Genomic DNA, 270,883 nt, shown 5'->3' with positions numbered 1-270,883 from the left:
AGAGAGAGACAGAGAGAAAGGTCTTCCTTTGCTGTTGGTTCACCCTCCAATGGCCGCCGCTGCAGCCGGCGCACCGCGCTGATCCTGGCAGGAGCCAGGAGCCAGGTGCTTTTCCTGGTCTCCCATGGGGTGCAGGGCCCAAGCACCTGGGCCATCCTCCACTGCACTCCCTGGCCATAGCAGAGAGCTGGCCTGGAAGAGGGGCAACCGGGACAGAATCCGGCGCCCCAACCGGGACTAGAACCCGGTGTGCCGGCGCCGCAAGGTGGAGGATTAGCCTATTGAGCCACGGTGCCGGCCTTCCCCACCTCTTAATACTGCGGCATTGAGCTTGAAGTTGAACTTGAAGTTTGGAGAGACACGGGCTCGACCTGCTCTCTGTGTGGGCAGCCCTGCAGGCTGAACGCAGGACACTAGACAGGAACCCAGAGCTGTCATGGATTAGCTCTCTGGGGAGGTCACTTGTCTGCCATGCTCAGTTTGCACTGGGTCTATGTGCTACAGTGTTGCACTGTGGCCCACCACTCTACAAGAATCACTCGCTAACCCCAATTTAAAAATACTCTTCAATTTCTTTCATCAGTGTTCCATAGTTTTCACTGCAGAGACCTTTCACCTCTTTGGTTAAATTTATCCCCAGGCATTTTCTTTTTCTTTAGCGTAGCTGTTGCATGTGCGATTGCTTTCTTATTTCTTTTCTCAGTGACTCACCGTTGGTGTATCACAGTGCTACTGACTTCTGTATGTTCGCAACTTTGCCGAATTTGTTTATTGGCTTTAGCAACTTTCTGGTGGAGTCTTTAGGGGTTTTCTATATATAAGGTCGTGGAAATGTGACTTCCTCCTTTGCAGTTTGAATGCCCTGTATTTCCTGTATTTCTTCGTCTTGCCTAATTGCTCTAGCTGGGACTTCCAGCACTCTGTTGAATTAAATTTGAATAATTTCAAAACAAAAGAAGAGTGATGACAGACCACCAGAAGTGACGTTGTCAGAAATGATGGCGTCCATAGGTAATGACATCTTGAAAGGTCTGACAGGGAAGCGCTCATCAATCTGGAATTCTAAATCCAGTGAAAAAAAGCCAGAACAGTGTGTGGCTGGCCGTCCTAGCCGGCAAGAAATTCTAACGGAAATCCTCCCGGGTTGCAATGGACTGGAGCTTTGGGTACCCGCACCCCCACCTGTCTGTTGACCCCTGGTCCCCAGTGGGATGATATTTGGAGGTGAGAGCTTTGGGAGGTGAGATTGGCTCATGAAAGTGAGGTCTTCATGAAGGCACTCATACCCTTACTTACCCACTGGCCTGGCTCCCTAACCTCCCACCCCCAGTCTCTGTCTCCCAGAACTGCGAGGCTTGGAGTGTGTGGTACATGAGGGAGCCTGGGCACCTGGAGAAGGCACCGGAGCCAGGGCAGCCCCACCCACAGCCGCCTGGCGGCAGTGCTGCAGGCCGAAAGCCGCAGGTCAGGGTGTCAGCAGGACTCCTCCTCGGCTTGCATGTGGCGTCTGCCCTGTGTGTTCACATCAGCTTCGCCCTGGGTGTGTCTTTCTCTGTTCCCAGGTTTCCCTTGTGTACAAGGGCAGCAGCCCAACCTGAGGCCCTCCCAGTAGCGCCCGTGCCTGGCAAGGTCAGGACTCCACAGTTGAATCTGTGAGCCCCTGTTGGATGCGTGACCAGTACCACTTTAAGAAACAACTTACTCTGGGGCCTGATTCTGTGTAGCTTTAACTCGTGTGTCACGACGCAGCCCTGACTCCAGCTGATGGTTGGTGACACTCAATACGTGGCTTGCAAATGGTTAACGGTCTTTATGCGTGTGCTGGGGCTGACTTTGGAGAGAGAGGAAGTGAGTCTGGAGCCGGAAGTGCAGCAGCCTCTGGGGGCTGGGACTGGCCTCCAGCTTAAAGCCAGCCAAGGAAGTGGGGCCTGAGTCCCACAGGAACTGACCTCTGCCCATGACCCAACCCGCTTAGTAGCAGAATCTTCCAGAACCCCCAGATAGGCTCGCGGCGATGCTGGCACCCGGGTTTTAACCTGGTGAGGTGGGATGGGACTTCTGAGCTCCATGACTGCCAGGGAGAACGCGTGTGTGTTTAAGCCGCCAGTGGCTCCCCCATTTGAGAAAGACCAAGATGTTTTCTGCAGTTCTTGGATGGAACGCACCTCCCCCGAGAGGGCGACGGCTCCACGCCCTCCCCTGATCTGTACTGCCTAGCACTGCTCCCCGGCTGGCACCGCGTGGCGTATTCAGGCTGCCGTCTTGCTTCTCGTCTCTCGCCCACAAAGAGTAAGCTTGGACGGTTGGGACATTTTGTTTTTATCCCTGGTATGTGTATAATAAATATCTGTTGAATAGGTGAATATCCTGGCCGAGGTGAAGTTTATCAAATGCTTTCTCTATTTAGAGAATCATTTGGACTTTTTATTTCTGTTTCTGGGATTGACTTCGCTTGGCCATGATGTGGAATCCTTTTCACACATTCCTGGATTTGATTTTGCTGATCACTTATTGAGGGCTTTGGACTTACGTTCCTGGTATGGAGAAGACACGCCATTTCCATTGTTTCTGCTAATCTCCTTGTCAGGTGTTGGTAGTGGCTTTACAAAATGAGTTGTGAAGTATCTTCCTCTCTTATCTGAAAAAGTTTGTGTCAGCTTTATGTATGTATTTATATATAAAGAAATACGTATATATTTCTTTAAAGGATTGATACAATTCACTAAGAAAACCTCTGTGCCTGGGTTTTTCCTTGTGAAAGGTTTTTGTTTACAGATTTAATTATTTTAACAAAGAAGACATTTAAGGAGTTTTTATTTCCATTAGATTCCAACAGTTGGGTTTTTCAGAGCATTTTCTTCATTCCTGGTAAGTTCCTGATATCCCCTTGTACTCCCTTTAACACCATTAGGAACTGCAGGCTCACCTCTCTTGTTCAGCTTGAATAATTTTTTTTAAAAATGATTGAGTTCCCTGGTTCTTTCCTGTATTCTGTGGTCCTGCTTGACATGCTGATTGGTTTTCTTTTTCTTTTCTCTTTCTTTTTTTTAAGATTTATTTATTTATTTGAAAGGCAGAGTTACAGAGACGTAGAGGGAAGGAGGGGGAGAGAGAGAGAGAGAGAGAAAGAGGAAGTCCTCCATCCACTGGTTCACTCCCCAAATGACTGTGCCAGGAACCAGGAGCTTCTTTGGGGTCTCCCACATGAGTGCAGGGGCACAAACACTTGGGCCATCTCCTACTGCTTTCCCAGGCCACAGCAGAGAGCTGGGTCGGAAGTGGAGTAGCTAGGACTCAGACCGGCACACAAATGGGATGCTGGCACTGCAGGTGGTGGCTTTACCCACTACGCCACAGCGCCGGCCCACCCATTGGTTTTCATATTGCTTTCCCTCATCATAAAGCTGAGAAGGCCCACACTGAGCTGTAGTCAGCTGGGGAGCATCTGTCGTGGAGGGACTGGAGCTTGCTAGCCCGCCAGACCCGATTTCCAACTCAGCCGTCCACTCGCAGGGGGACCTCGGTGCATTGTCCATCCACACTGAGACTCTCTTCTCCCACGTGTGAAACGCCAGTGCTGTCGTCGAGAGCTGGGGCTGAGGACTCACAGACAGACGTGCTGATAGGGGAGGAGCACTTGGCCCACAGCAGACGCTCAGGGAGCGCTAGACCTCAAAACGAGCTGTGAGTGAGTGAGTGGGAGGAGTGTATCATCAGCTGACCGATCAAAAGGAGGCCTCACGTGCGAATCTGAGAGCACCCAGCATTGTCCCTGTGGGAAGAGACCCTCCCAGGGAGATGAGCTCCGCCCTCTCCCAGGCTGCGCCTGAACCGTGACTCTGCAGGTGGGAGCCTGCGGTGGGATTACCTGGGGTGCTGGTGGGCATGGTGGTCACAGGGCATGCCCCCTCATGTATCTCATGCTCTTCTCTTATTGTAATATGAGCTCCATCTTCTAGCTGAGCTTAAGATCTCCCAGGACAGAGACACGTCTTCCCATCTTTCTTTTTTTTTTTAATTTTTTAATTTTTTTATTTTTTGTCAAGCAGAGTGCACAGTGAGAAAGAGAGAGAGATAGAGAGAAAGGTCTTCCTTTTGTCGTTGGTTCACCCTCCAATGGCCGCCACGGCCAGTGCGCTGCGGCTGGCGCATCACGCTGATCCGAAGCCAGGAGCCAGGTGCTTCTCCTGGTCTCCCATGTGGGTGCAGGGCCCAAGCACTTGGGCCATCCTCCACTGCACTCCCAGGCCACAACAGAGAGCTGGCCTGGAAGAGGAGCAACCGGGATGGAATCTGGTGCCCCGACCAGGACTAGAACCCGGTGTGCCGGCGCTGCAGGCAGAGGATTGATTAGCCTACTGAGCTGCGGCACTGGCCGTCTTCCCATCTTTCAAGCAGAGATGAACAAGAGTGTATAAGGTTTGAGCCACACCACCAGCTACACCTCCAACCACACCGCCAGTCATACCAGCAGCCACACCACCAGCCACAATGCCAGCTACACTGCCAGCAACACTGCCAGCCATGCCACCAGCCCCAATGCCAGCTACACCACCAGCCATACCTCCAACCACATCACCAGCTATGACGCCAGCCACACTACCAGTCAGTCTGATCATATCCAACAACTAACAACAGAACCTGCATTCTTTTCAGATGGATATGGAACACCACCAAAATAAAGCAACCCTGCAGCAGTGAATGAGAGTTCTTTGGCTCCACGTCCTCTCCAGCATTTAGGGTGCTGATGTTTCGAACTCTGACCATTCTTTTTTTTTTTTTTTTTTTGACAGGCAGAGTGGACAGTGAGAGAGACAGAGAGAAAGGTCTTCCTTTTGCCGTTGGTTCACCCTCCAATGGCCGCCGCGGCCGGCGTGCTGCGGCCGGCGCACCGCGCTGATCCGATGGCAGGAGCCAGGAGCCAGGTGCTTTTCCTGGTCTCCCATGGGGTGCAGGGCCCAAGCACCTGGGCCATCCTCCACTGCACTCCCGGGCCACAGCAGAGGGCTGGCCTGGAAGAGGGGCAACCGGGACAGAATCCGGCGCCCCGACTGGGACTAGAACCCGGTGTGCCGGCGCCGCTAGGCGGAGGATTAGCCTAGTGAGCCGCGGCGCCGGCCTCGAACTCTGACCATTCTAATGTGTGTGTGTGCTAGCTCTTTCTTGTTTGAATTTGTAGTTCTCCAAGTACTTAGAATATTGAGCAACTTTCCATGTGATTATTTGCATCTTTATATTTTCTTGGGCGGGGGTGTCCACGCAAGGCTTTTGCCCATTTTTTAACTGGGTTTTTTGTTTTCTTATTGCTAAGTGTTAAGAGTTCTTTATACATTTTGGATGAAAGTCCTTTATCAGGTAGATATATGTCCTTTGCGAATAGTTTCTCCAAGTCTGTGGCGTCTCTTTTTATTTTCTTGTTGGTCTCTTTTGCAGCGAAAAAGTTTTTAATTTTACTATAGCCCACCTTATCAATTCTTTCTCTAATGAATTCTTTGATGTTGCATGAAAGATATTATTACCAAATCCAAGGTCGTCTTTTTGCCCATGTCATCTTCTTAGAATTTTGTATCTTGTGTTTGAGATCTGTGATCCACTTTGAGCTAATTTATGTGACGAGGGTAAGGCCTCTGGATTCCTCCTCTTCTATTTTTGCATATGGATGTCCAGCTGTTCCACCCCAGTTTTTTCTTAAAGGATTGTGATTTTCCCATCGTATTGCCTTTGCCTCTTTGTCAAAGATTTATATTTAAATACAAGTTCAACCACTAACAGTGCCTACCCACGTTCTACTCACAGCACCCACATAGCAGACCTTGTAGGTTTGCCACAGCAGTGGGCTCCCTTGGAAAATCTGCTTTAAAAAGGAGCCCAGGCGTGAATTCACCCAGGTGTTCTCTGTTGTTGTCTCCCAATCCACAAACCACGCCCAGCACCCAAGTGGCTTAGGAAGCAGCAGCCCTCTGCTTGGTTTGTGAGTCTGAGCTGGTTGGTGACAGGGCTGGGGGTCTGGGAAGCGTCTGTGTCACGTCTGGGCTGGGAAGGTTGACCAGCTGAGGCTCCTTGGCACTGGTCTGTCTGTCGTCCCTGGGAATGGCCTCGCAGCAGGGCCGTGTCGGGGAGCCCTGCTTCTCCCACGGCATTGGCGGCCTCCACGCACTGGCCATTTAGAAACCCTTTCCTCCTGCTCCCCCGTGTCACCGCATGGGCTGAAGGGAAATCCTAACGCTCAGGTTAACGGCACGTAGTCGAGACCAGAGCAGTCCCGATCTGCGGGATCTGTAGGGCGACATCAGTGAGGCCGCTGGTATACAAGGCTCCCACTCCCGGAGGGATGAGCCCAGGTCTCTCCCGGCAGGGCTGGACGCGGGTAAAGCTGGCCTCCGGATTTAGGAGCTGATAGCTCCCCCGCCGGGTTTGGACCCTGCTGCCTGAATGTAACTCCTGCCGTGGGCTCTCACACACGTTTCTCTATCCCCGCTGTGGCCTCTGCTGCTCCTCCTTTGAGAACTGAGGGTAACAGTCACACTCACCCTCGTGGCCTTTGTGAACAATGGTTAGCACAGAGTGATGCCCCCCAACCCTGGTGAGTATTATTAACATTCATTTAAACATCTCAGAACTTTTTTTCCCCCGTTAACAATAGGATTTCTATTGACAAGGTTTTGGCCCCACGATCCTAACTCTCAGATACGCAAATAGACATCGATAGAGAGACAAATAAAAATGTTCAGCTTGGTTGGACACAGAGACAGTTCTCCTTTCACAACTGTGAGCCTATAAAAAGAATGAGGGCAGCATTGGTCTTCTCCACACATTTCCAAAACAGCTTGGCTCAAGGATAAATTACAGTACAGCCGAGTACTAAGTACCCTGGCCGTTCCTCTGCATAGCCCCAAGGAAGCTTCAGAGCTGAATGTGAGAAAATTGGCCAGGCAGGAGTGTGAAATTTGGAAGTGCCAAGACTGAAACAAAAGCGAACACATCTCTCCATTTTAGGAGGCATCAAGGTTGAGCTCTGCAGCTGTTGTTCTCTATGGAAGAATATACCGGCTCCTGGCGAGAGAGAAAAAAAAAAAAAGGAGCATAATTATGTTATGATGAGCTGGGGGAAACTGGCAGAGAAAAATTGTCATGCAAGGCATGATGGATGCTGCTTTGTCGATTGGAGCCGCTGGAATGCAGCCGCAGAGCAAAGAGGCATAATCACTCTTTCTCTCCCCTGCCAGCGTGGCAGAGTGCTGCAAGATGCCACCTCTCTGTGTTTTGTAATTTTTCTTGACATAATCATGTCAGGTTTGGAGAATGGCTCGTGGGATCACTGGTCATAAAAGTGAAGTAGATGTCCATTTTGAGGCCAGAAGCTATAATTCTGTTGAGGAGAGATTTACTGGTGCTTATTTGCATTTTGAGAATTGCATGGTGGTCTTCTCTTGAGATCTCTTACATTATGGCAGACTCTCCTTTTTTTCAAATGTAAGAGAGGGAGAGAGTGCGTCCATCTTCTGGTTCACTTCCTGAATATCTGAAATGGCTGGTGCTGGGCCAGGCCAAAGCTAGGAACTGGGCACTCAGGTCGTCCATGCAGTTGGCAGGAGGCCAGTTACTTGAGCCTGCGTGAGCGGGTCGCTGGGGTCAGGAGTTACAGTGAGGTGTCAAACTCAGGTCCTCTGATAAGGATCCAGGTATCTTAACCAGCATCCTAATTAACTGCGAGGCCAAGTGCCTGCCCTGCTCTCTTTGCGTATATGACTTCCAGGGAGGCTAGATTTTATTTACATGGCTTCAGTGCTGTCATATTTTACATCGTGATGGCTGTCACAGCCAGGAAGGCTCAGCTCAAAGCATTAATCTGGTGGCTGGGCTTGGTGGCAAGCGAATGGATATTTTCCACAGGAGTGCAAGGTGCAGTCTGTTTTATGTAAGATTTGTAAGATTTTGATTTTGTCTGTTTTCAGATGAATAATTTTGTAACTAAATTCAGAATCTGAATAATGATTCAGATATTTTAACAAAATTATTTGAACAGTGTGCTTTTGATTTTAATCAATGGGGATTAATAACTTCTAATTTAGCTGATAACCAAGGATATATGGAGAATATATCAGCATGCCACGTGAAAGAAAACCAGTACTCCAAAGAAAATGCATCTGAACATTTTGTTTTAAGATTTTATTTATTTATTTGACAGGCAGAGTTACAGACAGTGTGAGAGAGAGACAGAGAGAAAGATCTTCCTTCCGTTGGTTCACTTCCCAAGTGGCTGCAACGGCCAGAGCTGTGCCGATCCAAAGCCAGGAGCCAGGTTCTTCCTCCTGGTCTCCCATGCGGGTGCAGGAGCCCAAGGACTTGAGCCATCCTCCACTGCCCTCCCGGCCACAGCAGAGAGCTGGACTGGAAGAGGAGCAACCGGAACTAGAACCGGCGACATATGGGATGCCGGCACCACAGGCGGAGGATTAACCAAGTGGACCACGGTACTGGCCCCCATCTGAACCTTTTTACTGAACAGAAAAGCAAACATACACTGAATGCGTAAATGCATATTTCAAAGGTAGCTTTAGAGTCCAGGGTGTGAGCTGAGCTGGCAGCTGGAAGACGGCGGCAACAGGGCTGAGTTAGGACGTCCCTGCAGTGGTCCCGGTGCCCACTCGGGAGCACGTGACCCCAGGCAATGGGGGTCAGTTGGGAGCAAGGGGACAGACGTGGTAGACAGAGATGTCTTGTCGAGTGGATGATGAGCAATGGACTAAGTATTGGAATCCAAGTCTGTTTAGTTCATTTTGCCTAACATGGCAGTCAGGCTAAAATTTTGTTTTCAGTATCATTTTTCTTCACTTAAAAATCTAGTCACCATTATCATAGTGCTTTAAGACCCTGAGTGTCTAGTGCCCGTAACCAATACAGTGTTTACTGAGAGCTTTTCTCCCTTTGTGCTGGGTGTACTAGCACTCGTTTAGATCTGCAGAATTTTTAGAAAAAAAGAAAAAGAACAGTCGCATACAGTCATCCATCAGTATCGGTGAGGGATTGAGTGCAGGACCCCCTGCGGGTTCCCAGATCTGTGGATGCTCAGAGACCTTATGCCAAACAGCATGGAATTCGCACAGAACCTGCACATGTCCTCCTGCGTACTTAAGATCGTCCCTTGATGACTAACACCTAGCACCATGTAAATAGTCTGAACTCTGCATTGTTTAGGGAATAAGGACGGGGGGGAAGCCTGTACCTGTTCAGCACAGACGCAATTTTTAAAACATAGTTTGATCTGCAGTTGGTTGAAACCATGGATACAGAACTCACGGATGCCGAGGACCAACAGACGTTACCGCTGTACTACTGTTTGCACATAAATCATTCACATTTCATATGCTTATAAAATGTCTCTTCACATAGAATGGTGCCGAGAGAAGTGTAAGATCTAAAGACGTAGAGAAATATAGCGAGCTTATGAAGGGAAGGAGCTGACATGGTTAAAACATCAGTTCTCCTGAAGTTGACCTACAGATTTAATTGGATCCCAAACAAAAGCCCAGCCAGCAGCGTATTCCAACAAACACTGCTAAGTGAACTCTAAGCTTCACCAACCACACCAAGAGATGCTGACATCATTCCTCTCCAGGGAAATGCAGTTTGAAACCACATTGAGGTCTCTCTAGGCCCAACAGGACAGCTCGCATTCAAAAGACCAACAACATCCAGTGTTAGCAAGGACGTGGAGAAATTCTCATTTATTCCTTGTGATATAAAGTGGTATGGTCACCTTGGAAAACTGATGGTTTCCCATAAAGTGAAAAATACATCTATGCAGAAATTCCACTTCTGGGTTTTGCCCAAGTGAAACAAAAACATGTGTTTGCAACCAGAAAAAAAAGAACAACACAAGTAACCATCAATAAGGTAATAGGTTACAGCACGTCCCGCGGCAGAGTACTGATCAGTAATAAAAAGGACCAGACCATCGATATATGTTGAATCTAAGACATTGTGATGAGCACCGTGACCCCGTGTATCTGAAATTCTGGAACAAGCGAAATCATCGACAGCGCAAAATCAGGGCAGGGTGGGGAGTGGAGCGAGTAGGAGGGAACTTTCTGGGGCCATGAGGATGTTCTGTGTCCCGACTGGGTGTTGGTTCCATGGGTGTGGCTATTTGTCAAAATGTACTGGACTGCACACTAAAATCTGTGCATTTCACCGCATGCAGATTTGACCTCAATAGAAAAGTGTAAAAATCCCCAGAGGATGACGATTTTATCTATTTCCACATGAAAGGTCTTTAGAAGCCTTCCAGCCTAAATCCCACGTCAGTAGTTCAGTAGCGGCAGTAACTGCAAGTCCACGTATAAAACCAAGAAAGGGCAGGTGTGACCAACACTGTTCCACGGAGAACGTGTGAGTTGTTACCTCTGTGGCTGGACGTCAGTCTCACTGGTCCTCCACGCGGGCTGCTGAGAAAATGGCGAACTGCTCTCCCCAGCCAGCGTTCCCAGTGTTTCCCAAGGCAGACGACTTCGCGCTCCTGGAGTCCCTCCCGACCTGGAGTCCCTGCTGCCACGGATTTCGATCTGCTAGATTCTGCTTCCTTTGCCTTTTGCACACTGCTGGTCTCTTGGGACAGCAGCCACAGAGCCAGCGCGGGCTTCCCCTCTGCCAGGTGCCCTGACTCCAGGTTGTGTGAAGCCAGTTCCACTGCAGGTTCCGCCAGCCCCCCACGCTCCTCCCTGTCTGGCTTCCCTTCTCCCTAGCCCAGGCCGGCTCCTGACGTGTCAGTCCGTGGTCCACACAGGTGCTTTGCAGAGATTCCTAGCGGGGTGCAGAGCTGACGCATTCCCTCCCCGCACCCTGCTCCCCCAAAAGAGGATACAGAAAATGCCCACAAATATCCTGCAGTTTGAAGAAAAGTGGATGGAGACTGTAAATCTGCAGCCCGAGAGAGGGGAAAGGAAACCTTGGAGATCACGTCCCAGGGGTCACCTCCAGGCCACAGGAGACGCAGAAAGGGGCGTTAAGGATTCTGGACCGGGCGGAGAAAGTGACTCAAGCCCATAGGACCAAGGGTGCATCCCTGGTCCAGTTACTGAACTTTAAAGACGGAATTCTTAAGGCCTTCAGATGGGTAAGCGAATTGTTTATGCAGAAGAACGATAAGCCGTCTCCACAGCAGCGCTGAATGCAGTCAACAGTGCAGTAGGGAGTGTTAGTAACGTTCCAAGGGGAAGAAGCTGTGATCGCAGGCAGTTAGAGCTGCCCAGAGTTCTCCTCGCAGAAGGCAGCTCCTCCAGCGTGAAGGATCCTGGGTAGTACTGCACCTGGCGCTTCCTGTTAAAAACTGACTCAGCGGGGGATCGAACCACCAAAGAACTTCACATTTTTTGGTAATTCAGCAATGGAGAAAATCTTGTTCATGGAAGAAAAAAAGCCAGGGTTGTGTCACCTACACCTAGAAATGTTTGTCGTATAAACAGGGAAGAAAAACTCAGCCAATGTTAGAATACTTGACGAAGTAAAAAAACAGGCCGGCGCTGCAGCTCACTAGGCTAATCCTCCGCCTAGCGGCGCTGGCACACCGGGTTCTAGTCCCGGTCGGGGCGCCGGATTCTGTCCCGGTTGCCCCTCTTCCAGGCCAGCCCTCTGCTGTGGCCAGGGAGTGCAGTGGAGGATGGCCCAGGTGCTTGGGCCCTGCACCCCATGGGAGACCAGGAAAAGCACCTGGCTCCTGCCATCGGATCAGCGCGGTGCGCCGGCCGCAGCGGGCTGGCTGCGGCGGCCATTGGAGGGTGAACCAACGGCAAAAGGAAGACCTTTCTCTCTGTCTCTCTCTCTCACTGTCCACTCTGCCTGTCAAAAAAAAAAAAAAAAAATACTTGACGAAGTAAAAAACAAATTAACGTACAGCGAGGAAAATGCTGGAAGAGGAAGTGTGGGAATCCAGCCCTTCTCATAGGTCCCAGCAGGGAGTCACTAATTATCCGACAGTGAGACGTGTCCGAGACAGGTGATACATCCAGCTTTCTGATGGTGTTCTAACCTCAGCGGAATCTCCTAGGGCCTCTCACCCTTAGAGACGCTGTGAAGCCAGCAGTTCCTGCAGCTGCATATAAACATTGGCTTTGCTGCAGTCAGGTAGGGATGCAGGTCACATCTTGAGATGATGCTGGGGCTGACGTTCACCCAGTGTTCAACGCCGTGTTTCTTTCCTCCACAGCAGGACTTGGGGAGACTAGGGGATGTTTTGCTTTCTCCTAAACATTTCCCCATATTTCTTAGTGCTTCTCCATGGAGCAGAGATCTCATCTCTTTGGTCTTGGCCTTGGGCTAGACGCCCTGAGGAGAGCAGTGCCCTGGTTCCCAGCAGATGAGTTCAGTAAAACAGATGAATAAGTACTTGGTAAATAAATGAATACTTCAAGTGGTATCTAACGTAGCTCTTCAAAGTGAGGTCAGAGGATGACCAGGGAAGCCCATTTTAAACTGGCCCCTCGGAGGGGGGGGATGTTGAGTCATCAGTTAAGATGCTACTTGGGGGGCCAGTGCTGTGACACAGGTGGTCAAGCCAATGCATGGGACCCCAGAATCCCATATGGACGCTGGCTCAAGTCCCAGCTGCTCCACTTCAGAGCCAGCTCCCTGCTATTGTGCCTGAGAAAGCAGTGGAAGACAGTCTAAGTCTTTGGGCCCCTGCACTCATGTGGGAGACCCAGATGCAGTTCTGGGCTACTGGCTTCAGCCTGGCGCAGCCCTGGCTATTGTAGCCTTTGGGGAGTGAATCAGTACATGGAAGCTTGCGCTCTCCTCTCTCTCTCTGTAACTCTGCCTTTCAAGTCAATTAATCAAGTTTTTTTTTGAGGTGCCCTCTGGGAAGTTCCCATCCCCTACCTTTGTCCTGGTTTCAAGTCCTGGCTGTGCCCCTAAATTCTGCCTTCCAGCAGGCGTGCACCCTGGGAGGCACAGGGTAATGGTTCAGGTGGTTGGGTCTCTGCCTCCCTGGAGGAACCTTGAGTTCTCATCTCCTAGCTTTGGCTGATTCTGGGGAGTGAACCAGCAAGTGGGAGCTCTCTGGCTGGCTGGCTCTCTTTCTCTCTCTGCCTCCCAAAGAAATAAGCTAAATAAATAAGAATAAATGAAAATGAGCTGCCTACCCACCCAGAATATCTGGAATTATCTAGGGGAATTCGTATTTCTCAAATGCACCAAGTGGGGTTCTTCTGCACGTGCAGATAAAGAACCTGCCTCCTGTGGGTTTCATTTTGCTTCCATTCCAGCCTCATTCACTTCTCCTGGGTCACACACAGCAGCTACGATTTGCGGTGTTCCGTGCTGTCTTTTTGTTGGAGCCGCTTTGCTGTTTGTTTTGTTTCACTAGAACTTTTCAGGGTAGATGATTTGAACATAGCAGACGGGGTAATAAACTCTGCATCCTTGTGTTCGTAGAAATGCCTCTCTCTTGCCTTCGCATGGATGTGAGATGTGTGTGGCTCCAGGGTTCCAAGTTCAAATTCTTCACCCCAGGACTTTGAACATGGCTGCCTGTGGCTGGTGTAGGGCAGCACCAGCCCCTTCCTGCTGGGAGCCCCGTTGCAGCCCTTGGAAGATGGCACTTCTGAGCTCTTCTCTCTTCCGTCTTATCTTTGCTGCTCTTATCTCATTCTTTATCACTGAACTTTTACCAGGAAATCTCTGCCCGAGTTTCCATGCAGACAGACACTCTCTTTGGCACCGGGCGTTCCCTGGGCTTGAAGACCCCTGTCACGAGATGACTGGGCCAACAGGCAGGTTGTGACACCACCACAGCCTTTCGGCCAGTGAGGATTCAGGCCTTGCCAGCCGTGCTGCTGGCCAGGGCTTCTGTTGCAGATTGGACCGCAGTGACTGCGGCGAGGGGTGAGCCCAGCTGGCTTCCGGAGAACTTCACTTCTGGTGCCACACCCTGAACATCTTGCATCACCAATTATTCTCCTCTCGAGGTTTTCCAGCCCTTAAAGGGCCATTTATGCTTGCCGGTGTTAAATGTGGGTTACCCAGAGGTCCCTGTTTTGCACTAAGCCCCTGCAGTGGGCCCAGTGGACCAGGCTGAAAACAGAAATGGAGCTACTCACGCTCATGGGGAGCAAACTAACCCTGAGCTGTTTATCTGACCTCCTGAGAAATGAGGGCGAAGAGATAATAGCCGAAATTGCCCTGCGAGCCAATGTCCATTGACCCCATAGCGGCATACCTTCTGCTTTAATCCTTACATAAAAGAAGTGGCCTTACATAACCGGGTGTCAGCTGACACCCGATCAGTTATTCCCCTATTGTTCTCTCTCCCGGCGCTCACCTTACAAGGAAAATGGTTTTGAAACGACCGATCTGCTTTTGTTGTTGTATTTCTGCTTTCTTCAAGCTCTTTGCTATTCATGAAACCAGCCCCTTCGCTCAGCTCATCAGAGCAGTCAGTTTTCCGGAATGAGGTGCTGCCCAGTGCTAAGATAAAAAATAAAGCAAATGATAGTGCAGCCTTATCCTCAGATGTGGCTGGAGTGCTGGGTTCAGTCCCCGCTCTGTTTGCCGCCCCTGCCCCAAGCCTGCAGAGGAAGCCCAGAGCACCTGCCTGCGCTCTGAGACGCTCTCTCTGCTGCGCCACTTCATCCATCCTGTGTGTCCTTCCCTTCTGCCCTTAACATCCTCTCTCCTAACTGGAGGTCTCCTGCCTCCAGACTTTCAGGGTTAAGCAAGCTCAATACTGCATACAGGGTTATTCTGTGAATGTGATTCGACCCAGGTAAGCCTGGGCACCCCAGTTGTATGGAATTGTATATGCAAATACTTGTAATGAATAAAAGGAGATAGAGACCTGCATGTCTGCTGGTCCTGAGGAATACATGACCATGTCAGAAGCCCGGCTCCACAGAGTCTGTGTTAGTGATGAAGTGGATTCAGTTAATGCTGTCAGCCTAGACCACAGGGCAGTGATCAGAGACAGCAGCTCCTCAAAGGGTAAGTGTGCCCAGCAGATGGTGGGAATGCACCTGCCTCTGTTAACCAGGAGCAACTTCAAAGAGGCTGAGGCTAGGGAAAGCTTTTTTTTAAAAAATGTCTATTTATTTACTTTTCATCTACAAGTAAGCAAGGCAGAGAGAGGGAGGGAGAATCTCCCATCTGCTGGTTCATTCCCCCAATGCCGGCCACAGCCAGAGCTGGGCCAGGCTGCAGCCAAGAGCCTGGAGCTCCATCTGAGTCTCCCATGTAGTGGCAGGGACCCAAGTACTTGAGCCCCCTGTTGCCTCCCAGGATGCACATCAGGAAACGACCAGGAGTAGAGGAACTGGAACAAGAGCAGGCACTGTAATGTGGGATGTGGGTTTCTCAAGCAGCTGCTTACCCCATTGCCACAATGCCCACCCTCCAGAGAAAATTTTTAAAGGCAACAAGGAAGAGGATGGGGGCCAGTATTCTGGTGTAGTAGGTTAAACCACAGCCTACAATGCTGACAAAACATCTAGCCAAGAGTTCGAGTCCTGGCTATTCTACTTCCTGTCCAGCTCCCTGCTAATGGCCTGGGAAAAGCAACAGAGGATGGTCTAAGTGCTGCGGCCCCTGCACCCATTTGGAAGACCCAGATGAAGCTCTTGGGAGCCGGCTTTGGCCTGGCCCCGACTTGGCTGCTGCAGCCATCTGAGGAGTGAAGCAGCAGATGGAAGACCTCTCTCTGTCTCTCCTCTCTCTCTAACTCCGCCTTTCAAATAAGTAAATAAATCTTTAAAAAACATGAAGAGGATGACATTGGATGTTTTGAAACAGTAAAATTTGGCCTCAGTGGTTAGTAAACAGGCTGCTGTTTGTCTGAGGTTGCCCAGCCGCGCCGTGTCCTTGTGGAAACATTTTCTTTTTCTTTGGGGTTGCAGCAGCCTCTGTGCCGGGCTGTGGTCCGGGTGGAGTTTTTGCGAGCACTGAGTCAGGCAGTTAGGCCCGAGAGCCCTTCCCTCACCACCTCCACGCGTTATTCCTTTGTTTCTGTTCGGGTTGACACAGGCAACTCCGCTGTGGTTCTTTATTTATTTATTTATTTATTTATTTATTTATTTTGACAGAGTGGAGAGTGAGAGAGAGAGAGGGACAGAGAGAAAGGTCTTCCTTTGCCATTGGTTCACCCTCCAATGGCTGCCGCGGCTGTAGCCTGTGCACCGTGCTGATCCAAAGCCAGGAGCCAGGTGCTTCTCCTGGTCTCCCATGCGGGTGCAGGGTCCAAGTACTTGGGCCATCCTCCACTGCACTCATGGGCCACAGCAGAGAGCTGGCCTGGAAGAGGGGCAACCAGGACAGAATCCGGTGCCCCGACCGGGACTAGAACCCGGTGTGCCGGCGCCGCAGGTGGAGGATTAGCCTAATGAGCCGCGGTACCGGCCCTGCTGTGGTTCTGACAGCCCTCATGTTCCTTTTCCGGGAACCCCAGGCTGAGCAGTGGATGCAGTTATTGTTTTAAAGTATTTGTTTCTACGTCATTGCTGCCTCTCCCTCCTGGACTTGTTAATACTTGAGCACCAAGGCTCTTGGAGCTGTCTCTGTGCCTCTTAGTTTTCTCATGCTTTCCTCCCCTGTCTTTCCTCTCTCTGTATCTCAGAAGTTGATTGTCCAGACCTCTCACTTGCTGCTCTCCCGGCCCGTCCTGTTCCAGTAAGCATATTCTAATTGCTTAGAACTTGTGGGTTTGGGCCATTACCTTTACATAGTGGAAATAGTGCTATGCATACTAATTAGATTATATCATTAATGGGTCTCTATTGTGGCCAAGGTGTTTTTTGTTTTGTTTTAAAGCACTACTGCAAACAGTAGCTCTTCTAAGTATTTTTGTGGATACCTACTGCACTGTTTATGGAGGAAATCCTACATTGGCTGGAATTTGCCTGTACGGTGATATGAGGCCAGGAGTGACTGGGGCTCTATAGAGGGCAGCAAGGCCACTGGGTCGGTGATTGCTGAAGTCAGTGGTGGGTGAGTGGGTTCATTGCAGAATCTCTCTACTTAGAGAAATCCTTAAAAAAGCAGAGTCGGAGCAGGCATTTGGCCTAGTGGTTAAGACACATTCTGTCTCAGAGTGCCTGGGTTCAAGTCCTGTCTTCCCTGCTAACTGCAGACCCTGGAGGCAGCAGGTACTTGGATGTGAGCACAGGGCTCCTCCCCGATGACCTTGATCACTGCCAAAGGCCCTGCCTCCAAGATTCAGCCTCTGCCCTCTGGATACCCCTCAGGGGGAATTAACTCTCAGTACATGAAGTCTTGGGCGCACTCCAGCCGTATCCAAACTGCAGCTGGGTGTACACTTACTAGGATGGGTTGGGTTCCGCTCTTCCCGAATCAGATGTTGAAATCCTAACTCCCGTCTCTGAATGTGGCCATATTTGAGATTGGGTGACTACAGAGATAATCAGGTGAAAATGAGGCCACTAGGGTGGGACACATCCAGGCAGAGCCTGAGCCAGTGGGGGAGCCTCAAAGAGCTCCCCCACCCCCCGTGACCTTGGCCTTCAGCCTCCAAGCCTCTTTGTCATGGCAGTGCCAGCAAACTCATACATGCAACATGCCGTGACGTGTTCCGTGTGAGGCAGGAAGGAAGATAATGCAGCTTTGCTTTTCTTTTGAATTATTTAAGACCTTTATTAACAGATACATGCGGTTTGTTGAATATTTTGAAAAAAATCAAGTCATAAACTTTTATTATAAAGTGAAGTTCTTAAAAAAAAAAAACTCACCATGAGGAGATATGTAACAATTTAAAAACCTTTAAAGCTGTATCGAGAAAAACCCAGCTCTTTAAAATGAATAAACGTGTTTTTCCTTACCACAAAGAGACATCTCGAGGTAGAAATAATAACAAGCCCAGGCTGCACAGAGAACGCGGCCGTTCAGGGATCTGGTCAGCGGGCAGAGAGCAGCCCTGGGGTCTTCAGCTGCCGTCTCCTGTCCGCTTCTCATCGCTGCATTTTCCAGTCCTTTCTTCTTGTAGGGGGACTAAACCCGATGATGGCAGAGATGCTGAGCCAGGGTTTGCCCGGCCCCGCCGGCTCAGCCAGGGGAGCGGATGCATCAGCCGTCTCCCTGGTGCATTAGCCGTCCCTGTCCCTGCCGGCTTGTGGTTTAGAGTCGTCTGGACATCTGCATCGTTACGACGCCGAGGCGGCTGCTGGCCTTGACCTCGCCTCCTTGGTTTTTCACATCTTTTCATGGCTGTCCCTTCCAGCTCATCCTTGGTGAGGAGAACCTCTGTGGAGTGGTGGTCTGTGACCCCCGACGCGTATTCCGTCTTGCTGGTCTGCCTTGCTCTTCTGCACCCTCATTGTCGGCACCTCCCATCCCCTCTGCCTGCGCGGCAGCCTGGGAATTCTGTGGTTGATACCCATGGGGGCTCCACAGGTAGTGAGGCGGGAGCCTTCACCGGCCGTCGGGCCAGCGCGGTTGGGCTGGCCTTGGGGAGCGCTCTCCAGTCCCTCCTTCTTTCCCTCACTCTCACTGTTCTGCTTATCATGGACCCCTTTGTTGCGACCAGCTTCTTGCGCCCCGGCAGGTGCTGCCGAGGTGAGGCTGCCTGTTTTGGTGGTGCTGGCGGGAGGGAAGGTGGATGGCAAACGGATACTGGGTCTCAGCCTCAGCGCTCGTGGTTGTGGTGCGTGGTTGCGGTCGACGGTGCCTGGGGCTGCCTGTGGCAGCTGCGGCTCCTCCTGGGGTGCGATGGTAGCCAGGCCAGCGGCAGTGACGGGCTGCTCAGGACTCAGGGGTCCGCTCTGGCTCTCTCTGCCATCAGACTAGCACAGTTTTCCTTATCTGCTTGTGCTTGCACAGGGAACTAGCATGAGGGCTCAGCCACAGGGTGAGGAGGAGTGAAGCTGAGACGTCTCAGCGTATCTCTGCTTCTTTGTGCTTCCTGACTCATGCACGGACAAGGCGGGTTTGCGAAATCAGACATTGAGTACAGGACGTGTGTTGTTGCCCGGCAGTGTGCTGAGCCGTCTCTGGCTCCTTGCAGGGGCGGCGGCCCTTCCTGCTTCTCCCGGTTCCTCTCTTCCTCGTCGTTGGTTTCCCTGCCGTGTCTGGGGCGTGATGGCTGTCATGTGTGTGCACACTCAGGAGGGGCATTCCCGCTGCCGTGACCCTCCTGTTCCTGTTTACCCGGATCCTCAGTTGCCAGGTTCTGTGAGCCCAGGTGGCCAGCGTCGCTTACAGGGTGCATGGCAGGGAGTCCGCGGGGCACGTGTTGGGGACCCCTCGCCGTCACAGTTGCTGCCTCTCATCAGGACCTGGGTGCAAGTGCCCGGTGTGTTCATGGAAGAAGGCTGACAGGGCCTTAGGGTCACTCCCTGGTCAGAATCAAGCAGCAAGCACGGGGGAAAACTGGCCCAGCTGTCCCAGTGGAGAGCGACTGAACATAGGCGATTCTTTCCCATATGGAGGGCTGGGGAAGGGGGTGGTGGCAGCGGTGAGACAGGGGAGGCTGGTGATGCCCAATGTCCGGGCAGTAAATGCAGCGGCTCCAGGCCCTGGGGTGTCGTCTTAGGGCCAGCACCCCCAGTCCCTCCCAGCTGAGCCTCCTCTGCTGCTGCTGCAGGGGGCTGAGAAGCCGTTACCTGCCTCTGACGCCTGGCGTGGGGCCCGCTCCCGTGGGAAGCACAGCTGGAATTCAGACAGGAGGTCTGGACGGGGCAGGTTCTGGCTTCTGGCCCCTGCAGGGGAACGGAAGAGAGGGGGATGATGATGGGAGACCGTGACAGCCTCCTCTCTGCCTTTATTGCAGGGTGCAGATGCGAGGAGCTGCCCATTCAGACCCCCTGACCGCAGAACTCCACAGCGACCCCCTGGGAGCAGCCACACTGTGTGACAGTGAGGCCCAGCACTGTGGGTGCTGTTGGGGGTCCAGCAGGTCACCTGGCAGCCAGGCAGCCTGGCTCAGTCCCTGCCTCTCGGCAGCCCAGCCCTCGGGTGCCTCAGTTTCCCCCTGCCGTGGTGACACGGTGTAGGGCACTGTGTAGGGCTGTCGTGAGCGTAACCAAGTGAACGCCTGTGTGGTGCTTAGGACAACGCCCAGAATGTTGATTCTTCTGGCAGCTTTATGGGCCACAGGGCATTCAGAGACGTGGCCCTGTTTCTGGAACTTTGTTTTCTCATTTGGTGGGTCTTGTTTCACAGGAGGATAACTCGATGCCCTCTGTGGGCTGATTCATGTCTCTAAAAGCCATATCCTGCTGGTATGTCTCTCCCTCACAGAAAGCCATGAGGTGTGCAGCGGTGTGATTGAATTATACCGAGACTTTAACCTGTAGGTATCTGAGTTATTGTTTTTCCTGAGACAGATTTTCTTATCAAAACCTGTAAAATAACAGAAATGTTCAAAACGTGTAAGTTTTTACAGATACATTTCTCTCAAGCAATGTGAAACACTCTTGATTAAAAAAAAAAAAAGCCACAGTGTTGAAGGTTTTATGATAGCTCACGTGCGGTATCTCAGAATGGACCTTGAACCTGGCGTTGGGGAACTGGGATTTGAGTCTCAGCTCACCTTTTGCTGACGTCCTGACCTTAATACATCATTGAGACAGGACTCGGTTTATCTTCTCTCAGCCCACAGGGAAGGCAGGGGGGCCTGGTGGTTGCTACAGAGCGTCAGCTTGGTCGGGGGGTGGCCTGGTCAGCTGTCGCTGGCAGAGATCTGGCCGCTTCAGCCGAGATGCGACCACAAGCAAGTTGCCCACTGAGGAAATACAGACGCGTTCAAGGCTGGGATCCTGGCATGAGCCTCACTGTCCCTGACGGCAAAACGCTCTGTGCGGAGCAAGGCTCCGCCTCCTATGGCGGGAGCTCAGAGGCGGAGGGCTCTGTGGACATGGTTGGTTTTGTCGTTACTAAGCTTCGCATTTTTTTTTAAAGTAACTCATTAAAAAAAAAGTTTTTACTTGTTTAAGAAATTGAGAGAGAGAGAGAGAGAGAGAGAGAGAGAGAGAGAAAGAGCCAGCTTCCATCTGCTGGTTAATTCCCCAAATTCCCACAATGACTGAGGCTGGGAAAAGCCAGGAGCTAGGAACGCAATCCAGGTCTCCCAGGTGGGTGCTGGAGACACAGTGACTTGATTCATCACCGCTGCCTCCCAGGGTCTGCATGAGCAGGAAACAAGAGTCAGCAGCTAGAGCCATGAGGCCAGGTTCTCTGATACAGAGATGGGCGTCAGCCAGTAGGCCAGCCATCCCTGCAGGGTGTCTGCGGCCACACCCCCCTAAATATACTAAGGGAGCAGGGTGAACACGCTGCATCTCATCTGATCTTGGAAGCTGAGCAGGGTCGGGCCAGGCTGCTACTTGGCTTGGAAGAAGTAGGGTATAGGACATATGAGGTGTCTTCCTGAAGTTCATAGAAAATGTGTTTTAGGAAACTATTATGTGTGCACATGAATTTCTTTGCATCAGAATAAAAATTTCCTTGTCCATGAACGTCCTGCTGTTCCCTCAAATTTTCAATCTTGAAATGGAAAAGTGGGGCGTCTGCCACGCCGTTTGTAAAATTTCAGAGTCTTCCTCGGCACTTTCGGGAAGCGTCTGAGACACAGCGTGGCTTACCGCAGCTTTCCCGGCTAGCTGGGGAGCCCTGCCACTCCGAGAGTGGATTCAGTCCCCGGAGCATGCGTGGAAGGGACAAGGGAGAAGACGAGGTGGGGGGCTGGCAGGGGAGCTCACTGAGGCGTCCAGGGCCATCTCTCAGCACCCTGAATGGACCATGTTTTGGGGTTGTTGGTTTTTAAAATTATTTATTTATTTATTTTCATTGTATTTGAGAGAAGAGAGAGAGGAGGAGAAGGATCTTCTACTTACGGTGTTGGTGCACTTCCCAAATGCCTGCACCAGCCCAGGCTGGGCCAGTCGGAAGCCAGGAGCCCAGAAGTCAATCCAGGTCTCCCTGATGGGTCGCAGGGACCCAAGTTCTCGAGCCATCACCTGATGCTTCCCAGAGTCGTGCGTGAGACGGGATGCGGGCGTTCCAGGTGGTGATGTAACTGCTGCACCAGATGCCCCAGCAGACTGTGTCTTAACCTCGCCTGAACTGGGCAACAGAGGTGCGATCAGATGTGCACTTGACATTGAACTTCATAGGTCATTGAGGTTGCAGAGACTAAGAACTATGTTGTTGAATTTCATGGGAGGAAGTAGGTGATTTTAATTTTCTTTCGCCCTGATTTTTTTTTTTGAAAGTGAGAGTTTGCTTTATTTTAAGACAGTAACTAAATTGAAGTGCTAGCCAAAATTCAATACTAATACAAATATCAGTTTCTTGGGAGGTCAAAATATGTCAGGTGAATTTTCTTAACTTCTTTGAAGGTAGAAATTTTAAACAATATAAAACAATTAGAAACAGTGCAAGAATGTGTAAAATAAGCCACAGTTTAAATTTAAGCTGAATAACCAAACCATGTAAATTACCCCAATTCTTATTAGTATTTGGAGAACAGCATACATGTTTTCAGTGCCTTAGAAGTGAATGTCTATTCTTCCTCTTTCTTACTCCTTCCAGCAAGCATAACCAGTTTTTCTGTTAGTTTTACTAGATTTCATAATGGAAATAATTAATCATAGTAGGAGATTCTGGCACTAACTATAGCTGAGTTTATCAGAAATTGAAGATTATGAGAACTTACTAAAATTAAAAATAATTCCCTAGGGGCTGGTGCTGTGGCGTAGTAAGGTAAGCCTTTGCCTGCAGTGCCAGCATTCCATGTGGGTGCCAGTTCAAGTCCCAGCTGCTCCACTTCCCTCCAGCTCTCTTCTATGGCTTAGGAAAGCTGCAGGCCCAGTTCCTTGGGCCCCTGCACCCGCGTGGGAGACTCAGAAGAAGCTCCTGGCTCCTGGCTTTGGACTGGCCCAGCTCCAGCTGTTGTGGCCATTTGGGGAGTGAACCAGAAGATGGAAAACCTTTCTTTCTCTCTCTGGATCTGTCTATAACATTACCTCTCAAATAAATAAGTAAAATCTTAGAAAAAAAAAAAAAAAAACGCTTAGAAGCCCTGGATGAGAAAGGCAGGTCTCCACTTTCAACTAAAGCTTACACTGCATAATATAATTCATTAGGATGGCATGCTACAAGTGACAAATCATTTGTAGGAAATTCACCTGTTCATTAATATTTCATTAAAATTTTGGGTGTTTGGCCAAATATTAACTTTATAAACTCCGTTGTGCCTACATCTCCGGAACTGTTAACTCAGCAGCCCATTACCCTTACGATGTCATTCATTAGACAGAAAGGAGAGGCGGGACTTTCGGGGTTTTACTTAAAGAGGGATTTAATTGAAGAATGTGACATGAAACTTAGATTTTCCTCCCCAGAGCTGCAAGGCAATGAGGTGAAAGCAGTTTTCCTGATTCCCGGCTTCCCTTTGGTGGAATTTCAGCATTGAACTTCATCTGGTTCTTACTCAAACCCAGCTCCAAAAGACGTGAGAGAGAATCTAAGATCTATGCTCTGTTCGAGGCAAGAAGATTCCAGCCTGCAGCCACAGGATGATAGCAGTCCCTCCACTGCTGTCACTCAGTGCTGATTTTTACGTCAGCTGCCTTATATCCAGACGTATACATAAAGAACATTTGAACAGGGGTCATCCTTGTGGTGTAGCAGGTATTGCCCAGACAGGCGCCAGTTCGAGTCCTGGCTGTTCTACTTCTGATCCAGCTCCCTGCTAATGGCCTGGGAAAGCAGAAGCAGATGGCCCAAGTCCTTAGGCCCCTGCACCCCCGTGGGAGACCTTTAAGAAAAGAAATCCTTGGTTAGTTTTTGGTGGTATTCATTTCTCATTTACACGCGGAAGGCCCCTTGTATGCGTGAATTAGGCGGGTCTACCCTGTGTTCAGCTGCTCCTGCTCCATGAGCGTTTGCGTTGTCTGCAAACAGAGCTGCAAGCGGTGGCCTTGTGCACACATCTCATTGAATGCAGTGCGTGGGAGGCATCCTAGGAGTGATCATGGTGGCAAAAGCTGTCGAATTGGCTACATATCGCCAGATTCTCCTCCCTGCGGGGAGCCACCCTCTGTGTGCAGGACAGCAGTGTCTGAATGTCTGTCCCCACCCCAGCCTCACCAGCAGAACTCCTGGTGTTCAGTGCAGTTTTCACAGGCACCTCTCGCGTGATCAAGGCTGACGTTCAGCCCCTTGTCCTTGTGGCTCTTGGGAGCACGTCAGGTTGAGCGGGAAGTTTTATTTGCTCGAAGGGGACCTTGGCCTAGTGCGGTAGCTTGCAGGTGGGAGTGCTGTGCTTGGCGTGCACGTGCGCCACACTCGGGATCGCGGACGGCTGTGGATAATGATGGTTTTGCTCACGCCGCCCTTTAGGAAGTGAGCTGGAGTTCTTCGGCTTTTCCTTCCTGCCTCATCCATGGACAGATCTTCAAGGTTCTGTAAGGCACGGCTCATCCGGCGCTCCCGCTGCTGAAGCTGACCCCCGTCGGCACCTTCCATCTTCCCTGAACATCTGCCCCACTGGCCGTGTGGGGCAGGTGCATCCTGCGCCGGCTCAGATCCCCCAGGCCTTGCAGTGAGGCGACACTCAGAACTGTGGGTCAGGGACTGCAGGCGTGTGTGGGAGTGGGGGCAGGGCTGAAGGGCCATCCGGAGCTGTGAGAATATCCCCAGGAAAAGCCTATCAGTAACCTTCCGGAAGAAACTAGTCCAGAAGGAAGCAGAAAGCCACCTGCTGGGAACATTGCACAGCCCGGGGCTGGGGGGAATAGGGGCTGGGGGGAATAGGTGTGGTTAGGAACACAGGACTGGCTCTGTGTGGAAAACAGCAGCTCATTAGCATGTGTCAAGTACAAACAGGAAGGGGGCCCTTGTCAGCACTGCTGAGTGTCTGGCCTTGGCCTTGGCCTTGGCTTTCAGGCCCAGCTGTGTGGCTCTGCTGCCTCCCAGCCTCCCCACCCTTGCCTCCATCTCTCGCATGCATCTTCAGATGCCTTTTCTTTAGAGCCTATGTTCTGTAGGAGCGTCCGTTTTTACCGTTTCCCAAGCACGCATCCATCCTGGGGAGAAACTTTGGAAATGATTGACGTGAATCTTGCAGTAGAGTTGGCAGTGATATTTCATTTTTGTTTTTGTTTTTGTTTTTACAGGCAGAATGGATGGTGAGAGAGACAGACAGAGAAAGGTCTTCCTTTTTTTTTTTTTTTTTCCATTGGTTCACCCCCCCATCAGCTGCTGCAGCCGACATACTGAGGCTGGTGCACCACGCTGATCTGAAGCCAGGAGCCAGGTGCTTCCTTGTGGTCTCCCATGGGGTGCAGCCCAAGCACTTGGGCCATCCTCCACTGCCTTCCCAGGCCATAGCAGAGAGCTGGACTGGAAGAGGAGCAGCCAGGACAGAATCCGGCACCCCAACTGGGACTAGAACCCAGTGTGCTGGTGCCGCAGCTTCGACGCCGGCCTTGTTTTTGTTTTAATACTGCTTTTTTTTTTTAGCTGTGGAAATAATGCATGCTTATAATAGAAACTCGGGAAGTATTAAAAAGTAGAAAAGAAGAAATAACTGTCCCAGATTTCACTGCCCAGGACACCCACCGTTTACATTTTAGTGGATTTCTGTGCGTATTTGTGTGGTTGGATTCGCTTCCCAGGTACACCCAAGCATTTTTTGCTTAAAGCTGTGACAGGAGCTTGAGCCCATCCGGACAACCATTCAGGAGACACACTGTCTTGTTGGCTTTTTCCAGAAATTCTTGGTAAACCTGTGTCACATCAAAAATGCGTATTTTTCCATTCACAACAGCAACAGACTCATTGTAACAAAAATGCAAAGACGACAAGAGTGTGTGAATCAGAGAGAGTTCCTTGCTCTCCGTCCCCTCAGGTTCAGTCACCAGTGTTTGCTGGGTTTTTCTATTCATTGACGTTGCGTTCACATTTTTCTATTCCTTAACCCTTGCGCTGTGCCGTCCGCGGAGGAGGCCGGTGAGTCTGCCATGTAAAACGTGAACAGCTCCTAGCCTTGCAGCCCCAGTCCCCCATGCCACGCTCGGCTTCCTCGGTTCCCCTTTTCCGAAACTCCTGCTATTTGAGTACCAAGCCTCACAGACCATCCTTTCCGTTTCTTCGTCTTTCTCCTTTATTCCCCAGCTCTCTGTGTCTGCTCAGGTTCCTGCCCTTAACCTTCCAAGGCGTCTATGGAGTCTTTCATTCCAGCCGTCATCGTTTTGTCTTTTTATAAATATTTAGTTCATTTTCAAGGCAGTCTGTCTGTCTGTCTGTCTCTCTCTCTCTCTCTCTCTCTCACACACACACACACACGGAGAGAGCACACACACTTCCATAAGCCAGGTCTCCCACAATGGTGGTAGGGGTCTGAGTACTTAGACCACCATTGCTGCCTTCCCGGGCAGTTAGCAGGGAGCTGGATTGGAAGTGGAGCAGCCAGGACTCAAACTGGTGCTCTAACATGGGATTCCGGCATCACAAGCAGTGGCTTTACCCACTACACCACAAAACCAGCTCCCAGCCATCAGGATTTTAATTTCTAAGAATGCTCGTCTGTTCTTTTGGATGTTTACTTCTAGTACGTTCTGCTGAGTCGCATGACTGCCATTCCGTCTTTTGTCTTTCTGAGGCTATCCGTGGCCTTTAAAACAAGCAGCTCTCTTCTTGGAGCAATTCCTCTGCCGTCTGATGACCCCAGCCGATCTCTGCACGTTCAGGAGTGGGATCCTACAAAGCCCAGTGCGTGAGTGGGCCCTGCTGCCTTCAGCTGTAACTGTAGGGTGCTGTGGTGGGCCACTGCATTGGAAAGGACCCTGGGTCATCCTTGCCAACGACAAGGTTCCATCCGGTGTCACAGCGAGTGGCAGTGTAGTGTGCCTCTGCACCACCGTTCCTCCGTGGATGGATGCTTAGATAAGTTGCCTTATTTCTTGGCTGCTGTAGCTACTGCTGCAACAAACAAGGGTGGGAACCGAGTGATGTAATTACCCTTGGCTGCATACCGAGTGCTGTTACTGCTGCTTTCCGTGGTAGTTCCACTTTTAGTTTTTTTTTTTTTTTTTTTGACAGGCAGAGTGGACAGTGAGAGAGAGAGACAGAGAGAAAGGTCTTCCTTTGCCGTTGGTTCACCCTCCAATGGCCGCCGCGGCTGGCACGCTGCGGCCGGCGCACTGCGCTGATTCGATGGCAGGAGCCAGGTACTTATCCTGGTCTTCCATGGGGTGCAGGGCCCAAGCACTTGGGCCATCCTCCACTGCCTTCCCAGGCCACAGCAGAGAGCTGGCCTGGAAGAGGAGCAACCGGGACAGAATCCGGCACCCTGACCAGGACTGGAACCTGGTGTGCCAGCGCCACAAGGCGGAGGATTAGCCTAGTGAGCCACGGCGCCGACTCCACTTTTAGTTTTTGAGGTGTCTCCTTACAGTTACACACAACCGTGGTGCTAACTTACATTCCCATCAGCACTGTGCATTTCCCTCCACATGCACCTGTTACCTTGTGGCTTTTTTGATAAAAGACCAGTCCAGCTGGAGTGAGGTGATATTTCATTGTGTGTTTTTTTTTTTTTTTTTAATTTGTGGGGCAAGAAAGAGAGAAATAGGAGAGAGAAATCTATTGCTCACTGATCATTCCCCAAATGCCTGCGACAACTGGACTGGGCCAGGCTGGACTCTATGCAGGGCTCCCATGTGGGCGGCAGGGACCCAAGTGATTGAGCCTGCTGGCTCCCAGAGTGCTGGCATCGGGGTGGAGCTGGGACTTGGTCTTAAAGATTGATTTATTTGCTCATTTGAAAGATAGAGTGATGGGATGGTGTGGGATGGGGGTGGGGCAGAGCTTCCATCCACTGCTTCTCTCCTCAAAGGGGCTCAACAGTCAGGTGGAGGCCAGGCCAATGCCAGGAACCAGGAACTCCATCCTGGTCTCCCACCTGGGTAGCTGGGGCCCGGTTACCTGGGCCAGCTTCTGCTTCCTACCCCGTCACATTAGCAGGGAGCTGGATCAGGAGCAGAGCAGCTGGGACGGGAACCGGCACTGTGGTGCGGGTTGGCGATGCCGCTCACGGAGGCTTCGCCTGCTGCGCCACCCAGCCAATGCCCCACCCCACCCAATGGGGTTGTGATCTGTGTTTCCTGATGGTTTGCGATATCGAGCAGGTTTTCTTGTACCTGTCGGCCGCCTGTATGTCTTCCTTTGAGAAATGTCTGTTCAGATCTGCGGCCCATCTTTACATCGGATCATTTGGTTCTGCTTGCTGTTGGGTCCCTAACCCCGGTCAGATGTGTGACTGGCAGAGAGTTCTGCACTCTGTGTCTGGTGTTTCTCCACTCCGCTAGTCGCTGCCTTTGAGAAATCCCATTTGTCTATTTTTGCTTTTGTTTCCTGGGCTTTCGGATCTAATAAGAAAAGAAAACAAACCCTAGCATATTTCAATGTCTTGAAGATTTCCTTTCTTAAATCCTCCTTCCAAAGCTGGGAGAAGAACAGTCACTGGCCATGCTGACGTACATCACCCACCCGGTCACGGGAAGCCACCGGCTGAGGCTGGCGTCACAGCTGGGGAAAGAATCCACCAGCATGGAGAGTGAGCAGAGCTCGCGTTGTTGAACACCCTGCAGGGAAGCAGCGGGCAGGTAGGGGCTGAGCCCGCCCACGTCCCGTAGTCCGAGGGGCGCACCGGTAGCGGCAGTGCTGCTGTTGGTCGCCAGGCGCTTCAAGGGAGCCGCAGATTGCAATCCAAGAGGCATCCTTGCACCTGCACCCTTCCCTCAGTGAGCCTGGGCTTTCTGTGGTCCAACAGGTTTGCCCAGGTAGGGGATTTGCATCTCTGGGTGGATTTGGGGAGCCTGCACCACCTTCAGCTTAGGGGATCCTACCACGTGCCCTGGGGTGGCCCTCCACACTCCCCACCGCCACCCTCGGCACCCCTGCAACCAGGGCTCTTGAGTGCCTCTGAGGCTGGGGCTGCCCAGGGCTCTTCAGGAAACATGTGGCTGAGCCGCCTCTGTCCACTGGCAGCTCCGGCCTCGCCCGGGAGCGTCAGCCGGCGCTCTCTCCACGCCACAGCTTGCAAAGCCGGGCTGCCTTGTCCCCCGCCGCTCTCTCCTCTCCTCTAAAGCCGGGCTTCTGTAGACAGACGCCAGGGGAGGGGCAGGGCGGAGCGTGGTCCATGCCCCTGCTGCTCTGCCCCTCCACCCAGTGTCCCAACACAGGACTCCCCTAAAGAGAACCAAGTCTCAGCACCGTCCGCCTCCACACACCAGAATTCTCTTCAACAATAATCGTGAAATAACAGGAGTAAAAAAAAGTCTACAAGAGAAACGCTGCACACATTTTCTTTCATTAAACTTTGTTGAGATAACGCCAGCGTGTGTGCACTCCCACACACAAAGGGAAAAGGCAATGGATTAGTATTTTAATCACATGAATTTTTCAAGGAGGGATTTGTACTGCCGTTCACACTCTGTTTCACCATTTAGATTTTTTTTTTTTTAAGAAGAAGAATTTTTTTTTTTTTTTTAATTTGGGAGAGACAGAGAGCAACCGTCCACCGGTTCACTCCCCAGATGCCCACAGTGGCTGGGCTGCGCTCTGAGAACTCCATCCAGGTCTCCCACGTGGGTGGCAGGAACCCAGCTACGGCGACATCAGTGCTGCCTCCCAGAGCGTGCATCTGCAGATCTGCAGGAAGCTGGAGTCAGGCGGCAGAGTCAGACTTCCAGGTTGTGACGGGGCACGTGGTGGGCGCCGTAGCCGCCAGGCTGCACACGTACCCGCTTGTGTGGTCCGGGTAAGTGTGCTTCAGTCCTCTCCTGGATCACTGTTAACGCACCTGCAGCTGAGCCGCCTCCTGTGGCGGCCGGGTCCCTGGGTCATCAGCTGCAGGAGGTGGGAAAGGGAGCCCGCGGCCGGCCGAGTCCCCGAGAGCCCGTGTGCTGCCGCCTCCGCCGCTGCTCCCTCGCTGCAGCCGCCTGGCTGATCCCGAGCACGTGTCCTCAGGCTCAGCCTTGTCCTCGGCGGCCGGCCGGCTCTGATCTCCAGTGAGCGGACACGTGTGGGTGCGAGCACGCTGCCCCCGCTTTCTGCTCAGCTTCTGCACTGCCTTTCACACGTCTTCAGGGACGAAGCTGATGAGGGCGCAGAGCGCGGGGCCAGCCCTGCCTCCCACCCAGGTCCACCACCCACTGCTCAGCCCTTGCTCTCTTCTTTTTTCAAAAATGTGAACAGACGATAAACGATTTGTTTTCTGCGTTGGCCATGGCTGAAGCAGCAGAGCAGCCGGACCCAGCGTGGTCTGGAACGCGCCGCCTCTTCAGTGCCACTCAGCCTCCTTGCTTTCCTGACAGCGCATTTTGCTCCTCCAGCTTTGATCTTGACTAGTTTCAAATCCATCATAAGAGTGAAAAGAATACTACAATAACACTAAAGAAGCATTCCCCAAGGCCGGTGCTGTGGCGCAGTGGGCTAAGCCTCTGCCTGCAGAGCCTGCATCCCATATGGGTGCCGGTTCGAGTCCTGGCTGCTCCTCTTCTGATCCAGCTCTCTGCTATGGCCTGGGAAAGCAGTGGGAGATGGCCCACGTGTTTGGATCCCTGCCCCCAGGTGGGAGACCCGGAAGAAGCTCCTGGTTCCTGGATCTGGATTGGTCCAGGTTTGGCTGTTGCAGCCGTTTGGGGAGTGAACCAGCAGATGGACAACCTCTCTCTCTGTCTCTCAAAGAAATAAATAAAATCTTCAAAAAAATAAATAATAAGGAGTGTTCCTCCTTGTAACAGTCTGCTCTGTGTGTCTGTGGGTTCTGCACACGCGGGTTCAGCCGGTCACAGATGGGTAATATTCAGAAGACGTGGGTCACACGTGCAGAAGGCGCTCAAGCTTCCTGTCTCTTCGTTGCTCCCACACAGCACGGTTCAGCCAGAGTTCTCGGCAGCTCCGTGGGTGTAGGAGAGCAAGCCCAGCCGGAGCTGCTGCAAAGCGTTCGGGAGGAGGGGCGCAGCTGGGCCGTGCTGGCCGGTGTCACAGGAGGAATCTGAGCATCCATGGATTTTGGTATCCGTGGGGGCTCCTGGAACCCATCCCTGAGAATGCCAGGGACACCCGCATCCCACAGTGGCCTCCCTCGGCAGGTTTAACATCCACACGCATTGTTTAATATATAGGTGACCATCAAATTGCCTGCATGGTTCTCACAATGGCCTTTATAGGGTTTCTTCAATCAGGACTTAATCTGAGATTGCAATCATTTATGCTTCTCATCTCCTTTAGACTCAAACAGTTCCCCTTCCTCTGTGCGCAGGCACGTGTGTGAGTATGTTTCGTTGAACCATGTTGTTAGAGTCCAGGCCAGTTGCAGAACATTCCTCGATTTGAATGTGTCTGTTTCTTCACGATGAAAGTCAGGTCCCGCGTTTTTGGAAGGAGTGAAGTTATGTCCTGTTCCCTGGGCAGCCCGGCAGGTGGCACGCTGTGTCACTGTTTCGCTGTGGTGATCACGTGGCTGATGCCGATGTAGGTGGTAGTGTCCCTCTCTCATTGTCAGAAACCAGACTTTGAGTCCTCTCTTGGGCAGTGATTCCTCCTCAGGTGCTAGGCACGTGGCGGCTGGGCAGTGACTGCCACGCAAGCGCTGTGCTCAGGGGACCCGGGGATCCGTGTTGTGAATCAGAAGAAAGCAGACGTGTGCTGGTGTCCCTGTCTCGGCTGCACACACCGTCTCATTTAATTCTGACAACTCAACGATCGTCATTGTCCCCATTTTACGTAGGGGGAAACTGAAGCCAAGGAACATCAAGCGATGAGGCCGGCATTGCGACACCTGCATCTCATGTAAGTGCAGGTTCAAGCCCCGGTTGTTCCACTTCCAGCCCAGCTCCCTGCTAATGCATCTGGGAAGGCTGCAGAAGATGGCCCCAGTGCTTGGGCCCCTGCACCTTTGTAGGAGACCCAGGTGGAGTTCCAGGCTCTTGGCTTTGGCCTGACCACGCCCTGGCTATCGCAGGCATCTGGGGAATGAACCAGTAGATGGAAGATATTCTCTCTCTCTCTCTCTCTGTCTCTCTCTGTCTCTTTCCCCACCCCCCATAACTCTGCCTTCTAAATAAGAAAATATGAATCTTAAAAAGAAAAAAAGAGAAAAGCTCAAGTGGCACCTGAAGATGTATGTGCCCTGGGATTCGGACACAAGGTGGTGTGAGATCCACTGTCTGCTTCCTGTGACTGCGAGAAGTCTCTTCCCGCTTCTTGCCGTGGGGCAATGGAGAGGATGCCCGAGCTTACTTTTGTGAACTTGGGCAACCGAAGGCAATGGGGATTGGGACCCCGCGCCATCATGCTGTTCAGGAAAGTGTCTTTAAAATAAAGTTGGAACCCCTACTTTCAAAGCGCACATGTCTGGGCCAGCACCCACTTCTTCCTTGCCAACGTTGAGTCATCGCTTGCATCCTGAAGATTCTACTTCTGTGAAATCAGAGTTACTCTCAAGCCAGCATATCAGGAACAATAAAGCGCAAGACTGCAGCCTGCTCCATTTCTATTCCAGAGGCATTCTGGAGAGCCTGGGCACAGCCTGCAGGAGCCTGCAGCGGCGGGGGGTGCGCAGCCACTTCCTGTCTTAAACTGGGCAGATGGCTGCCCACGTGGCTGCCAGGAGCAAGGACTACACTTCCCAGCATCCACAGAGCGGGGCCCTGCCGGGTCAGCACAGCACGTGAGTGTCCACCCCTCCCCTGCCCTGCCAGCTAGACTGCAGAAAGAGGATGAGGTGGATGGAGACTTGGTTGTGGATGGGGACGTGGTCGAGGCGGATGTGGCAGGCTCTGTGGCTTCAGGCGTGGCAGGGGTGAGTCATCTCCACCGTGTGGATAAGGCTGAGCTCCCAGGGTAGCTGGGCACCCAGACACAAGCAGTCAGTGTCTCTGTGGCCGGGAACCCGCCCGCCAGCCCTGGGCAGCCCGTAGCCACACTAGTATGTAAGAAAAATAAACATCTATATTTTAAAAGCCACTCTGATTTGGGGACTTTTTTTCTTTAAAGACAGTTGAGCCCACTTTCTTTTTTTTTATTTAAAGATTTTATTTATTTTATTTGAGAGTTAGAGTTACAGGCAGTAAGTGGGAGAGACAGAGAGAAAGGTCTTCCATCTGCTGGTTCACTCCCCAAATGGCTGCAACAGCCGGAGCTGCGCCGATCCGAAGCCAGGAGTCAGGCGCTTCTTCCTGGTCTCTCACATGGGTACAGGGGCTCAAGGACTTGAGTCATTTTCTACTGCTTTCCCAGGCCATAGCAGAGAGTTGGATTGGAAGAGGGGCAGCCAGGACTAGAACCGGCGCCCATATGGGATGCTCTCGCTGCAAGCAGAGGATTAACCCACTGTGCTACGGCGCCGGCTGCAAGCCCGCTTTCAAACTAATGCCCAAGGCCATGCTCACCTTTGTCTCATATGACCCCAGTTCCGTTCCTCCTTGCACGCTCTGCACAGCCTGCACATTCACGAGGGGTTTCTGCTGATGAGTTCTATAGGTGCTAGGTCCTCATCCTGAACACCGTCCTCCTCTCCTCTGCCTGGTAAACTCCTACTGTACCTTCAGTACCCTATAAGCATCCACTCCTCCAGGAGCCCCTCACCAGGGAGGACTCCTCCTGTCCTCTTCCAGCTCCTGTTACAGTTTCCAGCAGTCTGTTAGCACTTCCGGTGGGGAGTCCTGATCATTCCCTTCTAAGTCGCTGTCTGAGACTAGGCTGTGGTTTTCTTGCTATCAGGGACCCTGTCTTCACTTTTAAACCCGGCCAGTGGCTTTGCAGAGGCGCTAATGGATCCGGAGTGGCTGCATGAATGAGCACAGATAATGTTGTCACAGGTGCACCCTTACAAATAAGCGGCATTCTGTGTAAAAGCACTTCCTCCTGTGCTGACGCCCACTCCCCCTGCAGACACTCACAGAGCCCAGGTTTACTCTTATGTAACCTGTAAGCCCGGGGACTGATCATACACTGCCTGCAAGCCGCATTATGGATTTGTCAGGTCTCCTTAGCTCAACAGTCCAGCAAGTGGGCTCCCCCACCCCGGTACTGCAGCCACTGCAGAACTGTAAATCAAAGGCTCTGCTCAGTCTGCGTCCGTCTCCTTGCAGCGCCAAGCAGGCAGCCTGGGCTGCAGGACTAGAGGTTTCCAGGATGCTCAGGTGTGCTCGCAGCTGACAAAGGCAGGGAGCGTGTTCCCGCACTGCAAGACGGTAGAGTTCAGGGCTTTTAGGCCCGTGCGTTCTGTTCCAGGGGGTATTACCCTTTGCTTTCATTCTGTCCTAAGTGTCACACTAGCTCTAGCCACTCTGCAGGTGCATGTTTTACTGATGCTAATTCTGGTGTGAAAAATTACCTCTTTCCTCCCTGGAAGTATAATGTTAGCCTCTCCTGGTTTTTGATGTGCCACTCATGTGCAGGTCTGGGAGGCGTTCCACCACCGAGGCGCTCAGATGGGGAGCCCTCTGGGGCTGGAGTCTGTGCCCGCTCCAAATGCTCCTTTTAGTTGGTGGCCTCTGTTTTCACGTGTCTGCCTGGATCTCAGTTTTTTGTAGACTTTTTTTTTTTTTTTTTTTTTTTGACAGGCAGAGTGCACAGTGAGAGAGAGAGACAGAGAGAAAGGTCTTCCTTTGCCGTTGGTTCACCCTTTAATGGCCGCTGCGGCCAGCGCGTTGCGGCCGGCACACCATGCTGATCCGATGGCAGGAGCCAGGTACTTATCCTGGTCTCCCATGGGGTGCAGGGCCCAAGCACTTGGGCCATCCTCCACTGCACTCCCTGGCCACAGCAGAGAGCTGGCCTGGAAGAGGGGCAACAGGGACAGAATCCGGTGCCCTGACCGGGACTAGAACCCGGTGTGCCGGCGCCGCAAGGCGGAGGATTAGCCTAGTGAGCCGCGATGCCGGCCCGTAGACATTTTTCTGAACTAGTCTTTTTTTTTTTATTTTTTTTTATTTTATTTATTTATTTATTTATTTATTTTTTTTGACAGGCAGAGTGGACAGTGAGAGAGAGAGACAGAGAGAGAAAGGTCTTCCTTTGCCGTTGGTTCACCCTCCAATGGCCGCCGCTGCAGCCGGCGCACCGCGCTGATCCGATGGCAGGAGCCAGGAGCCAGGTGCTTTTCCTGGTCTCCCATGGGGTGCAGGGCCCAAGCATCTGGGCCATCCTCCACTGCACTCCCTGGCCATAGCAGAGAGCTGGCCTGGAAGAGGGGCAACCGGGACAGAATCCGGCACCCCGACTGGGACTAGAACCCGGTGTGCCGGCGCCGCAAGGTGGAGGATTAGCCTATTGAGCCACGGCGCCGGCCCTGAACTAGTCTTTATTTGTAAAATTTGTACAATTCCTCTGTGCAACGTCATCCTTCAAGCTGTAAACTCTGAGCATCAGTGGAGAACAGAATTTCCTCTGAGCACGCAGTGACAGAAGGCCAAGAACATGCACGTGGGGGCCAGCACTGTGGTGTAGTGGGTAAAGCCACTATCTGCAGCCCAGACATCCCATATGGGCACCGGTTCAAGTCCCAGGTGCTCTACTTCCGATCCATCTCCCTGTTAATGCACCTGGAAAGCAGCAGAAGATGACCCAAGTGCTCAGGCCCCTGCACCCATGTAGGAGACCCAGAAGAAGTGCCTGGCTTCGGGTCGGCCCAGCTCCAGCCGTTGCGGCCATTTGGGGAGTGAACCAGCAGATGGAGGACTTCTCTCTCTCTGCCTCTGCATGTCCTCTCTGTAACTCCGCCTTTCAAATAAATAATCCTTTAAAAAGACACTCATGTTCCATGTGGATGTGCTCAGGATATGTGTGTGTCACACGTATTTGCCCAGGCTGCCCCGCTCCCTCTCCCCCACCCGGCTAGACCTGAAGGTCTTTTGCTCTGTGTATGCCCGGCTTGGGGCTCTTACCTGTGTGGCATGGAACAGTGGCTTGTGGCTCCTTCTGTGGCTGCATTTGCTGCGTCTGCTGGTTGCCCCGTTGCCCGGTGGGCGTGCCCAGACAAGGCGGGACATGGGGGCTTGTTTGCAGTGCTTGTTACCTGTGCTGTCTTCGCTCCTCATCTCTGGCTCTCAGAGCTTTGCCCTCTCGGTGCCACGTGTGCCATCTCCCCTACGGTGTGTAACCTGTGCACCCCTCCCCCCGCTTTCTTCCAAGCACCCCCTTTGAGTGCATTACTTTAACTGATTCGTTCACAAAATGTGATGCTTAAAATGCAATAGCTATACTGGTTATTTTCAGAAGAGAGGGACAAATATGTGTTTTAATATCTGCTCAAAAGGAGTTAAATCAGGACAGGTCTTAGGCAAGCACAAAGGGGACCAGCGTTGTGGTGCAGCGGGTTGAGCCACCGCCTGCGACGCCGGCATCCCATATCCAAGTGCCAGTTCAAGGCAGTTCCTGGCCCCTGACTTCAGCCTGGCCCAGCCTGGGCTGCTGTGGCCACCTGAGGACTGAACCGGTGGATGGAAAAATCTCACTTTTATCTCCCTCTATCGCTCCGCCTTTCATAAATAAAACGAAAAATAAATATTTTTTTGTCTTTAAAAAGAAAGCAAGCAGACAAGATTGGGTGTGAGCTCCTTGTGTTTCAGCGACGTTGGAGGCTGAGTTAGGAGAGAGGAAGAGGGGGAGAGTGCGTATCACCACTCAGCAAACGCTGTGCCCCTTCGACAGCTGTGTGCTAAGCCTGTGCTGGTGCCAGGACAGGAGACACAGGGTCCCCACTCTCACAGGCCGTCCTTGCCAGTCACCACAGTGCCCTGGGCATTAACGCAAAGCAGACATCGCAGCCGCGTGTAGAAGTGGGACTGTTCTGTAGACACGTTCACAAAGCAAAAATGGAATAACTGGAATAAATATTCACAAGTTGTGGTTAACCCCAGATGGCTAAAATAGTCTCACTCCAACATGGCCTCGATCTAAAAATTCTTGGAATTCTCTGCATTCTGCGTTTATGCCAAATTTGCAAAAACCCAGGAGGTGCCCATGGCGGCTTAAGTGTGCTCAAGCCTCCCTTGTGGATTGGAGCCATTCTAGGCAAGAAACGGGCCAGGAAAGACACGGTGCACAGTAAATACGTGCTGCGGGGGTACTGAGTACCGGGAGGCTGTTACGAAGGAATGGAACCCAGGGTGAGGGATGGGCAGAAGGTGAGGGCGCTGTTGGCCTGGCGGGCCCGAGCAGGCTCTGCGTGGGGCTGACGCTTGGGCAGAGACCAGACGGAAGGAGAGACAGAACCAGGCCCAGGCTGGAGGCAGAGCGAGGTCCCAGGGCAGCCGGCAGAGGAAAGGCCCTGTGTCAGGATGCAATGCGGAGCGTTCGGAGTGTTCCAGCCACAGGAGACTGTGGGTGTGGACAGCACGGTGGGTGGGGCCAGTATGGTGGGTGTGGCTGGCACAGTGGGTGTGGCCACCATGGTGGGTGTGGCTGAGAGTGGGGAAGGCAGCCTTTGGCACTGTCAGCTCTGTGGCCCCATGGGGCTTCGGGAGTCAGGCAAGGAGTCGTGTCTTCTGAGGACGAGAGCCCAAGCTCAAGTCCCCTAGACGTCCTGCTTTCTCCCGTGTAGAGGGGTAGGAGGTCTGAACGCCTTTGCCGGCGTCCGTCAGTTGTGGTTTGCCAGCGTGTTCTTCCAGCATCCGCAGCGGTTGCCCTGTCACCCCCGAGTGCCACGAGTCCACTGCGCTCTGGGCGTGCAGACCCCGTGTGAGGCAGGGGGGACACTGCACGAGCTGCCAGCCCTCTCTGGACTCAGACAGCTGCAGGGAGCCTGACTTAGCCCGCTGGGCTGCCTTGCTGCTACGCAGGGGCACGGTGGTCTCTGTTCCTTCATTCCCCAGCACGGGGACAAGCAGAAGCACCCCCAGGGCTGGCTTTTTGAAGCAGCCCGCCGCTTCCTTCTGCGGACTTGTGTGTCCCACCATAGTTACATCTCAGAAAGCCCCCTCTCCCCCGGCCCCCTCCCCCAAGCCCCCTCTCTTTCAGTGCCCTTCTGCTTTTCAGCCCCGTATGCCCAGAGCGTCCTCTCCAGTCTTCTGGGGCTGGGAGGCCACTTCCCGCTGTCCCAGGAAGCTCTGGTCTGTGCTCAGGGAACCGGCCAGGTCATGCCCCCCACTTCCAAGGTATCTGCAGCTGCTCACCCGGGGCTCCTGTGACAATAATTAGGAGTTTGCTGGCTACGTGAAAACACTTTGTTTTAGCTCTACAGAAACAAAGTCCCAGTGTCACTGCCCTGGTACCAGCTCCGCCTGTCTCCCTGACTCCCCGTGATCCGACTCGGTCCAGTGACTTTCTTACTGCATTGTTTTTACAACTGTAACAATATTCTCTTCCTTCTGGTCTGATCCCAAAATAAACGTGGGAGAGTTTTAACTTAGAGGTAGGGCTGTGCGTCATTTCCGGCATTCGTGAACTTGGTCCCTGAGACCCGCTCTGGCTGCCAGCGCTCTGTGTCTCCGTGTTTTGTTTTCCTCGGTCTCATGCCGAGGTCCTCCCACAGGAGGCCTCAGGTGAATTGGTCCCTGTGGATCTACTCAGCTTAAACTTGGCCTGCTTCCACGTCGGCATATCACGCATATCCTGAGGCAGGAAAGAACTAGAAGATTCTAAAGTGTTGGAAGGATTTTCTGGCCGGCGCCGTGGCTTAATAGGCTAATCTTCCGCCTTGCAGCGCCGGCCCACCGGGTTCTAGTCCCGGTCGAGGCACTGGATTCTGTCCCAGTTGCCCCTCTTCCAGGCCAGCTCTCTGCTATGGCCCGGGAGTGCAGTGGAGGATGGCCCAAGTGCTTGGGCCCTGCACCCCATGGGAGACCAGGAGAAGCACCTGGCTCCTGGCTTCAGATCAACGCAGCGTGCCGGCAGCGGCGGCCATTGGAGGGTGAACCAAATGCAAAAGGAAGACCTTTCTCTCTGTCTCTCTCTCTCACTGTCCACTCTGCCTGTCAAAAAGAAAAAAAAGAAAAAAAAGAAAGGATTTTCTGTGGCAGCAGTAACTGTTCAAATATTGTATGAGAGCAAGTAGGGCCGGCTGCTGTCATAGACCAGACCCAGATCACAGGGGCTTGGCCCATTCCGAGGCCGGTTCTCGCTCGCTCTACTGCCTGGTGCACGTTGGCAGGGGGGATTCCTCTGCTCCACGCTGTCATTCAGGGACCCAGGCTCTTCCGACCGCACAGCCACGTGCCGTCTTCCAGAACCCCCCAGTCTTCACATGGCTGACGGGCAGGAGAAGAGGGAGGAGTCCCAGGTCAGGCCTGGCCTGACACGTCGTCAGGTGCCTCCTGCACCTCTGTGGGCCGGAACTGAGCCACGTGAGCCCTGGGCTGCAGGGGTGTCTGGGAAACGGGCTCTAGCCGTCCGTGCCTGGGCGGGGGGCTGTAGCCATGTATCCCTGGGCGGGGGGAGGTCTTGACTTCCCTGCATCACGTAAGTGACAGCTTTGCTCCAGCTGCACGGGGAAGCAAGCAGGGCGTTTGCTCTTAGTGAGGCACTCGGCCTTAGTTACTTTGCCAAAGAAGTGTTTAAATCCCAGCCCTCGAGGGCCTGGGGGGTCCAGAACACCAAGAACTTTCTCAGAGTTGTGTGGTCGCCTTTTGTATACCTAGGTATCGGATGCATTTGGAATTCCTTCTTACCTATCGGATGGTTTTGGATCTGCTGTTACCTTTTCCCCACCTGCTGTGAATGACTGCGGGTTCAAAACTCTGTCTTTGCCCCAGTTGATCTGAGGTGCCCTCCACCAGATACTACATTTCTCTGTGTGCTTGGGTCGCGTGTTGCCGCTGGCCCGCTGGTTGGTCTCTGTGCTGGTCCCACGCTGCTCGGGTGTCTGGAAAGACGTTCTCTCCTCCCAGAAACGGAACGCTCCTGCTGCATTTTTAAAAATAAGAGCTTTGGTAGCAATTATCTAGCGCCACAAAGCAGCTTGTTGCTATTTTTACTGCGTTTGTTTCAAATTTATAAATTAATTTAAGGAGAACTGGCATCTCTCTGATACTGTCATCCTATCTAAGAACAAGCAATATCTTTCCATTAATTCATATTTTTTACAACTGTGTCTTTCAGGGGTGTTTAAGATGGGTTTTACATCTTTCTCGTTAAGTTTTTATTCCTAGATGTTTTATTCCTAAATCTTCCTTTTTGATTTTGGAAAAGGGATTTTCCTTACCTTAATAGCCTGTAATCGGTTATGTCTATCTTAGAAGATTTTTGTTTTCTATATGCTAATTTTGTATCTTCCTATCTTACTGGCATTTAGCTTTTTAACAGCTGTGTTTCAGTCTGTGGCATTCCCGAGAGACGTGTGGGGAGTGTATGACAGACACACACACACAGACCCTGCCCCCCAGTGCCGTGGCCGCAGAGTGTTAGGGAAGGGAGAGTGGTGGAGCTGGGCTTGTGTGGTCAGAACGCATGGACCGGAGACTGGGCTGAGCATTTGGCTGAACAGTTAAAATGCAGCTTGCAATGCCTGCATCCCGTATCCGAGTTCCTGGATTCCAGTGCTGGCTCTGCTTCCGATTCCAGCTTCCTGCTAACCCTGGGAGGCAGCAGGTGATGGCTCAAGTCGATGGTTCCCTGTGACCCACGTGAGAGGCCTAGGTAGAGTTCCCAGCTCCTGGCCTCGACCTGGCTCAGCCCCAGGCGATACAGGCATTGCGGAGCGAACCAATGGATGGAAAGTCTTTCTCTCTGTTTCTCTCTTTTGCTCTGCCTTTCAAATAGACTGAAAAAAATAAAAATAAATATAGCCCCTCAGTTAAAGTCCAGAATGTGAGCAATGCGTTCATGAGCCAGAGAGTGGGCCAGGGCCCGCCATGGGTTCACGGCCCCGGGAGTGACTGTGACACCCCAAGGAGATGGGGGGCACCTCGAGCACAGAAGCAGGAGACCTGGACTAGGTGGGGGCACCAGAGCAGAGGCCCCCAGCAGAGCTGAGTGCTAGGAACACAAGGCCGGTACACACCCCACACCCATGTGCTGGGGAGAGATGTGGACCTAAGTGGAGGGCCCGGGGGATGAGGGCCATGGCACTGGAGTCCAGCGCTTGGCAGCTCATGGGTTCGCCTGTTAGTTTCTGCACTGCAGGTGAAGTCTGAGTCATTCATCTGCTACCCTCCCAGGCACACGAGCAGGGAGCTGGGTTGGAACCAGAGCAAGCAGGCCTCAAACCAGCACTCGGACATGGGGTGCCAGCATTTCAGGCTACGACGGACGTAACCCACTATGCCGCAACGCCGGCCTGGGTGCTTACATTTTTAGGTGGAGTTGTGTTGTAGATCTCATTCTGTGTTTCTGTAATCTCTGTCCTGGTGCTTTGGGCATGTGTGGCCATGGCCTCGAATTCTTCCTGGCCTCCTGTGTGTCCTGCATATCACCGCCCCATCCACTGCCACAGGGCTGGTTGCACACGGACATCCGTCCACCAAGGACGCACTGCCCCCACCCAGCACCACCTTAGTATTATTAGCTGTCGTGCAGGGGCCTGAGCAGGGCCTTCCTCAGGGCTCCCGGCCCTGCCAAGACTCCCCTCTCTCAGCTTTCTGGTCTGTACGGTGTCGTGTGGGCCAGCCTCAGAGAGTGACACCAGCGTCCTTGGGTTGTGCTCTGCTCGCTAAGGGCCTCTCCTTCCTGCACCCATGAGCTGCTGGACGCTGTCTGCTTGTGTCCCCTGCCCACTTCCCCTCCCGGGGACAGTCACCCTTTCCTTGCCGGTGTTAGGAGGGCCCGGAACCCTTTAGAAACCACTTTCTAATTCATCTTCGGCAAAGGCCTTGCGCTTTTCCTTGCCGTACCCTATCTGCGCGCGTTGTGCATTATTGAAAATAAATCCTTCATTTTGATGTAGGCAAATTCCGTGTCTTATTTTGCCTTATGGTTTGTGTTTTTAAATGTTTTAAAATTCAGTTTTCACTGACAAATGATGTATGTGTTTATGGAGTGTAATGTGGTGATGTGACCCACGTACGTTGTACAGGCTAATTAACATATCCATCACCTGTCATCCCTTATCATTTTTTTGCAGCGCAAATGTGAAAAGCTGTCCTTTGACTAATTTGGAACCCTACAATGCCTTGTTGTTGTTAAGTGTGGTCAGCACACAGTGCGGTGGATCAGGGTGTCACTAAGCAGTCCCGCCGGTCCAGCCCAAACTCCGCTCCCCTTATTCAACCTCTACCTTCTCCCCATCCTTCCCACCCCAACCCCCAAACTCCGGCCCAGCCTCTTGTGATCCCTTCTCCACCCTCTGTCCTATGAGATCACCTGTTGGGTCCCACAGATAAACACCAATGGCGTATGGCAGGTGTCCCGCTGAACGAGCGGGAGAAAAAGTAAACAAACACGGTTGCCAGGCTGACCCTGACGCCGAATGGGCTTCAGGTTCTACTGCTCCCCTGGAAAGAGCCCTTGGAAGTGGCCACTCCCACTTGCCCGTTTTCCTGTTTTCTGTGTCTGCCTGAGGGCGCCATCTTGTCTGCCGGCCTGGGGCCCTCTGCCGAGTCCCTGATTGCTGGCTGCCGAGCCTTCTCTCAGCCACTCCAAGGACACCCTGGGGTTTTGCCCTCCCCTCCCTTTTGCACAGCAGGGCCACGTTCTCCGCTGCCTCCAGCCAGCTCTGTGCCTGCCAGGAGCCTGCTCATCACTCCGAGAGCTTGAGCAAACAGGCTAAACCAGGGCCGTTCCAGCCTGGCTGGCTTAGGCCGAAAGGGCTTTGCGGAGGACTGCGGCGGCTCCCCAGATGGACCCGAGACTGAGCGGCCAGGCTTGGGATCAGCACATCAGGATGCAGCACCGAGACCTGCCTCAGGGATGCTGCAGCGGGAACCCAGCTCCCTCAGCGCGAAAGCGAGGGAGGCCACCCACACCCATGACACCCTGCTCCAGGGCCACCAGGCAGAGACTTGGCCGGCCTCCCTGGGCCCTGGCCACTGTGATTGGCAGCGGTCCCCAGAAGACACACTGTGGTGCGGAGCTCCTTAAAAGGACATGCAGCCGTCCCTCGGCGTCCACAGGGCGTCGTTTGCAGGAGTGCCCAAGGACACTACGATCTGTGGGTGCCCAGGTCCTTTCCATAGAGTGGTGTGGACCCTGCATAATCCCCTGGCATCCTTTTAGCCGGGGGCAGGGGACGTCCCGCCTGCAGGCTGTACAGGTTCACAAAATCACCTGATCCGGCTCTTCCAAGGCTGCCGCAGGTGGACTTGAAATTCGGTACATCTGCGGTACACTCACTTGTAAGGTGATCATGTCGTATGATAAATATGCAGATGGCTACTGACAGAAAAAAAATTCTCCACCCCTGCTTTAAATCATCTCGAGACATCGAGACATCCTTAAAAGCACTCTATGTCAGTGCTGTGAAAGTGGTTTTCAAACTGTCCTATTTAGAGACTAATGACCAGCGCTGAAGTCAGAGAGGGGGAGGGGGAGGGAGAGGGGGAGGGAGAGGGGGAGGGAGAGGAAGAGGGAGATAGCTTTCATCTGCTCTTTCCTCCCTAAATGTGTCCCATAGCCAGGGCTGGGCCAGGCCAAAGCCAGGAGCCAGGAACTCCATCTGGGTCTCCCCCAGGGGTGGCCAGGACCCAGCTACTTCAGCCATCATGTGCTACAGTCCAGCAGGGAGCTGGGTTGGAAGCAGAGTAGCCAGGGTTTGAACCAGGCGCTCTGATGCGGGCTACAAGTTAGATGTGAGCAGCATCGCACCTGCTGGGCCACAGCACCTGCTCCAGAAACAATTGTCAAAAAGAGTTCCAGGCTGTCAGTTCTTTCCCGAGATGCCAGCCTGGTCCGCCAGGTGCATTCATTACACGTGGTGGCCCCTGCACCCATGCGGGAGACCTGGAAGAAGCTCCGGGCTCCTGGCTTCAACCTAGCCCAGCCTTAGCCATTTGGGGGTGTGAACCATTTGCAGTCACTTGGTGGAATGAACCAGCAGACAGAAGATCTCTCTCTGTCTCTCCCTCTTTCTCAGTAACTCTGCCTTTCAAATAATTTTTATTTATTTATGTATTTATTTGACATATAGAGTTAGAGAGAGAAAGACAAAGAGAAAGGTCTTCCCTCCGTTGGTTCACCCCTCAAATGGCTGCTACGGCCGGAGGTACGTCGATCCGAAGCCAGAACCAGGTACTTCTTCCTGGTCTCCCATGCGGGTGCAGGCGCACAAGCACTTGGGCCATCCTCCACTGCCCTCCAGGGCCACAGCAGACAGCTGGACTGGAAGAGGAGCAACTGGGACTAGAACCCGGCACCCATGTGGGATGCTGGTGCCGCAGGCGGAGGATTAACCAAGTGAGCCACGGCGCTGGCCCCCATCAAATAATTTTTTTTTTTTTTAAATAAGGAAGAAAGAAAGCAGAAAGCCTGCTATTGTGCAGAGACTCTTGCCAGCTGGCTTACCTCCCCGCTTGCCCGTGCCTGCTTCTCTGGAAACCTCCATGCGCCCGCGTGGTTTCTGCAGCCACTCAGCCGTTCACTGGGCCCTGTTCAAACCTTGCATCTGCCTCCCGAGGCACACTTTGGTGTCAGGTTCCCAGCATCTGTTTCCAAAGAAGTCTAGAAAAGTTTATTTTCAAAAGTGACGTAGGAAGAGACACCTGTGTGGCTCACCGTTGTTCCTCGTGCCCGTGCGGACCCTGGAGGGCGCTCTTTCGGCGCGTCCAGCTTCTGCCGGCTTCGCTGGCCGTGTTAGCAGGAGTGGGAATCTCCCCCCTTCACCGCAGAGACCAAATCTAACCTGCTGTGGGGACGCCTGCCATTCTGGATTGGCTGAATGCGTGTAAAGAAAGTGGCACGGGGGTGGGAACCTGCACTTTAATCTTGCTGGACAGGACTGTGCTTAATGGCTTTTCCCAGTGCCTGGCTTCTGTGCTTAAATATATAGCAAAATACAGCAGCCATTTATAGCATGACTTTCTGAGGGACGGGAGGACCGTTGGAGACCATCTGGGCCAACCCTTAATTTTTTTTTTTTTAATTTGAGAGGCAGAGGCGGGGTGCGGGGGCAGGCATCTTCCATCTGCTAGTTCATTCCCCAAATGCCTGCAACAGCCAGGGACGTGCCAGGCTGAGGCCGGGAGCCCAGAACTCCATCCAGGTCTCCCAGGTGGGTGGCAGAGACTCAGCTGTTTGTGTCCTCGCCACTCCCTGCCTGGGTCTACGGTGGCAGGAAGCTGGGACGGGGAGTGCAGGACTGGAACCAGGGTTCTCTGATACAGGGTGTGCGCATCCCGAGAAGTGTGTTAACTGGCAGGCCAAGTGCCCACCTCTGGGCTGGCCTAACTTTGATGCGCAGGAAAGAGCACTCAGAGGCAGTGCAGAGGCCACACCCAGCCCTCCCACCTGCACCCCTTCCTGTGTGTCCCCGGCCTTGGTCACAGTCACACCACTAACCTGAGGCTCTGCTGTATCCGTGTCCCATGAGCTTCGTTACTTCCTTAATATCTTTCTCTACATGAACCCATACTTTCAAGAGAAGTATATTACTTTTAAAAAAAAAGTTTCTTTAATACAAAATACACTCTCGCCACAAATAAGGCAACCCTACCAAGAAAATCAGTGACAACAAAACAACACGACAGCACTGTTAACTTCCGGCTGCACACGGCTTTGAGCGAGCCTCAGCGAACCCGAGCAGGCCTGTGCCTCTGTGTCATCAGAAAGGACCGAGAACAGGGATGAGGGCAGTTTTCAGAGTGGAGGCCAGTGTCATCTGATGCCCTGGACATGTAGCACCTGCGCCTGCCTCCTCGTCCCACAGGTGCATCTGCGGCAAAGGGGAGAACCAGGGGCCGGCCGCTCTGCCCCTTGCCCAACACGGTGTTGGGGAAGCAAGGGAACCGCTCTGCAATGGTGTCCTCCACTGTCCAGTCCTGCACCAGCACCAGCGTGGCAGGGCCAGCTGCAGAGATGGGGCAACACTGGCGCCCACACCTCTTCACTTCCCTCCCTCCTGGGAGTCCAGCTGATCCACTGCCCCCAGGAGCCACACTCAAGGACTCAGGACTCCATGTTTGGTTCTTCCTGCCTGATGGGGCATGGTTCTGACCGCCACACCTGCCCTTCTGGGCTGTGGCTTCAGTGAGGACACAGACACTGGAGGCAAGTCAGCCCCCAGGGACCCTCAGGAGGTGCAAAACGACCTAGGCTGCCACACGTTCTCATTTAATACTCCCCAAAGCTTCCGTGCCGAAAGAATGTATGAAGAAGGAACCTAAGAGCGTATGGGAGAAGCGGCTTGCAGGACAGCTTTGTGCTTGCTCTGATTGAGACCAAATTCTTGCTTTTTATGACATTTTTAAATTTAGAACTGCTGAGTCCCGCCTCCCAGCCCCACTCAAGTGTGCAAGATAGCAAGGCAACGGGTGACCTGCTGCACCAGCTAACTGCTGCTACCGAACAAGCTACCCCAAAACGTAGGGGCTTAAACCAGCCACCTCTTATTTGTTTATTTAAAGATGTATGTATTTATGTATTTATTTATTTGAAAGACAGAGTGATAGATCTCCCATCTGCCTGTTCACTCCCCAAATAGCCACACCAGCCAGAGCCAGACCAGGCTGAAGCCAGGAACCTGGAACCCCATCCATGTCTCCCATGTGGGTGGCAGGGGCCCAGGTGCTTGGGCCATTCTCAGCTGTGCGTTCTTCTGAGGTGTATTAGCAAGGAGCTGGATCGGAAGCGGAGCAGCTGGGATTCAAATGGGAGCCCCAGGATGAGATGCCGGCATCAGAAGCAGCGGCTTACCCTGCTGCGCCACAACGCCAGCCCTAGCCACCACTCACCCAGCTCGTAATCCTTGGGACAGCAACCTGGGCTGAGCTCGGCCCGGTGGTTCCTTAGCTCGCCGCCGGCAGGGAAGGTCAGTAGGATGGATCTGCTCTGGGAAGTGGGTGCCTGCCTGCGGGCGAGGCTCAGCTGTCCTGTGCGGGGATCACTGCTCCATCAAGCTGGCCCAGGCCAGTTCCCAGGGCAGAGGTGGGGTGTGGCGGGGAGCGAGGATGAGAGCAAGAGGGCACACAAGGCCTCTTCACATCTGGGAACGGGCAGGGCGCCGCCTCCGACACATCTTGCTGGCCAGAGCAGCTCAGAGGCGGGGGCAGATCCAGGGTCTGGATGGGAAGAGCTTCAAGTCAGTGCCAAGAACAGGAACAGGGAGACCCCTCCCCGCCGCCACTGAGGCAACAGATGTCCACAGCTGCTGTGGAGGTGTGTCTCAAGGTCTGTCCTTAATTCCGGGCTCACCTGTTTGTGTCCTGCTGCCTGGCCACATGGCGTCACGAGGAATCCAGTCGGTCCCCCTCCCTCTCCGCTCACAGCCTCCTGGCCCTCACAGGTACTTCTGGCAGGTCCCACCCCCCTCAAACCTTCAGAGCCTCTCTGCAAGGCCAGGCCACACAGAACCTGGGGACAGGAAGCAGGACCATGCACTGTTTTAGTTCCTTATGCATTTATTTTGGTTCTCATCTGAATTTCGGACGCGTGCATCTGGAACCCACACGTGATCATAAGGAAACTGCACTGCACCCTGCTCACTGGTGCTGGGTGTTATGCTGAGTACACGGCCTGTGTCCTCCCCTTCAGTCCCCGGAACAGGTGGCGATTTCAGTTATCCTGTGTCATAGATGTGAGTATAGAGAGAACGTCGCCTGCCACAGATTCCGTCATCAGCAGTCAGCAGGGCAGAGGTGCAGATCCAGGTCCCACTTGGTCTGCTGTCTCCACTTATTTCCCAGTCCCTCTGTAGGGCGGCACAGGCTGGCATCTACCCTGGTCACTCTGGGACCTGGTTCTCTCCACGGGCACCAGTGGCCCGATCACCTGCACATTTCCTGGCCCTTCTTCCCCCTGACTCCTGGGTGGTGTTGGACTGGGTCAGCTGCGTCTTCCTTCTTGGAGCCCCTGAAATGTCCTGTCCGGGGTGACCCTCCTGGGCCTCCCTCCCCACTGCAGACCCCACCCCTCTCCTTCTCCTCCGGGGACCTCTTGGACCCGCCTGGCCTCCCAGCCTGCATCCCCTGGGCAATCTGACCATACGGGGCTGATAACGTCCAAACCTCACCTCCGTCCTGTGCTTCCTCCTGGACTTCCTGCCCTCTTTTTGTGGCCATCCCACAGAGCTCTCAGCATCCATGATGAATGTGACATCCCACCCTCCACCCCCCAGACCTCCTCCCCTTCCTGCGTACCCCACAGATTCAAGAAAACAGCTTCCCTCCTTGAATTAAACCAGGAACCCCAGGGCTCGCTTTCCCGGAAGCAGCAGCAGCAGAGGGTGGGCCCCCGTGAGCTCCGCCCAGAGGTGGCCCTGGGTGCCTGCATCTCTATGTGCAATGCTTCAAGGACTGTAAAGTGTCATGCATGGGCCCCACCTCCTGCCGAGCAGGTGCAGTGTGAGGGCTGTGACGTCTCCCCTATGCCTGCCCACTATGCCCGGTGAATACATGCTCTCCCATTTCTGGGCCAATCTCCACTTCTCTGTCTCCAGCCTGACCTCTGCTTCCAGCTGCAGGCCCACAGATCCAGCGACCCCTGCCGGCACATCAGGGAAGACGTCCAGCGCCGTGGCTCAGTGTAAGCATTTCCTTCCTTCTGTGCTTGAGAGAGTGGGGAATCTCCATCTGCATGTGATTCTTAGAGTTCACAGAACAAACCTCAGATGGAAAAGTGCTTTTCCTCGGGTCACCCGCCGCTTGGTTTAGTGCAAGCACCGCGTGGACTGCCTCACAGGTGCCATCTCCGTGGATCTTGGCCAAGGTCACCTTCGAATCCCAGTGTTACAGGCGGGGAGGGGGCGTGAGCCAGGTAAAGCAACTCACACGGAAATAACACAGTTGAGGCCGTGGGCGTAGGTCTGCAGCTCATTTTCCCGTAGGTCTGACAATACAAAGGCTCACTTCCTCTCCGTGGTTGACTTTCAGTGCCAGTTCTGTTCCACATCTCCACCTGCCCCCACCAGGAGTGAGTTGTAATTGACGTACACAGCAACCGGATCCTTGCGATCGTAGAAGGCTGTATTCACACACTCCTGAAGTTGCTAAACCCAGACAAATTCCTGGTTCTCTTACTGGCTCCGAGCTTCCTTGTCCCGCCTTCCTCCTCACGGGATCCCTCTCATGCTCCACGCTCCTCAGACCTTGGGGCATCTCCCACGGCCACACCAGAACACTAGCTTGTGCAGAAGGACATCACTGTGCCTTTTTCCCCTGGGCTGTAGGGACAGCGCTGTTTCCAGGGTGACCTTGACCTAAAGGTTTCAGTGCCACGTGGGCAGGTGGGGCCCTGCTGCCCCAGGGACTTCCCTCCAACTGAGAAAGCGAGATCCAGTACTTCTGCATTTGCAAGGGAGGAGTACATGTGTTTTTCCCTACACCTCCTGCTAAGTTCAGCTGAAAAACACAGATGCTACATAGAAAACAACCAGAAGAAAGGTGGGAAGGACAGGCAGATGATGTAGAGAACCTTGCGCCCCAGGAACAGCATAGTGGTGATTCCTTGGATACTGGTTTTGCCTCATGCAACCCACACTTGGAACCCAGTGTCCCAGAAATGTCATTGGCACAGATCAAAGAAAGACCCCCAGAAGTCTGCTCTTGGGGTGGGCGTTTGGCACAGCAGTCAAGATGCTGCTTGGGATGCCCACGTCCCATGTCAGAGTGCCTGGCCAGTTGCCAGCCAATGCAGACCGTGGAAGGAGGCAGGTGAGGGCCCAGGTGTTAGGTCCCTGCCACTCATGTGGGAGACCTGGATTGAGTTCCGGGCTCCTGGCTTTGCCTGGGTCAGCATCAGCAGCTGGAGGCATGGTGGGAGTGAATCAACAGATGGAAGAGCGCTCCCTGTCTCTCTTCCTCTGCTTTTCAAACAATCATTTTTAAAAGTCTTCTCGCTCTAGGCCAACATCCAAGATAAGGAAAGTGAAATGAGACAGGAAACTTTGAGAAAGAGGACTGCTCTGTCCCAGTCAACTACCGCAGGAAACACCTTGGTCCACTTCCACATGCACAGAGCCTGGGGAACCTGGATTTACCTCTGTCAGGGGCCGTAGGCTGGTGTTTCCCTCCCCACCTTTTGCAAAGGTAGTTTCAGAGAATACCAGGGAAAACAGAAGGGTTGAATAAGACCCAAAATCTGATGGTATAAAAAAAAGGTTTCAAAGAAACATTACTTACCAAGAACCAGAAAGATCTGACACTGCATGATCGAAGACAATCAACAGATGCAACAGAAGTACGCACACACACACACACACACACGCACACAGGGAGATCTTAAAGTGGCCACGATGAAAATCTCCAGTAAGCAATTATGAACCACCTGAAAGAAATGAAAAATAGGAAACCTCAGTAAAGGAATAAAAGATGTAAAGAACCAAATGAAGTTCTAGAGCTGAAAAATACCATAATTGGAATAAAAAGCTCGATGGATGGACTCAAAGGCAGAATGGGGCCGGTGCCGCGGCTCAATAGGCTAATTTCCACCTGCGGCGCCGGCACACCAGGTTCTAGTCCCAGTCGGGACACCGGATTCTGTCCCGGTTGCCCCTCTTCCAGGTCAGCTCTCTGCTGTGGTCAGGGAGTGCAGTGGAGGATGGCCCAAGTGCTTGAGCCCTGCACCCACATGGGAGACCAGGAGGAAGCTCCTGGCTCTTGGCTTTGGATCAGCGCGATGCTCTGGCCGCAGCGCACTGGTCGTGGCAGCCATTGGAGGGTGAACCAATGGCAAAAGGAAGACCTTTCTCTCTGTCTCTCTCTCTGTCACTGTCCATTCTGCCTGTCAAAAAAAAAAAAAAAAAAAAAGGCAGAATGGCAGGGACAGATGAAAGAATCACTGAGCTGGAACACAGAACAAGATAGCAAAGGAGAAAGTAGACTGAGGAAAAACAAAGAGAGACCCAGAGACCTGTGGTACTACAAGAGTGCACACTCGCATCATCAGAGTCCCAGAAGAGGAGAGAACGGGGCTGAAACTGAAGTCTAAGAAATGGCGGCTGCAGTGTCTCAAATGTGGCAGGAGGCAACCACCTCAAGTTGTTCATAGTCAAACCAAATGAACACTAAGATATCTGCACCAAATCGCATCACAGTCAAACTTGTAAAACATGAAGACAGAACTCTGACAGGAGTGAGAGAAAATGGCGTGTCACCTGTATGAGGAAAGAGAATTCATGTCAGTGGATATTTCATCAGATGGCACCAAGGCCACAAAGAAGTGGCCCCGTGTTTTTTAAGTGCTGGAATTAAAGAACTATGAGCCAAGAATTCTAAATCTAGTGAAAATAGCGTTCAGGACTGAGGAAGAATCAAGACATTCTTAGATGAAGGAGAACGAAGAGAAGTTTTGCCTAAAGAGATCTCCTCAAAAAAGTGGCTAAAGAAATTTCTCTGCCTGGAAAGCGAATGTTAAAGGGCCAACATTATGGCATTAAGCCTCTGCCTGTGATGTCGGCATCCCATGTGCGTGCCTGTTTGAGTCCTGGCTGCTGCACTTCCAATCCAGTACCCTGTTAATGTGCCTGGGAAGGCAGCGGAAGATGGTCCAGGTCCTTGGGCCCCCGCACCTTTGTGGAAGACCAAGAGAAAATTCCTGGCTCCTGGCTTTGGCCTGGTCCAACCCCAGCCATTGTGGCCAGTTTTGGAGTGAGCCAGCTGATGGAAGATCTCTCCCTCTCTTCCTCTCCCTCTCTTTATAACTCTGCCTTTCAAATAATTGAAGGAGGAGGAGGAGGAAGAAAGAAAATGATAACAGAAGGGAAACTTGGAATGCAAGAAGAAGAGGGAACAGACTGAACAAGAATAAGGGCAAACATTATATAAATTCAATAAATTCTATTTGATAGTTGAAGCAAACATTGTAAGATGATCTGATGTGATACTCAGTGTGTGTAGAGGAGACAGTACGGGTGAGAGGAGGGACGGTAGGGGATGCTAAGTGTCTGTAATTCTCCAGAACTGGTAAAATGACCAGAGACACTGATCGGAGGTTGTTGTCTGCACAAGAAAGAATTCAGATGTTAGGCAGACAGCAGCAGGAAGCTTGCCAGCCAAGCCTAATGAAGAGCAAACACTGGCAGACGAGGCGGGCACCTCTGGAAAGAACGGAGAGCCGGGTCTGCAGACTGCGGTGTGGCTGTGCCCCGCCCCCACCTCCCTGCATTCCTCCTCCCTTCCTCTCTCTTCTGGGAAATAGCTGGGTGGAGGCCTTTCTGGATGTGGAATTCCTGAAAACCTTCCCAGGGCTTTATCAACAGCAGTATGGGACCTAACAACTCTCTCCTCAGTGCAGGGCGGGGAGAGGATCGGAGAAGCCGCCCCCAGGGAGAGGGCTGGGATCCGCCTAACGAGGTAATGCAGGTTTTCTCCCAAGATGTCTTTCCTTGTTCCATCACACAAAAATTCCCCTTCCTTTTGGCCTCTTTTCACACATAGGCTAACTAACACCACCACTGAACTGTGATACATGAAATGCAATGCATAGAGGAACCACTAAGAAGTCTATACAAAGAAATAAACAAAAATGGAACTAAAAAATCGATAAAATAACCCACAGGAAGTCAAAAGAGAAAACAGGAAACAGAAAAGTAGGGAAGAAAATGGCAAACTGTAGCCCTACCTCGACAGCCATTACGTTGACTATAAAGGGTCTAAAAAACCAATTAAAAGACAGACGTTGGCAGAATATTTTTAAAATGATCCAACCTTATCTTGTTTACAAGAAACTCACTCCAAATAGGGTAATTGTTAATGCGGAAAATACCATGGGAGCTACAAGCTGAACCAACCCAAACCCTCCTGTATCCATATCTGGTAAGTGAGCTCGGGCCAGTGTCATCAGAGACTGCTAGTCAGAGGTTCCTGTCTGCACAAGAAGGAATTGGTACCTGGAAGCCTGCTAAGCAAGGTTAATGAAGGGAGGACCCCCGACAGAGGAGGTGGGCATCTGAGGATGTGCATTCAGACTGACGTTTTTACAGCATTGGCTGTGGGCCTCTTATTACCCCACCCCCTTGCTGGGACATTACTGGGTGGAGGGTTTTCTGGACGTGAAATTCATCAAACTCCCCACAGGACTTCATAATGAACCTAACAGCCCCCTTGGAGTAGGATGGGGAAGGTTCCCCTGAACTGGCCCTGGGAGAGGCCTGGGACCCACTCACCCCACCCAACAACGTTGTCCAACAAGCACGAGACTTTCGGTGTGTAAATGCTGCTCTGCTCCTGGTTTCCACGCTTTTCCCTCCTTGAGCCATACAAAAGTTGTTCCCCCAAAATTCCCATTTTCTTTGGCATCTTGAACATACAAGGGCCAATGTCCACCTAGCTACCTTAGCAACGGATACAACAGCAGCATACAAAAATCAAATATGTTTCCATATATTGGGATTAACAAGAAATTAACAGGTGGAAACATTAAAAATATGTAACATTAATAATTGCTTTAAACAAAGTGTAAATCTGATAAAACATTGTATTCTGAGAATGATACAACCAAGGAGAGTTGAATAAACAGAGATATATCATGTTCATGGATTGGGAGATGGATCATAAAAATTGGTATCCATGTGTAATGCAATACCTATCAAGATTATTCTAAAATTTATATGGAAAGAACTAGAATAGTTAAAGCAACCTTGACAAGAAAAACAAGATGCTAGGAAGCAGCCTACCCATTCTCAAGATTACGCAGCAAAAAACACCTGTAGCATTAGTGGTAGAGGGATAGCCACAGATCAATGAAACAGAACAGAGAACCCCAAAACAGACCCACACAGTAGGTCAACTGGATTTTAACAAAGATGCAGGAGCAATTCCAGGGAGGAAAGGCAGCCAGTGCTGGAGCCATTGCACATTCATAAATGAACCCTGATCGAAATCAAACACTGTACAAACCAACTTAGAACGAGGTACAAACTGAAACACAGATCTGCACAACTTTTAGAGGAAAGCATAGGAGAGGATCTTCAGAGAGAAGCCTAAGGAAAGAGTTCTTAGATCTGGCACCAAAAGCGTGATCCACAAAGGGGAATGCTGCTCAGACGTGTTCGGTCCAAACGGGCATGCGAGGACCCTGTTAAGAGGGAGGAGGGAGGGCGAACCGCCCGAGGGGGAGAGGGCTTTGCACGGCACACATCTGACGCAGGCTTCGTGTCCTGAACTCTTCAAACGCAACAGCAAAAGCAACAAACAGTTCGAAAATGGTAAAAAAACAAGGGAGAGGCATTTCGCTGAACATGGACAGTGACAGACGAACTACTTGAGTCATTCAGTCAATGCACAGGAAAGCCACAGTGAGAGCCGGCTGGGTGGCTGGGCGCTTCCCAGAAAGGTAAAAAACAACTGATAACACTGAACACCTACAAGAATGCTGGCAAACTGGATTGTTCAGTGCTGCTGGGGGACTGTGAGAGGGCGCAGCCACTCTGGGAGACATTTTGGCAATGTCTTCAGAAAGGGAGCATGACATTTCCATACAATGCAGCACCCACTCTCCCGGGCATTTCATCTCAGAGAAACACTGTTACTCTCATGTGCCCCACCCCTCCACCAAACCCGTGCATTAGCGTCTATGGCAGCTTCACTAGCACCCCAGATGTCCGTGAGCGGGTGGCTCGTCACACCGTGGAGCACCTGCACGCAAACAGCAGCTCCTAAAAGGTCACGAGCCCATCCACAGAACATTGTTGAAATGGCAAAATTCTAGAAGTGGAGAGCAGACGAGTGGTTGCCAGGGCTTCGCGGGGTGGTGAAGATAAGCGAGAGTGGAAGTGGCTGCAGTTCTGTGGGGTGGTGGGAGGGGTACTAAGTAAAGGGGACGCAGCCTGTTTTATTTTTTGCAGCTGTTTGTGAATCTACAATTATCCCCCAGATAAAAAGTTCAGTGAAAAGAAAGGGCAGATCCATCCCGAGGGCAGTCCCCATGTAGTGTGTGTGCGTGTGCATGTGTGCGTGTGCATGCTATCTCTGTGTGCGGCAGACTCTGCCTGCTGCTCAGACGGAACGAAGCCTGGTTTCAAACCCCCATTCCCTGACCCGGGCAGGCTCAGCCCCGACTCTCGTTCTACTCCCCCTAAAATAAAGTCTTTATCCACTTTCTCTCTCTCTGGTTAAGATTTATTTATTTCAGAGGCAGATTTACAGACAAAGAGATATCTTCCATCTGCTGGTTCATTTCCCAAATGGCTGCAACGTCCAGGACTGGGCCAGGTAGGAGCCAAGAGCCAGGAGCTGTTTCTGGGTCTCCCACGTGGGTGCAGGGGCCCAAGGATTTTGGCCATCTTCCACTGCTTTTCCAGGAGCATTAGCAGGGAGCTGGAAGGGAAGCAGAGCAGCCAGGACTCGAACCGGCACCCATAGGGGATGCCAGCGTCACAGGTGGCAGCTTTACCCGCTGTGCCACAGTGCTGGCCTCCTCCTCTCCCTTCTTTGAACCCTAAGATCCTAAAACCTAACACCAGCCACCCTTCCTTTCCATACATCACAACCCAAGGATAATCCAGGTGAATTTAGCACAGCCCCCAGCTCCCCACCCCTGCACTGCTGTCCCTAACCCTCCACCTGTGTGACTCAGGAACCACGCCCTCTCTGTCGAGCCCTGGGGACCTGCCTGAGGCCAGAGACTGAGTCAAGTCACTCATCACTGCCCGCCACCCCAGCTGCTCACCGGCTGTTTCCAAGTTTAGAGGAAGGCTCTGCTCCGGCCTGGGCCTCCTGTGATCCAAGGCTGTGACGCTGAGACAGCGGCTCGGCAATGCTGCAGTGGAAAGTTATTGGCCACAGAAGGAAGGACACAGAGACTACTCGAGGTCAGTGTGAGGCTACTCAGGTCAGCGTGAGTCAGGGGCACTTCTCAAACTCTGGGGCTGGCACTCAGGTGAGGAGACCAAAGCGCAGATGGTTGGGACTCTCAGCCGAGTGGCTGTTCCTGTCCCCTCCATGGCCACATGACCACTTGTACTGGACATAGTGCAGACTTTGTGCCAGCCTGTGTGTGATACTGTGTTTGGAGATCTGGCTCCTGCGGTGGTGGGAGGATGGCTGGAGACGGAGGGTATTTGTGGGCTCTAAGCCTGCCTCTCCTCTATGTCCTGGGGGTGTGTGCAGGGGTCCCTCTCTGAGCTGTGGCTGTGTGTGTGTGTGTACATGTGTGTGTGTATTCCTGGATTGTCTGTCTCCGTGTCTGTGTTACTTTCTAAGAGTGTCTAAGTCCCCGTGTGAGCTTCTGTGGATGTCATGTGTGTGAGCATGTAGTGTGCATATGTGCATGCATGTGTGGCTGTGCTGGGAGCATGTGTGGCTGTGCTGGGAGCATGTGCGCTCTCTGCGGAGTATCACTGTGTGCAGCAATGCCTGCGCCAGGGACCCTGTGTGCACATGCGGTGTCTGTGTGCCCCTGTGAAGAGTCTGCGGCAGTGCTGGCATCTCTGTGCACACATGAGGGTGTCTGTGTGTTCCCGTGCACGTGCTGTCTTGGGGATGGCTCTGTGCGCGCGCCGGTGCGCGGTGCGCCCTTCCGCACGGAGGCCCTGGAGAGCCTAGCTCCACTCATGGCCCCCTGACAGTCCCCAGGCCGCCACCCCGGGGCGCGGCCGCCGGCGAGGCCGGCGGGGAGGAGCGCGTGGCCGGGTTCGCGGGCGGCGCCCCCGCTCCTCCCCGCGGGCCGGGCACACGTGGGCCCCGGGGCGCCGCCTCCCCGCGCCGCCCGCCGGTCCCGCGCGTCCCCACCCACCTCGGGCCGCCCCCGCCGCCGAGCCGGCCCGGGGATAAAGTGGCGGCGCAGACGCCGCGCCCTGTCGCCGCGGAGCCGGCCGCGCGCAGCTCGTCCCTGCCCTGGCCCGCCGCAGACTCGGACCCGCGGCGCTCGGGGAACGCGATTGCGGTGCTCGTGGCCCCGGTAACTGCTCCCCCGGCCCCCGCCCCAGCCAGCCAGTGCCGCCGCCGCCAGGGGCGAGGCCGGCATCGGGGTCCCCGGCGCGCTCGGCGAGCCCGCGCCCCCCGCGTGCGTGTGTCTGGCGCGCGTGGCGGTGCGCGTGGCAGTGCGCGCGCGTGCGCGTGTGTGTGCGGGCGCGCGCGCCGCCTGCTGCCTCGCGCCAGCCCCCAAACCAACTTGTCCCCGGCAGCCGCATCTCGCAGCCGGTGGTGCGCGGACCGCGGGCCGGACCCCCGGGGGTGCCGGTGGCGTTTGCGAGCACGGCCGCGGGGCTCCCTTCCCCGCGCGGTCGGGGGCACGCGGGAAGCAAAGTTTGCCGAGGAGCCCCGGGGGCACGTCGTCCCGGGGGGCGCCTGTGTGCGGGTGCGGGGGGGGGGCCCTCGTGTGCGCGCAGCCCCTCCTTCCGCGGCCCCTCCCGCGGGTTGTTTAGGAAAAGTGATGCCACCAACTAGCAGCCGGGGCTCCAGGCGCCGGGTCCCGCCCCGGGGAGCGAGGAGCGGGGCGCAGGCTCCCGGCTCGGCACCCACGGCCCCGCGGGCAGGACCGCGCGGCGGGCGCGGGTGGGTTCGGCTCGGCTCGCCGGGCGCGGACGCTCGAGGCTGCCGCGGGCGTGGGACGCGAAAGCCGGGGCGGAATGGAAACAGGTCTGTGACCGCGGCTTTGGGGTTCGAGCGGCGAGGAGGGGAGCGGGGCGCCCTGCGCCTCGTGCCCGTGCCCCCTGGAAACTGTTCCTGGGAGGTTTTGATAGAAGGGGCTTCTCGCAGCTGGGTCTTTGTACCCAGCGAGCTGACTGTAATTTCCCCTTGATTACAGCTAAAATAGCCCTTAAGATGAAGTTTCCTGAAATGATTTAAAATAAACACAGATGGGAAGGGGTGGAGGTGGGGGGGGAGCCGTAAGGAGGCACTTAAAAAAATAAAGTGAACATTTTCTTAAGGACAAATGGAATTTTTTTTTTTCAGTCTTGGAGAGGTTTGCAAGAAATAGATGTATTTTTAAAAATCTCTGAGATGAAGTGTTTTTTGCTGGCTCTGGGCAAGGCTTTCCTCCAGTGCTCCTGACTTTGGAATATATCCCCCCTTCTTTTCAAGGGCTTGAAGACCCCTCCAGAATGCCGGAGGAGAGTTCCCCCCGGCGGACCCCGCAGAGCCTGCCGTACCAGGACCTCCCTCACCTGGTCAATGCTGATGGACAGTACCTCTTCTGCAGGTACTGGAAACCCACGGGCACACCCAAGTAAGTCCCCCGCCACCCAGAGGCCTGCGCCGCACCTGCTGCCCGCTGGCTTCGGTCTCCTCTCCCCCCGGGGCCACTTTCTCCATGACCTACTTGCCATGCCTTGTGAGCGTCAGGCATGGCTGTGTTGACACAACTGAGTTACCGACTTAAAAAAAGAATCAAGAGCTTGCTTTTTCATTATAGCTGGGATACAGCTTCTGCCATGTGGCAGTTTGCAGAAATTCCACATGACTTTTTGTTTGGGGCTCGAGTTGATCTCTTCTTGGACAGACATTTGTTGGAAAGCAGCCTCAGCTGTTGAAGGTACATGCCTGCAAACGGCTGAGCAAGCCCACACCGTGTCCGTAGCTCAGTCTCCGTGTTCTTTCCCTGTTGGTCCCCAGCTCCCGACACTGACACATGGGTGCGACCGGGAAGAAGGGGGCCAGGGTGGGTGGGTGGTCTTTCCTCCCTGTTCTTGCCAGCTCGATTCCTTGGTGCGTTTCTCCGTCAAGGGTTTGTCTTGCTGTTAGAAGCAGGCGCTGGAACTCTGCACCACCAGACAGCTGGCTTCCTGCTGCAAGCCTTCTCTTGGATGGAGCAGGAAAACCCTGCTGGTTTGTGTTATTCAGGGAAAGAAATTGTATTTGTGGCAACCAGTTGGCCTGATGACAGGCGGACATTTTCCTGCTCTGGGGACAGTTCACCTGTCTCCTGTGGGTCGCGGTGGGGTACGGGTTGTGTGTCTCCCAAATCACCCAGCCCTAGGACAGCCACGAGACAAGGTGTGCATGCAATACAGCTGGTGGTGCGTTAGAAGTGCAGATAGAGACCTGTGGAGACCTGGCTTAAAGTCCTGGCTACAGGAAAGCTGTGCCAACTTGCTGTGACGTTGTCTCTGGTGTGCCTCCAAGGTGGGTGATGGGCTAAGAGTTCCTATGAGTTCTGGCAATTATCTTTTTCTGAGATTTCCTATAAGTCTGTAAGTGCCTGGGTGTTAGAGGGAGGGAGGAGAGAAGGAAGGAGAGAAAGGGTTGTCAAGTATTATGATGCTAATTAATCATTAATTCTCTACTCTGACTCGCCTGGCTGCCGAACTGCATATCCTTGGTTTAACTTCTAACGAATTAGTCTACCACGAGTTATTTGATCTCTGCACTGAAAGAGGACAAGGGACTTTTTCCTGTCCCGTCTTGGGCTCCCAGGGGCTCTGTTGGTGGGGCTGTGAGCTTGCCCTAGTTTGCGGTCAGTACAAGAAGGAGGGCCTGCAGTCCCAGCCAGGGCAGGGCGCTGGGGAGTGGGTTGGGAATGGCCGAGTTGGCCGCCCTCCCTCGGCCGTGGGTGGTTTGCTGAAGTTGCGTGGTAGGCGGCTCTCTCTGCTGCGTTGCTTTTGCTCTGGATAGAGATGGCAGCTCAGCACGGCTGGGGCTGAGCCGTGGTCTCTGGCAGTCAGCGTGTGCCCTGGGGTGGCCGCCGATCGGAGCCAGAGTGGAGAGTGAGTGGCACCGGGGAGGCAGTAGCACCCTAGGATTTGGAAGAAACATGCGGGTCCGGACCAAGTTAAGGGCAGAAGGACCGACATGGAAATAGCAACAGAACCACTAGTGCCTGTGGCTCCATGAACCCTGCCCATCATGCTACCCTCATCTCAGAGAAGGAGCCGGCGAGGTCAGGGGCCCTGCCCGGTTCGCATGGCTAGGCCATGTGCACTACCCCCCTGGAGATGACGCAGACCCGTGAACTCCCTTTTTGGGGTTGGGGCGATCCATCTGGCAGGGGCAAGCTTCGAAACATTTCATAACCAGCCCCGAGCAGGTAGCACTGAGCAGGCTCCTGACAATGGCCTGCCTTACCTGTTAACCCTGTGGTTGCTGGATCTTGGGGAGGTCTGTGGGTCGTGGAGGAGCCGTCATAGCAGACAGAGCAGGGAGGGGCAGGGGATGGGATAGAGGTTTGTGCCGACTGGGCTGTACGCGTACCTGAGACCAGCCGCTCTGCACCTGCCGTCTTGCAGCAGTAGCTGAATAGCACCGTCCTGTCTGTTTTTCTGAGAGAGGGAGCCCTCGGATAGCCTGGGCCTGGGCCTCCACCTACCCCGACCCCACACCTCCCAGGGCCCTTTGGGCTTCATCAGGGTTGGCTTCTTCTCTCGCTTAGTCATGGGCTCTCCCAGCTAGGAAGACAGAGGAGAGGAGAAAAAGACGAGACTGAACTCTCTGGGCCTCCTCTACTGACCGAGGGAAAATGTCGGTCACACGTCCCTTCTCTGCACCTGCTGCTGTGTCCGCTCTCTCACAGAGGCCCTGGGGCCCCCCGGAGCCATCTGACGTCCATGGACCACCTTTCCTGGGAGGCCCACGCCTGCTTTCCTTAGTTGGCTCTCGTTTGGGTTGGGTTCTGGTCAACAAGTTGGCCCCTGCTCCTCGGAGCACTTGCTAGATGCAGCAACCCAGAGCTGCAGCCTGTGGCTGGTGTCAGCTGCGAGTCGGCAAACCGGCCCAACCTGCTCCGTGGAAGCAGGCCATGCGCCGATCAATACCAAGCTCCTCAGGACACGGGGAAGGCAAGAAGCCCTTCTAGGGGTAGCCCCGATGATCTGCAGGAGCAAACACAATGCTGGTTTGAATAGAGAGGCCTGAGTCTGCTCACCACGGATGAGAGAGCCCACCCCTCCACCTGGCAAGTTCATGGCCTTGCAGTAGAAGTCCACGGTCATAACAGAGCATACTTCAGGTACGGCAGAGTTGCTTCCTCCAAATTGAGCACCAGGGACCTGTTCTGGGGTCTGGAACCATCGATCTCATTTTATCATCACACCTGTGTGAGAGACAGGCTTGTTGCTATTCCTGTTTCCCCATGAGGAAGTGCAGGTTCAAAGTCAGAATGCTTGGCCCCAGATGGCCCCGCTCGGATTTGGTGGCTGGATTTGGCCCAGACCCGGCCACTCCCAGGCACTTGCTCTTCCCAACAACCCCGCCCCCGAAGGAGGCCTGGTTTTGTTTTCACAGATGGGGGTTTCATTTGGGGTGAGGGCAGAGATCACAACCCAGAGTAAAGAGAAACCGAGTAATTAATTCGCCTCAATCGCTTCCTTGTAACATGGTGAAAGTGGGAGGTAGATCAAAGTTCTGCCTCCATTCTGAAGAACAGAACAGAGGAATCTGATTACGCGGCGGCTGGCGGCTGACTTGTCCAGAGGCAGCTGGAACGCCAGCCGTTTTGCTTCTCTCCCAGATTTCCACGGACCCGTGGGGCCTGTCCTTGGCGGTTGGGCTGCCGGGATGGTCACGCTGCTCTTGTGCCCTGGAGGAACACCTGTAGCACCTGTTAGCTCAGTCCACGGACTGGGTGACTCTGAACCATCCGCTGCCCACGGGGACGGCTGAATGGTATTGCCACATGGAAGGTGGCAGGGGCCTGAAAACCATCCTCAGATGATGACTTGGACTCCAAGGAAGTCCTCGTTTGGTTCTGAACGGCCAGGGCGGAGCACACGGTGGTGGTCGGCCTGGCACCAGGTGGGCGGGAGGTGGGCTGCGTGCCTGCGCCAAGAGAGCCCTGCCTCTTTGTTTCGCATCCAGTTCTGCGCTGGCAGAAGCCTCCTAGAACCAAGCCACCTCTGGGGACCTCGCTGGCTTTGCCATGGTAGCTCTTCCCTCCAGGCACCCCGCAGCCACCCCTCGCCAGGGCTGCCTCCTTGGTACCTCCCCGCCTCCGCCAGGCTGAGCTGCTCCCTGAGGGGTGGGCCGGCGAGGGGGGCCATTCTGCAACCTGCTCAAGTTCTCAGAGTCACGGCTGCTGTCAGTAGATGAAAAATGAGTAAGCTCAGGCTCCCCCCTCCCACGGTTTCTCGGTGCTCCCTGGGTCAGCCCCACACTTTCCTGGGTCACCCCTTCCTCTGTGGAGGCCACCCCCTTCACCACCCCCCCTTGTCGGAAGAGTCAGACAGGACCATCCCAGGGTGCTTCCTCTGCCTGGGGCAGATGCATTCCCCACAGCTGGGGTCTTTCTGGATGGCTCCCAACATCTGCCCACCTGCCCAGACCCCTGACGGCCTCCTCACATCAGCCCAGGGTGTGGCCATAGGCTAGGGAGAGGAAGAACCCTCACCATCTGGCTGGACACAGTTTCCATCCCTTCTGCCCCTGGAATGTTTCTCACTCGAAGATCAGGCCGGCTCGCCGGCACGCGTCCAGGTTTTCAAAGCAGGGCCAAGCCAGCGTCTGGAGTGCCTGCGCCCCCGCCCCGAGGTGTTCAGCGTTCTGGGGATTTTTCTGCTGGTTCTGATTTGAGTGCACAAAGGCCCGGGAAGGGAAGCTCCCATCTCCCCACAGGCCCTGTCGGCTCTCACAGCCCCCGTGCGCATGAGCCGCCTGGGCGAGGGGCAGGTGCCACTCTGCTTGCATCTGCGGCCGACTCCTCCCCAGGGCAGCTGACTTGCACAACGTGTGCATCCCTTCGAGGAGCCCCTCTGTGGTCCCCATGGGGAGAAGGATGGCTGAGTTCCCCCTTGGCTTGGCCTTGCAGCTGAGGCGTGGGCAGGGTACCCTCAGGCAGGCTCCGAGGGCCCCTCTCTGCACCTCCCACTCCCCCCACCCCGCTCTGGGCACTCAGCCTTTGTCAGGCTGCGACTCAACACGTGCGGTCAGCAAACCCTTCTTTACTGCCGGTTGCATGGCCCAGGCGTTGTGCTGGGTACCAGGGCACGGGGAGGGTGGCAAAGCCTCTTCTGTCTGAGAAAGGTGCGGAGATGGACAAACGCGTGGAGGGTGACAACGGGATGTGGCAGGGACCTGGGGCAGGCCTACTGCTCAGCCATGCAGAGCCTTGTGCAGGGCAGGGAAAAGAGCCCCCCAGGCAGCTGCAGCCCTGGCTTGTGAGCAGCGCCCCCACTCCCCTTTTCGTCCCGTGTCCTTGAACAGAGGGGACGGGGAGCAAACAGAACAGTGTGAGGAGCAGGGTAGCGTCAGGAGCCGCAGGTCTGTGTCTTGGACAACCCGCCAGGTGGGGGTGTTTGTGGGAATCCAGGTGGGAGGCCAGGAGGACCCAGCTGAGGCATAGACCCCGCTCCAGGAGGTAGCAGCGGGTGGGGCAGGTGGTGGACCGAGCCGGTGCAGGGAGGCAGCCGAGGACTGCCAGCGTTTTGTCTAGCGATGGGGAGGGGCAGGTGCCCGCACAGGGAGGAGGATTCTCTTTAGCCTCCTGGGGTTGTCTCTGGCAGGATGGAAACGCGGGCGCCCCAAGTGGGATGCGACAGCCAGGGGCGCCGGCCCAGCCAACAGCACCGCGCTCCAAACGCCGCCAGGCAAACGTGGGTCTACGTCGGTCCCCAATGGCTTTCGTGAAGTTTAGCAAGGAATCCTGACTCACTGTCTCCGTGGGGGTGTCTGCCGTGGGGGTCACAGGCTGGAAACCTGCTGCTTGGTGACATGTCCCCCGACACGCAGGAAACGGACCCTGCCCCACTCCTCCGAGTCATGACGTCATTTTCAACCAGCCTACTGCCTTTCGGTAGCACCTCTGTATTCTTTTACTTATTTTAATTATTTTTAGAAGTTTCCTCCTCTCATAGGGAGTTGTTATTTCTCTTGCTGCTGTCTCTGCCTTTGTAATACCATAGAAAACGGTCTTATGATTAAATAGGGCACTGCTCCTGGGCTTTTTCTTTTCTTCCTTTTTTTTTTTTTTTTTTTTTTTTTAAGTCTTGGAGAAGCAAAGATCTTTTGATGGCAGGAGAGGAAGGGCCACTGCTATTCTTGCGGTTGGTTTTTCCAGCAGCTTCGTTAAGGGCTAATTTCTCCCAGTTGCTCTAAGAATGTTCTGCAGATTCAGACCTGGCTTTGTTTTGCAGTGGAGTCTAAGAAAAAACTCGCAAAATAAGCTGCCTCGTGAATGGCAGCCGTTGTCCGCTGTTGTCCATTTATCCAGTTCCCGGCACCTTTTGGGTTTAGATCTTCGGCCCAGATGCACTTTGTCCGCGGATGCAAACCAAACTGCCAGCCTTTGTGTGAATGGAGGAAACGGGCTTCTGCCGCGCAGATTTTTACAGCTGAGATTACAAGATGACCCTTGTCCCATATTTTCGGGTCACCCAGGGTTCTTCTTGGTAGGAGGTTCATTGCGCACAGCCTCGCTCCTTAGGGCGTGGGGGTGGGGCTGCCCTGGCGGTCATTGGGTGACACTGGGGTGACTTTGTTCTCTGTGCATCTGAGGGCTACAAGAAGAGCCGCGCGCCACAGGTCACTGCCCGTACAGCTGCCCCGAGGTGACATCCCGAGCCAGGCCTCCCCCAGCCACTGCTGGCCGCTTGTTCTGATTCTTGGTGTGTGGCCAGGAGGTGTCTGCTGGGTCAGAGCTCTATCAGCCTTTGAGATGGAGGGCAGGTGGGAAGGAGTGAGGAAGTGAGGAAGAGGATGAGAGAAGTGGGGGGAAAGGAAGGAGGAAAGGGGACAGGGAGGGAGAGGGGGCTGGAGAAACAGCGGCTGGGGCGCTGGGCAGCCCGAGAGAGAGAGACTTGCAGAGGCTCCCGGCTGCTACGCGGGGTTAGACCTAGGTGAGCGCGTGTACCTTCCTGGAAAGGAAGAGGGACCATAGAACGTGTCGGGCTCTCCACTAGGAGACCAGGCTCTGGGCCAGCCTCCTCTTTTTTTTTTTTTTTAATTTTTATTTATTTTTAACCAAAGAACAAATCCATTGTTTATTTGCTTTTCAATATCTTAAACCCTTGTGAGGTGCAGCATTACCCAGTGGGCTTCGTGGGAAAGTTGCTCCGGCATCGGGCACAAACCCTGTTTCCGAGAGCACCCCTCTCCCAGGTCGCCCCGGTTTTGTTGCGTTTGCCGCCAGCAGGCACTGGGCTGTCTTAGGCATGTTTCTTGGCTGAGCAGAATTCTGCTTCTTCCCTGGCACAAAGACCTGCAGTTTTGAGAAGTGCGGTTTGCTCTCTTTGGTTCCGGAGACGATGATGCTGATGGCCAGCAAAAGTGGCCTCGCACCACCATCTCCCAGACCTGGCTCCTTCTAGAAGTCCTGTTCCCAGCAGGCCTCCACCGGCTGCAAGATGGCGGAAAGAGCCAACCTGCTCATTGAACAGATGGCAAGACTGAGGCCCGGAGGGTGAAGAGGAATTCTCAGGCCACTCCCAGGGGCTGGTGTTTCGTCTGTGCCGAGTTGTGTCTCAGGCACTGCTGCTGTGCCACCAGCCCGTTTGGAGAGATGCGAGCTGAAGCCCAGCTTGGGGCAGCTCCCTGTCTCCCCTCCGAGTCCGCTGGCTGGACCACGTCTCCAGCCAAGTGGTTCTGTGGTCCGTGGGCTGCCACGTGTGGGCAGTTCAGTGGTTCTCCGGGAGGCCGGGCAGGTGAACTTCACAGATGGTGGAGACCTTCCTGGAGACCCCGTGCAAGGGAGTGGGCAGGAGGGGAGACATGGGAGGCAGAGAGCCCTGGAGACCTCTGGGAAAGTGAGAGTCTGGGGCTGGGGGCTGCAGGTAAGAGGACCCTCGAGGAGAGAGGAAAGGGGGAGGGACAAAAGACCGGAAAGGGGGAAAGATGGAAGCAAATGAGAAAACTGCCGTGGGCCCTGCGTGGCCTCTGCTTGGTGTCTCCTTGTCAGAGAGTTGGGCTCCCCAGGCCATTGGCAGCCTGCTGGACGGGAGATGAGAACCTTCTAGTTAGGAAATCACTGCGTGTGGACGTCTGAGAGGTCTCACCTGTGGGTCCTGTTGACGCCTCCTTTATAAACCAGTTTCTGGGGATGGAGGAGAGCTCAGCTCCCAGGGCAGGGCCAAGAGCAGACCCTGGATGCTGTGGAGAAATTTCCCAATCGTGTTCACATCAGTTTTTCTCTTCTTTCAAACGAGGGGTGGCAGCCCCTTCCCCAGGGGCTGGTTGGGCAGGCTTTGGGCGAAGTGCTGGGACCGCGCCCGGCACACGGGGAATGACACGCGGCAGTAACACTCCCTGCCGAGTCTGAACTCTGGCCGCCTCCGCCTTCCTCCCCCTGGTGGGCAGTGGGGACCACGTGCTGGGTGTGTCTGTGGCTCACCACTGTCCTTGGCTCCCTCCACCCTGCGGCAGACATCTGTGGAGGAGACCTGGAGTGAAAGCCCTGGTGATTTCTACACGTCCCGCCGTGGCCGCGCTCCCCGGAGTTGCCTGGCTTTCCGTCGCCAGGCCGTTTGTTTCCCCTGCAGCAGTCAAATCACAGCTCTGATTCATGGACACTGCAGACTCCTCCATAAACTAAGACAAGGCTGGCTGCTTTGTTTATAGAGCAAAGGCAGCGAAGCCACGGGGAAGTCAGTCGGCAGCGGTGAAATTCTTTCTGCGTGAACGCATAGCGTAATGAGACGCTTTCCTGCACGGCCGACTCCACGGCACCGGGCGGAGGGCTGGACAGCCTTTCACTCTGTTGGCCGGGATCCACTCCACAAGGCTTCACGGAACCACCCGTCCCCACTCAGTGGCCCGTGTCTGAAGCTGTGATTTTCTCCTGTGGTCCTGCCTGTGTGTTGGGGGATCTATGGAAATGTTTGTGGTGCCAGGAAGGAGACCGTAGCTAGGGTGCCGTCCCGCCATTCCCTGGCAGAGCTGTCTGGGGTGCTCAAGTAACCCGTCAGCTGTTCCTGAACCTGATTCTGTGCTGGGCTCAGCGGGGCGGGTCTTCTGCCGCTCCTGGTGGGGCTCGGACTTGATCTGTGGGCGCCGGCAGGCCAGTGAGGTGCTTGCTGATCTTGAACAGTGTCTGGCATGAGGCTGTTGGTGGGATCACCTCCGTTCTCCAGGTGCACTCTGTTCCTTGATCAGATCAGCCCAGGTCGGGAGTAGCATAGCAGCAAATGCTAGGAGTGCTTTGGAAGTCTCTGCTTGTGTCAAGTGTGTCGATACTGGGGGTCACAGTGAGTCTGGAGGGGCCGCCGTGTGGCATGCTGGGTAAAGCTGCCCCCTGCAAGGCCAGCATCCTATGTGGGCACCACTTGGGGTCCCAGCTGCTCCAATCCAGTGCCCTGCAATGGCCTGGAAAAAAGCAGTGGAAGATGGCTCAAGTGTTTGGACCCCTTCCACCTACATGGGAGACCCAGATGAAACTCCTGGCTCCTGGCTTCAGCCTGGCCCAGCGCCAGCCGTTGCAGCCATCTGAGAAGTGAACCAGTGGATGGAAGATCTTACTGTCTCTCTCTCTCTTGCCTTTGCCTCTACCTCTCTCTCTCTCTCTGTAACCCTGACTTTCAAATAAATAAATAAATTTTTTTTTGACAGGCAGAGTGGACAGTGAGAGAGAGAGAAACAGAGAGAAAGGTCTTCCTTTTGCCGTTGGTTCACCCTCCAATGGCCACCGCGGCTGGCGCACCGCGCTGATCCTAAGCCAGGAGCCAGGTACTTATCCTGGTCTCCCATGGGGTGCAGGGCCCAAGGACTTGGGCCATCCTCCACTGCACTCCCGGGCCACAGCAGAGAGCTGGACTGGAAGAGGGGCAACCGGGACAGAATCCGGCGCCCTGACTGGGACTAGAACCCGGGGTGCTGGCGCCGCAAGGCGGAGGATTAGCCTACTGAGCTGCGGCACCGGCCTAAATAAATAAATCTTAAAAGGAAAAAAAAAAAAAAAGAAAGCAAGTCTAGTGGCCAGCCCAAGGCAGCCTGTGGGCCCAAGAGCAAGGCGTGGCAAATACTTTGTTGCTATTTATGGTGTCTTCCATGGGGCAAAAAACTCTTGGAACTAAGAGTTCAGATCCCAGATAAAACCTTATTCCTGCCTCTGCCTGAACTACTTTAGACCAGTTTCCGACTCTTAGACCTTCCAGAGAGTTCCCGGAGCTCTTTTACATTTTTGTGACTCCAGGATGGGTTGCCTCTCTGAGCTGCTTTGGGGGCAGAATTCCCATTTAGGTTTTGTTCTGTCTCCTCCAGGCCTTCCCTCTCGCAGAGTGGCAGGCCTGGCCCAAAACAAGGAACCTCAGACACATCTGTCTCTACAGGTGATCCCTTGAGGTTCTAGGTGGTTCTGTGTCTCAGCCAGTTTAATTTGGAGGGAAACTGCACGGGCACGCAGACGGGTGGCGTGGGCGCCGCACCCTAGGTGCTCCCCATCTTAGCAGAGGGATCAGGGTGGGTGCCAGAATCTGGGGGGCGGGGATGGCTCCGCAGGCGTGAAATGAGCTCTGGGTGTGGCCTCAGCTTGTGCTGCTCAGCAGTGGAGGTGCACACGCACGCTGCACCCTCCTGCCCATGCGCGTTCTGAGCCGCCCGTCGCACGAGCACCCCCGTATGGGCCGGGTCTGCTTCCAGTTTGGTGACACAGGAACAAAGTGGCTCTGTCCCTGCCTTTGAAGATGTCAGCGAACATTTGTCAGGGAGGTGGTGCCAAGTGCCGTGGGCGTTCCTCGCGAGGGCCGTGGGTTCTGTGTTGGGGTTTCAGAGAGAAGTTTAAGCTGAGTCTTGGGGGCGGAAGGGGCTTTCCAAGCAGCGAGCTGGGAAGGGGAGCCTGGTACGCTCTGAGAATGGCAGGGATTCTTTGAAACTGGAGTCTAAGGAACATGGTGACCCCCGAGGGTCCTCACTCTGTGCTGCTGGTTCCGTGCATGACAGCCGGGTGTGGAGGGATCGCGGCCTCTGTGCAGAGGCTGCAGTCGGGGTCGCGCGGGGCTGGGCATTGGTCACAGCCTGCCACATTCAAAACGAGCGGTCACATGTCGCAAGGCTGCCTGGGGCTGACTCTGTAAAGCCTGCCTTTGCACACCCGTGCCTCCCTGTGGTCTCACAGTGGGCGTCGCGGCCGGCCGTGAGCTGGCCGGGAGGTCATCCTGTGCCTTGATGCCTTGCGTCCAAGGCCACCCAGGCTCAGAATCCCCCACTGGGCAGCTGGCAGCAGATGCAGATGGGTGCGTGCCAGGAATAGACTGTGCACAGAGGCTGGGCCCAGTGCAGGCCCAGGAGTTACCCTCCCTCTGGGGCCACCCCCTTCTCTCCTGCTAACGTCTGTCCCCGGGTTATGACTCACGATCAGCTTCCCTTTCTTTTTTTATTATTATTTTTTTATTTTTTTTATTTGTTGACAGGCAGAGTGGACAGTGAAAGAGAGAGACAGAGAGAAAGGTCTTCCTTTGCTGTTGGTTCACCCTCCAATGGCCACCGCGGCCGGCGCACTGCGGCCGGCACACCGCGCTGATCCGATGGCAGGAGCCAGGTGCTTCTCCTGGTCTCCCGTGGGGTGCAGGGCCCAAGCACTTGGGCCATCCTCCACTGCACTCCCTGGCCACAGCAGAGAGCTGGCCTGGAAGAGGGGCAACCGGAACAGAATCCGGCGCCCCGACCGGGACTAGAACCTTGTGTGCCGGAGCCGCAAGGCGGAGGATTAGCCTAGTGAGCCGCGGCGCCGGCTCAGCTTCTCTTTATTTTTTAGTATCGTTTGCAGCCAGGACTGGCCACAGAACCTGGTGGAGGCTAACGAGACGGAAGTTTCTGGAGCATTCCAGGATTTTAGCTCCACCCTGAAAGGCAAGAGAGAGCAAGTTGCGGGGCGTCTCTTTCTCTGCCCCGTTCCGCTCACCCCCTGTTTCCTGCCCGGGGGATGCGGGCAGCACATAGGTGCAGCTTGCATTCCCGAGAGGACAAGGCCACGAGCACAGAGAGCAGAGGACATCGTCAGGGACAGCTGAGTCCTTGGTGGAACAGCTGAACCGACCTTGGGTTGGCCTGCAAATGGGCGTCAGCTGACGTGAGAAAGATCCATGCCTGTGTTCTGAGGCTTTCAGCCTTCAGCCAGACGCATATCTGAATGTGGTGGGTGTGGGTGGTGAATGCTTGGGCTGCCGAGGCTTGAACTGAGCCCCAGAGTGGGCCAGGGGCACGTGGGAGCAGGAGGAGGAGAGGCATCCTAGGCAGGGGGCCCAGCCAGGCAAAGGCACTGGGGATGCTGGAGAACCGTGGGGCTGCCGCCAGGGCCCGAGCAGGCCTTGGTCCCAGCCTAGCCGGGTGCCGGGCAGAGCCTGTCTCACTTTCCCTCCCCCACCGCAGCTGCGACGTGAGTCACGGGTCAGGAAGCATTCCCCAGGGCCCTGTGGCGGGAGACCGGCGCCCTGCTCCTCGGAAGGGGCTCTGCCGGGGGACCCCTGGGCAGCCACCTGGAGACCCCAAGGGGAAAGCCTGACAGAGTTCACAGGTGGAGAGGGAACCCAGGGCCTGGTGCCATAGCCTGGGCCCCTCGGAGCAAACCTCACAGGACCGAGCCCTGCGGCACAGGAGCCCGTGAGCGTGGGTGGTGCACTCCGTCACAGCTGAGAAGCATCGTGGGTCCGGAAACGGTCACATTGGAGATGGGAGATAATTTTTTTTTTTGGTAAGACAGACCGGAGGAGAGGGAAAAAAGCCATTTTCATAGGCTGTGTAAGAGCTGGGGCTGGAGTTACCGCCCCGTTCTTGGGTTCAGGGTCCAAGAGAGACCTCCCGGCTGTCCTCACCCTGGGTCTGCCTCCCAGCAAGTCCCGAGATGCAAACGTCTGTCCACTTCAGGGCACGGGCAAACGAGGAGAAAGTTAAGCCTGAAGCGAGCAGAAGGAAGGAACTCATGAAGATGACGGCAGAACTTCGCGAGGAATAATAGAGCAAAGAAACCTGCAAGTCCGTGCTTTGAAAATGTCAACAAAACCGGCAAATCCTTAGCCAGAGTGATCAAGAAAAAAATAAATAATTCGGATCAGGAATAAAATGGGACCTTACTATAAACTTCAGAAATAAGAAGAATCGGACAAGGCATGCTGTGAACAATGGGATGCCAGTACGCTGGACAATTTAGATGGCATGGACAAAATTCTAGAAAGATGCAGACTATCAAAACTGACTCAAGAAGAAATGGAAAACCTGAGCAGACTTAGAACGAGACCTCGAATTAAGCAAAAAACCGCCCACAGAGTATAGTCCTTCTACAGGCTGGAGAACGGGATCTGTGAAATGCCCACCGGGCCCTCACACTCCCAGCTGCCTGTCCTCTGAGCTCAGAAACAAGACAAGCACATCCATCTCGCGGCCTGTGTCCAGCATCGCCCTGGAGACCTGGGACCTCCAGCCGTGGTGCATCGTGGGACCTGTGATCAACACCTGATTAGACAGGCAACCGTGGGAACAGAGACTGGACGCACGCGTTGGGGTCATCTCGGGCTTGTGGTGTCGCGTGGGTGGTTTTACGCTGCCCTGCTGTGTTTCCAGCATGTTCTAAAAGGAGCGGTTGTGTGGAAGGCACTGGAGAACCCTGTCCCTGAGCCAGATCCCCCAGGGTGACGGGATCCGGACAGAAAAGGGAAACGTGCTGTGGACTGGCCAGCATCTGAAGGCCCTCAAGGAACAGGCCAAGAGCTGCAGCGCAGGGGCTGTGGCTGGAGAGGGCCTTGTGTGCCTTGTTTGGCCTTTCCTGTGAGGGCAGAGGGAGGGTGCTGGCGTTAAGACGGGAAAGAGAGCAGAGGCTTCCTTCCCCGGCTGAGGGGTGCAGAAGTAGAAGGTGCAGAGGAGGGGACCCTGGGGATGGGGCCACAGGCTCCCTGGGCCAGCAGCTGGCCTGGGAGTCTCCTCCTGGCCCTCTCTTGGGTGGTGTCAGCTAAAGGCAGGGGTGAGGGGAGAAGGTGCTGTGAGGGTGGTTTCATGACAACCTTCCCAGGATGCATCAGGGGCTCCCTCGAGAGAGAAGCAGGCTGGGTGTTGAGTGGCCTCTGGCCCCCAAGCTTCCAGGTCCCAGCAAGAGCGGCCCAGGGGGTTCTGCAGCATCTGCCGGGAGGAGACGAATGCATAGCGGTGAACACTCATCTCTGCTTCCTTCCACCCACCCATCTGTCCGTCCTGCCTACCTTCCATGCATCTGCCACCCATCCACGCAGCCGTGCACCCAGCCATCTGTCTACCCATCCCCTCATCAGCCCGTCATCGCATGCATTCCATGCACCTGCCCGCATAGCTGTTCATCCACCTGTCCACCCATCCACCCATCTTCCTTCCATCTGCCTCATTCAACACGTATCTGCTGTTTACCAACCCAACCGACCTTGCGTGGAGACATCATTAAGACCCCATAGTCCCTGACTTCCAAGGGCTCGCAGGACAAGGAGAAACTCAGGCAGGCATGTGCCGGGGTCTGGGGCCTTGACCTTGTAGTTTGCCTGGAGTGACTGGAAAGCTTCTCGGAGGAGGGACCCTCACAGTCCCGTGCTCGTGCACTGCCTGGACTTTTGGTGCATTCAGAAATGAGAACACGACACCAGCGATGGGCGTTGTTTGGCTCCGGTACCACTGAGGCACCAGGCATGAGCTGGCGAGGAGGCCTGGCTGATGTCCCTGGCTCAGCCCCGGAGGACTGCAGAGAGGTGCAGATCTTGAATTCCTGCCCTTCTGAACTACTCTTGCACCCAGTTTCTCAGTCAGCTTGCACTGCCTTTGGAAAGGGAGACGGAAACCCGGCTTCAGGAAGGCCCAAGCCCACGCCTGCCCTGTTGTGTCCCTTCCCCGAGTCACGTGAAAGTGACCAGCGTGAGAATCAGAGTCTCGCGCTGGTGAGAAAGCCACGTGCTGAAAGGCGGCAGAGCCAGGACTGGAGCTCAGATCTGCTTGCTTTGAAAGCACCATCATCCCCCACGCCCAGCTCTGCCTCGTGGAAACATACAGAACACTGTGCACGTAACCAGCCTCGTGCAACCGATGACTCTCGGTGCACACAGCCGCCCTGGGAGGTGGGCATGGGAGCCCCGTTTCACAGATGAGAAGACTGAGGCGCCACGAGGCTGGGTGAAGGAAGAACAGCCGGGGTCCCAGTCCAGCACCTGCTCTGACGATGCCGGCCTGGCCGCGGCTGCCCTTCCCGGGTATCAGGGAGCTCCGAGGCCCGGCCGTGTCGTTCAGATTGGGGCCGTTGGTTGGCCCCTTGCACTCCTCCCTCCGCCTGCCCCAGCGCCCCTGCGCTCTCGGTCCGTTCCTGGTCGCTCGCTGCCATCCACTTGGCATTTCACCACCCAGAAGAACTTGGAGCCATCTGCAGGCCCGGGAAGTTCAGGCTGTTCTTCCAGGGAAAAAAAACGCGTTACATAAGACGGAGCCCAGCTGCCTGCAGCAGCGCCCGTGGCTTCCCCCGTGGCATGGGGCCTTCTGCCCAGCAACGCCTCCTCGGGGGGCTCGGGGAGGGGCTTTCCCCAGGGCCCTCTGCGCACCTCCCTCCCGGCAGAGTCTGGGCTGCCTGCCTTGTGCCTGGGGGACACACGGGGGTGGTTTCCAGGGCCTGGGGCGTCTGTAGAGCCCCCGGGGGACCCTCGCCCTCTTTCTCCTGGTGCCTCGCAAGGGCGCCTTGGCCTGGCCCAACTGTGGCCGTTTCTCCCTCATGCAAAGGGCCTGACCTTCCTTTGCTCATCTGAAGTTAGTCTGTTTGGGTGTTGCCAAGGAGATCGGCTGTGTGCATGTGTGAGAGAGAAACTAAACTCAGCAGCACCAGTGACCACCCAGGACTAACTACTGCTCTGGGCACAGACGCTGAGAGGGTGGAGGGCACCCCAGAGAGCATCTAGTGCAGTCCCTGGGCTCAACAGTGGGGAAACTGAGGTGCACCAGCCCCGGGCCCCCACACTCCTTACTGCAGGCCTCGCTGGCCGTGGGAGGAGCTGCGGACCAAGTGGGATGAGTGGGGTCAGCTGACTCTCCCGGGGTGGCAGGAGGGCTTGGAGCAGGGGGACACGAAAGCCGGGTCTGGACAGGAGCCTGCTGGCTGGCGACGGGCCGAGGCCTGGGACTGTGTCTCCTCGGGCTCCACGGCGTGCTGCTGGCCGCACTCGCGCTCGGCTCCGCGTCCCTTTCCCCAAAGCCTGGGCGTCCACGTGCCGTGCTTCTGTCTGGGGCTCTTGTAAGTGCCTCACAGTTTTAGTTGAATCAACCCACTTTCTCTCTTTCTTTCTTTCTTCTTTTTTTTTTTTTTTTTTCACCTTAGATCTATTTAAAGGAGAAACTTGATTCTAACACAGGAAGTGGAAAGCCAGTCTCCCAGCAGGTGCCGTAAATGGAAGGTGATCCCGAGACAGAAACAGAACGCTGGTGCTGAATCCCAGCTGTCCATGGGGCCTTGCCAAAGAGCCCCGAGCTCAGAGGCCTCTCGCCAGCCTGGAAATGCAGATGAGCCGGCGGTGGAGAGGTCGGCATCGGCCTGCCATGCTCACACGTCCTCACAGGCGTGGCACGGGCTGAGCTGGGAACAGGCAGCCTCCTCCTGTGCCCCTTGGAAGTTATTTAATGTGCTGACCCCACACCTCTGCTGGGTGCCCTGCACCCCTGGGGTTTTGTCACGCCTGCTCCTAAGTGTTGAGCCTCTCTGTCCTTCCTCCCAGGGACTGGTAGTCTAGCTCCCTGCCGTTATGTAGATAGCGGCACCTGCGGCCCGAGCCCGCGGGCGTTGCGTTGGCCCCTGGGAGAATTTTGGGGCAAGAGCTGGAGGTCAGAGCACCCCCTTCCCTTTGCTCTCGCAGGTGGCCTGGCCGTGGGCATCTGCTGTTTGGAACAAGAGCCAACACTGATGTAGGGAAAGAGGGACTTGGGCCTGGGAGAGAGAGAGCTCAGCATTCTCTGTCCCACCGCCCATCGGGGCCCCTTGGGTGTTATTTCCCGAACCTCGGGACAGCTGTGAAGCCCTTCATTAATGGCCCGTCCTACAAGTGCCCTCCATGGCCCATTCCTGATTTCCCAGAAGGCCAACTGCACACACTGCTCCGGATGCAGTCCCCAGGGAGCCCTTGGCGTCCGAGTCTCCTCGGAGCTGGCCAGGGTCCTGCCGTCCAGAGGCCAGCGCGCATGCTAATGCAGGACTTCAGCGCCCCGCCCCCTGCAGAACGGCTTTTCGATTAAAAATAGATCATTCCTGGAGGTTGCATCCCCGAAGTGGAGGGGACTGGTTTTGAGGCAGGAGCTCTCTGGCGCTCAGGAGTTGTAATTTCCATCTGAGTTGCTAACCTAGCTGATGTGAGGCAATTATCCATCTCATTTCACCGCAGCTGACATGTTTTCTGCACCTCTAAGAGATTGCTGGAGGAAGGGAAGATGTGGGAGAGGATAATTAAGCTTAATTAGGGAATCCGGGATGTCGGTTGTGCTGGTTACTGCATTTCGGGCCCGGGGTTGTCGGGCTGCTAAGAGAAGCAGCGGCCTTGCGCTCGGCTCCTGTCTGCATCTCATTTGCAGTGACCAAGGCTTGCAGCTGCGTGAGGGCATGCCCCCCACCTCCCCCCGGCTCTCCCAGCTCCCTGACCTCGCGGGCTGAAAAGCGAGTCGTCGGCGTGCTGCGGGCGGGCCAGAGCGTCCCTCCACCCCCCGGCCCTGGCGTGTTTTTCTCCGCAGGGTTCCGTTTGCCAGTTCTTCCGCTCTTGTGCTGGGAGTCCCGTAAAGGTAGGAGCTTCATGTAACCCCGATGGGTGCCCAGAGCCTGAGCTGGCTCCGGCCCAGACAAGCACCCAGGGGCTGTGTTCTTGAAGGAGCATGAGGCTGATGGCCATGCGGGCCTGGGGCCGGCTTCCTCCTGCTCGTCCCGGCAGGGCTGCCGCCGTCAGCGCGGTGGGCTTCCCGCTGCTGTGGTGAGCATCAGCTTCTGCAGGGAAAGCAATGTTGCTAGTAAGTCTTGTTAAAGTTGTGCATCTTAGAAATACAACGTGTTTATTATGAAAATTTTGAAAAATAGCTTAGGTGTTTCTTTTTAGAGGAAGTGAAGGTGTTAGGATACCTGGCATGGTCTGTACTTGGCTCTGAAACCTTAGCCCTTTGCACTGGGAAACATTGCTCTTCTTTCCTCTCTGTTGACTTTTTTTTTTTTTTTTTTTTAAGATTTATTTATTTGAAAGGCAGAGTTCTACACAGAGGTCTTCCTTCCACTGGCCACTCCCTCAATGGCCACAATAGTCAGAGCTGGGTCAGCCTGAAGCCAGGAGCTTCTTCCAGGTCTCCCACGTGGGTGCAGGGGCCCGAGCCCATGGATAACCTTCCGCCGCTTTCCCAGGTGTATTAGCAGGGAGCTGAATCAGTGGAGCAGCTGGGACTGGAGACGGCGCCCACGTGGGACGCGGTTACCGCAGACAGCAGCAGCTCCGTTCTGGCGTTCTGGGGGGCGGGGCTGGCACCTGAGAGCTCTGCAGACTCTGAGCTCAGGCGAGGGAGATGCCCCTGAACGCCTCTCCTGGCCTGTGCCCAGGCCCGCCCGTGTGGGTGGCGCTTCCTGCCACGCTTGTTAGAGATCGTTGGGCTAACATGGATGTGATGACAGCGAGATGACTTGCGGCAGGAAGACATCCAGCCACACGGGAGACCCACGTCAGAGCTGCTTCCTGTGCTCCAGGGTGAGTGACACATGGTAGCCGGCTGGGGCTGCGGCTGCTGGGAGATGAGTTGGAGATGGCCCTGGCCGGCTTTGCGTGGGCTTCCGTGTCGTTCCGCTCTCACTGCGGGTCTTGCTGCTGCCCCGTGAAGAGATGGAGAAGTTCCCGGAGCTGGCCCAGAGTCCCAGGATTCGGGAGCCACAGACGCTGGATTCACACCCAGGCCAGCTGGCTCCTCCCCTGTGAGCAATCACATTAACGAATGGGCTGTAGTCGAGCAGGTGCAGGCTGACTGTCCTAACAGACCTCAACACGTAGTGCCTTCCAGAAGACAGGTCTGCTTCTCTCTGAGAAGTCTAGAGATGAGCAGTGCAAGTTCTAGGTCTGCTGTGTTGTTCCATGCAGTCACCCGGGGACCCAGGTTCTTGGCTTCTTCTTGCTCCACCTCCTGTCAGGGTGTGGTCCAGTGACCAGAGCTCATCACAGCCTGTGCTGTGATCCAGGCCATGGAAAAGAGAAAGAGGGCAAGTCTAGGGCAAACGGACTGTTTGAAGTAGCTGTCGTAGAACTCGTGTTCCAGTGGCGTGACTAATCATGTGGCCATACCGGCTGCAAGGGAGGCTGGGAAGGTGTTCTCTATCTGGGCAGCCACATGTCAACCTAAAACTGTGTGCCTGTGGCAGTGGGGGTGGGGGGCTGGGGTTGGGGGAAGGAATGGGATTTGCAGGAACGCGCAGCCTTACGACGTGGCTTTTTAGGGAATATTAATGCTGGCCCATGCAAGTGCCCTGTGAGTGCACCATTGTCATGCAGACGAGCAGTCTTGCATGGACTTAGTAGATGCTGTGAAGATTGTCCTTAGCGAGCACCCATGAGCAGTTCCGGGGCTGTGGGAAGCCCGATTCCCTCCCCCGGCTGTGGCAGAGCTGGGAGATGAGACGGCAGCTGTGAAGCAGCTCTGTGGACTGAAAGGGGACTTGGGGATTGGGTTCATTCGTTCGGCTTTGTCGATTGGCACCCCCCACCCCAAGGAAGGGCTGGAGGCAGTGCACTCGCAGTAAGACCCAGCAGGCCGAAGGCTCTTCTGCATGACGTCTCAGCTAACGCACAGGCACACACGCACAGGTGTGTGCCCAGGGAGGCAGGGCGGGCTGGGGAAGCTACCCAAGCACCAGGGATCCCAGTGCATGATGGAGCCAGGATTCAGAGCCCGTGTCTCTGCCGGTGGGGTGGGGTGGGTACAATACCGAGTCTAAGCCCTGTGGATCCAAGTTCAGGTCCCGGGCTTTCTGACTGCTGGCGATTGGCCTGCCTGTCAGTGTCTCGGGCTGCTCAAGGAAGCCGGGTGCTGGGGCTGCAGACGTCCACGGCTCCATGAGCCTCTCCAGAGATCAGGCTTGGTCTTGTTCTCCCAGTGCGACTGTGCTTCCCTCCTGGCCATTTCCAAACTCTTGGTCCCTGACAATTCCCATGGCTTGTTTGATGTGCCAGGAATTCGGGAGAATGGGGAGTTGATAGACTCGGAGCTGGCCAGGTGGCCCTGCCTGTCTCGCTGGTGTGAGGGACCGCCAAGTGCACAGTCGTCTCACTGCACACCCCCTGGCCGCCTGCACTCTCCAGGGCGCCCCAGTGGCCAGGGCATTGTGGGAAGGCTGCAGGGCAGAGCTTCCTGTGGGTGGAGCAGGTGTGCGGGGTGGAAAGGCTATGCCGGGTGCAGGGTGGGGAGGAGGTGGACGTGCCAGCAGGGCCGCCGGCGACTTTGGCTGTGAGCACCGTGGAAAGATGGAGCCTGTGCGAGCACAGATTGGAGTGGGAGAGGCTGGAGGCAGGGCGTCGGGCTGGAGGCTGTTGCGCTCGTTCGGGTCTGGGGTAATAAGGGCCGGGGGTGGGAACAGCGGGAGTGGAAAGAACAAATGCAGGAGAGGTGAAGAGCCGTGGGGGGAGGAGGTACAGGGGTGGGAGCCGGCAGCAAAGGGGTCCCAGCTGTGCACAAGGGGCCCAGGAGACCCGGTGCTGCAGGCTCAGAGCCTGGGGCTGGAGACCAATGGTGGGAGCCCCCAGAGACATGGCCTGTTGGGTGGCACCCCAAGAACTGACTCCCTATGCCAGTCAGAGGCGCAGAGAGTTGGCAAGGTGTCCATACCTGTCCTCCTGTCCAAACCCAAACTCTTTTTCCACCTAAGCCACTCTATGCTGGAAGCAATAAGCTTTTCTCCAAACCTGATGCAGTCCATCCAGGAGCACACGGAGCAGCCGCTGCGTTGCCAGGTAACTGAGGGCAAAGGAGGGAGACTCCTGGGCTGGCAGAACAAGGGAGCAGGTCCCCCCAGCCCAGAGGCACCACGGACGTTGGGGCTGGGAGAACCGGGTGAGGGGGGTGATGTTGCCCCCAGGGTCCCTTTGTGCTGGCTGTTGGAGGATGAGCAGGAGCCCACCAGGCAGAGAGGCAGGCAGGGGGCTTTAGGATGTCAGCAGTCATGGTGGTGCGGGACAGCACAGCCTGGAAGGCTCGGTCCTGAGCAAGGAGATGCTTTAACCTCGGTGAGAACCCAGGGCTGGGAGCTGGGACTGGGGTGGGCATGCCGTTTCACGCCTGTTCATCCGCGTAGCTGAGGGTCTGGCATTACCAGGCCTTCAAGTACTAGGAGACACAGGCCCAACCAGAAACGACCCGAGTGGCCCTCGGTGGGAGGTGGGGAGGTAAGTTAGAGAATAGCCTTACCGCGGAGTAGGATGTGGTAGTGAGCAGGGCCCCAGCGGTGCAGATGAGTCCCCAAAGCATAGGAGAAGAACCCAGGAAAGTGCCATGGTGAGTCTGTTGACATGGAAGTTCAAGTGCGGGTGCCAGCCAGCAGGTTGTTACCTTGCTGCACACAGGGGTGGTTAAGCTACAAAGAAAAGCAGAGATGACAAAACTGGGGACCGTTGGTTCCTCCCTGGGGGCCTAGAAAGCCCACACCACGTTGGTGACACTGGAATGTTGGTGACCTTCTGTGTCTTCAGTAGGTGGGAGGTTCAGGGTGGCCCCTCTGTTAAAATCGGTTAACCTGTGTGGATAAATTGTTCCTGCTTCATGATGCGTGTGTGTTTCACAATGAGAGATCGCACAGCCCTGGCGATCTGGCTGGCCCTGACCTGACTGTAGTTAGAAATGAGGGTTTGGGGCACTTGGGAAAGGCTCTGCCATCCTACATGAAGAGTTCTGTGTTGCTCTTCGGATTTGCAAACCTGGAGGCTGTTAGTGTTGTTTGGATGCTCAACCTCAGTGAGAACCCAGGGCTGGGAGCTGGGACTGCAGTGGGAAGTTCAAACAAAGGTCAACAACACCCTAAGCAGTTAAGTAGGGACCACAGATGACCGCCATCCATCGATGGTGTGTGGCCACCATCCTTGTGTCCCGGGGTCCCTGTTCTTGGGGGTCTTGCAGCCCAGAAAACAGCTGTATGCAGAGCAAGACTGGATTGAGTCTGCAGAGGTCCAGGGGAAACTCTGCTTTGCGATGTGATACTGTTGTTGGCGCGGGGGCCATTGTTGTGTGCCTGCACAAAGCCAGCTAGGGCATCTTCCCTGGGATAACCGGATAACCGCAGGGACTGGAGGAGTGGGAGGAGCCCACCCCAGGGCGGTCGCTCAGCAGAGGCGGGGAGCTGAGTGGAGCTTGGTCCTGGCACGTGGGCTCTGCAGGGAGGCTAGGAGGAGGACAGTGGGAGTGAGTGGGGGCAGGGGCTGCCGTTGACAGGGCCAGGCTGCCATGGGGGACAGGCACGTGCCCTTCTGCACCGGGGACTGCGGGCTGCACGCACTGCTCCTCCCCCGTCCCTGCCTGCAGGCACACTAGTTGATTGTGAGCCTCTGCAGAGCAGGAGGGCTGGGGGCCTCTCAGAGCCCCTGGGCCCAGCTGGCTGGATACAGCAGGCTCTGCAGTGACCCCAGGGGAGTGAGGTAAGTGCCCAAAGAGAGATGTTGGCAGCGTGATAGATGAGGTGTTAAAATGCATCCCCTACGTTTCAGGCCGGTTAATGCTGGATTTCCTTCTGCACATTTATATGGAAATACATCTTCCGCTGGGCTTGTCATTATCCAGTTGGATAACTTCAGGCTAGGCCCATTCCGCAATCTAATTAGCCTTGCGCTGGGAGAGCGTTGGGAGGCCCGCTGCTAGGGGGGGTGGGCCAAAACGGGGTGATTACTCGAGGGTTGGGTGATGGCATCCTTGTCTTGATGGCTCAGTTAAGGTGGACTGGCTTGGCCGCTTACCGTGCAGCGGGGAGCCTTCTTACCTGCTGGACTTGGACCTGGCGATCCTGAAGCCGGACTTGGATTTCAGCATCCCCAGTGCACCTGCTCTGTGGTGCCATTTTTACTGAAGGCCCAAGTTGAATACAAAGACGCTCCAACTGCAGATCCGTTGCATGCCAGAGACTCCGCGTTCGGAGTAGCGGGGCAGAGTCCTGCGCGGAAGCCATCAATTGAACCTTTTTGGAGCCCGTGGTTTCAAAGCCAGGGCACAGCGGTGCTCTCTGAAAGGGGCTTGGCGCGGGGCCTGTGCTGTGGCTCACTTGGTTAATTCTCTGCCTGTGGCACCGACATCCCATATGGGCACCGGGTTCTAGTCCCGGTTGCTCCTCTTCCAGTCCAGCTCTCTGCTCTGGCCCGGGAGTGCAGTGGAGGATGGCCCAAGTGCTTGGGCCCTGCACCCGCATGGGAGACCAGAATAAGTACCTGGCTCCTGGCTTCAGATCAGTGCGGTGTGCCGGCCGCAGTGGCATTGGGGGGAGAACCAACGGAAGGAAGACCTTTCTCTGTCTCTGTCTCGTCCACTGTCTAACTCTGCCTGTCAAATAAAAACGTTAGACCCTCTCTGGAGAGAGGCGGTGGTACTGATTCAATGGGGAAATGCACATGGCACAGTGTTGGGAAAATCAAAAGTGGGAGCCAAAGTGAAACACGCGGTGTGATAATTGTAAGTTCTAATGATAAGTTCATAATTGACTTAAAGGTAATTCCAACGTGATCTTAGAATCTGTGGAAAGGGTGAACCTGGAAGGAAGTTCTTGGGTGGTTAGCACCGGGCGGCAGGATTGTGGATGGATTTTTTTTTTTTTTTTTTGGTATGTGTGTGTCAGCATTTTTCTATTTCTACAATAACCCACATTGTCTGTTCTGGCACACATACGCTATGTGTGTGTGAGTCGGTGTGTGCATTTTTAAATACTGCCTGCGTGGACGCTGGATGGCTATTCAACTCCTTCGACTTGATGAGTTCACAAGGCACAAGCAGACGAGGAATCGTACCTAGGGGGGTTTTTGACCCACCAGCCTGTGCCGTTCTGCCCTGGTGAGCTCCGCTCTGCCTGCCCCCAGACCCAGGCAAGTGCAGACAGAGACCTGGGGGGTGGTGAGTGTTGTGGAGCCAGCTGAGGCCCAGGGCACTGCTGTGGTCCTGCGAGCCTGGCTCCAGCCTGGTTGCCGGAGCTCTCCTGGGAAAGCCACTGCCGTCAGCGAGTCGGAGCTGGGAAGGGTTCCATCTGGCAGGCGGCCAAGGGGGATGGCGCATTCCTGCAGACTCAGGTAGTCCGGCCGCCGCTACGGTGCTCCCAGGGAGCAGTATTTCATAGCCCCGGGTGGCACTGGGCTCAGTCAGCTTTTGGCCCGGGTGTGCCTGCTGCTCGTGAGCCAGGTACAAAAACCTGGGGCACAGCCCAGTAAACCAGTGCATGCGGGCCACCTGGAGCAGCCTGGCCAGGTGCATGCACCCCTTTGTCCGTCCTCGGCATCTTGATGTAAGAGGCCCTGACGCACATAGGGAAGGGACCCAGCTCGCAGCAGCAGGCACATAGTTGGCACCTTCTGCACCCCTGCAAGGCGGGATTATGACTTCTGTCTTGCAGCTGAGGCGCCTGGGGCTATGAGTGACTTGCTACAATACCAGTGGTCGTGTTCAAACCCAGGTGGAGCCGAGTTCTGAAGCTTGCTTGTCCCCTGTTGCTCTAGCTTCTGTCTAGCCCCTTTTTGTTGGATTGTTTAAGATTGAGAGAGTTGGAGGAGAGAGATCGATCCTTTTGTTTGTCAGGCAGAGTTAGACAATGAGAGAGACAGAGAAAAAGGTCTTCCTCCATTGGTTCACCCCCCAAATGGCCACTACTGCCGGAGCTACGCCGATCTGAAGCCAGGAGCCAGGTACTTCCTCCTGGTCTCCCATGGGGTGCAGGGCCCAAGCACCTGGGCCATCCTCCACTGCACTCCTGGGCCACAGCGGAGAGCTGGCCTGGAAGAGGAGCAACTGGGACAGAATCCGGCGCCCCGACCAGGACTAGAACCTGGGGTGCCGGCGCTGTAGGCGGAGAATCAGCCTAGTGAGCTGCGGCGCCAGCCGAGATTGATCTTCTTTCTTTACGTCTGCTGGTTGACTCTTCAGTGGGCTGCAATGGCCAGTGCAGAATGAAGCCAGGAACTTGATTCTGGTCTGCCGCATGGATAGCAGGGGCTTCTCCCAGGCTACTAGCAGGGAGCTGGATCGGAGGTAGAGCAGCCAGAACTCGAACTGGCAACCATAGGGATGCTGGTGTCTGAGCTGGCAGCTTAACCCACTCTGCTGGGATGCCAGCCCTCCGTTGGATCTTACACTTTCATGGATCACAGCAGTGGGTTTTTTCCTATGGTAATATTGGTCTGCGAGAGGAATCAAAAAATGAGTTGATTGAGGACAGACCTGTTAAAGACTTGCACCTCAGGATGGTAGATAGATTTCTGTAGGGAGCGCTGGAGAAACACACATTGGGACTGTACTGGGGCTGGGCTCATGGTTGATCAACGAGAGGAATCCATGCTCCTTGCCTCTGTGTGCAGAATGAAAGCAAAGGGGCCGGCGCCGCGGCTCACTAGGCTAATCCTCCGCCTTGCGTCGCTGGCACACCGGGTTCTAGTGCCGGTCGGGGCACCGGATTCTGTCCCGGTTGCCCCTCTTCCAAGCCAGCTCTCTGCTATGGCCAGGGAGTGCAGTGGAGGATGGCCCAAGTGCTTGGGCCCTGCACTCCATGGGAGACCAGGAGAAGCACCTGGCTCCTGCCATCGGATCAGCGCGGTGCGCTGGCCGAAGTGTGCTGGCCGCGGCAGCCATTGGAGGGTGAACCAACGGCAAAAGGAAGACCTTTCTCTCTGTCTCTTTCTCTCACTATCCACTCTGCCTGTCAAAAATAAAAAAAATAAATAAATAAAAAAGGCAAAGGGAGCCGCTGGCAGCCTGGAGAGTCTCAGTCCAAGGTGGGGAGGAGATGCCTGCCCTGGGACGGTCCGGTTGGGATGCTTTGTGCACGTGGGTGTTTGTGTGTCCCGAGAGGAGGCCAGGGTGAGAGAAGCAAGGAGTTGGCGATGCATGGAGAGTGCGTGGCTCCACCAAGAAGCACTTCTGAACTGTAGTGCGTAGGGGTGGCTGGAGGCGCACACACCCTTCCGATACAAGCCCGGTAATCGCTGACCACAGCAGTGCCGAGTAACTGGGATGTGATACGGGAACCATGGCTGGGCATTGACCTTGGAGGCTGCAGATCCTTCCAGGGGTGTCTATAAAGCACAGCGGCTCCCAGAGGAAAGGAGAGGACGGGGAAGGAGGAGGCAGGTGACTCGCCGGGGACAGGGGTGGGGGATGGGGACAGGGTGAGCTTTCACGGCTCTGTAGGACTCTGATCTTCCAGGATGCAAAGAACACAGAGCCAGAGGTGTGGGTATGGGGCTGGGTGCTTTTCACTTGAACGTGGCCTCTGTTCCTGAGAGCCTTGGGTAGGGAGGGGAGGCATATGCAACATGGGGAGGAAGGGGGCGGTGGGCCTTGCCCTGCGTGCACCGAGGCTGTGCAGGGCGCGGGGCTGCTTGGAGGGCCTGGGTCTTCTAAACCCTGCGGCCGACATCAGAGCAGGCCGCAGAGGGGGTGGCCAGTGAAGCAGCATGGAGGGGGAGGAGCTGGCTGCCAGGTGAGCTGCTACAGGAAGTAGGTGGGCTGGGTTGATTAGGACAAGAAAGCCAGGGTGCGCAGCAAGTTGTAGGGTGGGCAGACTGCTGGGGAGGGGCAGCAGGGAAATAGGACAGTCAGAAAAACCGTTTGCAACGAGACCTCACGAAGGGCGGCGGAGGTCCTTGGATGTCTGGAAATAAGTGACCGAATGACTGACTCAGGGCACTTGTTTCCAGATGGGATGGTGGAAGCAGGATGGGGGTCACTAATGGGTCCTCTGAAAATCCTCCTGACAACAGAGCTGTTGAGGGTCCACCACCCCCGGCACAGAAGGCGCCCTCCCTCCGGTTCCTCACAGGAGATGGTGGCGAGGCTGAGTTGGCTGTGAAGAGCATGCTGGTTAAGCAAGTACATCTCCGAGTCAGTTTCTACCCCCTGGCACATGGCGCAGGTGCGTTTTGGCTAAACGCGGTACGATCCAAGTCACTGACATTGTGCCCAGGGAGGTGGTGTCATGAGCTCACCTGGACGGAGCGGGTGCTGGGCTGGCGGTGCTTGCGTGGCCAGTGCTTGACAAAGCCTTGAGAAGGTGGGTGCTGTCATTACTCCGTCTTTTAATGAAGAGACACAGAGAGGTCTCGTCACGTGTCCACAGCCAGGAGGAGCAGACCAAGGGGTGTGACTGGAGCACAGCCACGGGGAGCTGCTGCCGCCTCTGCGTGGTGGTGGGCGGCACCTTTGGGGTACAGTGCTGCATGCAGAGCTGTTTCGCATCTTAAGCTGGGTCTGTTTTGAAAGACGGATCAAGTGAAAGAATGACTGGGACACGGGTGCTGTGCTTCGGTTGCATTTGGGGCTGTAATTCCATCCTCTTCTTGAGCTGACAAAGCTGAGGTCCTGCTGCCTTGTCACATGCTCACCCGGAGCCGCACGGGGACAGAGCCAGGGCTGCTTTCCCGCACGGGGGCCTCTGCCTCTGGCTCCCCCCACCGCGGCACTGTGCTCCCATTCCCACCAGGTCTGTTGGTGGCCACCCACATTCCTTGGGGTCTCATGAGCACCCACGCCTCGCCTTGCCCCTTGCTCACCTTCAACACCCTCTGCAGAAATCCTCTGCCATCCACCCTGCCCATGAAGCATCAGCCAGGCTCAGTGGCAGGTAACAGAGCTCCCTTCTCTGAGCCATGCATTCATTCATTCATTCATTCACTGATGGAGCATTTCTGGAGCAGAGGCAGCACTGGCTGCCGGGGACAGGCCCACAGCACAAATGGGAAAGCTGGGGCCTCGTCCTCCCCCAGCACCTGGTCGACCTACGCTAGCTTCAGGTGGATGCTGGCTAAGAGATGCGGGACGGAGGGTTATTGGGCCAAGTCCTGGAGGCACAGACAGGGCAGGGCGAGGAAGGAGCGGTGCTGGAGCAGAGGCTGAAGGCTAAGCTGATGGGGGATCTGGGGACAGGACTGAGCACGTGCAGGCTGTAATGGCATCCCAGGTGACTCCCGCTCCCACAGTGGACAGGAGTGGCCTCGGCAGGCAGCCTGGCTGGGGGCAAGTCCTCCCGGCTGTGTGGCCGCAGGCTGCCTGTCGATTCTTTGTGGATCTCACTTGCGCATCTATAAAGTGGTAGAAATGATGCCCCCCCCCCCCCCGGCCGTCGTGAGGGTTAAATGAGTTAACACATAATAACGTATTTAGGCTGATATCTGGCCAAAGCAGCCGTCAGCTGTTAGCACCAGCTGTTCTCTAATGCCAGCTCTGGGTGATTTTCCATCCACTCCCCAGCCCTGCCTGATGGGCAGCAGCGACCTGTTGACCACAGCACATGCCTGCCGCTGGCCTCTGCGGGGAGGTCTTAGACCCCAGCCCTGGGTTTTGTTCTATGTCTGTGTCTCGCCCCACCCTCATCTCCCCCCAGACCTTGTGCCAGAGACAGGCAGGGACCCAGTCCTCCTGGAATCCTTGTAGAGGAGGGGACAGAGTTAAATTTGGATTTCCACTGAGCCCAGCCCGCTGCTGCTTCAGCTACCAGAAAGGGATCCAAGTCGCGCTCGCAATCCCACACGCGGGCCCGGGCACAGACGCGCCTCGCACATGGGCGAAAGTCGCACAGTTTTGGCAGGAACGCGTTGGGCGGATGTGGGTGATGGAGCGGGTGTCCCAGCGGGACGGGGGTGGTTTCCAGAGATGGCCGAGCACAGAGCCTGCGCAGCACCCACGAGGGGCTGCAGAGGCCCTGCTGCTCCTGTACTGGAAGTCATGGTGGCCCCGGGTTTGAGTCAGGTGTCGGCCGCACCCGTGTTGCTGCCTGGTGGCAGAGACAGGCCCCGCGTCCCTTGGCGTCTGCTCTGATGCTGGTATCCCCGCCCTGCAGACGAGTCCAGACACGGCCAACGGTGGGGGGCTTCTCGGTGGAGGGCATCCTGTTCTTCTGTTCTGGTCTTGGGCTGCTGGCCTGTTGCCTGTCTTTCCAGGCAAGCTGCCCAGGCCTCCTGCACTGAGGGACTGGCAGTGGCTGATGCGAATGTGACTTGTCCGTGGTCTGATTGCTCCTTCCTCCATCGTCCAGGGACTGAGCCAGGTGGAGAGGGTGGCTGCGGAGGCAGGGACCGTCCCCTGGCCCCTACAGAGCCTCTCCGCATCTTTTCACCTTGACTACAAAGAGGCACCTGTGTCTCCATTTCACAGGTGGGGAAACTGAGGGCCAGCCTTTGGGAAAGCGGGCGCTTAAACCAGCAAAGGCATTGGGGCAAATGGCTCTGTGCACACAGCTGCAGAGGGCTTTCCCTGGGCCGAGTCGGGGTGGAGTAGGGTTGGGGTGGCGTTCTCCGATCCCTTGCTAGCCCGGCTGAGGTCCGTGGGGTCGGGCCCCTCTCTAGTTTCCAGGCGAGTAGACTGAGACCCGGGTTAAGTGAGGTCACTGGAATCCTCCGCAACCACAGGATTTGCTGCCTGACGGGGAGGAAGAGCCGCGGCTCACCGGCCCCAGCGTGCGCACTGCAGGGCTGCAGTGCCTTCGCGGGAGCTGCCCCGCCTCCCGAGGCTGGCTGCCAGGAGGGCCATCTGCTTGTGGGGCTGGGCTCCCCCTCCCGCAGCCCCTGCCTTCCCCGACTGGCTGCAGCCGTTGAAGTTCCAGGAAAAAGATCTTAGCCAGCCTTCTTCTGCAAGCTCACTGCGGCGGCCGCTGCGTAAGTGGCTTGCCTCGCGTTCGGCCGCCGCTGGGGAATGCCAGGGGAGGAAGGAAGGGAAGCAGCTACTTACTTCCCGGGCACCTGCTATGGGCCCCGCTGTGGCAGCTCCTTGACAAATACCTCTGTCTCCTGGCTCCGTTCTGCACGGCGGCCAGCCGTCTTCACAGAGCCGAAGTCACGTCAGGTCACGGCCACGCCTGGCACCATCTGCACGGAGAGCACCCTCCGGCTCCCCAGGGCTGCCCCCGGGGCCCACGGGCGCCTGTCTCCCGGAGCTCGGCTCCCTCCCAGCTACCGATCAGCATTGTGAACGCCCGGCCTTCTATCTGTGGCCGGACAGGCTCCTGCCCGCAGACGGCTCTGGCTGTGCCTGGGTCTGCTTCTCCGTAAGGAGCTTGGAGGCGTCCCCGGCTTCCCCTGTCTGCCCCGCTTGGTGTGCACCGTGCTGTGTGCGCACGTCTGTAAGCTGTGTGTGGGCAGGGACTCTGTGTGCCGGGGCCTGGCATGGAACACACTGGATCATCTGTCTGCACTTCGTTAGTCGCTGCCACCCGCTGAGGCGGAGCAGCTTCCTTTCTCAGGCTGGGTGCCTTGCGGGGGTCACGTGTGCTTCTCTGGGGTCTCAGTGTCCACAGCCTCCCGCAACATCTTAGCTTCTCGGCGCTCAGCCACGTGTGTTCTCATAGCAGAGATGAATCGCGGTGTGTTGTGAAATCCCCGTGATGTGTCCAACATGTACCCTGGGGAAGTCCCATGGGAAAGCCTGGAGCTGGGGGCTGCCCCCTTCCCCAGAGGGACAGCTGTAAACGCGGGGCTCGGGGTGTGGCTGGGTGTGCGCAAGGCAGCCAGGCCTGGAAAGGCTGGGACCTGGGCTGCAAGGGAGTGGGGGGAGGGGCGACTGTGGCTCCGCCCACAGCAGTTGTGTAGGGGAGGATGAAGGGAGACCTGCCCCCTCTGAGTAGACTGGGGTCGGGGGTGGGGGAGACACAGCAGTGGAAAGTCTCGATGCCAGCCCCCACTCCGAAATGCAGCCTAGGGCCGGGGTTTGGGTTTGGAGCCTGGGGCTGCAGCGGACACAGGGATGGAAGCCCTGGACCTGGTTGCATATGGGGGAGGGAGCAGGGGTCTTGCAGTCAATTAGGCAGTCTTTGCGCTGCTCCTGCTCTGCCCCGCTGTGTTTCCCAGCTAGGAATGTGGTAGAAGAGCAGGCGGACGAGACCCCTGCCCCTCGCTGGACTTGACATCTCGGGAGATAAATAACGGTCTCTTCTCCCAAGGGTCCCAGACAGACCCACATGGCAGAGAAAGCAGAAAGCAGAGTCCGGTGCGGGGCCATCCCAGCAGGGGCCTGGCTGGGCGCCTCTCCTCTTGGCCACGTGTGAGTGACATCCCTCCAAGGCTTGAGATCGGCCTTGTGGAGACTGACAGATGCCATGCACTGGAACTCCCCTACCCCACCCCACCCCCAGCTGCACACCCAGGACGGGCTTATCTGGGCACAGAAGGCAGTGGCAGATTGCGTCAGTGGGGACAAGGGGAGGAGCTGGGTAGTGGAGGCTGTGGCTCTGCTCTCATGCCGTGGGCTGTCGTGGGAGGGTCTGGGCAGGAGAGGAACCTGGTTGGATTCCCCGTGCAAGACAGGTTCCACCAAGCAGACTCAGCCTGGGGGATGGGAGGGGAGGTGGATTGGACAGAATCGGGGCCCAGGCAAGACCTGAATCTGGGAACTGAGGGAAAATCCCACTTGGCGCGGGAGGAACTTATGATCGGAATGCGGCCTGGTGTGGGAGTGTGGTCTGAGGGTACCAGGCGGGGCAGGGGCTGGTCAAGGCCAAGTCTGCTGGTGTTGCCAAGGTTTCTTCCCAATGGGGTGGCAACTACAAGCCGTACAGCCGCCACAGATCCATCCCAGCTGCCCCGGGGACATCCGTGGCTCCGCCCCGGCTGCCTTCTCGCCGCTACTCCGTCTCTGTGTCCTCTGAGCATCGTCCTACACTCCCTGATCAGAGCAGGTGTGGCTCAGCCTCTGCTGCACGGCACAGCCGCTGGGGAGCTCGCCCAGGGGACTGGTGGGGCGCGAGGGCAGCCAGGCCTCCGTAGTTTTAAAAGCCCCTTCCTCCCAGCCTGGTTCCAATGTGTACCCAAAGGTTAGAACCTCTCATTTAGAAATGGTTGCTGTAAGACAGAGGAATCCAGCATCTTCCATACCCTGCCGTGGGCAAAGGTTGTATTGACAGGCAATTCTGGGAGGGTGACCGAGATGTAGGCCCTTCGTCTGGTCCCCAGATGACACCCTGAAGCCCTCATGAGAGCCTGACTGTTCCTCTCCAGCTCCTCCGTCTGCATTGAGACAGCAGCTGGCGCATTGCAAAGGCGCCGACCCAGCCCTCGGAAGTGCATCCCAGGGGACAGTGGAGGGGGAGTAGTGGAGAGATTCTGGCCGTGAGCCTTTGGGTGCTGAGGGAAGGGGAGCCCCCTCCCCCCAGCCAAACGCAGAGGGGGCAGGTGGGAGGGAAGGGGCGAAGGGCTTCTCCCTGTGCTCGGGGGCAGGATGCGTGGTGTGCTCTGACTCGGCTCGGCCGGGAGGGAACGTGGGCCAGGGCGCAAGGCGGTCACTTAGGTGGTGCAGACGCTGTGGCCGGGGACTGCGTCCTCAGAGCTGAGCCCGAGGTGGAAGGGAGCCAGGGGGCCGACCGCGAGGGAGGTGACATCTGCCCAGAGCCCTGAAAGCCCAGTGCATGGGGACGGACACTGGTGGGACCTGGTCGGTGTCCTGGCTTCTCAGAGTGTCACTCTCGTCTATGGAGAAGAGAAATGACACAGGGACTGGAGGAGCAGACGTCTGGTATGTGGAGTCAGCAGAGGAGCTGGTGTGCAGGAACTGCTCAGTAAAAGGGAGGAATTGGGTGGGGGTCCCTTAGGCCGTTCTCCCCGCGTCCGGGGGGACTCCAGCTCTCCACGGGACTCCTGCTCGGTTGTGCATCGGGAAGATTGGATGCCCGTGCCTGGCCCTTGGGGAAGACAACGGCACTGATGGAGGGGCTGCACGTGCCAGCGCTCTGCCTCATGCGTCCTGTGCCCCCCACAGCACCCCAAGGTCACCACCGTCTTACAAGGAGGGAGCAGACCCTCACGGGACAGGCCCTGTGCACTGCATCCCCTGGGACGGGGGAGCCGAGCGTCCTGCTGGCGGTGCGTGATGGGTTTGGTGCGGGCTTTGGTGCCGGGCTGCGCGGAAGCAGCTGCAGCTTGGCGCTCCTGACCACGCCTTCCTCCCCTGCAGGGCGCTGGTCTTCGTGTCTCATGGAGCCGGCGAGCACTGCGGCCGCTACGAGGAGCTCGCTCAGATGCTGGTGGGGCTTCAGCTGCTGGTGTTCGCCCACGACCACGGTGAGTGCCCCGGAGCGCCGTGCCTGGCAGACCGGACGTCGCTCAGTTCCTGTCGAGTCTGGGGTCGGATGGGGGCTGCCAGGAGGCTCGAGGAGGCCATCTCTGGACGTGCTTGTGGGAGGCCTTGCCCCGGGCCAGGGAATGCCTGCCCACGTGTGCAAAGCACTTGCTCTCAAAGTGGGCCCTGGTCTTGTCCCAGGGGACTTCAAATGGACGTGGTGTAGTCAGGTCAAGCATAGGTCAAACTCCAGGCTAGCCACAAGGGGCCCACCAGATGTTTCAAACCAGGAGAGTTGGAAAAGTCCCAGTAGGCTATATCAGTCTGAAGAAAATCCCAGAGGCGCACACACGTGCATGCACATAGCCAGACACGTGTAGACACATATGTCAACATGTGCACACATACATACCCATGCAAGCTCAAATACATGTATATGCACATAGATGTACGTATGCAGATATGCACATAAACGCAGAGCTATGCGCATACATGCACAAGGGGACGCACATAGAATGCATGTGTATACACATGCACACAGACACGTCCCCATGCTGAGTCACTGGTTCTCGGTCGTGTAGCAGCATCCGCAGAAGCCGTCAGAAGGCACTGTTCATTGCTGAGTCAGCAGCTTCTCCATCGTTTTTTTATGGCATCCGCCACGACACGGATGTCTACCGATGCTAGTTCTTGGGGTTTTCAAAGTGACAGAAAACACGGCTTCGGTGGAAAATTCTGTCACCCCGGCCCGTATCCAGGAATGTGCTTGTGTTGTGTCTCATTTGCAAACAGGTGATGAGACGATGGCACTGGGGAGGGGGCAGGGCAGCCGGGACAGGGCTCTGCGTGTCCCTGGCCATGGAGGGTGGGCGGTGCGTGTGGGGACAGGAGCCCTCGGCAGAGACGGGCTGGCTGGGGCATCTCGCGCAGCAAGACCTGTGGCTCTGATCTGCCAGGGGCCCTTTCTGAGCCCATCGCGTGCCGGTGTCCTTGTGACCAAGAGCCTTGAACAACACCTCGTCTGCCGCGAGAGTCGTGACGTGCACCTGCGCTTCACCAACTGCCCCGATGTCATGTTTGTAAGACGTTGGGGAAACCGGATTTGCCCAGCAGGGTTGGGTTGTTGTCGGCTTCGCGCTCCTTGTCCTACGTGCGGCACAGATGCTTGACCTCCAGCCCCTGCCTCCCTGGAGATGGGTGACCAGCGTTTTGCCGTGGCATGAGGACACCCGGGGAGCAGCAGTGCAGACCACGTGGCTGGGATTCCCAGAGTTGGTTTGGTAGCTCAGCCTCAGGTGCGCTGTTGGGTGGCCCCGACTGTGGCGGTAGACTGAACGCTGGGCCTCATTGATTTTTGTCCCCCTTGGCCCTTTGAAGAACAACTGTGAAAGGTTCCCTTTTGCCGGTAGAGGGAGGGGAAAAACAGAAGCAGAACACCAGTGCACCTCGTGGTGTTTCCAGAATAACACCTGAAGTCAAGGCAGAGCCTTGTGAGATTGCAAATACAGCATGAGAGTGAGCTCGTGTCACCAGGTGCCCAAATGACTCACTGGGAGGCTCCCAGAAGCCCGAGGGCGGTGTTTTATCCAAGAGGAGCCCCACTGAGTGTGTGTGTGGCTTTTGTCACCTGTCACGAGGAAGTGCCTGTGGCTTGATTCAGTAGAAGAAAGCCAGGCAGGTGGGCTGCCGAGGTGGGGTCTCGTGCAGGCTGCAGAAGGAGGGGCGTCGGGCAGGCTCCCTGGCACACCGCGCCAGTGTCTGTAGGCACGGACACCCCCAGAGGCGCAGGAGAACGAAGCCGAGATCTGGACGTCTGGGTGACGGTTGTGCCAGTGAGAGGCGAGGTCTGAACGTCACAGAGCAGGGCTCACTGCTGGGGTCGGGGTGGCCCCCAGTGCTCAGACGCTGCAGGGTTCACCCTGGTCCAAGCCCCCGCCCTGCCGTGGGTCTCGGCTGTGTGGTCTCGGCCCCTCTTGGACCATCTCCTCTACCACTGGGCAAGGGGATGCTGCTGTCTGCCCAGAGGCTGTCGGGAGAAGCGCGCTTGGGGCCCTGAGGGCCCTCCGGGGTGCCTTCTTCCCTTGGTCTGTGCCCCCGTGCAGCCGCAGCGCTGACCAGCTGCTGTGCAGTGTCCCTTCGGCCATGACCCACGGCTCCGAGCAGGGCCCACAGAGCAGAGTCAGGTGGGCAGGGCACATGTCTCTGGCCATAAGGGTCACTGGGAAGATAAATGAAGCAATGGTCAGGACGACACTTGGTGAAGTAGGTGGAGCTACCCATGTGGTCTCCCTGCTGGGTTCTACACACAACCTGTGCAAACAGGGGTTCCTGTCCATCTGGTGTTTGCCAGTCATAATATGGCTCAGACCCTGAGATGCCGAGGCGTGGCTGCCTGTGATGTGGGCGTGCAGAGCCCATGTGCCCTGTGTGCCTTGCAGGGCTCCAGGTTCCTTTTCTTAAGATTTACTTATTTATTTGAAGGGCAAAGTTAGAGGCGGGGAGAGGGGGTCTTCTATCCACTGGTTCACTCCACAGGTGGCTGCAACGGCCAGACGTGGGCCAGTCTGAATCCAGGAGCTTCTTCTAGCAGGTGCAGGGTGCAAAGGACTTGGGTCATCTTCCACTGCTCTCCCAGGCCACAGCAGAGAGCTGGATAGGAACTGGAGCAGCCAAAACTTGAACCTGCGCCCATATGGGATGCCAGCACTACAGGCAGTGGCTTTACCTACTACACCACAGTGTCCCCATTCCCCCCTCACCCCCAGTTCTATTTTAATTGTAGAATTTTCCCAAATGTCCTTGTGGGTTTGCAGGGTTCACCAGCAGTGGAACAGGTTCCTGCCCCTCACTGCCGGGCCCTGTGTGTGTGTTGCCCCTGATTGCTTGGGCCAATTGGCACGCCGTTTTTGGAGGTGAGGAAGTTGAGGCGGAGTCACCATGGATGCCGTTCTCGCTGCCCGAAAACCCACGTGGTGGTCGGGGAGCAGCATGGCAATGGGAGGGGGCACCTGAGCAGAGCAGCCTGACCGGGAGGGGGCTCAGTTGGCCCTTACGCCCCTCCAAACCTGAGGCAGAGGCCAGCACTGCCTGATGCCGCCCACTGCCAGGGCTCGGTCTATAACCTTGCATAGCCGTCCTCACTTAGCTTGTGGCTTTTGTCCCAGGTCCCCAGCAGCCTCCGGCCGCATCTCCTTGATGAGCGCTGCATCCCATGGCTCTGGCCAGCTGTAAGCAAGGCAAGGCGATGGACTTTGTTAACCACTGACCCAAGCAGCACAGGGCTCTGGCAGTGGAGAGACCAGGGCGTGGCTGTGGCTGGCAGCTGGCCCCCCTATGCCGCCCCCCACTAGTCATGTCTGCTGGAAGCGTTCCCTGCCCCCATCCACCCTGATGTCCCTTCAAAAGGTTTGGAGGTGAAGGCTTGTCTGGGTGTCGCCCCGATCTCACCCTGGCCACTGGAGGAACACATGGAGTGGTGACCACCATCCAAGTGACAGCGACACCTCTGCCCCCAGAGCAGCCCAGCAGCCCCGCCATGAGCCCCTAGGCAGAGAGAGGCGACGTGTGCAGTTTGTTGATCGACCCTCAAGAGTTGATGAGCCAGACGAGTTTGGACCATGCATGTATTAAGCAAGACATTTGCGTGCGCCAGCACCGCTGGGGCCCAGCAGGGTGGCAGCTGCAAAGTTGGGGAACAGAGGAGCATCCAGGCAGTGGGGTGGCACCCGGTGGGGCTGGCAGGTGGCTGGGTCTTGTTACTTTGGATGCCAAGACATTTCTGGGGCATCTGGACGAATGCTGAGGCCCTGGCTTCCCTGTGCCCAGAGCCTGGGACGCTGTCCCCGTTGTGGGCAGAGCAAGCCAGAGGCAGACACGTTGAGGACTCTGACCGTTACTCGGCATCACCTGCCCGTGTCCCAGCTGGACCCTGAGTGGTCGGCAAGGACGAAATGCAGGAAGAGAGTCGCTGGCCTGTGTGACTCAGGGCGGGCCCTGAATCCCTTTAGACAATTGGAGCTAGAAAGGGTGAGGTTGCTGCTGGGAGGAGCTCTTGGGCCTGGGGCCGGGAGACTTCTAGGAGCGTCCTGAGCTCCCCAGGGGGGAGGCGTGGGCAGCAGAGCTGGAGGAGCCGCTGGCCCCGTCTGGGCAGGTGGAAATACCAGCAGCTGGGATTTTCTGTGGCATTCTAAATATAGCATGGGGAAAATTGGGCCGGGTGTTCTTGTGGTCCCTGGGTCTACCAGCTGCTCACTCTGACTCACAGGAAACCCCTCGGCCTTCCACGAAGTCTGCTGGGGAGAGGGCATGGGGGAGGGCGAGCCTTCAGCAGCCGCTAACCACAAGTCCGGGTGCTGGGTGCAGGGCAGCCTGCCTTTTTTTTTTTTTTTTTTAAAGATTTATTTATTTGAAAGGCAGAGTTATAGGGACAGAAAGGGGTCTTCCAACCACTGGTTCACTCCCCAAATAGCCCCCAACAGCCAGGGCAGCTGGGAGCTCCCTCCCAGTTTCCCACGTCGGTGTAGGGACCCAAGCACTTGGGCCATTTCCCATGCTTTCCCAAGTGCAGGGAGCTGGATGAGAAGTGGAGCAGCCAGGACTTGAAGCGGTGCCTGTATGGGATGCTGGCGCTGCGGGCAGTGGCTTTACCCTCTATGCCTGCTTTGGTAAAGGAACCATCCTTGACTGACTGACGGTGAATGACTTCTATGCTAATAATGGAGAGAAAGTGCGAAAGGGAGGGGGGAGTGGGAGGAGAGGAAGTTTTGGGGGACTGTCCAGGCCCCGCCCAGGCAGAAGCAGAGAATTTATCAAAGAGATGGGTGAGTGTGTGTGTGTGTGAGTGTGTTTGAGTTTCCATACAGGGAGACAGATTTCTGCGAGGCCCTGGCTCGAGTGTTCTAAAATAGAGCGTCATCAGTACCAAGTAATACATTGTTGCTGGGAGGTTTGAGAAATGTGCTGACAGTTTCTCTTGCATTAGTAAATATGAGAGTGAAAGTGGCGCTGAGTCACCCTGAGGTGCCTGGAGAGTTCATGGGGCCCCACCCCGAGTGCGGTGACCGTGAACTTGCCGCACACGCACTGGGTGTGGAACCACGTGTCCCGTGGAGTCCCTGCCGTCTCCCCTTCTCCTGACGTTGCTCGCTCACTTGGGTGAGGGTTTGGCCACTCAATGGGAAATCGATCTCTGACATGAGTTTGTATTGGGTAAGAGGTTAAGGTGCTTGCCCGAGGTTGCCTGGTTGCTGAGTGGCAGTGTGGGGTCTGAACTTGGGCTCTCTGGCTCTGGAGCCTGCTTCCCAGGACCGCTGCACCCCCCGCCCCCACTACCCTTGAGGAGCCGTTCTCCAGACAGATGCCCACGGTTCCCTCGGATGCGGGAGCAGCACACACTTGCACAGAACCTCCCAGCCTGCACGAGGCTTCCCCACACAGCCTCTCCCGGGAGCTCAGCAGAGACCCCGGAGCGAACAGCCTGGCCTGCTGGCAGGTGTCTGCCCAGCTCATACTGTGCTGGAACCTTAGGTGGAGTGGCTTCGAAACGGTGAAGCTTCGCCGCTCGCCGTCTGCAGGGTGGAGTCGAAGACCCAGGCACTGGCTAAGTCAGAGCCCTGGTTCATAGACAGTGCCTGCCCTCTGTGTGCGCAGAGGGGACGAGGGCCAGAGTGCTTTCTGGGGCCCCCTTTGCAAGGGCCCCAGTCTGGTGCATGCGGGTTCTGCCCCCATGACTTCATCACCCCTGTCTGCTGACAGCAGCATCCTGGGGGTAGGATCTCAACATGAGCTTGAGGGGCACAAACCCACCCCCACCCCTCCGCCCCGGAGCAGAGAGCGTAGGTGTTGGAGGCAGACACAGCAGCTGTCAATCAGCCTGTGCCTCGTGGCTGGGTCAGCTTGAGCCGGCTGCTTCATCCCCCTGCTGCTTCATCACACCTGTCTCCTGGGGGTGCCGTGGTGGCGGGAGGGGGGGTGCTTGACAGCCTGCTCAGCCTCCCCCTGCCAGCCCTTTGGCGGGAACAGAACCAGCACAGCTTCAGAGACGGGCCTGGCCAGCGACCTTCACCTTCCTCGTCTGTCAGTGTGCAGGTGCCGTGGCACGTGCTCGACTCGGGTGGCGTCTGCTGTTCCTGCTGTGAAACCTCTCTTGGTTTTTGAGGGACAGGAGGAAAGTTCTAGACTCCGGAGGCCTTGTGACCAGAGCACCGAGTGCTGTGACCCTGGGTGCCCACCCTGTGACCCGAGGAAGTCACTGAGCTTAGTGACCGTGGAAAGAGCTCTGTCCCAGCCCCTCCGCCCTGGAGTGTGTTTTCTGGCACATTCTCTGTTCACTCTCTAGGTGGGCAGCCAGGCCGGTACCCAGGCCTCAGTGGCTCTTTCAGCAACTGGCCAGGCGGCCTCGGGCCAACCACGCTCCCCTATTCCTTTCTGAAATGAAAGGGGGCTGATGCAGACGGGAGGGCTGCAGGCTGTCCAGGGGAGCCCCTGTCCTGCGAGGGACCGTGGGGAATGTTCCAGAAGCTGGACGTGCTGGATGCTGCGGCCTTCCCCCACCCCAACCCCACCCCCAGGGCTGCTCAGCAGTCCTGCTGCAGAAGATCCCACATGATTAAAGGATTCTCTGCTAAAAAAAAAAAAAAATTCCGATACTGCCGGACTGAATAATTCAGGGGGCTTCTTCCACTTAGGAAATCCTCTGATCCTGACTGAGAAGTCAGGTATGAAAGTGCCTCGTGCGCCAGGGGGCTGAGCAGTTATGGGGGAGGGGCGCTTACCAGCGGGGGAGGGCAGGGGGCGGGCAGTGTGGGGGCAGGGCCAGTGCCGTCAGGATGGGCAGTGAGAGCTGCTGATGGGACGGGCACACCAGGCGCGCCAGGCTCCCAGCTGAGCGCTTGCAGGGGCCGCCCCGCCCCGCCCCGGACAGCGGCCAGGGTGGAGGGTGCTATTCTGCTCTCTGGCCTCTTAGCATGCATTTGCTGGGACCCACCGCACAGCTGCGCTGTCTGGGTGCTGGGCACACAGTGAGCCGACCCCAGGCCAGTCGCAGACTCCCAGTACACAGGAGAGCACGGCTCAGCACACCCTGGACCTGGAGGAGGCCTCTGCTGGGCACTGGCTGTGGCAGCAGGGCTGTGGCACAGCCTCCTTCCGCCCGACGGGGAGTCCGTGTAGCTCTGATGTCCAGGCGGGCAGTTGTGTAAAGAGCGCCTCGGGGAAGCTTCTGCTCAGAGCGCATCCAGTTCATGGGCTTTTACTGAGAAACTGCAGGGAGCCATCTGCTCTCAAGGGGCTTCCCGTGTGCACGTCCTCAGAGACCAAACCGCAGCAGCAGTGGCCGCCCCTGGGGCGACCGCCCCATGCAGACCTGGGAAGGCAGCGTGCTCGGTGAGCACCTGGCGGCTCAGAATCACTGCTTCCCTGCAGCACGGCTGCCACGGGTGTGCGGCAGGAGCGTGGGGCCTCCGGGGCCGCCTCTGGCCTGGGCGCAGGTCGGGTGGTAGGGAACGGGTGTGTCGTATGGAGAGAGTGAGCGCCAGCCGAGGAGGAGAGGCAGGGAGGGGCTGCCGCTGGGAGCATTCCCTTTATGGAGTCAGCTTGGGAGTGAAGCAGGCCGGGCTCTAGTTCAGAACTGTAGTTTATTTCTGAGACTACAGCCAACAGAACGCAGGCTGCGAGCACTCATCAGGAGCAGAGGCCGGTGGTGGGCTAAGTGGTGGCTCAGCTGCGTCTGTCCTGGGCGACGACCCAGACCTGTGACCGCCACCACGAGCCTCCGCAAGGCCAGGGAGACACGTGGGCTTGGAAAAAGCTTGTCGGGGGCTGTGGCAGACGTGGCTGTGGTGGAGCATCCCCGGAGACAAGGGGGAGGGGGTCTGCTGCAGGGGTGGGAGGGGGCGGTCACCGGACGCTCTGCACAGGACCTGGAGCTTGTGCCCCTGGGCACTGGGGAGTCGCCGCTTCCCCACCTGCGGCTTGCAGTCGGAATCTGCCCGGCGAGGGTTAAACAGATGTGATTAACTGGCGGGTGCTCGGTGGTGGGTATCCGCACCCCTCCCCTCCCCTCACCCCTGTCCGCACCACTCCCTGGCTCCTGTCTTTGAGTAGAGATTTTTTTCTTTTGGTTTTGTTTCTCCAAATGAAGTGCACAGTTTGCATCTTTTCTAGAGGCGTTTGCTCAGGGCTCCTGTTCTGTTTACTCTGTCAACAGTTGGGGGGCAAGACCTTCCTTGCAGTGTTGCTAAAGCAGCCTCTTTATAAAGAAAAACGTGTTTAAGAATCAGAGACAGAAAGACAGACCGGGAGAATTCCCAACCACAGGTTCCCTCCCTACACCTGCAGTGACAGGAGGACAAGGGGCCGCTGGCGCTGGGGCTCAGCCCAGGCCCCCCCCCCCACACACACACACCGTGAGGGGCAGGAACCCAGCAACTTGGGCCATGGCCACCGCCTCCTGATCTCTGCATTAACAGGAAGCTGAAGTCGGGAGCCATCTCCGTGGGCCCTGGGTGACAAACCTGCGAGGATGTCTGCAGAGAAGAGAGCCGACAATGCCCGGTAGCTCCGCGGAACAGCGAGCTGCTGAGGTGTTGGCGCGAGGCGCGTGGCCCCGTTAGATCCGTGTGATCTGGGCAGAGCACCGCAGGGAGGCCGCGGGCCGCGGGTCGGGGGCTGGGAGAAGAGGTGCTGAGCTACAGTGTGTACGTAGCTTTGTGTTGGGGTGAAGAGCGAGGCATGGGCACTGCTGGCTGAAAGTCTACGTCGGATCAGCCGTGTGCTTGCTGTGTGACCCCCGGCAAGTGACCCAACCTCCCTGGGCGAGTCTCTTCTCACAGCATCAGTAAGGGGTTTGAAAAGGAATTCGATGAGCTCACCCGCGAGACATGCCTGGCCCACAGGAAGCTCTCCATAAATACTGGCTCCCGCTGGCTGCCCTTGAGAAAGTTGGGTTTGCCTCCTCTTAGCTAGTGCTGACCCTGGATACAATGGGCTGTTGGTCAGACTTCTTACCTGTGAGATAATACTTGGGTTTAATCAATACTTGTCAATGTTACTTACGCCCCGGCTGTCGTCTTTGGTCCTCACAGCAGGCAGCCTGGAAGTGGGCACAGGGGTGATCCCAGAGGGGCAGGGCTCGTACCCCAGGTGCCCACGTCTGCCTAGCCACAGCCAGCCCTGGGCGCTAGCTACACTGAGCCCTGACCGTGGGCCGGGACCTGCCAGAGCCTTCCCTGCTGGCCTGGGTGTTGGCATGGCCGGCCTGCACAGGCAATAAGGCTGTTGTGCTGGGAGCCAGAGGCCAGCCAGGGAGCCTTCCGCCCACCTCTGCTAGCCCTTGGACCTGACTGGGCAGTATCCGTGACACTCTGAGGCCGCCGGGCTTCCTGGGGCCCAGGGAACCTGCCGCATGCCTGATGTTCCCGAGGGCCAGTGCGTCCTCCTCCCAGGGCCAGTCTGTACAAGTCAGGGGGTGGAGGTGGGTGAGGGGTCTGGTTAACCCCAGCAGGCGAGTGTGTGCTCTTGGCAGGGCGGCCCTGGGGACTGGAAACCCCAGCAGTAAATGAGGGGTGGGTGGGAGGATTGACCCTGGGGGTGAGGGAGGAGAGAGAGGCTGGATGGAGGGGTGTGGTCTTGGGAGTCCTCAGAGCAAAGAGCTGGCCTGCGGGGCAGCAGGGTGTCCTGGACCCCCGGGGGTGGCCCAGAGGCAGGTGCAGGGTCACAGGACAACAGAGCGCCAGCGTTCCCCAGGCACTGCGGGGCCCAGGCTCATCCTGTCCGTGTTAGAGGGTGTTCCCACTCTGAGCTGTGGGAGGCTGGAAGCCGGGCCAAGGTTGCGCGCAGGGGAAGTTGTATGCTTCACCGTCAGGGACGCGCGTGGGCAAGAAGCCACGACCGGGGTAGCTGAGTGTTTGGACCTGGGGAGTTTGGATCGGACCAGCCGACCCCAGCCTTCTCCCGGGAGCGGCCCCCAGGGCTCCCAGAGAGGGTTATCTGCCCTCTTGTGAGTCGGCCTCTGGGGTTCTGGTCACCACCTTCAGGCTGCTTAGTGTCCCCCAAGGTGGCCAAGGTCCCGGGGACCAGGGAGCACCAGCCCCTCCCAACATACAGCTTGGTGCACCTGCTGAATGGCCTTGAGTTTTCGTTTTTGTTTTGTGTTTAGAAAGAGAGCAAGCAAGTGCCTTCTGTATCTGCTGGTTCACTCCCCAAAAGCCTGCGGGAGTCAGGACTGGGCTGGGCCAGAGCCAGGAGCTGGGAGCCCAATGAGGTCTCACACTTGGTTGGCAGGGAACCAAGTACTGGAGCCATATCCCTGCCTCGCAGGGCCTATGTTAGTAGGAGACTGGGGTCAGCAGTGGAGCCGGGCTGTGCAACCTGGGACATGGGGGTCTTCGCTATTAGGCTTGATGCCTGCTCTGGGGGGGTGCTGTCAGGACAGAGGGACATGCCATGGCCGGGCTGTGGCCTCACCAGTAGCCTGACCCCCTCCCAGCCCCGGTGCTGGTCAGCTGCCCTGGCGGCCAGCTCGGATCTTTCTGTGGCTGCCGTGGGGCTCCTACGCGTGTTCTGGGTTCTGCTTGCTTTTTGGATGGCACGGCTCACACTGTGTGTTTTTAGTGCTCCGTTTATGCTCCAACTTCCCTTGCTGGACTCCCAGGGTCTCCTGTGATGGAGCCGTGTTTGTTTCCTGGCTTCCTAGCACACAGCCGAGGGTATGGCCACCAGGCAGGGGGCAGGGACCGTGTGGGACACAGGTAAACCCAGTCGCTCCTCCAGGACTGTCCATCGCCAAAGTGCCCCCCTCCCCCTCCTACTCAGCAGAAGGTTCCACCTTAAAGGATGGAGAGTGGCAGCAGGGGAGAGGGATGGGGGTTGGGGTGGCAGGGAGGACCTTGGTGGCAGAGCTGGAGTCAGGATGGGCAGGACACGCCTCTCACTGGAAGTCCCCGAGCTGGGCAGGGTCTGCTAAGCCCTGGCCGCCACGCCAGGCCCCTCGGGAAGCAGGGGCTACATTCCCGGGCGTGCCTCTGGGCTTTGCGGTTCTGGCCGAGTGAGAACTGGCCTTCAGTTTGAGGAGCCTGGACTGCTGTTTGGAAGGGACAGTTGGTGGCCAGCGTTTGACTTTCAGTGTGGCCTCGCTGCATCCAGGGCATTGATTTTAGGAGCTGCATTGCGACACCTGCAGGCATTGTCATCAGGGGCCGCTCCCCGGGGCCGGGTACCTCTGCTCCCTGCCGTGCCCCTGGCGGCATCAGCATGTGCTGGACAGCAGCAGGCACCATGCGCCAGACACCGCCTAAATTTAAATCGGCCGCATCCGGCTTAGGTAACAGGGCTTGGACTGGCTTTTCCCAAGATCTTGAAATACCGACTCTCCCTAAAGACATCTGAGGAGAGTGGATGGCGCGTCTGTCCCCAGTCTGCGCGAGCCTCCAGCGCGTGTGAGGTCACGGGCGAGGGGAGGGCAGAGGCGGCAGAGGGTGAGAAGTCAGATTCTCTGTCGAAGTTCAAGTTCAAAACCCGGCTCCTTTTTTTTTTTCCCCAAGTTCAGAAAAATGTCATTCTGACAGAAAGATAGGAAGGCCTTCAGTGGCTATGAGACGGGGAAGGGATTTGTCTAATAACCCAAATGAAATGGAATTATCTAAGAATCAGTGAGGGAGCCGTGGAGCAGACGCTCTTTCTGCAGGGGAAAGTCAGGTGCCTGGACCAAACCTTCGAGGTGTCCTGGTTGCCTAGCAGCAAGGGAGCCCGGTAGGGCAGGGATGGGGAGTGCTGGGAAGGTGGTTCCCGGGCTGGCGCGGGAGAGGACAGACTTCTCAGGGCCAGAAGAGGCCCTGTTCCAGCAGTGCTGACTGAGACGAGCCCTCGCTGTTTCCATCTTTGGGGAATGCGAGCTGGCTTGATCTCACGGTGGGTTTTGGTTCTATACATCCGTTGGGTTTTTTAAAAACCCGGCTCTTGGACTGTGCAGCTGCAAGGCACAGGCACGGCCCTGGGCCCTGCGTGACCCCATCTCCTTGTCCGTGAGCTGGAGGTGGCAATAATGGCGCCCAGGCAGGGAGCTCTACCTTTCACAAAAGAGCTGAGACCAGGTGATGGAGATGGGGGCTTACGTGGCTCACAGCTGGGGGGGCCCTGGCGCGGGCTGTCCCCCTGCAGCAGCACATGCCGAGGGCGCCCCATGGCAACACAGAGCACGGCCTCTGACTGGGGTCTCGCTTCCCCTCCCTGCAGAGGCAGGGCCCCCCACCCCAGCTCCTGTGGGTCCACCTCTGGTGGCCATCCACATGTGACTTTGGGGGTGCACTTGGACTTGGGAGAGATGTGGTCCAACCACAGCAAGCTCCCCGTCTGTAGAGAGCTCGGAGCCAGAGCTGGCACAGTGACCACACGCGCCATCATTTCAGTTGCTGACAATGCAGCAGGTGGACGAGGATCTGTGAGGAAGCCTCCCCGCCCACCCCCATTCTCATTTTATGGAGATGGGGGACTGTGTGGCAGGTGTGGGCCTGGACCCCACTCAGGCTGTGGCTCGGGAACCAGGTTCCAGGCCCCTCTCCCGATGTGAGTTAATGTTCAGAGCCACTCTGGCTGTAGGTAGATGGGGAGAGGGAAAGCCCTGGGGGGGGGGGTGCTGGCTCTGTGGGGGGTCCCCCAAGGGCTGCCGGGCTGCAGCAGGTGGAGGCCCTGAGTGTGTTTTGTGAAACGGGAGCTCACACAGCATGCGACCAGGAAATGATGAAGCTGCCAAGGACTAAAAATAGCGCCTGTGCTGCTGCCAGGGCCAGCCAGAGAAGGTGGGGGCTCAGGCAGCACCCTTGGCCACCTCGGCCTGCAAGGCAAGACCGGGTGGGAACACTGGAGGCCCAAGATGCCCCTGCTGGAACCTGGCCTAGCCCTGGTTTCATGTCATTCCTGCAAACAGCTTCCCAGGCAGGCGGAGCCATGGTCATCTCCATTCTCCAGAAGGGAGAAGGAGCCAGGACTGCACACGCACTAGGAGCGGGACTGCAGGCAGCACCCCTGTGAAGTCGGGCTCTTGGACCTTGGTTTCTCTGCTCTTAGTGGTATAAAAGACAGCTAGGATGGAGGCGGGTGGGGGTCTACCTACCCTTGAACGGGAGGCTAGGGCATGGCCAGGACTGGCAGGCAGGGCTCACCTGTGCCTGGGCGAGTACAGTCTGCGTGTGAGGGTAGCACGGGTGCTGTAGGGAGACCGGCTGGGCTCCAGGCTCCTCTCTGCCTCAGTTTCCCCCTCAGCAGGGCCCTGCAGTAGCCCAGCTGCTTATCGTAGGACATGGACAAGCACCAAAAGTGCCCCCAACGGAGCCTGCAGTCTGGCTCACCTCGAGAGGCGGGTGCAGAGCGGCTGTGCTTGGGGTTCCGCGGCTCCCACCCGGATTCGGGAAGCAGCAGAGGGCGGCGCTGACCGCTGGAGGAGGAGGAGCCCTGGGGAGACCTCTCCGTCACCACCCCAAACTCAGCCAGTGACCCCAACATGGTGGTCATCATGACTCAGTGATGGGCGAGAGCCAAGAGCCAGGCCCAGGAAGCTGTGAAAGGCGAGGCAGGTGGTCCTCGGCCTCCCGGGGCTCCTGCCCACGTGGCAGCTCCCCCTGGGCGCCCCAGGCCCCAGCTGTGCTGCATGTGCTGTGAGAACAGCTGATCCCCATATGCTGTGTGGTGCCCACACGTCACAGCTGCTCAGTGAATGCTACTGAGACACAGGCGTTGGAGAGAAACAGTCACTTCTCTGGGTACGCCCAAGTTCAGGGTCATGACCGCTGTATGTGTGGGTGCGGTTTGGCGTGTACAATGAACTCGGCTGAAAAAAAAAATTTAACAATGGTTTCCCAGCCCGGAGAACCCAGTGTCCCCATGCTGGCCACTTGGCCAGAGGTCACCCCAGTGAGAGCAGTGTCTTCAGGCAGGGTGTCCCTGTTGAGGTCAGGGCACTTGCCCGAGGAGATCAGGTCAAACCCCTACTCTTTGACCTTGCTGTGGTTTTAGCTTCTGGGACACTGCTGAGGGCTGGGGGGCTGGAGGCTCCCTGAGACCAGCGACACCCCCACCACCGTGCTGTGCCGCTGAGCAGCCTGGCTTGGAGCCCCATCCCCAGGCAAGGGGCCCTGGGGTTTCTGTAGCCCCTGGCAGAAGTGCCGCAGTGACATCGGGGGCAGCTCGTGGCGAGCAGCCTGTCGGGGTGCCTGTGCCAGCTCCCCTGCTTCTGCAAGGCCCTGCTGGGAGGCGCCCGGACGCCCAGAGGTGGCGCCTGAGCCCAGCCGAGGGACAGAGACGGCGCCGTGGGCTGTGAGCTGCAGAGGGATCGGCGCTCCGCTGGCAGACCCTAGCTCAGCGCGGAGCTTTCTGACGCGATTCCTCTAGATGCAGGCGTAGGGAGCCTGGCATGCGTTTCGCATCTGTGTGGCCAGAACCTGTCACCTTACCTCTGTGAGCCTCAGTTTACCCATCTGTGTGATGGGCCTGAAGTCTCCTCCAGAAACACAGGTTCCTGGGACCCAGCACACAATAAACATCCGGCGACTCTGCCTATCGCACCGCTCTGCTTTGGTTGGGAAGCTTGCGCTCACCCGGCAGCCCTGTCTGCCACGCCACCAGCTGCCCTCTTCAGCGGCCAGGCCAGAGCAGGCGAGGCAGGGCCGGCCGGCGCAGCATCAGGGCCGCCCTCTCTCTCTCTGCCCCAGAGCCGCGGAGACACTGGGTCACTTAGGCTCCGTGAGGATTGTTGTTGATTTCTCCAGTTCTTGTGCCGCTACGGGCAGATCAGAGAAAGGACCCTGCGGGTTTATTCCCTGGGAACTTTGACCAAAAAAGGAGAGGAATCCTCCAGGCCTTGTGTTGGATTTGAGGGCCATGAGGACGGATTCCAAGAGTGAGAGGAGGGGGCTGAGTGGGGGCAGGGGACCTGGGCCGGTCCCTCCTTCCTCTCTGGCTGGCCCAGGGACCACAGGCTTGTGGGGCCTTGGGCATCAGCAGTCTCGGCGCGTCTCTGGGAGGCCAGGGAGGGGGTGGAAGGCCCTCCCCGTCACCCTGTCTCGCCCTGCCAAGGCCAGTGCAGGTTGGACAGGAAACTTGGTACATCCTTACTCTGCGGCAGCACCGAGCGGGAGGAGATGGAGGCGCCGGCTTTCAGAGCAAGCAGTGGCGCATACCGCCAAGAGCAGCGAGGCTGCGAGTTTAGCCCCACGAAGTAGGGGGGCCGGGCAGCCCTGGCCTGGAGCCTGGCTTGGAACGCCCTGCAGCCAGCAACTTTTCTAGTTTCTTCCCATGTATGAGCCTCATTCACAGACTGCAGTTGATGGAGCACCTGCCACGAAGCCAGGCCTGGTCCTAGGCACGGGGGAGGGCGCACCTGAGACCAAGGCAGTCGGAGTCCCTGCCGGTGTCAGACATAGCAGAAATGATGGGCGGTAGTGTGTCCCGGGGTGGGGTGGGGTGTCACAACAGGCCAACTCCCGAGTCTTCCACTTCCCAGTGTGAGAGGACGGCGCAGGCTCAGTGGGAACCATGCTTTCAGCTTCCTGCTTTAAGCTGTTGGCCAGGCCGGCGCCGTGCACTTGGATCCTGTCTTGGCGATGCCAGGCAGCGGCGTCTGCCCCGTGGCCAAGCGTGTGTGTGCCTTGCGCTCTGCAGGGCACTGCGGCTCCCGGCTGGCGGACTCCGTAGGTCAGATGGGTTAAGTGAATTTTCAAGTGCAGATTGGTTTCTGTTTGTGGTGGATTTACCGGATGCCAGTGGGGGTGTATGTGTGCTTGTGGGGGTGTGCTTGCTATGGTTTCTAATAAACCAGTAGCAGTCGGCAAGCAATGAGAAGTCAACAGCGTGCTTCCTCGTGACGCCGGCACCCCAGGCACTCTGACGTGGGAAGCCGGCGTGCCGACTGGCAGCCAAATAGCCACCCCCAAGGGGATTTTCGGTAGCACGTGGGCAGCTGCTTTGTGCTTGTTTACGTGTGTTCATCGTGTGGGTTGTTGTCAGCAGTTGGAGACTGAGTCTGGCTGCTAGGCACAGACGCGACAGCAGAGGATTAAACAAGAAAGCCTCTGTTTCAGGCTCGTGTTCTGAAATAAATGCAGATGTTGCTGTTACCCAGCTGGGGGGAGGTGCACACGTCAGGAGGCGGCTGTCTAATACCAGGGTCGCAAGACCAGGGGCCGCCTGGGGATGCACCTGTGCCGGCCAGGAGGCAGAGGGCGGAGACGGGCCACGCGGGCGAGAGCTCCACTGTGGTTTCCAGAGGAGGGAGTGGACGAGCAGGGGAGGCTTGGCTGCAGGGCCTGTCTGGTCCTTTCCCTGCCGTGATGAGGGCAGGAGAAGGCTGGCCCAAGTGGGGCTGTGGACTCTGGGCTGGGTGGTTTGCAAGTGGAAGCTTGGATGCAAGGCCTTTACAATGTCTAGCAATTGACCCCAAGGTGAGCAGTTTTTTTCCAGCTCAGTAAGGTCCTAGAAGTTAAAAGGCATGCTACTGCAGTCTGGGATGACAGCTCTTTACTGTCATCACAAAACCAACCCATAATGCATTCTGTTTTGAGTTTCCCTCTTGCTCCAGTGTGGCTGCAAGAGCTCCAGCTCTCCCATCCCTTTCCTATTTCACACATCACAATGATGCCCATTTTCTGGTTAAGAAGCCCTTGTGGAAGTTCCATCTATCCACTTCCTTCCGTATCGAAGTGGCTAGAACTTAGTGGCGTGGCCACACCTGACTGCCGGGGAGGCTGGGAGACAGAGTGCTTTAGCTGGGCACGTTGCCAATCTGAATAAAATGAGACGGAAGTTACCGAGAAGGGAGCGACGGGATGGATATGGCAGAGGCAAATGGCCGTCTCGTCCACTTGACCTCTGCGTGCGGGAAGTGCCTGCAGCTTTCCATTAATGAGAGCACTCAATAGTGTCTCTGATGAATACGGGGATTGAGGGAGGAAGAGTGAGGCCACCTAGCAAAGACATGCATCAGGGCTGCCGAGCAGGCGCCGGTGAGTGGGCTGCGCGCCTCTGACTCGGGCGCAAGGGACCCAGGGGGCTGGCGCATCCACTCTGTCCCGGCTGTGCCGAGTCGCACTGTCAGCACCCGTGCCGCCCGCCTCCCCACATCCAGCCTCTCCTTCTAGTTGTCATTAAAGGACCTCTGGCCACACACTGGGCGTTCCGTGCCAGTCCCTGATAGGGGAGGCCCAGCGGGTTGGGGTGAGCAGGCATCTGGGCCTCTGTAATGCCGGGAGCAAACACGGAAGCCGTCTCCCTCTGGGGAGCCCGGTCCCCGCACAGGGGACGCTGAGCAGAGCCAGCACGAGCCCAGCTTGGACTTCTGCCCAAGGTGGCAGCTTTACCTGCTGTGCCACAATGCTGGCCCCTCTTTTATTAAAGATTTATTTTTTTATTTGAAATGTGGAGGGGAGAGAGTGAGAGGAAGAGACAGATCATCCATCCACCGGTTCACTCCCCAGTTGGCCACAATGACCAAACCTGGGCCAGGCTGAAGCCATATGCATGCTGGCACCCCAGCGCCACCCCTGTTCTCAGTTTCTCTCGAGGACGTTAGAGGAGCTTGGAGTGTGCTTGATAGGAACGTGGGTGCAGAGCCTGGCAGGTGCCAGGACTCAAGGACAGTGCAGGGGTGGGGGGCTCCCAGCAGGAAGCTCTGGCAGGAAGAGAAAGTTCACAGAAGCCCAGTGACTGCAAGGTCAGGAGTGGCAGGGGGCGGCAGCCTCCAACGCAGAGCTCAGTGCCCGCCCGCAGTGGGCCCTGGCTAGAAGCGGCTGAAACAGGACAGCACCAGGGCCATGCCTGGTGCCTGCATCCCGGAGGGCTGCCGTATGGAGGAGGGGAGGAAGACGGCTCTCGGCGGGGCCAGTGAGCGCCCACCCCCAGGTGCCAAGTCAGAGGCTGAGACGCAGCAGGGGGGTGGTGGGTGCGCAGCAGGGGGGTGGGACCCACCCGGTGGGGCCCTGCTGCCAGTCCAGAGGCCTGCCCCGCCCCTGTACTAGGCCGTTTGGCCGTCTCATTGCCAAGGTGACCTTGATGCAAGCATTAGGTTATTTTATTATTATTATTTGACAGAGTTAGACAGTGAGAAACAGAAAAAGATCTTCCTTCCGTTGGTTCATCCCCCAAATGGCTACTACAGCCTGCCCACTGCGCCGATCCGAAGCCAGAAGCCAGGAGTCAGGTGCTTCCTTCTGGTCTCCCATGCGGGTACGGGGGCCCAAGCACCTGGGCCATCCTCCACTGCCCTCCTGGGCCACAGCAGAGAGCTGGCCTGAAAGAGGAGCACCCAGGACTAGAACCCGGCGCCCACATGGGATGCCGGCACCGTAGGTGGAGGATTAACCAAGTGAGCCACGGCACCGGCCCCAGCATTAGGTGAGCCCAATGCAGAAGGAGCATTTGCCCCCATGGGCCACTGCTGATCTCATTACTGTCGCCAGAGGTGACAGCATATGCGAGGAGCCCGGTAGCAACAGAGCCAGGACTTGGGGCCAGGAACAGTGGATGCCTTGTGCTATCCACAGGCAGTGGTAGAGTCAATGGCCTATGACCAGGGACAAAGAGCCAGGCCACCCTGGAGACCACAGTGCAGGGGCTATGGCCCCACACCTGACTTGAGAGCAGCCCTGGGTGCCGAGAGCAGAGTGATGGTGTCCGTGAGCAGGGACTGGCAGGGCGAGGTTCATTGTCTGCGTTGTCACCTGTTGGAGGGGACTCCTCTCTGTGCCTGCCGCCCTGCCCTGCGCTGGGCACACACTCAGCTGGGGAGCGAGAGTCTGGGGTGGGCCGTGGGCCCTGTCTGCTCTGGGGCTTGCCCTGTGCGGCATGGCTGTGTGGAGTGTCGTGTCTCCCTCTCCCGGGACGCGTCCCCACGGCAGCATCTTCCTGTGAAAGGCAGCAGTCCCGTAAGGCAGCCGTTTGCTACAAGAGCCCTTGATTTTTCATAAAAACAGCCAAGAGCATGAGCCAGTGGAAGGCCACGTTCCCCGCTCTAGACGAAGGCGGGTGCTCGAGAGAAAAGCTGACAGCCCCGTGTCCTGTGCACTTAACTGAGCTGCAGGGACCCGGAGAGGCAGAGGGTGGGAGAGACCCAGGAGACACAGGCAGCAGGAGTGGGGGGTGGGGTGGGGTGGGGAGCAAGCAGCATTTCTCTGAGGGGGTGCTGTGAGTTTGCAAAGACCCCCCTCTACCGCCGTCTTCCCTCTGAAGTGCTTTGTCAGCCAGGATGTACACAGGGCAGCCTTGTCCCAGTGGCTCCGGGGGAGCAGCCCGCAAGCCCATCAGCCAAGGGACAGGCACGCAGGCCGGGCACAGTCAGGCCTCGCCATGCTCTGAGAAGCGAGATGCCTTGTTTGGGCCGTGGCTGGGGCTCCAAGACAGCTTGTTGAGGGGAAGTCTGCCAGTCTTGTTGATAGGAAGGAGAGGACGCCCACGCCACACATGGGGGTGGTGTGTGAGCGCGGCTTCACAGCCAGCCGAGGAGTAGGTGCGCATGCGCAGTGTATTCAGCGACAGATTTTCAGTCGGGCGACGCAGTGGGTGTCCTCGGTGGCTCTTCACCAGCTCCAGGGCGTGAACTTCGTGCCTTGGAAAGCCCCAGACGTCTGTCTCACAGGAGAGCCATCCTCTCCGCCAGCATCTCCTGCTGTAATGTGCAATTGCCTCGGGGCCTGTTTAAATCAAGGCAAGCAGCAGGCTCTGGCCCCGCACTGAAGACACCAGTCCCAGTGGCTGCATCCCACATGGACGTTCTGGGTTTGGTTCCTGGCTCCTGCTCCTGACTCCAGCTTCCCACAAATGCAGGCCCACCAGGTGGCACTGATGGCTCCAATAAGTGGGTTCCTGCCACCTACCTAAGAGACGTGGATTGAGTTCCTAGTTCTGAGGTTGTTGTTAGCGTTTGGTAAATGAACCAACAGACCGGAGGGCAGGCTGTCACTCGTTCGCTCACTCGCACTCTCTGCTTTTCAAATACATTTAAATACATAAAGTAAATCGGGTGGGGGCATGGCTGGCCCATCCAAGTGGGGGCAACGGCCCATCCGAGGGCTCTTCAGGGTGAGTGTCATTACTCCCCTACTGCCGCCAGCACCCCACACACATTCTCGTTCCTTTCTCCTCCCCCGCCCTCTGGTTTCCACAGGCTCAGCAGCCATCACCCAGCCAGGCTCTGGCCCGTGGGTGCAGGATGTGAATGCATAGCTCTGATTCCGATCGTGGCCCGAGAACAGCTCCCACTGCAGGCTGATTGATAGCACGGCTGCTGTTGGTGAGCTTTCCGTGGGCAAGTGCGATTCATTCCTTAGAGGCAGAGCGAGCGAGGGCGCCTGCTCTCACCCGCGGGTTCACTCTCCGAGTGCCGTCCATGACCAGGGCTGCACTGGGGCTGAAGCCTGGAGCTGAGAGCTCAATTCAGGTTCTCCCACCTGAGCGATGGGGATGGATTGCTTAATTGCTTGAGTCATCATTGCTGTCTACACTGGTGGGAAGCTGGAGGCAGGAGCCGGATCCAGATCCCTTCCCAAGTCTGGTGAAGATCTTCTGTATTTCAGAGTTAGGTACCAGGGTGACGCTTTCCCATCTAAGACTTGAGAATGAGTATTGGAGTTAACGTAGCACAACTGGTTCCGGGTCACTTAAAGACCAGAAATGAGCTGTGAAATTCAGTGCCTGTGTCCCGAAGGCCTGCTGCGCTCTGGGGCTGCACCAGCCCTGGGCGTTGGGGGTGGGTTGGTTCCAGGCTCCTGGCTTCCGCCTGGCCCAGCCCTGGCTGCTTTAGGCATTTGGAGAGTGAAGCAGCAGATGAAAGGTTCATCTCTCACTCACTGTGTGTGTCTGCCTTTCGGGTAAATGTTAAGGGGTTTAAAATCAAGCACATTATTTAAATAACTAAGTGAATATAATCAATCAGTGAATGGATTGGAGTGGCAGTTGGGGCTGAAGAGAAGTCTGGTGTGTGCCGTGGACCGGGGGCCCAGCCACGTTGACGTTCTCAGTTCCTGGAGGCTGGCAGGCAGACTCCCCCCAGGCTGTGTCCCTGACGCACAGGTGGCCATCTCCCTGTGTCTGTGGCTGGTCCGTGCTCCACCCGTGTCTGTGTGCCAGCCACGTCCTCCTAAAAGGACAGTGAGCATATAGGAGTGGGCCCACTCCCACGACTGCTCTTTGATTCACGCACCTCTGTGGCAGTCCTTCCTCCAGGTCCAGCCTCGTTCAGAGGAAGGGGGTCAGGACCTCACCATGGGAAATGCACCAGGTGAGAGGTGCCAGGTTCCGGGGGCTGTGTCCCACACTTCGCTGGAACGTTCCCAATCTCTGCCTCTCTGGGGAGTTCACAGGGACGGAGAAGTCACTCACTCAGATGTCACTTGGGTGGTCTTTGGAATACCAGATGCCACTCTAAGGTGCCAAGGGAAAACCAGCTTGGGGCTGTGGGTGGCGGCTGGGGGTGCCTTCATGGAAGACCTAAGCTGGCCTGCTCTCTGCTGTGTTCCTGAACATCAGGTTTGATTGCAAGGTGTTCTGTGTTTATGTGAGATCACTTGTGACACTCGTGGCTTCGAACACTTCGGGATTACCTTGCTGGGTGCTGCTTGGCTTAACGCCGGGGCCCCGCCCCTTGTGAAATCCCAAGGGAACATGTGGTCAGTTCAGACATCAGGTGCCAGCCCTGTTCCCTAGGCTGTGACTTGGGCACCCTTGAGCATAGGCCCCGGACTCCATGGCCTCCCCAGGGCCGGCGGGGGGATGGACCGAGGGGCCAGATGAAGCAGCGGGGGTCTGTGAGCAGAGGAGGACCCTGTCATCTGCCCGGGGACTATGCATGGGCTGGAGAGAGCCAGACCGTGGGGAAGGCGGCGTGCGGGGCCGTGCATTGGGAAAATTCGGTGGAGGCTGCGTGGTTTGGAGGATTCTGTCTTGGAAGGAGAAGTCCAGAAGCCATGTTCCCACTGGACTCGCCTTGTCTCGGGGTCCCCGGGGCCCTGCCCACCTCCTTGTCCCTGCTCAGCCCTGCCAGGTTCTGGGTCCTCTCTCGTTTCTGCTCGGGCCGGCGCTTTCCCAGTCCCCTGGCCGCTGCGTCCCACGTTCGTCTCGGACTCCGTTTGCCCCCTCTGCTTCAGAAAAGTCACAACTACTTCGGTGGACGCGCAACCGACCTTGCGAGAGGTTGGTGTGCGGCTGAGCCTCCTCCATCCTTCCTCCCCTGCACTGTCTGTGCCTGCACACGGGCCTGGCTGCCATGGCAACAGCACAGAGGCTGAGACCAGCTCGGGGTGCAGCCGGTGTAGGTGCCTGGCTGTGTCCGAGGGCGGAGGCTATGCTGGGGAGGTTGGACAGACGCCGGGCCGGGGACTCGAGTTTCCAAAAGCAGGCTTTCTGGTTCCTCTCGCTGGCGCTTGCACGAGTGAAACGTAGAAGGTGGAAGAAGGAAGACCAGCGTTTATTGAGCGCCTACTGTGTGACAGGTGCTTTTCACTCGCTTTCCCGTTTAACCCTTTCAGAAACCCACTAGGTAAATACAACCTTCCCTGGAGGTGGTCTTCACTGACGGGCAAACCAAGAACAGTAGTGGGGAAATAATTTTCTGAGGCCGCACAGATAAAAAAGCAGCATTCCAGGCTGGGATTTGGCATGGCGGCTGAGGCGCTGCATGGGCCACCTGTGCAGCCCACATCTGAGTCCCGGATCTGCTTCTGACCCCAGCTTCCTGCCCGTGTGCACTCTGAGAGGCGGCAGGTGGTGGCTCGGGTGCCTGGGTCCCTGCCACCCACGTAGGAGACCCAGATGGAGTTCTGGGTTCCTGGTTGCAGCCTGACCCGGCCCCAGCTGATGCTGGCGTTTGGGATGTGAACCAGCAGGTGGAAGATCTCTTTTGTCTGGCTGTTGCTTGGGCTCTCAAATTATAAACAAATGACAATTGACATGTTAAAAACAGGATTTCAACCCAGATCCAATGCTGAAGCTGAGGTTCTTTATATTCTTCTCCAGAAACTGCCAGGCAGTGAGTTGGTGGCATCGAGGCTAAGATAGGAATCCCTATCTCGTATTCTCTTTCTCAGGGAGAGGTGAATTTAAGGACAAGGAGAAAGTAATTTAAAATTAAGCATTCTGCAGAAGGCGAAACATGGCAGGAGTTTGCCTCCTCTGTCACTCCAATGTCTTGAGATCTAAGTATACTGAGGATTTTTGAAAATACGCTAAACGTGGTTCAGAAGTTGAGAACCTGAGAGCCCTCGGGGGTTACTGCTCACATAGCTCTGGTTTGCCTGCAGCCTTGGAGCTGGGAGCAGCGTGTTATTTTGTTACAGACTTCTTAGTCCTTGATCTGTCACTTCCTGGAAGTTGCTGGTAGCAAATGCTTCTCCCCACCCCACAGCTGTCGCTTGTCTAGAAGCCAGAGGCACTTTCTGTGTGTGCAGCTTTCGTGGGAGCCAGCAGAGAGAAAGGTCTTGCCGTTTCTGGATGATTCTGCCCAGCGCAGGATTGCCAAGACCCCTCCCCTCCCCTTTCAGGACAGGGGAAGCCTCCAGGGCCCTGACGGCTGAATCTACACAGCCAGCGCCCCCTGGCTTCCCCCGCGTCCACACCGTCACCTGTTGTGGGACAGGGAAGCGGGATAATCCCGCGAGACACGGAGAGCATCATCCTGACACTTCTTACCGTGCTGCTTGCTCGTATTTCTACAGTGGAGAGGAGGATGTTTTCAAATAAATCCTCTAAATAGGAAATCCTGAGAATGCGTTATTTCGAAAACGCAGTACCGTTTGCCTCCTTTTAGCTGCTTATATTATAAGGCATGTTGTCACTGCTTTAAAAAAAAAAAAAAAGAGTGGAAATGTGTCTCCCTAGCCCATATGCTGGGTTCTGGCTTCTCCGTACCTTGTTCAAGCTGTCGTCAATTAGTACAGAAATTAATTTCTGCCTTTATCGCCTCTGCGAGGCCACACTGGTGCTCGGGCGCCGTGCGCTGGGTGGAAGGTGGCTTGGGCGGCGGGAGCCGGGAGACACAAACATGGGCTGCCCGCGTCCGCGGATGGGAGCCTGGACCATCAGCAAACAGACGAGGCGGAAATGGCTTTTGTTGAGGGAAACAAACTGTTTTCCAGGCCAACAAGCTGTGATCCTGGACCTGCTGCCATATGCATGTCTTTGAGAAAGATGGAGAGGGACGGAGCCTCTCTGGGCACGCGTCGGGCTTTGCTGGGGGTGGCCACCGGGCAGGTGGCCCGCAGTGCTCATCTCCCCTGGGTCCCAGGGCCTCCCTGGTCACCTTCGGCCTGAGGCTTGGGGACTGCCTGGGTTCCCACTGTCTGCTGGAGCCTAATAAGGACATTTGTCTAGAGGGTTGGTGGCAGGTGTCGGCGGATGGCCAAACACGTGTTCTCTGGCGACGGTAGATGGACAGGTGGCCTTTCCCCTAAGGGGTCCGTTCCTCTTCCTTTTCACTTGTCACCGGTCTTGTTCCCTTCCAGCCTCGTAGATGACCGGTGCGTGTGGAATTTCTGCCATTGGATGGTGCAGGAGCACGGGCTCCAGACCCGCCTTAGAAAACTGGGCTGGAAACCGTGCTATCCAAAGTGCTTTGAGCGTAAGCAGTTGGGCCGTGGGGGCTGCCGGCATCCTCTTCCTGATGAAGCATTGTGGTTGGCCGCGAGGATCCAAGGACACGGGACAATCACGGGAAATCTGCCGGGGCGGGAGGGCTGCCTCTGGGCAGGTGCTGGCTACTGAGTTGCTTTCCTGTGAACTCTCTTCTGGGGGCGTTTTACGTGGGACTCCGCTATGGCCCGGATGTGTTCGGATCCCGCTGTTGGTCTGTCCTGTGGCTCTCTCCCCACCAGAGGGAAAGGTCACCGTGGGAAGAGAAGGAACAGTGCATCCCTCACGGAGAGCAGGTGGGATTGGCCGCCTCACGTGTCACGCACGGGAGTGTACGAAGGCCCGCCCCCGGTCCTCTGACAAGGGTGGGGCTGACCTCACACATTCAACACTTTGCTGGCAGCCAGGAAAGTCGTGAAGTCAAAGAGCCTTGTTGGTTTTCTGGGTGAAGACTGATGAAAATACTCAGTATCTGTGGATGCAGAAACCCCATTTGGGACGGGCTGATCCTGGGAATCTCATGCACATCCGTAGGTGTTCATGTCCGCGTCATTTACGCTAACGGTCTCGAAGGCCGTCCAGGCATCCCACGGCAAGCTGGGGAAGTAAGGCATGGTCTCTGCCCCTACAGGCTACGATACAATCTGAAGTCACAAGCACCGATTTTGCAACCCTGTGGGGGAAACAGTCACAGGTCATGTGATGCCCAGAGTGAACTTGAAATCCCCAGTGCTTGGGCAAGACCTGACACACAGGCGTGCTTCGGGGGTGTCGGTTCAACGGAAAGTGGCCGCTTTCACGGGCTTTCTGCTGCAGCCTCTCAGCGGGGAGGTGTGGCTCAGCTGAAGGCCAAACTCCTCCCCACCCATCCCCTAACACGTGCCTCTGGCAGCCATGACACAGCAAGATCTGTCCACTTAGCAAGGAGGCAAATACCCTCCCTGGCTGGCCCTGCTGGGAGGTGGGTCCTTGGGTCCGTGGCCACACTGGTTCCTAACCATCTCCCCCTTTGTCATGGTGTGCCGGCACAAGCCTGGTGCTGACCCAAACCAGCTCTGCCTTGTCTGGGATGAGGAGAACTGGCAGGGAGGAGCCGAGAGAGGCCCTGCCCCTGGGAGCGCCCACCGCAGTCTGCCCCAGCCCTACCGGGATCGTATTTCAGTTACCCAAGGGCAGGTGGCATCCAGGAGCCGCCTGTGTGGCACTGCCTTCCCTGGGACGCACAAGGGCACGCATGTGGCCTGGGGGGAGGGGGGGAGTCTTCATGTGCACTGCACATTTGCACTCTTTCCTTGCCCCAGTGTCTGGATGCCATGTCTCGGGGTCCCCCAGGGCGTGCCTCCTGTGCTGTGGGGGAGATGTCCTAGTTATTCCTCTCTCTGGGACGTGGCTGTGCCGAGGTCCCTGGTGCTCAGAGGCTGTCGGCTGTTACCTGGTGTGGTTAGAAGCCCCCAAGTTAGGGCACCAAGCCAGGTGCTGCTGCACTCACACAGGTGGCCGCGGGAGGCTGCCCCTTTGCCAGGGCTGGGACCAAGTGTGGTTCCCTGTGTGGACCAGGCCAGTCCAGCCTGAAGGGCACTCACTCCACCCTGGGGGTTTCTGTTCCTTTGGGTCCTGAGTGACCAGACAAAGTGCTTGTCCAGCGCTGTGCCCTTGGAGGACAAGGACGCCCGGGGTCCAGCTCCACATGTTCCCTCTAGCCCCCCCCCTCGGCACCTGCTGTGCATCGGTGCCTTCCAGGGCTGCAGCTGCCTGCCCTGCCCTGCCCTAGTGTCCTACAGAAGAAACGCATCTGCCTCCTGCAGAACCAGCACCAAGTGTCTGTGACTCGGGCGCAATCTGCCTGCTCTGGGGTGCACCCCTGTGGCTGCTACAGAACCCCTGGGCCCTGTGTGCCATCCTCTTGGACCTCCCCATCTCCACAGTGGAGGGCAAGGCTGAAACCACGAACCCTGTCCTGTTGGCACTGGGGTTGCATGATGACCACCAAGGGCAGAGGCTTCTGGAGTCCACCGCCCTGAGGTCCAGGAGAGGTCGAGTTCACAGACACGGGAAGCGGAGGAGGAGGAGGAGCCCAAGGGCTTGGCCGAGGGGCTGGGGGAGTTTGTGTTTCCTGGGGACAGAGATTGAGTTTGGGGAGAAGGGAAAGGTGGCGAGATGGATGGCCGTGACGCTTACACAGTGATGTGAATGTACCAGTGGCAGTGAGCCTAAGGGTGGATATGATGATACTGTTTTACATTATGCAGATTTTACCATAATTAAAAAATGAAAAAAAAATACAGAACTGGTAACCTTGACATTGAAAGCTGAAATTTTGGCTTCTCTTGAACACTGCCCTGCAGGTCTGTGTGTGTCCCTCCGCTCCAGGCCTGTCCACTCCGTTGAGTCACCTGCCTGGCCCTTCGGGCCCCTGAGTGGGTTCCCCGCCCATGCAGCGTGACTCACTGCCTGAGACACCCCTGTGAGGAACCCCTGTGGCCACTGCCCCTGGATGCTGGCCAGCATGTGGCCGCATGGGGGAGGGGCCAGCTCATGCCTGCAGGGCAGGACACAGGACAGTCCCCAGGGCCTCAGAAGCTCAAAGCAGCAGCACGTCAGTAACCATCACACCTGCAAAGCCCCCGGCTTCTGAGGGTCACCATCCAAATCCCAGGCCCTCCCAGGCCATGGCCAGCCTCAGTGTGGCCTTCCAGGGCCTTCTCTGTTTTTCAGTATGTGTTTAGACGACTCCCAGGGAACAGAGAGAGAGATCTGGTGTGTGTCAAAAGCAGAAGTGGGGAGTTAGATGGGTGTCCTGGGGCAGCTTGCATTTTTCTCTCGCATGTGTCCTCCCTGAGGCTGTCCCGGGTTCCTCTCGTTCCAGTTGCCCGGTGCTGGGATGAGACTGAACTGGCTGGTAAGGGCAGGAGCGGTTTCTCAGTTGTCATCTTCACAACTGACACACCCTGCGTCTTCACTTAGCCACTCTGCCCTGGTCAGCATCCCACTGCCATAGCAGAAGACCTGGGAAGGAGCCACGCTGGTGTGGCCCCTGCATTCGCGACGTGCACGTGGTGAGCCGGGAAGCAGGGTAAGAGAGAGAGGCTGGGCCCGTCCAGCTTTGATAGCCACCCCTCCTGTGAGAAGGACTCTCCCCACCCCGAGGGCGTGCCTCTCCCACCAGCTCCGCCTCCTACCACCCTGGTGGGATCCTGGCCCTCTCGGGGCCCGTGTTGTGGCACAGCTGCTTGCCACATCGGCATCCCGGATCAGAGCACCGGCTTGTGTCCTGCCCGCTCTGCTTCTGATCATCTCCCTGCTGATTCACCTGGGAAAGCAGCAGAGGATGGCCCAGGGGCTCGGGCCCCTGCCATCCACCTGGGAGACCTGCAAGAAGCTCCAGGCTCCTAGCTTTGGCCTGGCCCAGCCCCAGCCATTGCAGCCGCTGGGAGAGTAAACCAGCGAATGGAAAAGTGCGCTCGCTCGCTCGCTCGCTCTGTCACTCTGCCTTTCAAATAAGTCAAAGAAGTTTGGACCCTCTTGGAACTGTTGACTTTGAGGCATACTGGCCTGGGTGAGAGCGGGAGATGGCCAGGGTCAGTGGCACCTTCCGTGTGTCTGGTGCTGTCCTGAGCCTTTACATAGGAGTTCTCCAGAAGTTCACAGGAAATGCATGATGGGACAAAACTGCAAGGTTTTCCTTTTTTTTTTTTTTTGGAACCAGATAAACTTACCTTTAATTATTTTAATATTTATTGATTGATTGAAAGGCAGAGAGACAGAGACAGACACTTGATTCTGCTGGCTCAGCCTCCAAATGGCCACAGCAGACACGTCTGGGCCACAGCAGACACGTCTGGGCCGGGCCGAAGCCGGGAGCCAGGAACGGCATCCTGGCCTCCCGTGTGGGTGGCAGGGGCCATCACCACTGCCTCCCGGGGTGTGCGTAGAGGAGGCTGAATTCAGAAGTGGAGGAGCCAGGACTCGAACCCAGGCACTGCGCTGTGTGCAGGTGAGGTGTCCCGAGCAGCACCTTAACTGCCACACCAAACGCCCACCCCAAACCGGCCTCCGAGCTCCGCTTCCCGCTAACCTTGGGGAGCCCTCCCGTGTTACCTTAGTGAGATGCGCCAGTGATCTGACATGTTGGGGACTGTTACTGTCCCCAGTTTACAGTCAGGGACACTGAGGCCCTTGGGAAGTCTGCCCGTGGGGGGGCCAGGTTTGATCCAAGCCTGATTTGGGTTCTCGTGCTCCGCCCCACCCCCAGCAGCTGCCCTGAGGCTGTTGTGGCCTCTTGGCCAGGAATTTGCTGTGCAGTCAGAGAAGACACCGGGTGTGCATGTGTGTGCATGCTTGGCTGTGTGTGTGTATGCATGTGTGTGTGACTGCATGTGTGCGTGTGTGTGCGCTCATATGTGTGTGACTATGTGACTGCATGTGTGTGTGCGCTTGTGTGTGACTGCATGTGTGTGTGTGCACTCATATGTGTGCCTGTGCGTGTGACTGCATGTGTGCTTGTATGCGCATGTGTGTGCAGGTATGTGTATGTTTTGTGTGCGTGTCTGTGCGTGTGACTGCATGTGTGTGTGCATGTGTGCCTGTGTGTGGCTTGTATGTGTGTGTGCATGTTTTGTGTGTGCGTGTGTGTGACTTCATGTGTGTGTATGCGCTCGTATGTGTGTGACTGCATGAGTGCGTGCTCGTGTGTCTGTGCGTGTGTGCTTGTGTGTGCCTGTGTGCATGTTTTGTGTGTGTATGTGTGTGACTGCATGTGTGTGTGCATGTGTGCCTGTATGTGTGTGTCACAGGCAGCCAGTGAACCCAGGTGCTCTTCGGTGTGCCCTGTGGCGCCTCCTGAGTGCAAAGCTGCTTCTAGCACGGCTGATGGGACTTCCCGCCATGACGGGCGTGTTCTGCACCTGCCCCGTCCAGCTGGGAAGCCCCTGGACCCTTGGCTGTTGAGCCCTTACTGTGGCAGGGGAGACTCTGAGGACCTGAGTTTTTCATTGTAAGTAAGTCCAAGTTCATCTAACAGACGGACATGGCTGCTGGCCACCACACTGGGCAGTGCCGTCTCCTCTCACAGGCACAGCAGAGCCAAGCCCTGCCGGCGGAAGCCAGGCCTTGCCCATCCGCTTGGCAAACTCGAGAGAGCTCGCTGCAGCAGGGGCCGGCCTGGCAGCCACAGGACCACGCTCCCTCCCTCGGTGCTGGAAGCTGAGCCGTGTGTGCAGATGGTGAGGGTGGGCAGGGAGGCCAGATGGCCTGGCGCTAACCTCATGAGGCCGGAGGGGTTGGGGCTCAGGCTGTACGGGCCCCCAGTCCCAGCAGGTGGCGTGTGCCCGAGGCCTCCCTTTGCCTTGTCCGTTACCCTGCCTGCAGCACCCCCCAACCTGGGACTGAGTTCCAGTACCCAATCTGCACCCCTGCTGGACCCCCTGCCTGGCCAGGCTCCTTAGGAGGGAGGGGGTGGGAGTCAAGACCTCCTGGGGTGGGCTCACTCCCGAGTCTGCCTGAGGAATCAACAGGAAAGAGCTGGGTTGTGCCCCCCTTCCAGGGGTCCCAGCCCTCAGCCTCTCTTCCGACTTCACCGTGTGTCTGGTGCTGTCCTGAGTCTTTATAGAGGAGTTCTCCAGAAGTTCACAGGAAATGCATGATGGGAAAAAACGGCAAGGTTTTCTGTTCCTCACTGTGCGCCTTGGGGGGAGGCGCAGCGGATGGTCCCATTGCTTCCTGGAGGTGGGTGGTCACGCCCTGGGACTGGCACCGATCCAAGCAGACAACATAGGGCTGCTTGGGGGCCCAGCCCCCTCTCCCCGGTCACCCTCGTGTGACGGCGAACGTTTCAGTGGGCACTTCCGGCCCACGCTCATAAATCCTCACGGCGCCTCGGGTGCAGGTGGCACACAGAGCGTCGGGAGGCCATCACCTGCGGAAGGCCGCACGGCCCCTGTGCTCTGTTTCCTGCCCACCTCTGGCTTTGGCCTCCTTGCTCTCTGGTAGGATGGTGGCTCCTGCCTCTCAGCTTGGAGGAGCAGCAGGTCTAGCGGCCTGGCCTAGGCCCAGGTATACAGCAGGCGCTCGACAAATGACTCTGGTTCCTTTTTGCCTTCGTAACAGCCAATTCTGAATCTGCAGCAGCCTTCGTTTCCTTCCTTCGTTCAGGGGATGCATGTGGGCGGGGCCTTCCCTGACACCGGGGCGGCGCTGGGCGTGAGGGCACAGAGCTGTTGCCTTTGCTGGGTGCAGGTCACACTGTGCAGGGCGGGAGGAGGGGGACATAACTCATACGGGATCCATGAGAGTCCCCACTCTTGCCTTTACTGGAAGCTCTGGAAGTGCTGAACTTGAGTTTTTCTTGCCCCCCCCCCTTTTTTTTTTTGGACAGGTAGAGTACAGACAGTGAGAGAGAGACAGAGAGAAAGGTCTTCCTTCCATTGGTTCACTCCCCAAATGGCCGCTACAGCCGGAGCTACGCTGATCCGAAGCCAGGAGCCAGGTGCTTCCTCCTGGTCTCCCATGCGGGTGCAGGGACCCGAGCACTTGGGCCATCCTCCACTGCCCTCCCAGGCCACAGCAGAGAGCTGGACTGGAAGAGGAGCAACCAGGACTAGAACCGGCACCCATATGGGAAACCGGCGCCGCAGGTGGAGGATTAACCAAGTGAGCCATGGTGCCGGCCCCTCCCTTTTGTTTTTTTAAAGCAACATTCTTCACAGTTCCCTGTAATTAAACTTGCGTCACCAGGTGTTGGTATTTTTGTCCCATTTTACCAACCTGGAGCTCGAAACAGCTTGTGTGGGCCCTGGCCGGGAACTTCTGAATTTGATGGTTGGTGTGGCAGCCCTGGCTTCGTGTTTCTCGAGGGAGGCACGAGGTCCCTTGGGTGTTGCAGCTGGGAATTTTTAGTTCAGAGGAAAGCGAGCCGGGAGACCCCGCCTGCAAGGAGATCTTGATGGCAACCGAGGACCCGGGTGGGCCGGCTCTGACGGGCGAGAGGGCTGAACCCCAAGACCGCGTGTGACTTCGTACATTGTCTGCTCTGAAGACGGAGCTGGCAAGGCTGCAGGCTCACGCAAGGCCCATGGCGATGTTGCATTTATTTGCCCAATGACTTTTTGCAAAGAGCTTTCCTCGGTTTATAGGTGAGGAAGTAGCCGCAGGTAGCTGCTGTCTTGAAGTTTGCATTTCATTCCCTTGCTTTTGTACGTTTGGATCACATAGGCATGGATTTCTAAAAATAGGTGTTCTCTGCTCTTGGTGTATTTTTTTAAAGGTTTTATTTATTTTGTATGAGAAGCCGAGTGAGTGAGAGAGAGAGAGAGAGAGATCTAGAAATTTTCCACCTGCCGGTTCAATCCTACATGGATGCCCCGGGGCCCAAGTCCTAGGGCCGCTTAACCCGCTGCACCACAGCGCCCACACCGTTATCTGTTCTCTTGATGGCCTGGGGAAGCGGAGTCCAGCTCTGCGGAGCCTTGGCTCCCACCCCCTCGAGCTGTCTCCTCGCTCTCTGGAGAGCAGAGCCCACTGGCGGTCCACGCGGAGCCAGGATGAGAGCCCTTTTTCAGAATGAGCTCCTGCATCTTTCAGTGGAATGGGTTGGTTTGGTAGGCTGAGCAGGTCGTACTGGGCCGGCTGAGCGGCTGCTTAGGAGGGTCAGGGACACACTTTCCAGTTGGCACCTGCTCAGGCACAGAGGGGAGAGAGGAGGAGTGATTTCCATTTGTACAGCAGCCCTAGTGGGCTCAGGGCTAGGGAAGCTGAAGCCAGCCCCCCTGCAGGGGGGCGCCCACGACGATGCCTCCCAGGTGACGGTGGCGACGTGGGGAGCTCGGCGTCCTGATGCCACCTGGGCTCCCGTTGCTCATGGTCTCTCTGCAGCAGGTGCAGAAGCCCACCAGGGAGCTCTGTGTGGGGTCAGCACCTCCACTAAGGGCCTCTGACTGCAGCAGGGAGACCACGTGGGGGCAGGGGGGACAGAACCCCTCCTGTGCCGCCGCTGGGTGCTCAGGGTTCAGCCGGCAGGCTCCAGATGAGATTCGCAGATCAAATCTGGCTCCCGGTGGGGCGGCCTCCTGCACAGTTCTGGTTCTCTGGGCTTCAGTCTCCTCACCTGTGAGGTAAGAGCTGCAGGTGGTACCTGCAGAGGTGAGGCCCAGCGGGGTGTGGGGCCGCCCTCTGCACAGGGGTCAGGGCCAGCGGGAGCCATCTCCTCTGACTCTGCCCCTCTGCCCTCAGGCACTGATGCAACCTGTGAGCGCCTGGAGCCCCAGCGTGGAGGGTCCTTTCTCCCTGGGGCCGTGTGGATGGAGTTGGTGACTGGGACATTTCCATAATGGCCCATGGAGAAATGACAGCCTGAGGCCAAGGCCACTGTCCCTGCTGCAGTCTCCGGCCACCTCCTCCCACAGCGCATCACATCCCTCTCCCCACCTTCCCTGCACCTAAAACGCTGTCATCCTGATGCACCCCTACACACACACACACACACACACACACACACACCCCGCCATGGCCACGCCTCCCAGCCAACAAGGACATTGAATCTCCCCAGACCCAGCCATGCTGTCTGGAAAGTTCTGGCGGGCGAACACCGCTGGCCTAGGCGCGTGTTCTCTGGTGGACGCTCGGTGCTGTTGTCAATGCCAGGGGCAGCGTGTGCCCAGCCCCCTGTTCCCATCAGGCCCACCCTCAGAAACTTTGAAGTCTCCCGAAGGATGTTTCCCGGGGCCCCAGCCACAGCGCCGTGGCCAGGGCCTGGGAGGGCAGAAGCCAGCTGGGGGCTTTCACATCAGGTTCTGTTTCCTGCAAAGTAGGTCTGGTCTTGTCTGCGTTCAGATCTGTTTTCTTCCCGATGCTTCGCCCTGAGCTGGGAGAGCAAAGCTACTGCTTCCAAGTCCCCGCATAGGGCACTACGTGGCAGGGGCTGAGCTCGCCCGTGATCACTTCCGGCTCAGTTTTCTCGGCCAGGAGACGGGGGACAGACTAGTGAGGTTGTGAAATCAGCCGTGAGCAGAGGGCTCCGTGGGTGACGCCACCCTCGGGCTGTGAGGGCCGCGCTGACGTCAGGTAACTGCTCAGCCCCCGTCTCCCCACTCGGGGTGGGTTGCCCTGGCTTTTCCCTCTGTAGGAATGTGATTGAGGAGGACTGGCGCCCTAGGCAAACCAGAGTGGGAGGCCCAAGGCTGCCCGTTCTGACCCGAGCGACACTGTCAGCTTGCCGGCTGCTTCCCCCTGAAATCCTCTTTGCGCACATGGTAGCCGTCTGGAAAATTACTTTCGGGTAGGAAGATGCTGTGTAAGAAGGAGACTGTGTCTATTTAATTATTCAACAAAGAACGGGGCCGTGCTTGCTTCACATTGAATGTGGTGCCCAGGGTTGGTTTTAATCAGGTGTGGGCAGAGGGGCAGAATGACCGGCAGGAGGGAGGAGGGTTGTTGGGCTCACAGGTCCCCAGGAAGAGCCGGGCCAGCAGGGCTGGGTCGCGATGCACACACAAGCGAGGGAGCGAGTTTGCCCTGGGGAGCAGGCGGGATGGGGCGAGCGGGTGTGGGGTTCCTGGGAACCAGGTCAGGGCTCTGGGCGGGGGTGTCCCTGGCTGTCTGGTCCTGTGCAGCAGAGAGTGGCTGGTGGGGTTTGGTCCCTGACTGTTCAGTGTGTATTAGAAGGGGCGTTGGTAGGTGAGGTCTGTTCCTGTCTCTCTAGCTAACGCCAGGACGCGCAGGGCCCGAGATCTCAAGCATCCCATGATGCAACATCAAAGGCAGAGTTAATATATTCAGAAATCAGAATGAGCAAAGACTATGGACAATCTGTGGAGCAGGATTTTTTTAAGGAAAAAAGGAGAAAAAGAAGTTGCCTGCATCTGCAGAACGACTCGGTGACCTGCGCTTTCCTGGTGGGGAAGGACTGCTCTGCGTCAGCGGTCACTGGGGTGCAGGAGCCGAGGATCTGGTGAGCAGCCATGGTGCAGGCTCTGCCTACAGACCGCCGCAGCCCACGTGGCAGGCACCTGCTGTCTGCTAGGCCGGTGTAGGGAGCCCTGAGGAGCAGGCAGATGAGTGTAGCAGAACCCTGCCCTCGAGGGCAGCTCTGGCAAACACGCACCCCGAGCCTCCTCCCCGAGTCCGTGCAGACCTCACGCCCACGGCGCTCTCCTGCCCAGTCCCGCTAGACTCGCTCGGAATTCTCCGCGGTGCGGTGCAGGGGGCGGCCTCTGCCCACCAGCCAGAGCTGCTCATCTCCCCGCCTGTCAGGGCCTGCGGACGGAGGGAGGACTCCGATTGGCTCCTGTGGGTGTGAAAGGACGACAGTGGCACCTGCAGGCAGTGCAGCAGGTGCCAAGGAGTGGGGCGATCTGAGGCTGTCCCTGGGCGACTCGGCCTGGTGCAGGGGTGCAGACGTCGCAGCAGAGGGCCTGTCGGGTCAGAGGCATGGGCGGGAGGGCGGGAGAGTGTTGCAGGGACCCGCGGGGAGGCAGGGGTGTGTGGGGCGTGGAATGTGCAGCAGAAGGAGCCTGTAGCACGGGCTGGAGTGTGGGTGCGCTCGGAACAGCACGGGCAGTCTGGGTGCTGCAGGTGAGGAAGAGGAGGTAGATCCATGTGGGCTGGCTTGGAATGGGGAGGGCTCGGGGCAGGGAGAAGGATGACAAAGACGTTACAAGTTAAAGGGCGTAGGGGACCCAAGAGGGCAAAGGAGGAGACCAAGGAATCTAGGAATCCCAAAGGTTGCACGTCAGGACAGCATCAAGGGCGAAGACGGTGGCCCTTTGTGAGCCTGGCACAGTTGGGAAGGATCCTGGGGCCACGTGAAGTGGAACCCAGAAGGAGAGCTGATCTCAGAGGCGTCGTGGCACAGATGGGGCGTGGGGTGGGGGGTGGGGACTTCCTGCCTGGCCGGCAGCTCTGGAAAGCAGACCCGGGGGATGCCTGCGTTAGGGCGCCAGTGGAAGCCTGGGAGTGGTGCACACAGCCCAGCGGGAGTGCACGCAGCAGCCTAGGTTCTGCACATAGCTGCACGTGGGCTGCCCTGTGTTGCAGGAGCAGTGCGGGGCTGGTTTAGGACTGAGCCAGTCAGGGGAGCTGGGCGGGAATCCATAAACAGGGGACACTCCAGGGAAGGGAATTTTAACGTTGGGCCACGGTGGCAGGGCACTGTGGCAGAGGGACAGAGGACGTCCCTGCTGGGATGAGCAGGAAGGATCCCCGCGTGTGACAAGACCACGTGTGTGCTGGATGCCACTGAACTATGCGCAATGTGGCTGATGTCCTGTGACCTGAACGGGACCCCTGCTGGAGGGAAAAAAACGGACATGGAACTGGAAAGAGATCCCTGCCTCACACCCCATACCTAGACAGGAAGCGACAGGTCCAGGATGGAACACACAGCCAGGAAACCAGGCCTGGAGCCGGATGGTGGCGAGGAGCACACAGCGGCATGGATCCGCGTACTGCCGCAGAATAGCTCGCTTGAGCACACGTACGTTCACATCAGCGTGCTGCTCTGTGTGTGTTACCACAGACAGAGACAGCGCGTCCCAAAGGACTCAGGGAAAACAAGGCCCAGTTCCTGTAGAACCCTGCAGTGGGGGAGGCCGTTAGGATGAGGCGGGTCCCAGGGTCTGCTACCTGTAAGTAGGAGACAAAAGCCCTGGCGCAGGAGGGGACCCACAGCAGGTGGAGGGGTGGGTGGCAGAGTGGGTGGGTAACGCAGTGAGGAGATGCACAGACAGGGAGCTTTATTATTTCTACAGGAAGAAATGCTTCTAGGAAAACCCAGAAAATAATTCCAGTGACTAACCGTAGAAACAAAGCAGGGAGGCAGAGGAGACGGGGGTGGAAGGCAGACTGCACTGGGGAATCTTCTTGAAGACTCTGACTGCTAGACTAAGTAGCTGTTTACATGTTTGGAAAAGCAAATTAAATTGAGAAGCTGAAAGGCAAAACTTAACATCCGAAATACAGTTAATTTGAAATTGATGGATCTAATTGCCCATCTAATTAGTAACATGTGCATACAGAGAAAAGAATTACCACCTATTTATAAGAACTTGAACTTTGGACACAACGCTGTGGCCACAACTGAACTGTATTTGAAGGATAAAAATAAATACAAATGCATCTCCGGCCTCGGCTTCTCTCGGTAGGCTCACTGTTAATGACGGTGATGGTATTGTAGGTTTGAAGCCGTGCTGTGCAGTGAGGGTCCCTCACGCAGGTGAACCCATTCCTGCTATTGGGAAGCAAAAATTTCAGTGTTGAGAAAAAGATAAAATATGAAAGCAAAGAAGGAAGGAAAAACCATAGAACATGGCTCTTACAGTTTTTTAAACGTTCTTACTTACTTGAAAGGCAGAGAGAGGCAGACAGATCTTGCATCCCCTGGTTCACTCCTGAAATGTTCCAGCAGCTGCAGCTGGGCCGTGTTGAAGCCAGGAGCCTGGAACTCAGCTCGGGTCTCAGATGTGGGTGGCAGGAACCCAGGTGCCTGAGCCGCGTCTGCTGTCTCTCAGGATGTGCGTTAGCAAGAAGCTGGAATTAGGCATAGAGCCAGGACTCGAACCCTGGCTCTCCAGTAGACAGCGCAGGAACCCCACACTGCACCTAACCTTGGCCACAAACCCTAGAACTTTTTTTTTGACAGGCAGAGTTAGACAGAAAGGTCTTCCTTCTGTTGGTTCACCCCCCAAATGGCTGCTCAGCCAGTACACCGCGCTGATCTGAAGCCAGGAGCCAGGTGCTTCCTCCTGGTCTCCCATGGGGTGCAGGGCCCAAGGACTTGGGCCATCCTCCACTGCCCTCCCGGGCCACAGCAGAAAGCTGGCCTGGAAGAGGGGCAACTGGGACAGAACCGGCGCCCCGACCAGGACTAGAACCCGGTGTGCCGGTGACACAGGTGGAGGATTAGCCTAGTGAGCTGCGGCACCAGCCAACTCTAGAACTTTGATGTTTTAACAGGAAATTTTGTTACTCAGCTTTAAAAAAAAAAAAAATCGGGTTTTCCAGCTCAGCTGAAAGGGTAGAGGAGCGACGGCACCTGTGGCACCGAGCGCCCCCAGTGTTGGCGTCTTCATTTGTAACCCCCTTTGCGCACTCACAGGAGCTGGGCCCCTGGGAAATGCTTACCTGGTCCGGAGCAGGGAGAGGATGAAGTGAGGCTGGTGCCCCTCTACCAGAGAATGAGGCGCCGGTGGCAATGAATGGGAGTGCGGGGAGCGGCCAGCGACAACGCGGGAGAGAACAGGTCCAGAACATGGTCCGTGTGAGGACAACAACCACTGAATACAGCCCACGGAGCGCCTAGGCTGGTTCTACAAACGAGCCGTAGAGACGGCAGGCGGTCAGGAAGTTTCCATCGGGACTAAGCGTGAGGCGAGCTCAGGGAGTTATTTTTCGTTTACTCAGGGAGGAGCATAGTGGTAGGGGATGAGGAGCATGTCTTAATTTTTAGAAGTGTTCAGGGGTGAAATGTTATGCCACGTATGACTTATAAAACTTCTGTTTGGAAATCAAGTATACAGAAAGGTTTCAAAAATAGTAGTAATAAACCCAGCAACGCTTTGTGTCTTTTTTTTTTTTTTCTAAGATTTATTTACTTGAAAGAGTTTCAGAGAGGTGAAGGCAGAGAGAGAGAAGGTGCGGGGGGGGAGGTCTTCCATCTCCTGGTTCACTCCCCAGATGGCCACACCAGCAAGAACTGGGCTGATCCAGATCCAGGAGCCTCTTCCAGGTCTCTCTCTTGGGTGCAGGGGCCCAAGGACTTGATCCATCTTCAGCTGCTTTTCCAGGCCATAGCAGAGCTGGATCGGAAGTGGAACAGCCAGGACTTGAACTGTTGTCTGCAGGCAGTGGCTTTACCTACTATACCACAGCGCTGGCACCAACCCTGTGTATCACTGAAATTTTCCAGTCGTTGAAATCCACAGCTTCCTTTTGAATGACAGATACACAGCCAATAAAGTGGTAACAATCATCGAGGAAAGATAGTAGGGCGCTTACAGGGACCTCCTCCACTTCTGATCCAGCTCCCTGCTAATGCACCTGGGAAAGCAGCGGAGGATGGCCCAAGTGCTGGGGCCTCTGCGCCCATGTGGGAGACCAGGAGGAAGCTCCTGGATTTGGCCTGGCCCAGCCCCCATCATTGCGGCCATTTGGCGAGCGAACCAGCAGATGGAGGACTTCTCTATTTCTCTGTGTGTCTACTTCTCTTTGAAACTCTGCCTTTCAAATAAATAAAAATAAATCTTAAAAAAAGATAGTGTAAAAACCAGAGTTAAAGAGCGCCAAGGTGCGCCATCAGGTGACCTTGGCAAGGTACCCGTCAGGGTACACCGTGCAAGGGAGCCTCAAAAAGTTCTGGGAAAGTGGAATTAAAAGATGAGCTTAATTTGGTGCAAAAGTCTTCTGAAATCTACACATAGTTTTTTCATAATATGCATTTTTCCATGAACTTTTAAGACCCCCTCCCGCTTATGTGTGTACTTTTTATTTATTTTGTCAAGGTACAGTTGTCCTATAATTCCATTTCCCAGGCGCCCTGGAAGTGCTTTGTGTATTCCTTTGTGTTGACAGAGAGGGGCGGGGATCGGGGTGCGTGTTTGTGTTTGTGTGGGAAGAGCTGAGCAGTAAAGAGCAGAGTTCGGGGGAGGTGGGGATGGAGGCGTGACAGGCTGCGCAGGTGCCCCTGGGAACGCTGCTGGGATGTTTGAACCGTGTGTGCGCGTTGTATGTGAAAATGCAGTTTTTAAAAGGAAGAATGAATGAAGTACAGAAGGAATCCAGCAGGCGAAGGCAACAGAGCAAGCCTGGTGAGGAGCCCCTAGACATGGGCGCCCCTCTCCCAGGGGCCGCTCAGGGAGCCGCGCGCCACGAGCCGAGAGCCAAGGGGGTGGAGGCGGAGAAAAGCTCCTTGGATTTGCCCAGCGGGCAGCTGTGGGGACCGAGCAGAGGAAGGGGCACCACCTTTCCAGGTTGGGAGGAGGCCGTGGTGGGTATGGATGACCCTTTGAAGGGGGAGAGAGAGGACAGAGGGTGACAGAATGAAGGGGAGCTGGAGGGCGAGCTGGCCAGGGGTGGCCAGGATCAGGCAGAGGGACCGTGCCCCGTCGGGAGCCTGCCCAGAGCCCGTGGCCCGGGAAGCCCCGGAGGTGTGGGCGGGAGGATGAGGAGGGTGTGGGGTTGAACTTTGGGAGGGTAGGGACTGCTGGAAAGCAAGCCAGCACGGCCACTCTGTAGAGGAGGAGGCTGGGGTAGCCCGCGGAGCCTGATGCTGGGAAGTTCAAGGTGAGGTGGCCGCGCTGGCAGAGGCCTTTGCTGGGACGTGCGTGGTGGAAAGAGCAGAAGGGCCTGTGGTGTGTGCGTGGCAGACGGGGTGCCGAGCCAGCCTCGTGTCAGAGGCTGCAGCCCCCTCCCGATCCTGCGACCTTGGCCGCCACATTTCAGCGTGGGTTTGGGCAGGGACACCAGAGCAGGAGCAAAGCGGGGCGTAGAGCCCAGAGCTTGCCTGGCGTTGCTGGGCTCGAGGGTCGTGTTCACGCAGCCCGCAGCAGGTGGCACGGAGAGGGCCAGCTATAGGCTGTGAACATTCCAGGTGCAGACTGGGCCGCCCCTCAGAAATCCAGCACAGGATTGTGACGCCGTCCTGCATCCGCTTCTGGGTGCTCGTTCCCGAGAATGGAAGACGCGGCCCCCGGGAGGTGCACGGCCGTGGTCCTAGCATCACTGCTCGTGAGCAGGCAGGAGGAGGAACCGCCCGGCGTCTGGGCTGCGGACGAGCGGAGGAACACGACGTGGTGTGTTTGCAGAGCAGAATGTTACTCGGCGTTAAACAGGAAGGCAGACCCAACACGTGCCTCAGGAATGGAGCGCAAGGAGGGCGCCGCCTAGCCCTCCTGGGGCTGGGCGAGCGGGCTCTGGGGAGTTCAGGTTTAATTGCCGTGCCGTGGCTGCTGTAACGAGCTCCAGAGACCTGGTGGCTGAAGCGCCAGCAGCACCAGTGTCTCCAGCTTCCAGAGCTGCAGCCGGCGTGTGGTAGGGCCAGTTTTTTCAGGGTGGTGCCAGCGGCCGTCTTCTCGCCGTGTGCTCACGTGGCCTGCTCTGTATCCGGCTTCGATCGACGCCCACTACTAGGGCCTTACTTGAACTCCATTGCCTCTTTGAAGAGCCTGGTTGCAACCACAGTGACCTCCCATGATCCTCAGGGCAGGGACTTCTGCACCTGGATTCGGGGAGGGCACCGAGCCGCCGCCGCACACTGGCTGTGCAGCTTTGGTTAAGGAAGACTGTGGTGAGGGGTGCATAGCGCCGTGGACGTGCTTGGTGCTGCTGGAAGAGCCCACTTGGGACACCCGCATCCCACCCTTGGAGGTCTTGGGCTCAGTGGCCAGCTCGGCTCCCAGTTCCGGCTTCCTGCTAATGCGCACCCTGGGAGGCAGCAGGTGATGGCTCAAGTACCCACCCCCCACCTGTCGAGCCGCGCAGGGGGACGGCCGGCCCAGGTGCCGGAGCAGGCCAGAAAGGCGTCTCAAGGCTGACCACAAGGAGCGGTTCTGAGTGGGGGTCTGGGCAGCGGTCGGTTTCAGGCCGTGACAGACGGCGATGACTGTGGCTGCTGTCCCAGCCCCCTGGTGGGAGAGCAGGAGGGTCGCTGGGTGAGGCCTCCGGCTCCCAGCAGGGAGGGCCTGGGCAGGTCCTATATGCTGTGGGGCCCCCGGTCCCCCCACCATCTCATCAGGCTGCCCCCAGCTGTTTCTATAGCTACTGCCGACCTCCAGCTGGGGGACAAGTGAGGCAGCCTAAGGGAAGAGCAGAGGGGAGGTGCACAGCTCCGGCGCTGATGGATAAACGCCCAGCAGGAGCAGAGGGTGACCCAGTTTTGCGGCTGCTCGGTTGGAAGACTTCAGGCAACCATGCTGGAGTTGATCTTAACCCAGCTCTGTCGTGTTACCTTCACCTCCCGCTGCCAAGTGAGGTGACAGCATACAGCAGGGTCCCCGCTGAAGGCTGATGCCGAAACACGGCTGGGAGCGTCCAGCACCTGGGCAGACCCAGCGGAACTCGGAGCCTCACTGGCGTCCTCCGGGCCACCCTGCGGGGCGGCGGCCAGGCTGAGGCTGGCTGCACACCTGCACTCTCTTGCTTCCTGGGGACCTGGGTGGCTGGGCTTCGTGGTGTCCACCCCGTGGTGTGGCAGCCCCTGCCTGTGTGACCCCGGGCAAGTTCCTTAACCACTCATGGCCTTTGTTTGCTAACCCGTGAGATGGGAGAGGGGTCCCAACGTTCACGTGAGGTCAGATAGGTTGATGGAGTGGCTGTCGTCACTGGGAGGGGGGCCACTGGGCCTGGCACGGGCGACCTCACAGTAACCATGCGCCTCTCTCTCCTCCGTTCCCTTCCAGTTGGCCATGGGCAGAGCCAAGGAGAGAGGATGGTGGTGTCCGACTTCCACGTGTTCGTCAGGGACGTGCTCCAGCACGTGGACCTCGTGCAGAAGGACCACCCCGGCGTCCCCGTCTTCCTCCTGGGCCACTCCATGGTAAGCAGCCCCAGCTCGTGCCACGCCTGGGGGCGGGTAGGGCCCTGTCCCCCCAGCTGCTGGCTCCGCCCCCTTGGCAGGCTCCGCCCTTGCAGTTTCCAGGCGATTTTGCAGGTAAGCCACAGGCCGGGCTCGGGGTCCTGGAGACAGCCGCGGGGAGAGCCCAGGCGCTGCCCCCTCGTTACAGGTCGGGGCTGCGGGCTGGGCCGGGACGCGGCAGCCTGTGCTGCAGAGGCCTCTTGGGAAGCTGATCCTTTTCCCAGATTCCTGTGGTCCCTTGGTGCTGTTCCCTAGGAAAGCCACCAAGAGCCACTGCTCAGGGTGGGGCTGGCTCACGAAGGGCCCCAGACCCCCCACGCACTCGTGTCAGAGTTGAGCAACTCGAGCTGGGGTCAGGAGTCCCCGTGGACACCACCCTTCAGGATCATTCAGAATCCTGCTCGCCTTGGCACACATCAGAGCCCCCTGCGATCAGCCAGGGCTCAGCTTCAGGGCAGGGGTGCTCACACTGGCTGCCCCTGGGCCGGACAGGTTGGCTGGGAGAGGGTCTGGGGACATGTCATGAGGACGGGGATTCTGCCCCCTTTCCCACTGCCTGGCTCCACCCTGCATTTCTTAGCTGCCTGGGCCTGGTGAGTGTTTGAGATGGCGACAGCACTCGGCTTAAATGACCTCTGAACCCCAGGGGACAGGCAAGGCCTCCCTCCTACCTCCTCCATTCTTGAAGTGTTTTTCTTGGACCCTCAATTTCTGAGACTTTCACTGAACCAGGAAAAAGGTGTTAACGATCTATGATTATGATCCGTTTACCTCCCGCACACCAACAACATAAGTAAATAAACCCGAAGCACAAACACACACGTGTCACCTCATCATGTCACCTCCTCAGCCTGCGGGGCAGCCGGATCCCGGGTCTGCCAGCTTTGGGCTTGAGACACGGCAGGACTGTGGTGCTGACACAGCCTGGAGCCCCTACTTCTGTCTCCTTGAAGTGCTTGCTCTTGGGAAACACCAGGGGGGTAGAAACACATGTGGTAGATTGGTCGCAGATCAGATTTATCCTTGGCCAGATGCTGTGTGTTGGAGGGGAGTCCCCCGCGGGGCCCGGCCGCAGCTCAGCTCGGGACCGCCTCCTCCATCACGTGTGTGAGAGATGCGTGCCCTGGCCGGTGCTGGACCGCGGCAACCCTGCCCTTCTGCCTTGCAGGGCGGTGCCATCGCCATCCTGACCGCCGCAGAGAGGCCGGCCCACTTCTCCGGCATGGTCCTGATCTCGCCTCTGGTTCTCGCCAGTCCGGAGTCAGCAACAACGTTCAAGGTACAAGGTCCTTTCCGCCCTGTGCAGTCCCCACCGGCTCCCTGGCCGTGGCGCACCCATCTGGAGTCGGAGCCTGACGCAGAGGGCCCAGGTCTGTCCTTGGGCTTCTGGCGCCGTCGGGTAGCAGTCTGGACAAACGCCAAGGCTTGCTGTCTCGTCCACATTCTGTGCATTCTAAAGTCAGCGGTCTCCTTCCCCAAAGACACAGAGCAAGGTGCCTTCCTGTTAACTCACAGCTTGTTGGTTGGGTTTACAGGACGGGAGGTTACTGGGTTGGGAGCCCTGCAGGGCGCTGTTTGCTCACCAGGTGAGCAGTGGGCAGATTCCTGGCTGCCCCTGGCTGTTAGGCGGAGTTGTCTTCCCTCCGCCCTTCCCTGGGCGCATGCAGCCTGACCCAGCGAATCCACCGTTTGCTCTTTCCGGTGATGACGGCACTTGCTGTCAGTGCGGGGGCTCTGGGCTCCTCCCGGTGGAGTGGTGAGGCCCACCCAGCCAGGTTGGCCTTGAGAGCAGAGGCCTCGGCACAGATCAGGATGGGAGGAGTCCCCAACCCCAGGGGAGTGAGGGGTGGGTCCCAGGGCCTGGGCAACTGGGCAGCCGTCACCTCACAGGCCCGTCTCTCGGTCTTGGCCTCAGACGACAGCAGGGCCATTTAAACGGTGGCCTCTAGGCCCCCCATTATCCCCAGGGAGCTGACTTCCAGGGGTGTGGCTCTCAGTGCTGGGTGGGTCAGCAGGCGGGGCTTGTCAGGGAACAGCCCAGGGCCCTGGGTGCCACCCGTGCTGTGTGGGTGGGCCACTTTGTCATCTCCCTGTTCGAGGGGAGACATGGCTCCATAATCACTATGACTGTGTCCTGTGAGGCCAAGGGATTCGTGGTTCTCATCTGAGAACAGAGCGAGCCAGGCAGGGTCACAGAGCAAGGGGAGGCCCTGCTGGGTGCCAGGCACCGCGTGGGGATCTGGGAGCCCCGTGGGTGACACGCAGGTGCGCTGACATCCACGGCCTGTACTTTGGGGAGTTGTGTTGTATTGTATTGTTATGTTTTATTATTCATTGGTTTGGAAGGCAGAGAGAGAGAGCACACTCCCCTATCCTCTGGTTTACTCCCAAGTGCCTGCAGTGAAGCCAGGAACTCAGTCCAGGTCCCCCACGAGTGGCAGGGGCCCAGCGACTTGGGCCATCACTGCTGCCTCCCCGGGTCTGCATTAGCAGGAAGCCGGAGTCGGGAGTCAGGGCCAGGTGTGGCACCCAGGCACCCGCCGCGGGATGTGACTGCTGCCTTGGCTGCCAGGCTGAACGCCCGGCCCGTGACCGGTGTCCTGCGGCTGGCAAGGCTTAGGGAGCATGAGAGACTTGCAGGCGTGACGGGACCGAAGCCAGGGCTGTCGCTCCCTGTCTCCTCTCCTGGAGGAAAGTGGACGCTGACAGAGGATAGTTTTCCTTAGAGAAGAGCCAGGGAAGTGGGGGCTTTTCAGGTGAAGTGCCCGGGGGTGGGGGTGGGGCGATGGCAGCTGGGCCGGGCGGTGGGGCCAGCAGGGGTCCTCCCAGAGTCCCCTGGGGCTCCTGGGCTGGCTGAAGGAGGCAGCACTTCTGGGCAAGGCCACCCTGGGTGACCTCGTGCTCATAGATCAGCATGTCACATCAGGGGCCGGCTGTCCCTGGGGAACGCAGTCCCCTCTTGTTAACCAAGACAGATGAGGTTCCGGGGTGGCCCCCTCCTCACCCTGAACTCTTGCTGGGCTGAGTCTGGGACGTGCTGGTCCTTCTGCCCCACAAGACTCGGCTGCTGTGTACATCTTCTGCACGTCTGACCACCCGGCTGAGAGTCTCACATTTCAAAAAAAATTAAACAATTTTTGAAAGATTTATGGATTTGACAGAGTGACAGGGGCAGGGAAAGACATATCTTCCATCTGCTGGTTCACTTGTCAAATGGCCACAGTAGCCAGCCTTGGGGCCCGGCTGAAGCCAGGAGCCAGGAACTCCATCCGGGTCTCCCGCATGGGTGCAGGGACCCAAACACTTGAGCGTTTTCTGCCGCTTTCCCTGGTGCCTTAGCGGAGAGCTGGACGGGAACCAGGGCTGCCGGGACTCAAATCGGCACTCAGATAGGAGATGCCAGCGTCACACAGTGTGGCTGCCTAACTGGCTGCAGCGCAACGCTGGCCCCTAATTTACACTTTAAATTGGTTTGTGGCTTGGGGGCTGCCATCGGCCACAGCACCTGTCCCGCGTGTGCCGCCTCGGCACCCCGTGGCCGCGCCTGCTGTGCGCGTTGGCCGTCACTTGCTGGCTCTGGCCCTTTGGGTGGTGGTGCTTTGTCTCTGCGAGTCTTGTCTCTAGCGGCCCCTCGCGACACCCCTTGCTCATCGGGGCTTCACCAGGGTCCCCCTGCAAGGCCGGGCTCTGGCTCCGGAAGGGCAGGTGAGGTTTGCTCTTGGGACCCTCCGAGTTGGAAGATTCCAGAGTCTGCCTCTTCTCCACGTGTTCTGGACGAGAACGCCAGGCCGCGGTCCGGGGGCTTCCCCACGATGCACCGTGTGCAGCCGCAGAGCAGAGCCCCCTCCGGGCCTCAGGGTGCGCCATCCGGGGCTCTGCTCACAAAAGCCCTCAGATGTAGCTTCCTGGTACCAGGGCCCCCCGTCGTTCAGCCCCCCCCACCCCCCAGGGTGATGCCGAGTCTCGGAACAGACAGGCAAGCGAGGAGGACCAGCCCCCACCCCTGAGATGGGAGAAGGCCGGGTCACTGGCACCCTCTAAAATCCCACTGCCATCTGGTTCTCTGCCCGGCGTTCATCTTCCCCAGGCTGAGATATATTTAGCCCGGAGAAGAGACAGCGAGGACAGCGGCTGGGGCCCCGGACGTCGGCTGTGCTGAGAGAGTGGTTCCCCGGGAAAGTGGCAGCAGCAGCAGTTCAGAAACAAAACCCCAGGGCATCACAAGACCGCGCTGGCTCTGAGCTCCTGGCGTGGGGGTGGACTTTGTCCGTCTCGTGCCCCGGGGACAGAGGCTCCTCACCGCTGCTTGCCTGGGACAACCGTCAGGAACCAGGCCCCCCCCCCCCCGGGAACCTCGGGGAAGGCACAGAAATCCCCCTGAAGCTCGTCGCCCCAAACCTCCCCTGCCTGCTGCCTGGGCCTGGTACTAGCACACCACCTTTGACCTCGAAACAGGCCTGGGGTCAGCCTCCCTGGCCGGTAGCCACTTCCCTCTGACTGTCACGCATCTGCTGTCAGTCTTGAGAATCCAGAAGGTCTCAGGGCAGCTGGGGTGGGGGTGGCGGGGGGTTGGGTGGAGTGTGGCTAATTAACCACGCTTTCAGCTCCAGCGAACTCAGACCCAGGAGCAGGGAACTCAGCCCTGGCCTTGCCCTGGCCCACTTGGCTGCAGCCAGGAGCGGGTGGGAGTTGGTTGACCTGTGTCCTGCAGGCAGCAGCTCTCTCTCTGAGCTGGGGGCCAGATTTCTGGACAAAGTGAATTGCAGGAAATAGCCATTGTCCCTGCCAGTCTCCCACAGCCCAGCTCTAGGGAGCAAGTGCCGGGTCCTGACCAGTGAAGGTCACCGGAGAAGGCACAGGAGGCCGTCAGGTGCACGACTGCCTTGGGGTGTGTTTTCCCTCCTAAGGAAGCCTGGGCTGGCCCCGAGGGCCCTTGCTGTGTCACGGGTGTGGCTGTCCCGTGACCCTTGTCCTGTTTGGTCCCTTCAGAAGGTGTGGAGCCCTGAGCTCCTTGCGCACAGGGCGGCTGGCTGGACCCACATTGGGAGAAAGTGGTAATGACCTTTCCCACAGCGAGTCCCTCTCTGGCCGCGGCTTGGATGTGAAGGCAGGGAGCTGGTGACCTTTGCAATCAATAAGGGTGTTGGTGTGTGTCGCCGGCACTTAGGGTGCTCATGGGGGTGTTGGCCTCAGTTCTTCTTGTCTGTAGGAGACATACACTTTCCCCGAGTCTGTTTTGCATGGATTTGCTCTGGTATTCTGTTCTCCCAGGGGTACGTCTCGGGCTTCTCCTGGGGGCTGGAAGCTGGAAGGGGGAGCTGGTCTCCTGTTACACTCTGAGCGGTCCTCGGAGGTGGGTTCCATGGTCCCCAGATTACAGAAGGGGACACTGAGGATCCCAGACTGTCCAGTCAGAACCAAAGCCCACATCTTCACCCGCCAGCCTGAGTCTGATTTCTCCATGACGTCGCCAGCCCCTTCCTGGGAGGAGTGGGGTTCACTGTGAGGTTTGGCTCCCAGTTGCCCTCAGGGGGGGTCTGGGTAGTGTCGGTGCCATTGGGTGCTCTGTGGTCATAACAGATCTGCCACCTCCTGCCCATGTGGTGGGCGGAGCCAGGTTCCACCTCGCGGAGGGGTCCTGTCCAGGGACTCCCCTCTCCTGAGCCAGGTTCAAGTCCTCTGCCGACTCCCATAGGATTATCCAAAGATGTTGAAAGTCTCGGTTGAAAAGACAGAAAGAGCAGTGATGGTTTGCACCCCACTTCCTTTAGGGGTGAGCACTCCCTCCCCCTAGATGTCCTCTGCCTTCTGGGCTATGGTGCAGCGTGCCGCTGTGAGCCCAGGGAGCAGCAGCCGCTGGTCGGCTACGTCAGTGCTGGCCTGCTCGGGTGTGGGCTCTGCCGAGACCCTTTGCTTCCTAGCACTTCCTCGCCAGGTGGCTGGACCCCACTCAACCCTGCAGTCTCCCTGCGCCCACCATCAGCTCCTTCCTCTGCTAGGTCTTCCTCCTCCCCCGGGACCCTGGCCTCCCGTGTGAGCCGTCAGCCTCTTGAAACTGACAAGCCTTAAAGACAGTGGGGAGTGAGAGTCTGTGCAGCACTGGATCCCAGCGTCCTGCCCCGGGATTGCTTCCCCTCTTCCATGGTGTTTGTGGAGAGAGAAGCTAACCAAGCACCTGTTTTTTTGTTTTTTTTTTTTTTTTGCTTTTTGGGGGGGGCTTTTTTTTTATTTTTTTATTTTTTTTAGCTATGAGGTCACTGTGATCAAAAGCTCTGCCTTGACCCAATGGAGTCCTGTTGGAAAAAAGGCCTGGAACTGGCTGCGCAGGGTTAGAGAGCTGGAGGTCAGGGCTGTCCCAGCGTGTCGCGGGAGCTCCTTCAGGGGGCAGCTTGGCCTGCGGAGACGCCTGCCCCGTCCCCAGCTGTGTGCGTCAGTACCGCTTGTGCTCTGGCTGCACAATGCAGTCACCGAGGGAGCTCTTACAGAGACACAGATGCTGGGACCCACCCTGGGCCTGGCCACCCAGCTGCCAGCTGGGGTCTCGTGAAGGTGCAGATCCTGACCTGTGAGCCCAGCGTTGCAGGGGCTGCTGGTCTCAGGACCACACTGGGAGCAGGGAAGCCGTACACTCTGGCCGTGGAGAGCAGCACATGGACAGGCTTCCTGAGAACTCGGGGCCGTGGGTCTAGATGTCGCCTCGGTGGCTCCGTCTGCCTGCGCCTGTGCTGTGTTGGCTTGTCTGTCTGGGCCTCTCCCCCTGCCTCCCCATGCACTCGCACCCAGGGCCTCGGCAGCCATCTGCAGCCTTACTGTTCTCAAGGTGGCCTCCCTCGGGGCTCAGCGCTGGGACACACAGGCTATGATGCGTGCATATGGTGTTCCTGGAGGGGATGAGCCCTCGTCTGCATTTGCAGTTGGACCACCGTTGCTAGGACACCAACATCTTGGCCCACGCTGTGGGCCACTGCAGCCTCACCAGCTCCTCTAGGGGGCGCCAGGACGATTGCATGCCGGGTAGTGGGGAGGAGGCAGCCAGTCCAGCAGTAGTGTCGCCATGGTGAGCGGCGGCAGGGGACACATCACCCCACCTGTGCACAGCGTTCCCGTCAGCATGGTGGTGTGTGCACGCATTCATCATCCCAGAGGTTGAGTTGTTGTTTTAGAGGGGACGTCTCCATGGGAGGCGGCTCACACACCTCACAGTTACCACCGCGGACTGCAGTTGGCCTTCGCCATCCGGTCACTGTGAGTCTCTCTAGGGTGTTTGCAACGTCACCCACGCGCCTCCTGACGCATTACTCTGAATGTAGCCTGCTGGGTAGCCACGTGCGACTGTATCCAGATCCCAGGGGGCAGATCCCAGGATGCTGAGGCCCTCGCCGTGTTTGTCCATGGAGCTGGTCCACTCTCCATTGGCCATATGGCGCACAGGGGGCTTCTTACTCACTCTGCCTGACTGCTAGTGGTGGGGACGAGGGTGGGGTGAGGCTGCCTCGTGCCTGTACAGGCCTGGACGGCCCCAGGTCTGCAGGGGGTACAGTGAGAGTGTGCCCCAGGACCCGTGAGCACGGCCACGTGCTCAGATCCCTCCGTGGCATCCACAAGGAAAGAGACGGGGCCAGCCCCACCCTGGCCCTTGCCCATTGGCCGCAGGTGCTGAGCCCCGCCGCAGTCTCGCCTGTGGAATGAGGATCACCACTGCGCCCCCAACCTGGGATTTTTGTGACGCTTGAGAAGACCTGGGACCCCGTGCCGTGCCCGACACGCCAGAAGCTGGTCCTCCGGGGACCGTCGGTGCCCCTGCCCCAGCTCCCTGCCTGCCACTTTCTCGTAGTTCTAATTCCGGCTGTGGTTTCGAGGCTCACTTTTGAAATAGCACCCCCCCCACCTCCCTCAAGTGTGTGCACACGCTGTAGAAATGAAGACAGCCCATTTCTGAAGGCAGACGTACGTGTGAGATCCGGGCTCTGCGTCTCCCCGGAAAACGTGTGATGCAGAAGGAGACGTGGGGGAGGGGCGGGAAGGTCTGAACCAGCATCGGATTCAAGTTCAGCGCCCATGTGCTCAGCGTCCCCCGCATGCCAGGGCCTTTGCCTGGGGCATCACGACCTGTCCCCAGGGTCCTCCGGGGAGGCGCCGAGGTCCCCCATGGCGGCCAAGGACACAGAGGCTCAGCCATTCCCCAGGCGACAGAGCCCGGTGTCAAATCCAAGCCTCTCCCCTCCACCACACTCTCCTGGTCAGGCCGCTGACTCTGCCTGTTGCCAAGGCACCCTGCACCCCTGGGCCAGGCACCCTGCACCCCTGGGCCAGGCACCCTGCCCTGCTGTGTTTTCAGTAGCCCCAGCGTTGGGTTCAGGATAAGGTCATGGCTGGGGTTAGGGTGAGGGCGGCTGTTAGGGTTTTGGTTAGGGCGAGGGCTCGGGTAGAGGTTAGAGCTAGGGACAGGTTTAGGTTTAGCTCCTGGGTCCTAGAGCTCAGCCTAGAAGCTCCTGCATGTGACTGGAAATGACTTCCAGTGCGTGATCACAGGGCGGCACGCACACCTCTAAGCAGGTGAGGAACAGACACAGGGCACATCTCCCCTGCCCCGCCCCGCCCCGGGGAGCCGAGCCAGACGGGGGAGGCTGAGTCGGAAGGCAGCCTCCCGGGGTGCCGGGTCTGGGGCGAGGAGCCCGGCTGACCGTCGGCTGGGGCGCTGCTCTGCCCACCTTCCCACGGCTGCTGGGCGGACTCACAACTCTCATTTTCGCTTCCTGGCTAGGTCCTTGCAGCGAAGGTGCTCAACCTCGTGCTGCCAAACCTGTCCCTGGGGCCCATTGACTCCAGCGTGCTCTCCCGGAACAAGACGGAGGTGAGAATCTGCCTGGAACCCTGGGCGCTTCCGGGCCGGTGGGCTGGGGAGGGCAGCAGCCCCGGGGAGAGACCGGAGCCTGGGCTCTGTCCTGTGTGTTCTGTCCGTTTCCTGAGGCTGTGGGACGTGGTGGCAGTACAGGGAAGGCACAGACAGCGCCGGCTTCGGGTGGGGTACGGAGAGGGATGGTCGTGGGGCGTGAACTGTGTCCCGGGCACGCAGAGCTGCTAACCGGAGGACGCTGTGTCAGCCCCGACTCTAGGGGTTGTAAGCGACAGAAACCCAAGTCAGAGCAGTTGAAGCGAAAGGAGGGAGGGATTTACTAGTAACCAAAACAGGAGGCTTCAGGCGTGGCTGGATCCAGGGGGTCCGCGTCCTGCTCACCGCCCGTCTGTCCCAGCTCCCACGTGCGCTGGCTTGGTTTCATTCCTACACAGGCTCTCCCCAGCCGGAGACAAGGGCACCAGCGCCCTGCCTGAGCAGCCTGTTTCCAACAGGAAATCTCAGAGCGATGCTTACTGGGTGCTTGTCTAGACCTGGGTTACTTGCCTAGGAAAGGAGGTGGCATCGGCCTCACAGGGACTCAGACTGAGGGGTGGGGGGGGGGGTCCTTTGGGACAGTGGTACTAGAGAAAAGAGGCCCATACTGCAGATGAGCAAACTGCCCAGAGGGGGAGAGGACTTGCCTGGGGTCCTCCTGGGAATATGTGGAAGTGGTCTCCAGCCCTGCTCTGTGGGTGGGCCAGGGTCCCCGCAGGCTTGCAGCTCGTGGTTGGAAGGCAACCCTGGGCACAAGGGAGACGCCAGAATCCTCCTAATTCAATCAGTTTGGACACCCTTCTGCCTCGGTTCCCCCTCTTGTCTCAGAAGGCAGAAATCGCTAAGACAACGGGAGGTGGAGTGGCTCAGGCAGCTGGGCCGTTCCTGGCTTTCTGTGCCCTGTGGGACTCTGGCTGCGTCTTGAAATTGGGCCGCCTGGCCCCTGCCGCTGCTTAGCCGAGGCGGCACGGAGGAAGGAGGCTCTGTGGGTCAGGGTCTCTAGGTCTCCAAGGGACACAGCTGAGGATCAGGTAGGCAGGGGAGTCCAGGAGCACTGGGCCTGCAGGGAGCCAGAGAGCGGGTGTGAGGGAGGTAGACACAGAGAGATGGCTGGGGGTGCCAGGTCTCCCATGTGGGCAGCAGGGACCCAAGTACTTGAGCCACGGCCATTGCCTTCCTGTGTATGCACTGCTGGGTGGAATAGCCCAGTGTATGAGTCCAGCTCGCCCCCTCGTGCCTCCTTATGCATTTGGAAGTGACAGGTGGTCTTGCTGGGCCTCGGGTCTTCAGTGTGTCGGGGGAGGGGGGCGCTGGTGGATGGGAGCTGTTGCCCCAGCTATGAGACGGGGCTTGTTTAAGAGGGGCTGGGCGCCGGTCAGCAGTAGCAGGGGGAAGGGCTTTGCCTGGGCCCTGCAGAAGGGAAGAGGTCCCGGGGAGCCAGCGACGCCATCAGCACGGAGGGAAGAGGGGGCGGTCACCAGGAGGAGGCCCCTGGGAGGGTGAAGCAGGGGCAGGATAGGCTCCACAGGCAGCTGAGGCAGGGCTGTGCAGGCCGAGGGGCATCTGGGCTGGAGGAGCAGGGCGAGGGGGTGGGAGGCGCGTTCACGGCTTACTCGGGGCCTCCTAGGGCCTGGCCGGGAGCAGGATGGACAGAGTGCGGGGGACAGACATGCTGACCAGCCTGGGCCCGGGCTCAGGGCCACGGGGGGCAGCCTGGGGGTGGGGGGCCCTCCCCTCCTCCTCTCAAGTCCCAGCCGGGAACTGAAAGAGGAGCAGGCGGCGTGAATTAGAACGGGAGCAAAGGGTCAGAAGAGCCCTTGGAGGTGGGAGACGCAGCCCGCACGCGGAAGGGGGCGTCTCCTGCTTTTTCAGACAAAGGGTCCCAGGGTTTCTGGGTTTCACAGGTGTCAGTGGGTGGAGCCGTGCCTGCTGCCAGAGGCAGTGTCCGGTTTCCCTGTGTTGGAAGCGGCTGGGTTAAGAGAGATCTAAACAGTGGAGGAGGGAGGTGGGGTCCCTGGGGGGACCGTGCAGCCAGGGGGGAGGAGGGGCAGAAGAACCCAAGTGAGGGGCACCGCAGGATGTGAGATGGCTGGGGTGCAGTGAGGGTGCAGTCAGGGAGCACACGGGTCTCTGCCCAGACGGGCTCCCAGGCCCCCTGTAGCTGGCTGTGAAGGGTGGTGGACTCTAGCACGCCCCCCAGGTACCCTGAAAGGCCCATGGAGACACCTGCCAGGCCCACGCCCATCTTCTCTGGCAAGCGCCGGGGCCCTGCTCTCTGGGCAAAACGCAGCACAATAGGGCTAGGGTGCTCGCGGAGGAGCTGGCGCACGTCGGTCCTCGTGGTGGCTGTGGGCCTGGCCTGCTGTGTGGGGTGGGGTCAGTCCCCTCTCGCCCCATGGAGAGCAGTGTTGGTAGCAACAGGGCTCACATCACAGACTTCCTGAGAAGGTTAAAGGGGCAAGTGGGCGATGAGGCCATGCACCCAGCGCTCACGGAGCTCCGGGCTCAGCGGGCAGTTCGTTAGCAAGACTCTAATGACCAGGCGGTCCTGCATCTCTTCCTGGAGCAGGTTTTTGAAAATTAGCAGGTCAGGGAGGTGAATGGGACAGGCCGTGCCTGCCTTGGCTCAGCCAGCAGTTGGGGAATTGAGTTTGAGGGCAGCGTTCGACACGCAGAAGCCCCGGCTGACGTGCGGGGCCCTGGCTGTCAAGAGCAGCCTCGCAGAGAGCCCCGGGCAGCAGGGGCCGTGCCGGTGAGTCGCTAACGCACGCACGGGGCCGGGCTGGGAGTCACAGGTTGTGCAACTGGAAACCCAAGAGGGGCCTCGGTGGTCTCCTCCGTGGGGAAACTGAGGCCCAGGAAGCTGCAGGGTGGAACAAGACTCCACGTTCCCCAGACTCCAGTTACCCAGAGCAAGGACGCGGTCACTTCCGGATGATCGGCCGGGCTGCTGCTTGAGGCTGTGTCCCCCATGGGCTCTGTCCTCAGTGGGTGGGAGACTGGTGGTCCAGACGACACAGGGGGACAGTGGGGTCCCTGCTCCTGATTTTTCATTAGCTGTGTGTGGGATCATCGTGGCTCATGTGCAGCTGGGGGGAATAACGTGGAGAGTGTCTGTGTACCCCAAGAGCTGGTTCCCCCAGCAGTCAAGTCTCGCACGGCTGCAGGATGGTATCCCAGCCAGGGTCCGGCCATCGACACAGGCCACGGAGCACTTCCCTCCCCATGTATGCTCGTCACCCCCACCTCTCTCACCCCCACCTCTCACCCCCTCCTCTCTCACCCCCTCCTCTCTCACCCACACCTCTCTCACCCCCACCTTTCTCACCCCCACCGCCTCCTCTCTCACCCCCACCTCTCTCACCCCCATCGCCTCCCTAGTCCTGGCAACCACAGGTGGGTTCATTTCTGTGTGAACCGAGGTCAGCTTTGAGGACTGACTTCCAGGATCTGTGGCTTTGAGCGGGCTCACTTTGCCAGTCAGTGGTCTAGCCTGGGCTTGGTCTGGGAGGTGCAGGCAGAGCAGGACACATTCCTGGCGTTTGGGAAACAGCGGGCCGCTCTGTGGACGAGAGCTGAAGGGCGAGTGTGGGCCCCCAGGAGCGTGCGTTTGCCCACGTGGCCCCCTCTTCCTTCCTGCCCCCGCCTCCCTGTGGCTTGCATCAGGGACCTGCTCTTTGCTCCACACATCTGCTGGCTCCTTCCCCGGGCCCAGAATAGACCGCTGTGTAAACAGGACCTGCGTGATGGGGACGTGGAGAACGAGGCCAAGAGCTGGAAGCTGCTGGGCCACCAGAGCAGTTAAACCCCAGCGCAGTCCCCGAGGGGCCGGGCTGCCTGGGGCGTTGGGGTCAGCCGGGCAGAGCTTCAGGCCGCTCCAGGGAGGAGGAGGTGGTTACAGCACACAGCCGCAGGGCCTGCCCCTGTGTGTGCAGTCTCCCGGGAGCCCTGGGGGAGACAGGGCGCCGTCGGCCCCGGGAACCAGCCAGCCTGCTGGGACTGAGCCCTACACAGCAGCCAAAGCCATTACAGGGCTTTGCCTTCTGGCTGACAGTTCTTATATCAGGGCAACAGTGCGGCCCAGCTCATAATCTAACAGAGGGGAGGGGGAAAGCCCCACCCAGAATGCTCACTTCCGATTGGCCAGATGTGATCATGTGACTGCAGGTAGCTGCAAGGAAGGCTGGGAAATGTAGTCTTTATTGAGTGGTGGAGCACTCCAGTAAACATCCAGGGTCCTAAAGGGGGAAACAACAAGTTGGGGTGACGAGTGACGGCTCGTTCCGCCTCTCCATGCCTCAGCCTCCTCACCTGGGTGAGGGCAGGGGGACAAGGTCGGTGGGCTGTGACACAGAAAGCGCTCCGTGCTGTGCATGTAGGAAAGGCGTAGGAGAGCTCGCTGTCCTCGCCTGGGTTACTCAGGGGGCCCCGGCACGGAGCGGGCACAGGGAGCGAGCCTGGTAGGTGGTGCTGCCGCGCTGTTGGTATCCAGACTCGGCCCGCCCCCGGTCCCTGGCCGGCTGGCCCTGGACTGCCCACACACTGCCCTGGCAGTGTCGTGTCCTCAGCCCGCCGGACAGATGGCCTGGCCCTGCGGTTCACGCCAGCTCAGCTGCAGGAAGTGGCTAATCCGCCTCGTGGGGCTCTCACAAATGCTCTGGTCGGCGGAGCTTAGTCCCTTGCCTGGGAAGGCATCCAGGGATGGCAGGGGTGGCTGCAGGACAGCCTGTCTCCTGCCAGCGGGGATCTGGAATATTCTGTGAGGCTCGGTGGGGGGGGAGCCCCTGCCCTGGGAGGATCTGAGTCAGTCCAGTGGACGCCATGATCCCTGCTGTCCCCAGGCCCTCCCCAAAAACCCTCGGGCAAGGGTGAGGGACGTACCCATAAGGGCCTGAGAACTGTCTAGAAATGTCTTAGCCATGTTCTGTGGGCTATGCAGCTCAGCCATGGGAGGCAGGAGGAGGGAGGCCCAAGGAAGCCGTGACCGGGTGCCAGCGTGGCTCCAAGGAAGGCAAGGCCAGGTTCAGAGCTGGGGGTTGGCGTCGAGGGCCCAGCCTCGGGGTCCACCCCCTGACCACAGCCCAGGCCGGCCCTTGGCTTGAATCCCAGCAGGCAGGTCCCGGCCGGGCCCCCAGTGGTTTCTCACCATCTTCCCCCAGGCAGACAGGGGAAGGAGCAGTGGGCCCTTCGGCTCCTGGGAGTCCCTGTCCTCCAATGGCAGCAACTGAACACACACGGTGGGTGGTGACTTGTGTTCTGAATGTGCACCTTGGTCCTTGTCACCAGTCCCCAGGTGACACAGTCGAGCAACCCCATACCCCGCATTTACCTAGCATGGGGCATTACAAGTTACTGTATTGACGTTACTGGGGGTTGCAGGCGGAAATGTGTGGGTTCCATGGGACGCAAGCATCCCCCGGAGCATGGGGTCCCCATGGAGACCGGCAGGGGAGTGAGGCAGAGCTCCCAAGGGGTGGGGGTGGGGCACTGACAGGACACTCGCCCTCCCCCTCCCCTGCAGGTGGACCTGTACAACGCGGATCCGCTCATCTGCCGCGCTGGGCTCAAAGTGTGCTTCGGCATCCAGCTGCTCAACGCCGTGTCGCGGGTGGAGCGGGCCCTGCCCAAGCTGACCCTGCCCTTCCTGCTGCTCCAGGGCTCCGCCGACCGCCTGTGTGACAGCAAAGGGGCCTACCTGCTCATGGAGTCGGCCAAGAGCCAGGACAAGACGCTCAAGGTGAGTGGCCGCACGGCCACCGGCCAGCACCGGCCGGGCGACGGATAAGCAAGGGGCTGGGGCATCGGCCAAGTCTGAGAGCGCTTGAGCCGTCTGGTGAGGGCTTCCCATGTGTGAGTGCAGAGAGAAGGAAGACGCTCAGGGACAGGACCCACCGCGGGGCGCTGAGCAGAGGAAGCTCCGGGGAGGGGGCCTGGCCGAGCCGCCTCACCTGTGGGGCCCGGCAGAGCCTCCTGGGCCAGGGGATCTGCAGGTGCTCGCCCTCAAGTCCAGGGCCTTGGGCAGGGGGTCAGGACTGGGCCTTGGGGTCGGTAGACAGAGGCAGCAAGGGACGCACTCGGAGGGGCCCTGAGATCACTGACGTGGTCTGGGATCCAGAGGGACGGGCCTTGTTGGAGCCGCACACAAGCCCCGTGCACCCTTGCACCCCCACCCGCTGCGTGCCGCCCTGCTGCCCCTCCCAGAGCGATCCCCTGGCCCCTGTCATTCTCCCTGCCACTCAGCCACTGCTTCTGTAAGTCAGGTATGCAGTGGGCTTTCACTTTGTGCCAAGGCCTCCCTTCCGCCGAGCCTAGTGGGCTGGACAGGAAAGAGGAGTGGATGGCCTCTGGTGAAGGAATTCGAGCAGAAGGGAGGGGCCAAGGGGACACGGGGGCCTGAGAGGTGACAGTGGACGAACATTCCAGACGCAGGGCAGGGCCCGAGGCCCGGGCCATCTTGGCATCGAAGAGCAGCCCACGGAGGCCGGGGCCTGGGGCCCCAGTGGGAGCAGGGAGGCCAGTGTGGAGGCTGGTGTCCGCACCAAGGCCAAGGGCGCAGGCCCGGCCTGGAGGGAGATGAGGAAGGTGGGATCAGAGCAAGGGAGGATGAGCCTGGGGGTCTGAGGCAGCCCACCCCGGGCAGGGGAGCAGCAGCTCGAGGGCTCCGTGCTCAGTGGCCCCTGGCACTGTTACAAACGCAGAGGCGGCCCACGGCGCAGCAGGGTCCCAGAGTCCTCCACCCGCGCATGGCTTTCAGAGCCACAGGACGAGCGAGGTGACAGGGAGTGAGGAGGAGAGAGAAGGCCGTGGCTGAGCGCTCGGTGCAGGCCAGCCACGGAGGTCGGGGGCGCTGTGCACCTGTGCTGAAGGAGCTGCGGGCAGGGGAGCGCCTGGCCACAGAAGCCCTGTTTCCAGGAGGGAGGTGGGACTGAGCCATGAGGAGAGAGGCCGAGAAGTGCAAACCTGAGCGCTCCGGGGCCCCTGCTGTGGCACTTGGAGCTCTTGGAGACCCTGCCACAGACGATCTCCATGGACCGCAGGGAGGGACAGTGGCTTGGGAGGGGCTGAGCCCCCCACGGAAGACTAGGAAAGGAACACCCCTACAAGACTGCTCTGGAGCCGGAAGCCCAGGAACGGCTGGTGTCTGGCCAGAGCTGGGGGGTCCGGGGAGGTTCTGGAACAAGCCGGAACACTGCGGTTCGTTCAGACCTCAGCCGATCAAGGCCGTGGGGCTCGCGTGATGTCGGCCTGTGCCGAGTCCTTGGGGTGTGGGAGCGGCGCTGGGGCCCCCACCTGCCCCATTTTCCGATGGGGGGAAGCTGATTGCCTGTGTCTCCTCTAACTGCAGATTTACGAAGGTGCCTACCACGTTCTCCACAAAGAGCTTCCTGAAGTCACCAACTCCGTCTTCCACGAAATAAACATGTGGGTCTCTCAAAGGACAGCTGCGGCCGGGACCGGCTCCGCGCCCTGAGCGCCCTGGCCAGGTGACCGGCTCACGGTCTGGGGGGGCAGGCGGAGGGAGGGCAGAGCTGGCTTCTCAGATGTGGCTTCCACACACGCACACACACTCACACGGAACATGACACAACCACCACCAATTGGAGGAATCACTAGCTCAATTGGATTTTTTTTTTTAACCAAGAAATACGTTTCTGTCACCCTAAGGCTGCCAGGGGGCAGGCACTTTATGCAAAAAAGAGAAGGGGTCCCAGGCCACGTGGCCGAAGGGATGGCTGAACCATGAGCCTCGGCCCGCCTCTCCCAGTCCCACCAGCTTCCCTGGGATTCCTGGGATGGTAGGCTTGGCCGCACTGAGACCTGCCCTGCCCCCTCCCAGCTCCGACCCAGACTGGCCTGGCCCTGTGGCCTGCTTGCGGCCATGTGACAAGGTGGCCGCCATCCGCATCCAGGCCAGTTCCCCCAGGTGCCTGTGTGCCCCTGGAGGCCGCACTTCTGGAGATGAGCAGCAAACAGTGGGCTCTTGGAGCCTGAAGCCCCGCTTTGGGGTGGGGGGTGAGGTTGAGCCCAGAGATGGAGGCAGGCAGGAAGCCTGGCACCCCCTTCCCCAGCCCTCGCACTCCTGTGGGGGACTTGGGTTGCCCATGTTGCACTGCGTAACTAACCCAGCGCCGGCGTGACTAACGCCCCCTGCTGCTGGGGGATTGCACTGCGCCTGATACAGAATGTATATTCAGAAGCAGACACTGCTTTGGTGGGCCCGGGGGTGGGAGCAAGGGGAACTGGAAGGGAGCCCCTGAGCGGGAGACAGCCCAGTGCCCCTGAGCCTGGGGGGACTTGAGAGCAGGGGCAGTCCCAGCCCCGCAGGACAGTGCCCAGGGTCTCAGTGCTGGCAGCACAGCTCCCTCTAGTGGCAGGAAGAGGGAATCATCCATCCCAGTGGCTGTCCAGGCCGCCCTGCCCAGGCAGCACGGAGCACTCGCAGGGACCCAGCCCATCCCTGGCCACAACAGGATGTGCCGAGCGGTCCTCGCCCAAGACCATGGCTGGCACTGGCCAGCCTTTCCCAGATAAGGCCCCTGCCTGACCTGCCCTACTCAGGTGCCCGCCCCGCCCTGGCCCCGCCCTTGGCCTCACTCAGCGCCAGCAATAAACGGGGCCCACGGCCCAGTGCAGGCCCACTTCCACCTTTCCAAGGGGCCTTGCTGTTACCTCAGGAGCCTCATGAGAGCGCAAATGTGGCCCTGGCTGGGGGTGAGGGGACGGCTGCTGGGTGCTGGCAAACCCCACGGCCCGTGACGCAACCCGGGGGCCCAACCCTGCCGCAGAGGCTGGGCGTTGGGGGCGTGGATTCTGTCCCCTCCATGGCCTGCTCTTCTCTGGACTGGGTCTGGGTGCCCAGAAAAGGAAGAGACTGGGGTCAGGAGCTGGCCCGCCTGCCGGAGGCCATGCATGGGGGTTCCCTTGTCCCTGCTCCTCACAAAAGGCCAGCCCTGCATGGCACAGAGAGGCCCAGGTGCTGCAGCAGGTCCCCAGCCCCACCTCGTAACTCTGGCTTCTTGGGAAGACAGAGCTCTGAGAATGTGGGGAGCCCCACCGTGCCAGGCCTCCACAGGGATGTGCCTGCTCTCGGCGGAGGAGAACCGGGACCCCACCACAGACCCTGAGGGGCCCCTGCAGTCAGATCTGCCACCCCTACCCCCAGCTGGGACAGTGCGGGCCACCCCCGGTCCCCGTGCCGCCTCCCCAGAAGCACAGGACAGCAACAGCTGTTCCTACACTAGACATCGTGCACTAGGGCAGGACAGCCCTTACAGACGTGCAAAACCTGTCATGGCGACGCGTGTGCTTGAAGAACCCCCAGTAGCAAACCCCACGGTCTGAACCCAGAACGGCTGCCTTCCTCTGTAAGTGGGCAGGGGGCTGCGGTGGCACGCCTCGGGCAGGGCCCCCGGAGCTATGCCCTGTACCCTGTCCTGAGCAAACCGTGAGCGCCCTGAATCCAGCCTTCGGGACCGGGAGGGCCCCAGGCTGGCCTCAGAGCTGCTGAGCAGCTGGGGTTCTGAAGGGAATACGGCCGCAGAAGGCTTGGCTTCTGGATGGGAGTGGAGGGCGCAGGCCCTCTCTACCTGGGTCACCAGGCCAAAGCCCTGATGCGAACACGGCACCTTCCCAGCATCCCCGAGGCGACGCGGACCCACTGGGGAGAGATGCTGCCTGCATCAGCAGTGGCACGACCCCCCCAGGCCCCCGGCTGAGATGGGGGATGAGCAGATGGCCACCTCCCCCCCTCCCAGCACGACCCCAGGCTCTGCCTCAGTTCCTGGCTGGCGCTGGGGCTCGGAGAGCGAGTGCTGGGGGACACTCGGTGAACCCACTGGCCTGGGCCTCCCCACGCGCCTCCCGGCTCCCACTAGCTCCTCTGTCTTCCCGATCGCCAGTGTAAACCTGTTAGATGACCGTGATCTTCCGAGCTGTCCGCCACTCTGTCACTGTCACCGCGGCACAGTCCCGCCTCCATGTGTACGCCGTAGGCGGGGAACGCGTTACCAGCTTCGAGCTGTTCCGAGCACCCATGTACGCCACAGCTTATCGTAATAAACAGGTGTTTTCTGAAGGGGTACGTCTGTCCCGTCTGTCCACGGCCTCCGATGGCAGCGACGCCTCTCCGGGGCAGCACCCAGCACTCCTTCCAGGCCTGGGTCGGTGCGTGCGCGGTCTCGTTTGTTCATTTATGTGTGTGTATTTGAGAGGCAGAGCAACGGGAAGTTCCAGCTGCTGTTCACTCCCCCAGTCTTCAGCAGCCAGAGCTGGACCAGGCCGAAGCCAGACCTCGAGTCTGCCAGCGGGGTGGCAGGCCCCCAGCCTGTGAGCCCTCGCCGACTGCCTCCCAGGAGGCACGCTAGCAGGGACCCGGCCGGGAACTAGGCGCAGGACCTGCACCGGGCACGGCGAGAGGAGATGGGAGCACTCCCCACGGCGCAGTTTCTCTGTCCACACTGGGGCTTGTGTGCCCGGCAAGTGGGTTCATCCGTGCACCGATTCACAGGCTGTGGTGCCCGGCCTCCGTGGCTACCGGCTTCGTCCACCCTCCCACCTGGCTGCCTTAGGTCGCCGGACCCCTCCGCGGCCTCGCTCCACGCCTGCCTCAGCGGCTCTGCCGGCGCAGCGTCTCCAGTCCTGGGGCTCCCGCAGGACAGCAGCCACACCTCCCTTCGGCTGGGGCCGCGCCAACTGCACTGTTCCTGGGGCTCCCAGCGCACTGTGACACACCCCCCCCCCTCCTGTGTCCACATGGCACCCTCGCAAAGCCTTCCCCACCCTGGTCCCTTCCCTGCCTGTCTCCAGCCCTCCTTGAACCTCTGCCTGCTTCCAGAGGGGCCTCCAAAGTGTGTCCAGCAGGGCACGGGCTGAGGGACGGAGCCCGGGTACGGGACTGAGTGGGTGAGTGCTAGTGCAGGGGAGGGGAGGGGAGGCGGTGCGGACAGCGAGGGAGGAAGCAGCCACTGCAGGGGCCTGCGGCTCTGCTCAGCGCACACCAGGGGCCGGACTGGTATCAGGGTGCAGGCCCCACGCGCCCAGGAACAGTGACAACCGAGAGGTGGCAGGGATTGAGGTGGGACCCTGAATGGGGCCATGGCAGTGGGGACATGGAAGGGTGAGGGGCAGCAGCTCCAGACGAGGCAGACTCGGCAAGGCGTGGTGACCAGGTAGGGGTGAGGGCAGAGGGGTGGGGAGAGAAGAGACGCAGAATGGGGTCTGGGGTCCCCCGCGGGGCTCGTGCTGGCTCAGGGTCCCTCCTGCTGGGAGCCTCACATGACCTGGAGGTGGGCAGTGCGCCCCACCTCAAACGGGACTCGGCCATTTCTAAGGTCAGCGTGGGAGGCGGAGCCAATGCCGGGGTTGAGCAACCTCGCAGCATGGCCTGATGGTGGCTCCCGAGGCCACTTCCTTCCCACGCGCCGGCCCCTCCCCCCACCCCATCCCCCAGCAGAGGAGAGAGATGGAAAGTTCCTGACCTCCCGCCAAGGCCCCACGCAGGGCAAGAACAGCAGAGACAGCAGCCCCCTGAGACCCTGCAGCCCCCACCGTGGCCGCCTCCGCTCCCAAGAGCTGCCTGCAGTGACCAAAAATACGGTTTGACACGATCGAAGAGCAAGACCAAAGAGCAAGCCCCGGACTTCCTGCCCCGGAGCGAACACCGGGGGACCGCTGACTCCCGGGGCCAGGCGGCCGACGGCAGCCGTGGGCCCGGTTAGGATCAAGATCAAGAGTGAGAAAAAAAAATGATCAAGAGTGGAGCTCGTTCAAGAATAGGCTTGCTCTCCGCCTGTTCGTCTAGTCCAACGCGCGGGGCCTGCCTCTAGGTTAAACCCAACTGCCCCAGCAGCTACACACGAGCACTGAGCGTCGGACTGCAGCCCGTTCAGTGCAGCGGCCGGGCTCCTGCCTGGGCCTCCCCGCTCCCCGCAGCAAGGCCGCGTTGTGCCCAAGTTCAAGGAGGGTGAGAGGCTGGGAGAAGGCGAGCGCCTTGGGCAGAGAGAACACGGCAGGAAGACCCCGGTTCTGACTCCAGCGGGAGCACCCCCTGGGCATCAGGGCAGCTCTGATGCACCTCCTGTGACCCCTCAACCCGCTTCCCCTTGTCCAGGCCTCAGCACCCCAGCCCCTGCCTGTGTGAGGCTGACACTCAGACGGGAGCCACGGTGAGTTCAAGCTTTATTGGCACGCCAGGAGGCTCGCCTGGCCCGGCCCCGTGTGCATGAACAGCCAGCCTGAGCAGCAGGCCAGGCCAGGACCGGGGATGGGGGGGCAGGGAGGCACCGAGTGACCCATGCCCATACCCCAACCCCCCGGTGTCCCTGAGTGGTGCCAGTCCCAGGGCCCCGGGGGGAAGGGGCTCATCCCCCGGAGCCCGAGCGTGCCAGGCACAGGCAGCACAGCTGCACACACACACACACGCGTACACACGCGCCTGCCTTGGGGGCCGCCGGGCGGACTCAGCAGTCCAGGCCAATGGCCACCAGCAGCTCCTCCAGCACCCGCAGCCGCTGCTGGGCCTCCTCGATGGCGCTGTAGGTCTGCACGGTGCTGGCCACGTGGAAGCGGATGTCGTCCACCAGGGGGATGGAGTCCGTCTCCTGGCGCTCGGCCACGGCCGCGGCCTCCTCCCTCACGGCCTCCACGAAGTCCTCCCGCTCCACCAGCTACGGCGGGACAGGCCCGCTCAGCGCAGCCACGGCCCCCACCCCCACCCCCACCCCCCTCCACTCCCATCACTACCACGCACCTTCTCGATGACCTTGGCCATGTACTCCGTGCACTGGTCCTCCAGCCGCGCCAGACGGAAGAGCTTGGCCACGCGCCACACGCCCACCACGCTGTCTTCGTCCAGCAGCTGCGCCAGGCTGCGGCCACACAGCCTCTTCAGGCCGGGCAGCAGGTACATGTCAGCCACGCTGAGCACGTCGTAGGCCGCCTCGGGGGGCAGCTGCAGGGAGAGGGGAAGGAGGTGGACTCCGAGCTCCTGGGGGCTACGGGACGAGCAGCAGCTCCTGGCCACGCCCCTCGTGTCCAAGCCAGAGTCCCCCAGTGATCCATGACACCCCACGAAGACAGAAGGGGGGTTCCCATGCCTCAGGGTGGAAGGCAGGGCATAGCAGGGGCCTCCTGGCAAGCCACTTGCTGCTGTCCTGTGTACAAGGTGCCCCCTAGGCAGAGCCTGTGCAGGCTTGGGGCCTCTCCTCCCAGGTGCTGGTGGCGGGAGTGGCGTCACTGTTCCCTGCTATCCCCCCTTGGGGTTTACAGCGCTGAGTGCACACCCACAGGCTGGGAAGGGCTCGGGTCTCCCCTGGACTGCTCACTTCTGCCACCACGTGCCTGTGTTTACCGTGTACACGGTGCCCGGGCCCTTACTTGACCTGCAGGACACACTCATCTGCACAAAACCTTAGGAAGCAAGGGCTACTGCTATCCCCATTTCATGAAGGGGAAAACAGGCAGAACAGCTCGCTCCGGAGAGGCTGATCCTGCCAGCCCAGGCCTCGACCCAGTGTGCACTACGGGCCCTGGGAACAGCCAAGCTCCGTCAGGGGGAGCTCCCCAGGCAGCAGCCGGCCCAGGGCAGCATCCACCACGAAGGCCGTGCGGTTGGGGCAGAAGGCTGTCAAGTCCCCAAGAGGCCTTTCGCCGCCTTACAGTTGGCCAAGAGTGGGTGCAGTGGGGGGTGGGGCACGGCCACTTCCCCCTGCCCGTTCCCTAGGTGCTAGCACCCGACCGAGCTGGCCTGTCATGCCCTCCCCACCCCCCAGGACTGTGCCCCGGGCAGCGTTGGGCAATGGCAGTCAGGCTTCGGAAACAGAGCTTTATAGGAAAACACAGCCCTGCCCCCAGAGGAGCAGCCGTGGGAACCCACACTGTTTACCTCCAGAGAAAGTTTGTGGGCGGAGCCCCGGAGGGAAGGGACAGCCTGGGTCCTTAGCAAGCCCCTGCCCTGTGGACATAGCCTGCTAGCCCCCTGTCTGGGGTCTGCATCCCCACAGGGTGATGCAGGTGCGTGAGGGCAGCTGGAAGGAGGGGCGGGGCTCCCTGAGGGAACTCTGAGGTTACTGTCCCCAGCCCGGTCCCTATCGAGAGGCAGGGACTCTGAGATACTGCCCAGACTCTGACACTCCTTCCTGAACTGGAACCACCTCCCAGGGTCCCTGCTGTCTGAAACAAAAATGCAAAAGGGGGGAGGGGCAGAACTGTGGCGTAGCTGGTAAAGCCCCCGCCTGCAGTGCCGGTATTCCAGATGGGCACCCGTTCGAGACCCAGCTGCTCCTCTTCCGATCCAGCGCTCGGCTATGGCCTGGGATAGCAGAAGATGGCCCAAGTCCTTGGACCCTTGCACCCACGTGGGAGACCCACAGGAAGCTCCTGGAAGGAGCTCCGGCCGTTGCAGCCCACTGGGGAGTGAACTAGCAGATGGAAGACGTGTCTCCTCTCTGTGTAACTCTCACTTTCAAAAAAAAAAATAAAGCTCTTTAAAAAAACAAAGCACAAGGTGCTCCTCCAGCCTGTCTCTCCAGGACTGGGTCAAGCTATGGCCTAGACCAGGCGCAGGCCATGCTGTATGGGCATAGGTTCGAGTCCCGGCTGGTGGACTTGCACCTCTGCCCTATGAAAGCAGTGGAAGATGGCCCAAGTGCACGGGCCCCTGCTCACAGAGCAGAGACCCAGATGGCGTTCAGCCTGGCCACACCCTGCTCCTTGAGGCCAGCTCGGGAATGAACAAGCAGACAGGAAAATCTCTCTGCAACTTTGCCCATCAAGCAAATGAAACTCCCTGCCCAAGGTGGAGAGCGGCGCTGCCCCCGCCCCCGCCCGCGGCGCACCTCGGTGTGGTCGCTGTACACGTAGTAGAGCACGTGGGTGAAGGTGTCGGGCGAGACGCCGTGCAGCGTGACCACCGCGGGGCTCCCGGGGGCCACCGGCTCCTCGCTCTCTCGGAAGTGGTCGTCCAGCAGGGCCCGGAAGTAGTCACTGCGGCCGCAGAAGAAGGCCTGGGGGAGGCTGGGGTTCGTGAAGGGCCCGGGGCTCAGGGCAGGGGCTGGGGGACAGGAGAGACGGGCCCGGCACCTTGTGGCAGAGGAAGCTGCAATCGGCCACGCGGAAGCACACGTCCGGGCAGCTGTTGAAGCCGTCGGGGCAGGGGAAGGGCAGCTCCCCGAGATCGCCCTGGGTAAAGGAGAGGCGTCAGAGCGCAGCTGCTCACAGAGGGCAAGGGCCTGGCCTGGGGTCACACAAGGAACGGACCCTGAGTACGGGCGGGCTTTCCACCGCATCCCCCGCCCCACTAGCCCCGCACTTACTCGCAGCTCAGGGGGCAGGGCACAGTCGGCCAGCAGAGCCAGGTCCTCCCGCAGCCGCTGGTCTGCTGGGGGCGGCTCGATGGTCAGCACCTTCACACACGTGCCGGGCTTGGACGCCACTACAGGGAGGGAGCAGCTTCAGGGAGCCAGGCCGGCCCCGCCCGTGCCCAGCGGAGTGCCTGCAGCCCCGAAGCCCGACCCACCAAACTCGGAGACCTTTTCGCACTTGGCCTCCAGGTCACTGAGCAGGTCCCACAGCTGGCACTGCTTGGCCAGGCGCTCGCAGTCACTGACGTGTTCCACGCCGATGTCCAGGCGGCCTGGGTGCCGAGTGAGTGGGGGCAGGGCGTGAGGGCCCCCCCCAGGCTCCCACCAGCCCGGCGTCCCACCACCCAACCCTGGAGGCGGCCGGCCGCACGCTGGCATGGGCACGACCCAGTGTCCAGCTGTCCAGGGCCAGCTCAGCACCACCTAGGCCTCCAGAAAGGCAGCCTGCCCCCGCCCCGAGCCCAGGCACAGGCGGTCACCTGTATACAGGTACTGCAGCAGGGCCCCAAATGCCACGGGGTTGATCTGTGGGCAGAGACAGCCAGGAGGGCCGGTCAGGGCAGGAGCCCGGCAGGAGCCCAGCACCAGCTCCGGCCGCCCCGGGCGGGCCGCCACGCCCCAGCACCCCGAGGACCGCACCAGCGGGTGCCTGAGGACCACGACGCTCTTGCCCTTCCACTTGGTGTCCAGCATGTTGGCGAAGTAGGCGCTGCGGGCCCCCAGGACACAGCGGTGCACCCTGAAGGACTTCCCGTGGACCACGAAGACCACGTCGCTGTGGATGCCCTGCTCCAGGAGCCTGGGGACGGGAGAGCAGTGGGTAGGGACCATGGCCCCCCGCTAGGGTGCGTGCTCGGGGGGGGGGGGGGGGCGCCCCTGGCTGCTCACCGTTGCAAGAAGTCGTCATAGTAATCCCGGCGCCTGCAGGAGGCGGTGACCTGCTTGTAGTCGCACAGAGCCCGGCGGATGGCGTCGCTCAGCGCCCCGTAGAGGCAGCGCTCCCCGTCGAAGGTGTTGGCCTCACAGCGGGCTCCTGGGGGCGGCAGGGGAGACCTTAATCCCCTTGAGCCTCCTCCACACACACGGAAACCCCCCCAAAAACACCCCGGACCCAGCGTGACCCCAGCATCCTCCACGGCAAGGCCCCACACAGAGAGTCCACGTACACTCACACCTGTACACACTCTGCACGTGCTACAGCCCTCGTGGAGCCGAGCCAGGCCCCACCCCGCCCCGCCAGCCTGGCTCTGTCGGCAGGGGTGGCTGCCTTCAGAGGGTGCTGATGCAGGCGGGGAGGCCTGAGGAAAACAGCCGGGGAACGGCGACAGTGCTGGTGGCTGTCACTCGGGGAGGTCATGGAAGGTCACCGTGGAGGTGACAGAGTGCAGAGACGCAAATGAAGTGAGCGCGCGACACTGTAGACTTGGGGAACAGCAGCGGGGACAGGACAAAGGCCCTGGGGCAGGCCCAGGGCCACCAGGGGCAGCCAGTGGGGCTGTATGAGCAGCCGGGAGAGGCCAGGGAGGTCCAGCCGCAGTGGGGAGGAGTGTGTGTTTGGGGGTGGGGGGTGGGGTCTGGCACAGCCTGCCAAAGCCTCTGGCTCAATCCCAAGCGCTAATGAGATCCTACAGACTCCAGCACCGAGAACGCACTGCAGGTGGGGCAGGAGGAGCAGCCGGAAGCCCTAAGGGTAAGGCGCCCAGGCCAGGGCCGGTGAAGCAGGCAGAGGAACTGGCAGGGTGTGAAAGTACTTGTGGATCACACGTCGGGGTGTCTGCAAACCTATGCCAGGCCCCCGGACACACACACAGAGGCACGGGCACAGCCACTGGCCACGCCCCCGACCTCTCCTCACCGTTGGCCAGGAGGTAGAGTACCAGCTCTTCGTGCCCACACAGGCAGGCGTAGTACCTGGGGAGGCAGGGCCGGGAGGCAGCCATCAGCCGCGAAGCGCCCCCTGGCCACCCTGCCCACCCGCTGCCGGGCACTCACAGGGGCGTGCTGTCCCACTTGTCCCGCACGTTCACCTCCACATCGCGCTGTTCCAGCAGGTACCTGGGAGGGAAGGAACCCAGAGCCCAGGTCAGAGCTGTGCGTGAGGCTGGGGTGGGGAGGAACCCCCTCCTAGCTGGGGGCCTCCCGGGTGAGGGAGGACCCAGCAGGAAAGGTGTCTGCGGCCCAGGGCACACAGGGGTGCAGCTGCACAGCCAGGCCCACACGGAAAAGCAGCGTGGACAACAGCGAGTCAGCGCGGTGATGGGCTCCGGAGCCGGGGCTGGGCTGGGCGGCGGCGGCCAGGACACGGCTCTTCTGGCATTCCAGAGAGGTGCCGGGGCTCCTCCTGCCCGGTTGCTGGGCCAAAAGCTGGCCCTGCTGTGGGCACCTCGGTGTGTGGACGGCACCAGCAGAGGGGGAGACACTCGAGAAGGTACAGGTCACAGGATGAGGCAGCCGACGCGACGCGCAAGGTGAGACGCCGGGCAGTGGAGCAGGGGCTGGGGCCGTGGCTGGTGTGGAGGCAGCCAGGAGTGCAGGGGTGGGGGATGGGGCCAGACTGAGCTAGCAGGGGAGGCGGGGTGGGAGTCTTCCCCCAACTCTTGGGAGGCACCTGACACTGAGGAAGCTGAGGCTTCCTGGGGGTAAGGACCAGGGAATGGGAGACGAAGAGTTAGGAAGACAGAGAGGAGCGCGAAGAGCCAAGCAAGAGGCGCCCCAGGCCCCAGCTGGGCGGGCCCAGGCCGTGGAGACCCGTCCCCCTGGCCAGTTCCCCCAGGCGCACCAGGAGCTCCCGAGCCTCGGGGGATGGGGCGATACCGCGCTCCGGGTCGGAGCCCCAGGCCGGCCCCGCCACGCCCGCCGTCCGAGCAGCGGCTCCTCTCCCCGCCCACCTCTGCGGGGGCTCTGCGGAGCAGCCTCCGCCTCCAGGGGCTCCGCCGCCCCGGCGCCCCCGCGCTCGCTCCCGCTCCGGCGGGTGGTCCCCGCAGCCGCGGCCCGACGCGCGGCCGCCCTCCCCCACCCCGCGGCTGCGCAGCCGAGACACTCGGAGGGCGCCCCCCGCCCGCTCGCGCCCGCGCCCCCGCCCCGCGGGGCTCTCACCGCACTCGGCCCACATCCCCCTTCCTGCAGCTGGCGAACAGGTCGCTGGTATCCATGGCACGGGAGGCTCGGAGCGGCGGCGACGCGAGCTCCGGCCGGATGTAAACACTCGCGGCCGGCCCGCCCCGCTCGCTCGGCAGCGGCGCCTGGCGCCCGGAGGACCGCCCGCCCCGCCCGCCCCGCCCGGCCGCGCCCCCACCCCGGAAGTAAGAACGAGTCGGGCAGGCGGACGGGCTGGCCCCGGCGGGTCTCCGGGAGGGTTTAATGGAGTCCCGGGGCGCGGGGAGCGCCGGCCCGCCGCCCGCGGTGCCGGGGCTCACGGGGCCGGGAAGCGGAGCCGCTCCGAGCGGCTGCCGCAGGGGGCCGGGGGCCGGGTCCGAGACCCGCTCCGGGGGCGGGAGGTGGGGTGAGCTGTGCCAAGAGCGCTCGGTGAAGTCGGGGAGGCGAGGAGAAGCCCCGCGCCGACAGCCAGGCTGGGGCCGCAGGGCGGCTGCGGTCCACTTCCGAGTCCGCCCCACGCGGCCACGCTCACAGGTGCGTGTCCTCCTCGAACACGTCCGAGTCCTCGGGGTCCCGCTTGCCCCCCATGAGCGCGCTCCAGCTGCCCGGGCCGTTGACGGTGGCGCCGCCGTTGAGGCTGGCCGGCTTCTCCTGCATCTCCGACTGGCTGTCGCTGGCCACGTCCAGCGTGGGGTTGTCGTGGCAGCCGCTCTCCACGAAGCGCAGCTCCTCGCCGTGCGACTGCGGCGGGGCGAGAGGCTGCTGGGGACGGCCGCTGCTGGGGTAGGCCCTGGTGTCCTCCCAGCTTGGCCGGCCCGTGCGCAGAGCAGCCCTCTGGCGTCCCCAGCATCACCGGCTCCCTCCCAGCAACCCGTTAGAGACGCGGAGAACCAAAGACCGAGATGGGGGGGGGGGGGTGCGGCCAGTGTCCTTGCTCTCTCTGGAGAAGCCGCCAGGCTGCCGGGGCCTCTCCTCGATCCCTGGCACCAACCAACCCCGCGGGGGCCGCTCCCAGACCTCCGCTGCTGGCCCTGAGGGCGGCCCCACACAGCTGAGCATCATCTCCGTGAACTGGCTGGCTCTCCCGGCATCCTGGCCTCCCGCCCCCCTCCGGCGCGCGCGGACGCTCACCACGTGCTTGAGCTTGGGCAGGCGGCGCTGCCAGCAGTTGTAGAGCAGCCCGAGCGCGATGATGAGGAGGCAGATGGCGCCGATGACCACCAGCACCACAAAGAGCGTCCCGTAGTCACTGCGCACCTGGCTGGCCCGTGCCTGGCAGCTGCTCGTGGTGGAATAGTTCTGGATGCCAATCTGGAGGTGGGAGGGGCCAGGTGCCGCAGCTGAGGCTTTGGGAAGCCGCTGGCACGCTCCGGGCGCCCGTGCTCACCAGGGCTTGTAGTCTGAGGCCCCATGCCCAGCCTCCCCTCCCCACACACGGCTTGGCCTGCAGCACAGTGCTCACCTCGGGTGTGGGCACGGTCACGGTCACGGCCACGGGGCGCCGGCCAGCCCCTCATCGCCAGGGAAGATGCAGGGAGGCTGGTGCAGCCCATTTCAGGGGCCACACCTGGCTCCCCACTGCCTCCCTCCTCCAGGAGCCGGTCAGCCCTCCCACACCGTAGGTGCTCCTGCCAGGCCTGCCCTCCCCACAGGGTCCCAGGCTGCAGCTCTCGCGCCGTCTCCATGAGATGCCTGCTCGCTCCCAGGACGTTTCCAGACATCCGTCTTCGCAGCTGGACTCGCCCGCCTGCCCGCCCGCCGTGTGCTGCCTTCTGGCCTGAATGCAGTGCCCAGGGCAGGCAGGTCTGTGTGCGAAGGGCAAGGCCAGCAGCCCCGCCCCTCCCCTGTGCTCAGGAACCCAGAATCTCAGACCTGGAAGGGCTCGCAGTGGCCCTCCAGGCAGCACAGCAGCTGGTGAACACCCAGGCTCCCACTCGGGCCTGCCCCAAAGCCCGGCTCTGCAGCCCACGAGCTGTGCGGCCTCCAGCGGCCACCTAGCTGCTCTGGGTCGGCTCTCACCGGAAGCGGGAGCACCAGTGTTACGTGGGAAGACAGAAGTCAGCCCGTGTGTGAGAGCGGCCGAAGGAAACAGCGTCCATGGAAAGGAGGGAAGCAGCTCTCAGCAAAGTCCTGCCTGGACCCTGGTAGCTTCACAGGGGGTCCCGGCCTTTCCCAGGGAGGCCCGGCACCCGGCGGGCTACCAGGCGGGTAACTGGGCAATTAAACCCTACAAGCAGTTTTACCTGTTGCATAGCCAAGCAATCCCTTCATCCAGGAGGAGAGGGTGGGGATTGGGGGGGGTGAAACGGCAGGAACACCTGGCCCCCACTCCACTCCCTCACAAGCCCCAGTCCTCCCGAGCCACCGGCCAGGGCTGTCAGCTGTGTGCCAGCTCTCATGTCTGCATAGGTGCCCCTTGCCTGCCAGGTGTGTTCTCTCCATTAAACCCTAACCTTGCCACCCCAGTCTGCTTGTCGGACTCCATCTGGACAGGTGCTCACGCCTTTGTCTCCCACCCAAGCTCTGCCTTGCGTGAAAAGACCCCTGCCCCAGCCAGCTCCGCAGACACCCGCAGTGCTGGGCAGGCGGCTTCTTTAGCCCTCGGGCCCCAGGGGGTGGCGGCTAGTACTACGCGAGAGAACTCAGCATAGAGTAGGCAGGAAAACACACGGCGCCCCTGGGTGGCACAGATAAGGAGGCGGCCCGCAGTGACACACACACATCCTGCCTGTCAAATACCGCAGAGCCCTGAGTGACGGGGACAGTGACGGGGACAGACAGCAAGGCACGGGGAGCCCCAGCGCACTGAGGCCATTTCGGTGGAGGTGTGGAAGGTTCTGCCCTCCAGGGAAGGTGGGATCTGAGCAGGAAGACCGGGCCTCCGCCCCTCCCCACCAAGCCTGTGCGCCGGCTCAGGGGGGTGCCCAGCTGTCTCCTCCTAGCTGGCCTGGACCTGCAGACTGCCGTCCGGGAAGGCGTGGCTGCGGCACCCCGTCCGGGCCTGGAGAGCTCTCGTGTTGCTGGAGCCATCGTGCTGTCCCCCACTGTCCACCCAGCCAACTCCCACTCCCCCCTCATGCCCCTGCAGCTGCCCCCTCCTGACCCCTCCCCTCACGGCTGCCACACGCGCTGCACCGTCGGGGAACTTCCGCATGTTCCCTGCGCTCCAGGCAGCGTCTCCGGAAGGCCGGCCATGAGCCTGCCCAGAGCAGGGCCCTGGCTTTGCTCCTCTGAACTGCACGCGTGGGCAGCCGCGTCCCCAGGGAGGCCTGCTGCCCCCCCAGGCACAGAGGGGCCGAGTCCCTGCGTCCTTACCTCCTCCAGCCTCCTGCGGATGTCGCCCAGCATGGAAAGGACATCTTGCGTGGGCACCACCCCTGAGGGCAAGGAACGCCGCCGTCAGCCCGGCGCCTCCCCCGCAGCTGGCCTGGGCCGCATTCGCCGCGCTTTGCGGATGACCACACACATCCTCGCGGCACCGCGACCTGCTTCCCGGGACAGGCCCCCTCCCGTCACGGTGGCAGGGCCTGCGTGTCGCACACCGTGCTGGAACCACCTAGCCCCTGCCCCTCTCCTCAGGGCCCACGCTTGCTGGTACGCCTTGAACCCTAACGCAGAGAGGCCTGCCATCGTGGGGACCCAGTGTCCAGGCCTCATTGGCGATGCCCCCGCCGGCCCGCGCTCACCCTGCTCGCCCACCAGCGTCATCAGAAGGTGCTGCTCCTTCTCGCTGGGCTTGCTCAGGGAGATGTGCCAGTCCCCGTGGTGGCCGCTGCCGTGACGTGGCAGCACCTCCTCCACCAGGGCCAGCAGCTGCAGGCCCCGGTGCTGCCGGAACACCTCCTACGGGTTCAGAAAGAGCCCCCTGTTCAGGCCCAGGCAGGCGGCTCTGGCCAGCCCTGGGGCCGGCCGGAGAGCTGTGAGCTTGGCCGGGGGTGGGGGGGGGCGTGGAGGGGCAGGGACGCAAAGACACACTCCCACGGTCCACTCCGCCTCCAGCGGAGTGCGTGTCCACAGCTGAAGAGCGAGGGTTCGGAGCTGGGCCTGCACAGCGCAAAGTTCACAGAGGACCAGACAGCAAGCACACCGTGGAGGGGCTGCCCCGGGGGGCGGGCGGCAGGTTGCAGAGGGACACTGCCCCAGGACAGTGGCCAGAATCTGGGCCGAGGTGGGAGGACCACCGGCCCCACGCCGGTGGACGGCGAGAGCCGCCCGAGAACTGACAGCGGTGGCGAGGCGGTGCTGGGAACGGGGACCCGGAGACGGACACTTCCTTCCCAGGCGATGCTCTCACCGCTCAGGTTCCCGACGTGCTGACACGCAGGCAAGAGCCTGCCCTCAGCCAGGACGCAGCGAGGGGCGGGGCCCAGGCTCAGAGGCGGCCAGCTGTGGTGCCGAGTCCGTGCCCCGTGGCCCCCAACCCCTCCCGTGAGTGTAAGACGGCTCCTCTCCCACCCCCAGCCTCCAAAGCGCTGGGCCAGACACGGCTGTCCTGGCTGCTCAGCTCTCTTAGGCGCCCTGCCACGGAGCTGAGAGCCAGGCCACCCCTGTGGGCCCCTGCTATTCCTAATCTCCCTCCTGCAGGAGCCCCAGCAAGTGAGCTGTGCCCTGGTTGTCATGCCAACCTCTAGCCTCTGTTTCCTGTCACCAGGCCAAGTGCCAGGTGCGGACAGACACTGGCCTAGCAGCCGCCTCAGCTCAGGATCCGGGAGCAGCCGCCCACAGGCAGGAGAGCCCTGGCCCTGCAGTCCCTTACCTTCCCTGCATGCCCGTACCTGCCTGGGTGAAGGTGCGCACTGTGGCCCAGTGGCCCCGCTGCTTACAAAGCATGCATGCCCCTGTCGTGTGCAGTGTCTGTCCACTACCCATGCCCCACGTCCTCCTGGCACAAGCCCACACACCCACCGTGTCAGTTCTGCAAGGGCCTGATGGCCACAGCCTTTATACCGCCCATGTGCAGATGGGAAAATTCAGCGTCCATGGCAAGGGTGAAAAGCTCTGGCTTCAGAATCAAGTTAACCTGGGTCAAATCCTGATTCTGCCCTTTGGCGGCTCTGCGACCTTGAATAAAGTACTCTGTCTCCCTGAGCCTCAGTTTCCCACCTGTGAACGTAAGCAACGGTCCTGACTTCCTGTGAAGATGAAAAGTGCTTATTCAAGCTCGGTGCTGGGACAACTGGTTAACCCAGGGGAGGCGGAGAGGAAGGCTGAGACCCGCGCCGCACACCAGCCACCAAAATCATCCCAGGTGCACTGCGGATCTAAGGCTCAGCCAGGAGCACAGAGGATCTGGCCAGCGACGTGCTGGGGCTGGGGGCCCTGAACGCCCAGTTTAACAGCATGTGTGCACGTGTACTTGTGCCTATTACGCAGGGATCTGTGTGTATCAGCTCTTCTAAAAGGAGCTGGCAGGGGGCCAGCCCTGTGGCGTCGTGGGCTAAGCCTCTGCCTGTAGTGCTGGCATCCCATATGGACACCAGTTCAAGTCCCGGCTGCTCCTCTTCCAACCGAACGAACTACCCCCGCACCCACATAGGAGACCCGGAAGAAGCTCCTGGCTCCTGGCTTCAGATCTGCCCGGCTCCAGCCCTTGTGGCCATGTGGGGAGTGAACCAGCAGATCAAAGACCTCCCTCTCCCTCTCCCTCTCTCCCCCTCTGTCTGTAACTCTACCTCTCAAATAATAAATAAAATCTTTAGAAAAGGGAGGGGTCTGCAAGCAGTGACAGCCCCACAGCCAGGAGCACACCTGCCACTCAGATCTTGGTTTCCAGATCCCTTTCCTCATTGAACAGGAACTTGGGCCCCTGGGAGAAACGCTGAGTCAGGTTTCCTGTGCACACCCCCTTTGTACTCTCCCTGGGGTGGGGCAAGTGCAAAGCAGCCTGGGACACCCGGGGGGAGGGGGTGCATCACGCGCCCAGCGCTCCCCACTCAGTTGCCCAGTGCTTTGCGCTGCAGCCCTCTCTCGGCCAGCATCTCCCTCCCGCTCGTCTTTGCACGGGACTTGGCTCTGGTGGGCTGGGCACAGGATTAGAACCTCACGCCTCCGCAGCAGGGACTGTTCTAGCGCCTTCTAGAGCTGGGAGGTGACACTCGCTGTGGGGAGCAACTCGGACTAGACTAAGTTAGTGGAATTAAGACTTATTCTATGCATCTGCTCTCCCACAATCGCTGGGAGAGAAGAAAACAGCTTCTACACAGCTGCCTCCAGTTCAGCCAATAAACTGTAGGACTTGCTCCTGATTGGAGAGCAGCGTACTCGGCGTGTGGGCAGCCGAGTTAGGATTGGCGGAGGAGGACTATAAAGGAGGAGAGAGACGGCATGCACCAGGAACATCTAAGGGGAACACCTGTGCAGCCCCCGAGAGAGCCGGCCGGCGGTGTGCCGCTCCCCTGCGGAAGTGGGGAAAGTGGCCAGGGGGAACCGCCCTTCCACGGAGGTGGAAGGGACAGTAGTCAACCCGGGAAGAACCAGCAGCAAACCCGGGGAGGGCCGAGCAGACGAAAGAACAGCGCAGGGTCCTGTGTCGTTCCTCCACGAAGAGGGGGAGCGACATAATGGTGCCGTGACTCGGATAGGAAACTTAGGAGGGAAGAAACGGGAAGAAGTGGAAAATATCGGAGAGAGAGACTAGCAAACAGCCTAGGGAAAAGCCGGACGAAAAAGGTGCCGGAAGAAGCTATTGAAAGCCTAGGCATAGACTCAGATACGGACTACGGGGGGAAGCTGGGAGAAATCTCTAAGGTTGAAAGCGAAAGTGAAAGCTAGAACAAACAGACTCGGATACGGACTGTGGGGAGAAGCCAGGAGAAATGAGGGAGGAATATTGTTGGAAGAAAACTTAGGGAAACATACCAGGTAGAGAAAAATATGTTAGGGAAATTGAAGCCGCGGGGGGCAGGCCGAGGTGGAAACATAAGCCAGTTTGGAATTCTTTAAGTCAGCCTGGGGGGCAAAAGGCGAAAATCTAAAACTAGAGGCGGAGACGTATGAGCTAGGTTGGAATCCGTCAGATTAGCCTGAGGAGCAAAGGACGGGAAGCCAGACCGAAAGGCGAAGACGCGTGAGCTAGGTTGAATTCGCCAGGTTAGCCCGGGGAACTTAGATTGAATACTAGTGGCGGAGACGTGAGCTGGGGCTGTGTGACTCACGGAGGCTGCCGCGCGCAGAGAGCGTGCGGGGCACAAGTAGATAGGGAACGCTGGGCTAGCGCGGAGACCGCGGAGCACGCGCGCGAAGCCGGGAAGCCGCGAAGCCGCGCAGATGGGAGAAGCGCGGGCTGAGGCGGCTCAGAGCCGGGAAGCCGCCGAGAAGCAGCCTCAGGGCGGGCGCCGGGAAGCCGCAGGGATAAGAGAAACAGAAGTTTAGAAGTAAAATGAGAGAAATAGGAATGCTGGTAGAAAATAGGAGAAATAGGAATGCCCGGAGATAGAGAAATAGAGAAAGGCCTCCCCACACACAGCAATGAGAAGGCTTGGATTCGGTCTGCCTGATTAGTAAGGCGGTAAGCACCAGCAGGCAGCTCGACCAGAGTATGAGCTGCAGGTCACCGAAGACAGGCACGAATTAACATCAATAAGGCCTCCCCACAAAACCGCAATGAGAAGGCTTGGATTCGGTCTGCCTGATTAGTAAGGCGGTAAGCACCAGCAGGCAGCTCGACCAGAGTATGAGCTGCAGGTCACCGAAGATAGGCACGAATCAACACCAATAAGCCTCCCCACAATATGGCAATGAGAAGGCTTGGATTCGGTTTGCCTGATAGGGCTTGTAAGCACCTGCAGGCAGAGCAGAGCATGCGCTGCAGGGCACCGAACACAGGCACGCATCAGCGCCTAAAAACCTCCTCACAACATGGTGAAGAGAGGACCTGGATTCGGTTTGCCTGATTCATAGGACTTGTAAGAACCTGTGGCAACTCTAGCAAGCAGAGCAGAGTGTGTGCCGCGGGGCACCGAAGACAGGCGCGTATCAACGCCAAAAAATAAAAAGAAAGGGGGATCTGTGGGGAGCAACTCGGACTAGACTAAGTTACTGGAATTAAGACTTATTCTATGCATCTGCTCTCCCACAATCGCTGGGAGAGAAGAAAACAGCTTCTACACAGCTGCCTCCAGTTCAGCCAATAAACTGTAGGACTTGCTCCTGATTGGAGAGCAGCATACTCGGCGTGTGGGCAGCCGAGTTAGGATTGGCGGAGGAGGACTATAAAGGAGGAGAGAGACGGCATGCACCAGGAACATCTAAGGGGAACACCTGTGCAGCCCCCGAGAGAGCCGGCCGGCGGTGTGCCGCTCCCCTGCGGAAGTGGGGAATGTGGCCAGGGGGAACTGCCCTTCCACGGAGGTGGAAGGGATAGTAGCCAACCCGGGAAGAACCAGCAGCAAACCCGGGGAGGGCCGAGCAGACGAAAGAACAGCGCAGGGTCCTGTGTCGTTCCTCCACGAAGAGGGGGAGCGACATAATGGTGCCGTGACTCGGATATGAAGCCTAGGCAGGGCTTAGTGTCGTTCCTCCACGAAGAGGGGGAGCGACAACTCGCCACTAGCACCTGATCCTCCCTCCCGCCGCGGTCTTCTTGGGGCGGGAGGATCTCAGAGCTTCCTCTGAGAGCTCAGGAACACGAGCGGAAGCTGCTCGTTTTTCTCCATCTTGAGGATGGAACGGCTGGACCGCAGCTGGATCAGGAAACACCTTTCCGGGGGCGCGTGCTGCTCCCCTCCCTGTCTGTTTCTGAAGACGCGGGCTCCAGAGACCCCATCACTTTTGGTACACGCTCTCCTGTGGCTCTTCCACTACGCGAAGCGCATTAAACACACAGGAGGGCGGCGGAACTGCTCCGGCTCGAAGCAGGCCCCGGGGCGCGACAGCCAACGCAACGCCGGACGCTGGGTCGCGTCCTGCGCGAGGGCAGAGGAAGCCACAAGGGATGTTACAGGCGCCGCTGCAGAAGTCCAAGCAGGGCAGCCGCTGAGAGGACAGTCCTGTGCCTATTTTAATCTCCCGGTTCTGATCACAGTTCCAGGGTTAACTAAAAAAAAAAAAAATTCTTGTTTTCAAAAAATACAACTAAGGTATTTACAGGTAGGGGCGAAACTTTTTCATGAGCGATTTGAGAAACTGCTGCACAAGCGGTAACACTGACCGAGGGGCACCGGGGAGTTCCTCGTTCTTTCTGTAAGTCTGCGATTGCGTCAGCACACGGAATTACAAAAAGCAAGCATGAAAATGAACGACACAGCAGGCAAGGCACGACGGAGGCCCCTCGGGAAGAAGGGCCTGGAGCCATGTGGGGCGGGGGGTGTGAGGGGCCATGGGAGCTAACGAGAGGATGCTGCAAATTCGCCGATGAAGCCCAAGAAGCACTGGGGCGCACACTCAGCCCAGCAGTTAGGTCGCCCCTTGGGACCCCTACAACCCATACTGGAGGGCCTGGGCCCGAGCCCCAGCTCTGCTTCCAGCGCAGGCTCCCTGCGAACCTGCACCCTGGGAGGCAGCAGGTGACGGCTCAAGCGCTTGGGTCCCTGCCGTCCACGCAGCAGACTCGGATCCAATCCCAGGCTCCTGGCTTCAGCCCGATCCAGCCCAGCTGCTGTGGGCAGCGGGGGATGACCCAGCAGACAGGAGACCTCTGTCTGCCTCTCTGCCTTTCAACTGCGATGAACAGTAAGAAGTGGAATCAGCACGGATCGGTAATAATAATGACTGATGCTCAGCCTCACAAGTCAGCAGCTGACCGCAGGGAGATGTGACCTCACATCTGTCGGGACGGCCACTACACAAAAACGACGACGACAGAAAAGACGACGCGGAGCAACCGCAACCCTGGCACTATGCCAGCGGGGTTGCGACTCGGTGCAGCCACCGAGGAAGACAGGAGGGAGTCTCAAGAATTAAAAGCAGAATGACCTACCACCCTGCCTCTGGGTCTAGACTCAAGCGCACTGGAAGCAGGGTCTCCAAGAGAGCTCACGGCAGCATCGTTCAGAACAGACACAAGACAGAAGCCACCCCGGTGTCCACGGACGGAGGGACGGAGGAGCCCACTGCGCCCTCCGCACAGGCTGGCATGCTCTGCAGCCTCCAAGGGGAAGGAAACTCTGACACGTGTCTCAGCACGGGTGAACCGGACGACTTTAAACCGAGGGAAGCGAGCCAGACGGAAGGACAGCCAGCGCTGACTGCACGGATGTGCGGTCACCTAGCGCAGTCAGACTCACAGACAAGAGGTGGAAGGTGGGTGCCAGGGCCTGGGCGTGGGGGAGTGGGGAGTTGCTTGACAGCTACAGGATTTCAGTTTTGAAAATGGAAACTTCAGGGCTGGTGCTGTGGCACAGTAGGTTAATCCTCCATCTGTGGCACCGGCATCCCATGTGGCCGCCAGTTTGAGTCCCGGTTGCTCCGCTTCTGATCCAGCTCTCCGCTGCGGCTTGAGAAAGCAGAAGATGATGGCCCAGGTGCTTGGGCCCCTGCACCCACGTGGGAGACCCGAAAAAAGATCGAAGGCATCAGCTCAGCTCTGGCCATCACAGCCATTTGGAGGGTAAAACAGAGCATAGAAGACGTTTCTCTCTGCCTCTCACTATCTGTAACTCTACCTCTCAAAATAAATTAAAAAAAAAAAAAAAAAGGAAAAAAGAAAATGGAAGCTTCAAGAGATCTGTTTGCCAACAATGTGAATGCACTTGACACTGCCGACCTTAGAAACGGTCAATGCCAGGTTTTATGTTCTGTGTTTTACACCACAATAAAAAATCCACCATAAAAATAAGGAAAATAGAATAAAAGCGATTCAGTATCTAGGCACCGTGTGGAAACCGAGACACACGCTTGAGCCTCGACTGCTCAACACGCGTCCCGAAGCTTTGAGAGAGCCCCGTGCGCAGGCCGTGGCGGCCAGGAGCCACTGTCCACGCCGAGGGCAGCGCGGACTCCCGCCTGGGGCAGGGACACGAGGCAGGGTCCTGCCGCACCGCGAGGCGAGAAGACCAAGGACGCAGCGGCCAATGCACAGAGGACCTCGCTGGCCACAAGCGAGGGATCGAGCACCAGCAAGAGGAAGGAACGCACGCGTTCTGGGGAGCCCGCAGCTTCTACTGACGCTGTGGGGAGGACACGAGCCTCCGGCTGGCCCTCACGTAGATGATGCCCGTCCCCCTCCCTCAACCCGCTGAGCACGAGCCAAGGGCTCAGGGTCTCAAACCGCCAAGGCCAGCACCAAGCCATAGGAGCCACAGAACATGGATCCTGGAAGCGGAGGGATGAGAATTTCCCGATCTGACATGCCGTGAAGAGCTGCACCCTAAGCCCAAACGGGGAACACCGTGCAGCCGTGAGCTGTGCGCCCCGGAGCAGCAGCACCGAGCCCCGGTCCCCTCTGCGGGAGGGCATGAACGCCGTGCTGGGTCTGCGTGGGCAGCCGCTGGATCCCAGCCCCCTCCCAGGGCTGCACAGCGGCCCTCGTCCCTGGATGAAGACTGCGAGAGATGGTTTCTAACCTGAGGGCGCCGGGCCTGGCTGTGGGGGCGGGGTGCCATGCATATTAACATTGATGCACACGGCTTCACCCTGTCTTCTGCCCCACCCTGGCTCCTAGAAACAGGACAGCCAGGGGGACACAAGCTCCTTGCAAAGACCATGACCTCGCCAGGAGGAAGGGCGGTGCTGCATGGGGCGTTCCCACGCCCCAGCTCGCAGCTCCTAGCCAGGTTCCGTCACCTCACTCAGAGACGCGAGTGCGTAAAACAAACAGCGTAAATCAAACAGCCGAGACCAAAGCAAAGGTGGAAACCACCCAGGCAGGGAGCAAACACCTTGCAGGAAGAGTCCCACACTGTCAGAGCGAAGACGCTGCGCAGGGAACGAAACAACCACTCTGGGGCTCAAGGGAGGCAGGCGGGATCTCGCTAGGAGAGCACGCCTCTTCTGTAGGCGGGAGTGCAGGCGGCCCTCCTCCCTAAGGACTAAGCCCCGCCCCGCCCCATCCCTGCTGACAGAGCCTGGCCCAGCACTCACGCAGTCTATGTTCTCAGTCATGTTCAGGATGATGTAGCTCTTCCCAGCCAGATTGCTCCAGTCCTTGCAGATCACCTGTCCAATGAGACAGAAGGAAGGGCAACGGTGAGGAGGGCAGCAGGAGGGGCGTCGGGGAGAGCGCCCTGGGCGGAAGCCAGCACAGGCTCTCCATGCCGAGCGGGGCTGCCAGCGTCTGCACAGGCAGGCCCAGGAGCCGGGAGTCTGAGCGAGAGCAGGCAGAGGGGCCTGCGTCAAGCAGCTGACTGCAGAGGGCGCCCGGCAGCCGGACTTCAACAGCAAAGCTGCTTTCCGAGGCTCTTTGGGCCACACACACACACACACACACACACACACACGGGCTGAGCGCCTGGGACACCTTTCCCTCCCTCGCGCTGTCCGGGGGTGCACGTGCTTGGGAGAAACGGGGGTCGCAGGGAACAAACGGAAACCGGGCCAGACCCGCCCCCCCAGCTCAGCCACGGTCTCCGTGTGTGAGTGGCCGGGGCTCCTTGGCCGGCAGGTGCTACCACCTCGCCACGCTGGCCCGTGCGCGGCTGGGCTGCACCTGCGCTTACCTGAGTGGAGTCCCAGGGTATTCTGGATGGCGCTTCCACCGCCTGCCCTGGCTGCGGCTGCGGGTGCGGCTGCTGGCTGAGATCTTCTGGGCCCGAGGAAGCAGAGGAGGGCGTGGGCTCCACATCTCGGGGGGCCAGTGGGAAAGAGGCTGGGGTCCTCGGGTGAGGGTGACCTTCATCGAGGGCCTCAGCCCCACTGGGAGCTCCGGTATGAGGGAACGGCGCCGAGGCCAGCTCTGCCCCTGGCCTGCCAGCCATCCCAGCTGCCCCCACAGTGGCCTCCTCCGCGGCTTCTGGGGGAGCCTCAAACTCCACCCCAAGCCCCGCAGCTGGCAGCATCGTGGCCCCTGCCTCCTGGCTGGTGAAGTCCCGATCCCCCAGGGTCAGTGAACTCGGGGTCACAGAGGGTGGTGACAGGCTGGGTTCCACGCTGTTCTCCACCTCCGCGCCTGACGAGGCCTGGTCCCCGGGGCCTTCGGGCCTGGGTGTGGTGGCCCCTGGTGTCTGGCGGCTGCTGGTGGGAGGAGCGTCGTGGGTAGGAGTCTTGGCTTCTTCTTGGGAGCCGCTCACGGGGAGCAGCTCTTCCTCCTCCTCCTCCTCCTCCTCCTCCTCCTCTTCCTTCTCCCTCTCCTCCTCCTCCTCCTCCTCCTCCTCCTCTTCCTTCTCCCTCTCCTCCTCCTCCTCCTCCTCCTCCTCCTCTTCAGGAGGCATACTCCAGGGGGGCTCAACGAGATTCATCTTGGGCAAGCCCGAGGGGAGGCTCGGTAGCTCTTGGGCCTGGCCACCGTCTTCCACGGAACCTGCCTTCTCGGTGAGGTCTGGGAAGACGTAATCTAGGGACAGAGACGACAGCGTTCACTGTTTCCTCCTGGGCTGAGTCAGAGCTCACTGAGAACGTAATGCACGCACGGGGCAGGGGGGCATCAGACAGTGATGGCTGTGCAGGCAGGGCAGGCGGGGGGCTGGGCACAAGGGGGACCCCTGCAGCACCCGCCAGGGGCTCCCTGGGCCCCTCCCCCAGGGTGCTGCTGAGGGGTCTTCCCAGTGAAATCCTGGAGGAGGCCTGAGGACCCTCTCAACCCAGCCACAGGGGAGGCCACAAGGTCCGACCACCATCCGCATACTACAGGCCCAGTGAAAGGGGAGCCGAGAGAGGGGCTGGGGGCTGCGCCCAGAGGTTTCCAGGCCACTGCCAGCTGTGGCAGAGGGGTCTTCCTCCCCCGCTGTGCCCAGGAGCCACGTGAGGACCCAGAGCTCGCGGGAGGCCTCCTGGTTTGCACGGGGACCCCGCTCTCCCTCAGGGTGGCCACTGACCGGTCTTCTGGAAATTCACTCAAAACATCAGAAGCCCGATGTGGGCAGCAGCTTTTACTGGTGCCACTTTGTTCCAAAATAGTAACTACCCAAGTCGGGTTTGAGGCGACCTTCTAGACGGGAGCGCAGAGGGAGGCGGTGACGGCAGACGGCCAAGTCCACTCACTCACCTCCCCTTCCTCCAAAACAGCTGTCACGTGACAGGAAGAACACTTAACTGGCAGCATGAAGGCACAAAGCTTTATTTATTTTTTTAATTGGAGGATGAGCTAGGCATCTGAGTGCTCATTTAAAAAAAAAATTACGACTTTGACATACGGAGAGTGGGATCTCACATCCACCAGTTCACGTTCCAGAGAAGCTAGGAGCCAGGAGCTCACCCACACGGGTGCAGACACAGCCACCGCGTGCACACCTGCGGCCTCCCAGGTGCAGATCAGCGGGAAGCTGGGCTCAGAGGCGGATGTGGGACTCAGACGCAGGTACTCCGGCGTGCGAGGGGGCACCCCACTGCCCGAGCACCGCCCCAGGGAACACCCGCAGCTGCGTCTCCGGGGCGTGGAAAGCAGAGCGGGGGAACAGATCATCTCTGGGCCAAAGGCAGCAATGGGGGACGCACAACTGCAGAAGTGACAAGGACACGGGACATGGAAAACGCGGAGCAGAAGCCGACTTTAAAATCCTAATTATCACGCGCGGAAGGACGGAACACCAGCGCAGCCTGGGGCAGCAGTCATCTTCTGAAAAGGGGAGAGTTCTTGGACCTCGGACTTCCACTGCTGGAATTTTAAAATTCCACAGAAAGAAAACTCAGTGTTTCCAACGGCTGGAAGACAAAGTCGGGGAAAAGCCTCCAGGACAAAAGCAAAAAGAGAAAGAAGCTGAAAGAAAGCCGACACTGAGGGTCCCAACGTCGAACCAGCACGGAGGAACCAAACCTCCTCCCAGGACAGGCCGGGTGAAGGTCCCCAGAGCGCTCACGCCCAACCCTGCTCTCGGGACACTGCACTGCTCTGAGCAAGAGAAGCTGGGAACAGCGAGGGAAAGCGGAGCGGAGAGTGCCCACAGAGACCCGGGCCAGGCATCCTGCCCGCTGCGCGCCTCGCCTCACCCCGCAACGCAGAGCGGCTTCCATCCTGCTGCTCTGTTCACTGCTTCCTCCCTCCCTCCCTCCTTTTTTTTTTTTTTTAAAGATTTATTTATTTATTTGAAAGCGTTACAGAGAGAGAGAGTCTTCCACCCACTGGTTCACTCCCCATACGGCTGCAGCAGCCAGAGTCGAGCCAGGATGAAGTGTAGATCCAGGTCTCCCACGTGGGTGCGGGGCCCACGCACTTGAGCCGTCCTCCACTGCTTTCCCAGACGCATCAGCAGGGACCTGGACCGGAAGTGGAGCAGCCAAGACTTCAGTCAGAGCTCCCGTGGGATGCCGGTGCCACAGGCGGTGGCTTAACCACGTAAGCCGCAGTATCAGCCCCATGCAGTTTCTAATCCAGCTTCCTGCTAATGTGCCTGGGAAGACAGTGGATGGTGGCCTAAGTGCTTGGACCCCTGCCACCCACGTGTGAGGCCAGGATGAAGCTCCTGGCTCCTGGCTGTGGCCTGACCCAGTCCTGGCTGCTGCAGCCACCTGGGGAGTGAACCACCAAATAGAAGCGCTCTCTCTCTCTCTTCCATTCTCCCTCTCTCTGTATTAATCTTCCTTTCAAAGAAATAAACAAATCCTTTTTTCAGAAAAATAAATCATCAAATTATCAAGCTTCTACTAACCCTAGACTGCAGGAAGAAAATTGAAAATGCAATAAAAATCCTAAAGGGTATTTATTTTGAACCAAAGGGTTTCATACCCAACTGAACCATTATTCCAGTGATGGCAAAGTCAGGTATTTTCATACCCGCGAGGACTTCACAGTCTCGCTATCTACAGATTCCGAGTGACTTAAGGAGGTTGTCCAGGAAGTCCACAACAGCAGACACGGAAAATCAAGGAACAGAGCAGTGCTCTGCGACTGCAGCTCAAGCTGCACAGAGGCCTGGGGGCGGCCGGCTCAGACCTGAGCAGGGATCCAGCGAGCTCTGGGGACGAGTGGATGCCCTGCGACAGGAGGCGTGGCGGAGAAGCTGACGAGCCCTGGGACAGCCCAAAGCCCACTGCCACGTCTCACTGAGTAATCAGACGCCTTGTGAATGGCCCCTTCTGAGGGGCAGAGACTCCGCAAGGAGACCCTCCTCCGCTCCGGCCCTGCACACGCTCTGCAGGGTAGCTCACTGCTCCCAGGTGCAACAGTCGCCTACGGTGCCACAGCGACCTCACTGCTGGGGACACCCACGCCACCAGTGGACACCACGTCCAGTGTCACCTTTATGGACACGGAGGGACGCTCGAGACCCACGGGACCCGTGCGGGAGGCCGGCCTCACAGCAGCTGACTTCTGAGACACGACAGATCCCAAACAAAAGAGACCTCAGACAAACTTCTTATCTGCAGAAAGAGTCAGGAAGACACTACACCCATCGAGCAAGCACTAGAGAACTATTCTGCTTCAACGGCAGTAAGAACTTCCTAACAGCCAGATCTGCGCCTAATGAAAAGGCAGGCCGTAAGCCCACCGCCGAGACACTGGAGGCCCCCGTAGCAGGAACACTCAGTACCACACTAACAGTCGGATGAGGGCTGTGGAGATACAGCCCAGGAAATCCTTGCACGCCCAGACTTCATTACTAGGAAATCAGCCCAACAGCGACGTGCAGGAACTAGGCGGAGGGGTGGCTTACTGAACGCAGCGCCGGGACAGACACAGCCAGGCGAGGACTCCGTAAGGGACAGAAGGGGCGGCTGCGCGTCAGGACCCTGAGGGAGCGCCGACCCAGCACTGAGCTGCGTGGGGAGAGGGAGGAAGTTAGTCCTGGCCAGGGGTGGGCGTGGCCATGCCAAGAACAGGGCAGGTGAAGCATCCTGGAAGCTCCCAGAGGCACTTGGGGCGGCCGTGGATCCAGCCAGGCCGGGACTGGCAGAAGACGGCGGAGGGCGACGTCCTCCCGGCAGAATCCCACTGGGGATTGGGGGGGGGGGGTTCCCAAGAGGGCAGGCCCACCACACCGCGCGTGCCAGCACAGCGGGACGCGGACTTGGCAAAGCCGGGGTCCCGGCATCTCCAGAGAGCGGCCGCTGCCCAGAGAACGCCCTGACCCGCCCCAGCGCTTCCCTTATCTTCAGCCTCAGTTTCCCACAACCAACAGTGGCTCAGGCAGGATGTGGAAAACAGAAACAATTCACATGGTTACAATAACTTCTGCCACAGTGTATTGCTGTCAGTATCCTATTTTATTAGCCATTACTGTTAAATCTTACTGTGCCCCATCGATAAACTAAGCTTCACCTAATACGTACGTACTCCCAGGGTTTGGCACTACCTGCAAGGCTATTTCTGGCACCCCTGGGAGTCCCAGGTACTGCTTGGGGATAAGGGGAGGCGACCCACCATCTCCTCAAGACAGCGCCACTGTGGGCCACGCCGCTGGCCACAGACCCGGGGTTCGGGAGGCTCCGCCCAGCTCACCTGCAGGTCCCGGGCTCCAGTTCTCACCTTCCATCACAGGAGGGCGTGGCTAGGTAGGACCACTCAGAGCCGTGCCAGCACCGGAACTGTAAACTCTGGAGCCGGTTTCTGAGAAACAGGCCTTACTATATTAACTGCAACTTCGCCGCCGCACACGGGAGCGAGACGGGATTCACCAGCTGGCACACACTGGCCGCAAGCAACCCGGCACCCAGCACCGGGAGCCAGGGGTCCTCGGGAGCCCGACTCCCGCCTGCTGCCTCCCACGCCCAGGGCCTGTGCCTCATGGGGAGAACGGGGCCTCCGACCACACACACGCTCCTCCTGCGGCTGTGCAGCAGCTTCTCGCTGGTCTCCCGGATGAGGCGACCGCTCCCGGGGTCCGGCCTGCACTCCCGCCCCCTTCCTCGGCAAGTTCTCATCCCCAGGACCGTCCGCTGTCAGCGAAAAATCCGCACCTCGGCCAAGCACTGCCCTTGCCCCAGCCTCTAAGTGACACTGGGTCCTGGGCTCCACCGCAGCCCCTGCCCACGGCTTCAGGCTCCCACGGTGCCCCCTTCTTTTCACCGCATGACCTCAGCTCTTGCGTGGACACGTGGACGGGGCGAAGGGCGGGCAGGGCAGGAGCAGCGGTGCAGCGGATCACGCGCCACTCGGGAGGCCGTTCTGCAACGTCAGACTGCTTCTCCCACGCCTCTGAGCCAGCTTCCTGCTAACGTACCTGGGAGGCGGCAGACGATGGCCGGCGCACTGGGTCCCCATCGCCCACGGGGGAGACCCAGACAGAGCTCCTGGCTACTGCAGGCACTTGGGGAGCAAACCAGCGGATGGAAGATCTCTCTCTGTGTCAGTTACTTTTCTTTTCAAATAAATAAATAAAGCTCAAAAAGAAAGAAAAAGTACAGGAAACAATGGAGCCTCTATGGACAAGGCCAGACACAACCTGAATTCTAGAAACGTCTCCTACACCAGAATCGAGAATTTCACGGGGAAGCCCAAGAGAGACACAGACCACTACGAACCAGCGGTGTGACCGAGTGAGCCACAGGCAGCACAGGGACAGGACAGGGCCCCGAGAGTGGCTGGTGAGCCCAGAGCCCAGTGGGAAACAAGCAGTGAGGGAAGCAGGCTTTGTCCAAGCGTAGACCTGACCCCTGCTCCGAACAACTGAGAAAGACACATTGCTTCTGTCACCCCTGCCCTAAGTGCGTAACCTGACTTTACCCTCGGGGAAACACGGGATAAACCTAAATTCAGGGACAGCCACCAAAATAACTGACCCATATGAGGGTCATGAAGCTGGCATGTTATGGAAAAACTATGCATGGATCTAAAAAATGTCTGCACTAAAATCAACTCATCTGGTAAACCCATTTTCCCATGCACACAGAACGATAAAGCCAAAGGGACCAACTGTTAACAGTGTGCATGGGAATCCTTGCTGCAGCTCTGGAGTTTTGTTTTCAGCCTGAGGGGTCACAGGCTTGAGAGAGAATCACCCTCCCAGTGGTAGTGAACGGCCTTGAGCCACCAGAAAGGACGGGCCGGGGCCAGCGCCAGCGGCCAGCAGCCGAAGCTCGGACCTCCAGGAGGTGGGACAGAGCTGCCCTGAGACAGGCGCACCACCTAGGCAGACAGGGGTCGAGTTGCCCCCCACGGCAGCCTGAGCAATGAAGAGTGGTTTGCAAGGACTCCAGTGGTGAGGGGCGGGCATGCCCAGCGGGCATTTGGAGGGCAAAGGAGAGCCAACGGGCACTGGAGGGTGAGAAACAAAGACGTGACACGGAGGAGAGAGGCGGGGATGCAGGAGACTGGAGAGAGGGAGGCGGGGAGAAGGGACGCGCCACGGACTCCCCAGGCCTCTCGGCCTGGCTCAGCAAGGCACACCATGCCGTGTGTAGGGCTGCAGCTCCAAACAGGGAGGCCCGTGCACCTGCAGCTCTAGGCTTCCCCTTCCTCCTGGGCTCAGCAGAGACCCTCAAAGAAGCTCCTTGAGTCTCCAGCCAAACTCCAAAAGCCTCTTGGACCAGGACCTGAGCACCCCCAGGGCCATACCTGCACATGGGTGCAAGCCAGCGCAGCCCACGGGGGACACGCTGCAGACAGCAGCGAGCCCTGTCAAAGGGCTGGCTCCGTGGAAGCAACGGCTCATGGCCCAGGGCAGGCAAAGGGCCCTCCACCACTCAAGTGCCCAGGGAGGGGCTCGAGACAAGGAACAGATCAGCAGCCAGGGACCACACGGTCCCCTAGGCTCTGTCACTTCGCTCCCATTACCGCTGGGGACGGCGCTGTGAAGTGACAGTCCCCTGGTGGCTTTAATTGGAAACTACATCTTCCCTGGAGCCCTGGAAGCAAGTCTCTAACCCCAGACTCAGGGCCCAGGTGGGTAAAGGAGGGCCCGCCTCCCGCCCCCTACAGACAGGGAGCTCTGCGTCCCGACGCCTGGCACGGCACAGAAGTAAGGCTATAAATCTCTTAGACTCGTGGTAGCTACAGCCGGTGTCTTGACACTTCCTGCCGTGGGACCCCGAGCCAGGGGCACGAGCTGACAAGCAGCGTCACTGCCCCTCCCCGGTCCCTCTGTGCCTCCGTGACCACAGATCTCTTTGAAGCTGGGCCTGGATCCAAGAGTGGTTAACAGTGAGAGCCCAGATGCGCTTCGCAGCTGCGTGGGCAGGGAGCGGCTGGAATTCAGGGTTCTCTTGGCTTTGGCCAAAGGACAGGCCCCTGTCCCCAACACCAGACACCAACGCTGTGGCCCGATGACCAGATAATGCACGTGACATGCCCCTCCCTGCGCCCCGGGAAGGCACGCTGTGTGTCTGCTCTTTAAGCACCTACACGGCCCTGCCACACACGAAGCCTCGGAGGCCCACCTGACGGACACCCCAGCCTCCTGCAGGAGACTAAGCCTAGCAAACACGGGCTGGCAATCACCTTCACGAACACGTCCAGGCCTCCTTCGAGGGGCACGTCGGCATGCATCGCTGGCTCTACTCCCAGCAGGAACACCTGCGAAAATTATCAAGGCCACACTGGACTTCACCTCTGTCTGGGCAGCCATCATCTTAGGGATGACCTTTGGTCTCAGCTGAAATATTCATGAACTGATTCTTGTGTTCAAAATTAAAAACAGGCCTCAGGGCCCAAGCCCTTGAAAGACCACTTTAAATGTCCTCTTAGGCTAACGTCAAGTGACTGAAACAGCCCCTGAGGATAGCTCTCAGGCCAGTTATTAAACCAAGTGCTGACGCAAAACCACGGGAAGTTCAAAATGGGTTTGTATTCAACAGAGGTGCGAAGGAAGACGCTGTTAGTGGTCTTTTAATGGTTAACCTTGGTGGTCATCAAAGAGACCTAAACAATTACCAAAATGTTTAGACAGGGGCATAGTGGGTAAAGCCGCCACCTGCAGTGCCAGCATCCCATAGAGTCCTGGCTGCTCCACTTCTGATCCAGCCCTGGGCTGTGGCCTGGGAAAGCAGTAGAAGGTGGCCCAAGTGCTTGGGCCCCTGCACCCGCATGGGAGACCGGGAAGAAGCTCCTGGCTTTGGATCAGCCCGGTTCTGGCCGTTGCAGCCATATGGGGAGTGAACCAGCAGATGGAAGATCTCGATTTCTCTCTCTCTCCCTCTCTCTCTGCCTCTGCCTCTCTGTGACTCTGCCTTTCAAACAAACAAATCTTTTTTAAAAAGAAGTCTGACTACAACCTTGACAAACACGCATGTGTCTCACATACAGAAGCAGACACTGGTGCTGGGTGGAGCAGGAACAGGACTCAAACCACTGGGCAGATGGAACCAGGACATAAGCCTCAGCCGTTCTCACTCACTGCCCAAAACAAGACAAACCTGGGGACGTATTCCTTGCTCTTGAATCTCACGTGGGTCTCACACCCTACCCTGCACTCTCTTCCAGGTTCCCAGGGCCCCGCCCAGTTCCAGGAATTCCCTACCCCCACCCCTAGCCCTCCTTATAAAAAGGCCTGGCCCCTGGGGGTCCAGGCCTTCTGCCCCGCGTTCCATCAGTGCGCATGCAGGCAGCTGGTCACCCACCTCTACAAATTTTCTCTGCAGAAATTTGGTCTGGCTGTAAATTCGTACACTGCCTCCTCTCTGTTCTGCACATCTTCTCCTAAAATGTTGGTTCCCCGTGTGAGGAGGCACCAATCTACAACTCTTCCTCACAACCAATGGGAACAGAAACGGGCTACGCTTGGGGAGGGCTACTGGGCAGTATGAGCGAAAAGCTCGAGAAACAAACATTCTGAACAGAAACTGCCACTCAGGAACGTGCCCTCGCGAAACCCCCGGGGTGCTCCCGCGGCCTGGCTTCAGGTCTCCCACCACGGTTCACGTAACAAAAGCCTGACTGTGCACCTCAAAGGAAAACCACCATCAGAGCGTGCCGTGCCTACTGTTAGGAAAAGAGGCGCAGAATAGAGAGGTGTCCTTATTCCACCACCTGTGACTGCAGATTTCTAGTGTAGCCCACCAAAGATGAGGGACGGAGCACCCCCTCAAAGGTTCCCTCTGGTCAGCTTTAACACACAGCAGGAGGAAGAGGACGCTAGGCTGTAGGAGCAATGTCAAGAGAGGCGGCAGGCCAGTCAATGGCTGCCTCGCACAGCAGACTGCACATCTGCGATCACGGAGACCCACAGGCCAGCCCACTGCACTGGGTTTCGGTGTGGAAAGCCAGGGCTGCAGCCGAAGTCAGCTGATGGAGAGCCTGGCAGCTCTGCCAGCCAGGAGTTGGGTCACTGCAAACAGACCTGCCCTGGAGTCGGAGGGCTCCCGTCAGAGCCAGAGCTTGTTAGCTCTGAGCTGAAGAGCCCTTCGCTCGGCCCGGCTTCCGAAGTAACCGCCGCTGCGGAGGGGACGGCCAGGCAGGGTCAGCAACACTGCAGGCAGAACTGTTAACTGATGTCTCCTGAGCCAGCTCTCCTCCCAGGCCAGCCAGGTGATGGAAGTCAGCAGGGTGCCTCCCTTAGGACGTATCCCAAGTATATAGGGCTGAGCCTCAGAGCCGGCAAGGCCTTGAGGCCCACCTGACGACGTTCAAGCCTGTGTCAGTTGCTATTCACCTCTCAACGAAAGAGCTTGCTCGTGGTGTAGGCACCTCTCTTAGGGCCTCCCACAGGGACTCTCTCCGCGGTTTTAGAACCTCAGTGGCCGTGCACATGACACCTCCGATGGAAGCCGTTTCTGCAGCTGGCACTGCACCCCCCTGGAGGAGCCCCCTCCTGCTGCACCCCTGCCTTGTCCCCCCTGCCAGCAAGCAGCAGCCAGAGCAGTCATGGCCCAGTCCCCCTAACAGAAGTTAGGGTTTCAATCTTGGGGAGATGGAATGGGAGGAGTCAAGTGGGTAACAGGTCAGGGGATCCCTATGGAATTCGGGGTGGAAAATATGTGCTTCCTTCCCCACAACTTTATCTTCCTCAAGAACAAAGAGGCCGCCCTCCTTCCTTCAGAATCTCCCAGTTCACCGTGAGAACAGCAAGGGAGCGAACAGGTCACCCACCCCACCCTCTGGATGGTTTCTGTTTTACCAGGAGCAGCCAGACAGGATGGAACACTGTAAGCCAGGCCTTTTGATGGGCTTTGTCCCGCCTGGGAACCTAATGCCAGTCTGATTGTCAGCTTTTTCTCCTTCGAAATTATACTTAAAACCCCACTACCACCAGCCCCTTTGGGATTCTTTCCTCTCTTGGAAGCCCCCTCCTGGAGCAGCCGGCCCCCACCCCGCTGGGGACTGGCACAGAAGCGAGAAGGTGCTCCTGGGCTCTGTGTGCCCTGCAGGCATCAGCCCGCCCTCCCGAGCTCACTCTGCCGCAGACACAGTCACTGAACAGAGCATTTCGGGTCCCAGCAGACAGCTGCTTTGATGATCGGGCTCCTCCCAAACTCATTCCAGGCACTGATAACTAAAGCACTCCAGTATGGACGACTTCCTGCCGAGAGGGGGCAGCGTCTCCAAGCAGAAACCGGAGATTTAGCTCTGCCACTTAAATTAACCACGGGAGTCAGTGCCACTTTACATCTCTAACCCAGTTTCCTTAGCTGTAAAACAGAGACCAATCATGCATGCTTTTACAGACTTTATCGTGCGTGCAGACGCGGACAAAGCTTCAGCACGCCTGTCAATGTTCCTCACGCAGCCGCGATGCGGTGCACACACTCCCCGTCTCAGTCGGCCAAGGGCTCCTCGGTTCTTTGGGAGATTCTCCACCTCTCCTTGTGGTTCAGGACTGGGGGCCCTGCCCCGGCGTCTGGGGTGGCTCAACACAGTCGTGGGCAGTCCATACCCACAACCGGGTGAAGGGGTTACCGGGGCTCCCCAAGCCTGCACCCAGGACCAGCCTGTCTGCACGAGGGTGAAGCCGGCGGGGAGGCAGGGCAGAAGCAAGCGAGGTGGGCTCTGCCATGCGGGGCTCAGCCCTCCAGGACCGGGCCTGCTGGAGCTGCACACCTATCCCACAGGAAAGGCCCACCTGGGTAGGCCCCAGGCCTTGTCTTTTCTCGCAGAACACAGCAATCTGCTTGCTCACCAGGAAAATCGAAACTGCACGCCAAGATGACTTTCTTAAGGAACCTGACAAAGGAGACGGGTGGAGGGCGCACGGGGATGGCCCTGGGACGCACAGCCGGGAGCCCATTCGTAAGCACCAGCGGTGGTCCGTGAGCCCCGGATGTAGTTCACGGCTGGCGGGGGGGGGGGGGGGCAGTGCGCGCCCCACTCCTGACTCGGCTGAGCCTGCTCGTTAGGAAAATGGCGCAGTTTTATCTATGGCGCGATCTACACCCTGACACCATGCTAGGCTCTAGCCCCCCCCCCGCCACTGCTGGAAGCCTGGTGGCCACATGGCCCAACCACCGGTGCCAAGCTCCACCCCCATCCTAATGGGATTCGCTGCTCCTGCTTCCCTGGCCGCCCCCTGGCCAAGTTTTAAAAGGGCCTGTTCCCGAGCACGTGGCTCTATCGGCTCCTCTCGTCTGCTCTCCTCTCCTCTCCCCCTCTCGTCTCTCTTGTCTCCTCGCTAGCTCCTCTCCTCTCTGTTTCTCTCTTACAGTCTCCTTCTCTCCCTTTCCTCCCTTCTTCGCCCCACCCCTCCGGTCTGCTGCAGTTTCCCCAATAAACCTCTTCCCTCACTCCGGTGTCTGGTGTTTCGTGACGGCCTAACAGCTCTTTCCACCTAAAATGGCCCAGAAGCACCGTGTGTTGAAGTAGAAAAAGACCGCAGTGTATTCTCCACCGGTCTCATTACAGCCTGAGCCGAGTATAGAAAAGCACCCCCCCTGCCCCCGCCCAGGTCCCCAGCCCAGCAGGACTCCCACCAGCGGCTTGCCCGCCCGCCGGACTGCAGGGGGCAGCACAGAAGGGGAGGGCGGCATCAGGCCACGCACGAGAAAGGAGCTGCGAGGCCGAGTCCCAGGGACAACAGAGCAGGCACGTGCTGTGCTCCCTGGCCAAGCAGCCAGCCTGGAGGCAGCGCGCTCAGCGGGCACGGGCCGCACGCTGGGCTCTGCTGCACGCAGCCTGTGCGACCCCTGGTGGGCCCTGAGCCCCGGCCTCAGCTGCACCACGTGTCAGGCAAAGGCAGTAGCCGCCGCCTGGCTGGCCTCACTGCATGGCTGCGAGGTTCAAACCAGCTCAGTCTACAAAGTTCTACAAGACAACGGCGGCCTCTCCCTGCAACACCGCCAAGCCGAGGGGCCACGTGCACGGGGTCTTCAGGGAGTTCACGGAAAATGTCTTGTAAAAGAACCACGCAAGGATGTCAAGTTCCTTACATCAGCACAGACTTATCTTTCCACTTTGTTTTCCACAAACGGTCTGAGGCGTCCCCCGAGAAAGAGCAGAAGCTTTGGGGTCTGACAACCTGGTTCTTAGCTAACAGCTGGGCTGCTGCCCCCTCGCTAAGCCTGTCTGTTCACTGCTCAAATGGGAGTAAGAATACAAACCCGTTTCTTCGGTGAACTGAGAACCCGTACCTCCTAACTCCTAACGGGTGCCCGGCACACAGCCGGGGTTCAGGGCGTGGCAGGCAGCTTGGCTGGTGATGAGCTGATCGAGGGGGACTTTCCCAAGGGGAGCCGCGAACGACTCAAAGAGCTACTGGTTGGCAATCGGACCCGCCCGCAGCCAGGTTTTCAGCTGCATGACGTTAGCAGCGTCCCCAGCGGAACGCACTTGGCAGAGTCTAGAATCTGCACGGATTCCCCCGGGTGGGCTCCCAGCGGTCCCTTCTGACCTGAAGGGCAAGGGCGGTACACCCTCCCCCCAGAGACGTCCCAGGCGGCTGGGACCCAGGCTGTGTGCCAGGAGAGCAGAGAGCCGCAGGAGTGGCCCACGGCATCCTCTGCCTCGTCGGTGAGCCAGCTGCCACAACACTTGCCTGCCTCTGCCACGTCCTCATCCAACACCACCGAGGTGCCGGGACGGCCTGCTCGGTTCAAGGTTACTGCCAGCACTTAGGGACGTCCCCTTTGCGGGGTGAGTTAGGAAAGGGCCCTCCTCCCACCCAGCCAGGCCTGGTGCACGGGTGGTCCTGACTGAGCAAGTGCCCTGGGTGTGGCACCACCTACGTAACCTCCTACAGTGGCCCTGCTCGCTCAGGCCTCTATGGCTACGGGAGGGATGGAGAAGAGCTCCCTAAGCAGGTGGGCTGCCAGGAAGGAAGGCACTGTACGTCCAGGGAACGGCCTGGGCTGTCAGGAGCAGACACTCATTCTAGACCCGGCCTCAATGCACAAAGCTGTGCACCCTCGGGCAAGGCACTCAGCTTCCAGGGTGTCGTCAGTTCAAGTCTGCTAGCGTCAGGGATAAAGCTGCTGATTAAATGAGCTAATCGGATGGACAGCAGACAGGGGAAGGCGAGGAGGCTCGGGGAAGGCTGGGGCCACACCACGCGGAGCATTTTCTGAGATGCTAAGAAATTTAATCTTTATTCCTTGGGCGCTGGGGTTCCAGAAGGTGTTTAAGAAGATGGGGGGGGGGGGCAGCAGCATTCAGCTAAGCAGTTGAGACACCTGCATCCCCCATCAGCGTGCCTGGGGTCCACACCCGCTCCTGCTCCAGCTTCCTGCCAATGCAGCCCGAGAGGCAGCGGCGATGGCTCAAGTCATCAGGATCCTGTCACCCACGCAGGAGACCTGGACTGCACTCCTGGCTCGTTGCTTCAGCCCTGGCCACTGGGGGCATTTGGGGAATGAATTGGCGGACGGGAATGCACTCTGTGTGTTTCTCTCAAATTAAAAAAAAAAAAAAAAAAAAAAAAAAGAACAGATGGGCGTCCGCAGCTGTTTCAACCCCAGGCGGTACGGAGAAGGGCCTGCGAGGGGCAGGAAGGCCTGTGGCCAAGGGCCCACGGAGAAGACGAGCAGTGCATTGAGGACAGCAGGGCCCGGGAGCCACCCCACACTCGGATGTGCAGGCGGAAGGGCCACGTGCAGCCGCGGTGAAGACCGCAGAGGACTGGGGCGAGTGACAGCTAGTCCCGAGAGACCTGGAGAAGCCAAGGGACGGGACAGGAGCCAGGGAATGGGAGGAGGGACTGCGGTCTGCCCGTCAGCACTCGGGAGTACCCACTGCAGTCCTGCACAGGCCCAGGGCACACCACTGCCTTCTCCACAGAGGCTCTCAGGCTCTCGGGAACGAGACCCGAGGACACAGAACTGGGCGGTGCAAGGCAGGGGGGCGCTGTTCTCAAACAGCAAAGGGATGGATTTATCCGTGAACCCACTGCGGCTGTCAGGGGTCTTCACTGTGAAAACCAAACTGGGTTCCTGCCTTACACCACACTCCCAGCTACAACCGCTACAGCCCCACGTGAAGATCCAGAGAAAGGAGGGATAAAGGTGCACAGATCTCGGGGAGGGGCAGGCGTCTCCAAACACAAAGCAAACGAAAGGACGTAAAAACATCTGACTCATTTCAGAACAAAGTGTAAGCTGACAAAATATTGAATTTCTGTATGCTGAAAATTACCACAGTAAGATTAAAAAATGACAAACGGAAAAGGTGTTTGGGGGCGGGTGTTGTGGCACAGCAGGTTTAGCTGCTGCCTTTGACATGCTGGCTTCCCATAAGAGAGCAGTTCGAGTCCCGGTTGCTCCACTTCCGATCCGGCTCCCTGTTAATGCACCTGGGAAGGCAGCGGAAGACGACACCCTGCATGGGGAAACCCCAATGGAGCTCCTGGTTCCTGGCTTCAGCCTGGCCCAACCCAGGCTGTCACAACCATTCAGGGGAGTGAATCAGTGGATGGAAGCTCTCTCTTTCTCTAACCCTGCCTTTCAAATAAACAAGCCTTTAAGAAAGGTATTTTCTGTATATGTCAGAGACAAGTGAGTATCCACTCCATATGATGATCTGAGCATGGGGCCAGCGCCGTGGCTCACTTGGTTAATCCTCCGCCTGCAGCGCCGGCATCCCATATGAGTGCCGGTTCTAATCCCGGTTGCTCCTCTTCCAGTCCAGCTCTCTGCTGTGACCTGGGACTGCAGTGGAGGATGGCCCAAGTGCCTGGGCCCCTGCACCCACACGGAAGACCAGGAGTTCCTGGCTTCGGATCAGCACAGTGCCGGCCATAGCGGCCATTTGGGGGGTGAACCAGCAGAAGGAAGGAAGACCTTTCTGTCTATAACTCCACCTGTCCAAAAAAAAAAAAAAAATGTGTGCAGTGATAAGAGCACGTTGACGCCGCAGGGACACAAATGGGAAGCATTAAGAACTAACACCTGGGGCCAGTGCTGTGGCTTAGCAGGCTAAGTCTCTGCCGGTGGCACCGGCATCCCAGATGGGTGCCAGTTCGAGTCCCAGCTGCTCCACTTCCCATCCACTCCCTGCTCATAGCCTGGGAAAATAGTGGAAGAGGGTCCAAGGGCATGGACTCCTGCCCCCATGTGGGAGACCCGCAAAAAGCTCCTGGCTTCAGATCCGCCCATCTCCGACCACTGTGGCCAACTGGGGCATGAATGAGCAGAGGGAAGGCCTCTTCCTCTCTGTAACTTGGCATCTCAATAAAATAAATAAATAAATAAATAAATAAATAAATAAATAAATAAATCTGGGAAAAAAATAAAACCAAACTAATACCCACAAAGTGCTTCATATGTGCCAAGCTGCATACTAATACTTGAAATGGCTTCCTGCGCTGGAAACTCACAGCCCTGCGGGACAGGCGCGATTACCTCCAAGGCACCGATTAAGCTGCCTGCCAAAACTCACATCGCAGCACTGGAACTGTGGGACCCGCCTGACTGCAAAGCTTCTTCTTTTAACTACACTATGCTTCAAATCAAAAAGATCTATAAATAGGTATTATTTCTATACAAAAATGCATTATTCATACAGATTATTCAAGTATATTTTATCAGGAATCTTCAAAAACATCATGGAAAATACATATTATGAAAAAAAAACTATGCATAGATTTCTAAATTTTTTTGACCCAAAATAAGTTTTCATCTTATTTTTCCATGAACTTTGTGAAACTCTTGTATGTTACATATGATTATACTATTTATTATATTCATCATAGAGACAGAATACATATTTTTAAAGACTTATTTACTTATTCAAAAGGCAGGGACACACAGACTGATCTTTCGTCTGTTGGTTCACTTTCCAAATGGCTGCAATAGCCAGGCCGGGGTCAGGCCAAAGCCAAGAGCCAAGAGCTCCACCCTCTTCTCCCACATGGACGGCAGGGCCCAAGCACCTGGTCCCTCACCTGCTGCTTTCCTAGGCACACAGGCAAGATGCTGGCTCTGAAGAGGCGCAGCCAGGACTGGAACTGGCACTCGATGTGGGACACCGGTGTTGGAAGCAGCTGCTCGATGGGCTGCGCCACAATGCCAGCCCCAGGAGGTGGCGTCAGCGGCCACTCCCAACACTGGCACCCACACCACAGTGCCAGTCTGAGTCCTGGCTGCTCCTCGTCGGAGCCAGCACCTGGCTAGTGTTCTCTGAAGAATATATATATTCTGTGTAATGCTTACTTATATCATGAATAAGACACAACTTATTCACAATCAAAGCCCTGATAATTTCTCCTATCAAGCTGAGAAAGGTTTCTCAATGACAAAACTCTGTTGGGAAGGATTCACAGCACTGACGCCCGGCCCACGTGTGCTGAGCTGCACAGGGACAGACCTTCAGCAGGGCCAACAGTTCACTGTGGCCTTTGCACAGATCAGCGCCTGTTTGCTGTCCAGGTCTACTTTCCCACGTCCATGGATCCTGGCCCTGGTCGGGAAGCCGGTGGACCAAGGCCACAGGATCCCATGCCCTGGCTTCCTGCAACTGAGGCTGGGGGTCTGCTCTCCTGGTTTCCCCACAGAGCCACCCACTCTCACATCCCTCCCTGTAGGCCCCTTTCACCGGCCACTCCTTGTCTCTTGGGGCTCAGATGTGACCGCTCAGCTGCTGCTGCTCCTGGATCCTCTGGGTTTGTGTCCCCACAGCGTTCTAGGTAAGCCCTCCGTGGACCATCTTGATCGGATGGCGTCACCGACAGGACGCTGACTGACCCATCTTCTGACCTAGCGATTTTACTCTAGAAATGTACCCTAAGGAAACAACCAGCGAAGTGCAAGGATTAAACCTGGACGCAGCTTCTGTGTTGGCAGGGAACTGGTGTCATCATTCGATGACCCACAACATGACATAACACGTAGTCATTAAAAATCGGGTTACACAAAAGGGTGGCCACTGATGTGGAATAAAAGTGTCCCTTACGACTCCAGTTCTGCACACAGCGGTGATGGGAAGGACAGACCCCAAACTGTGAGTGCTGATGATCCTCCAGCTGTGGGATTATGGGTGGTTTTTTTCTTCTATGTATTGTTTTTTTTATTTCTCAGATTTTCTACAAGGTTTATGTGGTTCTTTGCAACTGGAGAGACTACATCCAATCAACACTATCTATATTGAGAATGAATATTATGGCTAAAATCTGCAACACCCCAGCCCCACGCACACGTACACACACGCACACACAAACACACGCACCAGGTCATCGTTTAGAAAGGGCACAGCTGCTGCAGCTGCGGCACAGCCAGCAGGATCAGCCGCCCCCGTGTGATCTCGTTCCCGCTCAGAGCGCCAGGCCTCACACTCGCCCCGGGACGCCAGCATTCACAGAAACGCTCTGCTGACCCAGCCACCGGCTCTGATGCCCCCAGAGGGAGGCAACCGGAGCCTCTGGACTGGATGCAAACAGACCCAGAGGGACGCAGCTGCGCTGGTCTCACGGGAACCCCCGACAGAGCACCGAGGCGGGGAGACGCAACTCCCACACCTCTGGAACACGACTGCTGCGCAGCCGCCCGGCCTCGGGCGAGCTTTCTCCTCTGCAAGCCTCCACTTCCCTTGTCCGGAATGCAGACACCGCTCCTCGTCTCCCAGGTGACAAGCGTTATATACATTAAGAACAAAGTAACAGCAGTTAAAGTTAACCACGAATGGGTGTCCTGGGCCAGCTGGACGCTCGAGTCCCAGGGACCCTGCCCTGATGTCAGGTGGATGGCAGCACGGTCAGAAGTGGTGGGGAGAGGCCGGCACTGCAGCTCACTAGGCTAATCCTCTGCCTGCGGCGCCGGCACCCCGGGTTCTAGTCCTGGTCAGGGCACCAGATTCTGTCCCGGTTGCTCCTCTTCCAGTGCAGCTCTCTGCTGTGGCCCGGGAGTGCAGTGGAGGATGGCCCAAGTGCTTGGGCCCTGCACCCACATGGGAGACCAGGAGAAGTACCTGGCTCTTGGCTTCGGATCGGCGCAGTGCACCGGCTATAGCAGCCATTTGGGGGGTGAACCAACGGAAGGAAGACCTTTCTCTCTGTCTCTCTCTCTTACTGTCTAACTCTGCCTGTCAAAAAAAAAAAAAGTGGTGGGGAGCGGGAGGACAGGGCAGCGGGGCGGGGCACGGTCGTGTGGCTCACTCTGGCATGCACGCGGTGCACGCTCTCCAGGGAAGAAAGGCTACCTGCAGTGGGACCCAGGTCCAGGCTGGAGTCGTTCAGCTCCTCCTCTTCCTCCCAGAAGTACTGCGGGGGCTGCAGGATCCGAGACTCTTCGCTCTCTTCGCTGGGGAAGCCCGAGCCAGGGGCTCCCAGGCCGGCTCCCAGGCCCATGGCCTCACTGGGCTCCTCTGAGTCCAGGGGCTCCAGGCCAGTGGGCAGCAGGAGGTCCAGCAAGGAGGTGGAGGTGAGGCCCTCTGGGCCGGGCTCATCAGACCCAGCTGCGCAGGCACCCAGGGACGCTCCTGCAGGGACATAAAGGCAGACGGTTAGGAGAGGCGGCAGAGGGCAGGGGAGGGCGTGTCCGACCACAAAGAGCCCAGTGCTGGGGTCCTCCACGGCCCCTCTGACACCCAGAGGCTGTGGGGGTTCTGAGATGCTGTCTTCATTCTGAAAAGGCCAAACGCTGAGCAAGGGGGAGACGGAGGCGACGGGTGGGGAGAGCAAGGAACCAACACCCTTAGCAATGGTGCCAGGGGCCGGGGCACAAACACAAGCCCCGTGGGGCCCCGGCTTCCCATGTGGACATTTTTCAACAGGCTTTGCCCTGGGCTCAGATTCTCCCCAATCTGCACCAAGGCAGCACGGTGTCCCGGACACGGCCTTTTACCAACCACACGAGGCCACAGGCAAGACTCACGCCAGGCTGGTGATCCGACACAGGGCTCAGAACCCTGCATCTCCCTAATTCAGAAAACAAGCAGATGCACAAAGCAGCACCCGATTAAAGGGAGGCCCTCTTCCCCTCCCGGTCAGTGAAAACGAGGACTGCAGCCCCACTCGCCGTCTCTCGGCTCAACAGCGGGCATGTGGCGCGGGCCCTTGGCCTCCTGCAAAGCGGCTTCCGGCCTCTGGTCTTGGTCCCCTCCAAGAGGCAAGGCAGCGGGCAGGAGTGACCTCCAGACTCTTTCCAGTGATGTCAGAAGGCGAGCTCCAGGGTTTTCTCCTGCCCGGGGCGGGACGTGCCCCGCGGCCCGGCCTGACAGCAGCACAGGTGGTGTGTTTGTAACACAGGTAACAGCTGGCATCGTGAGCAGCGTCTGAATGCTAACCTCCACAAGCCCCTGATGAAGCAGCAGCCTGAAGCTAGGTACGTGCCAAGCCAGCGACGGGCCCCGGAGAAAGGGAGAATGCTTCCGACTGTTCTGGGAGAAACAGAGGGGACATTGGGCTGTGCAGGAGGCTCCGCGCATGATGCAGCCGCCGGAAAACGCAGGACGGGGAGCGCCACAAGGGAGGCATTCTGGGGTAGCATGAATGGGGAGGAAGAGAGACCGGCAGAGGATAAATGGGCCTTGAAATCGAGACAGAAGGGTGCTCTGGAGGCCAGCGCCGGCTGCCAGCAAAGCAGGTTTGTGTTTCTGGCTTGCTGGCTGAGCCCCCACGTGCACAACGAGGCCAGCGATTCCCGCAGCCCCTGCGGGGGAGGGGCCTCAGATGAGCTCACCCCCGGCAGCATGTGTGCGCTGCTCTCCACAGGGCTGCACAGACCAGAGTATTCTGCAAACCTGTGATCATCCCAAAGAAAGAACAGACCCGGCAGCCCGTGGCCTAGAAAAGGGGATTTTTAAAGGAGACGGTGGTCGGCCGGCATCTTCAAATACGCCCAAAGGACAGGCTGCCGCGGTAATGAAGATCAGAGGCGTTCTCCGTGCCTTCCACAAATGCTAGGGAGAGTCTGGGGGGAGGGCTGGGGTGGACACGGGCAGGCAGACCCCGAGATCTCAGCCTCTGCCCAGAGCTGGTAAGGACTGTGGTCACGTCCACTCTGAGACTCTGCGAAACTGTCTCCCGTGAGCTCTGGAGGGCAGGCCCCAAGGTGCTGCGCCGCTCCGGGACAGCTTGGTCACCAGCAGCCCCGGGAATTCCTGGCTCTCTGCTAAATGCAGACCGGGAAGTCACCACCTCTCCTCCAGACCCAAGGCCCTGGCTCCACGAAGCTACGCCATGATCCTCGAGCCCGTGACTGTGTCCCCAGCACCAACGCGGCCACGGCATCCTCACGCTCTGCAGTTTCTAAGAGGCTGGATACTTGGAGGCCAGGAAAGCCGAGCCCATCAGCTCAGGGTCCACTTCCCTCTGTTCAGGAGAGGGGGAGTCAGGGATGTCGGGTTCCGGGCAGCTCAGGCCTTCCCACGGCCCCTTCCGTCAGTCCTCCTTCCCATCGGGGGGTGGGGGGGCAGGGGACAGTAAACTACTCATGGTTTTTTCCTAGCCCTGTTATTATGAAGGAAAACTGTTTCCACGCTGTAGTATGTGCATGAGAAAGAGACAGGGTCACGTGTCCTACCGTGGAAAACCATCTTCTTAAGCTTCCTCCCTGAGGCTCTGTGGTCAGTGGACGGTCCACCGAGGCCAGTCAGCAGCCTCCAAGCCACGGGTCCTCGCCATACAACTGCGACGCTCCCCCACGCTCCCCCTGGCCAGAGCCGACGGCTAACTGCCCACTCCTCGCATCTGAGCTGCTCTTGTGTGAGTTCCAACAGCCAAGAGGAGGCAGAGAAGTGGTGATGCCGTGCCATTTCCAAGGCAAGGCCCCGAAGGCCGGCCCTGCCCCCGTCCTCTGTGAACTCCCCTGCCCATACCAGCCCGGGCCGGCCAGCTGCCCACGTCAGCTCCGCGTGCCAGCTGATATCTCAACGGGACAGAGCCAGCCAAGAGCAGCGGGGTGACCGGCAGCTGACAGCAAGCCTGAAGAAGTCCAGCTGAGACCAGAAGAACCACGCAGCTGACCCCAGCCTAATGGCTATCGCAGGGAATCATGAACTAAATAATTTAAGCCATACTCGTCAGACTCTAGCCAGCCCCAGCTCAGCAGGCTGAACAACACTGCAGGTCCACGGGCCGCGCTTCGAGTAACAAAGCTCAGGGAGCCCCTCGTGAATACAGAACTGCCTCTGTCACTCCTGTCACCAAGACAAAGGGCCAGCAGCAGAGAAGGAGCCTCCGACACGGACACCTTCCGCCCCCTTCCACTCTCCAGGGTCCCCCACTCCTCACGCACCCTCTCCAGGGTCCCCCACTCCTCACTCACACTCTCCAGGGTCACCCACTCCTCACTCACCCTCTCCAGGGTCACCCACTCCTCACTCACACTCTCTAGGGTCACCCACTCCTCACCCACACTCTCCAGGGTCACCCACTCCTCACCCACACTCTCCAGGGTCCCCCACTCCTCATTCACACTCTCCAGGGTCACCCACTCCTCACTCACCCTCTCCAGGGTCACCCACTCCTCACTCACACTCTCCAGGGTCACCCACTCCTCACGCACCCTCTCCAGGGTCACCCACTCCTCACTCACCCTCTCCAGGGTCACCCACTCCTCACCCTCTCCAGGGTCCCCCACTCCTCACGCACCCTCTCCAGGGTCACCCACTCCTCACGCACACTCTCCAGGGCCACCCACTCCTCACTCACACTCTCCAGGGTCACCCACTCCTCACTCACCCTCTCCAGGGTCACCCACTCCTCACCCACACTCTCCAGGGTCACCCACTCCTCACTCACCCTCTCCAGGGTCCCCCACTCCTCACCCACACTCTCCAGGGTCCCCCACTCCTCACCCACACTCTCCAGGGTCCCCCACTCCTCACGCACACTCTCCAGGGTCACCCACTCCTCACTCACCCTCTCCAGGGTCACCCACTCCTCACGCACCCTCTCCAGGGTCCCCCACTCCTCACGCACACTCTCCAGGGTCACCCACTCCTCACCCACACTCTCCAGGGTCACCCACTCCTCACTCACACTCTCCAGGGTCCCCCACTCCTCACTCACCCTCTCCAGGGTCACCCACTCCTCACTCACCCTCTCCAGGGTCCCCCACTCCTCACTCACCCTCTCCAGGGTCACTCACTCCTCACTCACACTCTCCAGGGTCACCCACTCCTCACGCACACTCTCCAGTCACCCACTCCTCACGCACCCTCTCCAGGGTCCCCCACTCCTCACTCACCCTCTCCAGGGTCCCCCACTCCTCACGCACACTCTCCAGGGCCACCCACTCCTCACGCACCCTCTCCAGGGTCACCCACTCCTCACCCACACTCTCCAGTAATTTCCAGAACATGACGCCCTCTTGGCCTCTGGGTCTTTGTACCTGCTAGCCCTTCGGCCTGAGCACCCATTTCTCCCCAACTCTCCCCCTGTCGAACCATCTGCCGGCTTAGTCCCCTACACCACAGCGCCGGCCCCTCCAACACCTTCTTAATTCTGGTAAAATACACACAGCACAGGGCCGGCGCTGTGGTGTAGCGGGTAAAGCAGCTGCCTGCAGTGCAGGCATCCCATATGGGTGCTGGTTCGCGTCCTGGCTGCTCCACTTCCCATCCAGCTCTCTGCTATGCACTGGGAAGGCAGTAGAAGATGGCCCAAGTGCTTGGGTCCCTGCACCCACGTGGGAGACCTGGATGAAGCTCCTGGCTTCGGATCAGCACAGCTCCGGCCACTGCGGCCATCTGGGGAGTGAACCATTGGATGGAAGACTCTCTCTCTCTGCCTCTCCTTTCTCTGTTTAACTCTTTCAAGTAAATAAATATTTTTTTAAAAAGTACACACAGCACAAGATTTACCACCTGAACTGCTTTCAGATGTTATGGGCGGCGGCTTTACCTGTATGGTTAAATGTTATTCAGTGTGGGGCTGATAAAGCCGGCACCTGCAACATCAGCTTCCCACACAAGCACCAGTTCAAGTCCTGGCTGCTCCATTTCTGATCCAGCTCCCTGCTAATGCACCTGGGAAAGCAGTGGAACATGGCCCAAGTGCTTGGGCCCTGCACCCATGTGGAAGACCCAGCGGAAGTTCCTGGCTCCTAGCTTCAGTCTGGCCTGGCCCCGGCTGTTACGGCCATTTGGGGAGTGAACCAGCAGATGGAAAATCTCTCTCCTTTCTGCAACTCTGACTTTCAAATACATAATCTTAAAAAATAAAAAAATTGGCCGGCACCGCAGCTCACTAGGCTAATCCTCTGCCTGCGGCGCCGGCACACCAGGTTCTAGTCCCGGTTGGGGCGCTGGATTCTGTCCCAGTCACTCCTCTTCCAGTCCAGCTCTCTGCTGTGGCCCAGGAGTCCAGTGGAGGATGGCCCAAGTGCTTGGGCCCTGCACCCACATGGGAGACCAGGAGGCAGCACCTGGCTCCTGGCTTCAGATCAGCGCGGTGCGCTGGCTGCAGGGCGCCGGCTGCAGCGGCCATTGGAGGGTGAACCAACGGTAAAGGAAGACCTTTCTCTCTGTCTCTCTCTCTCTCACTGTCCACTCTGCCTGTCAAAAAATAAAAAAAAAAAATATTTACTTAAAAGGCAGAGTCAGGGAGTGACTGAAAGAGGGAAAGCCATCTTTTGTCCACTGGTTCATTTCCCAAATGGCCTCAACAGCTGGGGCTGGGCCACACTGAAGCCAGGAGCCAGAACTCCACTGCGTGTCCCACCTGGGTGCAGGGGCCCAAGACCTTGGTCCATTTTCCACTACTAGCCCAGGCCATTAGCAGAGCGCTGGACTGGAAGCAGAGCAGCCAGGACTTCAACCGGTGTTCTGAAGAGGGAGGCAGGTCACAGGCTGTGGCTTAACCTACTGCGCCACACTGACCCCGGTCTCAGTTTCTGAGACACCTTTGCTGCCCACCACCAGCCTGGACGAGGTGCACTTCCTCCCTCTCATAGAGCCTTCTGGACAGATTCTTGTCGCCACACTTCCTCACCTGACTGACTGAGACCCCGTACAACCTCCTTTATAAACAAGGAGCACTGAGACCGGCGCTGTGGCACAATAGGTTAAACCACTGCCTGCAGTACCTGGCATCCCACGTGGACGCCAGTTCAAGTCCCGGCTGCTCCACTTCCAATCCAGCTCCCTCCTAATCTATCTGGGAGAGCAACAGAAGATGGCCCGAGTCCTTGGGCCCCTGCACCTGTGTAGGAGACCTGGAGGAAGCAGCCCCTGGCTTCAGCCTCGGCCTATGCAGCTATTTGGAGAGTGAACCAGCAAATCAAAGATCTCTCTCTGCCTCTTCCCCTCTGTTAACTCTGCCTTCCAAATAAATCCATCTTATAAATAAACAAATAAATGAGGAGTGCTTAGTCAATGTGCCCCTTAATTCCACGGCCTCCTGGTCTCTGACACACAATAGGGGCTCAGTAAATCCTTGAATAAACAAGAAAGGATCCGGCTCAATCCCCTGTTTCACACATGAAATACGTGAGCTGTCGTGGGATTCAGGTCAAACAGCAAGTGAATGGAAGAGCTGTCATTAGCTGTCCCCTCTCAACAGAAAGGTCTAGAAGCTCCATGGAGAAGGGACAAGGAGCTGCCGCTTGCTGAGCTGGGAGCCCTCCCTCCACAGTGTACAGAAAGGATGACCAGACCCCAGACTGCCCAAATATGTCACAGGGATTCGGGGCCAAAGAAAAAACCACCGCCATATGAGTGCTGGTCCCAGCCCCAGCTGCTCCACTTCCGATCCGGGTCCCTGCTATGTCCCTAGGAAAGCAATAGAAGATGGCCCAGGTGGCTGGGTCCCTGCCACCTGTGGGGAGACCAGAAAGGAGTTCTGGGCTCCTGGCTTTATACTGGCATAGCCCTGACCACTGTAGCCAGCTGAGGAGCAAACCAGCGGATGGAACATCTTCCTGTACCTCTCTCTGTAACTCTGCCTTTCGAATCATGCGTGCCTACACACACACACATTTAAAGCAGACTGCGAGGGAAAGACCCTGTCACTAAAGACCAAGGCAATGAAGGTTCCCTGAGTTTTCACCACCATGAACCTCCTTGTTTTATCCCACAGAGGCCCTGTATCTGGAAGTATGTCATCCCCACCCTGTACTTACTTCACAGTTATTTCCTGATTTTTAGGAAGTGGATCAGAGTCACAAGACACTGCCCCTGAGACAGGGAGCTCTGGCTTCAGGCTGGCTGTGCTGTCTTGGCAGAGGTAACATTTGTGTTGGGCTGCTGGTTACACAGAAACCCTGACCACTGCTCAGCTCCCACTCTGCACCAAGAGGTGCGCCAGGTGCTCCCTGGAGCCAGCCCTCGGGGAGGGGCCGCCTCTACGCTTCAGAGCCCTGCCCTGCAGAACCAGCATCCCCTGGGATGGGGAACGCGTCTGGCATGGAACCAGAACAGGAGAAATTAATCTGGAAATCTCATTCATGCATTCCAGGAAGACAAAGCGCCAACTGATCAGAGATGCTTCTAATTATCACCCAACAGCTCCTGTCCGGGTCCCAGGGCACTCGAGCAGCTGCGCCGAGAGGGCCCTGAGCTGGGGCTCTCCCTCCCGGGCCAAGGGCAAGGTCATCTCCCTGGCGAAGCCTGCAGCTCCCCCTCTGCTCCCAAGAGGCAGACGTGCAGGGCCTCTGTGAGACCTCGGCGACAAGCCCCTGCCTCCTGGGCCTCGTCCTGGCACCCCAGAACTCTCGGGCCTCGGGAAAGCCGCCTGTGCCCTCGCGAGATGAGTCCGAGTAGGGAGCCCGCTGACTGCCCACCTGTGGGGTAAGACAGGTGTTGGACGGCCACACGGCCTGGGCAGGGGACGGCGGTGCCAACATTCACTGCTCTGTCCCTTGCCCTGTCCACGGCTCGGGCGAGGTCCCCCGTTCTCTGAACCTCTCCCTGCCGGTCACCTGGGGCAGCCACAGGCCCCCTCCAACATCGCTCTTTTTCCTCTCTGTCTTCCTTTTTTAACAAAGATTTTGAAAATCGTGCTGAGGAAAAAAAAGAGGAATCTAGTGTTTCCTGGTTTTCATTCCTTTCCTGGTACGCAGGTCCACTGCCTTGACCTTGTTTTTCCTTGTGGTGACTGTTGTTGACCTGTAGCACTTGCTAATTTCCTTTATTTTTTAGTTATTTGAAAGGCAGAGTTAGAGCAGGAGAACAGAGATCCTCCATCCACTGGTCCACTCCCCAAATGGCCACAACGGTCAGGGCGGGGCCAGGCAGGAGCCAGGAGCCTCCCCCGGGTCTCCCATGCCGGTGCAGGGTCCAAGCACTTGGGCCATCCTCCACTGCTCTCCTGGGCCACAGCAGAGAGCTGGATCAGAAGTGGAGCAGGCGGGACTCGAACCGGCACCCATATGGGATGCTGGCGCTGCAGGCGGCAGCTTCACCCGCTGTGCCACAACGCAGGCCCCGGCGCCTGCTATTTTCAACAGCCTTGGCAGACAATTGTTTTGGTAATTAGGAGACCTTATTTTCAAAACTGTCCTCCATAAGACGGCACCGGAGTAGCAGCAGAGGCCTGACCAGTCCGGGTCCAGTCACTGTTTCGCTTCCTAATTAATCTGCCGTACTTGAGAGCCCACGTGACTTCAAACTGCAGCTTTCCACTCGCTGTGTGATGGATTTCCTTTTTTTTTTTTTCCTCCCCCTTCTGGCACCTATAATTTTCTGTCACTTCATCACTCCTAACAGAGACGGTGGTGGCGCGGGCGAGGAGAGAGAGAGGCGCACGCACGCACACACACAGTGAACAAATAAAACCTGACCCAAATCCACCCAGCGACGCACGCTGACGGCCCTGGGGCGGAAGCCGTGTTTACCTCTGGCTCCAGGTCAGCCCCTGCGGTTTGCTCCTGGCGCCAACCTCCCCCTCCCACGTCCACCACCAGCCCAGGGCCACCTCTCTCTCCATCAGCCTCAGCAGACACAGCGCCACACGCGTGTGTCCGTGGGCGTCTGAGAGCTCGCGGGGAAGGGTCCACGCCAAGCTGGCCAAGGGCGCCAGACACTCGCCCGCGCCCTCCACGCTGCGGGAGAAGACGGCCACAGGGGGCGGGGGCCGGGGTTGCACGGAAGCTGGGACAGTAGCCCGCAGCCAGTCGCGCAGGGGCATAGCGCCACATCTCCGCTGGCCAGCTCTGGTGTGGCCGTCACACAAAGGATCGGCGGACCCATCAGCCGCACTTGGTCCAGAGAGGAGTTAAGGTACTCGGGATTCAGGCAGGTGTGTGTGAGCGACGGACACTTTCCTCTGGACACGGCCTTAGGGCCTCTGTCCATCCTCGGTGGCCTCACGGATCCCAGCGAAAGGCCCCTGTCCCCTCCCGGCCTGTCACCGTGAGCCCATCTGGCGGCCCCACCAAGCAGACAGCCCCTCCCCTCCCACACACCTGCGCACAAGCCCGGGAAGCAGCCACGGAGCCACGCACACTGCTCCCAACAGACGCACCCGTGACTCAGGAACGAAGCCAGGCCAGGCTACCTGCCAGCCACGCACACACACGCACACGCGGGGGCCAGCAGCGCTCTCCACGGCACACGCCACGCTGGGGCGTGCGACCACAACTCAGTCCCCTCTGCTGTGCCAGCCGCGCCAAGTCCTCACGTAACCCCCCTCTCGGGCTGTCACACCCCCTGCACACGCACGCACGCCCCTCGGGAGCGCTTTCTCCCACACCGCGCGAGCCGCTGCGCACCTGCACACATCCCGCGCGCGCGGACACACACACGCATGTGTGACAGCTGCTTGGGAGCGTCCGGCCGCGTCGCCGTCGCAAGCAGAGCCCTCCCCGTGGCTGGGACACTCCCTTTTTTGTGTGTGTGTCCGCTCCTAACAGAGTGGCCCCGGGCGCGCACCCATCAACACCTCTACGCCGCACAGCCGTGTGCGGGGCCCGCACGAATGCGGTCCCTGCCTCCCTGAGCCCCTGTCACGCAGGCTGCTCCTCCCCGCCGAGCGCGCGCGACCCTGCGCACCTGCCGCGTCCCGGGCGGAGCCCCCGCGATGGCGGCGCGCGTTCGCACCCCTGGCCCGCTCCCGCGTGTCTGGTGTGTCGGGACCGGGCGGCGGCCGGGCCTCACGCGCGCCCCGGCCCCAGGTGTCGCCTCACTCGGGGGGCACTCGCCACCATCCCCACGCCGCCGGCCAGCAGGCGGGCGGGTCGGCGGCCCGCGCGCTCTCGCGCCGCGCCACACGAGCCCGCCCCTTTGTTGGCGGCCCGGGGAGCTGTCCAGCACGGCGCCCGCCGCTCGCTCGGCCGCCCGGTGCCGCGCGCACTCACCCCCGGCCAGCAGCAGCAGCAGCAGAAGCGGCGGTGGCGGCGGCGACAGCCGCAGCAGCCGGGAAGCCCGCAGCAGCCGGCCCATGGTGCAGCCGTCGCCGCCCGCAGCCGCAGCGGCGCGGCGCCCGGGCCCGCGTCAGGGGCCGCGCGGCGGCGGCGGCGGCGCGCGCCCGCCCCATTGGCTCGCGCGGCCGTCACTCACACCAGCTCCCGCCCGGCCTCGTGCCGCGGGCGCGCCCCCGCGCAGGCGAGGCGGGCGCGCGGCCGGCCGCCCCTCCGCCGCAGCCCCAGCCCCCGGCCGGCCAATCAGCGCCGCGGACACCCCGAGGAGGGCGGGTCCCGAGCTGCCCGAGCGCCTTGGCCTCGCACCTCTGGCGGCACCTGCGCCCTGGGGTCCTGGCAGAGGTCAGCGCGCGGGTCAGCTGGCCGCCCGCCGGAGAGGGGGAGCACGTCGGAGTGACCCCCGAGAGGCAGCGTGGTCAGCTGCGTCGGGGGAGCCCGGGGAGGCGAGGACCACCAGGTCCACCTCGGCTTGGGTGCGCTCTGTGGACGAGGGTTTGGCCACGCAGCTGACTCAAGACTTCCCACCGCCGTTCCCAGAGGCCACGCGCTGTCCAAGCTCGGCAGGTGCAGGCACTTCCCACCCCACCGCCCACCTGTATCAGCGCGCAGGTGGTGCTGTCGCTGAACCGTTAGCAAGTGCAGGTGCAGCGAGACGGCGGGCAGGGGTACCTGCAGACACCGGTGCAGCCGCCCTTGGGAGGGGAGTGGGGCAGGAGGTTCTGTTCTCACAGAGCACATTCCAGACAGAGGGCAAACACCTGTTGGCCATTCCCCGGCTAGAGAGGCGCCCAGACCCTTTGAGAATGACTGCAACTTAAACAGAGGTTTTGTGGGCGCTTTCCTTATAGGCGGTGTATTAGGAAAACAATGGATTTTTCTATGGCGTCTGCTTTGCCCAACAATAGCTTCTCCCCCGTGCTGGGTGCAGCACTGAGTGTGATCTCACACGGTTCTTCCAGGAAAAACACAGTATTAGGAGTCTGGGTGGATTTCATGATAAGACAAGGGCAGAAGACGGGCAAACGGCTTCAGCCAAACACCTCAATGAGTTTTTGGTTGTGCCCTTGTATGAGTATTCCATGAAGAACTTAAGCCCAAGGAAGAAGGGGCTAATCTAAGAACGTAACAGAAAGCAGTCATGTCAGGTTAGACCTTAGTAAAGGCCTTGTTTCGTTCACAGAACCACCCCATGTCTCAGTTTATGGCCAACTTAAACTTCATGGCCTTTTTTTTTTTTTTTTTAAGATTTATTTATTTATTTGAGGCAAAGACAGATTTTTCATCTGCTGGTTCATTCCCCAAGTGGCCGCAACTACCGGAGCTGGGCCACGCAAAGCCAGGAGCTTCTTTCGCATCTCCCACGTGGGTGCAGAGGCCCAAGCACTTAGCCATCTTCCACTGCTTCCCCAGGCCATTAGCATGGAGCTGGATTGGAAGAGGAGCAGCCAGGACTCCAATCAGCACCCATATGGGATGCCAGTGCTGCAAGCAAAGGCTTAGCCTACTACGCCACAGCGCCGGCTGCCATAGCCCGTTTTATTGGTTGGGTATTAGAGGTACTGGGTAGTAAGGGGTCTTGAATGTGATGATACATTTGCCCTCCAACCTGTAAGAACTTCCTTTCTTATCAGCCATCATAGTGCGACTGGGTCATTGTTTTAGATGACGCCGATGGCCACCTGGGAGGAAGGCCTGTGATAGAAGAGCTAAGGGCCAGTGAAGAGACTTGCAGGAGTCCTGGTGGCCAGGGGTGAGGTCTGACCTGGGGCTGGCGTAGCAGGGTTAGAGCAGAGCACACTCTCCCGAGGTACAAGTCAGAGCGCACAGAGAATGACAGCGCTGACCCGTGCTGCCTCTGCTGGTCTCCATCCAAGCAGCAGCTCCGGGCCAAGGTACTCCCCTCCCCAGTCAAGGGGAGACCGGGGTCATTGCTAGACTGTAAAGCAGTTTTGGACTTTAAAGTGTCCCTGTGCCCCACAGGCCAGGTTCCTCCTATTGAGCTCATCGTCACATCATTGAACTTTTGAGAACTTTCCAAGGGGACGGGCGCTGTGGTGTAGCAGGTTAGGCCGCTGCCTGTGGTGCCAGCATCCCACGGGGCACCAGGTTGAATCCTGGCTGCCCCACTTTTGATCCAGCTCTCTGCTAATGCACCTGAGAAAGCAGCCGGTGACCCAAATGCTTGGGCCCTGGAGAGACCTGGATGAAGCTCCTGGTTTCAGTCTGGCCCGGCCCTGACTGTTGCGCCCATTTGGGGATGAACCACTGGATGGAGGATTTCCCATCTCGTCCTCCCTCTCCATACCTCTTTCCAATAAATAAGTCTTTAGACCCACACACACAAACAAGAGCAAAAACTGGGGGAGGTAAGATCTGCCTTCCATCCTGTTCAGTTCCTAGGGATGACAGGAAGACACACACACGTGCAAACACACATGGAAAACAGCACTGGGAAACCCGAGGGCACAGTGGCGGATCCAAGAGGCCTAGGAACCTCTTGAAAGATGCAAAGTAAATGAGCATTAATTGACAAAGCAAACCGCACTCCAAAGTTCGTGTGCCTCTAAATGACTCCCGGGTTGCGGAGGCCGTCACGATTGAAATGGGAGCCGCTCAGAAATCAACAACGTGAGAACTCCGTCCATCAAACTCCAAGGGATGTGGCCAAGTCAACCGGCATTTTATAGCCACAAATACGCTCACTTTTAAAAAAGACATTAAAAATAAATGCACTAAGCATTCAATTTAGGGAGCTTGAAAAACACAAACACACACAATAGCCAATCAATAAATTTCTACGGTTGTGGAAGTAAAAACAAAAACCAAGTAGAACTGATTGCTGAGAGCGTATTATTGGATAAGATGAATAAAGCAGCAATAAGAAAAAAGGAAAAGGCGTTAAGTAAATGTCAAGGAATGAAAGAGGGAACAAAGGTACAAATAAGATTGAAAAACTACAAGCCATCACCTATCAAAAAATTTAAAATCTAAAATTTTGAAATTTAGACAGCTTTTTCATAGTATGCATTTTCTATGAACTTTTTAAAGACATCTCATGATCTTCAAATTTTATTACAAAAAAAAACTTCAATTTTAATTACATTTTCCTGAGCTTTTTAAAAAATTATCCTCATAAATCTAATTTTTAAAAGATTTATTTATTTACTTTAAAGGCAGAATAACAGAGGGAGAGACAGAGAGAGAGACATCTTCCATCCGCTGGTTCACTCCCCAAATGGCTGCAACAGCAAAAGCTGAGCCAAACCACAGTTAAGAGCCAGGAGTTTCATCCAGGGCTCCCATGTGGGTACAGGGCCCAAGGACTTTCCCAGGCACCTTAGCAGGGAGCTGGATGGGAAGTGGAGCAGCCAGGACTCGAATCGGCACCCATACTGGATGCCAGCGCAGCAGATGGCGGTTTAACCAGCTACCCCACACTGCCAGTCCTATTAATATCTAATTTTGAAAGCACAAAACACCCTGAAAACACACTGTTGAAAGACATGAAAGACGTACTAAATGAGACATCCCACTTCCCAATCAGAGGACCTAACAGTGAGAGCAATCCCGACAGTGAACAGTCAGTGCCCCCCCCGCCCCCCCCCCCCGCCCCGAAACTGCTGCTGGCTTCTTTGCACAAGTTGACAAGCTGACCCTAAATTCATACAAAAATCCAATGCATCTAAAATAGTCAGAACTTGAAAAACAAATTGGTACTGGCACACGGTAGACATATCCTTGAAAAAGAACTCAGAGCCCATTAATAAATTCTCATCGTCACCAGTCAATTGTCAATAAGCAGTGCCAGATCAGTTCAATGCAGAAGCAATGGTTTCTTCAGGAAATGGTGCTGAGCCGACTGTATACACACACAAGAGAATGAGGGTTGGGTGCTTCTACCTCCTACCTCATACAAAACTTACCTCCAAATGGATCTGAGACCTAGGAGCTAAAACCATGAAAACGAAACTATTAGAAGAAAATACACGGGGCCAGCACTGTGCTGTAGTGGGTCAAGTTGCCGCCTGCAGTGCCGGCATCCCATATGGGCACTGGTTTGAGTTCCAGCTGCTTCACTTCCGGTCCAGCTCTCTGCTATGGCCTGGGAAAGCAGAAGATGGCCCAAGTCCTGGGGCCCCTGCAGCCACGTGGGAGACCCTGAAGAAGCTCCTGGCTTTGGCCTGGCCCAGCCCCAACCATTGCAGTCATTTGGAGAGTGAACCAGAGATGGAAATCTGTCTCTCTGTAACTCTTCCTTTCAAATAAATACATCTTCATCCCACACTGGAGTGCCTGGCTCGAGTCCCGGCTACTCTGCTTCTGACTGCAGCTTCCCGCTACTGCGCTGTGGAAGTGGAGTGGCAGCTGATACGTCACCTAGTTGGGTGCCTGCCACTCACAGGAGACGGCACTGGAGTTCCAGACTCCTGGCCTGGCCTTGCCTGGGCCTTGCCGTTGCAGGCATTTGAGAAGCGAACCACAGAACAGGGATCTGTTTGTCTCTCTCTGTTGATCTACCTTTCAAATAAATAAAGTTTTTAAAAAGTACTTGGGTCCCTGATACCCACCCACGTGGGAGACCCAGACTAAGTTCCAGTCTCCCAGCTTCAGCCTGGCCCAGTCCTGGCTGTTGTGGGGGAGTGAACCAGTGCATGGGAGATCTTTCTTGGCCTTTCAAATAAAAATGAAAATAATTTCATGAAAATTAATGAAAAGTTAATGCATATGGTATCGTATTTTTTGACTTTTTTAAGTTTTTTTTTTTTTTTTTTTTGACAGGCAGAGTGGACAGTGAGAGAGACAGAGAGAAAGGTCTTCCTTTTGCCGTTGGTTCACCCTCCAATGCCGGCGCGCTGCAGCTGGCGCACCGCGCTGATCCGATGGCAGGAGCCAGGTACTTATCCTGGTCTCCCATGGGGTGCAGGGCCCAAGCACTTGGGCCATCCTCCACTGCACTCCCTGGCCACAGCAGAGAGCTGGCCTGGAAGAGGGGCAACCGGGACAGAATCCGGCGCCCCGACCGGGACAAGAACCCAGGGTGCCGGCGCTGCAAGGCGGAGGATTAGCCTAGTGAGCCGCGGCACCAGCATATTTTTTGAATTTAAAAAAAATTAATCTGATAAACTATGGCAAGAACAAGAAACTGAATTGCCTACTCCTAAGATGAACAGCAATGGAAAAACTTCCCCTGCTGCATATACAGTCAGCTGTCCCCCCGGGCTCCCCTCAGCACCAGACTGCTCAGCTTTCTCCAGTTTCCTTCCTTCCGTTTATCCCACTCACACTCCAACCCGACCTCCACCAGGAAGCACAGAAAACGCTTGTCGAGGTCCCCTGCACGCGACCACAAACGCCGAGTTTCAGAGACACACATACATCGGGATGCATTAGAGATGTCTGCGCAGGATACTGGTGACTCAGCACAGCCGCATCTCACGTCACCGTCGACAGGTGTCATTCTACCTGCTCTCAGATACTCGGGCCAGCTGGCCTCGACCCTGTGAAACGGTTGCTTCTGGCTTCTGTCAACACCCTCCTCCCTGCTGCCTACCGCGCTGAGGCCTGCTACGGCCTAGTTTACCGCCCCAGCTCTGCGCCTCAGCCACTCGCTCTAGTGGCCGGCCCCTTCTCCATCCTCCCAGAAACCACACCTTTAAAAGGGTCCTTCCCTCAGCAACCCACTCCCCACCACCTCTGCCAACGGAGCTTCCCACTTCTGCTTGCTTCCTCTCGCCGCACAGCACGACTTGCAGACTCTCCCTGGCCTGTGCCGACTCCCCGTGCCCTGCATGAGCTGCAGGCCGGGCGAGGAAAGGAAACCACGTGCGGCCTGTTGGCCGCCTAGGGGTGGTGCTTAGCAGGCTCTTAGGCAATTACTCGTGTTGGGAAATGATGAGGGACCCAGACACTCACTTTCCCTAAGGATCTGCAGGGCTTTCCTCCAACAGATGCACCTTGGAAAGTTCCCCAGGGCGCAACTGGACAAGGCAGGAGGAGCAAGGAGACACTTCAGCCCCACCCCGGACCAGGCCCTCCAGCAGCTCAGCCCTTGAGCGCCTCTGGTGTGGAAGCCAGCGACACTGCGGAAAAGGACAATGCCGCCGCACTCCCCCGGTCCCGCCACACACACGCCTGCTCTTGGATCCCCACGGATTCCACTCAGACGTCACAGACAGCACCGAGACCGAGTTCCTGAGGGAGGTCCATGTGATTTCTTACTCTGCCACATTCACAAAGCTGCTTTCCTAACCTGCCCTACTTCCTACAAAACCCAAAGGCCAACGATGGAAAAGGCCTTCGAAGGAAGCCCGGGGAAGCTCGGGTTGGGATACTACGCAGAACTGAGGCCAACGGCTACATCCAGTGCTTGGAATTCTTTATTAAAAATTAAAACTCTAGAAACAGACCTGCATGTACAAACAGGAGAATGAGGAAACAGATGAGCATAGCAATGCTGGCTGACAGTCGTGGCTAATGGAGACTCTTCATGCCCCAATCCGATTCCCTCAAGTGCCCCAGCCTGGGGACGTAAGCCCCACCACGCCCGCAGCACACAGGTGCCCCGCAGGCAAGCGCTGGCCGGCGGTGCTCTCCTACCGCGGGACAGAGCCGTGAAAAAGAAGAGACGTCTACACTGCTCTGTGGCCAAAGGCGGCAGAATCAAGTGTGGACACAAAACCCATGGCGAAAGGGCACAGCTCTCCCGACACCCGTGCAGGGACGGTCATTCCCCTAAAGCGCACTCTGGTGGTGCAAGGTGCTATATGGAGACAACACTGGTGTGGGCGCGGCCTACTGAGCTTCTAACACGCTGGCAGTCTGCCCACCCAGAAGGCGAGAGAAGCAGGAAGCGAAGCCAAAGAAATAAATACCCTCCCTCCGAGACACGACCTGAGCCCAGGAGACCAGGGCTGCACACCGTGGCCTCAGCACCCTCTGAGCGCCAGTGGCTTCGGCTAAAGTCCGTAAAACTGAGCGCCTGGCCCGACTCCCCAGGCCCAGAACCCCCGGGCCTCAGAACTGCTGCAGGATCATCTTTCGCTTCAGGTCATGGCTGAACTTGTTCATCCTGAAGAGCTCACTGTCGTAGAAGGCGGACAGGTTGTGGATGTTGATCTGCCGAGCCTGCGAAGAGCAAACGCGGAGTGAGCCGGGCCGTGTCCCCAGAGCAGGGGAACCCGGAGGGGCAGCGGCCACGGGGCCGGAGCCGGGAGCCAGGCTTCCAATCTTAGCTCCACCGCTGCCGTGGAACTTGGACAAGTTCCTTGGTGGCCCTGTGCCTTTCTCTACCTCTAGGAAATGAGACAAGATCAAGATGCCACACACGTGGAATTGTGAAAACTCAACAAACGGCTATCATCAGAGGCCGGTCCGCTCAACGACCCCAAGATGTCACTAACAGCTCCCAAAGCAGCACAGCCCGACCCCCACCTCCCACCCATGCGCATACCTTGTCCACCAAGTCCTTCTCGGGCACCTCGATAGTGTCCTGCTGGGCCCCGAAGCGGTTCCGCTGGTAAGTCACCTGCTCTGCCACCAGCTGCTTCAATATGAAGAGCAGCAGCTCGTTGTTATCCCGCCGGAACGACAGATAGCGAGCGAAAGTCTGCGGGAGACAGCACAGTCAAGCGCCGCTCCCCACGCCTCACAGCGCCAGGTCAGGCCGCCGCCGGGCAGCCGGGGCGCAGGCCACCCGCGGCCTCCCGAGCCGAGCTGGCCCGCGGCCACGCCCCCTCCACGCCCACCTTCCGCATGCTGCGCATGACGCTGAACTTCTGCGTGTCGATGAAGCTCTCCAGCATCACGCGGATGGCCATGTTCACGTCGTCCTCGATCACGTAGTCCCGCAGGTGGATGCGCGCGTGGGCCTCGGCCATGCGGATCATGGACTCGATGTGCCTCACCGTGATGGGGATGCTGCCCGTCGCCTGCGGGGGAGCACGGCGTCGGGTCTCTCAGGGGGGGAGGAGAGGCAGGACAGGCAGAGGGGGCACTCTGGGCGGCCAGAACCAGGCAGGCTTATCTCACAGAGCGAAGGTGCCAGGCCAACTCATGCTCCCACGTCTGTCTGTCTTAATTTTTTTTAAAGATTTATTTATTTGAAAGGCAGAGGCAAAGAAAGAGAGAGAGACAGAGAAATCTTCCTTCCGCTGGTTCACTCCCCTAACGGCCACAATGGCCAATCTGAAGCCAGGAGCTTCTTCTGGGTCTCCCACACAGGTGCAGGGGCCCAAGGACTTGGGTCACCTTCTACTGCTTTCCCAGGCCACAGCAGAGCTGGATCAGAAGTGGAACAACCAGGACTCAACCCGGTAACCGTATGGGATGCTGGCGCTACAGGCAATGGCTTTACCCGCTATGCCACAGCGCCAGCCCCTTCTGGGTCTTTCTTAAAACATGAAGGTGTGCAGTGCATGTTGGCCGCTCACATCTGCACGGGGTTGCTCCCCCATCCGACCTCTACACAGCTCAGAGCTGGTCATATCTGTGGCCAGCTGTAAAATCTACTGTCACATACCAAATACCACATAACCCAGTGAAATGTCAGTGAGAAAAAAAGTAGTTTCTACGAAAACTGAGTTGAATGCTCTGAAAGACATGGTAAAACTAAAGGGCAAAAACAACAACAAAAAAACATGGCTGCCTTGAGTAGGTGTGGGCAGGAAGAGCCACCCACGAGGATTCTGCATCCCAGCTGCTTACGAGCTGCCCTGAAATTCTTCCTCCCAGGGTGGACATCTGGCACAGTGCTTCAGACACCACTTGGGACACCCACGCCCCATGTCAGAGTGACAGCATTCAAGTCCTGGCTCCACTTCTAATTCCAATTTCCTGTAAATGGGCTCCATGGGAGGCAGCAGGTGATGGTTCAAGTGCATGGGGCCCCGCCACCCAGGCGGGAGACCTGGACTGAGTTCTGGGCTCCTGGCTTTGGCCTGGTCCAGCCCCAGTGGTATGGACATCTGGGAAGTAAACCAGTAGACGGAGGAGCTGTGTGTGGCTCTCTACCTTTCAAATAAAATAAAGTAGTAAATAAACAAAAATTTAAAAACAAAAATTTAGAATGAAAGGAATAAGGGAAATAAAAGAATTCCTGCTCCATTCATTATGAACCAAAATGAAGCCTGGAGCTCAGATCTCACGTTGATTTGGGTGAGATTTACGCAAAGCCGATGTGGAATTTAACCAGAGAAGGTCAGAGTCTTGTGGCTGACTTAGGATGACGGTCGGTCAATCCAAAGACCTTGGCCCTACCACGAGGCAGGCGTATGCCATGGTTTGGCATAATACTGGGAAGGGGTGCCTTTGGCAGACCAGTGAGCTGGCAGGAGGGATCAACGCAGGGGCCAGCAGGTTCCTGCAAGGCTTCGGCAGCCGGCTCTCCGCTCCCCTCCCGCTAAGTGACCTCTCACCCTTCCTTCCACCTGCTATCACCACCAGCAGGTCCCAGAGCCTCTGTTTCCCAAGCTCCCAGTCGCGGGTACTGTTACAGAAAATGGCGTAAAAGAGACCAAGACCACAGAGACGTGCCGCTTTCTGCACTGCCTTCCTGCCCCGTGCTCTGGGGAGTGAGCACACAGGCCACCCCTCACCATGGACTCCTTCCGCAGGTCGCTGTACATCTTGGCCACCTTGTCCTGGTCCATCTGATTGAGCTTGGGGTGGACCTTCTCCTTGGCATAGATGATGTACTTCTTGAGGACCTCCTGCGGCAGCGGCTCCACGCCGTACGTGTTGGGCAGGGCAGGCTCCGCGGCGCTGCCGTTGGCCAGCCCCTCCTCCTTGTTGCTGGGGTGGTGTCTGACGTGGCTGCCGACCACAAAGCGCGCCAGCATCTCATCCTACGGTGGGGAGGAAGCGGGGGGGGGTCAGCCCGAGTGGCGTGTGCGAGGAGAGCGACGGCCTCTCACCAATGCACGCGTCACACCCTCTCGGTGCAGATTCGGGTGCCCACTGGGAGATGTCACACAGCTGGGAAGAGGCGAGGAGTTCCAAACTTCCAGGACAGAGAGCTTCACGTGCCGGGAAGAAAGACAGGAAGGAGAGGAAGCAGGCGGGTGCAAGCAGAGGCAGGGAGCAGTGCGGGCAGTGCGCCACCAGCCAGCGACAGCCCAGATTTCACAGGGTCCGGCAGGAGAGGGACGGCCACGGCTTCTCATCTCAGTGGAAAGCCACAAGCTGGCCGATAAGCAACTTACACTCTCAGGCCTAAGGGCAGAGACTCACTGCAAGGTTGAGGATTAGGCTGGGAGGGCAGCCAGGGAGCAGCCGGTGGAAGAAAGAGAAGTCAGGACTTTTGGACACGACGCAAGACCGAGAGAACAACACTGGACAGCAGGCCACGCCCGTGCAGTGCCCATTTCCCTGCACCAGGCACACTGCGCGGCCCTAAGCCTCACACGAGGGCCCAAGAACCCCAGAAGAGGCGGCTGTACCTGGACCGGGTCCACCGTGTCCCTCACCACGCACAGGACGTCAAAGCGGGAAATGATGGGCTCCGTGAGGTCCACGTTCTCAGAGAAGGTCAGTGAGGGGTCGTAGCGTCCTCCTGAAACACAGGGTACCCTGCATCACAGCGAGTGCCCCCAGCCTCCATCAGAGGGGGAGTGGACGAGGGCGTCGGAGGGAAGGACACGGAATGGCCACGCAGCACCTGCTGTCCATCAGGCACAGTGCTCTTTCCACAAGCAATGCTTGAAACAGCCTGCAAGCCCAACAGGCTCAGACCCAGCTCTGCCCCAGCTAGGACGATGCCCCCTCCTGAGGACAGCCACGGTGGGTCCAAGACGCGGGCTCTACAAAAACACCCGTGCCTCCACTCTGACCTCCTGCCCTCTCCAATAAGACGCGCGGAAGGGACCCCGTGCTGCCCAGTGCCCCACGGCAGGCCCCAAGCCCAGCAGCTGCCCCGCGGGGTACCTATGGGGTTGGCGGCGGCGATGACGGTGCAGCGGGCCTGCAGGGAGGTGACGATGCCGGCCTTGGAGATGGAGATACTCTGCTGCTCCATGGCCTCGTGGATGCTGGTTCTGTCCTGGTCGTTCATCTGCCAGTCGAGGGCCCGACCGTTAGCAAGGCCCAGCCCCCACCGCCGGTCTCAGGCGGGCCCAAGCCGAGTGCCGAGGCCCACGCCACCCAGGGACCCACCTTGTCAAACTCATCGATGAGACACACTCCTCGGTCGGCCAGAACCAGCGCCCCGGCCTCTAAGGTCCACTCCCTGCTGACGGGGTGCCGCTGCACATAGGCTGTGAGGCCCACAGCTGACGCGCCCTGGCCGGTGGTGAAGATGGCCCGGCTGGACACCTTCTCAACGTATTTCAGGAACTGAGACTTCGCCGTGCCAGGGTCTCCACACAGAAGCACGTTGATGTCCCCCCGCACCTTGTGCTTGCCACCTGGAAGAGGCACGGGGCGGGTGGGGGGCAAGATGGGTGCACCCCATCCACCCCTCAACCTGCTTATTAGCAACGGCAAAGGCGCAGCCCCCTGACAGGGAGGGGCGGCCCCCACCAGCAGTCTTTCCGTTCTGAGCATTTAACCCTGAGGAACACGTCCGGGGACGCAGCCTGCACAAGGCATCCTTTGTGAATGTGAGTGTGCACAGCAGTGAGTGATTCAAATGTACAACCGGAACTAAAGAAACCATGCTATACGGACCAGGACACAGAGTCTCAACCGGAACTAAAGAAACCATGCTATACGGACCAGGACACGGAGACTCAACCGGAACTAAACAAACCATGCTATACGGACCAGGACACGGAGACTCAAGAATGAGCCTGCTCTGCAGGCTGCAGGGGGGAGGTCAGCTGGGTGTGTCGGGGTGGGCAGGGCACGGGGCACACACACAGGGAAGCCTGCGTTTGCAAATATCAATGCGCACGTATGTCAGGAAGCCCCTTGTTCACTGCACACGTCGGTTAACATTGCCACAAGGGCCTGGAGCACACACACCAACCTGACTGGGAGTGACCTACAGCAGGGAGGGACCCAGGACGAGAAACAGCAGTCTAGGGTAGGCGGTGTGGTGCAGCGGGCTAAAGCGCCAGCCTTCAGTGCCGGCATCCCAAATGGGCCAACTAGGGAGTGAACCAGCAGGTGGAAGACCTCTCTGTCTCTACCTCTCTCTGTAATGCTTTCAAATAAATAAATCTATCAAAAAGAAAAAAAAAGGGTAGTGTGTGCTGATCTTTTATCAAAATGTAAAATAAAGATTTCTATGCTACGGTTGTAGCTAAAGCTTAAACCTAAGAGAGAAGCAAAGACTAATTTGTTCCAAGCACAAGGGCAGGCAGCCGTGGAGTTGGATCCCCCGGCAGCCTGAGGAGCAGTGGCCAGGGGCTGTCCTCCCTCCTGGTGAGCGGGTCACACACACAGCCTGACCCACTCTCTCTACCCAGCGCCCACGTGGCCTTGCCTGTTACCACAGTGCTGGCTCCCCAAGACACTGGTGGAGCAAAAGCCGCTAGCGCCCTGGAGAGGAAGGGGTGGTGCCCGAGCCACTCACCTGGGTTTTTGGGCTCCCCTCCAAACAAAGCCAAGGCCAGGCCTCTCTTGATGTCTTCATGGCCATAGATGGAAGGCGCTATACTGGCAAAGATCTGAGAACAGGGAGGGACACCGATGTGAGCGCTCGCTCTGGCCCCAGCTCTCAGGCACCCGGCCCACCAGGCCCTGCCCCGACGCGGGGCCTTCCCATCAGTTCTACCAGACAACCACAGACCCGTGACTCAAAGACCCCTTCACTCTCTTACGCCAGGAAGTAATTTCCCAAGACCACAGATCAAGAGTGGAGATGAGCCGAGAGCCGCATCTGAGAGCAGGGCACCGTGTGGCGGAAGTCAGCCCATAACAGACACGGGGGCGGGGGGGTCTTCACCACGCTGCCCCGCCCCAGCCTGTGTCATCACGTGGCAGAGAGACAGGCAAGTGCCTGGCTCATGGCTGGGCCACGGTCAATGACCAAGACTGCACATCTGGGAGCTGTGTCCACCAGAGGCTGAGACTGCCAACTCACTGCTCTCGAGGGTGTGTGCAGGAGAGAGAACGCAAATCTGCATGAGTTTTAAAGACAGAAGTAGAGGCATCAAAGTTCTTGCTTGGAGGAGCTGCATAGCTGAACCTTGACCTTCGGTGCCACCTCCCCACCCCCACCCCGGCCAGCAGGAGCAGCACGGAATCCCCACACTTCCCTCCTTCCAGGACAAAGCAAGGAGGAGCTCAGAGGGCACCAGGGCCCGGGGAGGAGGGCACCGAAGAAGAAAACCGGCAGTGACGGTGGAAGAGGAGGCCCACCCACCTGCCGAGTTAGACGTTCCTGAACACCGCGTCCCACTGAAGACTTCCCACTCCTCGGAGAAGTGGCCGACACCGGGTCTGAGCGGGAAAGGTACAAGAGCAGCCTACGGTATCTTCTGCCAGAAACCCAGAGAGGCAGCTCAAAGACAACCAGGGTGGGGTCAGCAGGACTCTTCGAATCCAACACGACAAAAACGGGCCACCCTGAGCTCAGTGAAGACGACAACCACAAGACAGACCACAGCGCCACTCACGTCGTAGGACGCTGCAGAACCAACTCGCCATTCTGCAAACTGGCAAATCAAAGAGGAACGAGCGAGCACTCGTCCTGCGCTTCCTCCTGGGGCTCGACCTGGTGTTAAACACAGCTCACAAAGACGCTCCTCCTTGCCAAGGATTCCCGGCAAGTGAGCCTCCTCTGGCAACTCCTCATGACCCAGTGGCCCTGGCCAAGGATCGCCCCGTCCCTGGTGGCCACTCCCATCAGAAGGAAGTCCGCCCGTGAGAGCCAGGGCCCCCACACAAAAAGAATGAAAACCAAACAGAGCCTGACTCAGCTTCTCTAACTGACGCCAGTTTACTGAGGCACAGGTGACCGGGGCCAGATCAGCAACATCTGGACTCTGGGAGACTCAGCAGGGGAGACCACCCAGTGTCTCCCAAACAACTGAAGGGGAGTAGGGAGAAGCAGCGGCCTGAAGATGACGAGATTCAGATGAGCTCTAGAAATCAGTCAGTCATCATCGTGGGCCCTTTTTGGAAGCTGGCTCCAAGAAGCCACTAACATCTAACAAACATTTTAAGGATTTATGTATGTGAAAGGCAGAGTGCTGGGGGGAATAGGAGGTGGGCACAGAGGACAGAGAGAGAGAAATCCTATGTCCACAGTCACTCCCCCGACAGCTGCAAGAGCCAGGGTGGACCAGCTGCAGACAGGAGCCAGGTATCTCCCGTGGTAGCAGGAGCCCAAGCACGTGGGCATCATCCGCTGCCTCCAGGCCCACGGGCAGCAAGGTGGACTGGAAGCAGAAGAGCCAGGACTGGACGCCAGGGCTGCGAGCTGCGGCTTAACCCGCTGCGTCACAAGGCCAGCCCCCACACCGATTTTTAAAGGTCAGACATTCAGAGACATCTAACACAGTCCCAATCATTCACTGTTTCTCGAGTGTGATAACCGCATTGTGGTTGGGTTAGGCCTGGTGGCCAAGCTGCCTCTGCCCCACACTGGAGTCCCAAGGTCCCACTCCTGGCCCTGGCTCCTGGCTCCAGCTCTGTGCTGCCGCAGACCCTGGGAGGCAGCAGGTGGCGGCTCAGGCAGCTGGGTTCCTGCCACTCCTGTGGACTGGACTGAGTTCCTGACTCCTGGCCTTAGCCACTGCAGGCACGGGGCGGGCAGGGAGACTGAACCAGCTCGTGGATGCTGTCCCCCCTCCTCTGCCTCTCGAAAAAATCACCCAGTCTGTGGCACTGCTATAGCAGCACAAAATGGACTAGACAGACGAATTCATGACACCATTCCACACGCATATGAAGTTTTCTGACAGCCAGCTCTCCAGTGTGAACCAAGCCTTGCGTTATGGAGTGCCCCCAGGGACCTCCTCGTAACCAAATAAAACGAGCTGTGGCGACCAGATGAAGCAGCCACGTGAGAGTCCAGGGAGCACGGGCTCTGGAGCCCGACTGCCAAGGCGGAAATCCTTATTTAACGCCTTGTGCCTCAGTGTATTCGTCAGCAAAACGGGCCCAGAGGACACCTCCAGCGTTTGGCACTACGTGGAAATCACCTCGACCGTTGCAAGCAAATACCAAGTACAGAGTTCTCTTGTTAGACACTCACTGTGCGGAGACCGCTGGGCAGACAGCCTCCTCACACGCCTGCACCCCTGCTGGGCGGGCTAAGACTCCAAGCCTTGACCTCTCTCCCCTGGACACCGCCCGCTGTCGTTTTGGCAGTGGGCAACCCTTCAGGATGAGGTAACGTCTCCCTCAGTCCCAAGGGCGGCAGGCATCCTGCTTCCCATGCGGGGCAGAGTCCCCAAGCCCAGGCCGATCCTGTACACACCGCGGCGGTGCCAGGCAGGCCTTCCCGGGCGCCAGCAGAGCAAACACGCAAATGCCCACACTGCCCGTGTGCCCTCTGCCACTGACCCGGTCAGCCAGGAGACGGACGGGCTCACTGAACAGCAGGTGAGTGGCACAGAATCTAATCTCGAATGCGCCAAGGAGTCACAGTGTTGCAGTTACCCATGGACAGGGACTTCACAAATACTGATTCAGTCTAGTTCTTTTCTTCTGTGTGGGCCAGACTGAAATGAGGACCCCAGAACTCCATCTAGGACTCCCAGAAGAGTGGCAAGGGCGCAAGTTCTCGAACCATCATCCGCTGCTTCCCAGGACGCCTTAGCAGAGGATGGGAAGTGGAGCAGCTGGGGCTTCAAACCAGGAACTCCGAAACAGGGTATGGGTGTCCCAAGTGGCAGCTTAACCCACTGCACCACAACGCCTGCTCCTTGCGTGGTCTTGTAACAACTCTAGTAGGTCCTCTCACCCCCCACTTACAGAGGAGGGCGGCTTATCTAGTTGTACGAAGGATTAGGCCAAAATCCACAGGAAGTCTGGCTGCACGCCGTGTGCCTCTCCTGTTACATCTGTGTCCAGTGTGCCACGTACCTCCTTAATACTTGACCCCATCAGTGCCCAGGGCCCTCAAAATTCAATGCCCCCCAGAAGGCAACCTGAGTCTCAAAACAGAGCTCACCAGGCTGGACAGAACTCCAGAGGGGGTACAGAACACGCTGGAAGGCACACGCCCTGCCTAGTCAGCGTTGCCAGAGAGGAACAGGGACCAGTAATCAGAGACTAAGACTTCGAAAAACCCAGACGCCCAGATTCTCATGTGACACGAACATCAAAGCAAACTAGGGTGGGTGTTCACCACAGAGCCACGTGACCACGTGGGATGCCTGCATCCCTACCGGGGCACCAGTCCGAGTCCAGGCTATTCCTCTTCCAATCCAGCTTCCTGCTGGTGCATCCGGGATACAGGCGATGGCTCGAGTACCTGGTTTCCTGCCATTCACCTGGGAGATTCTGGAGTAAGTCCCAGGCTCCAGGCTTCAGCCTGGCCCTAGCTGTCATGGGCATCTATGGCTGCGTGAGAATAAGGGCCATGTCTGCCTTACCCGGGGGCGGACTGGCACTCACAGCAGCCTTCCCGTGGCACTTCCTCAATGACAGCAACACACAATGAAACAAGCAGCCCTCCTCTGTGGTCCCATCGCTAAGGCATGATTCTCTCCTTCACCCTCAGACTAAAAGACCGAATCAGGGATGACTAGGGGTGGGAGACGGGATGGGGTGAGGAAGAACAGAACAGACACGCCAAATTAACTTTCTGGGAAGAACCCAGAAAACTCCCGAACGCCTAGCCCACACCGACAAGGCCTGCAGATGCCAGCTGCCTCACCCTTGCCGGGTTTACCGCTGGGTGACAGAGCAGTCTCTCGCGTGGACTCAGAGCCACTGAACACTCCGGGGATAGGGATGTGGGACACGAAGCTATTCTGCTAACTGGCAGAAGACACACTGAGGAACAAAGCAAGCAGAACAGCCGTGCACGTGCAGGGACACTGACAAGCAGACACAAGGCATGGAAAGATGAGGGGGACCAGAAGGGACAGGCACGGCTGTGCAGAGAGGGCTCATGGGCTCCAAGGCCAAGTGGACAGAGGACGATGACCGAGGAGCTGCTCGGCCGCCGGGACACAGCTCCGCCCCAATCGTAGCAGCCTCCATTCACTCATACTCGCCGTGCTGTCTCCAGCCAGCCTCTAGGGACAGGGGTGGCCCTGTCCCTGGGGAGATCACACACGCAAGGGAGATGAGCCCACTCACTAAGCCAGCCCACGGGAAGTGCAGTGGACGCGGCCCTCAGCAGCTGCTCTGCACTGAAACCCCGCAGGAGGAGGGGCCGAGGTCGAGCACAGAGGGGGAAGCCACCACGTGCAACACTGCCGTCCCCCGTCCCGTACTGGAGTGCCAGGCACCTCAGTCCCTCTGCTTCTGATACAGCTGCCTGCTAACCACCTGGGAAGATGCTCAGTGACCACTCAAGTGCTTGGGCCCCTGCCTCCCACGTGGGAGACAAGGATGGAGTTCCTGTCTCCTGGCTTCAGCCAGGCCCAGCCCGGGCTGTCGTAGCCATCTGGGGAGAGAGCCAGTAGATGGAAGGTCTCTCTGTCACTCTGCCTTCCGAGTACATAAACAAATGTTTAAAAAAGCACACAAAAAGCCGGCGCCGTGGCTCAATAGGCTAATCCTCCACCTTGCGGCGCCGGCACACCGGGTTCTAGTCCCGGTTGGGGCGCCGGATTCTGTCCCGGTTGCCCCTCTTCCAGGCCAGCTCTCTGCTATGGCCAGGGAGTGCAGTGGAGGATGGCCCAGGTGCTTGGGCCCTGCACCCCATGGGAGACCAGGAAAAGCACCTGGCTCCTGGCTCCTGCCAGGATCAGCGCGGTGCGCCGGCTGCAGCGGCGGCCATTGGAGGGTGAACCAACGGCAAAAGGAAGACCTTTCTCTCTGTCTCTCTCTCTCACTGTCCACTCTGCCTGTCAAAAATAAAAAAAAAAAAAAAAAAAAAAAAAAAGCACACAAAATCCAAGACCATCAACAAAGCCAGCAAGAAACTGAGCTGAGGAAGACAGAGGGAGAACAGTAACTTCAGAACAAGTAGGCACCAGGAAGCAGGCGAGTCCAGACGGCAGACACGGCAGAGGAGTTTTACAGAGAAAAATCTAACATCCGATTTAAACCCTCATCTCCCCACCCTCCAGTGAAAATGTCTACATGGGGAAAAAATAAAAAAAAGAAACCACCACAAAGCCGCAGCGGGGGAGCCTTCCTCCTGGAGAAACTGCTGTGGGTTAGGGCCAGCCGCCAGGACACCCCGTGAGCTGGCAGTTACCCCAAGGCTCTGCCTTGGCTCCAGAGTCAGGCCTGGGCAGGGCACGGGAGGCCGAAGGGGAAAGAACCCACCCAATGGTCAGCCCAATCCTGTCCTAACCAGTGAGGCTCCTCCCTGTCTCACGGGAGGGGGCACAGGCTCAGAAGCCACCAGGCCACTCAGCTGGCACGTGGCAGAGCAGGAGCTGGGTGGCCCTTCCCTGGCACCCACGTCCAGGCTCCTCCCCACGGCGACAGGGCCTCCCATGGAGGCGATGACTGAGCTCCAGGTGGGGAGCTAAGTAAGGAGGGCGCCCATTTCTAGGACCAGGGAATCGCAACCAAGGCTCCAGGGCATCAGGGCCGAGCAGCCTCCGCCCCACAGCCCCCAGCCCGCCTGCCACCTGCCTTCTCGCCGATCTGCTGATCCTTGGACAGGCTGGTGATCATCTTCACATCCTCGTCCGTCAGCTCCCCCACGGCCACCTTGTTGTCCTTCTTGGCCACGTGGTTGGCCAGGATGACGGTGGCAAAGACAGGGAAGCCATTGGCGGTGTTGAGGGAGCCGTCGTAGTTGTTGTGGTAGATGCCGGTCAGCTCCTAGGGACAGCAGAGGCCAACTGGTCAGAGGGCCGAAGCCAGGCGCCAAGCGGGAGCTGGGTCCACCTCCAGCTGCCTTTACCCAACTTTCTCCCACTGCCAGTTGTCCACACCACACTTGCAGACACCAAGGTGAGCAGCTCAGCAAAACCAAAGGAACACTGCTCCTAATCCCAGCACCTGGCCAGCCATCACAAGGGGGAAACGCTCTTTGCCCAGCTGACTCAAGAACCAACCTCAGGCGGACTCCCCCACTACCACCAGCCCCACCCCTGGCCGTGACCGTGCCTGCCAGCTCCCGCCCCCAAGGACTTACGATCTCGTCTCCCGGCTTGCAGCTGTCCACCAGATCAGCCAGCAGAATGGCGTCCTTGGAGCGGGGCAGCCGGCCGGCCGCCACTTTGCCCGGGCTCTCCTGAATGCGGATGCGCTGGTAGTTCTGATAGACAGTCTAGAGGGACAGACAGCAGGTCAGGGCAGCCCCGCCCTGAGCGACACACTTCGTGCCCTCCTGAAAGCAACAGCTTACCAGGCCACCTGACCTCGACCCCAGTCCCATGAAGAAAAGGGGCAATAACAAAGAGCCAAAGATGGCAGGAGGGAGCCCACACGCCCCAGAACACTGGCAGGCGGTCCCCACTCTGGCCAACCTGGCACATCTCATACAGGCTGAGCCACCATGAGCCACGCTGCCCGAGTTCAAATCCTGCGTCCGTTCTCCTGGGCAAGTGACTTACGGGGATGCCGATGCTCTAACTGCAACCTCATGACACGGATGAATCAGCCCCACGGACACAGCACCGAGGGGCTGCCCTCGTGGCACAACGGTCAAGCTGCTGCTTGTTAAACTGGCATCCCATCCTGGAGGTCCACGTCGAGTCCCACCTGCTCTGCTTCTTACCCAGCTTCCTGCTAACGTGCCCAGGAAGGCAGAGGTGGCCCAAGTGCTTGGGCCCAGGCCACCCATGCGGGAGACCAGGAGGGAGGTCCTAGCTCCTGGGTTTGGCCTGACTCAGCTCCGGCTGGCGCAGCCATTTGGGGAGGAACGCAGCAAATGATGAAAGAGTTCTCTGTTACTCTGATGGGCTGTGCCAGCCTATTTGCTGTCCATTATTTCACTATTGTCTCAAAGAGAGAACGACGTAGCAGTTAGAAGTACATACTCTGAACCAAAATGCCCCGGTGATGGGGCTAGCGTTGTGGCATAGCAGGTAAACCACCGCCTGCAACACTGCCATCCCACCAGCTCCACTTTCAATCCGGCTCCCTAATGGCCTAGGAACCTCCCTCTCTGTAACTCTTTCTTTTTTTTTTTTTTGACAGGCAGCGTGGACAGAGAGACAGACAGAGAGAAAGATATTTTTTGGCTGTTGGTTCACCCTCCAATGGCCGCCGCGACCGGTGCGCTGCGGCCAGCGCACTGCGCTGATCCGATGGCAGGAGCCAGGTGCTTCTCCTGGTCTCCCATGGGGTGCAGGGCCCAAGCACTTGGGCCATCCTCCACTGCACTCCCTGGCCACAGCAGAGAGCTGGCCTGGAAGAGGGGCAACCGGGACAGAATCCGGTGCCCCGACCGGGACTAGAACCCGGTGTGCCAGCGCCACAAGGCGGAGGATTAGCCTAGTGAGCCGCGGCGCCGGCCCTGAGGTGGTTCTAATCCAGGGGCCCCACGAGCCGGGCAGGCACCAGAGTCCATACAGGACGGGGGCTGTGCATATGAGTGACAGCCCTGCAGAGGCGGGACAGCTGTGTCCTGAAAGCAGCAGCCAGGTCAGAAGGGGTCCAGTTTGCCAGGAGAAGCTGTCCACTTGGACATTTCAGACAAAACTACCAGGGCTGGCAGAGCGACGGTGCAGTTTTGGCCGCCACCTGCGATGCTAGCATCCCACATGAGTGCTGGTTCAAGTCCTGGCGACTCCACTTCTGACCCAGCTCCCTGCTAAGGCACCTAGGAAGGCAGCAGAAGATGGCCCAAGTGCTCGGGCCCTGCCACCCATAGGGGAGACCTGGATTGCACTACGAGGCTTCTGGCTTCAGCCCGGCCCAGCCCTAACCATTGTGACCACTGGGGAGTGAACAGCAGAGGGAAGGACCCCCCCCCCCGCCCCCCACGAAACTCTGCCTTTGGAATAAATATCGCAGTTCTTTAAGGTGTAGCAAGTACACAACTCCATCTTGCTCTCTGCTGTCCCTCTTCATGAGCCTGAGGTGGGTCAGGCCCTGCGTTTGGGGACCCACTGAAACTGGATAGCAGCCAGCAGCAGGACCCGTGTGCCTCTCACCTCTTCCATGTTGACTTCGAAGGGGCCAGCCGACTGGCACTCAGGACAGGAGCCTGGCTTCACCTCCTGGTTCTGGGACTGGCAGAAGGGGCCCAGGACGAAGTTGCACTTGTTACAGTTGTACTTGACCATGCTGAGCTGGGGCAGGACACCCGTGCAGCTGGTCACCACCCCACTGGTGCGGATCAGCTGGTTCAAGTGCAGCTGTCTGTAGAGGACAAGGACACATCAGAGGCCGGCAGCCAGGCTGCTCTGACCACACAAGGCCAGGACTACCCAGGAGGACACACAGTGCCCACCCAACAAACCCACCCCATAGCACTCCCACACAACCAGAACCCATCTGGGATGAGGGCTCTTCCTGGCCGCACCCTGCCCCACCCACAGCACTGCCACTCTGCAGCAGCGTCTAGACCACAAGGACCCGTGGTTCTCACCTGCCCGCAGCTCACCTGAGTGACCGCAGCTCCTCCACCAGAGGGAGGTGGGAGATGCGCACGTGGATGTGGCTGGCGATGCGGTCGTACTTGGGGTACATGGCCAGCACCACCTCCAGCGCAGCCTCATCAAAGATCTGCAGCAGCTCTGCCGGCGCCTCGGGCAGGAAGTAGGCCAGGACGTGCTCCCGGGCCGCCAGGTCCTCGTAGTTAACCACCAGGCTCTCGCGGTTCTCTGAGAGCGGGCGAGAGGCAACGGCACTGAGCAGGGGCCAGCTTGGGCCCAGGGAGGAGCCCTCTGCCTCACGACAGGGGCTGCACGAGGAGGGAGACGACGACTGGCCCAACCCTGGGGCCCTGCGATTCTACCTACGTGACTTAGACACATCCTGAGCCTCAACTCCCCGCTCTGTAAAATGGGCCGCCCCACAGTGTGGAGCTGCTGAACGGAACAGAGCTACAGATGCAAAGTCGTTCAAGGACCAGGAAGGAAACTGATGGGGAAACTGCCCGGCACAGGGAGCGGGGGGACTGCACACAGCAATGTGTTGCCACTTTGTGACCAGGCAGTAGTCCAGATTTCTATACAAAACCTGGCCATTTCAAAACACATCACACACACACACACACACAAAAAAAAAAAACAAAACAAAACAAACAAACAAACAAACAAACAAAAAAACACATTTTGGTGGGGCTGGCGTTGTGGTGCGGCAGGCTAAGCCACCACTTGGGACTCCGGCATGCCCTCCCTGAGTTGCCAGTTCAAGTCCCCAGCGGCTCTACTTCCATTCCAGCTCCCTGCTAATGGGCCCGGGGAGAGCAGCAGAGGACGGGCCAAGTGCCTGGGCCCTTCCCCTCACAGATGGACTCTGATGGAGCTCCAGCCTCCTGGCTTCTGCTTGGCCTGGCCTCAGCCACTGTGGCCATCTGGGAAGTGACCCAGCAGATGGAAGCTCTCTCTCACTGTTCCTTTCAAATAAATAAATATCTTTTGGGGGTGGGGGAGGAACCCAGGTTGGTGGTCCCTGCACAGCCAGGACAGTCCAAGTGCAGACACTCAATACACTGTGGTTCTCTGAAGGTCGGACATCTTGTGTTTCCGTTGCCAGCCCCATCCGGCCTGGGACTTGTAGCCGGACACTGCCCACACCTCACAGGTGCTAACTGTGCCCCAGCAAGGCCAACGTGAGGGGCCCTTTGAGGGGGCCAGGGTGCAGGGAGCCACACCTTTGCACATGTCGCTGATGCGCTCCTTGAAGACGTTGTGGCCGTGGCCGTCCACGTGGGTGCGCAGGAAGTTCTTGAAGCGGTGGTGGATCTCCAGGCGCGGGCCCGCCATGCTCACCCACTCGCGCACCGTGTGGCCCTTGAGGTCCTCCAGGTTCTCGATGCTCTCGATCATCTCCTCGTCTTCCTCGCCGTCCTCCGTGGCCCGCTCCACCTGGCGCCGCTTGCGGGCGGGTCGCTCCTCGTCCTCCTCGTCGCTGTCTGGGGAGGCGAGGGGCACCCACGCGTCAAACTTCCCCAGCACCTCGCACCGCTTCCCCGGTACGCCCTGCCAGGCCCCTGGGGCTCTGGAAGCCGGGACCGGCCTCTCTGGCCAGCACGCATCTGAACCCACCGTACAGGAGCCCACGGCGCATGCGGCCCAGGCCCCGGCCAGCCTCCCGGTCGCGCTGCCTCATGACCCGCTCGGCCGCCTCTCTCTGGCTGGCAGTCAGCTCCTCCACGTCCTCGTCGTCCAGAGCCAGCCCCTCCGCCTCGTAGGTGTCCAGCTCCGGGATGGCGCGGTAGTCCCTGAGACGGCCCCAGAGTGAACACGGTGAACGCCGCGGAGAGCATCCCGCCCAGGACGTGGGCCCGATCCCGGAGGCCCACGAGCCCCAGCCGCGCAGGCCAGGAACACGCAGGCTCAGAAGGCCTGCACGATACGGGCACATTTAATATCCCTTAACCATGCGGTAAAGCCGCCACCTGTGACGCCTGCAGAGACTGAAGCAGTCAACTTTTTATGTATTTTACTAAAATCAAAAAAGGTGTTTGAGGGGCCGGCACTATGATGTAGTGGATGAAGCCACTGCCAGCAGTGCCTCCATCCCATGTGGGTGTGGGTTCGAGTCCTGGCTGCTCCACACCCATCCACCTGCCTGCTAATGGCCTGGGAAAAGCAGCAGAGGAGGGCCAAAGTATTTAGGCCCCTGCCACCCACGTGGGAGACCAGGAAGAAGCTCCTGGCTCCTGGCTTTGGTCTGCCCCAGCCTTAGCCATGGAAGTCATCTGGGGAATGAACCAGCAGATGGAAGATCTCTCTCTCTCCTCCTCCTCTAACTCTGATTTTCAAAATAAAGAAATCTTTTAAAAAACAACAACAACAACAAAAAACAAAACACGGAAATCATCAGCCACCAGGAAAATGCCAGTCAAGCCACAGGGACGTGTCCCCTCACAGCAGCCGGAGAATCGGAACCCTCAAGCCTCGCTTCTAAGAACGCGGAAGGCGGGACTGGCACTGTGGCACGGCGGGTTGAGTTGCTGCCGGTGGTGTCCTCGGCACCCCATATCAAAGCCGGCTCGAGTCCCGGCTGCTCCCTGCTAATGCCCCTGGCAAGGCAGAGGAAGATGGCCCAAGTGCTTGAGCCCCTGCCACCCATGTGGGAGACCCAGATGGAGTTCCAGGCTCCTAGCTTTAGCCACGACCACAACAGCCATCACAGCTCTGTGGGGAGTAAACCAGCAGATGAAGGGTCTCTCCGGCACACAGGTGAATACAAAAAAAAAAAAAAAAAAAAAAAAAAGTCTTAGGGCCTGGCCCCCATGCCTAGAAACATACCAAGAGAACCGAAAACACACAAAGTTGTATGTCAATGCCCACAGCTGCACTGAGGGCTGGCGCCGTCTGCGGTGCCAGCATCTGATTCAGGCAACAGTTCGAGTCTCAGCTGCCCCACTTCTTTTCTTTTCTTTCTTTTTAAGATTTGCCTGTTTGTTTGAAATGCGGTTTTACAGAGGCAGAAGCAGAGAAAGAGAGAGAGAGGTCTTCCAGCCACTGGGTCACTCCCCACATAGCTGCAACAGCTGGAGCCGTGCTGATCTGAAACCAGGAGCAGGAGCCTCTTCCACATCTCCCACGCAGGTGCAGGGGCCCAAGGACGTGGGCCGTCCTCTACTGCTTTCCCAGGCCACAGCAGAGAGCTGGATTGGAAGTGGAGCAGCCAGGACTTGAACTGGTGCCCATATGGGATGCTGGCACTTTACCCACTACACCACAGCAAAGCCCCTCAGCTGTCCCCCTTCCGACCCAGCTCCCCGATAATGTCCCTGAGAAAGCAGTGGAAGATGCCCAAGTCCTTGTGCCCCTGCACCCACGTGGGAGAACCAGAGGAAGCTCCTGGCTTTGGCCTGGCCCACTCGCAGCCATTGTAACCATTTGGGGAATAACCAGAGGATGGATCTCTCTCTGCCTTTGCCTCTCCCTTCCTCTCTCCGTCTACAACTATTTTAAATAAAATAAACCCATCTCTCTGTGCTGGTGCTTCTTCTCCAGCCTACAGATCCCTGCGTCCCCTGGGAGCCACCCTCAAGCAGTTGGGCCCACCCAGGCCTCGGGACCTGGCCCTTCTAGCTTAGATACCGCAAGTTAAACCGACCTAAGCTGTGCTGTGTCTCCCCGGGACCCTGAGCCACGCTGCGCTCACAGGCGAGGATGCTGTCCAGCCCCCGAAGCCGAGATGCCTACGCCTGGGCGCTCTGCAAAGCCACGTCCAGGGCCCTGAAGGAAAGTACCTCTCCATGCCATCTCCAATAAGCTCCTCTCCGTCCTCTTCTTCCTCCAGGGGCCCCTCTGTACCCAGCAACCCCTCGGACTCATCCTCAAAGGGAGGAAGGTCACGGCCAGGGCTGGAGGTCAGGGCGTCGGTGCGCCGGGAGCTTCGGCCGGGGCTGGAGGTGAGAGGATCATTGGTTCGGCGACGCCGGGCTGGGCTGGACGCCACGGTAAAGGACTCGGATGATTCCTGCAAGAGAAGCAGCCGCGGTCAAACACTGGGGCACCGGGGTGGGGGTGCGACTCAGCTTCCTGGTGGTCCCACAGGGGTCTTCCCTCCTGGCTCTCTGACCACCAGCAGCAGTCCTCAAACACCCCAGCCCCTTCCAGCCTCACGTCCTTTGCACTTGAGGTTCCCTCTGCCTGGAATGTTCTCGGCTGAGCACAGGGGAACCCCGGCCACTCACAGCACCCTGCGTTTTCTCCACGCAACCCAGGGGATACGGCTCTTTGCTCCCCCTGCAGCAGGAATTCCACCCATCTGAGCACCCCCAAGGTACCCAGCCCTGTGCCAGGAAATGAAGTAGAGGCACCAAACCAGAAGCGGGCTGGAGCCTCGGGCTGGAGGAGCGCACAGCAACCAAGACAAAGGAACAGGAAAACACAGCAGGAAGCAGCGGAGAAGACCCAGGCCGCGGCGTGCCGGGCGCGCGCCCCCCGGCAGGCTTACAGATGGCGCCCTACACAGCACGTGCAGGGTGAACAATGACAGGGGCGCGCTCGGCTTGGGGTGCCCGGCGACCCCAGGCTGCAGCGGGCAGAGGGATCGCCAGGCGGACTCCACCCCGCCGCGCACCCCAGCCCCCGGCCCGCCGGCACGAACACGGAGTCCCGCCCGCGGCCCGGAGAAGCCCAGAGAACCTGAGGCGCGGCGGCCGCGACGCCTCGGCCCCGCCAGCACCCCGCGCGCCCCGCACGCCGCGCTCACCGCCATCGCCGCGCCGCTGTCTTCCCTCAAGCTCCTCCAGCAACAACCAGTTTTCGCGCGAAAACCGGCTCACGTGACGCACCCGAGCCCGGGAAGCGCCCGGAGGAAGACAACGTCATGACGTCGGCGTCTGTTTGCGGGCGGCGGCGCGGGGGGGGGGTGGGGGCGGGCCAGAGTCTGGCCCCGCCCACGCCGCTCGGCCCTGCGCTCCCCGGAGGCGGCCAGAGAGCCTGGGACGGGGCTGGGCTGGGCTGCGCTGCGCTGCGGGGGCGGGTCCCGCGGATCCCACCCCACTCGCTGGCTGCGTGGGCTTGGTGGCGCTCCGGCCATCTTACAGACGGGGCCGATGAGGCTCAGAGCCGTGTTTCCTGGTGCCTCGTTTGTGAGTGGGCAGTGTCCACGTTTCCTCAAGCTACAGAGCACCCAAAGAGCTTCAGGATTTTGTGGGCATTCACAGACGAGGTTCTTGGTGCAAATTCCCCTCACCCAGGGGAGCCCAGGTGCGGGGAGCGTGTTCCAGTCACAGCTGCGGAGAGCCGGGCTCGGTGGGAATGTTCAGGCCTGCACCTGCTGCCACGTAACAGATGATCCCAGGGTCCGGCTAGCTGCACCTCGCTCTTTGGGCCGGTCTACTTCCAAGCTCCAGGAGGCGGGAATTCAGAGTGTGTGTGCTTGACCTTGACCTACCCCGCAGACCGCTCACTTGCAGGGGAGCCACCCACAGGGAGAAGCTGCAGGCCCCAGCTAACACAGTCCCGTTGGAGTTGTGCTGGAAGCGCGTCAGCAGGCGTCTCCACCTGCTGCTCCTGCCATCAGGTGCAGGCAGCTGTCCCACCTCCAGACGCTGCGTGTGGCCCACAGGGTGAGTCAGCTCCCCTGTGATCCAGCGCAGCCTTTTCCTCCATAAATAGGACCAGCCTGTCAGCCATGGTGGTGCCTGAGCCGCCACTGTGTTAGTGACGACGGGTGACACAGGCCTGCAGCTCTGGGCCCATCTGGATCTCCAACCTAGTGGGCTCTGGCCTCCCGGTCACTGGGTGTCCCCGTGTCATTGCTGGCCAGGGCCCAGCAGCCCTGCAGAGCTGCCTGCGGTGGGTGCCCTGGCCTTGCTCCCACTCCCCTAGGGGCTGCTTTGTGGTTTTGCTTCCAGGGTTTGCCAGCAAACTCCATGCGGCGTCTTCCCCACCCCCTATGCCTCTAATGTCCCTGTGGGTCCCGTGGCCTCAGGGACAGCTCTGAATGCAGATGGTTCCCTGCCACCTGGGGTCGCCGAGGCCATGTGCACCAGCGCTGCCGGCGACACCAGCTCAGCAGCTGCCCTTGGGACTTCTTGGCTGAGTGTGCTACAAGGCACGCCCACCCTCTGTACTGTTTTTTTAAGGCCAGATGGGTGAATCGGAGTCCAATCCTGTCCCAGGTGCTGCAGGTCTCCCGAGGTGGCACTGGCCTCGACGACGGGGGGAGGGGGTTTCAAGGGCTTTGACTGAATGTTTGTTTTTTTTTTTTAAATGATTTATTTGAAAGGAAGAGCAACAGAGGGAAAGGGAGAGAAGGGGAGGGGGAGAGAGAGAGAGAGAAAATGTCTTCTGTCTACTGGCTCACTACCCGAATGCTTGCAACAGCCAAGTCTGGGCCAGGTCAAAGCCGGAAGTCAGAGGCTCCACCCTGGTGTCCCATGTGGATAGTGGGGACCCAAGCACCTGGGCCACCTTCTGCTGCTTTCCCACGCACATCTGCACGAAGCTGGATCAGAGGCGGAGAAACGGGGACCCAAACCAGCACTCCCTATATAGGACATCTGCACAGCAAATGGCGACCCTGGGCCACAACCCACACCTCACCTCCTCACCGTCACAGCCCTCGCACCACAGACCAGGAGGCAGCCCGGGCACTGTGCCAGCAAGTCCACCCCAGGAATACGCGGAACCTTCCCGGCCACTCCTTCCACCTGGGAGTCACAGGACCTGCTGATGACATCTAAGCACTGCCACGCGGCTCTGTTGCTCTGGGATTGCTATCTTCCCCACTGCTGTGGGGAGCCCGTTCCGCAGTAGCGTGTCCACGCGGCCAGCCATGGCCTGGGGAGGGTGGGATGAGGGCCGCCTCCTGCGAGCCGCATCTGTACGTCAAAGTACTGCTGATCTGGGCAGAAGCAGCGCGCGTCCTGTATGCCCCCGGGGTCCCTGCGCTTCCTCCACAAAGACAGTAAAACCACTCAGAAACTCACCGATGGGGCCCGAAAGTCAAGAGCACAGAATGCGGGATCGTGGGTGGTGGCGGTGACAGAAAACTCACTCGCCTCCCCCCCCCGCCACCTCCGCCTGTGTCTCAGCATGGCGACAAAGACAGGGTCGTCCTTAGGCCTGATCGGAGGTGCCCTGGACGCGTGCTTCCTGGCACATGGCAAGGATGGCAGTGTCCTGCCCCCTGGACGCTAGCAGCAGCCAAGGACGCGCTGCTGCTGGTTCAACATGAGCAGGAATGAACCGGCAGGAGCTGCAGGAGCTGCAGGTTGTGGTCCCTGGTGATCCGAGCAACAGGTAGCTCCCAGCAAACACAGACACTGAGACTTAAGCTGTGCACGCCGTGGCCGCGGCCCAGGCTGGGAAAGTTCCAGAAAAACCGAGTCCCAAATGGTTACAAGGTTGTCTCTGCCCAACCGCCTCACGGTTTGGAACAAGGAACGGGGCCCACTCTCATTGCAGCCCAGCTGTGCTGTCACGGGTGTGTATTTTGGGGCGACTGTAATAACGGGGTGCCTACCATTTGCGTCAGGCACTGAGTCAGCCTCGGGATGCTACAGAGCAGACGCCCGCATGACACTGATGCTGGGGGTGGGGGGGAGCAGCAGCCGAACACAAATCATGTGAGGGAGGGATGGTGCTTTGAAGGGAATAAAAGAGCATTATGGGCTGGCGACTGGACAGCTGCCTTGGGCAGGTGATGCGAACAGGAGCCAGCCAGGTGTCAGGGCAGAGACAGGGGTGGAGGACCCGAACCAGGCCAGGGGAATGAGGAGGGGGCGGGCAGGAGAGGAGGCCCCCGGGGGCACGTGGGGCGCAATCTCGCAGAGCTGAGGGGGCCTGTAGTAAACTGAGCGCTGAGGCCCGCAGGGACAGGGGTCCTGGCGGGTGGGGGCAGCCAGGGAGGGCTTTCCGGAGGAAGCCGCGAGAGGGGTACAGCTCGGGGCTGAGACGCTGCTTTCGCGGAGACTGTCCCGTCCGGCTGCGAGGCTTCCTGGGCAAGTGCGTGCTTCCGAGGGAGGGCCTTCCCTGGCTTCCTCCCTCCCGGGTGACCCAGAGTCACCACTGCCAGCTGCCCCCAGGCGGCGGCGGCCTGCGAGGGACGGTCCCTGGAGGCTCCGCCTAGGGCGACCTGGCCGTAGGCTGAGCACCCGTCCGCGGGCTCTGGCCAGTCGCCAGCTGCTGACACCTGGAAGGCGAGGAGGGCAAGAGGTGGGGCGTCTGTGGCTCTGGAGCGCGCGGAACTGGCCCTCTTCCCGGTGAGAAACCCAGCGGCTTCTTCCGCACGCAGTGAAGCCGTGCTATCTCTTTAAGAGGTCAGTGGTCCGCCCCGCCCCCTTGGAAACCTGATTGGCCTCTTCTGCGCTTTTCGGGGGAAGTCCGTTCCTATAGGCTACTGCGGCTTCGGGGGCCGGACCTAGGTGCCACAAGTAGGGACGGTGGTTGTTTTCGCAGTTTTGGCTGGACGGAAGAGACGGTGCTGTCTTGCGGGTCGCCGCTGCCGGGGAGGACAGCGCGGTGTCTCGGGGGCCCGCGGGCCCGCGGCGCTCCCCGAGTCTTGTCTTTCCTGTCTCCCGCCCATTTCCGCGGAGTCAGCCGTCCGCGGCTCTTGAACGACGCTCCCCGGCCTGGGCTACCGTCGGCCGGCCCTGGAGGCCCGGGTCCCGCGGCCTGTGCGGTGGGATTCACGCACCCAGCGGCGGCTGATGGGCGGCCCCGGGGGCCGGGTCTGAGCGCGGCCAGGGCCTCAGGTAAGGAGGGGGACTCTGTCCCTTTCCCTCGCTGCGCCGTAAAGCCCAATCGCTGCCCCGGACCTATCCCCAGGGACCGGGGCCCACCTGTCCCTGTCCCCGCTCCTCTATCCTGGGTGACCCCTGCCCACTGAGGGCGCAGCCTCAGGAGACAGCCTTGGGCAGGTCTCGGGGCGGGCAGGGGCCCCGAAGTGTGCGGGCTCAGCGGAAGGGGCCGCGCGGTACTTGGGGGTCCCCTCGGGAATGGGGTCGGGGCATGGCCCAGAGAGGGGGGAATGACCCCTGGCCGCCGCCGCTGCCTAGGGCCCGGGCCGCCCACAAGCAGGAGGGCTTCTGCACCTGGCTTCAGGCCAGGCAGGAAGAGATCTGGGCTTCGGAGCGCCCCCCACCCCCAACCCGGTGCACAAACAGGGGTCCAGGCCCTCCCTGCAGCCTCCAGGCACAGGGAGCTGTTGTCCTCAGCTGGGGCCACAGCCCTGCCCTGGGCTTTGCTGTTCTGTCAGGGGCCCTCGTGGGGGCCCAGGGACCAGACTTCCACCAGACTTGGGGGATGAGGGTGGGGTCCCCTTTCCCCACGCCCAGAGGGGCCCAGCTGCCCTGGGCCGCAGGGTCACTTGTGCACACTGGCAGTGTTCTGGTGAGCCCTGCTCTTGGGTGTGGGTCCTGACACTCAGAGGCTGTGTAAACACACAGCTAGGGCCGCCTCACGCAGAATTCAAGTGCAGCAAGGAAACCACAGGGGGGCTTCTAGGAGGAGGTGACAGGACAGAGTGAGGAGGCAGAGTCAGGGAGGGGTACAGCAAGCACAGAGACCCCTGGGGCTAAGACTAAGCTTGGTGTGCGGGAGGAACAAACTGAACGCCAGCAGCTGGCTGGGGGGGGGGGGACTGAGGCAGAGCGGGGCAGGGGTCAGCTCAGACTGCGCCTTGGAGGCCTAGGGAAGCAGGGCTGGCCCCCCTTGCTCCCTGGGGGCTCCTGCCAAAGCTGCTGCCGCTGTTTCGTAAGGTTTTATGTATTTGAAAGGTAGAGAGACACACGCATGCACACACACACACACACACACAGATCTTCCACCTGCTGGTTCCCTCCCCACACGCTCCCAATAGCCAAGGCTGGGCCAGCCCACAGCCAGCACCCAGGACTCCATCAGGGTCTCCCACGGGGCTGGGGCCTGAGCACTTGAGCCACCTGCTGCTGCCTTCCCAGGTGCACCAGCGGGGGGCGGGACTGGAATCTGGGGCGCTGGCATCCCAAGTGTGGCGTCACCCGCTGTGCCACAACACTCAGCCCTGCGTCTCGTCTCGGCTGCTGGCCGGCTTGGCCTCTCTAGGAAGTGTCCACCCCACCCCCACCCCCGGCACAGAAGGGCGATGGGGGCGCGGCAAAGGAACCTGGCATCGGTGGTCCGGGGTCCTCCCTACCCCGCTGAGGGCCCAGCGTTTGAGAGCTCAACATCCTGCTAGGGTAGGGAGCCCTGGGCGCCATCGCGGCCCCCTCTCCCCTGCTCAGGGGTTCCCGTCGCGCAGGTCATGGACGGGAGAGCCCAGAGAAGGTGCTTGCCCAGGGGCACACAGCAGGTCCCCATGACCTGTGACATCCTGCCCCACCGGCTGGCTGGCTGGCTGGCGGCAGAGAGTGGGAGGAGAGGTGGCAGGGCAATGTTAACGAGGCCGGGAGGCTCCCTCCCAGCCTGCCCCGGTTTCTCTGGTCCTGAGGCCTGGGGTTGCCCCCGGGGTTCTCTATTTCCTGCGGGCTTCTCTGAGAAGCCCCTCCCCCCTCTTGCACCGGGGGCCCCGCCCTGTCCTCAGCCAGCCATCCTGCCTTCTCCTTGTCCAGGAGCCAGCCTGGGCTGTGTCCCCAAGGCCGGGAACCCATCCGAGGGCAACGCCAGGAGCATCAGGGAGTGTGTCTGGGGAGACTGTGGGTGTTCTGGGCCACCTCTCAGGACTTGGGGCAGAGAAGGCCAAGGCCAAGCCTCTGCATTCCTCTCTGTGCAATGGGGCCAGTACTGAGGTTGTTGACTCTTAGAGACTGGCGCGGGGACACTTTACCACTCAGCACCTAGTCTGCACGTGGGAGGTGCACGCTGTTGTTATTTTAAAACCATGACGTCAGTGGGTTTATAAGCATTGACACATACCAGCGACAGCCGCAGGATGCCAGCTTGGTGGAGCGTCACCATGTTAGCAGGGTGCTCTCTGCCCTCCCAGAACCTGCGTGGCGACCTGCGTGCCCATGATTCCTGCAGACGCTCAGGGCTGAGAATCGCGGCTCTGGAGAGGGCCTGTGCCCTGGACCCACGGCTGCAGGAACCGAGAGATGGAGCCGGGCACCTGCCGTGGGGGTGGCTGGGGGCTGGGCTCCGGAGGCTGCCAGCCTGGACGGCAGGCCCAGCAGGTGGCTGTCCGGCAGGGACAGTGAGGGTCCCTCTCCCGGGGCTGGGAGGGCTCAGGGCTTGCTCTTTGTTCTCTTGCTCACTGTAGGGCAGTGGGTGCAGGGGGAGCAGCCCCCGTAACAGTGAGGGCTCTTAGCCCCTGGAACCGCCCTCCTCCCCTTCATCCCCCCCGGGGTCCCTCCCCGGTGAGCCGTGCCAGCGTCCTTTCACACACATTCACTTCTCCTGTTTGGTTTGCTCCCGCCAGCAACCTTGTGAGGGAGGTATTGCCGTCCCAGTGACATTCAGAGAGCGGAAGTGACTCAGCCAAGGTCACCCAGCAAGCACGGGGCAGAGCCAGGAGTGCAGCGCAGGCCTAGCTCCGTGACCTGTGTTGGCTGGAAGCTTTTCCTTCGCAAAGCCAAGAAATCAGACAGCAATGGGCCCATGCAGAGAAGGGAACTCACTGCGTTTTAGAGACAGAGCGTGTGAGGCCGAATCCAGAGGCTCAGGGAGCTCCTCGCGATGTGACTGCTCCCGTCTCTCAGCTTGGTGCAGTCCTGTGTTGGTTTCTCTCCTGGGGCAGGGGCCCCCAGTTATGGGACCATAGCCCCGACTCACCGATCTCAGCAGACTGTTTCCTGGAAATCAGAGCAAAAGTCTCAGGGCACAGTCTCATTGGCCAGGGTGATAGGACACCCTGATTGGCCAGGCTAAGATCACGTGCACATTAGTGGGAGTGGCTTAGCTCACGTGCACATTACCGGAAGTTGGGAAGGGGTGGAGTCAGCCAGAAGGAAGCCTCCCAGAGAGCAGGGGCACTGAGGGTCCCCTCCCCTGGCTCTCCCAGGGCTGTGCCACATCCCTCCTCTGCACTGCACTGCCGCCACCAGGTGGAGCACTGCGCTCTCTTGCCGGGACAGCTGCAGTAGCCCCTCAGGGTCCATCGTCCCACCGCGTTCCGCCCTCATCCAGCCACAGCCATCCTGTGCATGTGAAGCCAGGCCCCGTCACCTCCCTTCCAAGCACCCGGCTTGCTGCACGCTCAGTGAACTCCCGTTGCACGTGGGCCCCGTCATCCCCTCCGACCTGGCCCCGTGAGCTTTCCTGATCTCGTCTCCTGCCGCGCTGGCCTGCGTCTTGTCCTGCGGCTGCCCGGGCCCAGCCTGCTTGGACGTCAGGGGCCTTGCATTTGCCGTTCTCCCCCTGGAACGCCCCTCTCTCGGGCTGTTGCCAGGCTGGCTCCCCCTCAGCGATTCAGGCCTCAGCTCAGGGGTCACCTTGTCTCACCACGCCACCCAAAGCGGCAGGATGCCTTCCGTCTGCTGCGGGACACTCTGGGTGCCAGCCGCCCGGGACACACCTGCAGGCCTCACTGTCGCCAGGACCCGCGGGGCCTCGTCTGTGTGTCCCATCATCCCGTCCCAGCCCGCTCCGCTCCCTGCCAAGTCCGAGTACCTGCCCTTGTGCCTGGCACACAGCGGGTGCTTGGCAAGGGCTGCGAGGCAGGTGCAGGAGCGGGTGGGCTTCTTTGTCACATCCCCCATCAGCAGGCAGCAGGGGAGGAGCCGGCGCCTTTCAGTGATCAGCTCCCTGTCACCTCGGAGGTCGCTGCGAGGTCTCTGTGTCACACGTCCCAGTGGCAGTGCAGCCCCAGCCCCAGTGGAGAGGACGGGGGCCCGAGCCGCACTCTTCCCACTCACTCTGGGGTCCTCTCTCCTTTTGGCTCAGGCAGGTCTCTAAGTGCCCCCTCCCTCGGGCTGATATCATAGGTGTCACCGAGCCCCTGAACGGTCAAGCAGCTCCCCACGCTGTGCCCTTGAACGTGTTGTCAGGGTGACGTCTTTCTGACGTTCTGCCTTTGCTGAAGTCAGCTGCGACATGCCAGTCGCTGGCGTGCACTCTGCCCCCACACAGGCAACCTCCCCTCCCCCGGTCTGCACTTCCACACGGGCCACACGGCGTGCAGGTCGCGTGCCCACCCTCACTCCACACCGAGCTTGGCAGATTCAGCCCGTGCTGTCGACTACTCTCTCTATCGCTACATGGAATCCCACGGGCTGAGCCGGCCTTCGTTCACCTGTGTGTTCTGCACTCTGAATGCTGGCCCCGTTAGGTTCTGCTCATGCCCCACGCCCTCCTGGCTCATCCTGCCCTGGACTCTCCTGTAGCTTCTGCAGAAGTCCCTGCTGTCATGCCCCGGAGGCCCCTGACCTGGGAGTCTGTGTCTTAGTCTCCCAGCCTGTGTCTGCTCCCCAGGCTGGACTGACTGCCACCCAGGCACCGGGCCTCTGGGCCCACCCCTGCCCCCTTGGCCTTGGGATTCCCTCTGCAGGGTCTCCACCTGGGGGCCTGTGTGTCTCCCAGCCACAGCTCAGCATCCCCCAAGGGAGACAGGGCTCGAGGGTCCCACTCAGGAGTATGTGATGGCCGGCCGTGACCCTCCGCAGCTGCGTGGCCTCTGTGCCAGCTCTGCAGGGTGGGGCTGCCCCCTGGTGGGGGCGCCTCGCGAGGAGGCACTGGGGAGGGGCGGGGATACTGAGGCACAGAACAGACAAGGAGGTTGGGGTGGGGCTGGGCTGGGCTCTGACGCAGGGCTTTGCTCCCCGGCTCAGTCCTCAGGCCCCACAGAGATGCTCCATCGATGTCACCGCTTGGTGGTCACAAGATGGAGCCGGACACACCTACAGGTGGACAGACGGACAGGCGCCTGCCCAGGGCCTGGGCGTGACACTTGCACAAGTCCCACACGTCTCCTCCGGGCCATCAAGCCTGGGGCTGAGCTCCCTGTGCAGCCCCTCTGATCCCCACCCCACCCCCCCCGCCGCCGCGCTGGGCCCTCTAATGCCAGCGGCTCTCCCTCCCGCAGGGCCCCTGCTGGCAGGATGGACACCCTGGAGGAGGTGACCGGGGCTGACGCCGGCACAGTGTCGCCCGCACCCATGGCCCCGAACATCAGCGTGCCCCACTGCTGCCTGCTACTGCTCTACGAAGACATCGGCACCTCCAGGTGCGGCCCCGAGGGGCGGGGCAGCCGGGAGTGGGCGGGAGGGGAGGCGTGGCCTCACCGGGGAGCCGGCTTCTCCCCTGTCCGCCAGGGTCCGGTACTGGGACCTCCTGCTGCTCATCCCCAATGTGCTCTTCTTCATCTTCCTGCTCTGGAAGCTTCCGCTGGCACGCGCCAAGATCCGCATCACCCCCAGCCCTATCTTCATCACCTTCTACATCCTGGTGAGTTCACTCCAGTTGCTGACAGAAACCCCGACTTCCAATGGCTCAAGGGAGAAAGGGAATTAGCCGATGCTGTAATGAGACACAGGCTTCAGGTATGGCTGGGTCCAGGGGATTAGATGATGTCATCGGGACTCTCCACACCCCCACCCCACGAGCCCTGCTGGGGGCGTTTGCGTCCTCGTCCCCGGGAGAGAGGGGTGTTGGGGCTGAGAGGCCGCCCCCAGGTGTAGGCCGTCCCGGCTGTCCTCCTCCAGGGCCCCTCTCCCCTGCCCTGAAGGGAACCCCTGCTCCCTGGCCGTCACTCTCAGCCACCGGCCCTGCGGGCTGAGCCCTGGGCCCCTCTTTGTGGTCCGGTTCAGAACTTCCCCGTCAGGGGAGCGGGCAGGCAGGGAGGCAGGCGAGGGGCCTGGGTGCCAGGCAGGTGCCTTTTCTGGGGGAGCAGACAGGGAGAAGGGAGCCAGGGCTGACGTTCTAGAACATACAGCAGGGCCGGGGCAGCCTGCTTACTCGGGAACTTTGTCCCACGGGGCTCCAGACTCCAGAGGCAGGGGCGAGAGTGGCCTTGGACGGGTGGGTTCCGGGCCCTGACCCTGCAGCTGGGTGACCTGGGGCCTCCTTGCACTGCAGCGGCCTCCTTGGTAACACGTGTGGGCTCTGCCTTAGCTTGTGGCCTTCCTGGGAGCACCGGCGGGGCAGCTGCACCTGCCCTGCACAGTGTGGCTACGCCTGGGCCCTCGGGCGTCAGAAAACCTGGGGAAGTCGCTGACTGATAAACTGAGATGCTGGATCAGGCTTGGCCAGAGTCAGGGGCTCCACAGTGCTGCTGGGGTGCCGTGTCCTCCTGGGCCTGACCTCCCTCAGGTCGTCTTGGGTCCCAAGCCCATCGCCAGGCCGGCCCCAAACCCTGGGAAAGGCCAGCCCAGGGTCGCAGGCCTGTCCCTGCAGCAGGAGGGGCGGGCTCACCCTCACCGGGAACCACACTGCGGGGAGAGGAGAGAATGAGGGGTGCAGCTGTGAGCCCAGGCACTTTGGCAAAACACAGGAAACTGTGGCCCGAGAGGAGAGGCCGTGCTGAGGTCATGGGCCGGCCACTGGGTCTCCCCGGCTGCCCTGCCCCAGCCTCCGCCCCACCCCCTCCTTGCCTTCTTCCATCCAAGTCCCCTGCAGGTGTGGGGTGGGCTTGCCGTCCTGCCCCGCCCCCTCGAGGCTGTTCAACCTGACCCCACCCCTCCCTGCCTGCCAGGTGTTTGTGGTGGCGCTGGTGGGTATCGCCCGCGCCGTGGTGTCCATGACTGTGAGCGCCTCGGATGCGACAGTGGCTGACAAGGTGTGGCTAAGGCCGCGGCGGGGTGGACCCGGGCTCGGGGGGGCGGCATGGGGCACCCAGGCCGACACTCTGCCCGCTCTGTGCCCAGATCCTGTGGGAGATCACCCGCTTCTTCCTGTTGGCCATCGAGCTGAGCGTGGTCATCCTGGGCCTGGCCTTCGGTGCGTGCGCTGCTGGGCTCCGGGGCCTGGGTGGCCGCCTCCCCGCCCCCACCCCTGCCTGGTGGGGGGCCCGTCCTGATGGCTCCCGCTGAGCGGCCCGCACCTGTCCCCCAGGTCATCTGGAGAGCAAGTCAAGCATCAGACGGGTGCTGGCCATCACCACCGTGCTATCCCTGGCCTACTCCGTCACCCAGGTGAGCAGGGCTGGGGGCACCAGGCTGGACCCCGCGGCCTCCTGGTCTGGATCTGGATCAGGTTCTGCAGGTTTTCCAAGCACAGCACGGGCAGAACACCTCGGAACACCTGAGAAAACACCTGGGGTGCTTGCTCCCTCGAGGCAGGCCCTGAGCTGCCTCTAAGGTTCCCCGTCCAACCGGCAGCAGGCTCAGAGCCCCAGGAGGGGGAAGGCAGGCTGGACGGCCACCCCGAGACCAGCGTCCAGAGTCCCCGCTTAGGCTGGGGCCAGGGCCAGGCCTCTGACAGCCCAGGTCCTGCAGGGAGCAGGCTGGGGCAGCCCCAGCGGGCTGGTGTGGTGATGAGCGCGTGCGGCTTCGCATCCAGGGAAAGCGGGCGCGGCAGGGCCAGGAGCCTGAGCCTGCCCCGCCCGCTGCCGCAGGGCACCCTGGAGATCCTGTACCCGGACGCCCACCTCTCAGCCGAGGACTTCAACATCTACGGGCACGGAGGCCGCCAGTTCTGGCTGGTCAGCTCGTGCTGCTTCTTCCTGGTGAGCCGTGCGGCCGGCCGGGGTGCTCGGTGTTCAGGCTCCGGGCTGCAGGCTTGAGCCCGGCGCCTCCGACCTTCTCCCCGGCAGGTCTACTCCCTGGTGGTCCTCCTGCCCAAGACGCCGCTGAAGGAACGCATCTCCCTGCCTTGTGAGCGGCTGGGGGCGGGCTGGGAGTGGTGGGGAAGGAGTGGAGGGCGGGTCCCAGGGGTCCCAGAGCCTCACGCCCCCGCCCTCCCGCAGCGCGGAGGAGTTTCTACGTGTACGCGGCCATCCTGGCGCTGCTCAACCTGCTGCAAGGGCTGGGGAGCGCGCTGCTCTGCGCCGACATCATCGAGGGGCTGTGGTACGGGCACGGGGCGGGGGCAAGGAATGGGGGGATGGGGGAAGGCGGGGGGCGGGGCGGCCACGAAGACCCGCCATGACCTGCGCGCCCCGCTCCAGCTGTGTGGACGCCACCACCTTCCTCTACTTCAGCTTCTTCGCGCCGCTCATCTACGTGGCCTTCCTCCGGGGCTTCTTCGGGTGAGTCCGGCCGGCCGGCCTGTGTGCGCGGGCCTCCGGCGCCCCCACGTGGCTGCCGGCGGAACCGTGCGCGTGTGCGTGCCGTGGCGCGGCCCCGCCAGGTACCACGGGGCGCGGCGTACGTACGCTGTGCGCGCGCACGTGGGCTCTGTCCCCCCCTCTTCCCGGGAGAGCGCGGCAGCGTGCATTGTCCCGCATGGCCGTTTTCCGCTTAGAGGATCTCAGCGCCCCCCTTCCCCAAGCGTTCGCAAGCGCGAGCGTTTGGAGAAGTGCCCGGTCAAGGGCGCACTGCAGGCACCGACCCCGGCCATCAGGCACCTGTTGGTAGCTCCCCTTCCGCATCCGATGGCCTCAGTCCCCAAGGCAGCCGGGGAGCCGCCTCTGACCCTGTCTCCTGCCCAGCAGCTCGGAACCCAAGATCCTCTTCTCCTACAAATGCCAAGTGGACGAGACTGAGGAGCCCGACGTGCACCTGCCCCAGCCCTACGCTGTGGCCAGGCGCGAGGGCCTGGAGGCCGCAGGGGTGGCCGGGGCCTCTGCCGCCTGCTACTCCAGCACGCAGTTCGACTCCGCTGGCGTCGCCTACCTGGACGACGTGGCCTCCATGCCCTGCCACGCGGGCAGCATCAACAGCACAGACAGCGAGCGCTGGAGGGTCATCAACGCCTGAGCACGGCTGCCCCGGGCCGCGGCGAGGACTGACCCTGGGGGACCCAAGGCCGAGGCCGGGTGCAACAGAGCGAGGTGGCAGGGCCAGGCCGAGGGCCGCTTCCTGCCCCCCCCCCGGTCCCCCTTCCGCCTGCCCTTGGCTTGACCGCCCAGGGCAGGCTGGCAGCGGGCACCTCCCTCGCCCCGCTGCCCCGTCCCCATGGCACTCTGGCCTCCTCCAAGCCCACCGGGGTGGGTGGACTGAAGCGTGTATATTTTCGTGATCTATTTTTTAATAAAAAGCAAAAGCGGCAAATAGGGCTGCAGTGCCTGGGCCGGTCCCTTTCCTGAACCCTGAGGGTTGGGGGCGGGGCTGGGGGCTCCCCAGGCCTCACGCTCCCTCAGCCAAGAAACACGGACCAGCACCCAGGCCCGGGGCTGGCCGCAGCGAGACGGAGACGCCAGATCCTGCGTGTGTGTGGGAGACAAAGGCATGAGCAGGGATGGCACCGGAAGGGAAGTCGCTGCCCTCCTGTGCGGTTTCCCGCGGTCCTTCCTCTGCCCCTTGCACGGCCATCCCGGGCCAGCCCTGCCCTGCTCAGCTCCAGCTCTGTCTGGGAAGTGGGACGAGAAGGCCGCGTGCGGGGGCAGCCGCATGCAGTGTGGCACCGGGTGATGCCACAGCCACGCCCCAGGACAGAGCAATCGGACAGGAACAGGCAGAGAATAAGCATGGGCAAGGCCAGGCCGCCCCACAGGGTCCCCCATGGGAACCTCAGGCTGGAGTGGGGAGGTCGGGGCTCCCAGCACCGTGCTGGGACAGCAGTGTAGACTCTCGGCATTGATACCACCGCTTGACAGATGGGGACCCCCGGGAGGTGCACGTGTGGCTGGGTTAGACGGCACCTGCAGTGAGGCTCGGAGACCAGGCCTCTCACCACTGTGCCACAGTCACAGCCGGCAAAAACACCTTCCACACAGAGCGGGCTCTGAGCCTGGTTCCCAGGCGGCCGTGCCACGGGGTGGCACCTGCAGCACACATAGCCGGTTGGAGGGGTGCCAAGGAGACCCCCCCCCCAGAATTGCCAGGGTGCTTGTGGTGGAGCTGGGTCCGGACATGCCCCAGTGTCCCCACCTGTACTGCAGCGCTGGGCATGGCTCCTGGGCAGTGTCGCCCTCCAGTGGGCCAGGGAGCACACGCAGATCCCGGCGCTGCTGCGAACAATGCTGACAGCTGGGCCCAGCCCGGGGCTCCCAGGGACACAAAAGCAGGTCCCGCTGGCCAGAGACAAATGGCTTTCAGGTGTGGAAGGGGCCGATGCGAGGGGAAGATGGGAGAGCACCCCAGGGCCCGCCCCCTCCCGCCACGTGCTGGGACGTGGGCTCTGCCCGCCGACCCCTGCAGCCCGGGAATCCCGCAGCCATGAGCCAGAGCGGGCGCCAAGGCTCTCATAGTTTCGGCCTTCCTGAAGGTTCCTGCTCGTGTTCTGGTTTCAGATGCGACCCCTCCTCCTCCTCCTCTGGGCTGCCACAAAGTTTGGGGAAAAAAAAAAGTGTTCTCAGACTTCCAGTATTCTGGGGCTTCATGTACACGTCCGATTGTCAGCTGCTGATCCGGGGCTCCCCCAGAACAGAAGGCAACAAGGGTTTCTGTGTCCCCGCAGACTCCACCCCCACGGCCCGGGAGGTGGCAGCCTTCCCTCCTCCCCCTCCCCCTCCCCCTCCCCCTCCCCCTCCCCCTCCCACATTGCTGAAATCCCATTACCGGGCAGCAGGGGGAGACACGCAAGCAGGCTCCACGAGGCCAGGAGCAGGACAGGTTCAGAGAGGAAGGGGACGCAGGCACGGGGCACGTGGCTCAGGGGCGGACGGCGGCTCCATGTGGCCAGAGTGTGGGGCTGCACGTGGACGTGGCCTGGCCAGGAGGGGCTTCTGCTGGTGTGGTCCAGGTGCGGGCGGGGCCCCATGACATCACCCCATCTGAGCTGTGTGTGGTCCCTGTCCCTGCGACCTCTGCTGTCCTCAGCCTCCTGGGCACAGCAGGGCGGCCGTGGCTCCAGCTGTCCAGTCCCGCCTCGCTCCACACTGCAGTCGGCCATCACGCCTTCTGGTGGAGGAACTTTCCCACAAGCGGTGCTTCCTGACCTCCAATTCCACTTCATCAGCCATGGCTGCCGTGGCAGGGATAGGCTGTGCACACGCTGTCCCCAGTCAGTGAGACAGAAAGAAAAGATGTTGGAGCGAAGCTGGCGGTCTCTGCCCGGAGTACTGGGGAGTCGTCGACAGGGCTCCCCACGTCCCCACAGCCGTTTCAAAATCATGTGATGAATTATGGCGTCACTGATGCAATGAAACCCCTCTCTGTTCCCTCACCTGACCCCCATGCAGCAGTTTCTGTATACACAGGAAACAGGAGGTCTGGTCTCACGTGCTCTGAAATTCAGGGGACGGCGCCGATGGCTTTCTCTGACAGCTTGCTGTGCCCCCGTCTCGTTTTGGGGGCTTCTCTATGTTGACACCTGCAGCGACTCATATTCTGTTACATCAATGGGGCAGTATGTTAGTCGTCAGTTCTCCTGGCGATCCGGGATGTTAGCAAACTGTGACAGCAAACGAGGTTCTGATGTTTCATGCGACTTTATCAGGAGCCCTTGGGGGTCATCCTCATGGACAAAACTGCTGGGGTCATGGGCGCACACGGCCCCACGCCACTCCTGCTGCAGCCAAGTATTCTTTCTACTGATAGCTATCCTGGATCACTCCCCAACTGCAGGCAACAGCTGGGGCTGGGCCAGGCCGAAGCCAGGAGCCTGGAACTCATTTCGAGTCGAGTGGCAGGGATCCGGCTACTTGAGCCGTCACCTGCCGCCTCCCAGAGCGCGCATGAGCAGGAAGCTGGGTTGGAAGTAGAGCCAGGACTGCAGCCCAGGCACTGTGATAGGGGATGCAGGCGACCCCAGCAACGTCCTAACAGCTGCCCCAGATGCCCACCCCTCACGCTAAGTTTTAGGAGGTAAAGGAGTTCTGAGGGCCAAGAGCTACAGCTCTGCCGAGGGACAGACCCCGCGTCGAGACCCCGAAGGCTGGGCCACGTGATGGGCAATCCACAGGAAGTGGCGTCCGGGCTGCTGCAGCCATGTGGCTCTGCCCACTCCACTCCTCGGATGCCAAGGGCAAGGTGATCTTAGAACGGGCCGGCCGGCGGGGACGCGCCCGTGTTGGCTGGCTTCCCTGCCACACGCCTCTCGGGAGACAGCTCCAGCTCTGGCGACAGGCCCACCGGTCATACTCCTCACGTTCTTGGCACCTCTCAGAGCGATGGCAGCCCAGCCCAGCCAGGGACAGGGGTCTGCCGAAGAGTGTGGCCGACACAGCATCTTTGACTCCATTCCCATTGGGGGGAACTGAGTCACCTGGAGCGGAGAGTCCTTGTCCAGCCGGGGGACACCCCCACCGTCTGAGCGTCTGAGGGACCCTCTGCCTTCCCTCCCCAGGGTACCACTCCTCCCTTCCCTGACCTGACCTGTATTCTTCCTGTGCGGAGGAACCAGCACATGGAAGGTTCTGGAGAAATCTGGCTTCCCCAGAATTATCTGAGAACTTGGCTTAGGTGGCACTATCTGTGTGTGCCATGGTGACCGGGTCCCACCCCAGGCTGGGCAACCACGGGCTCAGGTGACACCTGCTTCCTGGGGCTGAGTCAGCGCTCCACCCACAGGCCAGGCAGGGGGTCCGGGTGGCTGCACCCTGGCTTGTTCCCAGGGGAGGGTCCCAGCGGCAGGAAGTGAGACGGCAGGGGGAGGGATCTCCGCACAACAGTCACGTCCAAGGGGAAGAATCAGCTCTGCCCCAGAACTGGGCTGGGCCTGAACTTTGCACCTCCTCCCCTCCTGCCCCCACTGGCAGCCCCTTGCTCTGCCCGCTTCTCACGCCGGGTGCACGACAGCGGCCAGACCACGTGAACATCCCTGCCCCTGAGTCGGAGGCGGGACCCTGCCCTGACCTGCGGGTCCTGTCTCTCGCGTCTTCCCCAGTCTGGAACATTCCTCGGTCTTTGACTTTGAGACTTGGATGCCGTAGGTCGCCCTGCTGTGTTCTCCGTGGGAATCCTGCAGCTTGGGTTTGAGGGATGGGCCCTGGTGCCAAGATGCAGGTTACGTGCTCGGGGGGATGGCAAGGAAGCGACTCTCGTTCTCCTCCGTGCACCTGCCAGGGGCCCCAAGGCCAGGCTGCCACCTGATCGTGGAAGGAGGGTCCTGCGGACTTCCGCCCTGGGAACGCGCCCCCACCCCTCCACTCCGGGAGCCTGGGTGTGCACGCTGTTTGTCACCCTGAAGCTGCATCGCAGCCCAACTTCTGATTCTTCCCTGTCAGCCACGTGACGAGTTTGCAGCGACACTGTCCCTGTTCACAGGTTACTCGTCCGCACAGAGCGCCACCTCCTCTCCCTGCAGCCGCTCACGGGGACCTCACTGATGATCCACGTACTCTAGGGGTCATTCAGAGGAGAACACGGGTGTGGGGAGCAACTGGGAGCAACTCGGACTAGACTAAGTTACTGGAATTAAGACTTATTCTATGCATCTGCTCTCCCACAATATGGCGCTGAGAAGGGAAACAGCTTCTACACAGCTGCCTCCAGTTCAACCAATAAACTGTGGGACCTGCTCCTGATTGGAGGAGAGCAGCGTACTCGGCGTGTGGGTAGCAGAGTTGGGATTGGTGGAAGAGGACTATAAAGGAGGAGAGAGACAACATGCACCAGGAACATCTAAGGGGAACATCTAAGGGGAACACCTGTGCAGCCCCCGAGAGAGCCGGCCGGCGGTGTGCCGCTCCCCTGCGGAAGTGGGGAATGTGGCAGGGGGAACCGCCCTTCCACAGAGGTGGAAGGGACAGTAGCCACCCCGGGAAGAACCAGCAGCAAACCCGGGGAGGGCCGAGCAGACGAAAGAACAGCGCAGGGTCCTGTGTCGTTCCTCCACGAAGAGGGGGAGCGACACACGGGTACTTTTAAGAGTGTGTGTGTGTGTGGGGGGGGTTGTGTTGTGGCGTAGTGGTCCAAGTCTCTGCCCGTGGTGCCAGCATCCCATACAGGTGCCAGTTTGAGTCCTGGCTGCTCCACTTCTGATCCAGCTCCCTGCTCATGGCCTGGGCAAACAGTGGAAGAAGGCCCACGTGCTTGGGCCCCTGCATCCACATGGGGGACCCAGAAGAAGCTCCTGGCTTGGATCGGCACAGCTCTGGCCATTGCAACCATCTGGGGGAGTGAACCAGTACATGGTAGACCTTTCTCTGTCTCTTTCCCTAATTCTGCCTCTCAAGGAAATCTTAAAAATAGAATGATGGGGCAATACTTCCTCAGGACTGTCCCCAGCAAAGTGCCCTGGCAGGTGCACCCACCTACGACCTCCCTCACCCCCGCCCCCGCCCGGCTGACTTCCTCCAAAGGAGAACCTGCTTCCACCCCCCCCCAGGGACCCCTTCCCACCTAGTTCCAGGATCCAGGCCTCAGAAGTCCCCCGACATCTCCCCTCGGCTCAGCACCACCCCACGTCTCCATTCTGTCAACAAGAACTGTGCGTTTGATTTCTAAAACGCAACTCTGTCCCTCTCCACTGGCACTAGCTTGCTCCGTGCTGCTTCCCCTCCGCCCTGCCCCGAATCTTTGCACAACACAGCTCTTCCCCGAGCCCTGGCCATCCCTTAGCCCCCTTCCACTGTGGACACCTGGGTCCTCAGGAGGCCCCCCGTGGCCCCTCCTCACCTGGGGCTCCACTCCCAGCCCCAATCTGAGTTTTCACACCCTAACCATCACCTTGCCTGCAGGTGGTCTAACCCGCGCATTTTCATGCTGCAAAATCACCTTTTCACAACCACCCACAAAGGTACAGGAGTGCAGATTACATAGGAACATGATCCTGGCATCTGTCATAAATGTAATACAGAACTGGTGACGTTATCCTGTAGCCTCCCCACCTGCCACTAGAGGGCTCTCTGTAGCAGCTTCCACACACTTGTCATTTGCTGTCCCTGCCACTCCTCATCAGTGGTGACCAAGAACCCAGGGAGCTGACCATGAGAAAAAGTGTTTGTGTTTATTTGAAAAGCAGAGATAGATACAGAAAGAAAAATAGAAATATAGAAAGAGAAACAGATCCCATTTGCCAGTCTGTTCCTCAAATGCCTCCAACAGTTGGAGCGGTGGCAGGCTGAAGCCAGAAGCTAGGAACTCAGGCTGGGTTTCCCACGGGGGTGGCAGGGGCCCAGGTACTTGAGCCATCACCACCTCCTCCCAGGACGCGCATTACGGGGAAGCTGGAGTCGGGAGCAGAGCTGGACTTGAACCCAGGCGCCGTCACATGGCGCCAGCGTGTCCTAAGCGGCATTTTAACCAAACGTCTGCCCCCGGAGGAGATTCTGGATCGGAGGCTGTGCTTAGCGATTTGGAGCACGAAACCGGATATAACGGTCTATTTAAAAAAGTCACATTCAGAGAAGCCAATTCAAGCTTCATTTGCATATTTGAAGGTATTGTATTTGGAAATTTAATTCCTCTCCAAGATGGAGTATATTCTTCAAACACTGGGGAATGTCATGTTCTCACCACGCGTCACGTGGGCACTCTCACCCCCCTTCCTGCTTCTCCTCGGTCACCTGTGACGGGCAGCAGGTCGGGGTGTCCAGAGCGAGCACCCGTGGCTCCCTCTGCTTGCAATTTCCCTCTCCCCCTCCCACGATTAACTCCTTCTCATCTGTCAACCTCCCTGGACCACATGAGCAACAGTGGCCCCCACGATGCGCACTGCCCGGAAGGGTGCTGTTGCACAGCCGCGTGTGGAGCGCCTGCCCAGAGCCAAGCCCCGCACAAGACCCTCTGCCTCCGAACAGAGACCTGGGCAGGTACGTGCAGGTTCCCGTCTTGCAGATGACAAAGCTGAGGCTCGGCGGGGCTGAGGATTCGGCCGAGCTCAGCCGGTCGGTAACCGGTGAGGCTGTGATGAGACCCAGGCAGGCTGGCTCGGGGACCACGCTCCCTGCTGCTGCCCTGGCTGGGCTGGCCGCCTGCACACGAGCCCCCTCCAGTGCTGGCGTTGTTCCTGTACGCGTGCTTTTGATCTCTGTGGGGGCACCCAGTACAAGCCTTGGTATTGCTAAGTGTGCTCTCTCCCCCTATATATGTTATGCAAATGAATAAAAACAAGTACTGGTCCTTTTGATGATCAAAATTCCACTCAACCCTAAGTTTCCTTTCACGGCATGCAGGGTATGAGGCAAGAAGTCAGAAGCCCCATCCCAGAGCAGATGGGTGGCACTGTCTCAGGGGACAGAGGTGGCTCGCCTGGTCCTGCCTGAAAGGGACTCAGGGAAGGCTTCCCTGAGAAGGATACACTGAGGAGGGTTTTGAGGGATAAGTAGGAGTTCAGCAAAACCCAGAACCCATCCCTATAGGACATGGGATGGAAGAAGCATCTGTGACGGCTCAGTGTCAGCATCAAGCCACGGCCCTGTCATTCCATGTGGGGGTTGGGGAGACAAAGCAACTTCGTGGGAACAGCAGAGGGTTCCTCGCAGATGGCCATGGGCCAACCCCAGCTGCCGTCTGGACCAGCAGGCAAAAAAGCAGGGGGAGGGGCAGGGGGAGGGGGTCCCACCCAGAAGCCAGGGGCCTACCCTGAAGGTCTCCGCCACCACACCCCAGGGCCCACCTGAGTCAGCCGGCAACGAGGGAGGGAACCGGAAGCGAGGGGCAGGCGAGCGCTCTGCACGCACTGCTTTCCCCACCTCCATCCGCCTGGGCCGCAGCCCTGACACCGCACCTGCCCCCGGGGACGCGCGGCTGCGGTGACCTCCCCACGCTCAGGAAACACGTGGTGTGAGAAAGCCCCCACCCCACTGGATGCACAGCCGTGGGGCAGATGTGTGCGGGCCAGCAGGCCCAGTGCCACACATCACATCACACGCATTTCCAACGCGCCGCCGCCGCCGGACGCTGTGCCAGGGTGTGCGCCGAGGCCCAGCTTCCAGCAACTTCTCCGCAGTGCTGCTTTGTCAGAGCACAGCGCGCAACCGTCCGGGCCCCCAGGCGAGGGGTTCAGGGTGCGGTCTGGGCGGAGGGTGGCGTGCGCGCTCTCTCGTCCCGCAGAGCGCACGCATGGCGAGCGCCGCTTACTATGGAGCGAAAGCAACAGGGCAGCCCACGCTGTGGTCTGAACGCTAGGAGCCCACCTGGGAACGGCGGAGGTCAGAGCGAGCGTGGAAGAGGGGCCCTGAGATTTGCTGGGGGTGGACCCACGGGCGATTCCGAGCTAGGAGACGGCGGCACCCCCTCTCCACTGTTGTGAAAAGAAACGTGAACTCTGCGCGCACGCGTAAAAATCACATATAAAGGCACGAGGCTGGACCCAACCTCAATTCCGGCCATAGGGGAGCCACGGAGAAACGGAGGTGCAGTCCTCCCAGGGTAGGACCCGCAGGTGTTATAGAACGAGAGAGCTTTCCAGGCGTGGTTAGGGAGCGTCTCCAAGACGTATGAGGCAGACCAGAACAAAACAACAGAGTGTTGATAGCACGCCGGCGGTTCTATGCAAACAGTTTTCTGCGTGCGCCCGCACACACACCTCTGGAAGGAGCCCCAGGAAACCAGTAGCAGTGTTTATTCCCAAGGCAAGGAACCGTGGGCGATGACCATGGTGGAGCTACTCCTAACTGCAAACCTGTTTATAGCTTGACTTTCGAACTTTTTTTTTTTTTTTTTTTTGCATTATTAGCATGTGTTTCCTACGTGAAAGCCTAAATTAAAAACAAAGGAGAAGAAAGCCCAGACACGCTTAGGGAAGCGCCCAGCAGAGATGCCGCCAGAAACAGCTGCTCTCCTGGCCCAGAGACACCACCCAGTGGCCCCTGTGGCTTCCCAGGACTCCGCCCTCTGCCTTCTCCGAGTCCTGCCCAGTGGGGTGAGGCGTGGGGGTGGAGCAGGGGCGTGGGGCTGCAGCGCTCTGCCTCTTTAACTCCCTGTGGCTGAATCGCCAATTTTCTGCTAGGCTGGACTAGCTGCTGCAGAATCACTTTTGTTAACAAACTGCCCCGGAGAGCGAGGCAGTTAGGCCATTAGACAGCTTTACCCGGGACTTACAGCCCTGCCTCTTCTCGCCAGCGTGGAGGAGGGGTGGGGCTCAAGGGCAGGAGGCTGGGTGGGGGCTGCTCAGGGCAGTCTCCAGGCGTGGGCGCGTGCAGCCACAACCTGGTTTGTCCCTCCCTGCTACCATCCGCAGCATTCATTCATTCGTGTTTGTTGAACGACTGTTACGTGACAGGTGCTGATCTAGGTGTCGGGATCCAGCAGAGAATGCGAGAGACAAGGTCCCTCTCCCTTGGGACCTTTGGTCTACCAGGGACACAGAAGATCAAACACATAAGCAAGGAAGGTGGGGGTGGGGGTGAGCCGAGGCTTCCCTGAGGTGGTTACCATCCTGATCAGGGTGACATCTTTTCATATAGAGGCCACAGCAGGTGCAAAGGCCCAGGGGTATGTCTGGGTTTGGTTAACATGGGCAAGACCAAAGGGTAGAATGGCTACAGCATGGAGTCACAGCAGAGCGTGGGCAGCCCTGCCCTTGTGGAGCTCAGAAAACTCCTGGAGGAGGACGTGCTGCCTACGACCCAGGGAGGAGAGGGCCGGGCCTGAACTCCCCAGCAGGGGCGGCCGTGGGAGTCAGGACTGATCAACTTCAACAGCAGTCCAGGCGCTCCGGTCAGGGGCCCACAGGGCCCAGCTCGGAGCAGGGAGCAATCCGGCCCCAAGGGCAGAGCGGCCCACGTCCTGAGCTTGATGAGGGGCTTTTGGATCCAACTGTCAGACCAGGGGACAACTCCAGCAAAAGTTACACAGCCGGCTCGGAGGGTGTTCGGGTGGGGCGGGGTGGGGATAAGATTCCAGAACCCCTCTGTACTCCAGCTGCTGGTCCAAGAGCATCTAGGGGGGTTCTGGGCCTGCCGCATTGTAGGGACGGGCTGCTTCCCTGGTCTGACGGTCAGCAGCAGGTTATCTTAGTGCCCAGGCCTTGCACCAGACTTGAAAACCCCCAAATCTGCATGCGGCAAAGACAGAGAAAATGCACCATCCCAGAGTGTCCGCAGTGCAAGGTGGGTTCCCCTCCAGCCCCCTCCCAGGAGAACGCCCCACCCACGCACACACGCACACTGTAGCATTCTATATATACTCCTCCCCGCCTGGCTTCTTGCCTCCTCATCAGAGCCATCTACATTATATAAACATTTTGAATTTGTGAATAGAAAATAGATCCTCATGGGGCTTGGCCACAACCCTGGTCGTGGCTAAGAATCTCCCTCTCTGTCGTCTCTGCTGCTGGCACCAGTGCTGGGCAGTCACCACCGGTGGCCTCCTGGAGGGCTTCTTCCCACAGTCACCAGCACCCACGGGCACCCTTTTGTCCTGGAGAGCTTCAAGACAGCCATGGCCGGGCAGGTGCTTGGGCTGGCGGCGAAGACGCCCTACCCCACGCTGGAGTGCCTGGGTTCAAGTTCAGGCTCCACAGCGGATGCTGGCTCCTTGCTCAGGCACAACCAGGGGGGCAGCAGGTGATGGCTCGAACAGTTGGGTCCCCGCCCTCTATGAGGGAGGCTCACAGTGGGCTCCGCCCCAGCCGCCGTGCGCATCCGGAGCGAGACACAGCAGCTGGGAGCTTGTTCCTCTGTGTTTCATTTACCCCAGTGCCAAAAACAAATGGCCAAGCAGGGAGACTGCAACTAAACCCACCAGAACATGGAGAATTCGCACTTAAGCTCTTCCCGCCCAGACTACAACGGCCCTGAGTGGTGAAGGCTGCGAGCCCGGGAGACACGCAAGGTCAACAGTGCTGCCCGGACTGGGCCTGCCACTCCCGCTGGGTGACCTCGGCCACGGCCCCCTGCGAAGCGCGCTCCACACCGGGGAGGGGCCGTCCGCGGCCACAAGACAGCACGAAGAGGGCGAACACTGAGCAGGGCTCCCCACGTCCGGCCTCGGGGGTGGGGCTCCCCAGACTCAGCGGCGGGCGCGGCGCTCGGCGCGGCCAGCAGGGGGCGTCCGGGCTGCGCAGTGCCCTCTGCGCCGTTCACTCCCTGGGTCCCGCGGCACAGCAGAGCTCCGAGCCACGCCCACCCCGTGAGGCCCACCGGCTCGGACCCCGCCCCCAGACTCTGTCCTGCGACTCCTCTCCCAAATCCAGCACGAGCCCTCCTCTCTGAGACCCCATCCCATCCTCCAGCTCGGGTCCTGGCCCCAGGCCCTGCTCTGTGGACCCCCCACCCCACTCTGCACCCTGTGCCCCCTGCCCACCCCCTAGCTCAGGCTGTACCCTGGATATTGCGGTCCATGCCCCAGGTCCTCCCTTGGGCTTTAGCTGCCTGGAGCTGTGGGCTTGACGCCGGACTCGGGCTGAGCCGAGCCTGCCCCTGGCCGCATTTTAAACCAGCAAGGCCACCTCCAGGGGCTCCTGTCACCTTCAAATAGATTCCCAGTGCCGGTGCCCGACACCCTCCTTCCTTTGGGCAGATCCCTCCCTCCCTCCCCGGTGCTGATGCACATGGCAGAGTCTCGGTGACACCACAGCTGGCCTCCGCTGGGGAAGAGGACCCAGGTCAGCTCCCGACCCCCTGCTCTGGCTTACACGGGCTGAGCTCCGACCACGGGCCCGGTGCTGTTCAACTCCTCACGGGGTCTCACTGTTAACCTCATGCCCACTTCGTGGGTGGAGCCGCCTGCCCAAGGTCACACAGCTGCAAGTGGGGGAGGCTGACTTTGAATCGACAGAGACCCATGACGCCAAACGCCTCCAACACTGCTCCCGGGGTGGGGGGGGTGATGTCACTGTGGCAGATGGGGAAACTGAGGCTTGCCACGCAGGTCCTGTGCTCCAGGAGCGGCTGGGACCAGTTTCCCCTCGGGGGATGGCTCCTTGTGCGCTGACAGTGAGGGCCTCTGAAATCTTTCGCATCTTGAAGGCGGGGTTTGGGGGTCCTTTGTCAGCTCAGCAGCTGGCAGGCCAACCGAAGGCGCAACCCCAGTTTCCCCAACAGCAGGGAAGGCACCCAAGAGGGGCAACACCACGCGTGGTGCAAGCAGGAGGGGAGGTTCTGCCAGCACTCACCCCACCTCTGCCATGTGAAGGGGGAGTTGCAGCCCACCGAGGGGGCCGGGGGCAGCCCCAGACTGGTTATCCCGGGGACGCCGGCAGGCCACAAGCCACCCAACTTCTAGCTGTGGGCAACCGACGGAACGTTAAAAAACTCAGCAGGTCAAGCAGAAGGGTTCTGGGGGCTCCGGCTCCGATCCGCGTCTGGGTACCATACTTTGGCTTCCCAATCCATGAATCGAGGATTGTGTGCTAATAATAGCAGAAGGCCACATGGGTGGCTGGCATCGCCGGCCACACGGCCACAGAGGCTGTGATGCACACCAGGCTCGGGTCTGTCCCTCTGGGGCCCTGGGCTTGCATTGCAAACTCTTCCTGCCACACAGACAAGGTCATGGCCAGTCGGACACCTGCTGAGACCCCCAGCCACCTCTGCCTACTCCTCCCTTTGACCATTCGGCTCCGCGATCCCTCACCATCTCCCAAGGGGCCGGCCTTGTGACACGCAGTGAGGTAAGCCTCCGTTTGCGAGGCTGGATTCCTGTATTTGAGTGCGGTTCAAGTCTTGGCTGCTCCACTTCCGACCCAGCTCCCTGCTAATGCTCCCAGGAAGGCAATGGAAGCTGACCCAAGTCCTTGGACCCCTGCCACCCACTTGGAGACCTGGAAGAAGCTCCTGGCTCCTGGCTTTGGGCTGGTTTTCATGAGCCACTGTTGTGGTCATCTGGGGGAGTGAACCAACAGATGGAAGATCTGTCTCTCCCTGTCACTCTGCATTTTGAATAAACGCATCTTACACACACACACACACACACACACACACACCCCAGCTCCCCAAGTACCAGCAGATCCCCCTGGATTTTGTGCTTACAGGGGCCTGAGCTGGGAGCATGTGCCAGGGTCCAGCTTCACCGTCACTTCCCAGCAGAAGCACAACGCCCTGACAGGGGCTCGCTGTACCCCGTGGAGCTCTGCCTCCGAGCCCTCCGCCAGCAGGCCCGAGTTCATCTGCGCGGCACTGCGGGCACGTGGGAGGGTCTCCATGAACTCGTGAATGAATGGCTGGATGCATGGGTGCACGGAGGGGCTGGCGGCTGCTCCCTTCCCCGGGGATCCAATTAGCCGGCAGTCCCGCGTGCCCACTGCACGGCAGCCCAGTCCCAGCTGGAGGCTTTGTGTCAAGCCGCTGAACGCGGCTGCTCAGCTGCGCTGCCACAGTGGACACGGCTCTGCTGAGGGCTGCAGCCCCGACACAGACAAGCGTGGAACCAGGACTCGCAGGCCCCAGGGGCAGAGCGCTTCGGCCAAGCCTCCAAGCCTCGGAGAAAGGAGCGCAGTGAACAGAACAGCAGGGACAGGCTGCCACTCCCCTGCCCGCCCGCAACTCCGCCCACCACCTCGCCTGCCTGCCGGAGCACTGGTCCCAGTGTCTTCCCCCGGCTGGGCGGGGAGCTGTCTCCAGCCCGGGCTGTCCCTTGGCCAGGTCTTTGTCTCAGGATCCCTGGGGCTCTGCGCACGGCTGGGAGGGGCTTCAGGCTGGACAGAGAGGCTGATGGATTGGACACTCTCCAAACACTGCAACTTGAGAGCCGCTTGCTCTTCCATCTGCCTGGGCTCACTTGATTTATTTATTACCCCATTGTGAGCCTGGTAGCTGGGGCCCACTCTTTCAGGATTACAGCTACAATGGGGCACTAGCTCCCTGCCCCGCCTCCTCCCCACCAAAAAGAAAAAAAGATGCACCATGAACACACGAATGATTGTGGAAACTGTGCAGTTCCGAAGCTTATAACCCAGAGGGGACTTCCCGACACCTCCTGTCCCCACACCCCACACCTGGTCTGCCAAGGAACCCGGCCATCTGCAGCTCCAAGACACCTGGCTGCCTCTTCCTTTTGAATTATCGCAGCAGCCCCCTACCGGGCCTCCCTGCTTCTGCCCTGGCCCCCGGTGAGTACAAGGACCCCCTTTCTGCTGAGGCCATGCCCTGTGCAGGTGCCCTGGTCCCCCCTCGGCCTCGGGGTCTACGTGTCCAGCTGCTCACGTCATCACACTCAAGCGTGCCCCAGGGCCTTGGCTCCTGATGCTGGAGTGCTCTCCCAGATTGCTGTTTGGCTCCTTCCCTTCCTGTCCCCCCAGTCTCCTGGAGGTCTTCCCTGACCTGTCTCTGGCCCCTTTCCTGGTGGTGGCCTCCTGTGCTTGGATGTGAGTGACACAGGGCAGGCCTCTGAGCCTGTTACCCGTTATAGTAGCCCAGACCCCAGGCCGCACGTGGCACACACTAGCTGCCCGAGCAATACTTGCTGAGTGGGTAAATCAGTGCACAGGCTGTGCAGAAGCCGGAGATGCCAGCTCTCTGCCAGCTTCCTGCCGTGGCCCCGCCCCCACGTCACCTCTGGGCGTGGCTAGCATCGGCCACACCCCCTGTGTAGGGCCAGCTTGTGCTTAACCTCTACCTTGCAGCAAGAGGCTTGGCCTGGCAGAGCTGCGTTTCGGGCCGCCCTTGGTGACAGCTGCGGCTGCCGCTGTCCCCAGCCGCGTCGAGTGGGCTTGTCACAATATTTGTCTAACAGGCAGCGGCTCGCTAAGCCAGCCTGCAAACACGGCGCTGCCAAGAGGGAGCCTCCCGTGCCGCGGCGCTGGGGACACGGCTGTCCCTTTTGCTCCATCTGGCCTGGCTGCCTGGTGCGGGGTGGGGGTGGGGAGCTGGCCTGGCCTGGCTGGCGGCGACCCTCCCCGCCCAGCGCAGCCCACTCTTGCTCCCGTATCCCTGTACTTGGGCCCCTTTGCCCTTTGGTCCTCTCCACCTGGCTCCCGAGGCCCACAGCGCACGCCGGGTGCTTCCCCTGGAACTCCCAGCTTCAGAAGGTGTTGAGGCCGACAGCCTGCCACACATGCCCTTAGGGACTGGACCCGGCTTAGGGACACCCTGGCTTCCCGCCTCTCGGAGCGGGACAAGGGGAGCTAGGACCTACTCCTGGTGGGGCTCCTGCACTGCCAGGGGCTGGGAGCCCAGGTGTCCATCTGAACGTCTCTTGCCTCTCCGCCTGCCTGGATGTCCCAGGATTCCAAACCTCATGCTGCACCTGCCCCTGGACTCTCCCGTGACCCCATTTCACAGACGTGGCCTACTGCTGACCCTGTCCAGGCCTGGGACCCCCCGCCCCCCCCACTGCCATGGGTGCCCACCTTCCTCACCGCCCTGCTCCTGCCCCAGCCCTGCCACTGCCTCGCTCGGGCCCCCAGCCACCCCGCAGGCTCCCACAGAGGCCCCCCACCCCCCAGCCACTGCAGCCTGGCATCAACCCCCCAGCTCACACTCCCACAACCCAGCCAGTCTGAAACACGCTATTTAGCGCTTAATGACACACTCTGCTCACTAATTATTCCGTGTCTTATTTCTTCAGCTTGCATGAGCGTGCCTCCAGGCACAGCCGTGCTCTGGCTCCGGCTGGGCCCCCTGCCGCCCTGGCTGGGCGTGGCCCCCGCAGCCCCAGGCACCACGTAGAGGCCGTCCACTCACTCCCTTGGCAAACACACCTGCAGGTGCAGGGGAGCAGTCGGACCCCTGGACTCTGACTCCAAAATGTCAAGAATCACCCGGGAGCACCAGCTCCGTGGCCGTCACCCTGGTGCCATCGCCAGCTGTCCTCTGTCCCCTGGACCACAGCAGCAGCCTCCTCGCTGACCTCTCTGCCTTGCCCAGGCCTCTCGTGGTCGACTGCCCGCCTGGCAGCCAGAGGAAGCGCCACCTCCCTCCCACACCTGCCCACAAACACCAAGTGTCACTCGGCACCCTTCAGGGGGCCCCACGCGGCTGGGCCCCCCGCACCACCACGCCCGGCTGCTCGGGCCTCCCGCTCTTCCCGGAGCACGTCACACCCCAGCCATCCCAGAGTCCTAACCAGCCATGCCCCCACGTGTCTGTGTAGCAAATGCTGTGTCCTCAGACTGGGAGCCAGGGTTCTCCGGAGATGGATCAGTAGGGCGAGGGTGGGTCGGTCTGTGTGTCTACTTTCTGTGTGTGTGTGTGTGTCTCTTTAAGGAACTGGCTCACATGTTTCTGCAGGCTGGCCAGCGGGGAGGCCAAGGCAGGAGCAGCTAGTACACATCAAGTCAGCCACTGCCAGGCAAGCGTCTGGCAAAGCTGCCAGCTGGCGCCGTGCCTTGCTTTGAGACCCAGCGCCAATCCCAATTCCAGCTTCCTGCTAACGGGTACCCTGGGAGGCAGAAGGTGATGGCTCAAGTGCTTGGGTACCGGCTTTGGCCAGGCACTTGGGGAATGAACCACAGCATAGAAGATCTTTATGTGTATCTCTCTTTCAAGTTAAAAAAAAAATTGACCATCCTAATTAAAATAGTACTCATGGGAAATACTCAGATAAGCCACCCCCTGGGACTCATTAATAAGGGGCTCGCCCACTCCTGAGGCCACACCCCCTACCTACGAGGGACTGACCGGCTTTTCCCCACCCGGAGACAGTGGTGACTGGCCATCTGCCTTCAGATGCCCAGGCACTGGCCCGAGTCACCTGCTTGCAGGGTCAGTTCCCGCTGGCTGCTCCGCTTCCGACCCAAGCTCCCTGCTAATGCACCTGGGACAGCGGTAGGCGATGGCTCATGTACCTGGGCCCCTGCCACCCATGCGCAATGCCTGCCTGGAGTCCTGGCTGCAGCCAGGCCCAGCCCTAGCTTTTGTAGGCATTTGGAAAATAAATCAGCAGATGGAGGAGAGCTTTGTCTCTCTCCCCCAGCCTTTCAGACAAACAGAAAAAGTCCCCGCAGCTGGGGCGGTATCACAAACTGCTCTGCCTTCCCTAGCCCGCCTGTTCCTTCTCTCTCTGCAGATCCCAGAAGCCCCCTCCCCTTAACTCCTGCCGGCCGAGGACATCAGAGCCACTCAGAGGAGAAGCGATGGCTTCTGGGTAGCGTGGCTGGCCAGAGGCGCGAATGGAACTGGTACCAGGTTCACCCTCACGGGGTGGAGGACTTTTGCTGACAGTGTGGAGACATGGGGCAAGGTTGCTGTTGGGAATTGAGTGTCCAGTGGGGGAAACTGGCGCTGGAACACGGTCATGGATTGGACCAACCCGGCACAGTGCTGGGGGTGCAGGGGAGAGGCAGCACCTGGGCAGAGCGTGTTTCCACGGCCCCCCACCCTCCACACTGCTCCCATGCCTTGGGCCTTTTCGCAGTGTGGCCACATTGTGAGGGAATGGGCTGAGAGGATCCACAGGCTCTGCCTGCTCCCTCGACAGCTGGTTTTCAGGATGCTCCTCTGGAAGCCCAGTGGCCACACTGCATGAGGCCGTCACGCGCACCTGCTCCGCCCCACCCCCTTCACGTTGGTGCAGTGATGCAGCCCCCAGCAGTATGAGTCCCCCCGCTGCCCCTAGAGTTCCCGCGGAGGCCTCAAGTGTGTGGGGGCAGAGATTAATCACCCTGCAGCACCAGCATCCCATATGGGCACCTATTCAAGTCCTCACTGCTCTACTTCCGATCCAGTTCCCTGCAAATGCGCCTGGGCCCCTGCACCGCGAAAAACTCCTGGCTTCGGATCAGCCCAGCTCTGGCTGTTACAGCCATTTGGAGAGTGAACCACCAGATAGAAGATCTCTGACTTCCAAAATCAATAAATATATTTTATTTTAAAAAAAGAAGGCCACCTCACCTCTGAAGTCCCTTGCTCAAGAAATAAAGTTGCACCCAGGAACAGCAGTGAAAGTCATCTTGCGAGATGCAGTGACTCACGAACCAGCTCACGGTGGCCGGCTTACAGCCAGCTATTTATCTCCTAGCACGCAGGTCCCTCCCCTGGCTCCTCATTGGCCGAGTAGCTACAGGGTTACCATCTTCAGCTGTTCTGGCCACGAACCTGCTGTTTGCTGGAGAACTTGCAGGTGCATCTAACCTGGCTGTTATGCTAGCTAGCTGTGGCCTCTCAGCTAAACACCCTACTGTGAAAATGGACCAAATACTCACTTCGCACACCTGAAAGCCCACAGCTCCAGCACAATCGTAACGCAGCATGGGGCAAACCTCAACAGAGAGACTTCCCGTGAAATAACCGGCCGTGTCCAGGCCAGGGGAGTGGCTGGGTCAGGGGAGATGGAGGAACACGGATTGGAGTGGGGGCAGAGAGGTTGTTTCCTGGAACAGAAAAAGACATCAGTGGGAAAGTGGGGGCCACATGCGCTTCTGGGTCCGACCAGTGCACCCCGCAGGTGCTAACCCTGGGAGGAGCTGGGGGCAGAGAGGGCAGTGGGGGGGGGGAACCCTACCCTCTTTGTAACTCTTCAGTAAATCTCCCAGTTTTTTTTTTTTTTTTGACAGGCAGAGTGGACAGTGAGAGAGAGAGACAGAGAGAAAGGTCTTCCTTTGCCGTTGGTTCACCCTCCAATGGCCACTGCGGGCAGCGCGCTGCGGCCGGCGCACCGCGCTGATCCGATGGCAGGAGACAGGTACTTCTCCTGGTCCCCCATGGGGTGCAGGGCCCAAGCACTTGGGCCATCCTCCACTGCATTCCCGGGCCACAGCAGAGAGCTGGTCTGGAAGAGGAGCAATCGGGACAGAATCCGGCGCCCCGCCCGGGACTAGAACCCGGTGTGTCAGCGCCGCAAGGCGGAGGATTAGCCTAGTGAGCCGTGGCACTGGCAAATCTCCCAGTTTTTTAGGATACAAAGTTAAAACCCCGGGTACTTAAGCATTCTCATTTGTGTTCCTCATTGTAACTCAAATCCGTGGTCATCTAGATCAGCCGAGTCCCAGCGCCAAGCGTCCCAGCGCCAAGCTCAAGGGGCGGCCAGAGTGCGGGTGGCTTTTATCCTCACGCTAACATACGTTACGTACTCCTGCCATTGTCCGGAGTGCATGCAATATGAGGCATAGTCTGTCCTGCCCCGTGCTTCGTGCCCTGGGACCTCTCCCAGATCAGACCAGCCTTCAAATTCTTGTGCCTGCCCTGCCGTCACGGCCAGCGAGAGACCCCCTCTACTTACTGGGGTACCGCACTCCACAAGGGTCTCCCTGCAGGAGGGGAGGAGAGCGCGGCGTGACCGGCTTGCGCGTAAGCCACTGCTTCCGCGAGGTGCGATCCGGCTTTCCTTTGCACAGAGCGTCTTAAGCCACTTGCTCATTTTGTTAGGGTTCGTTTAATTAAAACCAGAAACCCTAATCCACAAATCCACTTCCCCGGGCACTGTGCAGCCAGGGAAGGAGCCTGGGCCGGCCCCTCTGTGCCTCAGGGAAGGAGCATGGCTGCTCCACACGGGCCCGCGGCACCCTGCACGTGTGCATGACTACAGCAGATCTCTCCCTCTTAGAGAAACACATGCACGGAACTGGAGGTCTGTTTTTTTCTTTTCAGTTCCCTGTGCTATGCAGAGAAGTTCCAGCTTATTCTTTTTTTTTTGAAAGCCAGAGTTAGAGACAGAGAAAAGAGAGAGACAGAGATAGATTGTTGATTCACTCATTCACTCCCAAGATGGCTGCAACAGCCAGGGCTGGGCCAGGCTGAAGCCAGGAGCCAGGAGCTTCATCTGGGTCTTCCATGTGGTTGCAGGGGCCCAAGCTCTTGGGCCATCTTCTACTGCTTTCCCAGGCCATAGCAGAGAGCTGGACTGGAAGTGGAGCAGCTGGGACCCGACCCATTGCCCATATGGGATGCCGGCATCCTGAATGTGGCTTCACCTGCTAGGCCACAGCTGGCCCCTCCAGTGCTGACCCGGGTTGGCCTATGGGCATGAGCAGCCTGCTGAGGTCTTGGCGGCTGAGATCCCTGGTCTCTCGGCTTCTCACACTGAGCACAGCCCTGTGCCGGGAGCGCCGGTGATACACGCGGGAAGAACGCATGACATTCAGATTGGTTCAGAACGTGGAAGGTGCAGGCCCGCTCCTCCCTCCCTCCCTCCACACCCCACCTGGCCCTGCACCTGCCAGTCTCAGATCTGCCTCTTCTCTCTGACCCCATAGGGGTCCCCGACCCAGGCCACCTTCACCCACTGTCTGAATGCCGTGGCCTCTGCCTTCCTGGCTTCCTCTCCAGACCCAATCCCGAGCCCTCAGAGTTCGGGACAACCCCTGCTTAGAACGCTTCCGTGCTAACTCCTGCCCAGGCACCAGGCTCCCTACTGGCCCTGGCTAGCTGCTCCCATACCCCCGCCCATCTCTTCAGCATTTGCTGTGTCCCTGCAGCCGGGCCTTGGCTGGTCCCTCGGCTCCATGCCTTGGTCCTCAGGCCCTGTGTGCGTGCCTGGGATGCTCCTCATCTCTCTGTGATCTCTCGGGGCTCCCCTGCTCCCCAACAGGTCGGAGCCTCCTGTTTCAGGGACGAGGGGCTCATCTTCCCAGGGCTGTCCTCACTGGGGTGTCCCCAGATGCCTGCTGGGCAGGCCTCCACCCGGGCAGGCGTCTAGGCTCAGGAAGCTCACCTGCTGGGCATACAGCTGTGGACACCGCTGGATGTGGCTTACCACGGGTGTCCCATTTTCCTGCCAGGGATCCCTTGGGTGTCTCTGGCCCTAGCAGCATCGTGGTGGCCCCTTCCTGCCTTGGGCATGCCCCCGTGTGCAGGCGAAAGCGGCGTCTGGGGTGCAGCTTTGTGCCTGTGTGTCTTTGTGCACGTGGTTCTTTGGGTGGGCTGTGCAAAGTGTGAGTGTGTGAGCCCCTCTGCAGGGTGTGGCTGTGTCCTCCGTGTCTGTGGGGCTGGCTGCGTGTCCCACGGGAGCTTGCGGGACCCCAGGACCTGCTCTGCGCCCCATTCTCCGCCCCACCCAGTTCCTATCACCTAGCAACCAAGGGACTGCAGCGCTGGAGTCTCTGCAGACAAAGGAGGTGCCTGTGTGGGGGAGGAGCTTGGAGGGCAGCAGGAGAGGGCGTGGCGTGGCGGGGAGGGGCAGGGCCTTGTCTCTGGCCTAGCCGCAGCTGCACATCCTGCATTCCTGGACGGGGCTCTCTTCTCTGGGTCCCCTCCGGCCCTGCCTCCCCCCTCTCTTGGCCCTGCAGGACCTGGGGGCTCCTGCAGCTGCTGCCCTCACCCACCAGGGAGGGAGTCCTTCAGGCCTCACTGCTCTTTCCTTCGGCCACCTTGCTCTGTCACCTCCAGCCCTGGCTGCCCAGTGCAGCCCCGCCCCGCCCCGCCCCCGGCACCCCATGGCTGCTGGCTTTTTCCTGTTCACTAATCCTTCTGTAACATGATCTTGTTTGCTCCCAGACTTCTCGACCCCCTGTCTCATCCACAGTAGCTCTGCCATCCAATAATAGCCAGATTTACTCAGCACTTAGTGGGCCAAGCCCTGTTCCAAGCCCCCTGGTGCATGCTAAGTGGTGCTGCCCTCGGCACAAGCGTAGGATGCAGGAGCTGCTGTCGGCTCCAGGTCACACACAGGGCCCTGAGGCCGAGAGAGGCTGAGTGTGCGGTGCCCACGGTTGTTTTGCTGTTTGCTGCTCTGTCCCCAGCACCTGGCACATCGCAGCGGCCTTGGACTCTTTCTAGAAAGAACAGAAGGGAGCAGAGACCCTCCCCAGCACCGGAGTGGGGGTCTGGCTGCCACGGAGCACAGCCCGAGGGTCGTGGGTCCGGCTGATGCCCAGGCTGGGCACGGTGGCAGCCAGAGTCTCAGGGGCTGCTTCAGGGACTCAGTGTGGCCAGGGAGACACCGTGCGAAACCTCCGGCTTTAGCGATGAGACTGCAGCCAGCAGCCTCCCACTCCGGCTGCTCTGAAAACGGTTTGATCCTGGGGGCTGCTTTTGGTCTTGGGTTTGAGGCAAATGATCTGGCCTCTGATGGAACAGAGAGGAATGCGAGCGAGCTCCAAGCGGCCACCCTCAGGGGGCTGACGGTCGTGCAAGGGCACAGAGGGTGAGTCGGTCATTTGGACGAGCAGAGACTTGGTCTTTCCACCGCGGGTAGCCACGTCGCACAGAGCCAGAATCCAGGTGTGGGAGTCCACCAGCTCGGATGAGGGCGGTCAGAACGGGAACACCCAGCAGAGCTGTGCCAGGACGTCTAAGGTTCCTGGTGCCCAGGAGCTGGCGACTGACCGGGTATTAGACACCCGTATCCCACACCAGAGTCCCCGAGTTCTACTCCTGGCTCCTGCTCCTGACTCCAGCTTCCTGCCAGTGCAGGCCCTGGCCTCCCAGTGCTCCCTCCCTGCACTCCTCAGCACGTGAACTTCAACCCCTGTCTCTGGAGGCAGACACCCAGAGGGCAGACGAACGGGCTCCTAGCAGATGGAGAAGTGGGGACGGCAAGGCGGGAGCAGAGCAGCAGCAGAGGGGGCACAGGGAGTGCCGGGAGCCAGGACTGGACAGCGCTGGGGGTCCCTGAGCTCCTGGCTGGAGAACTGCGGGCAAACAGGGGCCACTCTGGGCCCCGGGCATCAGGAGTGGCATGACGGGCTTCGTGCTGTCAGGGGCTTCCACGCAGGTGCACGGTGTGCACACAGGAGGTGAGGAGCTCACAAGCGGCCTGCGGGTGGGAATGGGGATTTCAGCTTTCAGAGGAGGGGGGAGGTGTTGCTCTGCCTCAGTTCCCCCAGCTCAGGAAACTGCTGGAAACTGCTGAAGATGTGGGTTATTAGAAAGAAGGCAAGGGGCCGGCGCTGTAGCGCAGTGGGTTAACGCCCTGGCCTGAAGCGCCGGCATCCCATATGGGCACCGGTTCTAGTCCTGGCTGCTCCACTTCCTGTCCAGCTCTCTGCTATGGCCCGGGAAAGCAGTAGAAGATGACCCAAGTCCTTGGGCCCCTGCACTCACGTGGAAGACCAGGAAGAAGTTCCTGGCTTCAGATCGGCACAGCTCCAACCATTGCGGCCATCTGGGGAGTGAACCATTGGATGGAAGACCTCTCTCTCTCTCTCTGTCTCTCTGCCTCTCCTCTCTCTGTGTAACTCTTTCAAATAAATAAATAAATCTTAAAAAAAAAGAAAGAAGGCAAAATAACCAACAACATGTTCACCATCAACTCCTTAAAAAAATCCTGACCAGAAATCTTTGGATTTGCCAGGTCGTTATCCTCAGGAATGCCACGCACGCACTCACAGGAAGGAACAGAACTTTGCATTCTAAACTTTGCTTACATTTCAACTCGGAAGAACTTTTAGATTTTTTCAGGAAGCCGCAGAGGCAGTGCAGAGAGGTCCCGACGGCGGCCTCAGTGATCTCTGCAACACAGCACTGAGCAGCACACTGAGAGGAGGCGGTGCCTCTGCCTGCTGGTCCCGTGGGTAGATCCCCATCACCACGCCTGCTGTCACTCACAGAACTGCCCCCGCACCACAAACACCCCATGGCTGCGCCCCAGGCCGTCACACGGCCCTGACAACCATTACTACCTGCTCTCAGCTCTCACTGGATGGTTTCAACATTTATTGGCTGATTAGAGAGGAAGATATAGACACACACACACACACACATGTCTCCCATCCACCTGCTAGTTCACTCTGCTGGTGCTCACAGTAACCAGGGCTCAGGCAGAGGCCAAAGCCACGAGCTGGGAACTCAGTCCAAAAGGGACACAAGGACTCGGGCCATCACCTGTGGTCTCCCCAGGGTGCACATTAGCGGGGTGCTGGATTCAGCAGCCAAAGCCGGGGACTGAACCCAAGACTGCTATGGGACGCCGACGCCTTAGCTGGCATCCTAACTGGGACTTTTCTGTAAATGCAGCAGGGGTGGGGACACTGGCCCACTGGCTGTACGAGGCCCCTGCAGTGTTTGCTCTAGCCCAGCCAGGGTAACTGCAGGCAGGGCTCAAAATTCAGTGACTGTGTACCAGGCTCATTTTTAGGCCGGTCATTGTGTGTGCTCCGCAGACGACGTTACGGATATCTAAAGGGGTCTCGGCAGGAAAGAGGCTCCCTGTGTGACTTCTCCCACCCAAACTGCTGCACCATCACACTTGTCCCTTGTGTTGCTGGCATGGCTGTGCCACCATCAGCGTGAACATTGACCCTCGACGCCAGCAGGATTAAATGTGGGTTCCTGTAGCTCTGCGCCCTCGCCAGCAGGTGGTGCAGTCGCCACCCTCTCCCAGCCTTTGACTTCTAGCCAACCCACAGCGCCGGTTTTGAAGAGACTTTGTGACAGGGCTGGGTTGGGCGCTGTCCACTCATGGGCATGTCACACCGTTTGCATGCGTCTTAGCCCATATGTGTGGACAAATGCCCCAGTGAAGCCCCGGTGGGCTCCGCGGTGGTGGTAGCGGTGGCAGCTGGCTCACAGAGTCCCTTCCCGCTGGAAGGGGCAAGCAGCTCTCCCCCCCTTCGGCAAGGACACCCCCCTTCGGACCCAGGAGGGCCCCACCTCAGGCCCCAGCTCCCTCTCACAGGCACCCCCAGTGCCAGCGTAATGTTTCATGCAATCGTCGCTATGCTGGGTCCAAGACTGATCTCACGCTTTGTCTTCCATTTGCTCCTCCTGTCTTCCTGCATTTCAGTCTTCCTGCATTCCGTGTCCTGACTCCCGTGACTATCAGACCTTTAGAAACACTCCACCGGGGACCCCGCGCCGTGGCACAGCAGGCTCAGCTGCCACCTGCGAGGCCAGCGTGCTGGATTGCAGCGTGGGTTCCAGTCCTGCTGCTCTGCTTCTGATCCAGCTCCCTGCTGGTGCGCCCGGGGAAGGCAGCGGAGGGCGGCTCCAGGGCTTGGACCCCGCCACCCACATGGGAGGTCCACACTGGCTTCCTGGCTCCTGGCTCTGCCCTGGCCAGCCCTGGCCATTGTGGACATTTGGGAAGTGAACCAGCGGGTGGAAGATCTCTCTTTCTCTTCTGTCTCCACCCTGCCCCGCCACTCTGCCTTCTGAATAAATAAATATTTATCATTTCATTTGTATTTGTTTCTGTGTTTCTGATTGCATCTGGATGTAGATCTTTCAGTGGTTATTTTAGGATTTCCACCACAGGTAACCAGTCGGATAAAGTGTAGAAACCTAAGTCCCTTTACGTCTCCACTCTGCCACTCCCTAGTGTCTCAAACGCTTCTTTTACATACGTGGACAGTCACGCCTGGTGGAGCCGCCAGGTTTTCTTGGACCAGCAAACGTCACTCAGAAAAGCCCAGGCAGGAGCTCACGCCTGTGCACCTGTGCTTTCTGCTCACGCTTGTCCTTGCTGGTGTCCCCAGGCTCCCGCTTTCTTGTCCTCTCTTGCGCTCTGTTCTGTTCTGTTTGTTACTGTCCTTCCTTCTTTCCTCTTGGAGAGCTTCCTTTAAGGGCTCCTGCGGGCAGGCTACTGGTGACAGAGCCCCCTCGGTGTTCCTTCTTCTGAAACGTTTTGGTTTCTTCTGATTTTCTTTCTTTTCCTTTTTAAAAAAGATTTATTTATTTATTTGAAAGGCAGAGAGAGAGAGAGAGGGGTCTTCCACCCAGTGTTTCACTCCCCAAATGACCGTGCCAGGATCCAGGAGCTTCTTTGGGGTCTCCCACGTGGGTGCAGGGGCCCAAGCACCTGGGCCATCTTCTACTGCCTTCCCAGGCCACAGCAGAGAGCTGGATCGGAAGTGGGGCAGCGGGGCGGCTGGGACTTGACATGGGGCCCGCGTGGGATGCCAGCAGTGCCGAAGCTGGGCTGACTGGTCTCTGCCGTCAGGGCTCGAAGAATGCCCCGGGCTCCTGGGTGTCCCGTGAGAAATCTGTTGGCATTAAAACCGCCTTCCCTTAAGGGCACATTGTTTCTCTCTCTTGCAACTCCCAAGAATCTTCTACTTTCAGGAGTTTTAACACATGGGCTGCGCCCTGGTTTCTGTGATTTGGGGTTGGCTTGATCACTTGAGTCCAGAGTGTTATGTCTGTTGCTTAGCAGTGGTCTGCCCTCATCTTTGTTTTCTTTCTGGGACTCTGATGACACACATGGTGGCTCTGCAGCCGGCCCTTGGAAACCTGAGATCCTGTGCATTCATTTCTTTTCTTTTTTTTCTTTTCTCTTTCTCTTTCTCCTTCCTTCCTCCCTTCCTTCCTTTCACAGGTAGAGTTATAGACAGTGAGCGAAAGAGACAGAGAGAAAGGTCTTCCCTCTGTTGGTTCACTCCCCAGATGGCCACTACAGCCAGTGCTGCGCCGATCTGGAGCCAGGAGCTTCTTCCGGGTCTCCCACGTGGGTGCAGGGGCCCAAGCACTTGGGCCATCCTCCACTGCCCTGCCGGGCCACAGCAGAGAGCTGGACTGGAAGAGGAGCAACCGGGACTAGAACCCGACACCCATATGGGATGCTGGCGCCATAGGCAGAGGATTAACCTAGTGCACCACCGCGCCGGCCCTATCCTGTGCCTTTCTTAAGTTCATTTCTTCTCTGTTGTACAGGTGGAGGAACCTTGGAGTTCGCAGATCTGCCCTCTGCGAGGCTGAGCCCCTGTGGAACTTTGAGTTTGGTTATCTAACTCTCGGCTCTAACTCCCCGTCGGGAGCAGAGCAGTGGATCAGAAGAGGAGCAGCTGGGACTCGAACCGGCGCCCACATTGGATGCCGGCGCTGCAGGCAGAGGATTAAACTACTGTGCCACGGCGCTGGCCCATCTTTCTAATAGCACAAACTGAAGTCACACTCGTCACTTCCTCTCTCGCTTCCGTGGCCAGCACTTGGATGCCGGGATTCCGTGTGCGGACCTGGGCGCTCAGCGAGGACGCAGGGTTGTTCTTCTGGGAGGGTGAATTTGAGACTGGACACTGAGGATCACAAACACGATTCGTTCATCTTCTGATACCTGTAAGGAGGCTTCTCCCATGGCATCATTGGCAGCTGTATCAAGGGCCTGCTTCTCAATCTCCCCTTCTCACGAGGACTCCCCTCATATCGGGTCAGGACCCTAAGGGTCTCATTTTCACGTGATCACGTCTAGAAGACCGTGTGCATGAAGTCACGTTCTAGACGCAGGGGTTCGGACTTTGGCCCACGGGATGGGGACACAGGTTGTCCCTGAAATGAGGCAGCAGAGAGGCCAGGGTCCTGCAGCTGATTTATGTACGCATTTTTGGGATCTCCATGTATTAAAACATGAAGGTAAAGGGGCCAGCGCTGTGGTGCAGCAGATTAAGCCACCATCTGGGTGCCAGTTGGAACCCTGGCTGCTCCACTTCCGATCCAGCTGTCTGCTAATGTGCCTGGGAAAGCAGAGCAAGATAGCCCAAGCGCCTAGGCCCCTGCCCCAGAGGAAGCCTGGCTCCTGGCTTTGACCTGGCCTGGCGCTGGCTGTTGCGGCCATGTGGGAAGTGAACCAGTGAATGGAAGATCTCTCTGTCCCTCCTCTCTCTCTCTAACTCTGCCTTTCAAGTAAATAAGTACGTCTTTAAAAAGATAAAATGCCAGTCTATATTTTAAGTGGCCACTTTACCAAGTTAGCATTTCAAGTGAACTGCACACGGTGCTTCCCCACAGTGCTGACAGCATCTAGGGGACCAGAGATTTTTAACCAATGCTCAGAGCCTTACAGGTGCCCGGCGCAGCCACGGACACAGCTCCCTAAGTTCTGCAGTGAGGAGCCTCATCCTTTAATCGTACCTGGCATCTCCATGTCAGGGATGCAGTGGGCTAAACCCCCGGCCCTTGGTGTCCAGCACTGCACCCCTCAACTCCTCCCCTGCAGTGGGCAGAGCCTCTGCCTGGGCACGCACGGCCGGAGCGGCTCTGCAGAGTGGGCGGGGAGCCAGGCCCTGCTTGGGTAGCATCGCCATGGCAACCTCTCCCCACTCTGCTCCTCGCTGAGACCCGGGCATCTGTGGCCATGGCGACCGGTGCCGCCACTCGAGCATCTGCATAGCAACCAGAGAGGGTGCCGGGTGCAGCTGGGCTCTGCTTGGGGAGAGCAGGTACGCTGAGAGCTTTTATAAATCATTAAGGAGAAGACGGGTACCTCGATGGGAGAGCGGACAAAAGACCTGAAACCACAAGTGGTTAATAAATCCATGACAAGTGCCGAATATTTCCAGCGATCATAGAAATGCAAATGCAAACAACAATAAGACACTTTAAAAAAGAAAAAAAAAAAACCCAGTTCGATTGGCAAGAGATGAGGAAAACAAAAAGATCAGACCCAGCATTGGGGGTGGGTAGGGAAACAGGAACACGCCCACCCTGCTGGTCTGAGAGCACATTCATGGAACATTCTGGAAGGGCAATTTGGCAATATGCATCAAAGCCTTTAAAATGCACATACCTTTTGAACCGGCAATTCCAGTTCTAGTAATTTATGCCAAGGTAATAATTAAGTGAGTAAAGATGTAGCTACAACTGTGTTCCCTGTAGGGGCAGTTAGAATAGCACAAAGTCTCAAACAACTACAATCTGAGAACTGACTTAATCCTCTGCTTGGCACTCGGACCCGGGAACGCTGGGCACCATTAAGAAATGTGATCGAAGACCCTTTAGCGGCGCAGAACGTCTTTCACGGTGCCCTGAGTGGGATAAAAGCAAACCAGGTGTGCAGAGCGCGGCAGCCTGGGGAGCAGGAGGCTGCTCAGGGCCCGGCCCCTGCTCCTCCAGGGCTCGGTGCCTCTTTGTGTCCAGAGCAGAGATGGCAAGGCTCAGGGGGACGCTCCTTGCCATGTGAGCCGTTTATTAAGTCCCAAACAGACAAACTGGGCAGCCGGTTTCCGTGCGTCGGCGCCCTCCGGCGGTCTGTGCACCTCCTTTCCAAACTCTCACACTGACCTGCGTGCGCGCAACACGGCTCTTGCTTCGGAGCACATTCGCCCTTGAAAAGGAAGCTCTTCAATAGGTCCACGTCCAAGGTCAGCACCTCAGAGAAGCGTCCTTCTCTGGCGAGATTCCTCCAAGCACAGAACAAAGGCCTAGAAGCTGATATCCAAAAAGAGACTGGAGGCATCGCAAAACTCATTACCAAGGGTACCGCTGATTCTTTCACTTCACTTTTTGGGGAAACTGTTGAAAAGGCTTTGGAGAAGCTGTGCACCAGCTGGGAGAGAATCAGTTCTTCACCGGCTACGATGGTTTTAATCCTTGCTCGCTCTTCACTTTTTGTCTGGTCCGGTGACTTTGTCCTTGATATAAGAACGGTTTTGTTTCACAAAAGCCATCAGGTGCATTTTCCCAAGGCAGTGCTTGGTGCTATAAGATTAAGATAAAATCCTGGCCCTGAGGCCGGTGCTGTGGCACAGTGGGTTAAAGCCCTGGCCTGCAGCACCTGCATCCCTTATGGGCGCCGGTTCTAGTCCTGGCTGCTCTTTTTCCGATCCAGCTCTCTGCTCTGGCCTGGGAAAGCAGTGGAAGATGGCCCAAGTCCTTGGGCCCCTGCACCCACATGGCAGACCCGCAAGAAACTCCTGGCTCCTGACTTCAGATCAGCTCAGCTCCTGCCATTGTGGCCATTTAAGGAATGAACCAGTGGATGGAAGACCTCTCTTTCTGTCTCTACCTCTCTCTGTAACTCTTTCAAATAAATCAA

The 270,883-nt window shown here is 58.6% G+C and overlaps 5 protein-coding genes and 3 long non-coding RNA genes across 24 annotated transcripts; 3 read left to right on the top strand and 5 right to left on the bottom strand.

Moving 5' to 3' along the window:
* Window positions 1-55,072: 55,072 nt before the first annotated feature.
* On the bottom strand, window positions 55,073-56,849 carry LOC127492458 (uncharacterized). The gene is made up of 3 exons (XR_007921950.3): window positions 56,710-56,849; window positions 55,645-55,734; window positions 55,073-55,292 (listed from the first exon to the last, which is right to left on the bottom strand). It is a non-coding gene; the product is annotated as an uncharacterized LOC127492458 (long non-coding RNA).
* Window positions 56,715-152,105, top strand: MGLL (monoglyceride lipase). 7 transcript variants are annotated; one of them, XM_051852608.3, is made up of 8 exons: window positions 56,715-56,874; window positions 58,002-58,146; window positions 90,870-90,976; window positions 132,962-133,098; window positions 134,306-134,416; window positions 141,902-141,991; window positions 147,552-147,767; window positions 149,376-152,105. In XM_051852608.3, exons 2-8 carry the CDS (start codon window positions 58,022-58,024, stop codon window positions 149,499-149,501), a joined length of 912 nt encoding a protein of 303 aa, XP_051708568.3. In that variant the 5' UTR covers window positions 56,715-56,874; window positions 58,002-58,021; the 3' UTR covers window positions 149,502-152,105. The 7 variants fall into 7 exon arrangements, with proteins under 7 accessions (XP_051708568.3, XP_089161728.1, XP_051708567.3 ...); XM_051852607.3 differs by lacking the exon at window positions 56,715-56,874 and adding an exon at window positions 57,279-57,554; XM_089305600.1 differs by lacking the exons at window positions 56,715-56,874; window positions 58,002-58,146 and adding exons at window positions 76,382-76,465; window positions 90,675-90,778.
* On the bottom strand, window positions 64,772-75,253 carry LOC149124418 (uncharacterized). Of its 2 annotated transcripts, none has more exons than XR_016214408.1 (2): window positions 72,929-75,253; window positions 64,772-71,882 (listed from the first exon to the last, which is right to left on the bottom strand). It is a non-coding gene; the product is annotated as an uncharacterized LOC149124418 (long non-coding RNA). The 2 variants fall into 2 exon arrangements; XR_016214409.1 differs by having other exon boundaries at window positions 73,730-75,253.
* LOC149124417 (uncharacterized) lies at window positions 90,987-97,613 on the top strand. Its single transcript, XR_016214410.1, has 2 exons — window positions 90,987-93,886; window positions 94,139-97,613. It is a non-coding gene; the product is annotated as an uncharacterized LOC149124417 (long non-coding RNA).
* A 2,085-nt stretch (window positions 152,106-154,190) lies between the features above and the next one.
* ABTB1 (ankyrin repeat and BTB domain containing 1) lies at window positions 154,191-160,607 on the bottom strand. Of its 3 annotated transcripts, none has more exons than XR_016214407.1 (12): window positions 160,486-160,607; window positions 159,382-159,444; window positions 159,245-159,300; window positions 158,278-158,422; window positions 158,029-158,188; window positions 157,869-157,914; window positions 157,545-157,661; window positions 157,342-157,460; window positions 157,109-157,262; window positions 156,865-157,032; window positions 154,779-154,979; window positions 154,191-154,695 (listed from the first exon to the last, which is right to left on the bottom strand). XR_016214407.1 is itself a non-coding variant. In XM_051852601.3 (12 exons), exons 1-12 carry the CDS (start codon window positions 160,539-160,541, stop codon window positions 154,489-154,491), a joined length of 1,437 nt encoding a protein of 478 aa, XP_051708561.2. In that variant the 5' UTR covers window positions 160,542-160,607; the 3' UTR covers window positions 154,191-154,488. The 3 variants fall into 3 exon arrangements, 2 of the variants coding, with proteins under 2 accessions (XP_051708561.2, XP_051708563.1); XM_051852601.3 differs by having other exon boundaries at window positions 157,109-157,207; XM_051852603.3 differs by lacking the exon at window positions 160,486-160,607 and adding an exon at window positions 160,169-160,190 and having other exon boundaries at window positions 157,109-157,207.
* A 406-nt stretch (window positions 160,608-161,013) lies between these two features.
* PODXL2 (podocalyxin like 2) lies at window positions 161,014-202,137 on the bottom strand. 3 transcript variants are annotated; one of them, XM_051852598.3, is made up of 8 exons: window positions 201,979-202,137; window positions 191,939-192,217; window positions 173,079-173,911; window positions 172,504-172,578; window positions 164,172-164,328; window positions 163,801-163,862; window positions 161,617-161,796; window positions 161,014-161,226 (listed from the first exon to the last, which is right to left on the bottom strand). In XM_051852598.3, the coding sequence occupies exons 1-8, from the start codon at window positions 202,061-202,063 to the stop codon at window positions 161,014-161,016; spliced, it is 1,884 nt and encodes a 627-aa protein (XP_051708558.3). In that variant the 5' UTR covers window positions 202,064-202,137. The 3 variants fall into 3 exon arrangements, with proteins under 3 accessions (XP_051708558.3, XP_069907111.2, XP_069907112.2); XM_070051010.2 differs by lacking the exon at window positions 201,979-202,137 and adding an exon at window positions 201,674-201,820; XM_070051011.2 differs by lacking the exons at window positions 163,801-163,862; window positions 164,172-164,328.
* Window positions 202,138-208,400: 6,263 nt separating this feature from the next.
* MCM2 (minichromosome maintenance complex component 2) lies at window positions 208,401-228,494 on the bottom strand. Its single transcript, XM_051852595.3, has 16 exons — window positions 228,358-228,494; window positions 227,390-227,619; window positions 225,228-225,403; window positions 224,834-225,094; window positions 223,619-223,838; window positions 223,167-223,374; window positions 221,201-221,335; window positions 220,693-220,884; window positions 214,553-214,646; window positions 213,190-213,440; window positions 212,962-213,088; window positions 212,478-212,590; window positions 211,635-211,883; window positions 209,787-209,969; window positions 209,492-209,647; window positions 208,401-209,166 (listed from the first exon to the last, which is right to left on the bottom strand). The coding sequence occupies exons 1-16, from the start codon at window positions 228,361-228,363 to the stop codon at window positions 209,056-209,058; spliced, it is 2,712 nt and encodes a 903-aa protein (XP_051708555.3). The 5' UTR covers window positions 228,364-228,494; the 3' UTR covers window positions 208,401-209,055.
* Window positions 228,495-231,617: 3,123 nt separating this feature from the next.
* TPRA1 (transmembrane protein adipocyte associated 1) lies at window positions 231,618-241,660 on the top strand. Of its 6 annotated transcripts, none has more exons than XM_008260317.5 (11): window positions 231,618-231,916; window positions 237,595-237,735; window positions 237,824-237,956; window positions 239,203-239,286; window positions 239,375-239,447; window positions 239,562-239,641; window positions 240,064-240,174; window positions 240,262-240,322; window positions 240,415-240,517; window positions 240,616-240,696; window positions 241,102-241,660. In XM_008260317.5, exons 2-11 carry the CDS (start codon window positions 237,611-237,613, stop codon window positions 241,364-241,366), a joined length of 1,116 nt encoding a protein of 371 aa, XP_008258539.3. In that variant the 5' UTR covers window positions 231,618-231,916; window positions 237,595-237,610; the 3' UTR covers window positions 241,367-241,660. The 6 variants fall into 6 exon arrangements, with proteins under 6 accessions (XP_008258539.3, XP_017199201.3, XP_089161724.1 ...); XM_017343712.4 differs by having other exon boundaries at window positions 231,671-231,859; XM_089305598.1 differs by lacking the exon at window positions 231,618-231,916 and adding an exon at window positions 232,046-232,351 and having other exon boundaries at window positions 237,891-237,956.
* Window positions 241,661-270,883: the final 29,223 nt, after the last annotated feature.

Source organism: Oryctolagus cuniculus, chromosome 10 (genome assembly GCF_051225735.1).
Source record: "Oryctolagus cuniculus isolate XC-2025 breed Fujian yellow rabbit chromosome 10, ASM5122573v1, whole genome shotgun sequence".
Taxonomy (NCBI): domain Eukaryota; kingdom Metazoa; phylum Chordata; class Mammalia; order Lagomorpha; family Leporidae; genus Oryctolagus; species Oryctolagus cuniculus.
Note: the sequence above shows the minus strand (reverse complement) of the source record. Positions and strands in the feature narration are given on the sequence as shown.

Bases quoted from the DNA above. Each gene is read 5' to 3' on its own strand.
- MGLL (XM_089305600.1), top strand. From the start codon at position 76,397: ATGACTTGCGGCAGGAAGACATCCAGCCACACGGGAGACCCACGTCAG. The intron at 90,779-90,869 runs GTGCGTGATGGG...CCTCCCCTGCAG, and splicing joins AGCCGAGCGTCCTGCTGGCG to GGCGCTGGTCTTCGTGTCTC. The intron at 134,417-141,901 runs GTACAAGGTCCT...CTTCCTGGCTAG, and splicing joins AGTCAGCAACAACGTTCAAG to GTCCTTGCAGCGAAGGTGCT.
- ABTB1 (XM_051852601.3), bottom strand. From the start codon at position 160,541: ATGGATACCAGCGACCTGTTCGCCAGCTGCAGGAAGGGGGATGTGGGC. The intron at 159,301-159,381 runs GTGAGTGCCCGG...CTGCCTCCCCAG, and splicing joins AAGTGGGACAGCACGCCCCT to GTACTACGCCTGCCTGTGTG. The intron at 158,189-158,277 runs GTGAGCAGCCAG...TCCCGTCCCCAG, and splicing joins TATGACGACTTCTTGCAACG to GCTCCTGGAGCAGGGCATCC.
- PODXL2 (XM_051852598.3), bottom strand. From the start codon at position 202,063: ATGGGCCGGCTGCTGCGGGCTTCCCGGCTGCTGCGGCTGTCGCCGCCG. The intron at 161,797-163,800 runs GTAAGGACGCAG...TCCCACCTCCAG, and splicing joins TCCGCAGGAGGCTGGAGGAG to ATTGGCATCCAGAACTATTC. The intron at 161,227-161,616 runs GTGAGCGTCCGC...GCCCCGCCGCAG, and splicing joins TGCCCAAGCTCAAGCACGTG to TCGCACGGCGAGGAGCTGCG.
- MCM2 (XM_051852595.3), bottom strand. The intron at 221,336-223,166 runs GTGAGAGGCACA...CTGTCCCTCTAG, and splicing joins TCGAAGTCAACATGGAAGAG to ACTGTCTATCAGAACTACCA. The intron at 213,441-214,552 runs GTGAGTGGCTCG...TGCCTCTTCCAG, and splicing joins AGGGGAGCCCAAAAACCCAG to GTGGCAAGCACAAGGTGCGG.
- TPRA1 (XM_008260317.5), top strand. From the start codon at position 237,611: ATGGACACCCTGGAGGAGGTGACCGGGGCTGACGCCGGCACAGTGTCG. The intron at 237,736-237,823 runs GTGCGGCCCCGA...CCTGTCCGCCAG, and splicing joins GAAGACATCGGCACCTCCAG to GGTCCGGTACTGGGACCTCC. The intron at 239,448-239,561 runs GTGCGTGCGCTG...CCTGTCCCCCAG, and splicing joins CATCCTGGGCCTGGCCTTCG to GTCATCTGGAGAGCAAGTCA.